This window comes from Sitophilus oryzae, unplaced genomic scaffold, assembly GCF_002938485.1.
Source record: "Sitophilus oryzae breed Bouriz unplaced genomic scaffold, Soryzae_2.0 scaffold_1058_pilon_pilon, whole genome shotgun sequence".
Classification (NCBI taxonomy): Eukaryota; Metazoa; Arthropoda; class Insecta; order Coleoptera; family Curculionidae; genus Sitophilus; species Sitophilus oryzae.
This window is the reverse complement of record NW_022145680.1, coordinates 1,191,144-1,401,146: the sequence shown is the minus strand read 5'-3', so window position 1 is coordinate 1,401,146 and position 210,003 is coordinate 1,191,144. Positions and strand designations below refer to the sequence as shown.

Sequence of the window (210,003 nt, the reverse complement as noted above, 5' to 3'; positions counted from 1 at the left end):
AGCGCGTTTGCGGTATCTGTCTACGTACTGCACTAATTTAAATTACAAAAAGTGTCAAAAAAAGAGTTTACTGCGTACCAATTATTTTATTAATCAATAGCTAAATTGTCAAAAACCAAAATTAACCCCGACCTGGGCTTGTAGAATGTAGAATTCAATCATTGCGTGTGAAAAGCTTTAGAGGGGAGGGGCATAGGTCTCCGGTCCCCCTAAAACTGTAAATTGAGCTAAATATTAGGCTTTTGTGTTAAAGATGGCGCCCTAAAAAGCAAATTCTATATTACTTTTGATTTGCCCCCCTAAAATAAATTCCTATATACGCCCCTGAGAGAGGATATATCCCTCTTTCTTTATTGCTTTCCCTTTGATTTGAGGTCAATTCCTATTGTGAGGACCTTGACCATGACCCTCCTCCCTCGAGTTGATGACTTGTCAACTGGATGTCCTTACATTGGAGTTCTGAGCCTGGATAAGGCTCAGAAGGTAGGTGGTGTCTTTCCCCTTGCTCCTCGGCAGAAAGGCCGATTTTCTTATTTAACGAACACCTTCACAAAATGAGCTAAGTGACACCATTGAGCAGAGAGTGGAAAATAAAGATACTAAAGTAAATTCAAAATGTATAAGCCCTTAATCAGAAAGTCACCAAACAGATAAGATCATATCAGTTAGCGGTGGGGTTTTCGGAACCGGAGCTGATTTTTAAAACTGGGATTTTTCGTTTTTTTCGGTACTGTCGGTACTAACTAATTTTAGAAAGCAAGAGATAGTTTTCCAAAGTAAAATCAATAAAAAATTGAGATTTTTAATGAAAATATCAAATTATTAAGTAGGTAATCAGTAATAAGAAAATTAACATAAAATTAACATTTCACACCCTTCCACGGTTGGAGTTTGGCCCTCTGTGCCGCTCTTTACAGTCGAGGAGATTGCCTCCGGCTGAGGAACCCATGAGGTGGAGGCTGGAGGATCTGTCTCCATTTTCTCCACTTCTTTAACTTGGTCTCTCCTTAGACCTGATACCGGTGTTGTCCCGTATCTGTAATAGAGGATATGTCCCCTTTTCTCTATTGCTTCCTTGATTTGAGGTCAATTCCTATTGTGAGGACCTGATTATGACCCGCCTCCTTCAAGTTTATGACTCGCCAACTCGACGTTCTTACATTGGAGTTCTGAGCCTGGATAAGGCTCAGCAGGTAGGTGGTGAGCTCTTCTATTTATTTTTATTGCTCAATACTACATTGAGGTATTTCTCAAAGTTACATTCTTGGCATAGCATTCACTGAGAGTTGGAGGAGTGATATTTCCGCAGAGTGATATTCCGTGCCAATTTTAGACAACTCACTGATTTGATAGGGATCGGATTGTAGGTTTGCGGGAGGCAGGATTATCATTTCGAGAGATTGCTGATAGGGTCCATAGAAGTGTTTGCACTGTTGCCAATTGTTGTAGAGCTTACTTTCAACAACACCGTGAACATCGTGCCAGAGGTACAGGGCGTCTAAGATTAACCACTGAGGGTCAAGATCGTCGTTTTATGGTAATTAGCTGTCAGAGACCGTTCGGCCACTTCCCGAGCAATTGCTAACCAATGGTTTACGGAACACGGAAGACTCATCACGATGCGAACTGTTTACCGAGGAATACGGTCTTTTGGGCTGTTTTCTTTTCGGCTTCATTGGGTTTTACCATTGACCCCTGAACATTGACGACAACGTCTATAGAGTGATGCAGAGCCCGACAAGAATGGAGCGCAGAATGGAATGCTATCGTTTTTAGTGATGAGTCGCGATTCTGTTTGGGAATGCACGACGGTCGGGCGCGAGTGAGAAGATACCGTGGAGAAAGGCGGAATCCACAGTTTTTCGTGGAGAGGCACGTAAACCAAGTTGTAGGAGTTATGGTTTGGGGGGCAATCGCATATAGTAGCAGGTTACCTCTAGTATTTGTTCGAGGTAATATGACAGTCCAACGCTTGAGGAAATTGTGGAAGCTCATCTCTTACCATACTTACGAACGCTCCACGATCCTATATTTCAACAAGATAATGCCCATCCCCATGTTGCTACATTAACTGTGAACCACTTACATAGTCCAAGTTAATCTCCTACCCTGGCCACCAATATCTCCAGATCTCTCAGCAATTGAACATGTATTGTATGGGATATCATGGGCAGGAGACTGACAAACTTACCGCATCCTCCTCAGACACTAGAAGCTCTTCGGCATGAGATACAGTTAGCATGGGATAAATACTGCAAGAAGACATTAATCATCTGATTAGTTCCATGCCCAGACGGCTCAACGAATGTATAGAACATCGAGGTGGTCCAACACATTATTAACAAGGACAAGGTAACGAGTCAATATTTTCACTCCAAATTTTGATAATTTACGCGACACTTTCCGACAAGTCGGAATTAACTATCTCTGCACTGTGGTTGTCATTTTGTGGATCTGCCCAAGCTCACCTGATGATGAAGTAGGGCTCCGAAACCGGTAGTGAGAGCAGGTTGATCCACGTTATGACAAACTCAGCGTAGAATTAAATTTCTATATAAGCAGTTAAGTGGCAAGAATCCTTATATCATTTTATTATATACATATACTGTAAGAAATTTGTTTTAGATTTTATAATTTGGCTTGCCTGAAAAAAAGCCTTTTACCATCCTTTTACTATCGATAGTTGCGCCCCGGTGGTACGAAAGTCTTTATTTTCTAGTAACGAAAGTACCACCATTGCACGCAAGCCGCTATCTCCCGTTCGGGACTTAATATCTAACCTACACTTTCCGACAAGTCGGAATTAACTATCTCTACGCTGTGGTTGTCATTTTGTGGATCTGCTCAAGCTCACCTGATGATGGAGTAGGGCTCCGAAACCGCTGGTGAGAGCAGGTTGATCCACATTATGACAAACACAGCGTAGAATTAAATTTCTATATAAGCAGTTAAGTGGCAAGAATCCTTATATAATTTTATTATATACCTATACTGCAAGAAATTTGTGTTCTATTTTTTTATAATGTTACGCTAGGTTGTGTTAAAGAACACAGTGTAATGTTTATAGAACTGACATATTAGCTGAGAAGGCAGCCAGTTTAAAAATTATCATACTTATCAGGACAATGACAGGTAAACTTAAAAGCATTCACCAACAAAACTGGATAAACCAAGGAAACTGACTGTGTCAGAAGTTTGAACGTTTCATCGATCGTCAAATTTCATCTAAAGTTATTGTACTAATCAATTGCTTGTAAATATTGTACGCGTAACACGCTAATAACCAAAGGTCGATCGATGTTATCAGGTATGTTTATAGTCGTAAATTAATGTCGAAGAGTAATATTGACTATCTTGATCTTAGTGTGTCGAACCATACTGAGTAGCATAAAAAACACGCAAAATATCTAAATTTGCGTGTGGTGTAATGAGGCATCATCAATAAAAATGTAATTTGATAAGCAATAAAAGACTTAATTTTATTTTAAAGTAATATAACTAAATTGATGGCATATTTGAACCGATATTATGGGATTAAGGTAATTGGTAGTAAGTTATTTTAAACATTACAAAAAGAGGGATAGTTCTAATAATCTTACGAAATATTTTGACGTAACTGATACGTACTACATGTACTTTGTACCTACAAAATTTAAAGTTGGTTCTAAATAGCAATTAATTAGTGTTTAATCTCTTTTACAATTGAGGGTTGGGGTTTGGGGCATTACTTTGGTGTTACAGTAGCAAAACAAAAACACTTTATTTTTAAACACAGGACGCGCGTTTCGCTAGCCATGTTAGCATCATCAGCAGATTATTAATACAGTTTTAAATATGTGCTGATGATGCTTATGTTGTAGTGGAATGAAAAATTATCATTATAGTCAGCGAATAAATTTAGCGCATCCGCTATGTCCCTATGGAGGTTAAGTTAGTTTGTTTTGCTTTTTGGCACTTAGTATGTTTCTTACTTGGTCTTCAATTATGCAAAACACTTATACATAGCTATTCAAACTTGGTACCCTGTGCTAATACTAGAACTTGAGAAAATAAAAGCGTACTAGCGGTAGATGGAATACAAAAAGGAAGTAGTTAAGGAAGAATTAAGGTATATATTATATATAAAAAATATATTTTGTCGAAATACCATTGTCTTTATTTTCTAGTTTATACAGGTACGAACTTTCGGATACTTATATCACTCTTTTCTCATTTAAGAAATAGATACTAAAACTAAATATCCTAAGCTACAGTTTTAGGGTGCTTAATCCGAATCTGAAGTTTGCTAATATTATTTGGCGATAAAACATTAAAAAAAAACTTACAAACGTGTTGTTTTCCGATCTTTGTTTATAACTCCGAAAATATAAACTTTTTGATACTATTATTCAAAATATTGCTGATAGAACGCAGTGAGTGAGGTTAAATGGAAGTTTTTCATTCGCCGAAAAAACAATATCTCAGAGTCAGAAATATCTCAGTCAGAATATATATCAGAGTCTTAAAGAAGTGCAACTAGTTTTAGAGGTGGTATATTTCGATCCCAGGAACACGTCTATGAGTTTTTTTGCAAAAAAAGATGTTGAAAACCGTGCATTTGCTTTTAAAATTTCCTGCTCTATTTCCTGTATATTTTAAAAAACTTTTTATAGTATTGCCTGTTTACCGCAAATTTTCCCGCGGTATAGTTTGTTATTCTATGATATTGCCATGGTTACGACACTAAAATAATGCAAATACAGAAAATATCCGGTGGCTCTCAATTTTTTTTAATAAATCAATTTTTTTAGTATTCGAAATTGAATAATCCGATTATTTCGGAATTATTTGAAAAACGGTAAACAGAAAATGTGTTTCTTTTATTGAGATCTACCAACACTGAAAATATTTGCGCTTATTTAAGACTCACCCTGTATATATGTAATGTTTTACATTTTTTTCCTTAATAAAGATGTGTAAAGACGATTAGTATATTATTAACATTAATTATTATTAAATTTTATATACTTAAGTGATAAAAAAAAAATAATTTACGCTTTGAATCGACCATTAAATGCGCACAGAAACGGAAGGAACTAAAACGCTCTCATTACTTATGCTAGATTCATCGATTCTCAGCTTTTCTTTCCCTACTTCACACTGAATAAACTATTGATCGTAAAGCTCAGCCAAGTCAGCCCATTTGACCGTTTTCATAGGCCGTTCCAGGCGCATTATTATGAAAAAACAAAAACGCACAGGAAATTTGAAATACTTTTTCAAACCTCTTCTGTTGCATTCACGATTGTTTAGGTATTTCGTCCGTGCTTAGCAGTAGTGTTTTACAGAGAGCGGTAATTTTTTATATACAGGGTGGCGCCTCATACGCCGCGGAAGCTTGGAGCTTCCAAGGAAAACGGTAGCTTATAACGAAATTAAATTTTGGCAGCGTAGGTAGGTTAACTGAAAGCATTTTATAAAAATATAAAATTATACAGTGTGACGACTTTTCTGTCGTTACCCAAATAGAATGAAAAAAGAATCCGTTGCTCAGGGTTAGAGGAAAGCTGGGTTCGTAGGTAAGGCTTCTGACTCACAGTGACTTTCTAATGTTGTTAAAAAATAAAAAAAAATGATGACATATATAGGCTGCAGAGATTTTAATATTGATGTTAAGAATTCAAATAGATATGGTCAAAGACAGTGAAAAGGGCGCCACTTACTTTGTTTATGAGAGTGGTAAAGTAAGAAACCAAAAAGAAAAATAAGATATCACAACATAGCTGAAATAAAGTAATCAACAGCATTAAGGGTCTATTATGTTTATCAGGAATAAAAGTCAGAAATAACTATCCTACATTAAACATTTATTGAAAACGAACACAAGTATCATCAATTAGTCACAGTGATCCCAATAAAACCGCAAGTTATTTTAAATAGATTTGAATTTAGTAACTGTATTCTTAGAACTAAGTAAGCTACTTAATAAAAACAGGTTTTTTATACAAAACAAAAAATTTATGTATGTCTCAATACGATGATGTTTCGAAACATGTCGTGTACAAAAACCTTTAAAATGAATACGTGTTAATAATTTTCATATAAAATATCATAGCTAAGTAAGAGTGTACTGTACGAATCAAATTATAACTTATAACGTTAAATAAAAATAATTTTGACTACAATATGTGGGATAAAAATCTCAAAAATTATAAAGTAAAAGCGTACCTTGTGTATCAAACTTAAGACTTATCTGTATATAGTTTCTTATGATGTAAATAGGTAGGTAGGTATTCTCCAGACTAACAGAAGTGGATGCAGATGAGTATGGCAGGAGAAGTCTTCGATATCAGCCAAAAGAACGATTGTAATGTCAGGAACACTATCTTAAAGTCTGCATAGGTCCACACAAAATGAAAGTGGGTGAAACATACAATAATTACTGCATTATAACTGCATACCATGTGGTAATTACTGAGTACCAGGTGGTAGTTACTGAGTACCATGTGGTAGTTACTGAGTACCATGTGGTAGTTACTGGTCTGAAAATCAGCTTTACATAAATATATTCAAACCATATGCCGATCCAAACCAGTAATTAAATACTTAAATAAACGAAATAAAAAACGGAAATAAGGTGGTCATTCCAAGAAGAAACCAAACAAATACGATCTATACTCTGGATTGCATACTTTACAAGGTTTTCAAATCTCCAAATCGGATACCCATGCAATGGAAATCGAAAAGTGGATTCAGAGTACTTTTCACTGAAAATTTGTCGGACGCCGAAACACGCGTCTTCTTCAGATCCAAATTCTCAGAAAAAAAAAGAGAGAGAAAAAAGTGATATCATATGATCGAAATCATTAGAACAGAAAATCGCAATCCACAGCGAAGTGAGATTCAGACAAGTGAAATGCAATTAAGGAAGTTTGGCATATAGCGAATAGATGGCGCTAATAAACAAGACAAGTAAACTGTAAGAAATGAAGTTTGACATCTAGCGAATAGATGCGCTAATAAAAATTAAATATCGAAACAAGTGAGCTGTAACAAATGGAGTTTGGTATCTTTGGCATCTAGCAAATAGATGGCGCCAATACTAAGAAATTTAAATAAAAATAGATTTTTAAATTCAATTTTATTAAAGGAAATAAAAAATGCTACAACAGGGCGTCCCCAAAAAAAGTTACACATCAAAGTTCTGTTTTTTTTCTAATGGAACACCCTATATATTAATTGATTTTCGGATTCTAGGAAAAAAATAAAGGTGAGTTTTATTAAAGAAGCATATACCTAAAATGAAAGAATTTTGACATATTTCACATTTTATGAAAATGAAGAATAAATTTTAAATTTCAATAACAGCTACCTAAATTTTAGTTGACCTTGTATAGCCTGATATTTAATTGCAGTAACCATTGTATGTTAAACCAAATTAAAATTTCATCCGAAAAGTTATACAGGGTGAAACAAAATTAATATGGAGCATTAGTCACTTTTAAAAGCAAGTTGTAATAAAAAAAAGTTGTAGTAAAGTAAAAACAACCTCCTTTATTTTAAATGGAACATCCAGTATATTTTTCCGGTATTCAATGGGGAATTTATATATCTTCAAAATATAAGGTTGCCTACCGATCAGTTAAAGATTTTCCTAGATATTTTAATTTTTATGATTTTGCGTCAGTAGATCTTTATTATTTGAAAAAGTCTAGGTGGCTGTGTGATATACCTTTTGTTAATTTAACAAAAATTAAAGATTGTAGAGTAAAATATTCAATGGTAATAAAAAGATACAAGTTTAAAACATATTTTAATTATTACAGAATTAAAACTAGATATAAACCTATAATTATGTGACAAAAATTATCCAGATGAAATCAAATGCTCAAAATGCTTCCTTTCCAACTGCATAAAATTATTTTCTTTACAAAAGGATCTTTTCATTTTTAAAGGCATATGTGGAGTTCTACCTCGAAAAACAGCTACAATAATTTCTCTTATGTTGTCGACAATAGTTGGCCGAGTTTTGTAAACACTGTCTTTAACATATCCCCATAAAAAAACCTAGACTAGATATAATCAGGAACATTTAAGTATTTTATTATTTGGCGAATGCACACTGCATTCACCAACTAATAGAATCATATCAATTCTCTTTCATGTAGGATAAGTTTGCATTTTCGGCAAATTTCTGAGAAATTTTGTTTTAACTGACATAAAATGATAAACTAGTTGTTAAAATTGGACTAATTAGCCAGCTATGTTGAAGAAACGTCAGACATATCACAGCTACCTAGATTTTATCAAATAATAAAGATCTATACTCAGATCAAATCATGTAAATGAAAATATCTAGGAAAATCATTGTTTGAGTGGTAGACAACCTTAATAGTATTTTAAAGAGACATGAATTCTCCATTGAATATCGGAATAATATACTAGGTGTTCCGTTTAAAATAAAAGAGTAACATGCTTTTAAAGTTGACAAATGTTCCTTATTAATTTTGTCCCACCCTGTATAACTTTTTGGATCAAGTTTTAATTTGATTTAAAGTACAATAGTTAATTTCACTACATATTAGGCTATACCGGGTAAATTCCAATTGAGGTAGCTTTTATTGTAATTTAAAATTGTTCTTTATATCTAGAAAATGTTAAATATATCAAAAACTAATATATATAATGTATATAACTAAAATATCATTTTAGTCATATACTTCTCTTATAAAACTCACCTTTATTTTTCTCCCAGAATCCGAAATCAATTAATATACTCCGCTGGCAAGCGAACCATTAGGTCGGCGCCGGCGTTTACATATATAGGAGTGAGTCATTATGACAATCTAGTAAGTTGGAGTGATCAAAAATACGAAGTATTTATTACATAACTACTTAATCTGACGCTAGATTCCATGGGCTTGGGGAAATACTCGCCTTCTGTCTTTATTCAGTACATCTTATTTTACTAAGCGTGTTGACCGTACTCTTCGTACACATGAAAACCGGCACCCAAGACCAGAAATGCCGACCCTTGGGTTTTCCTACAAAAAACACAACTTTGATATGTAACTTTTTTGAGGGACACCCTGTAGAACTCTCTATATTTTTAAAAAGTGCTCTGAATTAACCTATGCTATATACTATATATATGCTCATAAAATTTCATTTCAATACAAACTGCCGTTCTCCTTGGAGCCTCCGCGGCGTATGAGAGGCGCCACCCCGTACTTTTGGGTGATCTGTGATTAATTTAAAAATTAATAAAACTTTAGAAGAATAGACGGTTGTGGTAGTTCGCCCATATTAATTCAATAAGTGCGTCTATCAAGTTGATTATAGAGAAAGACCCGACCTGTATTCGACAATATTAATATCAACCCAGTCACTCTAACTAAATAAAATAAGGAATAAACCGCCGTTTAAATCAAATGAGTTACTGGCGTAGGGATCGGAGTGTTTCGGCCGAGAACTAAATTCTCTGAACCAATGGGTGCCTACCCTAGCATCCTGCAGACAGAAATCTACGCTATCGAGAGATGCTCATGAAGCCAGTATCAATCAATTCGATGTTGGCCAAAGAATGCTTAGAGAAGCTGAACAAATTAGGCAAAGAAAACAAAGTCCTCCTACTCTGGGTGTTAGATTACCAAGGGATAGAAGGATAATGAGAAATAAAATGATCTAGCTAGAAAAAGAGCGAACACTCCACCAAGTGGAAACAACCTAATAGAAACTCAAGAACTTGAAAGACTCCATCAGTAACCTGGAATTTTGCAACGATCTGAGACAATCGAAGAAGTTTCTGAGGACTTACGACCACGAAAAATCAAAGATTTTCCTTGATTTAAGTAAGAACAATCTTCGGATTTTCACGGAGTTTTTAACAGGGTCTCCTCAATCAAAACACCTCAGTAGATGTAGATTGAAGCTAAGGAAAAACGGCGAATACAAATTCTGTGGGGAAAATGGGGAAACACCAGAACACTTCATCACTGAGTGCTGATATCGGAGATAGAGAACTATACTCTATACACTACACTCCCAGATACTTACTTTTGTCAAAGCACTGGGACTGTATGATGAGTTATAACTCAAGAAAGGGGGACAGAATAGATATGTAAGGTCGCGGTGATTAAATGCCCCTCCCACTAACTCTACATTCTACAAGTAAACTCATAAACGAGAAACCCTGTAAAACACATTAAAATGGGCCACTCTGTACTAAACAAATATATTCAAGGTGGTGAGTCATTACATTCCTCGAGCTGACGGCTCAGCAATCGCCATATTTAGGTCAGAGGTTCCCAATTCTTTTTTCTCGTAGACCACTTCCAAAATTTTGATGATTTCGGTGGACCCCCTTCTGCTACATTTCTACTATATTTCCAAAATTCGTCAAAAAATGTGAAGATTAAATTTAAGGATGGGAATTTGCGTAGTGCCGAGGGCCTCTGGGGTTCTACCGGGGCCACTTCGGGAATCACTGATTTAGATAGAAAATATTTTTATTTAAATATAACGTCCTTACCGGCTGGAATAAGATGAACTAGGAAATGAGTTAGATTAGATTAAAAAAACGTACCATTTGTAGAAGAGTATGTAAAATTCATTATTTCAGTATTTTTAACGAATTTAGTAAATTGAATTTACATAAAAGTAGACCATCCGTGTTTCAGTTTTGTTCTTAGAAGGATCAATGTTCTCATCATCATCATCATCATTTTCAGCTTAATCAACAATTTTCAATTATGGTGGGGCCGTGTGGTCTCCCCCACATATTTATATACTCTCCCAAGCAGCATTCGGACGTCGCGCGTCGGGACAACGTTGTGTCACGCGACCAAACGTCGGGGCACAACCTCGTGCCAACCCTAGTCTGCACTAGTTTGGAGAATAATTTTTGGGTCGAAACGACGTTGGATACCTACGTTGGCTAGCAGCCTAATTTAGTACAAACCGCAACGTTGTTTAAAATTCTAATTCACAGAAATACAAAACTATAATAATATGGCGTCTAAGTCGCGTTTTATCCTAAATTGGGATAATTATAGTTAAAATATTATTTTTATGATTTAGTTAGAGACATATGCCAGATGGCAGTAAAGAAAAACAAAACAAAAGTATTTAAGTGTGGAGGATGTTTGAAGATCATAATTATTGAAATACTTTAACCAACTCTGTAACTCGTTACCTAGGCAAAAAAGTTAAACGCAAGCAACTTTATTGATAAATGTATTGTTTCTACTTTGAAAAATACTAACGGGCCTTAAAATTAAAGAAGTTTTAAAAAATTTCTTGAAATTTTTTTTTATTAAAATGAGAATAATTTATTCACAGTCGAAAAAAAATTCCGCGTGTTGTTAAGGGTTAAATATTTCCAGTTAATGTATTAAAAAAGCAGGAATTGCTATTTTAGGAACGAAGCATTTTCTTATTCAACAACATGGCGTCTTTCACTTTGTTGTTTTGGAGATTAAGATGGAGTAGTTCGAGTAGTCGCATACTGGACTAATAAAGTCGCAGTTCAGCCTTAGCAGGTAGAATACTAGTCGCAAGATTGCCTAATTTAGTCATCCTAAAGTCTAGCTTGTGCCGCCATCTATATTCTAAATAAATGAGGGAGTGGATAAAGTATCGGTAATATGTCGATGTATATTTAAATTTATTTATATGTGCCTTTCTTACGTCCCGTTTTAATTAAGTTTTTTTATAAAAACAAAAACAGCACTGAACTGTCTGACTAAACAGAACAATGAAGTGAAAATTTAAGATTTAAGGTTATGGTTCAATACAGTTGCAAAAAGGCAGTGGCTCGACGTCCCATCAACGTAAGAATAAGGAAATCTAAACAACGTTGGAATTAGTAAAACAGACGACGTTTGCATAACGTTGGAATAGGTCCTGAAAGTGACGTCGGAAAACTCTTTATTGCCCAACGATGTAACTACGTTGTCCGAATCACCTAAAGATCACTTAAGCAAAAAAGGTTACAAGTCAACGTTTATTCGAAGTCGCAGAAGCTTTTACTTTGTTGTAGTACTAGTTCAACGTCGGCACAACGTTACCACAACGTTTACATTTATTTTAATACCCAAGGTACAGAGCTAACTATTTTTTGTAACTAATCCAACGTTGTGTTTAGTAAACATGTGCTCGCAAGTCGTGAAAATGCTACTTGGGCTATTATTTGTAGTTGGGTTCATTGTTGTCTATTGTTGGCTATGTGGGCCCAAGTTATCCCTACTAATTTTTCGTACTAATTTCCTAATACTAATCAGTCGAATCATTCGAAGATTTTCGAATTCCTCGTGGTACAATGCTGTAATTCTTGTGGTTCATCTGTTGTTCGTCCTTCTTGCCAGTTTCCATTTGATTCCCGTTTCCACTTGAGGAGTTTCCACTCTGTTGATGACATCTTTTACCTAGGTCTTTTGTCGTAACCACTCTATTCTTTTACGGCCTCTCTTGGGATACTCCCAGCATATTTCGTTCCATTGAGTGTTATGAGACTTGCAGTTTCCTTATAATGTCCGTTTTAAGTGTCCAGGTTTCGCATGCATAGGTCATGACTGATAGTACACATTAGTCGAATGTTTTCTTCCTTAGATGAAGTGACATTCTAGATTTGAATATGATTGAGTTTCTTTCATAAGTACTCCATGCTAACTTAATTATTCTGTTGATTTCTGGTAGTAGAGATCCCGAGCTGTGTAATATTTATTCCAAATATACAGGGTGGTCCGAATTGTATTCCGAAAACTTCAGCAGCATATTCTGCAGATAAAAACAAGTAAAAAAGTTCGTATACATGTATGTCCAAAAATGCTTAGTTTCGGACATACAGGGTGTAGAAGTTTCATTTTTAATTCGATTTTTTCCAATAAATTTTTGAGGTAACGTAAATATTTGGATGAAAATTGGTGACTAGGAGTTTTCTGACATGAGAAATTTGATTTTGATATCAATATGACTCCTATTTGTAGGGGGCGCTACCTACATGTGTTCTAACTGTTTTGAAGCGTAATAACTTTTTGTTTGTACCTGTATAAATCTACTAAGTGAAAAAATACACATTTCCGTGATTTTCTACGTAAAAAATATCTCTTGCTAAAAATCGCTGCGAGGAACCGTTCTCAAGATATTTAGAATGGAAATAGTCAATACATGTCATTACTGACAAAAAATAAAAGTGTTGGGTAGATAAATTATTTGACTGAAATGATAAATTTGGGAACTTTTTGTTTTTTTTAATTAATCATAAATTTTTCTTCGAAAAAATGATGATAAGACAGTTTGTGTTGAATTTTTGGCACAAAAACATTTCAAATTTATGATTTCAGTCTAATAACTTATGTTTAAAAACATATTAACAACATGTTTAATTTATGTCAATGACCGGTATTGATAATTTCGATTCAAAATATCTCGAGAACCATTACTCGCAGCGATTTTTACAAAGAGACTTTTTTTACGTAAAAAACGTCGTAAATGTATATTTTTTTAGTCAGTACTTTTATACAGGTACGGACGAAAAGTTATTACTCTTCAAACCAGTTAAAAATACGTAGGTGGCGCCCTCTATAAGTAGGAGTCATATTGACATCAAAATCAAATTTCTCATGTCAAAAAACTCCTAGACACTAATTTTTATCCAAATATTGACATTACTTCAAAAAATATTTGGAAAAAATTGAAATAAAAATGGAACTTCTACACCCTATATCTTGGAAACTAAGCATTTTAAGAGATACATTTATATGAAATTTTTTACTTATTTTTATGTGCAGAAAATGGTGCTGAAGTTTCCGGAATACAGTTCGGACCACCCTGTATATATCCTTCTACTAATTCCAGTGTTGTGTTATTTATTAGAATGTCTTTTCTGTCTACTAGTTCGTTGTACATTACTTTAGTTATTGCTAAATTCATTTTGAAACCCAGTTTATTGCTGGATGTATTTAGTTCGTTAATTTGTGCTTGTAGTTCTTAAGGACTATTGGCAATTAGGACTATGTCATTAGCAAATCTTCGATGGTTAAGATATTCTCCATCTATTTTTAATCCTTTTCCAGTTGTCCAGTCCAGTTGACGGAAGATTTTTCCTAGCGTTGCTCTAAACAGCTTTGTGGATATCGCGTCTCCCTGTCGTACTGCTTTGCCAGTTGGGAACTCTGGGGTTGTTTTATATATCATTACTCTTGCTTTGGCTTCTTTGTATATATTGGCAAGTCGCGAGAATTTCTATACAGGGTTGTTCACCGCATACGACACGGAGTATTGTAGCTAAACGATTAAATTTTTACAAATTTTAAGTTTTGGGTTCGTTGAAGGACTATTAGAGCTACTATTTAGAAATAATTTTACAAGATACAGAGTGTCCCAAATAAATAAAAAATGCTATAGTTGTATTTTTTTAAATGGAACACCCTGTATATTATTCGATTTTTAGATTCTACGATTGAAATAAAGGTAAGTTTTATTAAGTTTTATCACACTTAAACCTTACCGTTTTTGAAATATTGTCAATTTTGTGAAATTGCAGTAAAAATTTTAAGGCTTCATTTCTCTAAGGGTATCAAAGTTTTTAATACTAAATATTTACTGAAGTATTGATCAGTTATTGTATTGCAATAATAAAAATTATACTACCTTATACAGAGTGTCTAAAATTATATTTTAAATAATTACTAGCTTTAAACGGCAATAACGTGTTTAATTTAAATGGAACGCCCTGTATATTTTAGGAGAATCAGATGCATAATTTAATTGTCTATCAAATTGTATTATACCACTTTTTACCTATCCCTTCATGTTTTCTTAGAAAATGCATTATCTTATAATTTAGACCTCATTTATCAATATACCCATGGAATATTGACATTTTAGATTGTTTTTAAAGCAACAAATGTACAAAATGTACAGGCTAGTAATATTATCGTTTTTAGCAAAATGATAATATTACTAGCCCATTTGTATGCAAAAAGAAAACTATTTAAATCTTCATAAAAGAGTATACCATTAATTAAATATACCACCATTATTTCCGCCCAAATACTAATTAATTACATACTTAATTATATTCGTGAATAAATTATTCTAAATAAATGTGGATTTGAATCAGAAATCAATATAATAATAAGTTATAAAAATGAATGTCTCTGTTGTTACAAATACGCATTTGTCAAAAAATGAAATATAATTTTTAAGGTGTTACTATTTACCACACTGTCTAATACATATTAAAGTGGAATATTCTTATTATTAATCAAGAAAACAGTCAATTAATGTAGTTTGAATACTGGAATCATATTAATTGGTCCTCTTTAACAAATATTTAAACAGTTTTTTTTTATTTTTTAATGAAATAAACAAACTATATCGACAATATTAGTATCTGTACTCTTTAAAAATTTGGTACATCTTTAAAAATAATCTAAAATGTCTGTATTCCATGGGTATATGATAAATGAATTTAAAATTACATGAAAATTCATTTTCTACGGAAACTTGAAGATATAGGTAAAAAATGGTATAATACAGTTTGATAGACAATTAAATTGCGCATCTTATTCTCATAAAATATACAGGGTGTTCCATTTAAATTTAACAAGTTATTTCCGTAAATCTAGTAATTATGTAAAATAAAATTTTAGACACTCTGTATAAGGTAGTATAATTTTTATTATTGCAACACAATAACTGATCAATAAATAAACTTCAGTAAATATTTAGTATTAAAAACTTTGATATCCTTGGAGAAATGAAGCATTAACATTTTGACTGCGGTAAAAAAGTCACATACATAAAGTAACAATGCATTGTACTGTAAAATCACGCAATGGGATAGGTTCGTGGAATTTTAAAATAACGGATAGAAATAATACAAGGCTTTGTTTAACAATGTGACTAATATAATATAATTACAATTTAATCGATTTACCTTTAAAGGTAAAATTAAATACACTTCAACAAGTTATTCATTATGGAAATGAATCTGAAATATGGCGTGTAGCAAGAAATACCGGGAGTGCCATTTAAAAATAGGAAAATTGGTAAAATATGGATCGGTTAGAAAATATTCGTTTTGAAATATGGCGACACCTTCAGTTTATTCTATTATTTATACAGGGTAAGTCTTAAGTAAGTGCAAATATTTTTAGGGCTGGTAGATCTCGATAAAAGAAACATATTTTCTCTTTACCGTCGTTTGGGGTAAAATTGATCATAAGAAAAAGTTTTTAGCCGGGATTTGGTATTTGTGTAAAATCTTATTTTTGTAAATAAGTTTTTTCGGTAGATGTTAGTGATGGGAACAACACCAGATAATCAGAAAATTTAAAAAAATATATTAAAGACCTGGAACGAAAAAAATGTCCTGAACAATCTCATATGACGTGTGGGGTGTGATTGATCACGTTTTATTTAATGCATTGAATAAGCCGTATACCTACATAGAAACTGATTAATCTAACCCCGGTCTATTTTAAAGTTATGGTGTAAATTTTATAGGGTTCTTTAGCATTTGGGGTCAGATTGATCATGAAAAATAATTATTGCTACGATGTAAAAAAATACAAGATTAGACTTTCAAACTAAATATTTATTTTCTAAATCGAAAACAAGAAAGAACTGTTGAACATAAAACTAAATATTATGAAAATATATAAAAAAGTGGGATATTCTTACACTTCGTAAACATCGGTTTCTTTTTCAAACGAATAATGCCCACTTGCACCGTTTGTATAAACTTTGTTTAAAGGCTAAACAGTGATTAACTATAATATTTTATTTGCACCATTACATAAACGTTGTTTATACTTATCAAATCGATGTTTAAACTAAACTGTCATATTTCGACGTAAGTTACTTTATCGTTAAGATTAGTAACAATTAAGAGTTGATAGAATGGCTAACAGGTCGAAAAAATCACCATGGTCAAACCACGTCAAATTCATCATTAGGTTGGGGCGAAAATAGTTTTCGTGACTTGTCACACGATTTTAGCCCTAAGAGTTCAATCTCTTGTATTCCTTCGACAGAATTCATACCCTGTACCACGGCTATGTAGCGATACGCCGTCTTCTTCCTAGATCCTCCCAGGACTTTTACTAATACGATATCTTCAATTCGGGACACAAAGTATTCAGATTAATGTCGGATAGCCTCTTTAGCGTCTTTTTCTAAAGGTTCGTCATATGAATTGTCGTTAGTTACTGGTCCATTGACATCTGATTGGCTAGAGCTATCATTGTTCGCTGTTATACTTCTGCCAGGTTCCACAGTTAGCTTCTGCCGTTTTATGTTTCTTCTTGTCGGTGCTGCTGAGAATCGTTGTTGTTGTAAATAGTTTAAAATGGTATCACTGATATCGGTCCCAGGGTCATTATCATTCGCTCAAATTTTGTGTAAAACACGCTTTGTGTCAATTGGTATAATTGCAGTTGCTTGAAATGAACTGATGAGATCATTCTTAATGGCATTATTGGATATGTTTTCCATTTCGGCCAAAGTAGAGGCAGGCAGGTGCGGAAAGTCCTTCTTATCTATTGACGTGTGCTGTTTATGTGCCGCCTTCCAATTCGTCAACACTCTTCTCCACGCATTTTTGAATGGGCGGAAAAATCCCACGTCTAAGGGTTGGGTAAGGTGAATTGAGTAAGGTAAATGTTTAGTGTCTGTCCTCTTTATAATACATGAATAGTGAATATAAAAAATAGGTACTGGCATTCTGCATTTTAACTATTTACCTGTTGATAGTTAATTCGTTGCAAAGTGCATGTAGTGTGTTACCGGAACCATGTCGCGTATGACCGGACACAAAATAATTTCAATATTTTGTTTTGTACGTGAGAAATGTGACGAAGATTGATATGAAGACAGCAGTTAGAAAGTCCTATAATTTCCACACATATCTACTTTTCCAAAAACTCCACTAAATCTTAACCAACCTTCAACTTTCAAAACTAATTACCCTTATTTTGAAGAAATAAATCCCAATTCTAATAGCAATACAATTAAAAAAAAAGTATTAGTGGTGTTCTTAAGGAAATTTCTCTCGCCCCTAATGCAGCTGAATGTAAAATTGTTTCAAGATTAAGATGTGCTGAAAAAAGTGAAGTGCTTACTTCTACTCCATTTAAAAATGAGCTGGAATAAAAAAATAAAAACAAAGCTAATAGAGTTAGGAAAAATTTAAATCAAAATCAATTCTCGCTGAAAAAACAGTTGCACAAGAACAGAAGAAGCAAAGAACACATAAAGAGAAGACTAAGGATACCCAGGAAACTTATTGTATCGTTTGTCATGAATGTTTCGACGAAGACTAGATTCAGTGTTGTAAATGTAAAAACTGGACCCATGAATCTTGTTCTGGTGTTGAAAAAAATCAAATGTATGATCTGTAATGAAATTGTTGTGTTCTGCGGTAATATCCACATTTTTTTCAGTGTCCCCGCCAGATTACCCGCCAATTTTTCTTTTGTTTTGAAATGAGTTTTGAAATGTTGTGTTTTTTCTTCAGATAATTTTGTACTTAGGTATTTTTTAATATTTATGTCTGTTAGTTTTTAGATATTTCAGGTAAATCTAAAATAATCGCTATATATTATTAAATAATTAGGGTATGTTCGGTACAGATGCCCCACCGGGTGAGATGGCCACAGCGTGTATTTTTCTAATCATGTCGCTTATCAGTTGCTTCCCGCTAGATACGGCAGTAGTTCACCTGCTGCTATTATGGTCTGACATAATTTGAATGTCAATAAAAAAAATAAAAAAATAGTGCAGTGGCGAAATACTCATAAAGGATTTTTTTGGATAGATGAATCCGCCACATAGGTATAGACATTTTTTAATAAAAATAGGCTAGTTTTTACAAAGAACTGTTTTTATATAAGTACATATTTTTTACTGTCAGAAGTCGCGTGGGAATAACATAATATTATGTAAGTTTTTGGTATTTCATGCCATTTTATATTACAATACATGCTTTGTGAAGTATCATAACTTCAAAAAATTAATCATATGTCGCTGCATTTTAAAACCTTGCGGTGGGGCATCTCCCCCATCGTATTGGGAGAGATGCCACATAGAAAGCTGGTAAAGATGCCCTACTAATTTATTTAATAAATAGTAACTTTTCAGTTAACTGAATATAAAATAAAATGTTCCGAAAGCGCTCAGTGGTTTGAAAAATCATTGGCTGCTGCTTTGCAAGCCATTAATACCGACCAAATGGGCATAAAAGCATAATGCATGCTTTTGGAATCCCTGCAAGGACTTTGAGACGTAGGAAGGCAAACAACAAAACAGAAAAAGCAAGCATAGGGCCATCCTCAACTTTTGGATATGAGTTAAAAAAATAAAAAATAACCTTAGATATTTAACCAATATGTATATGTATTTTTTTGCGGGGCATTTCTCCCATGTTGGAGGGCCATCTCTCCCGCAACGTAGGGAGAGATGGCCAATTTTCTATTTTTTCTTTTTCTCTTACTATTATATATACTTACTTATTATATTACTATCTTAGTCCTATTATGAATTATTATTAAAGATAGTTTAGGATTGCATCATTAGTTTCATTTAAAATTAACTACCAATATGTATTATTAGCCCCAAAAGAAAAGTGGGGCATCTCTACCGGACTTACCCTATTTGTTTATAATTCTCTTTGAACTAATTATAAAAGTTTAATATGTCTTCATATGTTTTATATTTATTTAACAGCAACAGGTGAGCTACGCAATATTGACAGTTTCTTTTCAATTTATCTTTAAATATTTTCCCACAAAATATCTGTTTATTTGGTTAGTACGGCAACGCCGCTAACTTCCGTTTTCTGATGTCAATCAAATCTTTGGAGGTTCATTTGGGTCGGTCATTGTTCTTTTCCCTCTGATCGCCATATTGGCGTGGCGATCGAGAGGAGATTACCTTTCTGGTCTTTCCTTGTAAGAGTTTCTGTATTTGTATAATTCATCTTAAAGAAGTAGAATATTTGGATATTGTTGGAAAAGTATTATAGATTATGTTATGTATGACAAAGTTACTTGAATCAAAAGTATATTTGATATTATTTTTTTGGTGTGCTATGTGGCCAGATGTTGGGTAAGTTATCTTATTCCCGTTTTTCTACCATTTTCTTATTCTTTTAACAATTTTCCTTAGATCTGGACATTGCTGAATGGATCCGCTAGTTTTTGCTCATAATCAGTGGTAGTCGGATAAGGGGGTGTTAGTTACGTTTCGGGGTAAGGTATCATAACCTAAAAGCCATAAATATTTATTTGAATATTGACCACAGTTTTTCTTTTTGGTGGTTTTTTATTTACTCATTTCTGAATATCTTATATACACTTGCACGTAATCACATGGTGTCGAGACATCCACCCTGTTTTTCAACTCAACAAAGAATTGGCCTTGCTGATGCAGCTGTAGTTCCTGGAGTTCACCCTGTTCAACAATACCGTGCTCAGCTGCTATTGGAAAAGTTACAAGGGCTTGTATTGTTTTACTTTGGGGTATTATTTTAAGCACCTTCTTAATTAAATGCTATACACTATTAAATTTATAAATAGTAAAGTCTGATTTAATTTGATTATAGTAATTTTTTATAAGTAGTTTTGAATATCTATAGTATTTCACTGAATTTAATTATTTAGCTTTGTTACGATTACGATGATACATGAAATCCAATATGGACTCAGAAAAGGCAAATCCACAATATATACCCTAAATAAAAGCTTAAACCTCCTGAAATTAGACATAAAATGCATTTAACTCGACTGAATGGCAAGAAATAATAACCTGCACGCAGTTTGACTTCTTGGGGATTAGTTAATCAAATTATAATATGGAATTATCAGCACCAATTTCAAAAATTTTTTGTAGACCTGTGTAATCAAATTAAGTCCGATGTCAGCCCTGGGCTAAATGAGGTTAAGTCACGTAAACGCAGTTTCTCTCAAACATCTTTGGTTAGTTTAATATGTCCACGGGTCCACAGTGAGGAAAATTGATTTTGACCGTTTTGTTATCATAGGGTATAGGGTCGTCAATTTAAACTTAATAAAGATAGTAAATTCATCCCAAATTGCAACATACATAACCTGTTTTACAATTTTCTGTCAAATGTTTTCTCATTATATCAGTAATATACTTTTAGAGTAACGGCCCAGCTACGTCGAAACACCGGTTCCCATTAGAACACCGAAGTTAAGCGACTTAAGGCGATACTAGTGGATGGACGGGTGACCGGTTCGAAACCCTGTATCGTGCTGTTGTCCAAAAAAGGCAAAAGTGTAAAATGTATTGACACACACTGCTCATTCACGCCGGTTCGAGGCCGGATGAGATCGGATATCTCGTGAGTAAGAGTCGATTTAGACACTTGCCAAGTCGGTAGGCCATTGACCATGATATGGCCGAGGACCGCGGTTCGGATTCTGCGTAAACAAAGTAGGCCCCGTTCAGATTAGCCCTGGCAGTCAAAAAGGAGACGTTAACTTCAAATGTTTACTTTTTTTTAATATACTTTTATTTGGAATTAAAATGGTTTAGCTTTATTTATTTTGGCATAAATAGGGCCTTAATATAAGTTAAGCTTAATATAAGTTATGTCCTGAGTTATACAATGAAAAACTGCTGACATAGTGCTGGATAGTGCTTAGTGTGCATATTGCGAATCTCCTTGTTTTCTAACAGACAATTTTATATTCACAGATATTTGATTTTAAGTAAATTAGATATATTAATTTTAACTTTTGTATTTTATTTTTATAAGTAACTTTAATGTAAAAGTAAAATAAAATTAAAAAAAAGAAGATTGTCTCGTATTATAAGTGGCGCAGTCGGTAGGATACTCAGATCGTATCACATCGAGTTGAGCAAGTTTGTTTCCACAATTTACTAAGTATTCCGTGGTGATCTCAAACTTTTCGGTAAAAACTGTCCCGGAGTGGTTCTTCAGACATCAAAGAAATCCCTTCTATCATAGAACCGGCGACAAGCTGCGAAGAACGTGAACATCGGAGTATTGGGACCACATCGCCAATCTCGCAAGGGTAGGTGACCATTGGATAAGACCAAATCGCTGATCCAACCACCATCCTTATAGAAGAGATGAACAGAACCTTCGTTTTATTAATGTAAGTGCAATTTAATGACAAATATTGAAGATTTATCTGATTTTTTAAAAATCTAAGTTTAAGTAATACCTCTTTAAGAGACTCTAGTGTAAGTTCAAACTCAATTAATCTGTCTCACATTAATAATAGTAATTTAGTAATTATGAATAACTTTAAGCCAGAATTGTGCCTTTTTGAACTAAAGTAATGTACAGCGAACTAGTAGACAGAAAAGAGAGTCTAATAAATAACACAACACTGGAAATAGTAGAAGAATATGTATATTTGAGAAAACTAATACACAGTTCGGGATCTCTACTAGCAGAAATTAACCGAAGAATCAAGTTAGCATGTAGTACTTATGGAAGCAACTCAATCATATTCAAAGCTAGAATGCCACTTTATTTAAAGAAGAAAATATTCAACCAATGTGTATTACCAGTCATGACTTATTGGACAACGGATATTATAAGGAAACTACTGATCACAGATGCTCAATGTAACGAAATATATGCTGGGAACAATCAAGAAAGACGAGAGAGTGGATACGACAAAAGACCCAGGCAATACATGTCATCAACAGAATCAAATCCATCAAGTGGCAATGGTCCACACCATACCTGGCAAGAAGGACGAACAACAGATGGACCACAAAAGTTACTGCATGGTACCCATGGTAAGAGACCTAGAGGAAGACCAAACCTGAGATGGAGAATCTTGAGTGCATACGGTATACAACTAGTAAACACTGTATCACACAATTCTAACAATATAAACCTGCGTGTATCTCATATGTATATGTTACTAGATGAACACTTAGGTTCACTTTAACATATTTTGTTCCTCATGTGTCTCCCTTGTAGAAACGTAATTTCATTTGGACGTGCTGTATGGGAAATTAGCAGGGATAACTTGGGCCCGCAGAGCCAATAGAGAACAATTGACCCAATTACAAAATCAGTAGGTATAGCATAATTGGAAATGGTTGAATAAGCTGAAAATGATGATAGTGATGACGATGACAACAAATATTACAATAATACTCGGTCAAGCATAAATAATTTTATAGTGGTTTGACATTGATTTTTATTAATCCCACTTGACTATATTTTTAAACAAAAAAACTTTTTTTATTTAAAAATATAGTCTAGTTTCATATTATATCTTAACGTTTACTAATTGTTGAATGAATAAAATACGAAATAACTTAATCGGAGAAACACTTCAAAGGCGTTGACCGAACCGGAAACCTCTTGGGCCTGTTCCTCCAGTTTCCTCCACATCCCCTCCCGCAAGTGTCGACAGCGAAGCGGGTTCTTAGACCGCGACCTCCCCGACCCGCAAATTGGGGTCATGCAAAATTAAGACCCTCGCACCCTTTGCCTCCGGTGACGTAGGGGCGCATGCGTTTCCTCCCCATATCCAGGCGAACCGCGTTCGGTGCAGTACAGTGCAGAATGGCGCAGCCAAACGCGACAAAGCCAGAACGATGTGAAAAGACCGAGTGACGATGGATCGTGAACGGCGAATCGTTTCGCCTCGTTGGAAGTGGCTCCTGCTTCTGCTGATCCTCTGTGACTTCGCTCGGTGCGATGAGTCTAATGGTAAGTTAAAAAATAATATTTCGTGTATAATCAATTTTGAAAATTTGCAAATGTGTGTCAGTATACCTAGTAAGTAATACAAAATATTTTCTTAATGAATTAAATTGTTCTTTTGGGGATATTTTAATATTATGAGTCATCTGGAAATTTAGTTTTTAACACGCAACTTTAAATGCTTGCAAATAATCGATTTTCGCGTTGTTGTATTGTTCTTTTCAATCATGTTTAGCGCAGCGTTTAGACAGCTTAAAACTTAAATTATATTTTTAATAATTTCATATATGAAATAAGTGAATATTTTAAATTCTTTATTGTCCTGTACAGGGTGTTCCATTTTCGTGCGTTTTACATGGTTTCACATTTATGCGTAAGAGTATATTTTTGCGGTTTGATACGCTGGTCTTCGATTGGAAAGAACGTATCCTTAGCGAAAAGCATTTGATTACGGCAAAACATAAGATTATAAAGCTACGCTACGACACGCGGTGCGGCGGATGGTAATTCTAGCGGGACAAAACCGTTTTGTTAGAAAAAAGCCAAAAAATGTGTACTTGATAAAAATAAATAGTAGATAGTAATGTGATAGTAATAAATAGTAATTTTCAATTGATATAAAAATGCAACAGTTAATTTTTGGTCGTACATACAGGGTGAGTTTCCTACGATCTCTATGGGTATCTCGGAAACTACTGGAGATAGTGAGTCGGTTTAATGGGGAAAAAATTGCAGTTTTGTGGGGTCATAAATATGCGTCTTTCAGATTTTTGAAAAAGTTCATGGCCTACTAGATATTTCGAAAAAAACAAATTTCGCCTATTTTAAAAATTGTCCCTAATTCCATTATAATCTATTTTAGACAAAGCGTTTACAGATAAAAGTTGTAGGTAATCACATCCCTAATGATTTTGTGTTCTCCGAAGTCTGTCATTTTGACATATGACACCAACATATGTTTTTTTAAATGGAAACCATAGTTGACCATGACTTCATAAAAGCGCCATTTTTTAAGCTTTTCAGCGATGTAAGCTATATTATGTTTTTTTTCGAAAAATTATTGAGTTATAGCCAATTCTTATCATTTTTAAAAAATTTCACTTAGTTAGCCATGAAAACAAGATCAATCGTCGTGAAATGCGAAACTGTCACTTCCAAACTTTGTAAATTACAATAAACAAAAATTGTAAATATGAATTTTTCAAATGAAGAAAAGCGTGGAGGATTATTGGTCCAACTTTTCTTGGCCATACATTTTCGACGTTGACCGGTGAACGTTACTTACGTTTTTTAGAGAACGGTTTTCAAGACTTGTTAGAAAAGTTAAATTTGGATACTCGCGCATCAATAGAGTGGTTCCAACGTGACTTTCATTATGACCCCCTCCCCCATAATAACCAAACCAAACTAATCCCCCCTAACGTAACCAAACCAAACTACAACCTAACCCCCCATAATAAAAAAAATGTTAAAAATTATTTATATCATAACTCAGGGATAGGAAGAGGAATTGCATGGGCCTCCTCGATCGCCTAACCTATTCATTTTAATCTTTTTTTATGCGGTGTGATTAACAACAAGGTTTACAAGAAGTTTTAACAAAAGGCGGTACGGGAGAAATTTAATTAAGTCGACCGGTCGTTCTGTAGTAATTCAGTTTTAAAAAGATGCATTTATGTACTCAAAACAATGACGGAACATTTTCCCAAATAACTTGTATAATGTATGTACTAGTGATATTATATTTTAAATCTTAGTTTGTGTAATGTAAATTGTAAAGAACCGTTTAATACTATTTCTCTCTTTTTATAAGTTAAAAATCATAAAAAATAATAATACCATACCCACTAAGTGAAATTAGTCAAGAAAGATATAAGAACTGGCTATAACTCTATACTATAAATTTTTCGAAAAAAAAACATATTACTTAGAGCTTATATCGCTGAAAAGCCTAAAAAATTGCGCTTTTATGAAGTCATGTATGTATTTATGTATGTAGTATTATGAAGTCATGGCCAACCAGGGTTTCCAATTAAAAAAAATATCATATGTGTCCTATGTCAAAAATGACAGACTTTAGAAAAAATCGGAGAACACAAAATCATTAGGGATACAACTTTTATCTGAAAACTTTTTATCTAAAATAGATTATAATGAAATTAGGGACAATTATTAAAATAGCCAAAATTTGTTTTTTTTCTCAAAATATCTAGTAGTAAGCCATGAACTTTTTGAAAAATCTGGAAGGCGCATATTTATTACGACCCCACAAAACTCCAATTCTTTCCCCATTTAACCGACTCTCTATCTTCGGTGGTTTCCGAGATACACATAGAGAACGTAGGAAACTCCCTGTATTCTTTGTATTTTGATACATTGTTATCAAAGAAATTTAGTTGTTTTCTGCTCAGCAAGGTAGAGGTCATACGAAAACAAAATATTTACTAGTGCTTACAAATTCTATTCCAAAACCAAATTATTTTAAATTTGTCAATGCTATGTACTATTATATTGTATGTATATTATTTGTTACCTTTTTTCTGTAGATATCAAACTTTTTTTTCAAATGTCGATATATTGAATGATTCAGATTTTTTGAGTTACCGATAGTTACCAAAAAGTAGTAATAGATGCTAGAAGGTTTGTAGTTTCCATGCCCATATTTATTTTTACCGGCCGTTGCCAGACTGCTGAGAAAAAAACATAATTTTTAGGAGTTTCGCACCGGTTCAGCCGCCAAGAATTTTTGAAGCCTTCAAGAAAAAAAGGTCTTTTAAAACCAACAACTAAGGCCAGTTTGACTGTTTTGTGGGATGGTGTAATACAATTCTTGGATCTCAACTCTCTTAGTGACGATGAAAAGAAAGGCGTTGAAAAACGTCCAAAAAAGTGGAATGCACAATAGATCTGTAAGGTCGCGGTGAGATTAACCCTCCTCCTAAATATTCTACATTCTACCTATGTGTAAAAATTAGAAAAAATAAAATTAGTATAATTTATCAAGATTCAAAGTTTAACGTTAAATTTCAGTTAACCAATTGAAATTTATATTATTATTAAACTAAAATAAAGACGGTGTATTGCATGGCAAAAACCTGGGTAGGATGTTCGAAAGATCGGGATCACGATAAGGGTTTAACTAGCAGTGGCGATCCGATTTTAGTAGCGGAAATAAATAGAACTGCACATGAATTCCACTGCAGATATATCTGCAAACACAAATCACGATCAAGCTTGGTAATAATAGATATTGAAAGCTGCTGACGATATTATGGTGTTCTATGTTTAAATAATCGTTATGCAAAATACCAATAAAAATATACAGTGTTCACAGATAGAGATGGGCAAAACCAAACCGGTTTTTAGAAGAACCGGCATTTTCATTTAAAATAACCGGTTATTTAAAGATAGTTTTTTTACTAAATAACCTTGAAGTACGTTCAATAACCTATATACAGTTATTTTTTTCAAAAATCGTACTTGTTTAATAATCAATAGGAATTAAATATTAGCTGTTTGAAAAGCCCATTTTCGAGCAACACGGTACGGATCTTCCCGAAACTACGTGGATTACAGGAGATCCCGAGCCAAATGTTAGTATATGCAACACAAGTGCGACCACAGAAAGTGATCTTGTGCGGCCACAGGACCCATATAGCCACGGTACGTACTACGTAATGTTGGGACGAACGTTAGGTCCCTGGTACGTACAAGTACGTACAGGTACGTACTATGTACGTACTAGGGACGTTTTCCAACGCTATGTACGTCCCCGGTACGTCCCTGGGATGTTGTAAAGTACGTACTATGTATGTCGCATATACGTACATTCCAGGTACGTACATATTATGTTTTGTTCCGGACCAAAACTGGATGTAAAATGATCGAAAGTACGTACAATGTACGTACTATGGATATACAATGTACGTACTATGGACGTACATTTTTCAACGACGTATACGACCTAGGAATTTAATTAGAAATAATTCAATGGAAGTCAGCTTAAAATATTTATTAATATAAAAACTCAGGTACAGGGTCATCCCTTATGTCTTGATACACCCGTGAGTCTGGCTTCGGTCCGGCAGCTACACCCTTAGCGCACTCTGTCTTTTATTGGATGTTGATAGATATTTTATTTTTTTTATTCTCGAACTGCTTATAACTAAAAAATACAAAAAGAAAACTAAGTATTCAAATATCTAATTCTTGCCTCTGTGTAGCGGTTTTCTGCGAAACTTGCACTACAATTACAGCGATTGCACTTGTTGCGAACGCTTATAAAATAGGGTGGATTCAGTTTGAAATGAAATAAACATTTACGGGTTAAATACTAAACATTAATATTTAATAAAAATAAGTACTAAAAATGGACAAGGTTTCTCTGCAGCAAATGCGAAGAACACTTAGCAGAAGAAGTTTATAGTCTTAGTTTTCAAGGCAATTATATAGTCTATGAAGCCTTTACTGCCAAGTCAAAATAATCAAAGTCAATAATTGTTTGTTACCAGTTCCTAGTTCCTATTGTTTTTCTGGCACTTTTCACAACACGTCACTCACACTACCGAAGAACACTCAGAAGACTTACTAACTAAACTTAGAAGAGTTACTAACGAAACAGATAGGTACTTATACTTAATGTTGTTACTAAATTAAGGGAGAGAGCAAATATTTCTCTGTTTAACTACTAGAGAGAAAAACTATGCGGAGACAATGCGATAGAGTGAAAGAGAAGAGAGAGAGAGAGAGAGAGAGAGAGCCGCGTCTCTAGCGCGATCTTAATTATACAAAAACTAATGCGTGGCAACTTAGGCCGATGTTCAGAGAGGACTGTGTCTTTGTCGCCCTTAAGCCTCTAGAAAGTTGACCCAAAAAGGGCATTTTTTACCACCCGACAATTTTTGTAGTTCTGTGAAACAGATGGCCCCAAATAGACAGTACTAAAACATTTGCGGTTCAAATCGATTTTGAACACTCTATTTTGAAAAAATTGAATGAGCCGATTCTCAATCATTCGAGGTTGTGACTGTGCTAGGTGAAATAGTCACATTATATTATTACACTTTAACTTACCTTGAAACAACGAGCAACGAAGGCAACGACAAAAGAAAACAAGGCGGAAGTCAAACAACCTACGGCCACCATGACACATGACACCCACTCTCACAACACAATCGAAAACTGAATCGGAGTAGGTGCGCACTCAGTGTATTGTTGTTTTTATTTTTTACGTTGATTAATAAAAGATGGAATTACACTGAGTGCGCACGTGCGCTCTAGCTCTGCCAATCGAAAACGCCATTAGAAACCGCCCGACTTCCGATTCCGACAAGACTCGAATGTGAACGAATAACTTAGCAGGAAATTTAAACATAGGACTGCATAATTTTCCTGTTAGGCTTGATTGCATAATATATTGCATTTTTAACCCATCAGATTTCTTCAAAGCCATGCATGCATTATGGTCATTGGATAATTTGGAAATCATTTTTTTATAGCGGTCAGGTTAGATTTATTAATAAAAGAAGTAGAGGTAGGTTAAAGGAGATGGCTTGAATTAACGTTAGCCTAGAAAATATCCACTGATCCAGTCCATTCATTATTATTGGGTATATCTGACCAAAATAATCCAGTCATGATATTAAAATTAAATAACATTTTGTAAAGCGTTGTCAAAAATTTTCAAGATACGTATTACGTACTCGCATGTACGTCCGTAGTACGTACTCGTATGTACGTCGGTAGTGAAGTCCTACAATGTACGTAAATAGTACGTCCCTAATTGGTCCCGGGACGTACCGACGTAAAATGGACATAAAATGTACGTCCCTGGGACGAAGTGTGCTGTATGGGAAAGGACCACAGTCCAGTGATCTATGGACTAAAGATACCTAGTAGCCTTCTAGTAGCCTATACATATATGTATACATTATACTGTTTTGGTTGGTACTAAAGAAATATCTTAATGTGTCAGTCTATACGTTTGTTTGATTTAATAAATATTATTTTATAAGTATTTACTAAACACATCTAAATAAAGGGAGGCAAAACAATTTACATTATATCGCGATCACGAACCGTGTTCCGCAAAAATCGATGATGACAGATTTACGCGGTATGTGATAGAATACGGTTCGAATTCCAAATGTTATTATTGTTATTAATGTTTTTTGGGTACCTATAGAAACGTTGAACTAAATATTTTTATAGGTATATAACTTTAATTAATATACATAGATTGTGTGCCAGGATTATACCTTTGAAATTATTTTTAGTTTTCTAATTAAATTATATTAGGGAAATTACAATGACAACTAGCGAAATCGCTGCGGATTCATCTTTACTACGAAATTGTCGAAATATGTAGGAATTACGCTGACATTTGACGTTTTCATTTGTTTTCATCAATGACTAAAGAATCCAAGGACAAATAACACCCGAGAGCAAATTGTGACGATGACACCAAACAGTGCCGTGGCACATATTTTTCTTAACCAAGCTGTTTGAAGCAATATTTATATTTTTTGATAATTGTTTTGACTACGCCTATGGTGTATCATCCTAATTAATTACGAAAAAAACGTATTAAAATGTTAACAAAAGGTACAAAACTAGTATCGACGTATAGCACATATCAAGTACATATAGATGTTAATTGAAATTGAAGAATAATTATCGAATTCAATAAGAAAACGCTAAAAAGTTGGAGTGGACTGTTTATTTACCTATGAAACGTAACTCCTGGCTCTTTCTTATCGCTGCTGCTTTTACACTTGAAAGCTGAACAACTAATCACCATTGTAATAAAGTTTATACAAAGTTTACTACACACAAACTATTAAAAATCGCTAAAATTATCGCTGGTGACCAAATGATGACTCATTGTTTGCCACCAAAACAAAAAAAAGGTCACAAATTCTGCTGCAGCCCGTATAGGGGCGTTACATGTTTTTATATTCTTTAGTCATTGGTTTTCATTCAACTTATGTTCGACAGCGCGCGGTTGTGAGTTTTCTGCGGTAGTTGAAAGTTTTTGTAGCTTTTGAACAACTTTCTAATAATTATTAGTGTTTATTGCAAAGAAAACTATTTAAAGTAGTTTTTAACTATCTACGATAGTTCGTCAGTGCATAGTTTGTAAAAAGGTGGACTATTCTAACCCGGGAATTGATATTTCGACGGTAAGTGTCATTACGTTTTTTTACCTTTAGCCATGCTTATAGTAGGGTATCTAAATACTTTTAGTTATAAAAAAACTCAAAATTTAACCGGCCGCTACTTTTAGTTATAAGTAGATTATTACAAAAATACGTATATTTTCTTATCTGTTGGCGCTTTCGATTGTGAAATTAGAGTTACCATCAGTTAGACCTAAAATTGGTCTGAGGCAATCCCAATCAATTGGCGCCATGGCATTCTAAGAAAATAATAATTTATTTGCTTAATACTTTTTACTCCCTATACAAGAAGTAAAATAATATCCTTAAATTCAGTAAATTAATCTTACTTGTATATATTATTATAATGATTTAAACGGCCATAACAAAAAATATGAGCCCTGAAAATTCGTTGTGTATCGATCATTAACTTGACAGAAACGAAAGGTAAATGATTATTCAAGTATATAGGTACGTATTTTTTCAATGTGAAAACATATAATTAATTCAGTATACTCTAACTACCTCCATTTCACCTATTGTATTTTTTCTTATTTTTTTTGTCGCTAGTAGAAATAAACTTTCAAGAAACCCAAATTAAAGCTTCCTTAAGGTAACAAAATATCACGCGAACGAAAATTATAATTTACTAATCATAGAATTTAACGCTAAAATTTTGCGTTGTATATACCGGGTCCGGCAATACTGCGTCGGGCATCTGTAGCTCCTAGAATAAAAAACTTGGGAATTTTGTATAAGTGCAAATCTAAAGTATGTACCTGGACGTATTTCAGGAAAATATTATAACTTCTACAGAGCGGCTCAAAAAAAGTAAGTACAGACCATCTAAGGCCTAATATAGTTTTGATTTCACGACAGTTCTTGTATTTTTAATATTTTTTTTAAAAGAGCCTGAATTTTTTTATTTATTTGTTAATACCTGTGAATCTAACAAAACATATCTAAAAATATCTTAGGACATGTGATCAGAACATAGTAAAGTGATCAGACAGAAAACCAAAAATGCAATAATATACAGGGTGTTCCATTTAAAAAAATCATCCCTATTCACTCACACTTTTTTAAGCCACCCTCTGTAGGGGTTAAATTATTTTTCTGAAATACATCCTAATACATACTTTAAGTTTGCACTGAAACAAAATTCCTAAGTTTTTTATTCTAGAAGCTACAGATGCCCGACGCACTATTGCCAAGCCCTGTATGTAGGTATATATATTTTATTAAGATATCACGTTATTGTTGTCCCTATTGGTAATGAAGCCCAACATCATCATTTATAAGCCTATTATCTCAACTTAATCTACTTTACCCGACGTCAGGCATACGGAATCCAGTGAAGTATAATATTCGGCAATTCGCAAATCGAATCGATAAAGTTCAAATATGATGAACGATATACCAGATTTTGATGCGGTTTAATGAACATATCAACCTGTTGCATCTGGCTTGTATTTTGGTTTACAGATACTATTTATTTATCTTTATACTTTGTTTTCCGAATATTATCACTAAAAACATTAAATTTAAAAAACATCCTTTTAATTTGTTGGTTATATGATTTAGCGATACTGTAAACATAAAGTACATTTTTTGGGATTTTTACTCATTAAAATCACCTTGCGAAGGCCAGAATAACCCTTCTCTCTCCTGATTGTTGCAGGCATTTTCTCTACTCTTCTTTGGCCCTTAAAATCTTCGCAGCCGTGTCACATATGGTGCTCCAGATCACTTCAGATTCCAGCATAGTTTACAACAGTGTTGGTTAATTTGAACCGATAGAAATAGCACAAAATGACACAGTCTCGACCGAAGCCTTTGAAGTAAGCAAAGGAGTACGACAAGCATGTGTTCTGTCACCGATGTTTTTTTAACATCTATGTCGAAAATATATTCCAGCTTGCTCTCGAAAACGAGTCCAGCAGTATTAAGGTTAATAGAAAGCCCATTAATAATATCCGATATGCGGACGATACTGGCTTCCACTATGGAAGATCTTCAAGAACTGCTAAATAAGATAAAGAGTGTGGGACAACAGCACTAGATAGAGTGTATCCCGCACTAGAAAGAGTGTGGGACAACACATATCTCAAAAACAAAGACCACGATGATTAGTAGACAAATCCAAAATGTTAACCTCACTCTAAGCGGCGAGATCATTGATCAGGTGGTTTAAGTATGGTTTTAGTGGTTTAAGTATCTCGGCTATGGATTGTCAATAGAATGTAGAATGTTTAGGAGGGGTGCTAATCATTGCGACCTTACAGATCTATTGTGCGTTCCCCATTCTTGAGTTATAACAAGTTGCATCATACAGTCTCAGGGCCTTAATAAAAGCCAGTATCTGAGAGGGCTCCACAGAGGCCAGCTCTCCATCCTCGACATCCTCGCCGTACCAAACTTCATGACACGAATGGTCGTCGTCTCGGCGCACTCAGTGATAAGGTGTTTTGGTGTTTCCCCATTTTCCCCACAGAATCTGCATTTGCCGTTGTTTCTCAGCTTCAGCTTGTGACATAAACTTTCCTTTTATTGAAAATTTAAGTCAAAATATTGCGAACGGCTACTCTTATATCGGAGGCGGTGGGAACAAGCTTTTGCTTCTGCACTTGACTAAAAATATGATGCCCACCTATATCTTACACTGCATACCAAAGGGCGCCACTTATTTCAAAAAGATGCTAATACTTACAAAGGATAGTACAAACTGAAATAAGAAAATTTGTACAAGTGTATTAATTGAATAGAAACTAAAATTAGTATAGCTATTAAATATTTTGAGAGACCGGATCAACCAATGAAACAATCCAAATACCCAAAAAAATAAAATTTATTACTTGTTAGAAATATTCGGTACCTATTCGGCACAGCAGTTATGTACATTAATATACAAGAAATATGTTTAAGAAATTCTATCTTAAAACTTGTTTAAAATCAAATTATAATTGTTTGAATAATATTTGAAAAGATATAATATAAAATGAATACATTTAGAGACGGTCTTGGTTATATTTGAATAATAAATATTTAAGTTTTATTTGACTTATTTCGAAGATTCATGAACCTTTTTGTTTATAATATATAGTCAAGGGAAAAAGTTTAAAATCTGTACCCAAGATTGCCCTTACAGGTCAAAGATCGTAATGAGATAAAAGGCTAACATAAATAGATGTTAAATCCGAATAATCAATCAATATAACATGGTTATTTTAATAATCAAATACAAGTAAAATTTAAGCAATGCTGAAGGCAAATATTTAAAGTGTTAAAAAAAATATACAATATAACAGTACGTTAAATTTTATAAATTAAAGGTTAAAGTAATGCTGAAGGCAAGTACTTAACCGGTTAAATGTAAAATGTTAAGAATAGTTAATTTCTTAACACACTAATGATTATTTAAAATCAAATTAATAAAAGTTTAGTTTACTATAAAAAAAATATACTGGCCACAAGGCTTTTTGGTATACAAATACCAAATTATACTAAAAAAAGGATCTTCTTAATGATAAAAAAAACATCACAGCATCCAACTTCTCCTCAGAGGGGTGCAGGGCTGAAATCTAACCGAACAGGCTGCTACTGATTACTTCGGTGACTGAACACGTAAGAAAAACTTGTGGAAAAACTGGCATAAAACTTCTAAAAATATGCAGAACAACTTGCAGAAAAACGTCTAGAAAAATATCCAGAAATACTTGAAGAAAAATACGTGGAAAAATGCTGAGAAAAATACGTAGAAAAATCTGTAGAAAAACCTAAAAAGAAATGCACGATATTAGTTAACCTTACATTTTAAAAAACTCGAAAAATTTACGAAGGTATTAATTTACCTCATTGTGAAGGCACACAATCAATAATTATTTAACATTTCTTCTCAAATAAGGGCTGGACATTTCTCATCAAAAAAACTGGAATCTAAAAGAAAGGCATGTGAAGGTTTTTTTTCTACCGAATGGAATGTCAAAGAAAATCTTACCAAAACTATAGATCCATTAAAATCTCAACAATCAAAATCTATATGGGACCTCCATCCATCTATGGGACAACAAAATCACAATATTTTTCCCATATTGTGAAAAATACCAGCCAAATAAATTTAATTCTCAAAATGGCACAGTGACCTCGGTAACGGCCAAATCCGAGGTGACGATTTTGACGTTTCCCGTCTTGTCGATACACCAGGGTACGATCCAATATTTTCGATAGAGAGCGTTCCGAAATTTATGTGTTGTAGAAATGTAAAAAGAATATCGATACAATAATAAAATACCGTCTATAATAAAACAAAGTAGCATTTGGAAAATGAAAATGCTACAAGCTTACTGAGGTGTTCGTTGAGGAGACAGTGTCCTGTTAGAAACCCCGTGACAATACGAAGATTGTTTTTACTTAAATCAAGGAAAACCTTTGATTTTTCTGGGTCGTAAGTTCTGAGGAACTTTTTCGAGTGTCTTAGACCGTTGGAGGACACCTATTCCAGATTACGGATGGAGTCTTCCGGATTCTTTAGTTCCGCTTTCAGTTGGTTCCTGCTTGGAAAAAAACGACTCTGTTCCAGTTAGTGGAGTGTTCGCTCCTTTTCTAGCTAGATCATTTGATTTTTCAATGCCTTCTATTCCTTGGTGAGCAGGCACCCAGAGTAGGAGGACTTTATTTTCTCTGCCTTTTCTTTGAGGAAGTAATTTACCTCGCCATTTGTTCTTTTGATCCAGGGTCTTCATCAGGTATCAAACTCTTGGTCCATTGACCCATATGCGTAGGTCTAGCTCCCAACTCTCCTGCCATAGTTCTAAAGTTAATTCCCTTTCTTCCTTCTTTCTTACTCCTCTTGTCCCTTCACCATGCTCTGCCTCGTTCACCTGCCTGTAATGCAATTTTATTGGTATGGTTCCTGAAATGACCATCAGGGCACTTGTAGAATTTGTGCGGAAGAAACTCGCATAGCAACCCTCCTCTGCACTAGAATTAGTATATTCAAGAACTACATTAACAATATATTAAAATCTATCATTTATAATGAGTAGTTAAATAGTTTGGTTTCTATTAAACATTATAAGACTAATAAATAAACAAAAACACTGCACAATATCGGGTCAACTAAATGTTCGGACACTAAGGAATTACTATTTTAATATGATGTTACATCGCAGTGCGCTACTACAACCGCTGCAATCCTGATATTCAGTCAAAATATAGTCACCTAATATCATCGTCAAATCGGTTGGGGATCATTATCCTGTTCAGCAACACATTGTCAGCAATTCTTGTTCAATTTTATGCCACAATGTCTTGATAACATTCAGATCTGGACTGTTCGAAGACTATGAAAGAACCTTGATATTATTGTCCTCAAACCATTTTTTGGAGTTTTAGCAGTATGGTTTACCGTACTGTTGAAATATAAAATTCATGTCCGGATAAAGGCTTTTCGCGCTTGGCACGAGACTATTTTTCAAAAAATTTCTTGCAGTGTTTTCTACCACTTCATACCTTCCTGGACCCATGACGGACATATACCGCCAAATCATAATGCTTAGGGAATTTTACTGTTTTTTTGAGTTAATTTTATGAAATACACACTCTAGCGGTGTTCGATGTAATAGGCTTGTCTCTGTGCACATATAATCCAAACAACGTCGGATTGGGAAATATTTAAATATAGGTCATTTTTACAGTTCTTAAAATCAGAAGAATTACCTTTGGTTTCCAACTTTCACACATTTTTTTTAGAAATCTCTTTTCCAGAGATAACGTAATTCAGCATAATTCTAACTCCCTCTATTCCCAAAGATTCGCAGCTTTCAATTCTTTCATTTATAGATTAGGTTACTTGCCGCTGTCAAAAGATGCGTTTAATAAAAAGCTCGATATTATAAGACAAATTGCTTTAACAACGGGTTTCCTCTAGGCACTATTATCAAAATGTACTATAAGTTTGTAAATAGGTATAAGATGTCTTATAATGTCATACATTCTAAAAATTTGCAGAGAATTATAACATTTTTAAACAATAATCCTTTAACGAACCAACAGAATTTGCAGGCAGGTATATTTTAATTATTAAGCCCCTATAGAATAGCAAAATATTCTTTGTTTTATTTAATACACTAGACTAGAACATTTTCCTATTTATGGAATTTATATCCATGGCAATTTAATTTCCACAAGGGACTACAATGTATTTAATTGCATAGAGCGAGGTAATTTGAGAAAATGCTTTGCGGTACTAAAGTATTTTGATACTATATAATATATTCGAATTATTAATAAATGTAGATACATGTTTTATTCGGCTGGTTTGGTTCAAATGTTTATATTTTGTTCAAATTTAAAGTTCACTGTACAACAATACAGGGTTGTTCACCACATACGACACGGAGTATTTTAGCTAAACGATTAGATTTTTACAAATTGTTTTGGGTTCGTTGAAGGACTATTAGAGCTACAATTTAAAAAGATTTTTACAAGATACAGAGTGTCCCAAATAAATAAAAAATATCAAAGTTGTATTTTTTTAAATGGAACATCCTGTATATTATTACATTTTTAGTTTCTACAATTAAAATAAAGGTAAATTTGATAAAGGTTTATTACATTTAAACCTTACCGTTTTTGAAATATTTTCAATTTTGTGAAATTGCTGTCAAAAGGCTTCATTTATCCAAGGGTATCAAAGTTTTTAATACTAAATATTTACTGAAGTTTATTTATTGATCAGTTATTGTGTTGCAATAATAAAAATTATACTACCTTATACAGAGTGTCTAAAATTTTATTTTAAATAATTACTAGCTTTAAACGGCAATAACATGTTTAATTTAAATTGAACACCCTGTATATTTTATGAGAATCAGATGCACTATTTAATTGTCTATCAAATTGTATTATACCATTTTTTACCTATAGCTTCAATAGCTTTTCCGTAGAAAATGCATTTTCTTGTAATTTTAAATTCATTTATCAATATACCCATGGAATACTGACATTTTAGATTATTTTTTAAGAGTACAGATACTAATATTGTCGATATAGTTTGTTTATTTCATTAAAGAATAAAAAAACTGTTTAAATATTTGTTAAAGAGGACCAATTAATATGATTCCAGTATTCAAACTACATTAATTGACTGTTTGCGTTGATTAATAATAATTGCTCCAAAAACTAAAAAACTGAATTTTTTATGTCTATTAGACAGTGTGCTAAAAAGTAACACCTTAAAAATTATATTTAATTTTTTGACAAATGCTTATTTGTAACAACAGAGACATTCATTTTTATAACTTATTATTATATTGATTTCTGATTCAAATCCACGTTTATTTAGAATAAGTTATTCACGAACATAATTAAGTATGTAATTAATTAGTATTTGGGCGGAAATAATGGTGGTATATTTAATTAATGGTATACTCTTTTATGAAGATTTAAATAGTTTTCTTTTTGCATACAAATGGGCTCGTAATATTATCATTTTGTTAAAAACGATAATATACCTGTACATTTTGTACATTTGTTGCTTTAAAAACAATCTAAAATGTCAATATTCCATAGGTTATAAATGACGTCTAAATTATAAGAAAATGCATTTTCTACGAAAACTTGAATGGATAGGTAAAAAGTGGTATAATATAATTTGAGAGACAATTAAATTATGCATCTGATTCTCCTAAAATATACAGGGCGTTCCATTTAAATTAAACAAGTTATTGCCGTTTAAAGCTAGTAATTATTTAAAATAAAATTTTAGACACTCTGTATAAGGTAGTATAATTTTTATTATTGCAACACAATAACTGAACAATAAATAAACTTCAGTAAATATTTAGTATTAAAAACTTTGATACCCTTGGAGAAATGAAGCCTTAAAAATTTTACTGCAATTTCACAAAATGGAAAATATTTCAAAAACGGTAAGGTTTAAGTGTGATAAACCTTAATAAAGTTTACCTTTATTTCAATCGTACAATCTAAAAATAGAATAATATGCAGGGTATTCCATTTAAAAAAATACAACTATACCATTTTTTACTTATTTGGGACACTCTGTATCTTGTAAAATTATTTCTAAATTGTAGCTCTAATAGTCCTTCAACGAACCCAAAACTTAATATTTGTAAAAATCTAATCGTTTAGCTACAATACTCCGTGTCGTATGTGGTAAATAAGCCTATATAATACAGGTTGTTACTTGGTTCAAAATGGGGATATAAAGCGGTTATACACCCACCGACCGGCACGAAAAACGGGCACCTTAAAATTTTGATGTATTTCAAAGTTTAATAAATTTTGTTCTAGTAGGCCGATTTTGATGATTTTTAAGCAATTTGTAGGTAAATTACTTTGCTTTTTAGTATCACCCTATAAATTAAAAATGAAAGTTCCCCTTTGTGAATTATACGAGGTAAAACAAAATGTTGATATTTTGATGAAAGTTTGAAAAACCCTGTGGAATATGTTAACAAAGAAAAGAATTTAAAAATCACTTTAAAATCTAGGTCTTTTCTCGATAGTTAGCTTTTTGATTCATCTCATCAGCTTTATTTCTAATGGAGGTACTGGCTTTTGAATAAGACAGTAACGATTTACAGCAATCTTAGCATTGATTTTGGGTTCTCATCAACACACTTATAAAATAGTAGCAAAATAAAACACTACATCACCATAATATACCAAAACATTATGTAATATACCAAATCTGTTTTTTTACCTGAAAAAATAAAAAAGTTATAGGGGGTGAGTCACTTTTGGGACGCACCCGGTGTATTTATATTATCCATAAAAAATCTGGATACATATTTAATATTATAATTAAAAAACGGTTTGATTCATGTTTGATTAATTAGATAATATAATCATTTAGGCGCTGAACCAAAATATCAATAAGGTATAAAATTTTGCCTATTTCATAGGAATAGAATTATTTTATTATCGATTTTATCTATTGCTGGGATAAATTTCATTTTACAAATAGTTGTATCAAATATGTATTGTTCCTTGTAATTTCAAATATAATGCTGCAAGTTAATCTGCTTTGTATGGAACTTAGTAGGCAAATATGTTTGGGAAATTACGAAAATAACAAACGCAAATGTAACTTTATTGAAATGAAATGTTAAGCTTTGTTGAGTATGAATATACATTAAAGGTATATTTCTATCGGCAAAATGTATATCTTTATAGGATACGAAAAGATATATTACCTTTTAAGCTTTTAGGTATATTACCTTCCTAATAAACACTCATTATTTTATAAGTCAGTATTTTTAAATTAAGTTAACGTGCAATTAGTACAAAGGGCGCAAAGAAATTTAATTTTAAAAATACAAAAACGTCCACATCAGTAATATATTTTTCTATGGAGATTGTGACTTTGTTTTGGAAATTTTATAAAAATGGGAAATTGTTTCATCAAATAAATAAATATTTAAATATAATTTATTGGTGTAAATAAATAATATTCTTATAAGGTATAGAATTATTCAATAAATATACAGGGTGGTCCGAACTGTATTCCGGAAACTTCGGCAGCGTATTATGCAGATGAAAATAAGTAAAAAAGTTCGTATAAATAAAAATAATACTTAGTTTCGGAGATACTTACCTAAAATACTTAGTTTCGGAGATACAGGGTGTAGAAATTTCATTTTTATTTCGAATTTTTCCAAATAATTTCTGGAGTAACGTCAATATTTGGATGAAAATTGGTGTCCGGGACTTTTTGACATCAGAAATTTGATTTTGATGTCAATATGACCCCTACTAATAGAGGGCGCCACCTACATATTTTTTAACCGGTTTGAAGAGTAATAACTTTTCATCTGTACTTGTATGAAACTACTGACTAAAAAAATATACATTTACGATGTTTTTTACGTGAAAAAGGTCTCTTGGTAAAAATCGCTACGAGTAATGGTTTTCGCGATATTTGGAATCGAAATTATCAGTACCTGTCATCATTGACATAAATTAAACATGTTGACTAAAGGTTTGTTCTCACAGCTGTAAGAAACATATTTCCAACAGATAATCATGCGCAATAGGGTAAAACGCGTTCGCACAGAAATTTTTGATTGGTTTCCAATCAACAGTACGGTGTTCGCACAGAAAATTCTGATTGTTAGCTGACAGTCAGACCTGTTCGCGGATCTTTTGCAAGTAAAGTATCCGGCGCATGCGTATTGCGACCAGACGTCATTAATTGGTAAACTTAACCTACAAAACGTGTGTTGTTTTTGTTTAGCCAAAAAGCTGAAATTTGTATACATAGCGTGGGAGTAACAGAAGATTTTGAAATAAACAAGGGGGTAAGGCAAGGGTGTATTCTATCTCCAATGTTGTTTAATTTATATGTGGAAAGAGCATTCACTGAGTCAATCACCGATAGTCCCATTGGTTTGAAAATAAATGGTATTCCAATTAATAACATCCGATATGCGGATGACACAGTGATATTGGCAGACAAGCAAATGATCTCCAAATCCTTCTAAATAAGGTTAACAGTGAAAGTCAAAGACTGGGTTTAAACATAAATACTACAAAAACTAAATTTATGGCTGTTAGCAGAAACAATATTCCGAACATCAGAATTTACTTAAATGGAGAGGTCATCAAGCAGGTCACACAATTTAAATATTTGGGATGCATGGTTAACGAAATGTGGGATCCGGATCAGGAGATCAAATGCAGGATCGAACAAGCAAGATCTACTTTTCTGAGACTGCGAAGATTTCTCACAGATAGGAATTTGAACTTCGGCCTTAGATACAGAATGGTGAAGTGCTATGTCTGGTCCGTTTTGTTATATGGTGTGGAAGCATGGACACTGAAGGTAGCAACAATAAACCGAATTGAAGCCTTCGAAATGTGGACCCTACGACGAATGCTAAGAGTGCCCTGGGTCGACCGTGTTAGGAATGAAGACATTCTCAGAAGAGCTGGTCTGGAACAACGTGAACTCTTCGAAATCATCAAGAAGAGGAAAATAGCCTATTTGGGACACATACTACGTGGAGAACGCTATCACTTTCAGCGTCTGATTCTCCAGGGTAAAATAGAGGGGGGCAAAAGGGGGATAGGACGAAGGAAGCTATCCTGGCTGAGAAATATTCGTCATTGGACAGGCATACAGGACCTCCAAGCACTCCAAATCGCGGCAGTTAACAGAACCATCTGATGAGGAAGAAAAAGATAAACGCCTACGCAGGAATCTGCACGGCACCTTAAGAAGAAGAAGTTTTTGTTTAGTGTTTTATTCTTCAAAAAATAAAGAAAAGCAATGAGCGATTTTAAATCTTCCGAAGAATCTAAGGAGTCCGAATTTTCGGATACCGACACAGACCTAGAAGAGCTGATGGAAGAACGGGTCAAGCCCAAGAATCAAAATTACAAAACATTAAAAAGAACAAAACCAAAAACATTAAAAGATGTCTTTGGTTAATTCCCTGTTCGTTTTCTTCTTTATTCGGTATTACGTAGGAGTTAAAATTAGTGGTATTATTAGATTATCAGACAGTTTGAAACATGTTTAAAATCGACAAGAAACTGCATTATTTGAGACCTGCGCATTAACACCGGTTTGGAAGAAGTCACAAACATGTTGGGAACACGCTGTGAGAACAAACCTTAAATAGTTATTAGACTGAAATCATAAATTTGAAATGTTTTTGTGCTAAAAGTTCAACAGAATCTGTTTTATCATCATTTTTTGCAGAAAAACTTATGAATTTCCCAAATATATTATTTCAGTGAAATAACTATCTACTCAACATGTTTATTTTTCGTCAATAATGACATATATTGACTATTTCCATTCTAAATATCTTAAGAACGGTTGCTTGTAGCTTTTTTTACAAAGAGATATTTTTTACGTAAAATGCCACAGAGATGTATATTTTTTCCCTTGGTAGTTTTATACAGGTACGGACAAGAAGTTATTACGCTTCAAAACACTTAAAACACATGTAGGTGGCGCCCTCTACTAGTAGGAGTCATATTGACATCAAAATCAAATTTCTCATGTCAAAAAACTCCCAGATACCAATTTTCATCCAAATATTGACGTTACTTCAGAAATTATTTGGAAAAAATCGAAATAAAAATGAAACTTCTACACCCTGTATCTCCGAAACTAAGCATTTTAGGACATATATTTATACGAACTTTTTTACTTATTTTTTATCTACAGAATATACTGCCGAAGTTTCCGGAATACAGTTCGGACCACCCTGTATAGATTTTTGCCACTAAAATTACTCAAAATATAAAGTTTGAGATAAAAATTGTTTTTGTTGATGGTCAAAAAATGGGCATCTACCCCAGTATCCTTCAGTCAGATATCTACAACCCCCCCCCCCCTCCACTCTCCCCCTGTGGAATACTATTTACACATATTTTAATGCGCGCCAACGGTAACTCCATATTTATTTAATTTAATTAATGTAGTCTCTAAGGCTGGTTTATGCTCCGACACACATGAGTTCTAAGCTTATACGTAACATTGTAGAGTAATGCAACACTACATATGTATGTAAACGCCGGGATTAGTTGAAAATTATTCATGTTCTTGGGATTAGCACTAAGATTAATGTTATAGAGGAAAATATTAATGAGTGCTAGGTAATGTTCTTAATCTCATGCTCGATCGCAATGCCAAATATTTGCAAGGCAGTTTTAAACATTAATTATGTTTGTTCTTCGACTTTTTCATATAGTATATCAAAACTTAATCTATAAAAATATTTCATGTTCTTTATTCATGCCGGGTGTTTTTAAAAGTGGCTTACCCCTATAACTTTTTTATTTTTTTTTAGATTGAAAATTACGTTCTATTTAGAATTTGTTGACATTCTATTCAGAATATCATTCTATCTATCAAATAAAGTAAGAAATTCTGAGGGTACCATTTAAAAATCTAAAGTTGTAGCCATTTCCGGTGAAACCAGAAGATAATTCAATCAATCCAGACTTAATGTAATATACTACTACACCGAATTTGGTTTTTTTGTCTGGAAAAATAAACAAGTTATAGGGGTGAGCAACTTTAAAAAAACACCCTGTATATAAAAAATGATAACAGTAATAATTATTTTAAAACTGAAACATGTTACATTTTTACAAGTAATTTATGGCCATCTCGTATGCATTCTTTATAGTTCATGATTTGAATCATAAATTTGTTATATTTTTATTATACGTATAAAAAGTAGAAAATTGTAACCAAAAATTACGTTCGTTGAAATTTTGGTATTTTATTTTTTCTCACTCCATATCTTCACGCCATTTATCTATAAGAAAAAAATATACAGAGTGTAAATATACCACCTGAGATTATATTTGATGAGAGTGTACTAAAATCGTCAGGAAATTGCTTATAAAGAAATAAGTAATCCGGTTTTATATTCGTGATAATTCTCTGTACCTAATATCGATGTTATGTTTTTTTTAAATATAAGTGACAGAGTTTACCAAAAATGCTTTTTATAACTACTAGCGGGTAATAATTTTTAGATATATTACGAATTTTCTTGGAACTTTAGTTTCGGAGATATACATTTAATCGGACATTTTTAAGAAAATTAATTTTATTTTTCAGAAACTATTAGAGACAGAGTTTACCAAAAATGCTTTTTATAACTACTAGTGGGTAAATGAATTTCTAGATATATTACGAATTTTTTTGGAACTTTAGTTTCGGAGATATACATTTAATCGGACCTTTTTAAAAAAATTAATTTTATTTTTCAGAAACTATTAGAGACAGAGTTTACCAAAAATGCTTTTTATAACTACTAGCGGGTAAATGAATTTGTAGATATATAACGAATTTTCTTGGAACTTTAGTTTCGGAGATATACATTTAATCGGACATTTTTAAGAAAATTAATTATATTTTTCAGAAACTATTAGAGACAGAGTTTACCCAAAAATGCTTTTATAACTAATAGCGGGTAAATGAATTTGTAGATATACCTATTACGAATTTTCTTGGAACTTTAGTTTCGGAGATATACATTTAATCGGACATTTTTAAAAAAATTAATTTTATTTTTCAGAAACTATTAGAAATGCTATTTATAACTACTAGCGGGTAAATGAATTTCTAGATATATTACGAATTTTTTTGGAACTTTAGTTTCGGAGATATAAATTTAATCGGACCTTTTTTGTTTTAAAAGAAAAAAAGGGATATATACCACTCTCCTCTATACTATCCGTGTATTAATGGATATGACTAAGAAAGTCCAGATTTAAATGTGAGTAACATATACATATATTTTATATAATTGTTAACATTAGGGTAGTTTTACCAATTGTATATGTGTGGAATTCCACTGATATGTGTTTTAAGTTGTTTGTTAAATTTAAAAAAAAATTTTTGATTGTATTCTTGCTCTCTTAACTTTGTAGTGTCCTGAAGATGCAAATAAATTTTGCGAAACGTCGACAAATTTAAAACAAAGGACTTCTGTTGATTTTTTTCGATCCTAATCCAATTAAAAAAAATACAGTATACAATATTATTGGATAGACAACAATAAAAATTAGATTTATATTTAAAATTTTTCGGTTTTGTGTTTTCTAACAAATTTATTTACTTAAACACTGTGAACAAACATTCTATATATCTCAATTTGCAAAAAATATGGTCACAAGCATAAATTGTAGTGTCAAAAGTCATGTATTAAGTCAGTTGTAGCTGAACATTTTTTAGGGGTAATTATCGCGTTTTTAAGTGTTTATTTAAATATAATCTGTATAAAAATCTATACTAATTTAAATTATTTACTCGAATTGAAGGCAGGAAGAAATGCACGTGTGTTTATACACAAGCTTGATATTTTTCATAACATACTATAACATGATTCTCAGTTCTTTTTTAAGCCTTCAAATTAAGCATATGAATATGTTCATCCCTTCATATACAACAATTAATGATAAAGAAATTTATAAACCACTCGTATTATAATGTGATATTTACATTCTCAAAAATTAGATATTTTACTAACATGTATGCAGGTTTCTGTATTTTTTATTTAAAAAAATACATAATAAAAAAACATTTTGCATTTTGATTATACATTGATATATAAATACCTACTGTTGTTTCCAAGTCGTTTTTTGCGTATTTCCGGTATTTTATGCCTTCCTTTGCTCATCATTTTTTAATTCTTGTATAGAAAAAATATATATTTTTTTAAATATTGTAACGTTTTTAGTTCGTTACATGTTTTTTTTATATATGATATATATGATGTCTGGCGTATCGTTATCGGATTCCGTATCGTTCAGGCCTCATAATTTATTTGGCACGCTTGGCGTAATTTTTACGTTCCCTAGTCGCCAACTCTGTTATCGTTTGACACAACCCTGTTATCGCTCTGAGGAGACGCTGTCAACATCGCTTCTGTCTCTCCGTGCTTAACCTCACTTTGTTTTGCCGCTCTGTTGTATCCCGGCTTTTAGAAATGGTGATTATTTAAATCTTGCTGTATAATTTGAATCAGCTGCTATTTCAAAGCAACAGGTAAAGATGAGATATTATCCTTTTAGATTCGATATTATTACTGCATATTTTTAGGGTAGAGTTTTGGATGTCCCAACTTAACTTGTATTTGTATTTTGCTGGCACGTTGGCGTCCATTTTCTTTTGTCCTCCGGAATGTTACATGGAAGAAAGGACAGTTTCTTTGTTTATTATTGAGCCCTCGGAAGTAATTCGAGGTAGGTTTATTTTGTTTATTAGACCTTGTTTGGTTTTAAACAAGAGTTTCATATTTTTAGGGTCCAAGGTACGGACTATTTACAAGGTACGGGTAGTGTTCCCCTGTACCGTTATCTTATGGACGGACTGTGTCCAAGGTATGGGTAGTGTTCCCCTGTACCGTTGTCTTATGGACGGACTGTGTCCAAGGTATGGGCAGGTGTCCCATATCTATGTATTGATTCCAAGGTTCGGGCATTATCCAAGGTCCTAGTAGTGTTCCAAGGTACGGGTAGTGTCCCCATATTGCCACAGTATGGATACAGCGTAAGCCCCATGCTGCTTCGCTCCCATATCTAAGCCTAGTCAGTAGCTACGGCTGTATTGATTCATGGTGTCCTCATTCTGGCCCCTTTTGTTGTTTTGGCCAACAGGATCGCCGACAGACAGTACAGAGATATGAGCCCACCTCACGCTGCTACTCTCTGAAACAGGATAGCTTCAAGAACAGCTAAGTTTAGATTTAAGTTTTAGCTTACATTTAACATTTAACACATTTTCAGTCTTAAACAATAACGTACATCTTAAGTAATATCGTACAGACTATGTTTAGTGGTTAGATTGTTAAGAACATTCATGTCGATTTAATATTTAAAATATGATTTAGATCTTAGGTTTCATTACATTACGTCTTGTAATGGTATTACTTTCATAGATATTTAGTACAACTCTTAACACCATTTTTTTGACATATAACCACTATATATTTATTAGAACTCTACAATGTCATGTACCAGCAAAGAACATCATGAGTAAATATAGTCACTAGTTTTAAGTAATATACAACTGTGTTTTCTTTCTCTGTACATGCCTGGTGCCCAATATCTGTATTTTTATATTTATTGTTATTGATTAGTTTTCTCTCTAGTGAAATGCCTTACCCACGACTGCTCTCCGATGAAAAGCTGCCGTTCGCAGTGGTAATGTTTAAAAAAAACGCTACAATATGGAGGTTTTCGTTTTGTTTCTCAATTTGGCGTTTCCCCATTCTATAAGGTAAACAAAAACATAATATTATAGACTTTTTAAAAATGACTCATATTAAAAGATTATCAATAGAGTTTATTACAGCTACTCCACTTGAAATATATTACTATTTTTTCATTCTTAGCACAATTTAGAAATAAACAGACTTAGTGTAAAATAGTCAATTTAGAATGTTATTTTGAGACTACATATTACATTTTAAAGTAGAGTTATTTAAAAATTAATAGTTCTATTATTCTAGTTTCATTTCAAGAATTCAGTTACCATGAAAATTTTAGAAATTTGGCAAGTAGTCTAATTGATAGATTTAAAGTTTGAATATTTGTAATTGTAACGATTTTCTTTAAAAGAAACAATTATAACACAATGATTATCGTTTAACTGACTTTACTGAACAAACCATAAGGTTGTTGATATAGTCTCGATATAATCTCGATAAGGTTGAGGTATAGGAACATGATATATCGTTGAAAAGTAATTTTATTTTTGTTTCGATTGTTTAATTAATATACACAGGCTTAAGTTTAAAATAACAGTGATTTCAAGGATTTTATAACAAATGAAAATATTTTTTTATCACCCTGTTTGATATCCAATGGAATGATTTAGATACGTCGTATACATGGTACAAAGAAAACAAGGTATGATATTACGCAGGTTGGTCGCTACGTCACAGGTGATAACAGGCGCAACTGGTCAGTAAAGCGCGCCAATTTGAATCGTCGAGATATTGTAATGAACCTGTTTTTTTGTTTATATACCGTCATTGAACTATCGCTAAGGAAGTTACTGTGGAGCAGTGCGTGAAGAGTCAGACTAGGAAGCGAGAGACCGGAGTTCGAATCTCGGTCGGGGCATAACTTTTTTATTTATTTTTTTAAATACTGTTGTATTCGATAGTTTATTTGTAGTATAAAAAAAGAACTATTTATTCTGTTATTTTTTAATCTCCGTTATTAATATAAATTGATTGTTGGTACAATACCTCATTTAATATAAAATAATATTCTACTTTTTGAAATGTATCAGGCCCTAATTGTACCTAAAAGTAATATATTTTTACAGTGATATACCATATTGTAAACTCTATTTAATATTTTAGTCACTTAAAAACATTATTTTGTATTAATTTGTATTGAATAATTGCCTACCATTAAAGGAAATGTTAGTTATAATCCTTGATGGGCATATTCTGGGTATGCAAATACTTCCTCTAAAGTTTGGGTTTCGTTCAACCGATTTATTCTCAAAACCTGAAACATCTACATATAAAAAGAAGCACAGGTCACTAATTATAATAAACTTCACCCTTGGAATTACTTCTATTACAATTAAAATATATTCATCTGCATTGGCATTTTATACTTTTAGATGGGAAACAATCAACTTCCCAACTTTTTTAAATGATGTAACAATTCCTCTTATGGTTACTTTTCTATAGATCTCCTCATCTCTGTCCTCATGTCAGTTCAGAGACGATGAACATGAAAATTATTTACCATAAACAGAGCCATAAACATCGTAAACTAAAAACCTAATAAACAATTTTATACCGAATATAGAAATAAATTTAGTATTCTTACCTATTATCGTCCAATAGGAACAGTATGAGCTATGAAAGTAGTTTCGAATGCAATAATATACAGGTGTTCCATTTAAAATGCTAAAGATTGTACCACTTTTAGTATGAAGCGGCAATACTGTAACGCTGAAAATAATTTAGTGTGGTGGAACAGGTTCCTTTATGCAAAAATCTTAATTTTCAAAAAAAAAAAAAATTCTATCACCGATTTTCTATAAATGTCTAACGTACCATGGCCATGAATCACCTTGTATGCCCTCATGCAAGTTATTATATCTAAGAAATTTTATTCCTACATCGGCTGATCCTATTACGTTTTCCCAGAAGATAAACCTATTAACTGAGTGAAATTTCAAACCTGCCACGAGCAACTTACGTACATGAAAAACCATTTAACTTTATATATCTCGTTTCAAAACAGGAATGAGCGATCTCCCGAGTTGAACAGTTCATTTGAAAAAGCTGAAAAAAGCTTTGTTTAATTTCACCCACATTATCCGGGTGAGCATTTGCGAGCATGAAAAACAAAATACTGCTTTGTTTGAATGACCTATATTCCCTCGTTTTTCCCTGTCACATAAAATTCGCCTCGCTAAATCGTTAATGGTTGCTACGAAAACAAAATAACGCAGAAACACGAGGGCATAATTATTAATTATGATGTACCTGACAAGAACAGAAATAGGTTTAAATTATACCATTCCAAGTTCAAAACTGTGTTATTAATTTTAATAATTGTAAACTTGAACATGTTTCATTTATATGATGGCATACTAGTGATGGGCATTGCGATTCTCTTTAGTGAATCGAATCACACGCAGTGGCATAGCTACCTAGGGGCCAGGCGGGGCAGTGCCCCGGGGCCCTCAAGCTCAGGGGGCCCTCGAATCCTTACCAGAAATCTCGATCGAACTGAACTTTTGGAAATTTCTCCCATTTTCAAAATAAATATGACAAAATGCAACCCCACTTTAATCATGACAACTCAGTTGGGAGAACTTCAAAAGTTATGTCTAGGGAATTCAACTAAATTCTTTCTGTAGGTTGGCAGTGTTGTCAATTTGACGGATAGTGAAATGTGCGTTTCATTATTCATCGATGTGCGTTTTATTGTGAATTCGAGTAAAGAATTTTTTTTCGAGAACGGTTAAAAAATTAATGCTGTAACAGGAGTATGTAAGCTAATGCCAATAAACTTTTTTGTACGGGTCAATATAGTGGTTCAATTTTATTTGATTTTACCACTCATATTGATGTCCGTTAAGTCAATGGGCAGTGTGAATAAACATTTAGTAAAAGCTAAAACTTACATTTTCCTAGCAAATGCTTAGTTCGCAGTGAATAAAAATAAGTATTAGCTTTTACTAAAAATGCAATTAGCAAAAGCTAAAGTTTTTAGCATTGTCTAAAAATGGTGAAGCAATTACTAAGAATATTAAGGAAAAACTTACATTTTTGCTTGTTAAACCCTGGCTTAGAAATTTAGTATTGTTAAACAGTTTGGCAGAAATAGCTGCTTTCATGAATATAAGATCTGTAAAATTTTATCCCGAATGAAAAGAAAGTCGTGCAGAAGAATACCAGGGTCTGTATAGATTTAGTGAAGAATATGTATAGATTTAGTGTGCATTGGAGTCCAAAAAAACAAATGCAAATATTTTTGCGATTTTTAAGTGATCCTGGATTTCAAATAGGGGTCAGAAAAGAAGGAGTTCATAGAACAACAATATGTAAAACGATATCTCACGTTTTACTAAAAATAGTTGAAAAGGCAGGAATTTGGATTAAATTTCCTACAGAAAACTCGACTGACCAGGCAATTAACGAATGGGCAGAGTTGTATATATTTCTCTGTGCTTTTGGTGCAATTGATTGCACTCATTTACCAATAATAAAGCCATCGCTACATGGTGGCGAGTATATCAATAGGAAATGCTGGTGTAGTATAAATGTGCAAAGTTGTAACGGAAAAGAAATTTTTACATCCGTAGATGCTCAATGGCCTGGCTCGGTGCACAACAGTCATATTTTAAAAAGATCAAATATTTTTGATATGATGAGAAGACGTCAATAGAACTATGGACTTATTTTAGGCGATGAAGGGTACGCATAACACCATGGCTATTAACACCGTATAGAAACCCCACCACACCTCAAGAAATAGCGTATAATAATTTACATAAAAGAGAGCGCGTTATTATAGAACGTTGTTTCAGACAACTAAAACGTCGATTCCCTGTTTTGCAACATCAGATACCATTGAACATTGACAAAATTCTGTCAGTAATCGTCAGCACTGTGGTTCTGCATAATGTTGTCATACTGTCATAATGCCTGTATTTAAATGACCAATTTTAAATGATTTACCAAATAAGATTTTTAAGTAAATACTTAAAATATCTAGCTTTTGCTAGTAAGTAAAAGCAAAAGGTTATTCACTTCAATTTCAGCAAATGCTATTAGCAAAAGTTAAATCTACCTAGTACAAGCTAAAGCTTTTACTTAATACTAAAAGCAAAAGCTTAGTTTTTATTCACTCGGCCCAATAAATCGTGTCAAATCAATAGATTTCGGCTACAGCTCATTGTATAACGCGAAATATCTTGAAAAAATGCAAGTCACCTGCAGTAGGTCATGAGAAGGTGTAGGTTATGTTGCAACATGTGTTTTTATTTTTTAATGATACTGAAAGTTAATCAAAGCCAAAATAAATGCCGTTGGTGAACATTTAGGTGTAATTTTTATCAAAAGTAGTAAAGTTAAGCTCCAAAATGAACTGCAGCATTTGCAAACAATTCAAAGTGAAAAACAGGGACATTTTTAGTTGTGATGGATGCTCTAGTGGAATTTGCAAGGACTGTGGAAATCTAACTGCATCTGAAGTAAAAGTACTACAACTTACCAGTCGGGTAATGAAGTTTTACTGCCCAAAATGTCTCAAGGGCCAATCACTCGAACTGTTTCAACAGCTATTAGCAAGTAAACAAACAACATAGATGACAAAACTACAATTATACGTCTGCTAACCGATGAATTACAAGAATTAAAAAAGAGATTAGTACAAGAAGAACCTAGTCATAGTTATAGTTATAGTAGTGCATTAAAAAAACAAAAGGAAGAAGTAATAATAGTAAAACCAAAGGATTGTACGCAAGCTAGTGAATTAACGAGGAAGAAAATTGAAGAAAAAGTAAATCCATGTGGACTTGGAATTGGAGTGTCAAGAATAAACTATATCAAAGATGGAGGAATAGCCATAAAGTGCAATGAAAATGGGACTGAAAAATACAAAGTATGTGTGATAATATCAAAGACTCATTAGGTACAAGTACGAAGTAAACATTACTGAAAAAAGAGCCCTAGAATAATAGTATTTAATATAAGTGAAACTGATTAAAAAAATTATTATACAGAATACTGTGAACACAGACCCAAATGAAAGAGAATTAACAATTGTCCATAAATTTAAAGATCGTAAAGGATTGATTAATGTTATTTTACAATTGGATATGCACAGTTACAAATGCATCCAAAGAAAAGAAAAAATACACATTGGATGGAAAAGCTGTTTTTTCAAAGACAGTGTAAATGTCAAACAATGTTATAAGTGTTGGAAGTTTGGTCACCTAGCAAATAATGTAGAAAGGAAATGCCTATTTGTCAGATATGTGCAGGAGAACACAAGTCAGATAGCTGCCAGTCCAACGAGGTATGTTGTACTAATTGTAAACATACATCTGAAGTTTTAAAAGTACCAAATATAGACTATCTATAAACAAAACGCCAATGATATAAGGTGTGAATCATATAAAAGAGTAGTTAAACAACTTCAAGAAAGAATCATATACCCCGAAAAAGAAGCAAGTCAGAAAATAAACTATAACTCTAATGATAAATTTTATTAAGAAAAATAAACGGTTTAGTTTGTATCACCTCAACGTACGATCATTGGCGGGTAAAATCAGGGACATTAGATTATTTGTTATGCAAAATAAATGCGATATTTTGGCCATAAGTGAGACTTGGCTTGATAAAAAAATTAAATCATCTGATGTAGCTATAGACGGGTATAGGTTTTTGAGGAGAGATAGGGATTCTCGCGGAGGAGGTGTTGGTTTATATGTTTCTAATGAGTTAAAAGTTCAAATTATTGATTCGTGTGTAAACATTGAGCAGTTATGGGTAAAAATTAAATTTAAATCGCAAGATATTGTTTGTGGTGTTATATATCGGCCGCCGCTTTCTGATGTTAAGCAATTTTTCGACGAGTTGGAATTGAGCTTTACAAACGGTCTGATGTATAGTGAACATGTTTTTTGCTTAGGTGATTATAACATTGATTGTTCTAGAACGGATAATGCGCTTAACAATAGTTTAAGTCAATTTATTACAGATCACAGCCTAACTCAACTTATTAAAGATTGTACTCGAGTTTCAGATACTACTGCAGCTTTAATTGATTTGGTGTTATAAATTGTGAGATTTCAGATCACGATGCGATTTATACTGTTCTCTCTTTACCTAAAACGCTACCTACTTACAAATATTTACGTAGCTTCAAAAATATTGATATCGTGAAACTTTCCTCAGATCTGGAGCGGCAACATCTTGAAGAGATATATTATATAAGAGATATCGATAAAAAAATTGAGTACCTAAATAATGCATTAATATCAATATTTGATATACATGCACTATATAAAATCGTCAGATTAACTAAGCCACTTGCTCCATGGATGTCCGAAAATTTAAGATATCTAATATCTGCTCGGGATAAACTTAAAAATAAATTTAAAAATCAGAAAACACCTGAATTATTGCAGCAATATAAACAGTTAAAGAACATGGTAACTCGCGTGGTCAAAATAGAAAAGAGGAGGTATTTTGATAATATATCTAAACAACAAAATCCTAAAATGCTTTCGAGGGAGTTAAATTATCTCAACAAAGTAAGTCAAAGACATCTGCAGACCTACCACCTCATTTGAGGGATGTAAATAAAATTAACGATTATTTTGTTAAGTGTGTGCCGCAAGCCGTTCAAACTAATCAATATGATGCACCATGTTTGGCTTTTTTGATAGCAACATTCGGGACGATTTACAAAAATTAAAATTTCAGTTTTCGTTAATTAATGTGGATGATGTATTTAATATATTGCAGTAAATTAAGTCTAATGCTGCTGGTGTGGATAACATAAGCCTGAATATGCTTGGGATGTGCTTTCCACTGATGGGGAATGTACTGGTAAATATAATTAATAGTTGTATACTTGCTGAATATTTCCCAAGATTGTGGACGATAGGCATTGTTAAGCCTATTCCCAAAAAGTCAGATGTACTAGAATTCAAAGATCTACGACCAATAAATATGCTGACCCTTATGTCAAAAATATTAGAGCATGTTCTTAATAACCAAATTAAAAGTTATGTTACTGAAAAAAATATCTTGCCTGTGATTTCCACCAGTCGGGACATAGTTGTGCCACGGCTTTACTTAAAGTAACTGATGACATATTGTATGCGCTTGACAACGGCGAAATATCAGTGTTAGTATTGTAGCAAAGCGTTTGACTGTCTAAATCCTCAGATTTTGCAGTCAATGCATATGGTACAATGGTACATTATTATGGGTTTACAGGTAGTGCATTAAATTTATTGAAAAGCTATTTTACTGACAGGCAACAAATAGTCAAACTGGAAAATAAAACATCTAGTCCAATAAAGTTAGTACGTGGAGTTCCTCAGGGTTCAATCCTTGGACCTCTGCTTTTTTCTTTATTTACCTCTCTAATTCACAACGATGTTAAGTTTTGTAAGATACATACGTACGCTGATGACACTCAGATGTATGCCTCTTTTAATAGGAATTCTTTAAATTTTGCCATTAATATGATCAATTAAGATTTACAACATATATATGCACAGTCTCTAAAATATGAATTACAGTTGAATCCAACTAAAACACAAGTTGTCATATTTTCAAGTAAAAATTGCTATCATGATGTTTGCCAATTAGCTAAATTTAAGATTAATAATGTCAATCTTGATATTGTTACCGAAGCCAAAAATCTAGGTATTATAATTGATCACAATTTGAAATACAAGCAACTATTCAAAGGGCATTCTCGGCATTAAGACAGCTTTATCCACTGCGGCATTTTTTAAATAGTAAGTTAAAAGCCAATCTATGCAATACCTTAGTTTTGTCCCATTTCTCTCATTGTTCCGTCGTTTTCTCACAGTCATTAAGTATGGATGATATATACAGATTACAGAAAGTACAAAATTATTGTTTAAGATATATATTTGGTTTGCGAAAATATGATCATTTAGCACATACTTTTAAAACACTACATTGGTTAAATATGAAAAATAGGTTTCTTTTGAATAATATTATATTATATCACAATATATTAATATCGCATAGACCAGTATATCTTTTCAATAAAATTCAGTTGAGACAAGATGCTTATAGTATTAATATCCGTCATAAAACTAATATATCAGTTCCTTACCACAAAACCTCCCTCTACGAAACATCTTTGAGTTATTCGGTCTCAAAGATCTATGCTCAGGTACCAACTCACTTAAGGAGTTTCACGAGTATTTCGTTCAAGACCAGGGCTCGTTTATGGCTTTTCGAAGAGCAGTGCAAAGATGTATAAATGAGTGTATTTGTATTGTTATATTATAATCGTTTAATTATAATTTCGCGATTGTTTGCATTTTCTTTTTATTTAACATTTATTTATTTTCTTGTAAATTTCTTGTATCATTTTTTTTTCTTTCTGGAGTTAAATGGAAGAGCAGAACATAATAATTTATGTTCTGAATTTCGCTCCATTTTCAACTCAATTTGTTTTATTCTGTTATGTTCATATCATTGTGTTTATTATATCATTACTTCTCTTGTATTTATTTTTGTGGGAAATAAAGACAATTACATACATACATACATACATAATTCAGGTCCGCGGGCAGGAGATTTTACAAAAATTAGACATCAATTTGGGCGAGGCGAGTAAAGTTTTAGCAGAGACCAAAGCAAAGTTGCAAATTTATAGAAATAATTTCGAATTATTCAAGTGCAAGGCCAGTCAAAAACTGCAAGAAAATATGGTATTGATACCCATTTTCAAGAAAAAAGGCAAAGAAAAGTTAAAAAACATTTTGATGAATTAGCTGCTGATCACCGATTTCCAAACCGAGAAAAAATATTTAAAATTGAGATTTTCAATAATGTACTAGACACAGTAATATCTCAATTGATACGCGTTTTATTGGTATGAGTGCAGTCTGTCATATATTCGATTTTCTAACACCAACATTTTTATTACATGTTGATAAAGCAACTTTATTACAAAAGTGTGACGAATTCCAAAGAAAATATTCAGATATAATAGGCCCTAGTTTTCCACTTCAATTTACTAATATTTACCACCTAGTTTTACCTCAACTAACTCAAGCATGGACTGTTCACCAATTATGTAAGGAAATAATGAGCAAATATGGAGTGCTAGAATGCGACCTAACGGAAGTATTTACAGCAATGTTATTATTCTTTACAATTCCTGTCACTTCTGCAACAGCTGAAAGGTCATTTGGCAAATTAAAAATAATAAAAAATTACTTAAGAAATAATATGGGCCAAACTCGACTCCGACATTTATCGCTAATAGCAATTGAAAACAAAACCGCATCAAGCCTGGATTTAAACAATGTCATTGATACTTTTGCGAAAACTAAAGCTAGGAAAAAATGTAAATATAATTGTTATTTAGTCAGTTGGTAGGCCCGACCTTTATATAATAAACCCTTGAATTGAATCTTCACTATTTCGTTTTATTAGCCAAACCTACACCAAGTATTAATTGTAATTTATGTTGTTACTGTTTAATATTTTTATTACCTGCACTGCACTGCACAAAAAAGAGCTTAAGTAGCTTACGAGTAGCATTTTTAAAGTATTTGTATATTTCATATTTTTATTTGATAAAACCTAATCAGTTTACATAGCAGTGGGGCCCCATTTTTTAATTTGCTCCAGGGTTATTGGTTACCTAGCTACGCCACTGATCACACGATTCAATTTCTCATATTGAATCGACTCCTACGATTCGTTCATTTGAACGAACCACATGCAGAATTTACGTTTCATAAAAACAAGATTGTAACTGGCACTACCAGCGATAATTTGGTAGGACAATTACTTAAAGGACCAGAAAAAAAAATACACATGTCTTTCATTTGTTTTTCAACACTTTATGACACTGGCGTAATTGGATTGATTGTTTTACCAATAATACTAAATTATCAATCCAATTTATATATACTATTTATTAAAGACTTGCTAATACCAATTTAATATTTTTAGGGCCATATTTTAATTCCGATTTAATAATTATAATAAATAGTATAAAATACCGCATAATCGAAAAAAATGGCGTCTAGTTGGCTTGGAAATGAACATCCATGATATTCTCCATATAATTTTACATATAAAATGATCGATCTTCATTTTATAACCATCGCTGACGCCTTTTTTATCACATTAAGCGGAGGCCAATAATATTTATTTGGAGTTGTATAAAAACACGATTTCGTCTGTTAGTCCGACATTTAACAGTCGGTAATATTATTTTAACAAAAATATTAACGTGAAAATTAAGGGTTAAATACTTTACGGGAGTATCGTACTAAGCAAAGTATAAATAAGATTTCTTGTTGTAAATAACTTTCTTATCATTTGCATTTTATGTGTATGTTAAGTTTAAATATCGGTGCCTGCATTTATGTCTCTATCACTGACGCGTCGTAGAAACGAATGATCGCATTGTGATCTGATTCAATTATCACGATTCTTTTTTACAGCTCAGCGTTCAAATCTTATGGATCGGTGCTGGCCACGATTCAGTTGAACGAACCGTATTGTAAGCAATGAACAAATCCCAACAACGCCTTGAACGCACGATCGCATGCGATCCGATTCAATTCTCACGGCTCCTTTTTACGGCTCATCGTTCAAATGTTATGGATCCGTGCTGGCCATGATTCAATTGAACGAACCGGATTGTAAGGAAGTAATGAATCGAATCTCACGATTCATTTTTAATATTCGTTCAAATGAACAACTCTTTAATCTTTGCCCGCCTCTATAAGTGGCCCGTTAGTGTGAGGAAGTCAAATATCGTCGTCTTTGAAGATATGAAAAAAATATACAAATGTTGCATTGTTTATAGAGGAGCATATCCTAAAATAGTTTGTTGTATACAGGGTGCCTCCAAAAAGAGTTATTTTAACATTTTTTAAACTGCACTCCTATTTTACTGTACCCATATTTAGATTTACCATAAAATTCTACATATAGTACGCTATTTTTATTTGCAGCAGTATGCGGTGTTGCCATTGCGGAAATTTAACACATATCTTATATAGAGTAATTTTTATGGAGTCGCCAACATCGCAATATTTAAAATACTATATTTCATTTTTTTAAATGAAACATCCTGTATATTATTTTTATTTTAGATGAAGAATTAAAAAATAAAATAAAAAATAGTTATTAATGCTACAGTTTCGATACGAACGTCATAATAAAACGCGTGTAACGTTAAGCCACGGGGCGTTAGCAGAGTGGCTTAGTTATACAAGTTTCATTAAAAAGTTCGTATCGAACGTGTATCATTCAAAATTTAATCTACGACGCGACACGAGGGACGATCCAAAGAGATTTGATTTAATTTAAAATATCAGAGATATCCTCATAAAAATTAAAATTCAAAATTATCAGGTGCCCATATTAGTCGACGCCGTGGTAATCGTGTTGGTTGATTGTTTCCATTTTGACTTTGACAACTCAATTATTGAGTAGCAAAAAGCAAAAAATAATATTAATATGGGTGATTCTGATTCTGAAAGTGTCCCTTCGGATATTGAAGGCATTGCGCAAAACGTTGTCGATTCCCTACTTCCCAAAAAATCAAGACAAGCGTACGAGCAAGCCTATGTAAAACATGAAGATTGGTGTAAAGGGAAAGGAATCAAGAATAGTAGTAACGAAAAGGTTCTCCTGGCATATTTTGAACATCTTTCAAAACATAGGAAGGCTTCATCACTTTGGGTATATTATTTCATGCTACGTTCAGTTATATCAGCGAAGAAAAATACAGATATTACTAAGTACGTCCATTTAATTGCATTTCTAAAAAGAAAATCGGAAGGATTTCGGTCAAAAAAATCGAGAATTTTAAGAAAAGAAGACATAACTCGTTTTTTGTTGGAAGCCGATGATAAAACTTATTTCTTGACAAAAGTTTCTGTGATAGTAGGACTTGCGGGAGCCTGTCGGCGCGCGGCGTATCGAGTTGACAAATCTACAGCTGCAAAATGTTAGAAATGAAGGACAATGCATTCATGTCATTATTCCATTTACGAAAACAAAGATATATATATAAACAACTAAACTCTATATAACAAAGATATATATAATATGGTGGAAATGGTTCGAAGATATATAGCTATGCGGCCAAGCAACACTTTTACTCGATACACATACTCGATTTTTTGTGGGGTACAGAAATGGAAAATGTATTAAGTAACCCGTTGGCATTAATACTTTAGGGAAAATGTATAAAATAGCATTGTTCCTAAGTCTTCCAAATCCACAACAATACACTGGACATTGTTTCCGTAGATCGTCTGCGTCGTTGCTTGCAGATTCAAGAGTGGATTTATTAACTGCTAAAAGACATGGTGGTTGGCGCTCTAACACAGTGGCAGAGAGCTATATAGAAAATTCCAAAGAAAATAAGAAAAAAGTGTCATGTTCTGGCAATGATGGGTCTTCAACAAGTTCAAGCACTCAGGAAATAAATTTACTTTCTAAAAATTCAACTCACCTGTCATTGGAATTTAGAATAAGTGGGAGGGGGGTTAATCTCTGCGACCTTAGAGATCTATTGTGTCCCCCTTTCTTGAGTTATAACTCATCATACAGTCCCAGGACTTCCTGCGGAGACCCGTGTCCCTCATAGTCGAGGAGCTACGACCCAGGCCGGGTAGACGAAACGGTAGCTTGTGTCGCCTGTTGGGTTTAGAGGTAGGAGGTAGGCTCCTGACCCTTGGAGGAGGTGGTAGCTTGTATGCCACTTGCGGAGGATGGTCTCACGCAAGTGTCAGCCACCTCTCCTGTAGTTCTCTTTGGGTTTGGCCCCTTGGAACTTTCATTGTTACTGTTCCCAGTGTCGCTAGGGGGTTTCCCCACAGCTTCACCGGTGATGTTTTTATTACTATTATTATCAGATCTCATAGTGTTCCTATGAGTCGCTAGGGACAGTCGGTCCACTTCTACAGAGCCCCGCATGTAGAAGTAAGGGGTAAAATACAATGGGGTGCCCCCCGGTGCCCCAAGGTTGAGGCTGTCCGTAGCCCCGCCCGGTATCGTTATATGTCTTGGTGCAATTCCCTGGCCACGACACTACAGTCAGGGACAAGACGATGAGTGAGATGCTTCTTAGACCAAGCCAAGTGCTAGAGGGGATTTGCACCATGACCAGGAGCTTCCCCGCCAACGACAAGGTCTTGCATCTCCTAGGGGAAGAACTCACCTGTCATCGCCTGGAATTAATTTAACCAATTGTACTGATATTATATAATTAATGTTTACAATAAATAAACGTATTTAGGTACCTTTTTTGCTTGTTTCTTATTTTAAAATTTGCGTGTTTTTATGAATTCATAGCACTAGTGCTATTATGAAAGCCATAATGGACATTCAAATGACAATGTTGAATGTGTCATAATGACATTGTCGTAGATTGATGTTGTTTAAAGCATTTTAACATTTCAATTCAAAACTTTGTGAAAGTGAATCAAATTATTTTATTAATTAGATACTATAGACTATACATAATTACTAAACAATGCAGACAGACAGATGGACAGATGGTCATCTATATATATAAATCTGTAAGTCCTGATTCATTCATCACTGACTCATCAACGCCCAGACCAAACCCTTAACCCTATAAAGCTGAAATTTTGCACAGGGGTTCCTTTTATGACGTATACGTGAGATAAGAAAGGATTTTTCACGTATACATCATAAAAAAAGGGGGGGCTGGAATATTACAATATTTTTTATTTAAAAAACGGTCAAGTTTCCGAAAAAACGCTTAAACGCGTATATTTTATTTTATTTTTTTACATATTTTAAGATTTTTTAAAAACGTATACAGGGTGTTTCGAAAAATCTGGTCATTGATTAATCGCGATCCTGCTTAAAGCGCTTAACGTAAAAAGCTGATTTTTGGAAAACGGATTGACTTTAGGGTGTAGAGGTTCGATAAGAAGAGATTTTTCGAAACTCGAATTCTAAGGGGGTGAAACCACCCCTCAAATATTAGAATATTTTTTATTTAAAAACCGGTGAGTTTTTCGGAAAAACTCTTAAGCACGTTTACATTATTTTGTTGTTTTACATATTTTAAGATTTTTTAAAAATTTATACAGGGTGTTTCATAAAATATGGCCACTGAGTAATCACGATTCTGCTTAAACTGCTTGACGTTTAAAGCTGATTTTTGGCAAACGGATTGACTGTGGGGTGTAGAGGTTCGATAAGGCGGGGTTTCTCAAATCTCAAATTCCAAGAGGGTGAAAACGCCCTTCAAATATTACAATATTTGTTATTTAAAAAACGGTTAGTCTTTCGGGAAAACGCTTGGACACGCATAGTTTATTTTGTTTTTTACATATTTTGAAATTTATAAGAAAATCCTACAGAGTGTTGCAAAAAGTGGGGTAATTGATTAACCACAATTCTGCTTAAACTGCTTGATGTAAAAAGCTTATTTTTGGCAAACGGATTTTTCGAAAGTCAAATTCCAACGAGATGAAACTACCTCTCGAATATTATCAAGTTATACAGGGTGAGTCTTAAATAAGTGCAAATATTTTCAGGGGTTGTATATTTCGACCCCAGGAACACGTCTATGAGTTTTTTTTCGCAAAAAAAAAGATGTTGAAAATCGTGCATTTTCTTTTAAATTGCTCTGTATATTTTTCGAAAACTTTTTAGAACTGCCTGTTCACCGCAAATTTTCCCACGGTATAAATTCTTAATCTCTGATATTACCATAGTTACACCTTTACTCTATGGTTACGGCACTAAAATGGATGCAAATACAGAAAAATCCGAAAAAATTTTCCAAAAAAAATCAGTTTTTTAAATTTTCAAACTTAAATAACTCGGTTATTTTAGACTTATTTAAAAAATGGTAAAGAAAAAATATGTTTCTTTTGTCGAGATCTACCAGCCCTGAAAATATTTGCACTTATTTAAGCCTCACCCTGTATAATAATATCGCCATATTGTTTTTTCTCATGATGCCATAAATGTGAGAAAATTTTATCCAGTTTGTATGTTAATGGAAATTCTTGCTTTGCTTTATCATCACCATTACAATGATTAATTCGACGCGAACGAGAAGTCGCGGATACACCCTAGTTTTAATACAAATTTTGTGAAAATGAATCAAATTATTTTATTAATTAGATACTATAGATTATACATAATTACTAAACAATACAGACAGACGGTCATTTTAATACAAATTTTGTGAAAGCGAATCAAATTATTTATTGATCTTTAAGTTATTACTTTTTCAACATTTCAAACTACACTTTTTCAAACATGTCCTTCAAATTCTTAGCTGTTAGTAAGAAGTTTCACTTCAAATATGCGCTCATACTGCACACCACAATTTTTTTATTACACACATTACACACGCTTATACTAGGGAGAGATAATATAGCTTTAGACATAGAGGTTTTGTAGTATTTTATTACGGGGGTTTATTTTCCTGATATGGAATTATTTTAATTAAATGGAATTAAACGGCATGGCTTACAGAACTCTGCAATAATTGTTTATATTCTAGCACATTCGCCATTTTTGTTAAACAACAAAATAAATAACCCAATAAAATTTCGCTATGTTCAAATTTGATTTATTTGCTCTAAATTTATATTTACAATTTAACAAAGCAATTGACTATTTATAAACAAACATTACATTCTTTCACTGATTGTCTTTTCTAATGCTTAACACAATAACACTTGTTTTGAAGAGTTAATTTTGAGTTATCTCTTCTGAGTTTGCTATTGTCCCATTAAATGTGTCCAAATTGTGGGTTCTTCTGGGCTTCGTCACTGTTTAATTTTAATTGGAGCTCAACTTGACTTTGATCTCATCGATTGCCATTACATCTAAGACAGTAATGCTGAGAATCAGTAGCTAAAAGCAAATATATCGGTTAGGCATTATATAACACATACTTTTAAGCGGACTACTTACCAATGTATTCATCTCCTGGGACTACACCGAGTCTAAATAGTCGCAAATAATTTCTTATTTTTAATCCAGTAGCGAGATGTTTACATTTGGTATTTGCGTTTGAGGTTAGTTTGGTAGTTTCCTGCTGTGTAGGCATCAATCTAAGCGGTACTCTGGGCATGCGGTCAGAGTTGAGTAGTATTTATTTATATATGATTGATGTGTTCTGGTTGTTGAGAATCGAGTTTAACTAATTAATATTGCCATCAGGCCATAAAATAATATTTTTGCAGATGTTATCTTACCAATTTTTTCTTTAATTTGGTTCTTTTACGGCGACTTTCTATATGATGGGCATATCCATTGTCATTCTTCTTATTCTGGGGATGTTGAAATTCTTAAGTGGCTATAACTTTTTTTTCTTAGCGATAGTTTTTCTCGAGGGCTGGTACGAGTTTTACTTCTTTTCGATTTGATCCCTTTTGCAAGCAGGGTCTTTGCTATTGGATCTGGCTGTATGCCGATTTAAATTGAAAATTTTTAAGTAGTGTCGATAGTTTTACAATGGATTTGTTCTGGATAGAAGATTCTGATTTAGAGTTTCGAGATATAGTTTGATAGATTAATTATACATCACAAGTACATGCGAGAGGTAGCCGACGCTCTATATAGAGTATGGCACTGTAAGAAGAAGAAGAAGATTAATTATACATATTATAGATAATATAATTATGAATATAGTGGAATTTTTCCTTCGTGGCATTCCACCCATCATCCTAGGTAAGCAGTATGCCATTTTGTAGTATTATTTCGAGAGGGTAATTTTCTCCTTTTGATTTCCTTCCAGGCCAGTTTTGGTTGCACTTCTGGTTGCACTTTTGGTTGCACTTTGATTTGCACTGATTTGGACCTTTATTTATGTGCAACAAAATCTCAATGCACAGTCAATCATCCTGATTAAGTCATTCCGTTGGCTCATTTAGTTTTTGAGCTGGAGATGTTCCCCACTGACTGATCGATGCAGTAACCATCATCCTTTGGTCACCTTACTCTTGATCCACAACCAAAATACATCGACTTCCTGAGAGCAACGATCAGCCCATCCTCTGGAAGACGTCCCCTGGAATGGTCTAATAAGTACCTTTTCTTTTTTTCATATTTTCAAACTGTATATTTTTTTAGTCGTAGAGACATATATAGTAGTCATATATAGTTAAATTTGACTATAGTTTTTTTCTTAATATTTGATATTTGACAGATATGTAAAGACTATATATTTAGATATACTTTACTTGAATTGCGGCTCATACATGTAAACTTACTAGTAAGTACCATGAGAACGTTCATTAATTTAAGTCGCTTTTGATATGTCTATATAATCTATTTAATTTCATGGTTTTGACAGATATATTTATTGAGTATTTTAGCTTTATTATCTGTTCAAGTTAACACTGACATTCTGCTATTGAAGATCATTGTAACTTACTGCTGTAAATTGTAACTACTTGAAATTTCGTTTTGTATTGCAGAATATCTTTGTATAGATTGTCTTCGATTTTGGATATATTTAGAGTTGCTATAATTAAGCAGATAATCTGGTAGTAATCATAATTATAAATATTTTGATTTGTTTTACATTTGACTTCTGGATAGCCATTTAATCTTATTTGCCGAGCCACACTGTTTAACATTTACAAATTAATATTGAGGAACATTTCGTAAAATTAAATGAGTCAACTGATTCTATTGTTCTGTTTAATTTAGATTAGTATTTCCCTATTTTATTATCACACATTACATTATATTAGTGCTGTTCTTAAACTAAAGTTTAAGAACAGCACTTTTACTCCAAGGGTCTTAAAGTGGGTGGCGCTTATTTATATTTTTCTTTTAGTTCATATAACCCTCCCTACTCTCCGTAGAGCTACCGATGGGCATTGATCTGCTTGAGGTGTAAAAGTATTAGTAAATAAAATATAACTTTTAGATTGAAGCTATCTCATTCTTTTTAATAAATATTTAACTTTTGAATTTATCCATTAATATTTATTAATTAAATTTCTTTCTCTTTTTTGTATATATATTTTTTGTAACAATCTATCCCTACGGGTCTTAGTAGTTACCTAGATCGGTCAGGAACGGTAAATATTGATATGTATATTGATATGGGTGTGTTAATAATATATTTTCCTTTATGAAAACAACCCTCTGCTAGGCTTAACTTGGGTATTACTATGAATTTTTAAAATACATTAAAAATCTAGTGAATAATTTTATATACACGGTGGGCAGTATCGAACGAGGCACCAGTCGATGTTTCTACACCACATAACAAATCTTGATAAAAATAAATATATTCCATACATAGAAATTTTAAATTTTCTGGTTTACTTCACTATGTAATTGTGGCTTGTATTTTTTTTATTAATTTGCATTTTTTGTATTAATTTCAAGTTTCTTTACATGTAATGTGATTTTAACAGAACGCTTATTCTCTGAGTTGTTTGTTGTAGTGCTCTTTCACATAGAGCGGATCGTCCGCGTATTTTCAAACCTTTATTTGGCGTCTTTGCATTTGTCGGGTAAAGACGTGTGTGTTATTTTTCTGTCTGACTGAAACATAACCTCAATCTGTGTAGGGGGCAGAGCTCCGTTTTTGTTATCATAACCTCAATACGTTTCCGGGGCACAGGCCCAACAGTTTAGTGTACGGAGTGCGCAGGTGTCTGTAGTGTGGGGCCCCACAGACTAGAGCACGCAGGCTCGTCTGGTAGGTGCGCGCGCAGAAGACGAACATTAAGGACACGGACCAGAGTAGTACTTAAATTAGTTAAGCTATATACAACTAAGCTATATATATTGTAGTGTAGTGTAGACTTGCGCAGTAGTGCGTGATTTGGCGAATACCGGGCTGTCTGGTATTCGCCTTTTTTATTGGAGAAAGCTACGTTCTCGTACAACGGCGAGTACTAGGGTCACTTAGTGTTCGCCTTTTTTGTGAAGATAAGTCCAGCTCTTCGTACAATTTATTGTGCTAATGGAGCGTGATCCGAGGGTGCTGATAAGAGGAAGAGGGGTGATGTCACCTCGGAGCGTATCGAAGAAGAGGGGAGAGAGGCGTTGATTAAGGAAGCTATCCCACGCAGGGAAGTATACAGAGATCGCCGGTCAGATTGTTTAGAGGACAGAACGAGGAGTTCTTCACACTGGATAAACTGATCTCGCCGGAACAGGTGGAGAAGAGGAAAAGAGTAGCCGAAGACAGTAGGAGTCTAAGGATGCAGGCCCAGGTGGGAATGGTAATGGCTGAAGTACTGGAAAAAACGACAGATATCCTGGAGAAGTCCTTGGAGGAGGACCAAGTCGAGAAGACGGTTTTAGAGGCAAGGTCAACAGAAGCAAGGGGAGCCACAGCTTTGGTGTCAGGAGTATCGGCAAGTGAGAACCAGGAGGAAGAGGACGGGAACGAGGAAGAAGGATCAGAAGCAGGGGCCATAAGCAAAGGGGAAGAAGAGGATCAGTGTTCCGTAGCTGTTAAGAATGTTGATGTATTATTCTTGTATAATAAAGCCAAGGGCAATATTGACGGAATAAGGAAGGCCACGTTGAGTTATACAGGCAATAAGATCCAATTCAACAGAGCGGAACAGGTGGAGGTGAATGAGAATTTGTATGAATTGGGGGAAAGTCTGGGCTGCCCTTGCGGTTACATTGGGGGAGTATAGAGGGAGAATGTCAGGCTAAGGATGATGCTCAGGGGCAAGGATAGGGATAATAAAGAGGGGGGATGATGCGATGAAGCAGACAGGAAAATGGCAGCGAGGCTTGAGAGAATCGAGAAGTCTATCGAGCTTCTTGCCAGAGCCAAGGCTGACATAGGAACCGGGGGAACACAGGGTCCAGGGGGGTCCTTACACGTATCAGAGGGGGCGGTAGGCAGGTGACGGGGCAGATGACTATGTCGACTGCCTCATTGGCTACTACAAGTGTGACGCCTGTACAGGCGAGTGTTTCAGCTGCGAGTGGGGCAATGACAGCAGCAGTTGGCAAACTAAAACCAATTAAAACGTACGCTAGTGTAGCTAGACCAGGGAAGGGGAAAGTAACATGTCTAGGGGATGCGAGGCAAACCAGGGTGGTTGAATCACTCCTGTGAGTAGGAAGAAAAACGAACTGATTATAAAGGACAAGAGGGAGTTAATATCATAGGTGCGATAAAGGGGAAGTTAACTGTAGAAGTAGTGGGAAAGGACGGAGTTAAGGGGGTTAGAAAATTTAGAAATGGGTCAATGATAGTGGAGTGTTACGATGAGGAGCAGATGGAGAGGCTAAGGGAGAAGATAGGGAGCGACGGGGGCACAGAGGTGGGCAAGACGACATATGGGAGACCCAGAATAACGATCCTGGGGATTGAGAAGGGGTATAAGGATTCGGATATAATCCAAGGCTTGGTTGTTGAGAATATAGCTATAAGGGAGGCGTTAAAGGGAAGTAAGGCAGAAGATGTTGATGTTGATGAAGGTAATTACAAGGAGGAATGGGAGGAGTGGAAATATTCAAAATAACGAAGAGAAGGGGTAGAGTAGCCTTTGACCTGGTGCTTCACAGGGTGGAAGAGAATATACCGGTCCTGATGTGTTGGAGATGTTGTAGATTTGGACCAGGGCCTCAGAACGTAAAGAAGATAAGTGTTGCTACAGGTGCGCAAAGGAAGGGCATGAGGGAAAGGACTGCCCTGATACTAACGCTTCGGCAAAGACGCCAAAAAGTCCGACGGACTGCTTTCACATGAGCTGATAAAACCGTCGCGGGTAGATATGTATTTGCAGAACAAGCAGACCGTTGTTGCAATTGCTATAATAATTCTACGAAGAACTCAGCGGCCTTGCTTGTTTTGTTTTAAATTTTAAGGGAAATTAATAAAAATATTTGTAAGCAGAATATCTTGCTTTTTATTGTTTGTTACTACTTTATTTTAATAACTTTTCAATAAGGAATAGTAAGAAATATTTTTTGTTTACCAGCTTTACACTATTCTTCCGGATTCAAATTATCAAAATCGGGTACTACAGCAGCCGCAACGTATCCATATGATTTATTTTTAATATTTCGGTTTTTAAATTGATCGCAGGTGACATCCCATATACGAGTATTTTTTTTGATTTTCCACAGCGTAGATAGCTCTGTATCAATTTTACATTAGTATGTTTTTCTTTATTTTTAGTTTTTTGCTTCTGATAACGGGGGGAGATATACTTCCTGGAGAGCTAGGCAGTTTTTATCTGTTAGTCATTTTTTTACGAGTAAAAGACCACTAGCAAACAACTTATCATGCACCTAAGCAAACAAACTACCATGCAATAAAAATGGATTTTGAGTATGAACTTCAAGGTATAAAATTAGGTCATTATGCTATATTTTCATTTCCCTAACTAATGACTGTCATTACAGTAACACCAGTGACACCTTTTTACAGTAACATAAACAAATTAATATAACCTTGTACATTAAACAAAATCCAAACCTGCTTGAAACAAAAATCTTTCAAACATTCACACCCTAAATCATAACGCAAGTTATGTAATAGTCTATAATCGACTTTTGAACAACTATAAAAAAAGCACAACTGAAAAGAAAAATGCAAGATTATAGAATATTCTTTTTTATCTCTCACAGATATTTCGAACCACAAATATAGCAAAATAAAAACACTAAATCACCACAATACACCTAAACACTTTTACTTTTACACTGGACGCGCGTTTCGCTAACCATGTTAGCATCATCAGCAGATGATTATAAACTAAAGTACAATCTACAAGTTGAGCGTTTATATACTCGCTCAGTGGGCACCGAGTGGGCGTGGCAAAATCTAGCCAACCGAGTCAGAGCCCACTGAGCATAACAGTTAGATTTCCGCCACTAGAGTAGTAGGAACAAAGAACTTGAAGGAATTGGACCGTTGTCTCTGTTCATACTATCTTTACATCTATTAATTCTGATGCTTTCATATGCATCTGATTGCCTGTAATTTGAGACTTGATTAATTAATTTTAAATTATTAAGATCTTTTATTTTTTTTAGCGAGGTGGAAAGATCTTTTATAGACGAAGTGTGGGACTCTTCCGATTGGACCTACCCACTAAAAAACCACCCCGTGTCTAACACCACTCATGCTGGAAACCGCTCTCGCATTACTTCAGCATGAGGGCTGCTCTCGCATTACTTCAGCATGAGGGCCGCCCTCGCTTATTTGCGTTGCTCTTCCTTTTTCTTCAGTATTTTCTTAACCGTGGCATGTGTCGCGGTCCATAGTTTTTTACCGCCAACCAGTCCAGCATACTTGCTCTCCACAGTGAATACTTGTGCAGTCTGCACCTCAAAATATTTCCTCTCGTTGACCCAGCGTGGGCAGTTACAGAGTAACAGAGTATGCTAAACATCCTCCTCCATTGTGCAATATGAGCATCTCTCAGTTTGTGATCGAGCACGTTTATAGAGGTATTTGTTAAAGCATCCATGACCGGAGAGGGCCTGGGTCATAAAATAGTCAACTTCCCCATACGACCTATTAATCCATTGTTTTAAGTCCCGGATTATCCTGTAGGTCCATCTACCAGTACTGGAGCTCTCCCATTCCAGCTGCCATGCATTTAGTAAGTTTTCTCGTGCCTCCTGTTTATGAAGGCCCATATATGTTTCATGTCTTTCTCGCAGCAGTAGGTGTATCGGGGGAATACCTGCTATAACCAAGGCTGCATCTCCCGAGATAGTCCTATACGCGCAACATGTCCTGATTGCTGCAACCCGTTGCAATCGGGCAAGCTTTATTTTATTTTGGGCTTTTGATATTGCTTGTATCCATACAGGAGCGGCATAAAGTAGTTGTGAATGGACTACCCCAAGCATGACTCTTCTTTTTGAAGCTCTTGGGCCCCCAACATTTGGTAGTAAACGTGATAGTGCTCTTAAAGATTTCTCAGCTTTCAGAATGGTCATGCCTATGTGCTCTTTAAAGGCGAGTTTTTTGTCCAGCTACACTTCCAGGTATTTGATTGTATCTTTCGGCTTTACTCTAGTACCCTCTACTTCGAAAACTATGGGAGAAATATTTCTCTTTGTGGAAATTACCACAGCTTCTGTTAAATTTGATTAAGATCTATACAACGTTCTTTATCAACAATATGTTCGGCAACGCAAGATTTATCCGGTTTACCATATCTTATCTGAGCTAAATGTTCTTTAAATCTAGTTAATATTGATCTTCTAGTTTGCCCAACATATTTCTGATGACAATCTTTACAAGAAATTTCATAAATACCCGACCTTTCCAGTAGAGATGTTTTATCCTTTGGATTACCTAATAATTGTTGTAATTTATTATTAGCACTATACACAAGTTTATAATTGACATTCTTAAAAATTCCATTTAGCCCACGGGAGAACTCTCTATCAAACGGTATCGAAAAATATTTAGACGTATCTTTCTCCAATTGAAAAGTCGAATTTTCAGAAATTATTATACAAATATAATTAGGAACCCCTATTTTTGTTTCCTTGCTTACACACGTATTAGGAGCAAAAGGCATTCTTTCTAGCTTAAATAACACTTATTATACCGGGTGCGTCTCAAAAGTGGCTCACCCTTATAACTTTATGTTTAGATAAATATTTATCTTTATTATTATTTAAATTATTATTATTATATGATTTTTAATTATTATTTATATTAGATAAAAAACGAGATTTGGTATGTTAGTATATGACATAAATTAGGATTGATTGACGTATTCAATTGTTTTTAGTCACTTCCTGTTTCACCGGACTTTTGATTTTTAAATGGCACCCTCTGTATTTTTTTACTTTATTCGATAGAAAATAACATTCTGAATAGAATTACATATCATATGTCAACTTTTGACACTCTCGCTTAATAAAAAAATGTATTTTAAAATTCAATCTAGAGTGCCATGGCTATGTTAAAAACACTAATTCTTAACTAAGGGGCCTTAGAAAAATAGATTTGATCGTCTAATGTTTTTAGTGTCTTGTCCTGGCCAGTTAGAAAATGCTCAAATCGTATTTTTATCATATCTTATTTTTTTTAAATGGAAAAAGCATTTTTTACAAATAATTTGATACACATTTGGTATTTTGAGTCAAATTTTCGTTACGAACCGCAAGTTATAATTTCAAATAAACCATATGCGAAAATGTCAAAAGTTGACTTATGATATGTCATTCTATTCAGATTGTTATTTTCTATCGAATAAAGTAAAAAAAGAGGGTGCCATTTGAAAATCAAAAGTTTTAGTCATTTCCGGTGAAACAGGAAGTGGCCGAAAACAATTAATTGAATACGTCACTCAATCCTAATTTTTGTCATATACTAATATTCCAAATCTCGTATTTTAACTGAAAAAATTAAAAAGTTATAGGGGTGAGCCACTTTTGAGACGCACCCGGTAGGCTCATAAAGATTAATTAACTCTCAGCCACCATGGCAGCTACCAAAGATATATCACAAAAAATATTATCAATTTATAATTTCAAATCACTATTTCTACTTGACTTGACACATATTGTTACCAATAATATAAATCTTTTATATTATTCTTAATATTATTGGTAACAATGTGTTAAGTCAAGTCAAAAAAGTCATTATTTTGAAATTATAACTAATTATTTTTTTGTGATATATTTTTGGTGGTTGCCACTTAGATTAACAATAAAAAGGTTGCCATACTGCTGAGAGTTAAAATGACAGTGCTGCTATCTAGTAAGCACAAGGTTACTGGTCTGAATCCAGCTCTGGGCAGTTGTGTTTCTCTGATTTAGAGTTTAAGTTTAGGTTTAGTAATATTGAAACGCTCATAAGAATAATAAAAGCTGGCTGAATGCCGAAAAGCCAGGTGGCCATTATCCAGGAAAAAAAAATCTTTAATGAAATTAATGTAGCAGATTTTGAAAAATATATATGTTAAAATAAATTCAGCTTCCTTAAACAAATTTTAAATCTTTAGAAAGTTAGGAAAGGTTACACAGAAAAAAATGAGTACTAAATTATGCTAATTTCTTTTTCCAAGACGGTTTTATTCGAAACTACAATCTAATTCTGATTGCTCCATTAGACATATCGTATCAAACACGCTAATTTAGCGAATTGTTGTATACGGTGATTTATGTCGATTCAAGTTGTATGGATGGACTGCAAACAACGTTGTAAACATAACGCAAACATTAATCGCTACATTTCGAAATGTATTTTCTAGGAAAATAGAGATTTAAATTATACAGAGATAAATTACTCAATTCGGGGTAATGGACCAACATTTACGATTTCAGTTGCGATTATAACAGGCGCCCTAGTAATAACTTATTTTACAATCTATAATAAAATTAATAATAAAAAAATAGAATCTAAAAACAACTGAAATATTAAGTAAAACAAAACTATTTAATAAATAAGGTTTACACATTTGTGGCGAGTTCATTTCCAGAATAAAACCCTCCAAAAAATCCTTTATGGGTATTTCGCCACTGCACTGCAAGAAAATCTACAAAATAAAATAGTTATTTTTTGTAAACACTTGCGTTAAACCTAAACACACAGCAAGGGCACTGCTTGTCAGAAGTTATGTTTACAGTTATACAAATTTGCCTAACAAAGAAAAAACGCTTAACGTTTCGGAAAGTTTATCTCTTTCCGTCGTCGGAAGCAAAAAAATACAAAGAATAAAGAAAAAAACTATTTAAAATATTTAAATTCAACTATTCGAGAACACTTTACTTTTTGCAGATACGTCTACAAGAAACCGTTGACGTTCTGTTAAAATGACATTATATCAAGTTAAACTTCAAAATTACCAATTCTACCTGATAACAATTACTTAATAAGGTAAAACCAAAAAGCCCCAAAACTTTCTGTATGATCATTTTTAAATTTTACGTATGTTATGTTTATTTTTGTTATATTCTTTAAAATCAAAGAAGCGATTGCCATACATTACTAACATCTACAGATGCATGAGCAATACATTTATTTTTATTAGATTGAATTAAAAAAGCCTCTTTTATTTTTCTTTTAGAGGCTATCTCTTCTTTCATTATAATTTTGGCGTTATTAAATTTATTCTGTGCCTTGTGTCCCATGAATGCTGATAAATGGTAGATTTGTGAAAATCTCCCTTTCTTAAAAAATAATCTTAAAGATTTTACTCACTAAGGTAAAACCAAAAAGCCGAGTAACTGTGTACATCGCTAAGAGACGTGGAAGGGGATATAGCAGATTTGTCGCAGTTGACCGGTCGACTCAATCAATACCTCTGTCAGTACTTAAAGTTCTAGGGAAAGGTGTACATCATGCGTTCGGCTTCACGATTTAATTACGTCTCGTGATACTTGATTTGTTTATCTATTAACGAGTCGTTGTAATTTTAGAATAGAATAGAATAGAATAGATTTTCCCTATAGCTTGAATTTTTTTAAGTGCAAGCTAAAAACACTTGCATTTTTGGTAAAAATAAGTGGAATTGAGTGGGTATTCGATAGTGGTCGCGTTATTAGAACTCTGAATTCAAAAATGGATATCTCGAAATCTATTAGAAATAATAGATTGTAGTTTTTTCAAGAACTTTGTTAATATTTCTGCTGTATTTTCTTTGTAGACAGTATGTGAAAATCTTGATCAATAAAAAAAATTACACGATTGCTGAAAATTTCTATGCTCTAAAAGTAAATGGATGGATTGTTTACAATTTTTGAATGGAAAAACCTTATCGAATTTTTTCTTATGTAAACATATTGTAAAACATCCGATCTTGAAAATAAAAAAAGTTTCAATATCTAAAGTGGTTCTTGAGCTATGGCCTGTTAAGTGTTAAAAAGTTGGGCTTTTAAATTATCGCGATTACTGAAGTTTTCTCGTTATAAAAAAATGACATCCTAACGATATCCTTATAATTCCATTTCAGATGCTCAGAAACATTACAAACCTAATGATTTTATCTAGTTATCTCTTGAAAAAAAAGTCTTTTAAAAATAAGCGGTTTGCGATCGTGATTTTACTTTACTTGATAGGGAAAGGCGTATCGGCAACGCCGCAACAGCACACCGTCGCGCGTCGCGTCGGTCGGTCGCATTTCTCTCACTCCGACTTAATAAGATCCCTATGCGATTTACTTCCACACATGTAAATTCCGACCCAAAAGTAACAGTTGCTAGCACGGTATAAGCCTCCTTAAGTAAAACTTACAAGCCTACTTAAGTAACAACTGCTATCCGATAGTCAAGCCGATAGTCAAGCAGCACTAAACGCGAACAAGTCAGTAACCATCAATTCGAAGTTGGTCAAAGAATGCCTATAAAAGCTCAACAAATTAGGAAAGAAGCGAACACTCCACTAACTGGACCAGAACCGTTCTGTTTTCCAAACGGGAACCAACTGAAAGCGGAACTGAAAAATCTGGAAGACTCCATCCGTAACTTGGAATGGGTGTCCTTCAACGGTCTAAGACATTCGAAAAAGTTCCTCAGAACTTACGACCGAGAAAAATCAAAGGTTTTCTTTGATTTAAGTAAAAACAATCTTCGGATTGTCACGAGGTTCCTAACAGGACACTGTCTCCTCAACGAACACCTCAGTAGGCTGAAGCTGACAAACAACGGCGAATGCAGATTCCGTGGGGAAAATGGGGAAAAACCAGAACACCTTATCACTGAGTGCGCCGAGACGACGACCATTCGTGCCATGAACTTTGGTACCAAGCTGATGTCGAGGATGGAGAGCTGGCCTCTGTGGAGCCGTCTCAGATACTGGCTTTTGCCCTGAGACTGTATGATGAGTTATAGCTCGTTATAACTCAAGAAAGGGAATACACAATAGATCTGTAAGGTCGCGGTGATTAACTCCCCTCCTAAAAATTCTACATTCATTCTTCTAAAAACTACATTAGAAAAATTGATACAATTAATGACCCACGAGTTTGCAATTAATGTCATAGAACGTGGACACATTAAGACGACATATACTAGTACCATATACATATATTTTTGGTACCGATCTTGTATGGTTATAAATTCGACAGGTGGTATACCAATTTAGTATTTTATTGTAGAAAAATCTCACGTATTTAAATCATTATTAAAATCGCAAGTATACAGGGTGTCCCAGGCTGAGCGTGCATTCGAAGTTTCTAGTGAACTACAATATCTAGATCAGGGATTTTTTGCACATTACTGTTTCACAACGAGGTCTATCGATTAAAAATATTTTCAATATAGCGGCACTTCCGGAAATACCGGAAATTGGCAGCAACTCTCTTATTTTAAACGGGTACCCCTATTTTTTATTACATACTTAAATTTTCTGTAAAATTTTATGAATTTTGATATCAAACACTCTATACCTAACATTAACCGTTTTTGAGAAAAAAATATTTAAGATTTTTGGAGGAAATAAACTGCCTGTCAAAAAAATGTGTATAGCTAAAACGACAAATTTAGTGATTACCACAGCCACTGTGAGCCATAAAGAGAAGACATGTGGTATCTATTTCAAAAATTAAATTGTTCGAATATCATATAATATTTTATAATAAAATTATATAAGAGTTTCTTGCCTTGAACTGCTAATATAGAAATTAATTCCAGGCTGTGTTCGACATAATGTGGATCAACCTGCTCTCACTACCGGTTTTGGGGCCCTACCCCATCATCAGGTGAGCTTGTGTATTTCCACAATATGTCGAGCACAGCGCAGAGTATATAAACACGACTTGTCGTAAAGTAGCGGTAAGATATTAAGTCCCGCATCGCGAGATAGCGGCCTGCGTGCAATGGTAGTACTTTCGTACCACCGAGGCACAACTATCGATAGTAAATAAAGGCTTTTTTCGGCCAGCCCAAATTATATAATGGAAAATAAATTTCTTGCAGTTTTTAGGTATATAATAAAATTATATAAGAGTTTCTTGCCTTGAACTGCTAATATAGAAATTAATTCCACGCTGTGTTCGACATAATGTGGATCAACCTGCTTTCACTACCGGTTTCGGGGCCCTACCCCATCATCAGGTGAGCTTGGGTATTTCCACAATATGTCGAGCACAGCGCAGAGTATATAAACACGACTTGTCGTAAGGTAGCGGTAAGATATTAAGTCCCGCATCGCGAGATAGCGGCCTGCGTGCAATGGTAGTACTTTCGTACCACCGAGCACAACTATCGATAGTAAATAAAGGCTTTTTTCGGCCAGCCCAAATTATATAATGGAAAATAAATTTCTTGCAGTTTTTAGGTATATAATAAAATTATATAAGAGTTTCTTGCCTTGAACTGCTAATATAGAAATTAATTCCACGCTGTGTTCGACATAATGTGGATCAACCTGCTTTCACTACCGGTTTCGGGGCCCTACCCCATCATCAGGTGAGCTTGGGTATTTCCACAATATGTCGAGCACAGCGCAGAGTATATAAACAAGACTTGTCGTAAAGTAGCGGTAAGATATTAAGTCCCGCCTTTTCCATTATATAATATTTTATATGACATTAGATTTTCAATTTTTACTCCCATTGCGTGTAAAAAAGTTTCACTTCAAAAAGAAACTTTAGAGATTAAAAACAGATTATCTTTTGTTTATATCAAAACCTTCAGAAATATAATAGAAAATAATGATACTACAGGGACGTATTCAAGTTATTTCAGTGGAACTGCGGACCTTGAAACAGAGGTTAAAATTTGGTCTACGTAACTTAGAAAAAGGTAAGTACGTTGTAAAAGGATCATTACAACTGTATATTTTGTTACAACTGTACAACTGTTAAATTATTTTTTGTAAAAGACGGCTGCGTTGAATCCGAAAGGAAACTAGCTTGTCAGTGGTTTTTACTCGTAAAACAAATTTGCGTAAAGTTTCAGGAGGTATAATTACTCCCGGAGGAAACAAAGAAAAAATATATTTAACATGTCTAAATATAACCCAAACGGAAAACCTAATGGATGGTTATAACAAAACCAAATTTGAATAAAAATTCCTAATAGAAAGCAATCCTCAATTTATACAAGTTTGTCAATGAACTAAACTTAGCTTATAATATTCGCACCCGTCTACCATAAAATCCCCAGCAAAATGAGTCTGCTTAGCATAATCCAATTTTGACATGCATTCTGGAGCCGGAGCTTAACGTGTCGTATTTGGACCTCAATTTTACAATTTAGAGGCGTCTTCTCGAGAAATTGCCTATATTTTATGTCCCTTTTCATCCTTACTTTTTATGTAATAAATTAAAGGAAAAAATTAAAAAATCTTACTTGTGCAACTTTAGCGCCTTATACTCTAAAGTTGTTTAAAATATAAGAACAGAAATACCGTACCTATTTGTTTTATTCTAATAAAAAAACTTTTTATATATATTTTCAACATGGCCGTTAAGAAATATAACATATATATATAAGATATCTTCAGAAAAACTAATAGTTTCAAATAAACCTATGGATCTAAGATAAAAATTGTTGGACAAGTACAGCAACAACTTAAATTTCAGTATCTGAATATGAAGATAATAGGTTAGGCAAAGTATAAGAACAAGTTCGACAAGTAAGAAAGATAAACAAGATACCTCACCCAACTCAGATGGAAAAACAAACGTATTGATCATAATCTCAAAAACAAGAATATACATAACGACAAAGCCGATAATGACATACATCATAAACAAGAAGACTTTTAAAATAACTGCAATGAAAACTTATAGGGACAAGCCTTATAGGGTAAAGACGCAGATATAATATGAGGAGGCCTTGGACCCATTGCGATACCCCTGTATTATTGTACAAAAAATATCAGGTATTGTAAAAAAACCTTGCTCTCTTTCTTTCTTTGCGTTAAAGCACTTCCAGCTCTCCCAGTTCCCGATGTCGCAGATGTTGCTTCCTCTAGTCCCTCAAAAAAACCTTGCCCTAAAGTTTTAAACCTCGTTATTCCAGTGCCGGACAGTGGCACAGCAGATGCTCGATGGTTTTATTCTTCCTCTCTGTATTCTCTGCAGTAGTCGTCGTTGGAAGATCCATCTCACAAGGTTTACCCCCGTGGGACACTTTCCAGTGATGACACATACAATTATGCGTACTAGTTTTTTTGTGCTCCAGTAGTTGTTTTGTCTTTTTGCTATCGTACTGGCCACAGTCTTGGAGCTGTAGCGCAGTCCTCACGGTGTTGCCATGTCTCTTGCCGCTTAGCCTTGATGATAGTTCCTATAGTTCTTTCAAAATTAATTGTAAGTTCATCTCATCTCTCTTAAAAATTGCTACTTCTCAAAATTTCCCATTAAAAAAATGCAATCTAACCTAACCATAATATACCATATACAATTAAATAATTGAAAGATCGGGCTACGGAAAATCACACAAATTTTCGGAAAAATTTTGACCATTTCGCACACAATCGTCAATTAAAAAAAACTACTATTTTAAATATTTTAATAAACGCAAAAATAGCATAGTATTTACAAGGCGAAGTTATAAAAATTTGGAAAAACTAATAATGCACTGACGCACACAAAAATCAAACGAATACTAAATTTCATTTATCAAAACATTCGATAGTCGTGGCTCGTGGCGCAACGATAACCATTTAGTCGCACGGCGAGGTTGTCACATATGCTTTAGTATACAAATGAATGAATGATTTTATTCGAATAAAACTATTCAATAGTTGAAATCATTCATTCAGTAACCATTCGATAGTCTAATTCATTCGATAATCGTCAGGAGTGGTGGGTTGCAAACCAAACCAAATCTGACACGGCCTCTCTCCTGGCCCCTCTTTAGCGAGTTTGTCTGCGTCTTGATAGCCCACCACATTGCTGTGGCCTGGCAACCAGCACGAAGACGCAGATATAAGAAAAGAATGCAAAATAGAAAATATTACGAATGAATACTGCATAGAAAAAGAAGACAACAGAGGAGGCCCTTAAAGAATGGTGTAATATCATATAGGTATGAGCAAAACTGACGAAGGAAGAGGCTTTAGCCTAATTTAGAAGAAAACAAAAGGGGATTCGATACCACTAACTTACATAAAACAGATACTTTGATTTTTAAATTTGGGTGATACAGTGACTATATTCCAAGAAGATTACAATAACAATTAGTATGTGTGGTTTAATTTACTTTGAAATTTCTTATGTATTTCGATTGTTATTATACAGGGTGAGTCTTAAATAGGTGCAAATATTTTTAGGGGTAGTATATTTCAACCCCAGAAACACGATTATGAGGTTTTTTTCAGGGAAAAATTTAAGTTAATTTCGGCATCACCAACTAGACTATACATAACTTATCAGATTATGATACACTTCTTTTTTGAAAACTTTTTCATAAGCAAGTGTATCATAATAAAAAAGAGGGCTCTATACCGATAACTTAAATAAAACAGATATTTTGATTTTTAAACATTGGTGGTATACTGGCTATTCCAATATTTTTTTCCTTCTATATGTATATTTTAATCTTAAGATTTAGTATAATTTCTTATTACCAAGTTGCAACGAAGCTACTTTCTGAGCTGCGTTAAGTTTCTTGTAGTGTTGCTTATAAGATCTCGGGCGCCACCTCTAGTTAATAAGTGGTTAGAGGCCCACTAGTGCCGGTTCGGGTAGCTTTTAAACAGTGGAGAAGTATGGCAGTGTTACAGTTCTTTTAGCGCTCAGAGGTGAGGATAACGATAATCAACAGTTATAAAATAAAGAGTGGGTTGTGTTTTTCAAAACTATTTACAAGTCAAAGCTTTATTTTAAATGCAAAAAAATGTCTTTCTTCTTCGGAAAGGCGGAAGGCACGGCGATGTGTAGGTGGCTAGTTGCGACACCCAGCGCTTAAATTGGCCCCGATGCGTAGAGTCTCGTCACCGGGTTGGAGCAAATCTACACAGAAAAGAATATTAATAAAAACTACGGACTGTTAGGGGAAGGACGGCATTCCCAAGTTAAAAAGAAATAATTTATTCTCAAATAAAAAAAAATTAATGTTAGAATTTGTCATAAATTCAGAAAGGGAAAAGAAAACAAAATTTACTTGAGAGTGTTAGTGAAAAGAATTTAAAATATTCTATTAAATGTTTCAATCAAAATATTAAAATAAATACGGGTGTGCCAATAAGAAAATGTTTTAATAGTGGTCTAATTAAATTAAAAGTACAGTGGAGCTAATGAGAAAATATTCTAATAATTATTTATTTAAATTCAAAGTACTAATAAGAAAAGACTATAAAAATTATTTATTTAAGTTAAAAGTATGTCGGGGATAAAAAGAAAATACTCTAAAAGTTATTTATTTAAATTAAAAAGTACGGCGGGGTTAAGGTCTAAATATGACAACGGAAAGAAGTATACTAACACGGAATTAGGTCTAAAATGAACTGCGGAAAATTATAAGAGTTCAGCAAGTGTATCTATAGTGAAGGGATCGGTGTGTAAGAAACCTGCCGGGATATATCACACTCACAACTTCACCACGTTTCCTAATCTTCACTAGAGGTATACCGATTAATTATTAAGAGAACTGATAGAACGGTTTACTGCGGATTGTTTTCGGAAAAAGAACTGAACTAATGATAGTTTATCTAAGCAATCAATGAAGAACCTGGAGTTCGAAGCAACCTGCCGGGATATATCACACTCACAACTTACTTATTGTACCAAGTCTTCATTAACAACCCAGATATGTTTTAAGTGATTAAGAAAGAAAAGTCTAAGACCCGACCTAATGATTTATTGATTAAATTACCAATAAGGAATTTACAGTTTGAAACAAACTGCCGGGATATCTCACACTCACAATTTACTTGCTTTTCCAAGTCCATATTGATAACTCAAGCGTATTTGGTTTTACGGATTTGCTATTAATATTTAAAATATTTCTTTTTTTATTATTGGAATTTATTCTAAAATATTTAGACCTTGCCACGGTACAGGATTTCTTTCTGAAAAGAGAAGAAAACAAATAAATAAAAACCAAATAAACAATAAATTCTCGATACTCAATACTATACCATACTAATCCTGAAGGTTACCTTACGGGCGGTTTCGGAGCGACGCGACAGCGGAGGACGGCGGGTATTTTGACTGCCAGGCGGCGGCGGTGTCTCGGGACCTAGTTTCTGCTGTCGGTTCTGGGACTGCTTCGGCTGCTGCTGGTGCTGGTAGTGGTGGTGGTGTAGGAACTGCCTTCCTATGGCTGGCGCGTCGCTTCTTATTTTTCCAAGTCCTTCCCTCCAGTTGAAAACCGTCGTGGTGGCGGCGTGCGCCGAGCGGTGTGCGCGTCTCGATATACCGGTCGAGTACCAGCGGTACCAAGCGGGCTGCATCGAGCGCGTGGAATGCGTTCAATTATTAATTAGCGCTTTTTAAGCTAATTAATGAGTTCGGTTCGTACGTTAATCCAACAAATAAAATTTTATTTGAAAAGTACTATTTTCTCGAAAAAGAATCAAATTTTTCTAATCTACGGAAGAGTAGAGAGATAAATGTAATCGGCGGAAAAATAGAAAAAAGAAAATTAAATATATATATATATATATATATATATATATATATATATATATATATATATATATATATATATATATATATATATATATATATATATATATATATATATATATATATATATATATAAATAGTAACTTCGTTACATACCCCCCATAATATATATATAAATAAGAAAAATTTATTTGTCTTTTTTTTCCTAATTTAACCGGTAAACTTTAATAAAAAAAATGTATATCTTACTCTCAAAAATCAAAATTATTTCTAAAAGAAAATCTAAAAAAAAATAAATGTTTTACCGACCAATTTTTTTTGTTATTTTGTATGGGCGTTTGCATGTCGGACAGGTCAGTGAACATTGGGTCCTGACCGTTATTCGGAATGTCGAGCGAGATGTTGTTTGCGGCCTTCGGCCCTATGTACATGTAATTCCTCCTCTAGTCGGGCGGAAAGATCGACGGATGGGCGCTGTGATTGTAGGCTGTCCACATTGACAGTCCTTAGACATCGTACCTACTAACCCGCAGGCGCAACAAAAAATTACCGACTTTCTTATGCAAGTTGATCGTGTGTGCCCTGGATAGCCGCAACGCCAACACAGGCCTAGCTTTACTGGTAGATATAGCGGGTCAGTCGGTCCAGCAGCATACGGGGAGTCATACCTCTCCTTTTAAGCGGGGACGTGTTCCGCAGAACCTCTTGTAATTCCCTTGCCAGGGTTGTCATTGAGGGTTCCAGAACGACTGTGTCTTGGTAACCGGTGCTGGATGACTCGGACATTTTTATCTGTCAAAAAAAATTAAGGAATGATTATTTAATAACAAGACTTCGTTGTGGTGAGGTATTTATTGAAACAAAAAAAAATAAAAAAAAACTCTATATTCTTAAGAAAATTAAATAACAAAAAAATATAAATATATGTAACATATCATTTGTTTATTTACAACCCGATTTAAAACGGTTCGCCGTGTGTCGGTACGGTGCCGTCAACCCTCGGTAGATTTATGTGAATATTTTGCCCTGCTGTCGTACGCAATTTCCACCGTATTCTCTTATTAGGTGGAGCGTTGGCGGGTCTCAGAGCGACTAGAGCTCTGATTAGTGCAGGGCTCCAGTTGCCCTGGCTACGCTCCACCCAGTCTGCGAGTCGGGTCTGCTCTCTGCCCTTCCGCACTGCTGGTGCCGGTGGTACCGAGCAAGTATCCGCAAGGCGGCTAGGCGTCGTCTCCGCCTTGTCTGTGGCCCGCCGAGTTCCAAAGGTCTTGGCTAATTTTTTTACCATGGACTCCCTCTGTCTTTTCTGCTGCTCCACCTTGGCGGCCTCCTGTCGCATCGACATTAAATGTACCACTGGCGGAGCGGGCGTTCCCCTGGGAGGTTCCCCGGGCAATCTTTTTGAGGCGGCTGGTCGGGCGGTTTGTTTTCGGCATGCTGAAAATAAAGATTAGAAAGCGGTTTTTAAATCCTTAACGTGTACCCGGTTTATCTTTGTCAATTTGTGTTGTTTTTTCGGTAAGTGTCAATTTGGAAGAAGATTGTTACGATATCTGGGACATTTAGTAACCGCCAATGGGATACAGACCGAACCGGACAAGATATCAGCTATACAAGATCTACCCGCTTCGACTAACGTCCGGAGTTTACGACGATTTTTGGGAATATGTTCTTGGTATAGGCGTTTTGTGCCGGGATTTTCTCAGATAGCGTTGCCACTGAACCGACTTCTAAAGAAAGGCATCCGCTGGCAATGGAATGAAGAACAATAGAAAGCTTTCAGTTCTGAAAGTCTGAAAAACATCTCATCAAAGCTCCTATTCTGACTTGCCCAAACTTTGAGAAACCGTTTACCTTACAAATCGACGCAAGTGACGCCGGACTAGGTACCGCCCTCATTCAACACCACATAGACGGAGATCATATTATTGCGTACGCTGGCTGAAAGCTTGACACTCTCGCCTCCAGAGAAGAATTATTCAGTCACAGAAAAGGAATGCCTTGCAATTGTCTGGGGAATCGAGAAATTGCGACCTTATCTAGAAGGTACTCGATTCACCGTAGTCACCGATCATCAATCTCTACGATGGTTACATTCTTTGAAGAATCCAAGTGGAATACTAGCACGGTGGAATGTGTTTCTTCAACAATACGACTTCGAGATAAGATACCGTAAAGGATTTTTGAATAAAGTAGCAGACGCTTTATCCAGAGATCCGATTCCGACCGAATCTACAGAAATTTCAGCTGAAACATTGTTCGCCGTAGACGAAGACAAACAATGTCCTTGGTATTCACGTAAAATGGCAGAAGTCCCATCAAGACCTGATATGTATCCCGATTATCGTATTCAAAACAACCGGTTATATTGACATTTCTTTGACTACAGCAATATGAAGGAGAACCCGTCAACCGATCCGTGGAAACTCTGTTGTCCAAAATCAGCTCGTTTGACCGTACTTAGAGAAAACCACGATGAACCGACTGCTGGACACTTAGGAATTGCAAAGACCATAACTCGGATTGCTACTCAATATTACTGGCCAGGCATGTTCAGATGGAGCAGCAGAAAAGACAGAGGGAGTCCATGGTAAAAAAATTAGCCAAGACCTTTGGAACTCGGCGGGCCACAGACAAGGCGGAGACGACGCCTAGCCGCCTTGCGGATACTTGCTCGGTACCACCGGCACCAGCAGTGCGGAAGGGCAGAGAGCAGACCCGACTCGCAGACTGGGTGGAGCGTAGCCAGGGCAACTGTTTTAAATCGGATTGTAAATAAACAAATGATATGTTACATATATTTCTATTTTTTTGTTATTTAATTTTCTTAAGAGTGTAGAGTTTTTTTTTCTTTTAATTTTTTTTGTTTCAATAAATACTTCACTACGACGAAGTCTTGTTATTAAATAATCATTCCTTAATTTTCTTTTGACAGATAAAAATGTCCGAGTCATCCAGCACCGGTTACCAAGACACAATCGTTCCGGAACCCTCAACGACAACCCTGGCAAGGGAATTACAAGAGGTTCTGCGGAACACGTCCCTGCTTAAAAGGAGAGTAACTTTTGAGGAGTGCCCGAACCCGCTAGAGTAGAGGTATGACTCCCCGTATGCTGCTGGACCGACTGACCCTAGTAAAGTTGGCGTTGCGGCTATCCAAGGCACACACGATAAACTTGCATATAAGAAAGTCGGTAATTTTTTGTTCCGCCTCCGGGTTAGCAGGTACAATGTCTAAGGACTGTCAGTGTGGACAGCCTACAATCACACCGCCCATCCGTCGATCTTTCCGCCCGGCCAGAGGAGAAATTACATGTACACAGGGCCGAAGGCCGCAAACAACATCTCGATGGACATCCCGAATACCGGTCAGGACCCAATGTTCACTGACCTGTCCGACATATATATATATATATATATATATATATATATATATATATATATATATATATATATATATATATATATATATATATATATATATATATATATATATATATATATATATATATATATATATATATTTAATTTAATTTTTTTTCTATTTTTCCGCCGATTACGAATTTTCTTTATTTAATTTATCTTTCTACTCTTCCGTACATTAGAAAAATTTGATTCTTTTTCGAGAAAATAGTACTTTTTAAATAAAATTTTATTTGAGAACCGAATAATTAGCCCGCTTGGTACCGCTGGTACTAGATCGGTGTATCGAGACGCGCACACCGCTTGGCGCACGCTCCACCACGACGGTTTTCAACTGGAGGGAAGTACTGGGGAAAATAAGAAGCGACGCGCAAGCCAGAGGAAGGCCGTTCCTAACCCAGCCAGCAACCGAGAAGAAGCCACCGCAGTTCCTACACCACCACCACCACCACCACCACCAGCAGCCGAAGCAGTCCCAGCACCAACAGCAGAAGCCAGGTCCCGAGACACCGCCGCCGCCTAGCAGTCAAAATACCCGCCGTCGCTCAGAAAACGCCCGCAAGGTAACCTTCAGTATTAGTATGGTATAGTATTGAGTATCGAAAATTTATTGCTTATTTGGTTTCATTTAAATAAATAACTTTTAGAGTATTTTCTTTTTATCCCCGACATACTTTTAATTTAAATAAACAATTTTTATGGTCTTTTCTTATTAGTACTTTGAATTTAAATAAATAATTATTAGAATATTTTCTTATTAGCTCCACCGTACTTTTAATTTAATTAGACCACTATTAAATCATTTTCTTATTGGCACATCCGTATTTATTTTAATATTTTGATTAAAACATTTAATAGAATATTTTAAATTCTTTTCACTAACACTCTCAAGTAAATTTTGTTTTCTTTTCCTTTTCTGAATTTATGAGAAATTCTAACATTAATTATTCTTTTTTATTTAAGAATAAATTATCTTTTTTAACTTGGGAGTGCCGTCCTTCCCCTAACAGTCCGTAGTTTTTATTAATATTCTTTTCTGTGTAGATTTACTCCAACCCGATGACGAGACTCTACGCATCGGAGCCAATTTAAGCGCTGGGTGTCGCAACTAGCCACCTACATATCGCCGTGCCTTCCGCCTTTCCGAAGAAGAAAGCCATTTTTTTTGCATTTAAAATAAAGCTTTGACTTGTAAATAGTTTTGGAAAACACGACCCACTCTTTATTTTATAACTGTTGATTATCGTTTAATTTATTTTCCCCACCTCTGAACTAAAAGAACTGTAACACTGCCATACTTCTCCACTGTTTAAAAACTACCCGAACCGGCACTAGTGGGCCTCTAACCACTTATTAATTAGAGGTGGCGCCCGAGATCTTATAAGCAACACTACAAGAAACTTAAGCGTCAGTAACGCAGCTCAGAAAGTAGCTTGGTTGCAAATTTGGCTTGGTAGTAACTTCGTTACAAAGTAAAGTTGGATTAAGCTTCTGATATGCATATACAATATTAAATTTATTGGTTGAAGATTTGCCTAGAATACTCTAAGTAGCGTTTTTGATTTCTGCAATAATTGAAAAAAGCACGAATATTGGATTACAATTTTTCTACAAAGAAATTCCATGATCTCTCTCTCTGTCTTTATTCCTACAAAAGGAATGTAGTAGTCAGGTGGTGTCTGAGGTTTGTCTCCATAATTCCCTGTCTTGTGCTTCATGTACAAGCGTGTGCAGTGGCTTGTGGGTGATTTTTGATAGCTGGTCTATCCATCGGGAGGGCGAGCGGCCTCTTGGTCTTCTTCCCGGAACCTTGCCCTGTATAATGAGTTTTTCCATACAGTCAGTATCCCTTCTCATAACGTGACCGAAATATTTAAGTATACGTGACTGTATAGAAGTTGAGAGGCGTTCTGTGATGTTCAGTTCTTGGATTATGGATTCATTGGTTTGCCGGGCAGTCCAGGGAATTCTGAGCATTCGTCGCCAACAGTACATCTCAGTTGCGTCAATTTTTTTCATTTCTGACTGTCTCATCGTCCAGGACTCGGAGCCATACATTAATATAGGAAATATTAAGCAGTGAACAAGCCTTTTTTTTAAGTGTTTAGATATGTTTTTGTCTCGCCATATCTTTGAGAGTTTTCGCACTGCCACTCTTGTCATTTCACATCTTCTTCTTATTTCCCCTTCTAACGATCCCATGTTGTTTATAAGTGACCCAAGATATATATATATATATATATTGCTCACTACATCAGGTTTGTTGTTGTTTTGCCTGTCGATAATCATATTTTTTGTTTTAGAGGTATTAATTTCAAGTCCAGGTTTCTCGTTTTCGTCTTCAACCAATTTTAGAAGCTGCAGTAACTCTTCCTCGTTTCCCGCTAGAAGGACCGTATCGTCTGCAAATCTGAGGTTGGTAATTTTGTGCCCATTAATTGTTATCCCCCCTTGCCAATGTTCCAATGCCCTTCTCATGATATATTCAGTATATATATTGAATAACTGAGGAGATAGTATGCACCCTGCCTAACACCACAGGTAGGCTGGAAGTCTTCCGAAGTAACGCCATTGATGGTAATTCTACTTTTGGTATTTACATAGAGATTCTGGATCAATGAAATCAAATGAAGAGGCACGCCCATTTCTTTAAGAACCATCCATAGTTTTGACCATTTGACTTTGTCAAAAGCTTTTCGATAGTCTATGAAAGAAACATAGAGCGGATTGTTAAATTCTCGGGCCTTTTCGATAATCTGACGGACATTCAAAATTTGTTCACGTGTTCCTCGACCTCTTGTGAATCCTGCTTGCTCTGGAGGGATTTGTGGTTGAATATACGGTTTTAACCTTTCGTTAATGATATGAAGAAGAATCTTACTGGCATGTGAAATTAGCGCAATGGTACGAAAGTTGTCGCATTTGGCTGGAGATCCCTTTTTGTGGATGGTTATTATGGAACAATCGGTCCAATCTGATGGCCATTGGTGAGTATGCCATATCATATTACATAACTTGTGCAAGATGTCCACACCAAAATCTCCCGACGCTTGGAGCATTTCGGCCGTGATGTAATCTGGTCCCGGGGCTTTATGATGTTTTAGGTTTTTTATTGCTGCTTCAATTTCCGATCTCAGTATGTCTGGTTCTTCATTAATTATATCACTGTGGAAAGAGGAACTAGGCTGAGGATCTTTTTCTTTATACAGTGTTCCGCAGTATGTTCGCCATCGTTCCACTATTTCGTTAATTTCGGTTTTAAGTTGTCCTCGATCGTCTTCTATTGCCCATGTTTTTGGCTTGAATTCTCTTGTAAGGTACTTTATCTTTTTAAATAGATCCCCTGGTTGATTTGTGAAAGCGTGAGATTCTATTTCCTGGCATATTTTTTATAGTAGTTGTTCTTGTCGATGGTGCAACTGTGTTTGATCTCTGTATTTATTTTTCTATATTTATCTTTTTCATCTTGTATTTTTATACCACTTTGCACTAATGTTCGTCTTTGTTCAATTTTTAGCAATGTGCTGTCAGAAATCCAATGTTTGTTTTTTTGTCTTTTGTTTAGTTGTCGAGAAGTGGCATTACTCAGATAATTTTGAAAGTCTATCCAAATCTGTAGGGGTTGGGTGTTCTTGTTAATGTTCCACGATGTTTTCAGTAGTTCTTGTTGGAAATGTGGTACGTCGGGGATCTCCATCTGATTTGGTCTTGGTTTTCTTACAACATTTTTTACTGGAATCTTTGCTGCCAGTAACTTATGATCCGAGCCACATATTGCTCCGGGGTAAGTCCGTACTGTCCTGAACGAGGTTCTCCATCTCGAGTTAGAGAGAATATAATCTATCTGGTTGGGTTTGGTAACATTTTTTGTAACTAACGTGAATCCATTTTTAATTAATATCTAAGACATGTTAATCTAAATAAACAATTCTATTCTATAAATAAAAAGCGACAACAAACGGCAAAGGGACAGACCGCCTCCGGGTCGGCATGAGCCAATCCATAATAATTGTAATAAAAATATCACACATTTACCATCCAAAAAAAACTGGCCGGCGTCAAGTCAACACTTTAAACATAAACATATTGATAACAACTAGACCTACGTCGAAGTAAGGAATATTTCAGTATTGAGTTTTGAGTCCTCGGTTCGTGCATTTCCAGGGATTACGATTACTGCCGGCGCAAAAGTAACGAATTAGCTTAGTAACGAGTTCTAAATTCAAAGAGTAAGCGTTACTTTGAGTCCTCGTAAAGTAACTGTTACTTTATAACGATTACTTTTCGTATAATATTTACATCACTAATCATCACTTTTAATTTTTACATCACTAGTATGGTATAGTATTGAGTATCGAGAATTTATTGTTTATTTGGTTTTTATTTTTTTTTTCTTCTCTTTTCAGAAAGAAATCCTGTACCGTGGCAAGGTCTAAACATTTTAGAATAAATTCCAATAGTAAAAAAAGAAATATTTTAAATATCAATAGAAAATCCGTAAAACCAAATACGCTTGAGTTATCAATAGGGACTTGGAAAGGCAAGTAAACTGTGAGTGTGAGATATCCCGGCAGTTTGTTTCAAACTCTAAATTTCTTATTGGTAATTTAATCAATAAATCATTAAGTCGGGTCTTAGACTTTTCTTTCTTAATCACTTAAAACATATCTGGGTTGTTAATGAAGACTTGGTAAAATAAGTAAGTTGTGAGTGTGATATATCCCGGCAGGTTGCTTCGAACTCCAGGTTCTTCATTGATTGCTCAGATAAACTATCATTAGTTCAGTTCTTTTTCCGAAAACAATCCGCAGTAAACCGTTCTGTCAGTTCTCTTAATAATTAAGCGGTATACCTCTAGTGAAGATTAGGAAACGTGGGGAAGTTGTGAATGTGATATATCCCGGCAGGTTTCTTACACACCGATCCCTTCACTATAGATACACTTGCTGAACTCTTATAATTTTCCGCAGTTCATTTTAGACCTAATTTCGTGTTAGTATACTTCTTTTCGTTGTCATATTTAGACCTTAGCCCCGCCGTACTTTTTAATTTAAATAAATAACTTTTAGAGTATTTTCTTTTTATCCCCGACATACTTTTAACTTAAATAAATAATTTTTATAGTCTTTTCTTATTAGTACTTTGAATTTAAATAAATAATTATTAGAATATTTTCTTATTAGCTCCACCGTACTTTTAATTTAATTAGACCACTATTAAAACATTTTCTTATTTGCACACCCGTATTTATTTTAATATTTTGATTAAAACATTTAATAGAATATTTTAAATTCTTTTCACTAACACTCTCAAGTAAATTTTGTTTTCTTTTCCCTTTCTGAATTTATGACAAATTCTAACATTAATTATTTTTTTTTTATTTAAGAATATATTATTTTTTTAACTTGGGAGTGCCGTCCTTCCCCTAACAGTCCGTAGTTTTTATTAATATTCTTTTCTGTGTAGATTTGCTCCAACCCGGTGACGAGACTCTACGCATCGGAGCCAATTTAAGCGCTGGGTGTCGCAACTAGCCACCTACACATCGCCGTGCCTTCCGCCTTTCCGAAGAAGGAAGACATTTTTATTGCATTTAAAATAAAGCTTTGACTTGTAAATAGTTTTGGAAAACACGACCCACTCTTTATTTTATAACTGTTGATAATCGTTTAATTTATTTTCCCCACCTCTGAGCTAAAAGAACTGTAACACTGCCATACTTCTCCACTATTTAAAAGCTACCCGAACCGGCACTAGTGGGCCTCTAACCACTTATTAACTAGAGGTGGCGCCCGAGATCTTATAAGTAACACTACAAGAAACTTAAGCGTCAGTAACGCAGCTCAGAAAGTAGCTTCGTTGCAAATTTGGCTTGGTAGTAACTTCGTTACAAAGTTGGATTAAGCTACTGATATGCATACACAATATTAAATTTATTGATTGAAGATTTGCCTAGAATATTCTAAGTAGCGTTTTTGATTTCTGCAATAATTGAAAAAAGCACGAATATTGGATTACAATTTTTCTACAAAGAAATTCCATGATAAATGACATAAAATCAGCTAAATTTAATGAAATATGTTAATCATTGATTAGAGCATCGCCAACTAGACTATACATAACTTATCGGATTATGACACAGTTCATTTTTGGACTTCCTGGCAATTCGTATTATCGAGAAAATATTTTAATACAGAGTGGACAGGCTTGTGCCATCGAAGTGCAGCTTGAGCTAAACCAAATAAAACAGTTTATTTATTCTCTGCATCGCCTGGTAAGGTCTTCACATTTTTTTTTGTAAAAATATACTTCTCAAATACATATCTGTGAATATTATGTACGAACGTCTTAACCAATCATTTTTTACTACTTTCAAATCACAGCACCGTTTTTTTTTAATTTTCCTAATTTCTTGAGTGACTTGATCAGATCAATTATATTACCCATCTTTGGTGTTTATCCGTATTGAAATGTCATATTCTTATAAAAAAAAAACTGTTCTCCTAACTAAGTTCTTGTTCCTTAGAACTTATAACTGAGAAAAATCAAAGGTTTTCCTTGATTTAAGTAAAAACAATCTTCGGATTGTCACGAGGTTTCTAACAGGACACTGTCTCCTCAACGAACACCTCAGTAGGCTGAAACTGAGAAACAACGGCGAATGCAGATTTTGTGGGGAAAATGGGGAAACACCAGAACACCTTATCACTGAGTGCGCCGAGACGACGACCATTCGTGCCATGAACCTTGGTACGTCTGATGTCGAGGATGGAGTCGTCTCAGATACTGGCTTTTCTTAAAGCCCTGAGACTGTATGATGAGTTATAACTCGTTATAACTCAAGAAAGGGGAACACACAATAGATCTATAAGGTCGCGGTGATTAACTCCCCTCCTAAACATTCTACATTCTACAACTAAGTTCTTCTTCTTCTTCCGGACCCATATGCAATCTTGCACGTTGGGGATCAGTTGTACACTCTCTTCAATTGATTGTAAGGGTATTGCCTTCTGCTTGACGGAATTTGGTTACCGCTCCAATCCCTGATGTTCCGGAGCCATGAGTGCTGTTTTTTTCCTGGCCTTCTTCGACTCTCAATTTTGCTCTGCAGGCCCAGTTTCGGAATGGCGATGGCGTAACGAGTTCCTCTCAAAATGTGCCCCAAATATGACATTTTCCGCGTCTTTATCGTATTAACAATCGTTCCCTAGCACTGATATTTGTCGATTTTAAAAAAGCGTTCGATACGGTAGAATTACCGGCCATCCTAACAGCGCTACAAGAATGTAGAATCGACCATCGATATTGTAACATAATAAAAAACATATATGACAATGCTACAACAACTGTAAATCTACATTCCACAACTAACCAGATAAAAATAAAAAGGGGAGTTAGGCAGGGCGATACCATGTCGCCAAAATTGTTTATTACTGTTCTTGAGCATGCATTCAAAATGCTGGCTTGGCAACAAAAAGGAATAGTTATCGATGGAGGGATACTCAACCATCTACGCTTTGCGGATGATATCGTTATAGTGTCAGATAGTCTGGGAGAGATCAAAGACATGCTTCAAGAACTTAACGATGCATTACACGAGATTGGACTAACAATAAATTTTAACAAGACTAAGATAATGTCTAATATGGTGCCCAGCGAACACATACAAATTCACAAAAACAGAATAGAATTAGTCCACAAATATGTATACTTGGGCCATGAGATCAAAATAAGCAGAGATAATCAAACCTGTGAACTGGCTAGACGAATTACCTTGGGATGGGCGGCTTACGGAAAAATGAGGGACATCTTTAGAGCAAATATCCCAATACACCTGAAAAGAAAGGCATATAACCAATGTATCCTCCCGGTTTTGACCTATGGCGCCGAGACACTCACTCTAACAAAATCAACCGCAGAAAAATTGAGAGTGACATAAAGGCGGATGGGGAGATCTATGATTGGCCTGACTTTGAGAGATCGAGTAAGAAATGCAGAGATACGCCGACGTACGCGAGTGGATGACATTATCCAGCGAATCACAAAACAAAAGTGGAGATGGGCTGGGCACATTGCTAGAATGGCAGACGGGAGATGAACCAAAAGACTTATAGAGTGGAGACCAAGAGCCGACAAGCGTAGCCAAGGCAGACCTCCCACCCGATGGACCGACGACCTGAAACGAATAACAACTAACTGGATTGTAACAGCTAAAAACCGCGAGAACTGGAGACGTTTGGAGGAGGCCTATGTTCAACTATGGACGTGAAAGGGGGCTGCGTGATGATGATGATGATGATAGCGTATTAAGCAGTTGCCTTTCGACACCAGCTTTCCGCAGGACTTTCGACATTTTCGTTTGAAATGTGATCGATATACGAAATCTTTAGTAAATATTTAGTTTTAAAAACTTTGATACCCTTGAAGAAATGAAGCCTTAAAATGTTTACTGCAATTTCATAAAATTGAAAATATTTCAAAAACGGTAAGGTTTAAGTATGATAAACCTTAATCAAATTCATCTTTATTTTAATCGTAGAATCTAAAAAAAGAATAATATACAGGGTGTTCTATTTAAAAAAATACAACTATAATATTTTTTACTTATTTGGGACACTCTGTATCTTGTAAAAATATTTTTAAATTGTAACTCTAATAGTCCTTCAATGAACCCAAAACTTACAATTTGTAAAAATCTAATCGTTTAGCTACAATACTCCGTGTCGTATGTGGTGAACAACCATGTATATTTGAAATACTTTTTTATTTTCATCTTGTATTTAGTTACTTTTTGTGTATCCTCGCATTTTATAAATACATAGTGTGTTAAATTACATTTTCTAATTATATGATATTAACTTGCATAAATGATTTACGATCACCCCCTAAACGAGGTCAATAGCTAGTGATTTGGTAGCAAAAAAGTGAAGAAAAAAAAGCATAAAGTCAAAAATTATATTCTCACCTTGTAGAGACGAAAAATAAATAACTTTTATGATTAATGGAAATTTTGATAAATGAACAAAACTACTTAGCTCATTCGAAAAACGTTTTCTATAAATCCCTAATGACACATAATTGGTCAGTGTAAAAGTAAACATTTTTTACACTGTAAACTCTAATAAAACTACTAGTAAATAGATATTTAATAGATTAGAGAGATTATTTTTAAAACAAATATAAAACAAGTCAATTTTAGTACGTGGTGTTTCTATAGAGTTCTTATCCCTAAAAAATCTACGTTTCGTGACGACAGCTCCACTAGAGGAAGCTTTAAAACGTGATCAGAATACCAATGACGCTTGTTGAAAATTGAGACTGTACTCGTGTGGTAGATTTCTTTTAAATTTTATTATTCTTTTTAAATTCTACCTATGAATTAATTTCTTTACTTATTTAATTCATTCTATTAAAAGATAAATAAATGGTGATGTTCATATTTTATATACTAGTCAAGATAATTAATTATAGTTTACTAAAATTTGAATATGCGTATTTCTAAATACGACTTCTACCGTTGATCTTAATGTGCAAAAAGTTTGGACAGACAGACGCTTAGAATTAACTACCTTAAGGATACAAATATTAATTACAAATATTAACTACCTTAAGGATACAAATAATTAAAAATATATAATTAACTACCTTTAGGAATAAAATATTTAGCTCTATCACTCACAGGCAACAAGCGCTGACCTGTTTTGTCTGTGTGCGGGTGTGTTTTAAAGCGCATTTAATTATTGGCTCAATCAGGCAATCTGCTTTCTTTGTGAGCGTACCCTAATGCAATACCACTGCATTAGGTTCTTTGTTTATTGTATTCTATATTTATTAATATTTGTACTATAATTATATACATTTTTATGATATATAGATCTGCTATAGGTGACTTGATAGTATATTATTATATTGGTGTATTTATACACTTACGTTTTGATTTTTAAGTATATTTATTGTACAATTATTTTTGTATGATGTTGCTTACGAGAAACTTCTATATATGATATTGTTCTTATGGTGCGTTTAGACTTGAGCATGCAAGCACTGATCCTTTGCGAATGCTCAAGTGTGTTTACACTTGACTTGGTGGTGCGCGCACGCTCACTCGGAATCTACCTGTGCGCGAGCAGCCGCGAACGTGAGCCGTCTGGTGTCGGTTTTTGGTCCGTGCTCAAAGGGATTTTATATGTGCGCGAACGTTCAGTTTGCACCGGCAATTTGTTTTTTCTGCTTTCGTGCATGCGTGTGTGATTTTTTTTACTTCTTTATTAAAATTATGGAGTGGATCAATGAATCTTCGTTATTATTAATTGAAGAATATGGAAAGTTGCCTATATATGGAATGTTAAACATTGTTCGTATTATTAAAAAACCAAAAAAAAAATAACGCATGGCAAGACCTTGTAAATAAAATTAATATTGAATATATCGATGTTAATGAAATTGCTATTCTAAAATTTGTATCTTTTGTTCGTAATTTTTGGTGTTATTAAATTTTGTAACTATTCAAAGTCGGGCCTGGTCATTCTTGTAAAGTTTTTTAGCTAATCATAGCCCTCCTCAGACACTAAATTGTTGCAGTAAATTACCACCAGCGACGATGTTTTCGATTTTTCTTCTTTTTAATAATTAAGATGCGCTTAACAATGACTGCAGCCCCGACTATTTCTTGGTCGTCCATTATTTTCGCTTTTCGCCAACACAACTCTGCTGTGCGCGCATAAGTGGATCACTTCATTCGTCGAAAAATAAGTTTTTAATTTGAACGGAGCCGAGAGCGCTCAGCTCATGCGTGGTCAAGTCTAAACGCACTGACGACCAGGCTCTGCGACCACGGATGTATTGCGTACATACAGTAGTGGAAAAATGTAGAGCAACTTTTTCTTATGCTGTTGTTTATACTGATAATAGATTTGCATGGTGGAAAAAAGTAGAGCAACTATTCAGATAGTTAGATATATTTCATTTGCATTTTATTTTTGCTTCATTTTACTAGTGAATGCTTGCTTGTAAAAATGTCTAGAGGAAAGCATTTATCCGCTGAAATCAAAGAAAAAATCATAAATTGTTATAGAAATGGTCGGAAACAACATGATTTGGCAAAAACATTTAATTTAAACAAATCCATTATTTCTCGAATTATTAAACAATATCGTGCATCGGGAGATTTTTCAGTTAAAAAGAAGTGTGGAAGACTAGAAATAACTAGACAGAAAAACTAGTCACTATCAAGACAAACAAATTGTGAAAATTGCCAAGAACGAACCTTTTATTGGATCCAGTCAAATATCTCATCGTATTTCTGAGCAGCTTGGAGTTGCGGTTAACTTCTAGGACTGTGAGAGGTAGGTTACTAGAAGCTAATCTATTTGGCAGAAGACCAGCCAAAAAACCTCTCCTATCGAAAAAAAATAGACGTGCCCGCCTCAATTTTGCACGAACACATCTACACTAGGGAGTGCAAGACCACTTAATATCATGTATCATGATAAATGTCATCTGGAGTGATGAATCGAAGTTTTGTTTATTCAAAAGTGATGGTATCCTATGGCCTATGTGAGTGAGAGATGGCCTATGTGAGACATCCTAAAAATGAACGACTCAACCCCAACCTCCATGTTTTACCGTAGGGCATGTATACCCTACGGTAAAACATGGAGGTGGGTCAGTGATGGTCTGGGGCTGTTTTTCGGGGTATGGAATGGGGCCAATATACAAAATAGAAGGCCACATGGATAGATTCCAATATAAGAGATAAATTTTGGAAACCCAAATGGTCCCTATGCTGACGAAGTTATGCCTCTAAGGCATATTTACCAACAGGATAATCATCCGAAGCACACCTCCAGGTACGTCAAGCAATGGTTCAGAAGAGAAAACATTAGTGTTTTGGCATGGCCATCCCAATCCCCTGATCTCAACCCAATTGAGAATCTCTGTGAAATCTTGGATCGGAAAATCAGAGGAAAACCCTATTCCAATAATGAGCGATTGTTTAATGCCTAATTACTATATAATCCAAAAAACATATTATCAATATGGTAGCAAGCAAAGAAATTAACTATCTTTTATCTTGAATATATTTGTCTATAATTTGCCAGAATATTAATACTATTTAAAAATTTATACTGCACCCCAAACTTAAATTTTATTATTTTTTCAAAAGTTGCTCTACATTTTTCCACTACTGTATGTGCGTCCAGCTGAACGACTAGTTTCAGTGCAGTTGCAAAATAAATGTCGAACAAGTTGCAAGTATTGTGTATCTGCTGCGACGAAGAAAAATTAAAAAGAAAAGATTTTGGGTGCACCCTTTGATACAAACACGTAGTAAAAATGGAATGTTGAAAATATTTTTATCAAGATTTGCGGAAATACAACGAAAAATGTACAAACTATACACAGATCTTTATTGAATCCTTTGATGAGATCTTACAGTCATTATGCAAGTCCCTTAAAGGCCCAGATACTCAATCGAGGAAACCAATTTCTCTAGAAGAAGTCTCCGCTGCGACCAAGTTGCGACAGCTTACGACCAAGCTGTAGTGCGACCAGACGGTAGTGCGCGTTGTATCATTTGATTTAATGGTAAATGGTATTACTGGTCGCAGCGACCTGGCTGGTGGCTGGTCTGAAGATGCATTAAGCAACTACACTTTAAGCAGAGGCAGAAAAGAATGTTTTTGAATATTTTTTATTAGTATTGTAGGTGCAAATTTAAGATTGGTGATTCAAAGCATGTAGTTGTGTATGTTTATAAGCCTCCAATTGGTGAGTTCGAAACATTTAGAAAGAAATTTGAACTCTGTATAATGTTTTCCAAAAAAACTGTAATTTATTTTTTATGGGTAATTTTAATATAGATTCACTAAAAAATAGTAAACAATGGTTCATTTTAAAATCTACGAGTGAATCATAATATAATTAATCTAAGTATACTATTACTGAACCAACTAGACTAACATCTCACAGTTCCACTTGTGTAGATAATATATTTACTTACGATTTAAATAATTCTAACTCATCTGTAATACATTCTCTAATTTCTTACCATACAACTCAAAAAATTGAACTACAGTGGGCTGAAAAGTTCGTAGGCTGGCATATAAATGACGCTACTAGAATTAAATCCATATGATTTTTAGTAAGCCCTAACCTTCAAAATATATGTGTATAAACTTCACAGCTGACGGTCAATACTGTTGAAGCTAAGGCTTGGCTTGATAAATATTATTCGGACTCTGCACCAGGAAAATCAAGTGGTTTTCTAAGTATAAAAGAGGCGAAATGAGCACCGAGGACGATACATGGGGTGGGCGCCCAATAGAAGCTATTACCGACGAAAACATCAAAAGTCCACAAAATAATTTTGGATGACAGTAAACTTGATAAAGATAGCTGAGACTCTAAAGATATCAAAGGAACGTGTTGAACATATCGTGAATGAATATTTGGACATGCGAAAGCTATGTGTAAAGTGGGTGCCGCGCGTGCTCACAATCAAAAATTAGAAGCAATGTTTATCGTTATTCAATCGTAATAAGGATGAGGTTTTCCGTTATATTACAATGGATAAAACATGGCTCCATCATTATACTCCAGAGTCCAATCGACAGTCATCCGAGTGGACTGCGCGTAATGATCCAACTCCACAGCGTGAAAAGACGTAACACTCGGCAAGGGTATGGCTGGGATACACATGGTATAATATTCATTGACTACCTCAAAAAGGTAGGACCATCAACAGCGAGTATTACATAGCATTGTTAGAGCGTTTAAAGGATGAAATCGCGAAAAAACGTCCCCTTTTGAAAAAGAAGAAAGTGCTCATTCATCAAGACAATGCACCTTGTCACAAATCGATGATAACAATGGCAAAATTGCATGAATTACGCTTCGAATTGCTTCCCCATCCATCGAGTTCTCCGGATTTGGCCACCAGTGACTTTTTCCTGATCGCGGACTTCAAGAGAATGCTCGCTGGAAAGAAGTTTAGCCCTGATGAAGGAGTAATCGCCGAAACTGAGGCCTATTGTGAGGCTAAAGACAAATCGTACTATAAAAATGGTATTGAAAAATTGTATGACCGATATAATCGTTGCATTTCCATCAAAGACAACTATATTGAATAATAAAATCGAAAAAAAATAATCTAAATATCTTTAACAAATATTGAAATGGGGGATGGAATGGGAAATGTCATCGATCGTCATTTCCTAGCCAACTGCCGTTTTTTTTTTCGATCATACGGTATGATATGATCATTCGGTATTTGCATCATATTTTATTAAAATTAAGTAAGGATTTGAAAAGACGTCAGTAGTAATATTGTACTTGTGTAAAAAGCTTATGAAAAAATGTGGGATTTGTAACAATAATGACAAATGAAAAGCAAATATAAGTGGATAAGACGGATATTGCTGCAGTAGTATTTTTAGTGTATTTGTAGTGAAATTTATATAGGAAAAGGCGACTTTTACTGCAGTTTGAGATTATGTTTATGTAGATTTGTCCATCCACTCTTAATATATGTCATTAGGCCATTTTTTTAAAAATCGATAAGGCGGGTTTTGCAACTTGACGCCTCAACTGTTGACTTTAATATACTCTGAATTCGAGAAAAAATTCCATTGGTAAATAAAACAAAAGTAAACAAAAAATATAGAAAGTAACGTAATATAATTTATAATATAATATAATTATATATTGACAATATTATAATATAATTAATAATTGTATCCATTTCAGATGAGGCAAAAAAGAAGTTTGGAGACAAATGTGGGTCAACAGACGAATGCGGGTTCGAGGGGTCGGTGTGCGATGACTTGCAAGGGAAATGCCTGTGCCGACCGGAAGTTCCGGTCACAAATCATCTTGACAAATGTGGAATAGGTAAGTTTTAATTCTAAACATAGTTTGTATTATGACAATGGAAACTTTTACCTTCGTTGTATTGTTTAATATAAAGTAAATTAGTATTACAAGAATTGACGAAAAAAGAACCGTCGTTATATTGTTTTACATATTTATTAACATGAATGCCGCCAAATAACGAGGTAAATTTTTCATGTACGACGGTTCTTCGGCCTAACTTTTAAGAAGCAGAAATACCACCCTTATTTTATACCAATTTTAATGTGTGCTATTGTTTTTCCCAATCTAAGTTCCGCTATTAGATACTGATACATTTTATTGCATACGAAAATAAACATTTTTGACACGTTAGATTACATTGTAAAAGTAAAAGTGTGGTATTGACACGTTAGATTACATTGTAAAAGTAAAAGTGTGGTGTATTGTGGTGATTTAGTGTTTTATTTTGCTGTGTAACACCAAAGGTTTCAACCCCCAACTGTAATCACGTTAGATGCAAAATAAGCAAGCAACGAACACTATAATTCAACGAATCACCTAAAAATTGATTTGGCGGTCGGAGGACTTTAAATTAGGGTAATGTCTAGCAATCAAAGGACTCTATAAGCGTGTTTTTATTGCTTTGATTTCACTCTCTTGTTATTTTTTCATTTTTCTCTGTTTCATTAATGCGCATTTTATTTTCTCTGTTTCATTAATGCGCTTTGAATATTTTGAGATTAAAATTGAATGTTTTACAATTTCTTACAATTATCAATCATAAATGACAGCTTAATTCAAGTCAAAAATTGAAAATGTAAAAATATTAGGTTATGTTACTAGCTCGGCGGTTAATAATAATATAAATAATTGGCTAATGGTAGCTGCAACGACGTCCTGTAATCCTGCTGAAAAACTCTCCGCTTGTTTTGCTTAGGTTAGGTTAGGTAGAGGGGCAAACCGCTGGTGGTATTTATTGTACAAACACTTAGTAATACTGGTATTTTTTGGCACTAATTTGGTATTTTTGGTACTAATTTGGTATTTTTGGTTCTAATTTGGTATTATTCGGTAATAAACTCTGGTATTATTTGGTGATAAACTGGTTTTATTTGGTATTAAACTGGTGTTAAACAGGTATTTTGTTGGACATCTGGCAACGCTGGATTAGACGCATGTGGCCACGATGGCCGGGAAACTGATTGCATCATTTCTAGCCCATTTGCTTCTAAAGCTAATACTGAAAAATATCTATATTTCTAGCCCCAAGTACGTCTAAAGCTGATACTGAAAAATATATCTGGAATCTAAAGGTGGGCTTTGACAAAATCGTTTAGTTCTGGAAGTCTTTCAGAAGATATCACTCTACATGTTTTGGAAACTGATTATACCCAAGAAAATAATATAGTTTCTAAAATACGAAAGCAATGGTTAAAGTAAAAAATTGGTGATGAACTCTGGAGCACTCTAAACTGCAATAGTCTGTTTAATAACATTATTTTTAGCACATCAATTTTACTTCCAAATTCTACTGCAAACTTCGAGGCAAACTCGATTTCGGGATCGACTTTAATATGCAAAATAACCTGCTTTTGTAAAAAGCAAGTAATTTTACAAATAAAATATCATCCTTTTACAAAAACCACAAAAACAAGAGTTACAAAGGTACGCTGGGTAAGCTCAAATTTTCAAACACACTTGATAAAGCATTTTGATATAACAAATAAATTATTTATACCAAAAATTAGTAATAATCACAGTGTTAAATCCGAGGTTAAATCAGAGGTAAGCAATAATTCTTCAAATACCTCTGAGGCACAACCAAAAATAACTTCTTAAAAGAGCCTGCTACGGAAAATACCGAGGAAATTACAGAGGCATGCAAACCCTCATGTAGCAAAATTGTACCCCCTAATCTAATATCTGAAGCTCCCTGTAATCAAAGAAATCCTAATGTAAAAATACTAGACTGCGTAATTATCCCCCCAACTAAACGAGCCTCGGAATTACCCTTATCAGCCGCCACTTAAGCCATACCATCCACAAGCAATAATAATTATCTCCCCGATGTTACCCCTTTACTACCATTATCAGCTGCCGCTTCAACCTTACCGTCAACAAGCAACAATTCAATTTGGAAGTCTACAAAATACAGCCGCTCGCAAAGGAATAAAAGAAAAATTGAAAAGTTTCAGTTTAATCAACCTCTTATAACCAACTTTATTTCGATATTAGAGAAAATAAATTCTACTCTCAAGGAAAATGGAGAAATATCGAAAGCTCTTAAAAAAACGATGATGGTTTGTCTAAATGAACCCGAGAATGAACCTGATGAGAATAAGCCAGAATCGAGACCAATATCAATGCCAGCAAACAAATTTTTAAACAGTTGCTTAAGACAGACTTTGGTACTAATTTGGTATTTTTGGTTCTAATTTGGTATTTTTTGGAAATAATTTGGTATTTTTAGTACGTTTTTCCCAAAATTGGTATTTATTGTCCACCATTTTTGGCAGCGGTTTGCCCCTCGTGTTAGGTTGTTGGGGTTTGGGATCCTGTTTGATCCCTCACTCGGAGGCCTTGGGTCCATTGCGATACCCCTGTATTATTGTACCAAACTTTTCCCTCATTCTTTCTTTGCGTTAATGCACTTCCAGCTCTTCTCATCGCTTCTGCTGCTCTCTCTAGTCCTTCCAAAAAACATTGTCCTAAAATTTTAAGGCGTCGTTATTGTAGTGCCCGAGGTAGTGCCGGAAAGTGGTTTCTTTTTCCTACGGTTTTCCTACGGTTTTCTATGGTTTCTTCTTCCTCTCTGCATTTCTGCAGTAGGTAGTCGTCGTTGGAAAACTTCCATCTCACGAAGTTTACGTACTAGGTTCTTTTTGTACTCTAATAGTTGTTTAGTCTTTTTGCTATCTACCACTGGCCACAGTCTTCGAGCTGTAGCGCAGTCCTCACGGTGTCGCCACGTCTCGTGCTGCTTGGCCTCGATGGTAGTTCCTATAGCTTCCTTCAGTGTGTTGATCGTCACAAGTGGTGGGTCATCTGCCCTCTATATCTTGACGCAGCAAGGCCCGAATTCTCGAACTTCGACATTAAAACGTTATGCTTTCAAAGAGGTAAGCGAAAGTATTCGATTAGCGGAACGCCAAGCAGTCGATTTTTGTATTCTCGTTGTTGATGCCGTGTGAATCGTTTTCTATATACGCGTTGAGCACATATTGGCAGCATCGCAATTTCTCAGGTATCAAATAGTCAAATGTGGATAAAACGATGAAAAATGTCAATGTTACGTGAATTTCATAACCTTTTGTTGAGTTATATCAACCTATTCTTCTATGGATGTGTCATTATTCTTATTATACGAGGGAATTATTGAAGACAGTTCTCAGTATAACTGATGTTTTGCACAATATTTATAGCAGCCAAGTCGTAAATTATCAATTACTTATTGAGGGAATTATAGAAGAAGAAATAGTTATCACTAATAAAAATAGATTTCTGCCTGGAGGATGCTGGGGTAGGTGCCTATTGGTTCGGAATATTTAGTTTTCGGCCCAAATACTCTACGCCCTCTCCTACAGCGACCCTAACTAGACTGACGAATATTTCAATGCCGGAACAGTTAGCTAATTATTCAGTTAAATTATACCAAAAATAGAACAAGGTTCTAAAAGATAAAATTAATTTTCTTCATTAATTGTATTCATTAGCAAATCCACCCACCAGTATTCCAACGTCCATCCCGCTGTAGGTATCAATTTCCGATAATAATGTTCTACAGTTTTACTCCTACATAACCTATGATTTAATTGAACATGTTATCGATATCCAGATGGCAAATGGCTGCATTAGTTTTCCAACGGTCTGAGTTGCGGAAACCGTTTTTTTTTTAATTTATTGACCAGAAAGCTCCATTATCATATTGATTACAAAATAAATACGGATATGTACATAATGTCCGTACTTTTGAAAGAGATTGTTTTTGCAAACCTTTATAAAAATACCTTAATTTTTTTGTAATATATCATTTATATTGTCATAAGAATTTTTGAATTGTTAATATTGACCAAACTTTTCAGTCACAAATCTATGTTCAAATAATTTTACTGAATATATTTGTTTGTACTACTTTGTACCAAATTTATTTGTACCAGATTTGTGTGTTTGGAAACTTTTTACTTTTGTCCATTTTATTATTAATTTTTAAAAATGGTTTTGTAGTTATAATTTTTCAATTTACTATTTCGATTTAAAAATAATATTCGTAAATTTCAAAGAATTTCAAAGTGTTTAAAATTATCTATCTATCACGCCTCGTAATTTCGTTTACTAAAAATAGTTGCATCAAAGAATTATCGTTCAGTATAAATACAAAACAAATATTTACGCCAAATTTCTTATTTTAGTCAAGATATTCTTCTGGTTCTGTTAAAAATAACCAAAATCATCTTCAAAGAAATTTATTATTTGATTAAGGATGTGTAATGCAGGGACTAACTGGAATGATGATTGGGCATACCGGATTAGGGTCATTAGGATTTCTTGCAGGTTAAAATAGTTTTGTTTTGTTGTTTTGACTAAATTAGTCATTATGTCATACATGCCATATTTTGTTATTGGGTCATTCTCAGCAAGCGTTATATTTTTATTTTATCAAAGTATTAGGAAAATTAAACATTCTAACTGAACTTATTAATTATTACTTGTAAATAGTAATATTATTCGTTACATATAAGAATAAATGAATGATCCTGAAGAAAACAGTTGCATTTGTTATGTTTGTTTCTATTTTTCTCAATTTTTTTCAAACGCAAATTATTAATAGATGAGATGCATTACTGAGATGGCACTTATTTTTTTGTATGTGTGTTGAACTAGTTTTGTTTATTAGTCATTGTCTACTTAAGTTTTGCAGAAATATAAAAAAAATGATGGTAAACATATTAATTATAATTAGTTAATGTAGATTTTTATTAGTTAGAAATGAATGTGTTGAAAGCATGGACGCTTTGCACTGTGAGTAATGTGTGAGTGTGTGAGTGCTGTTAGTAATGTAATAATTTAGTAGTGTTTTAGTAATATTTAGGTGTTGAAAGCATGGACGCTTTGCACCGTTGTAGAGTGTTGAAAGCATCGACGCTTTGCACTGTTGTAGTATTTGAAGAAGTGTCTAGTCCTAGCTGTCAACTATTAAGCTTGACCAATCAGGTTGGTTAGCGTGGTTATTTGGAGTGTGTTAATTCATTTGTGTTTGTCAAAAACTCTAACGTGATTGGTCGGCCTTAACAGTTGCCTGCTAGGGCTAGACACAAGTGTATTTGAATGTTGAAAGCGTGGACGCTTTGCACTGTTGTAGTATTTGAGTGTTGAAAGCATGGACGCTTTGCACTGTTGTAGAGTGTTGAAAGCATGGACGCTTTGCACTGTTGTAGAGTGTTGAAAGCATCGACGCTTTGCACTGTTGTAGAGTGTTGAAAGCATAGACGCTTTGCACTGTTGTAGTATTTGAGTGTTGAAAGCATGGACGCTTTGCACTGTTTGTAATATCTGAGTGTTGAAAGAATCGACGCTTTGCACTGTTGTAATGTTTAAATGTTGAAGTCATGGATGCTTTGCACTGTTAGTAATATGTAAATATTGAAAGTATGGTAACATATAACATATAGGTTGAAAGCATGGACCAACCAATTCGCCGATTCTTGAGAGACACAATCTATGAGGATCATGCCCACCCGAAAGTATATCATTTTCTCAATTTTTTTCAAACGCAAATTATTAATAGACGAGATGCATTACTGAGATGGCACTTATTTTTTTGTATGTGTGTTGAACTAGTTTTGTTTATTAGTCATTGTCTACTTAAGTTTTGCAGAAATATAAAAAAAATGATGGTAAACATATTAATTATAATTAGTTAATGTAGATTTTTATTAGTTAGAAATGAATGTGTTGAAAGCATGGACGCTTTGCACTGTGAGTAATGTGTGAGTGTGCGAGTGCTGTTAGTAATGTAATAATTTAGTAGTGTTTTAGTAATATTTAGGTGTTGAAAGCATGGACGCTTTGCACTGTTGTAGAGTGTTGAAAGCATCGACGCTTTGCACTGTTGTAGTATTTGAAGAAGTGTCTAGTCCTAGCAGTCAACTATTAAGCTTGACCAATCAGGTTGGTTAGCGTGGTTATTTGGAGTGTGTTAATTCATTTGTGTTTGTCAAAAACTCTAACGTGAGTGGTCGGCCTTAACAGTTGCCTGCTAGGGCTAGACACAAGTGTATTTGAATGTTGAAAGCGTGGACGCTTTGCACTGTTGTAGTATTTGAGTGTTGAAAGCATGGACGCTTTGCACTGTTGTAGAGTGTTGAAAGCATCGACGCTTTGCACTGTTGTAGTATTTGAGTGTTGAAAGCATGGACGCTTTGCACTGTTGTAGAGTGTTGAAAGCATGGACGCTTTGCACTGTTGTAGAGTGTTGAAAGCATCGACGCTTTGCACTGTTGTAGTAATGGAGTGTTGAAAGCATGGACGCTTTGCACTGTTGTAGAGTGTTGAAAGCATAGACGCTTTGCACTGTTGTAGTATTTGAGTGTTGAAAGCATGGACGCTTTGCACTGTTGTTGAGTGTTAAAAGCATGGACGCTTTGCACTGTTGTAGAATGTTGACAGCATGGACGCTTTGCACTGTTGTAGTATTTGACTGTTGAAAGCAGGGACGCTTTGCACTGTTGCAGTATTTGAGTGTTGAAAGCATGGACGTTTTGCACTGTTGTAGAGTGTTGAAAGTATGGACGCTTTGCACTGTTGTCGTATTTGAGTGTAGAAAGCATGGACGCTTTGCACTGTTGTAGTATTTGAGTGTTGAAAGCATGGACGCATTGCACTGTTGTAGTGTTGAAAGCATGGACACTTTGCACTGTTGTCGTATTTCAGTGTTGAAAGCATGGACGCTTTGCACTGTTGTAGAGTGTTGAAAGCATGGACGCTTTGCACTGTTGTAGTATTTGAGTGTTGAAAGCATGGACGCTTTGCACTGTTTGTAATATCTGAGTGTTGAAAGAATCGACGCTTTGCACTGTTGTAATGTTTAAATGTTGAAGGCATGGATGCTTTGCACTGTTAGTAATATGTAAATATTGAAAGTATGGTAACATATAACATATAAGCATGTAACATATAAGATTGAAAAAAATATATTTCTGTGTTTGTAATGAATGAGTATTGAAAGTCTGGAAGGTTATGAGTTATGAGTAAATTGATAAGCTAATAGAGATTCCTATAAGAACAACTGACTACTCAGAATATCACCTTTGGTGGATAGCAATGAAGAATTCCTTCCTGATATTCAATAGCCGATTCCGAATAGAATGACTTCGAGAACGAAGTCCGTGTCAGAATTGGCCGTGTTAGAAATATGATTATATAAACAAAGAATTGATTTATTTTTGGGAAGATAAGCACGGACCGCTGTCGGTCGCGCCAGTGTGATGAGACACTTCAGCACGCTCGTTTCAATGCTGTCTGTGTTTATTAAAGTTTCCTGACGTATTATTTGTGATTTATAGTTGATTAAATATGCTGAATTGTAGTTTATCGGAAAGGTTCTGTGTTTTTATTATTTAATTGCTAAAAATATAATATAATTTCTGAAGAAGACCTAACAATGGTCGAAACGTACGTAAATAAAAATAACTTTTAATTATTGTGTTTTAAAGTGCTAGCCTAAAACAAAGAATGGATCCCAACTAAATATACAAAAGGTCAAAGAAAAAATTACATTTATAAATTTATAATATTTTATTATAATATTTATAATTTATTATATATAATTGTCTCGCTTAACAGAAATTGTTGCAAATTAAAAAAAGCTATTATATCTAACATTTTTTTCGAAATTTTTTAAACAAAGAAAATACTAAACTTTATAGTCGACTGACCCTGTAACTAAAATACCAGCAACTTCATTGCTCTATGCATAAATGCTATTTATAACATAATATTATGGTTAATAGACCTTTTGTTAATCTATGACATTTAAAAAAAATCATATTTCCAAACAAACAATTTCCTGTTATGATATATCGATCGATATCCGAACTCATTTTAACAGGCTATGAAATCTCAGAAGTTTTGCCATTTAAGCTCCAGAAAGTTCCTTAAGTTTTCTGTCAATAACGATATTATAGATCTTACTTAAAACTGTAATCTTACCAAAAAAGAAAACGTGATAAAACTTGTTGATGACGTTGATATACCGTAATTTTGGTTTATTTATTACAGATTTATACAATTAATTATTTTCTATATTTTTGAGGTATTTAAAAACGTAAATTACGGGGTTTTTCGTAAAATTGTATGAAAATATTAAGACCAAATTTATTTATTCGAAGCTACGATATAGGAATCCTTAGTTATACAGGGTGTCTCTTAAATAAGTGCAATGCAAGTATTTTAAGTGGTAACACCAGAAATACGCTCATGGTGTTTTTTGGCAAAAAAAAATTAAAAGAAAATTTTCTATTTTTCGTAACATTTTCCGGAAAATATTGAAAAACTTTTGAATGCCGCTTGTTGAGTTTCCGGAAATTTGTTTATAAGGCTTGGAGAGAATGCAATGTCGTTCCAACGTTATCCACTGTATGTTTATAAGTTCACATTTTTAAATTTCTCGGGTCATTTAATCGTACGAGTCAGATGCTGGCAATTGAATGAAAAAAAAAACAGGAAAAGAGTGGATGTGGTAGAAATGGATTTGTTGAGAAGAGCGTGTCAGATATCAAGAACAGAACATATTCAAAATGAAGATATAAGAGGAAAGACAGGGAACATAGTACTATAGAACATATAGACAACGTAGAAACAAGACAACTTGTCTCGTATGGACATGTGATGAGAGCTGGGGAAGACCGATGGCCAAAAAGAGCTATAGAATATGTCCCTAGAAATCGAAGAAGAACAGGACCAGTGATATCATGGGAAGAAGGAATTAGGAAAATATTGAGGGATAGGGCCATTAGAGATGACGAATGGCAAAACAGAGAAAAATGGCAATCGAAATGCGGGATGCGGCAGAGGCTGTAGGACGTTGTATGTATACCGGGTGCGCCTCAAAAGTAGTTCACCCTTATAACTTTTTTATTTTTTCAGATAGAAAAATCGAGATTTGGTATATTAATATAGGTATGACATAAATTAGGATTGATTTGACGTTTTCAGTTGTTTTCTGTCACTTCCTGTTTCACCGGAAATGACTACAACTTTTGATTTTTAAACGGTACCCTCAGTGTTTTGTTGCTTTATTCGATAGAAAATTACACTGTGAATAGAATGACTAATCTACTAATGACTGAATCGAATATGGTTTATTTGAAATTGAAACATGCGATTCATAACGACAATTTGACTCAAAATATCAAGTGGGTGGTACCAAATTATTCGTAAAAAATGCTTTTTCCAAGTATGCTAATGAGCCACACCCGTTCCATTTGAAAACATTGAGATATGATTAAAAATACGATTTGGGTATCTTTTAACCGGCCAGGATAAGACACGAATAGCATTAGACGATCAAATCTATTTTTCAAGACTCTTTATTAAAAATTAGTGTTTTTAACACAGCCATTGCCATTGATTGCCACACTCTAGATTGAAATTTAAAATTCAATTTTGTTGTAAGCAAAAATGTGAAAAGTTGACATATGATATGTCATTCTTTTCAGAATGTCTTCTCCTATCGAATAAAGTAAAAAAATACCGAAGCTGCCATTTAAAAATCAAAAGTTGTAGTCATTTTCGGTGAAATAGGAAGTGGTCAAAAAGAATTGAATACGTCAATCAATCCTAATTTATGTCATATACTAACATACCAAATCTCGCTTTTTTATCTGATAATGTAAGAGCGAATAAGAAAAATAAAATATTTTTTTTATTTATATAGCATAATATATGAATGGTGTTAACATCAATTTAATATTCAATCAACATAAATAAAAGAAGCCAAACTTACCTTGGATGCCTGATCTGCACAATACTTTTCACTCCTTGAAATATATATTACGTGTTTTGCAATCTATAAAAATAAAATATACTTGAGCATCACTGGAAAACGCACACAATCACATTACCATAATCGAGTATATAAAATAGTTAAATATGTTTGTTATTGTACCGTAGCTAAGGCCACAAGGCGTCTCACCTACATATAGGCATGGCCCAAAAGCGACATAGTCGTAGCTTAGGCCAGAAGGCGTCTGACCTACATATAGGCATGGCCCAAAAGCGACATAGTCGTAGCTTAGGCCAGAAGGCGTCTCACCTACATATAGGCATGGCCCAAAAGCGACATAGTCGTAGCTTAGGCCAGAAGGCGTCTCACCTACATATAGGCATGGCCCAAAAGCGACATAGTCGTAGCTTAGGCCAGAAGGCGTCTCACCTACATATAGGCATGGCCCAAAAGCGACATAGCTTAATGTTGTTCCGTATCGACAATAAATAGCACTAAAACACTCATTGATAAACATCTATCCTTTAACTAAATAATATTAAAATGCTCTTTGATAAATACTTGTCTACTATAAAACACACACACACAAAAGTAATACTAAAACACCCTTTACTATCTTCTACTAAAGTTCAGTGATAACTGTTAACTAAATAATATTAAAATACTCTCACACAAATTCCAGTAATACCCGTGAGTGAACAAAATACACTCACCTCTATAGTGCCGTGTTCCTTCTCTTCCGTTTGCACACAATTATAATCTGACGCATAGACTAATGTCACATACTAGATCTGACGTCCCTCAAAGTCAACATACACAACAATGCAAACGTAAATGCAAACCACATCGCTTAGGAAACCGCTATTTTATAGCTTTCATAGCGATGAGGTTAGTAAAATCAATTAAAGATTCAAACAAAATACTATTTATTAAAGTAACAATAAACAATTAACAAATTCAATATAAACTTTTTTTTTTTTTTTTCTTTAATAAAACACAAAATTCTTACAGTCGGCCATCCTGCTAGAAGCTCGCCCCGAGTTTGTTTAATCGGACAGAGAGCCTGATGGAATATCGGATAACACTACATCTCCATCTCCATCACTTCCACTAGCAGTTGAATCAGAAACCCCTCCAGGAGTTGTCCAAGGTCTCATTCTATCCACTGCAATCGTTCGTTCATAGTTAGCTTTACGTTTCGTTCGATAAGTGAACTCCATATCTTCTACCACGTATCTATCATGTGGCAATACGGATTTCACAACCATAGGTCCGCTGTAAGTAGGAAGAAGTTTACGGCTGGTATTGGCCGCTGTTTCGGCTTTTTCAATAAGTACCAAGTCGCCTACTTTGTATTGCTTCGCTTCCTTGCGAGCTTCATCAAAATAAACCTTCTGTTTGTTTTGAGCATCTTCAAGTCGTCTGCTTGCTCTTTCTCTTTCAAGCAATAAATCATCTACTACTCGAGGTATGGGTGTAACCGCATCAACCAAACACTGATCAGTTGTTCCTCTTTGATGATAACCATACATTAGTTCACTTGGAGTTTTTCCAGTACTCTTATTTGGCATATTATTTATAGCAAATTGCACTTTTTTGATGTTGGTGTCCCATAAATCTTCCTCTAAAGTTGATGTCATTAATGAATTGTGGATTGTTCGATTATAACGTTCAATTTGGCCATTAGCTCTAGGCGTTGCGACTGCTACTTTCACATGTATTATTGCTCGTTCTTCACAATAAGCACTGAACTTCTTAGATGTGAAGGCAGATCCTTGATCAGTGATAATCCGAGTAGGTCGTCCAAATAAGGCAAATATGTCATCCAGAAATGTCAACACTTCACTCGTCTTTGTTGTTCTAACGGCTTTAATAAAAATAAACTTAGTAAAGGCATCTATGGCGTTGATTAGGTATGATTTCTTGTTTCTGCTCTTCGGATAAGGTCCCAAGTGATCAAGGTGGACAGTGTGCATAGGCAATGCAACTTTTTCTATTGGATTTAAGAACCCTTCTTTTCTTCCTGTTGGTCGTTTTTTATATAGGCAAGGTATACAACACTTAATATATTTTTCCACATAAGCTTTCATCCGAGGAAACCAGTAATATCTGGTTAGTCTTTGCAAAGTCTTTTCGACTGCAAAGTGGCCCAAATCATCATGGGAAGCTTGAACTACCTGAAAACGCATCCCTCGCGGAACTACCCACTGTAGTCCTTTAGATGTAATTCTGTAAATTCGTCCTTCGTGTAAAGCATAGTCCTTATAAATTTTTTTAGCATGCTCACTATCTGGTGGTTTTGATAATATTTGGTGGATTTCCTTCAGATTTTCATCCGTCAGCTGTCCAGAAAGTACCCAATCCGCTTGTGTGATGTGAAAAACGGACTCTTCATTAGGTTGTTCCGATGTTGAGGGATTACGGCTGAGAGCATCCACGTGCTTCATTCGTTCTCCTGGCCTGTATTGAATTTCAAAATTAAATTCTTGAAGCTGCAGCCACCAACGCGCTATTCTAGGTAATATTTCTTTTTTTGAACTAGTTGCTTTTAATGCGTTACAGTCCGTAACAACTATAAATTTTATTCCCAGTAAGTAGACACGAAACTTCTTAAGGCTCTCTACAACGGCGAGAGTCTCCAGTTCGTACGAATGATAGTGCTGTTCTCCACCTATAGTCTGACGACTGTAATAGTTTGTAGGGTGCAACTTACCATCTTCTTGCTTCTGTAGAAGTATTCCGGCAATACCTAACTTGCTTGCGTCGGTATGCACCTCCGTATGCGCTGTAGGATTATACAAAGCGAGAGTAGGTCTATGAATTAGTTCTGATTTCATATTATGAAATGCATCTTCTTCTTCTGGTCCCCAAGTCCATGTTACACTTTTCTTAAGAAGAGCAGTTAAAGGTCGAGCTAGTCGAGCATAATTCTTGACGAAATGTCGAAAATACCCCGTTAATCCGATAAACTGACGAATGTGATGCACTGACCTTGGTGTTGGAAATTCTTCTATTGCTTTTGTTTTATCCCTTCCAGGTTGTACTCTACCTTGACTTATTTCAAATCCCAAATAATTAACTGATAATTTTAGGAAACTGCATTTTTTTAGATTAAGTGTCAGTCCTTCGTTTCTCAAAAGATCCAAGATTATCTTCAAATTTTTCAGTCCCTCCTCAATCGTTGAAGTATGGATCAACACATCGTCAAGGTAAATGGCTGCAATTTCTCTTGCAGGGCCCAATACTCGATTCATGAGTCGTTGAAAAACGCTCGGCGCGTTTGTCAACCCGAACGGCATCCTATTAAATTCGTATTGTCCTGCATTAGTTACAAAGGCTGTGAGATGTTTGGAATGTTCTGCAACTGGAATTTGATAGTAACCCGAGCGTAAATCTAAACTTGTAAAATATGAACTTCCATGTAATCGGTCTAGTTGATCGTCTATCCTGGGTAAAGGGTATCTATCTTTTACAGTTTGCGAGTTCAACTTCCTATAGTCGATACATAACCTTCTCTCTCCATTCTTTTTCCTAACCAGAACCACCGGTGAGGAAAAAGGAGAACTAGATTCTCTGACAATGCCGTCTTTTAGAAGTTCATCCACTATGGTCTTGACAATACCTTGCTCACTTGGTGCCATTCGATATGGGCGAAAAGTAAATGGTCGATCATTCTCCAGTCGAATTTCCATTTCTACGGATTTCGCGCTCCCTAGCTCCTGATTGTTCTGAGAAAAACAATCTCTATATTGGTCAAGTAAATTCAAAAGGTCATATCTCTGATTATCGGTCACAGGTCCCATATTGACTTCGTCAGGATTGATTTTCGGTAAAGCTTCAATGTCTACTCTCATCACTTTTTCTTCATTTTGCTCCTCTGGTACACAAGACCACGCACGAACAAAGACCTTAGTTCCTGTAATAACTATATCATTGGACGAGAGATTTATTACTGGTATGACAGCAGTAAATTTATCACTTAAAGTTAGTATTGTTCGTGGTATGCTATACTCCTCTCCTTCCTTTAATCTTAAACTAGCCTCTACCAAAATATCCCCGTTGTATGACTCGATGCTAATAACTGGAACATGCCCCAAGTAGTTTTCAGGAATGATTGTGGGTTGAACTGCTCGCAAAGATATTTTCTTTACAGGATTTATTTCAGGTGAAGGAATTGCTTCAAACAATAAAGTTGTGTCATCTTTTATTATACGAACGCCCTGTAGTTCAGTAAATGGATGTCCTACTAGAATTGGCACATCCTGAATTCTATCAGGCACTACATTAGCTTCCACCGTTCTTTGAATACTATCGATTTGTAACTTGAAATTAGTGGTACCCAAAGATGCAACTCTGCCATCACCATATCCTTTCATAACACAACGTCGAGATATATTAATAGGCAAAGACAACCGCTTAATTTCACTCTCCTGAATGGTGTTACATGTACTTCCTAAGTCTATATACGCTTTCGTTGTTTGGCCATTAACTTTTACTAATTTGTGATATTTTTGACTGGTGACAGGTAACAATGAAGTTTCTAGTCATGCCACGGTTTGAGTTGTTGATGGTCCTCCTTTATCTGGATGCTCTTGCTTCTTTTTAAAACAATAGAACTCTTTATGTCCAAACTTTTGACAGTAAGTACATTTTTTTATAGCTTCATTAGCGGCTCGACACTGTGTTGTTTTATGTCCTCGTTTGCCACACTTGTAACAACGAATCTCGTTCAGAATTTCACGGTTTTTGCGCACTAGTGCACCACCATGACAATGTGTTTTGGGCGTGATAAAGTCACGTTCATTAAGTGAACGAAGATAACAAAACAAACTTTCAGGATTGTCATAATCGCCAGCTCTAGCTGCAGCTTTGATGTGACTTTCACTTATTCCACCAATAATGCACGAAACAGCATCACGTCCCTGTATTTTGCAACCATTGAGCAAAGCCTGCTTTTCATAAAAGTACTGTCCGTAGGACTCATCTGTTTTTTTCTTCCGGGTCATCATGGCCCACAGCATCTCATTGTAGTCTCTTTGAGAAGGAAAAGCTCGTTGCAGCTTTATTTTCCATTCCTCCCAAGAATATTTTACAGAGCTGAGTCCTTGATACCATATTGTAGCTAAACCCTTCAGTTTAGAAATCGCAAAGTAAATAGTTAAATCTTCTGACCAATGAAACATTTCGCGAAGCTCATCAATTTTAACGCACCATTGCTCAATAGTCTGATTTTTTTCATCTGGGTCAAAAATTGGTACCGTTTCTCCTTTTGCAACTATTGTTGGGCGAGTAATCGCTTCTTGCTGTCCCCGTACTTGTGCTTCCAAGAATAGTGCCATCATATCAGTCAAACGATCGATAGATTGGCTACCAGATGGTGTTAAATCTCTTCGGTCTCGTGACAAACCTGGAGATTTTTCTAAATCATTTTGTTCTCTGACATTCTCGTCAATATCCTCTTGTTCGAACTCTTTTCTAACCGAATGTATACGCCTTTTCTTTGATTTTTCTGCCATCATGTTGCAGTTGTAGCTTGTTGAGCTATATCTCCGTCGCCTAAATAAAAGAAATACATCACTAATAACTGTAGTGTTATTAATAATAATACTTGTTTATTCAAATAATATTTATCTACAAATAACACTGAATTGTCAAATATGTTAAAAGAGGTTAACAAAATAAACACAAAATTCTAAAAAAAAAACGAACATGTAAATATACAAAAATACATTATATACGGACCTGAGAAGCTCAGATCCCACTTCTGAATTGTAAGAGCGAATAAGAAAAATAAAATATTTTTTTATTTATATAGCATAATATATGAATGGTGTTAACATCAATTTAATATTCAATCAACATAAATAAAAGAAGCCAAACTTACCTTGGATGCCTGATCTGCACAATACTTCTCACTCCTTGAAATATATATTACGTGTTTTGCAATCTATAAAAATAAAATATACTTGAGCATCACTGGAAAACGCACACAATCACATTACCATAATCAAGTATATAAAATAGTTAAATATGTTTGTTATTGTACCGTAGCTAAGGCCACAAGGCGTCTCACCTACATATAGGCATGGCCCAAAAGCGACATAGTCGTAGCTTAGGCCAGAAGGCGTCTGACCTACATATAGACATGGCCCAAAAGCGACATAGTCGTAGCTTAGGCCAGAAGGCGTCTCACCTACATATAGGTATGGCCCAAAAGCGACATAGTCGTAGCTTAGGCCAGAAGGCGTCTCACCTACATATAGGCATGGCCCAAAAGCGACATAGTCGTAGCTTAGGCCAGAAGGCGTCTCACCTACATATAGGCATGGCCCAAAAGCGACATAGCTTAATGTTGTTCCGTAACGACAATAAATAACACTAAAACACTCATTGATAAACATCTATCCTTTAACTAAATAATATTAAAATGCTCTTTGATAAATACTTGTCTACTATAAAACACACACACACAAAAGTAATACTAAAACACCCTTTACTATCTACTACTAAAGTTCAGTGATAACTGTTAACTAAATAATATTAAAATACTCTCACACAAATTCCAGTAATACCCGTGAGTGAACAAAATACACTCACCTCTATAGTGCCGTGTTCCTTCTCTTCCGTTTGCACACACAATTATAATCCTGACGCATAGACTAATGTCACATACTAGATCTGACGTCCCTCAAAGTCAACATACACAACAATGCAAACGTAAATGCAAACCACATCGCTTAGGAAACCGCTATTTTATAGCTTTCATAGCGATGAGGTTAGTAAAATCAATTAAAGATTCAAACAAAATACTATTTATTAAAGTAACAATAAACAATTAACAAATTCAATATAAACTTTTTTTTTTTTTTCTTTAATAAAACACAAAATTCTTACAATAAAATAAAAAAGTTATAAGGCTGAGCCACTTTTGAGACGCACCTGGTATATATACATATAAATATTTATAAATTTCTACCAAAAAAATTACTTAAATTAATTTTATTCATTGTAGATTTTTTTATCATTGTTGATCATTAAGTATAATGCAACATCTGCTATTTTAAATACCTTTCTTACAGTTTGGTAGACTGAAATATTGAAACTCTAAATAATGAAGATTTTTTGTCGCCATATTATGAAATATTTTCAATCGTTTCCCTCAAGAATTATAACGTATAAATATTTTGATAGTGCTTACTCTTTCGATGAGGATTTAACCAGTATTTTATCCAGCATATTCTTCCGCAAATACCCACATTTCTATTAAAACTAAAGATTACATATTATAACCTTTAGCAGATTATTATTTTAATTTTACACATCAAACAATTCTACATAAATATTCAGATTCAATATTCATTCTACATATATATTAAAAACTTTCTTTAAACAACTTTGAACCAGCAGCGTATTAGCTCATGATATAAATATTCCGAGATCGACATATACGAGTCCGATAAAATAACAGATAACTTTTAGAGATATGCTCTGAATAAATCAAATACTATTTCAACTTCTTTTGGATTTTTTTTATTTAGCGCCCTCTATTATATATGCAAATAGTCAACGTTTGACCGACGTAAAACGCAGCTGATCCACATTTTGTAGATCGTTGAGTTACGATCCGATCGCCACTACTTCGTCCAGTATAGCCTCTTCTAGAGACGTTTGTTCGTTGTTAATAAAACGACGCTCTAAGCTAATCACATCGATCTGCTATCTAATGTCGAATCCCGTTTTCTACTTAGGTAATTTTTTAACTTTTAATCTGAATTTTCCAAGGCGTTTTTAAGTCTTTCTAGTCGATGTGTCAACACTGGGCGTCGAAAAAGCTGAAATTCCGGCTAATTGCTTGGTATTTGTTTATATAAAAACTTGTTTGTATTTGTATTTTCAATTTTGTCTTCTGGATATTATACCCCAGTCAAAATAAACAAAAAAAAGAGGGTTAAATAACAATACTTCGCGTAGAGCTGCAAATTCGTACAGGTCTTAAATACTCTATTATAGCTGATATCTAAAAAGTCCCCACCCCTTCCACTTCTGCTAAAAAATTATTCAAGGTCAAAAGTCAAAAATATGTTTTTTTCTCCTAAACGGTAAGCGCTATCGCAAAAGTACTGTAGACCATTAAATTTTCCACAATAATGGTTCTTATACTTTTTTCTTACGAACCACCATTCCTGAGATATGGCGATTTCAAAAGTTGATAAACTCGTATTTTTATAATATGCACACATTTCCGCACCACCTGTGAGGTAGTGTACTTGGCGCGTTTTTTTAGCGTGGTTTTCCCTGTATGCCTAGTCCACGATCTATTGCGGTTAAGTTTTATTACACATTATACTATTGATTTTAAAAAACGGTGCTCTTGGTAATGATTATAGTCGAACGGATTATTGTTGATTTTGGGAGAATTTTAATCTGATTGGTAAGGTAATAATCTCCAAATGATACTTCAACAGTAATGTCTTCTTCGCTTTCTTCTTTCACATCTTCTTGCGGAATATCTGGAAATCCATCTATGACAGATACATCCTTTGTCTCCTCATCAAAATCCTGATCTGTATTTAAGGCAATATTGGAGCAAGACTGACCTTGACAATTAGTACATATTGATGTACAAAACAATTCGACTCTTTTACAACCTCAGTTTGCGCTATAACCCTTTTTGCAATTGCAAAAAAAGTGTGTTAAGTAGTTTTTCTGGAGCAGGTGAAAGTAAAGTTTTAATCAGCTCCAAGGTTTAATCTTAAAATTTCCAACCCCAGTCTTCTGGGTTCAGTTGATTGCCTAGCCACAATTGAACTTGATAGTATACACGATATAACAGTTGACAGGCAGAAGCAGATGTTGGAGGAAGACAAGAAAGTTGTACCATTTTATTGTTCCGAGTATTTTTAACAAAACTTAAATATCTATACTTGTCTATAAAATCATTTTTATTGCGCCGGCGCCGACGGATCGGCACCGGCGGATCATTAATTGTAAGAGTTATCTTAGTTACATAGAGTTTTTAAAAAGTAATATTATATACGACTGATTTTATTTTTCTTTTTTAATTTTTATAAAATGAATCGAAAATCCTTGAGTATATATTTCCAAAATGTGCGCGGATTAAGGTCAAAGACGGCTACGTTTAAATTTAATTTACTTATTACAATTGGGGGTTGGAACCTTTGGTGTTACACAGCAAAATAAAACACTAAATGTATTGTAGTGATTTAGTGTTTCATTTTGCTGAATTTACGTTCTTCTAACTACGACATATTATTTATAACCTAATCTTGGTTAAATGGAAGCGTGTTGGACAATGAATTATGTGATGATTACCAAGTCTTTCGTAAAGATCGCAATAGTTTCAATAGTGTCAAGGGTAATCAGGAGACGGTTGTTTCATTGGATTAAGGCATAATATGCAGGCGATCAGACGTGCTGAGTGGGAGAGTGAATGCGAGGATCTATGGATAACTCTGAATGAAGAAGGAGGTGGTAAAGTGCCTATGTGTTGCGTTTATATTCCACCCGGTAATGAATATTCCACCCGGTAATGAATATTCCACCCGGTAATGAATAAATAGTGATTACTATATTTCTCAACATGCCGACCATAAATTCAATGCACATTTTTTGGTTTGTTTCAATTTAACGGATTAAAAACATAAATGACAGAGTACTAGATCTGATATTGTGCAACAACTGAATTATTCAAAACTTGATGAATTCTAGCCAGCCTCTGGTTTCGGAAGATGTCCATCACAAATCTGTAGAATTTGATCTCATTTGTAATTCTATTCATTTATTGGAATACCAAAACGAAAGTTATGTTATTTATTTTAAAAAAGGAGACTATGAATCTCTCAATAATTTCTGTGAGATTGGTCTACATATTTTTTAAGTTATAATGTTTCTGTCTGTGTTATTTTTTTATGAAACTGTTTACAAGGGAATTGAAAAATATTATTTATTCCAAAGAAGTTCATAAACAAAAAAATTCCTCTCTATTTTAAGAAAAATACTTCTTCTTCTTCTTCCTGTGCCTTGTGCTTAGCCGCACGTTGTCTGTACTCTTCATACAATGTGTAGAGTGCCGTTTTCGGCTCTTCGAAATATGGTGGCTGCGTCGCTGATGTTCGTTTTTGGCTCTCTGAAAGTGAATTTCACAGGGGCCACTAAATACAATTGTTTATGGATATTAGTGATTTTCTCTCTGCTCAAGTATGTCAAAATAAAATGTATTTTTTCTATTTTAATTTCAGTGGAAAATTTCTGGTGATACTTGTTAATTTATAAATAATTATTATCAGACCCTTACAGTTTTTTTATTAACTCGTTGATGGACAATAAGAAAAAGTGGTTTTTGGTAAAATCTGGCACTGTGTTTTTTTTTTTAATTCTGGTTCTAACTGGTTCTAAATATCTATTACAGTACAGCAAACAGCTTATATTTGCAAAAAAAACACTTTTTTTTTGGTTTTATTAGCATTTGAAGGTTGACGCCGATAGACGTTTGCCACGTTTGAATATGGTTAAGAATCATTTGCCATATATCACTAAGACTCCGATAGACGTTTATAATAAAAGTGATATAAAGCAACAAAAATATGTTTGTTTTATTAACATTATTCTTAACTGAACAATATATTTTAGACAATAGATAAAAGTAAAAACAACCCACATATAGAAAAAAATCCTCCCAGAATCGCAAACGGGTTTTCGCACCAACCACGGCACCATCGATTCCATATTCTCCATCCGCCAACTACAAGAAAAAGTAAAAGAGCGGCAGTGTAAACTTTATGTTGCATTCATCGACCTAACAAAAGCCTTCGACTCTGTAAACAGAGATCCACTTTGGGAAATTATGAAAAAGTTCGGAGTACCTACCCAACAAATTTCTTACAGTGTGTAAAAGCCGCTATAGTGCATTATGTTTGGAATTCTGACATTTTTATTTTTATAGAAACTAGTTGCCAACAAAATCTTTTGGTATTATTAGGGAGATCGCTCTCAATCTACTTGATATAGGACATAAAATCAGTCTTAATCAATCCCTTACTCTGTTTCCTTAATTGACTGTAAAATCTGTAATCATATTTGATGTAATAGTATTTTTCTACAAGGAAAAATAGAGGGACGGCGAGGCCCAGGAAGAAAACAACATTCCTGGCTAAGAAACATACGGGATTGGGGTATGTACGTAAAAACCACTTTTTCTTATTGTCCATCAACGAGTTAATAAAAAAAACTGTAAGGCTCTGATAATAATTATTTATAAATTAACAAGTATCACCAGAAATTTTCCACTGAAATTAAAATAGAAAAAATACATTTTATTTTGACATACTTGAACAGAGAGAAAATCACTAATATCCATAAACAATTGTATTTAGTGGCCCCTGTGAAATTCACTTTCAGAGAGCCAACAACGAACATTGTCCAATATTTCAACTTTTATAGGCATATCGATATGAATACACTGGTGGCTATGTACGGTGATATTAAAGCTTTTCCCTAAGGGGACGAACTGGTCAATAAATGCCAATTTGCTGGACATTGATACATCGACCGAGTTGTTAATTAAAATGTAAAATTCTACGAGTATTTCTCGGCCTGGTTGCGATATTTAGTTTACGTGTAAATGTCATGTATCTAATTGATTTAGCGTTAATAATATTATATTACGCAAGAAGTCTGGTGGCGCATCAAATTCCGACCTGTCGATGGGTTCAGCATTGCCGAGCAGCGCTCTATAATTGTATATGTTCACTATTTAGCTTGAGTTTAGACTACACAACAAATAAGAGACGTTTTCTAAAAAGCAGTGCCGTTCCAGCAAAATTTGAAACTCCCCATTGTTATTAAGTGACAAAAAGTGTATTATTAAAAGACCTATATGGGGCGAAGACATTTTATAAAGGTAATGAAATATCCCGAAAGCAGCTCGCAAAAAAATGTCGATGCAAAATCGACAAGAAAGATGACTAATAACTAATAAAACTATACTGCACACGTCAAAAATTAATAAATATAAAAAAACAAATTCGTTGATTAAAACAAAATTTGAAAGTGTGAAGTATGAAGAAATTAATGTTAAATGTTATGCTTTTGTTAACTTGTCTTTCAGTTATGGCTCATACTTTGGTGTTGATGCAACTGAATGGAAAAAGACCTAAAACTTGGAATGCTAAATAAAAGGAATTTTCTGTATCTATATTTTATTACTGAAGAGTGATCCTAGAGGGATAAACGTAAACAGCATTCCCATCAACAACCTGCGATATGCTGACGATACGGCAATATTAGCAGAAAACATTAGGGATCTACAAGCAACGATAAATGCTATAAATGAAGTTGGAAAAAAATATGACCTCAAAGTTAACGTAGGTAAAATAAAAATGATGATCGAACTATTTTGTCTATTTCTAATGAGTATTTTAGTCGACTACCTCACGAAAACGTACAACTGTATATAGACAACCAACAGATAGAGAAAGTGAACAGGTTCATGTATCTGGGAATCACGCTGAATGATAAGTGGATTAAAACGAAGAAGAGGTTAAAATACGCGTGGCAATAGCTCCAAACATTTTTGTCAAGTTCAAAAATTACCTACTAGGACAGGGAATATCTTTAAGTCTGCGGCTACGAGTAGTGAAATGCTCCCAATGTAGAGTAAGTATATGGCCAATACTGCTGTATGGAGCTGAAATATGGTCACTGAAGGCCAAATTCCTCAAATAGGATTGAGGCCTTCGATATGTGGATATTAAGAAGAATACTTAGAATTACGAGCCCTAACAACTAAATGTTCGGACAAACAAAAATTTATTAAAAATTTTTATTTTCATTAATTGAATTATTTACATTTAAGAAATACTTTTAAAATATATTAAAATCTAACATTTCTAATGAGTATTTAAATAGTTTAGTTTTTATAAACATTAAAATAAACTGTAGGCCAATAAATAAACAAAAAGATTGCACAAAATCGTGACAACTAAATGTTCGCGGACACTTTATTATCATTATAGTACAGACTACGGTCCGGTACACGTGTGAGAGTAAACGCTCGTATTAAATTCGAAATTTTCTGCTGTTTTTAATGCAAATTATTAATTTAAAGAAACATGTGCGATCAAAGTGATGGTCTCGGTGATAGATCTCGCAAAAAAATAATAAATGAACGGTCAAGTGGTGTGAAAACAAGAAGTTTTTCAGCAACGGAATATTCCCGGCAATATGCAAATTCAGAAGAAACGGCGAAACAGAACGAAAAAATATCTGAGATAAATAGAGGTAAGCCACAAAAACATTTCACTGATAAAGGCGTAGGCTCGGACGTAGGCCTGATAAGAACATCATCGCAAATATTTAATAGTCCAGGCCCATCAGAAATAAATAGCAATATTTCATACGAAAATGTTTTTACTCCAAAAAATGTAGTAAATCGATCACCAAATATTTTAAAAGATAGTACTACATTGATTATGACACAACAAAATAAAAGAAACAGATCAAATCCAAGCTCCGAAGAAGGTAATGATATGAAAAGGAAATGTAACGAACCTATTGTAAATATAGAAAAGGAGTCAGATTTGCCCATACTTAGTGAACAGTTTATCATAAATATATATAATGAATTAGATAAAATAAGAGCCGCAACCAAGAATGAAGAGCACGAACAAGTTATCTTAACACAAGGGAAGCAGAACTGTATCATCGATTCCAGCAACAACATTCAAAAATTACTTACTTTGCTTGTTTATAAACTAGGACAAGTAGAAAAGGATAATGCAGTTTTAAAATTAAAGATCGAAAAGACATCTGTGCCAGATAAACAAATGAAGACATTTGCACAAGTATTGCAACCAAGTCAATCGACTACATCGATCGAGCAAATAAGCAAGCCCAGGAAATGGACCACCCCAGAAGCTAATAAGAAACATGAAACAATAATCTCAATTCAAGATAAAACTAACTCAAAAGATGTAATTGGACTATTAAAAGAAACTGTTCAACCTAGTGATGTAGACGGCGGTTTTAAAAATATTAAAGCACTGAGAAACGGATCAGTATTGATAGAAAGTTACAGCAAAAATCAGCAAAATAAATTAGAACAAATATTGAAATCTAAAACCGACATAAACGTGAAAGGAAATCAGAATACAAATCCAATGTTTTTGATAGGTGGGATTGAGAAGGGCTACAACAAGGAAGATTTCTTAAATGAACTTATAAGATTAAACTCCGATATCGAAATAGAATTGGGACAAAATGTACGCGATAAAATAACTGTAATAACTAAGCGAACATGTAGAAATCAAAACAAAGAAAACTGGATACTTCAGGCAACCCATGAAATTGCAAAGTGGTTTTTAAAAAGAGAAAGGGTGATATTTGATTTAGTAAATGTGTATGTAGAGGAACATTACAATTTGGCTGTATGCTTTAAATGTAGTAGATTTGGACATATCTCGAAATTCTGTCATGACAAAGAGTGTTGCCACAAGTGTGGCAAGGAGCATAAAGCTAAAGATTGCCAAGAAACTGATTTATCATGCCCAAATTGCGAAAGAATGAAATATGAAAACAAGAACCATTCTTCTCGGAGTTTTGAGTGCCCCGTCTACCAGAGGAAGTTGGAAAACTACAAAAGCACTATTAATTATAGAGATGATTTTTATAAAAAATACTTCAACATATGGACGATTTTAAAACAGCTTTTACCTACTAAAATCAAATATTTTAACTTGAGTGGTAAATTTTGCCGGAAACAATATATACAAGCTGGTGTCAGCATATTTGCAAAAGAACATTTAAAAACTGAAGAAATACAAGTGGAGTGTCAAGAAAAAGTATGTGAGTGTGCCGGGGTGAAATGTTCCGATCTTAACTTAGCGATACATTACCAGAAGGTCAGGCATTTATACATATTAATTCTTATATAGGTAGTTATTTTTAAATATTAAAATGAACAGTTACGTGAGACATTTTGAGACAGATAGTGTTGCAACTAGTATAGTAAAAGCACTGATGAATGGAATAAAACTGTACGCAAAATGTAAATTCCGATTTCAAGTTAATTCACCAAAACATACGTAGTGTCGAAAAGAATTTAGATGAGTTTAATGTATTTTACATAGTTTAAGTTGTGAATTTGATTGTATTGTATTAACTGAAACTCGCCAATTGAGAAATACTAATTTGTATAATATGGGTGAATACGTTATAGTTTATAATGAAGGTAATATTAACCAGAATGATGGAACTGTTTTATATTTGAAAAAAATCCTTGAATTTTGAACACAAAATAGTACATTTTGGACCTATCAGGGTAATAGAAGCATTAATATTACGTGATTCTAAAAGAATATTGTTAACGTGCATCTACAGATTACCATCTACATGCACAAGAACCTTATTGATGATTTGGATAGTTATTTGAAAGCTTGTTCGAGAGACTATAGTTTACATATAATTGTGGGGGATGTAAACATTAATATATTAAAAAACGACATTGATACAGACTCGTATTTAAATGTATTGCACGAACACAGTTTTACTTCAGCAATTAATGTACAAACTAGGAAAAGTTACACCGGCAGTTTCAGCTGTCTAGACCATATATTTTTTAGAATAGCGAGTAAAGATAGAGATCATGTTGACTGTATACCAGTAGTTTTTGAAACATCTCTCACAGATCATTACACAACTATGGCGCAATATATTTTTCGAGGAATAGAAAGAGAACAACCTAGAAATAATAGAAAGATATATGTTAATAAACAAAATATTATTCATGATATTACAACTCAAAATTGGGAAAGTATATATAATGAACCGAATCCAGATATGGCGGCTAGTATATTGGTAAGTAATATTAAAAACATAATAGAAAATAATACTAATACTGTTTTTACAAAACAAAAATCGATTAAGAAAACCCCGTGGATCACTTTGGGTTTAATAAAGTCTATAAAGACGAAAAATTTTTTGTTTCAAAAAATGAAGACAAATCCCTCTATCGAAAACATAGAAAACTTTAAGGCACATAGAAATTTATTAAATGCATTAGTCAAAACTGCCAAAAAAGTATACTATAACAACTACATTAGTAATAATTCCAAAAATAGAGAGAGTCTTTGGAGTTACGTCAAAAACATAATTGGGAAAACGAAAAAATCCAAAATAGAAAAGGTAGAAAATAGTATTAAAGAGGTAGTAAGCAATAAAAAACAAATAGCTGATGCTTTTGCTGATCATTTTGAATCTGTGGGCGAAAATCTTGCCAAAAAAATAAAAAGTGTAATAATGACACCTATACAACAAATCAAAAATCATTAAGCAGCTCCATATTTTTTACCCCTACTGATGAATCGGAAATAGATAGGATAATATCGAATATGAAAAGTAAAAAATCTCCGGGATATGATAAAGTTACCATTGATATACTACAATTAATTTCGCCATATATAATAGTCCCTCTAAAACACATTTTGAATAGTTGTATAGAAAAAGGAGTATTTCCCAAAATTTTTAAGGTGGCTGTTATAAACCCAATATACAAAAAGCAATAGTCATACAGATGTATCCAATTACAGACCCATATCTTTACTGTCGATATTTTCAAAAATTTTTGAGAAGGTTCTAAAAGTGAGAATCAACAGTTTCTTTGAAAATAACAATATCATATCTCCAAATCAATATGGATTTCAGGAGGGGAAATCAACCCAAGATGCAATTTTACACTTAACTGAAGAAATATATAAATCATTCGATTCTAGCACACCAGCCCTTGTAGTATTTTTGGACCTCAAGAAGGCTTTTGATACGGTGGACCATAAAGAGCTACTGAAAACTTTGGGATGTGTTGGTTTTCGAGGGAAACCTTTAAGTCTTATGGAGAGTTTTTTAGCCGACAGAACACAAATAGTGAAAATAGAAAATGAATTTAGTAAACCTAGCATAGTTAAATATGGAGTCCCACAGGGTACTGTTTTAGGGCCTATTTTATTCAATATTTATATAAACAACTTATTTCATTTATCTTCTCATGGGAACATAATTGGGTTTGCCGACGATACTGCCATATTTTATAGCGACAAAAAATTGGGATAATCTCAGAACAAAAGTAGAAAATGACCTACCACGCATTATTCATTTTCTAAGCAAAAAACGAATGACAGTAAATTTTGACAAAACCTGCTTTTATACCATTCGGCATTTATAAAGACAGTCTTCCACTTTTGAAAATTTAGAGGTAAAAACACATGTCAATGTGTGAATTACACGATAAGAAGAGCAGTGAAAGTTAAGTATCTGGGTATTTTTATCGACAGTCACTTACGTTGGGATCATCAAATTACTTATATATATATGCCAAAAAATAAGAAATTTATTAGCCATTTTTAAACACCTAAGAAATATTCTAAACATGAAAGATCTCCAGATATTGTACCATGCCTTGGTTGAATCGCATTTGACATATGGAATAGTGGCTTGGGGTGGAGCCAGTAACACACACATACATAGACTACAGGTTCTACAAAAATGGATCTTAAAAAATAATTCATGCTAGAGTGAGAACGTACCCAACAGAGACACTATTCAGGGAATCCAGTGTTCTGGACATTAAACAGCTCTTCTGTCGTGATTTACTTATCACACAGTACACTCATATAGCAAGATTATCTCAAAGGAATCATCCCTATGAGACGCAATAAAAAAATGTCCAGTTGCCTAAACCAGTAAGAACACATACACATCATAGCTTCTATTACCTTGGACCAAAATTATATAATATGATACCATTGGAGCTTAGAACTACATCGTCTATATATGTTTTAAAAAACAAATCCGTTTGTGGGTAATTATGAACGGCAGATCGTTTGCTGATACTGTTCTCAATTCAAGGATTTATACAGTGAGATGAAATACTAAGTAATTCTTTTCTTTTTGCTTTAGTTGGGTTAGGTTGTATCTAAGGGTCTGATTATTCCTTGTTAATATTGTTTATACTCTGTTTATGTTTTTAATTTTAGATAATATTTATACGAACAAGTCTTTGACTTTATAACGTATACTATTTATTTATTTATATGTATTTATATGTATTTATGAATAAATTATTATAATTATAAAACTTTAAAAAATAACTGTTCTAATATGGCGTTACATCGGCATGAACTTTTGCAACCACTGCAAACCTGTTTGGCATTGTTTTTATTAATGGTTGACATACGCCAGAATAAAAAGTTTGCCATAATTCACTTAATATCATCGTCAAATGGGCAACGGTTTCTTCGGGATCGTGGCACAATTTTTGTTTTGTTTTATGCCACATGTCTCGATAACATTAAGGTCTGGACTGTGCGAAGGCCATGAGGGAAGGCCTTGATGTTCATATTGTTCATGACCCTAAACCATTTTTAGTAGTTTTAACTGTATAGCATGCCCCGCCATCCTGTTGAAATATAAAATTATTGTCCTGGTCTTTACCAGAACAATTGGTTACAAGGACCTTTGTCCTTCCCACTTGACACAAGATTATTTTTCAAAATTTTTTGATTTTTTGACGCATCAATTATGCCTTCTTCTGATTTTCGACGCAAAAGAACGTGGCTCCTTTAGATCAGCGGCTTGGATACAGGACTACGATCCTGACTTATGTTTTGTTACCGCAGATGATAAACATAATCCGATCGAAACAATTCGAACTATTTTGTCTGATTTTCCCCATAGCCAACATCGCCCAGCGTTGATAAAGATTGGTTGAAGTATCTCTTTAATATGTTCAATCCCACGACCACGTTGGAATTTTCAGAAGGCAAATTGGATGACCTATTCCAGAGACCTGGGTAAAACTTTAGGATGGATTCCTCCAACCCCGGAATGCTACGAGAGATTTGTCGGTGCAATTATTAGTACAGCAAAGAAGCATATACCTAGAGGTTTTCGCAGAGAATACGTACCAGGATGGGACCAGACCACCGAAGAATTGTACGAACAATTTCAAATTAGTGGCGACAGGGAGATAGCAGACGAACTTATACACAGTCTGGACAGTGCTAGACGAGAGAAGTGGATGAAAACAGGCGAGAATACAGATTTTAAAAGATCTAGCAGAAAAGCGTGGGCCCTCCTACGTAAGTTGGGAGGCGGAAAAGGGCCACTTTGTGAAAATATAGCAATCGATCCCAATAAAGTAGCATCCCACATTGTCATGTAAAGGAAAAACTCACCGAGAAACCACCACTCGTATTAAAAAAGATCTTAGATCCCTCAAAGCTGCCTGCACTGCCAATCCAGTCTACTCGAGGGACTTCACGGTTGATGAGATTACCTAGGCGATATCCGCTGTGAAACCCGAAAAATCTCCGGGTTTTGATGGGATTCATCCTGAATTTCTCATTCACGCTGGTGGGTTTACAAAACTATGGCTGGCAAAAATTTTCACTGCTATAATGGAGTCCGGTAACTTTCCGGCCAAGCTCAAACATGGAAAAATAAAATTATAGCAATTCTAAAACCAGGCAAACCGACAGATCTCCCACAAAGATATCGACCAATCGCTCTGTTAAGTTCTTTGTATAAACTTTTCGAACGAGTACTGTATAACCGACTACTAACCGACTCCCATTGTATTTGCCAACATTCCTATAGAACAAGCAGGATTCCGGCCCAATCGAAGTTGCTCGGACCAAGTTATGTCTTTGACCTCATACATCGAAGCAGGTTTTCAGAGAAAGGACAAAATCTCCACAGTGTTCATAGACCTCTCTGCAGCTTACGACACTGTTTGGCGCCACGTACTACTTTACAAACTATTTAGAATAGTACCATGTTTGAGGATCATTAAACTAATTGATAGTATGATTGGTGGCAGAGGTTTCCGGGTTGTTATGGGGGAGAAAATAAGTAAGCAGAAAATACTAAACAATGGATTACCGCAGGGATCGGTGTTAGCACCCTTGCTTTTCAACCTGTATACATATAGCCGAAATACCAAAAACGATATGTAGAAAGTTCGGATACGCCGATGACTGGGTTATAGCTACCGGACATAGGTCAATGGAAGTTACTGAGCAAGTCTTAACATCTGATTTGACAGTACTAGCAGAGTATTTTCGCAAGTGGCGGCTTAAACCAAACGTTTGTAAAACAGAGGCTTCTTGTTTTCACCTCAATAACAGAGCGCAAATAAGGAACTTGAGGTATACTTTGAGGGATGACGGCTCTCACACAACAGACAACCCATATATCTTGGAGTTACGTTGGATAGAACTCTGTCATTTAAGGTCCATCTCACCAAGCTTGCTGCAAAAATACACACACGGAACAACATATTACAAAAGCTATGCGGCACTACCTGGGGATCATCTGCGGCCACTCTAAGAACATCAGCCTTGAGCCTCGTGTACTCAACGGCCGAATACTGTTCACCTGTCTGGTTGAATAGTGCCCATGTCAACAAAGTGGATGTCCAGCTGAACATCACAATGCGAATCATCTCAGGGGCTATACGAACTACGTCCAAATACTGGTTGCCTGTTTTATAAGTAACATACCTCCTCCTAACTTGAGGAGAAAACAGGCTTTACATAAAGAGCACAAGAAAATATTGCTAAACCGGGAACTACCAGTACATTGTGACATAGCAGATTTAAATATTAATAGACTCCGCTCAAGAAAGCCACCACTCTCATCAAAAACACTTGGGAATACTGACGAGAATGCAGAGTTCAACTTATATGAAGCATGGATGAACGAATGGATGGAAAACGCTCCACCACAAAGTCGGGATTTCACATGTATTTTAGCAGTTCCTCCTGGTTTTGAGCAGCTTCGCAAAATATGGGTAACTCTAAACAGGCTGAGAACCGAACATGGCAGGTGCATGGATTCTCTCTATAAATGGGGAAAGGCCACCACTCCGGTATGTAATTGTGGAGCTCTATGACAGACTGTTCGACATATTAGAGAAGAATGCGCTTTAACGGCCGGCATATGAGGGAGATTTTGGAGATTTCCTGAAGGCAACACCAAGAGCGATTGATTATATAAAAGGACTAGATGTTTGTTTGTGACAATTTGTTTTGTACTATATTTTAAATTTTCCATTTTACATTTTGTGTTTAACATGTCCAATTTTTGTTCGTATTCTTATTATTAGTATCTTTACAGCTGTGATAATAACATGTGATTTTATGTGTACTAGAGCCATACGCTAAATAAATAAATAAATATGCCTTCTATCACATCATACTTTTCTGGGCCTATTTTGGACATACACCTTCAAATCATAATGCCTTTAGGAAATTTCACTGTCCTCTTTTGAGGCAATCTTTATTAAATAGACACTCTAGCGGTGTTCGATATCGATATAAAGGTGGCTCATGTGCACATGTAATCCGTGCACTTACCATTTGCGATTGGAATTATTAGCGTCGGATTGGGAAATAATTAAATTGTTTACCTTAATGTCATTTTTGTAGTTTCTGACATCAGAAGTTCCCATCCGACGCTGTTGCATACATGATCTTTATGAAAGATGGACAATGGAATTTCCTAAAGACATTATGCTTTTAGAGTTTATGCCCGCAATGGGTCTAGGAAGGTATGAGGTGGTAGAAAGGTACAACTAATGTGCCAAAATATAAAAACAATTCGAAAAACAGTTTTGTGCCATGTACGAGAGACCTTCACCTGGATATGAATTTTATATTTCAACAGGATGACGGGACATGCCATATGGCTAAAACTACTAAAAAATGGTTTAGGGACATGAACATCAAGGTCCCCTCATGGCCTTCGCACAGTCCGGACCTTAATGTCAATAAACAATGTAATGTTAATAAACAAAACAAAAATTGTGCCACGATCCTCAAGAAACCGTTGCCCATTTGATGATGATATTAAGTGAATTGTGGCAAAATTTTTACTCTGGCATATGTCAATCACTAATAAAAACAATGCCAAACAGTGGTTGCCAAAGGTTCATGCCGATGTAACGCCATATTAGAACAGTTATTTTTTAAAGTGTCCGAACATTTAGTTGTCACGATATTGTGCAATATTTTTGTTTATTTATTGGCCTACAGTTTATTTTAGTGTTTATAGAAACTAAACTATTTAAATACTCGTTAGCAATGTTAGATTTTAATATATTTTTAATGTATTTCTTAAATGTAAAAAAATTACTTTATGAAAATAAAGGTTTTTAGTAAATTTTTGTTTGTCCGAACATTTAGTTGTTAGGGCTCGTATACATACATCAAATGAACAGGTTTTAGAAAGAGCAAATACGCACCGTCAGCTCTTAGATATGGTGAAACAAAGGAAGACATCATACTTTGGTCATATACTACGAGAACTTAGGTACAAACGCTTAAAACAGTACTTATGGGAAAGACCGAAGAAAAAAGAGGACCAAGCCGAAAACAATATTCATGGCTTTGCAATATTCGTGAATAACATCGCAGATGTTTCCACGATATTCAGAAGAGCGAAATAAGGCACACTTTATATCGCGATTAGTGCGATTAGTCAGCATATGAACGCCAACAAGCTACTGTAAGCGTAACCAGAAGAAGAAGAAAGAGATTTTCTATAAATCGCCATATGCGTATATATTATTATATGTAGGTGTGCTGGTTTAATATTACCAGCAGTTTCCATATTACGAAAACGAAGCAGATCTAATGATTTTAAAACTGGCTTCGATGAAGGTATTAAAAAAGATTATTTAAAACTAAAATTTTCTATTATATCACAAAATGAGTATTAAAGAATTAATAGAATACAATAAGAAATTAGATTTAATGGAGGGTTTCCAATATTTAGGCCCACTAGGAAGATCGAGTGGCTGGCCGTGGCTCCAGCAGTAGTGCGTCTAATGCTGTGAGAGAGTGCAATGTTATGCCTTTGTTAACTTGTCTTTCAGTTATGGCTCATACTTTAGTGTTGATGCAGCTGAATGGAAAAAGACCTAAAACTTGGAATGCAAAAGAAAAGGAATTTTCTGTATCTATATTTTATTACTGAAGAGTGATCCTAGAGGGATAAAAGTAAACAGCATTCCCATCAACAACCTGCGATATGCTGACGATACGGCAATATTAGCAGAAAACATTAGGGATCTACAAGCAACGATAAATGCTATAAATGAAGTTGGAAAGAAATATGGCCTCAAGTTAACGTAGGTAAAATAAAAATGATGATAGTGAGTCGACTACCTCACGAAAACGTACAACAGTATATAGACAACCAACAGATAGAGAAAGTGAACAGGTTCATGTATCTGGGAACCACGCTGAACGATAAGTGGATTAAAACGAATAAGAGGTTAAAATTCGCGTGCCAATAGCTCCAAACATTTTTGTATTAAGTTTAAAAATTACAGTCTACGACAGGGAATACCTTTAAGTCTGCGGCAACGAGAAGTGAAATGCTCCCAATGTAAAGTAAGTATATGACCAATACTGTTGTATGGAGCTGAAATATGGTCACTGAAGGCCAAATTCCTCAAATAAGATTGAGGCCTTCGATATGTGGATATTAAGAAGAATACTTAAAATTATACACACATCAAATGAACAGGTTTTAGAAAGAGCAAATACGCACCGTCAGCTCTTAGATATGATGAAACAAAGGAAGATACATACTTTGGTCATATTCTACGAGAACTTAGGTACAAACGCCTAAAACAATACTTATGGGAAAGACCGAAGAAAAAAGAGGACCAAGCCGAAAATAATATTCATGGCTTTGCAATATTCGTGAATGGTGTAACATCGCAGATGTTTCCACGATATTCAGAAGAGCTAAATAAGGCACACTTTTTTATTTAAAACTAAAATTTTCTAGTATATCACAGAATGGAGTATTAAAGAATTAATAGAATACAATAAGAAATTAGATTTAATGAAGGGTTTCCAAGATTTAGGCCCACTAGGAAGATCGAGTGGCTCACGGCCAGCCACTCGATCTTCCTAGTGGGCCTAAATCTTGGAGTAGTGCTCCAGCAGTAGTGCGTCTAATGCTGTGAGAGAGTGCAATGTTATGCCTTTGTTAACTTGTCTTTCAGTTATGGCTCATACTTTGGTGTTGATGCAGCTGAATGGAAAAATACCTAAAACTTGGAATGCAAAAGAAAAGGAATTTTCTGTATCTATATTTTATTATTGAAGGGTGATCCTAGAGGGATAAAAGTAAACAGCATTCCCATCAACAACCTGCGATACGCTGACGATACGGCAACGGCAATATTAGCAGAAAACATTAGGGATTTACAAGCAGCGATAAATACTATAAATGAAGTTGGAAAAAATATGGCCTCAAAGTTAACGTAGTTAAAACAAAAAAGATGATAGTGAGTCGACTACATCACGAAAACGTACAACTGTATTGTAGACAACCAACAGATAGAGAAAGTGAACAGGTTCATGTATCTGGGAACCACGCTGAACGATAAGTGGATTAAAATGAATAAGAGGTTAAAATTCGCGTGCCAATAGCTCCAAACATTTTTGTGTTAAGTTTAAAAATTACCGTCTACAACAGGGAATACCTTTAAGTCTGCGGCAACGAGAAGTGAAATGCTCCCAATGTAAAGTGTATGCTCCCAATGTAAGTGTATGACCAATACTGTTGTATGGAGCTGAAATATGGTAACTGAAGGCCAAATTCCTCAAATAGGATTGAGGCCTTCGATATGTGGATATTAAGAAGAATACTTAGAATTATACACACATCAAATGAACAGGTTTTAGAAAGAGCAAATACGCACCGTCAGCTCTTAGATATGATGAAACAAAGGAAGATACATACTTTGGTCATATTCTTCGAGAACTTAGGTACAAACGCCTAAAAAGAATACTTATGGGAAAGGCAGAAGAAAAAAGAGGACCAAGCCAAAAACAATATTCATGGCTTTACAATATTCGTGAATGGTGTAACATCGCAGATGTTTCCACGATATTCAGAAGAGCTAAATAAGGCACACTTTATATCGCGATTAGTGAGCATATGAACGCCAACAAGCTACTGTAAGCGTAACCAGAAGAAGAAGAAAAAGATTTTCTATAAATCATCATATGGGTATATATTTCGTAGGTGTGCTGGTTTAATATTACCAGCAGTTTCCATATTACGAAAACGAAGCAGATCTAATGATTTTAAAACTGGCTTCGATGAAGGTATTAAAAAATATTATTTAAAACTAAAATTTTCTAGTATATCACAGAATGGGGGAGTATTAAAGAATTAATAGAATACAATAAGAAATTAGATTTAATGAAGGGTTTCCAAGATTTAGGCCCACTAGGAAGATCGAGTGGCTGGCCGTGGCTCCAGCAGTAGTGTGTCTAATGCTGTGACAGAGGTGCAGGGTTCAATTCCACTTTAGTTATTAAAATAAGGATATTTATTCATCTAAATAGAGCGACCAGCGAACAGCCATCTCAAGGAAGGCAATCAAAAGCCACCTTATGTATATTTGTACAGCTTGTAAAATAGTGCCTTTTGGATTCGGCGATAAATTGTAGGTTACGTGTTCTTGTGAAACAATGATGAAACACATCACAAACAGTGATGCCAACTTAGGGTTTTTTATGGGGTAAAAAATTTTGGGGGTATTTTTACAGATAAAATCGCAAAAAACATCGCGAAATTATCTGTAGCTATTTCGAATGCTAGTGTTAGGCCCGCTTTTTCAACTTACAGTATTGTTAAAAGTAAACTACGAAACAAACTCTCATGATCGTACGCTTACAAAAAAATTATGGCTGATGCGTTAATTTTGGTCCATCTCCTGACTGAAGAAGCTGATGATTTGTTCTTAGCTTTAAATAGCGCAGCTGTGCAATTAATCTTCTAAAGTTTGACTTTTTTATACTTAGATATTACTTATTTACGCATTTATTTTAATTTAATTAATCAGATAATAAATATATATTCAATGCTTATTTATTCAAAATTTTCTGAATTAATATATTGTATTGTTTTTACTCATTCCAAAAAAATAAAAGAAAAAGCTTGGTAAGTAAATGAAATAAATTATAAAATAATTGAATTGATATTTCATACTTGTAGGATTCAAGTCAAATATTTATTTAATTATAATAGAATTATTATATTATTTAATATTCCTAAATAAATAATTTAATTTGTTTTGTTATATTAATTGAAAGTGATAAATACTTGGATTGCAGTTGGCGGCTTTTGGTTTGGATTTAAGGGGTTTTGAAATTTCTTTAGGGCCTAAGCTCTGTGTAGAGTATGGCACGGTAAGAAGGAAGATCGAAAAAAACTGCTACACATGCGCTTGTTTTCTCAATGCATGGACTGTATAGTAATTGGAAAATACTTTTAACTTATTTTTTTTCTCGTCGCACAACGTCAAAGTATCTTTTAAAGTATTTAATAATATTTAATTTAAAAACTGTAATTGAGTTAGGTTTAGTAACCCCTGTAATCATTTCGGACCAAGGTAGTAATAAAAGAAGGGCAATAAATCTTTTAAGTATAAGCAAGGAGCGTCCGTATTTTTTATTAATAATTATATAACAATTTTAGAATCTTTGATCTTCCACATTTATTTAAAAGTAATCGAAATCGTAATAATTTTATTGCTAATAATTTCAAAATACATAATCAAATAATAAATTTTCCTCCGATGTGGCTAAAAAATACATTTGAAATAGACAGGACCTCTAATACTGCCAGGCTTCTTTCAAAATCGGCAGATCCGAATTGTTTCGGTAAAATGTCCTGTATAAACTAGCTCTTCAACTACTGTACAAGCAAGGTATGTAGAGATAACAAACTAGCTCTGTAGAGCTCTGTACAAACTATGAAAAGTACATACCTGAAAAGGATAGGAAAGAGAGACAATGATAGCTGCGTGTGCTGCAGAGAAGACGATACCCCTGCGCATACATTGTTTATGTGCAGAACGAAATTCAGGTCGAGGTATAGGCTAAGTGCGGCACTAGGCCCTAGGGTGCATTGGAAAACGTTGGCGCAGTTCTAGAGATATATCATAAAGATTATAAAGAACCAAACCTAACAAATGATACACAAGATACTGTGATAAAGAACCTGTGATTAAAAATAAATAGACTGTGATAAAATAAGAATAATAATGAAGGGATGTGTGTGTGTGTGTGTGGAAATAGCTGTTTAGAGTACGTAGATAAATGAGGATTACCTACTATCTCGATGTCATGCCTCAAGGAGTTCCAGGATAGTGAGGTAGATAAAATGGGTTTTTAGTGGGTAGGCCCTCGGGGTAGAGTAGAGAGGAAGATCTCCACACTCCGGCCCTAAAGGCGTCTCTCATCTATAAAATAAAAAAGGCTTTGTAAAAACCAGCTTCTTTTGAACCATGGTCGCAACCATTAAAACTTGCATTGAAAATAATCAAATAAAAGGAAAATGGGCTTAGATACCGCAGACTTCATTTTAACACTAACGAATTTATTTCATACATTGATTAGTGATAGACTTTTTGATATAGATATTTCGTTGTGGTATAAGCAAAAAAACGTTCAAACAATGGATATCTTCAAAAAAGACAAATTTTTAACTCATTTCAGAAAAAAAATAAAACCTCAAAAGAAACTAGACCCCCTTGTTTTAACGGCCATTCAAACATTTTAACTACATTTTAGGATTATTTGAAGATGAGAAAGTTAATAATAACAGCTTTATATTAACAAAAAGATTAAACCGAGATTATTTAGAACATTTATTTTCAATTTATTTACTCGTGTCCAACTCAGTATATATAAAAAAAATGAAGAAACACAAAAATATATATAAAATATACAAAACGGCTAAATTAATAAAAAAAGGCACATCTTACATTTAAAAAAAAACATAGTCAAACAATCAACATAAATAGGAACAATACTTGTACAGAATTAGACAAACTACAAAAAATATATATGCATACAGCAGTTATATACAGGATATCCAGTACTTGGCACACTCCAGAGCGTTGGCATTTCTCTCCGCGAGGTCACTCTGATTGCATATGTTTGGGAGATTTGGGCATACGAGAAGATGCCTCATGTTTTGTTCCTCTCCGCATTCACAGGATACAGATCCGTCAAGGTAGCCCCACTGGTTCATGTTTGTCTTGCATCTGCCAACCTGAGTACGCAAACGGTTCAGACTTCTCCACACCGGCCATGCTTGTTCCGCACCAGGTGGTAGGCTCTCTTTTGGCCTTAGCGCAAATTTATTTGGAGTTGTTGAAGTTGCTGACCACCACTCCAGTCTCTTTGCGGATGTCGTGCTGCTATCAAGTGGCTGGACGGCAGAAAGAAAGCTTTTTCGGGATTTCAGCCTGGGTCCAGCGGCGTGTTGTCCGAAGAGCGGGTGCCGGGTATCAGAAAGAGCTTGCTGTTTCTCTTTCATGCTGGAAACTTGTCTCCTTATGTGGGGTGGAGCTATCCCGCTGAGGAGGTGTAGCTGTTGGGCCGATGTGGGTCTGAGGCATCCGGCGATTAGACGGCACGATTGGTTCAGCATCGGGTCTATCTTTTTGGCATGGCAGGAGCGTTCCCAAACTGGTGCGGCATATTCGGCAACAGAATAGCAGAGTGCAAGAGCAGTAGTTCTTAGTGTGACTTAACAGGTTGCCTTGTAGAGATCTTGGCCCTAGTCTTCTCGACATGATGTTTAAATTTTTACTATTTTTATTTATTTTCAATAATTAGGGTGTACGTGGTGGGTGTGATTTAAATCCGTCTCATAATCTTTCCCGTTTATTTTTTGCATTCAAACAATAACGAGACTTTTAAAACCTTCAGAATGCTCAAATTATCAGGATGATTATAACGAAAATATATTATTGGACCAAACATTTATACATAAGAGCATATATTCTTATACATAAATAAGAGTCATGATTCTTTCATGGAAAGTGAAGACTTTCATAATGAATATCAGTTAATACCCATATACTTGTAGTTAGTACTTTTGTAGAGTACTTGATGTTGAATAACATCAATAATTGATGTTATTCAACATTCAACAGATTGAAATTTATCCGGAACCAACAAGTAAAACTGCGAGTAATTACATGGTCTTGCAGATGCTTTACTTGTCATGGCCGACAATGGAAAATTAAAGGCTGGAGGAGTTGTCATTTTACCCTCTTCATTTACTGGTAGCCCTCGAAACCGATGCAAAATGATCAGGATACAATGGCCACTGTAAGAAAATTTGGTAGGCCGGACATTTTCTTAACTTTCACATGTAATCCTTTATGGCCTGAAATTACCAACAGCATAAATTCTTATGAAACAGCTAATAATAGACCAGATATTACTGTTCGCGTCTTCCATGAAAAAGTAAAGTAACTACTACGCTTGATAAATCAACAACATATTTTTGGCGTGGTACAAACTTTTTTGTACACTGTTGAGTTCCAAAAAAGAGGTTAACCGCATGTTCACCTATTATTATGTCTTCAAAATTCTTCCAAATTTAGGGAAATCTCAGATATTGACAAAGTTGTTGGCGTAGAAATACCAGACCCCAGTGATAATACGGCTTTATAAAATTTAGTAAAATCTCATATTATGTACGGGCCTTGCGGAATTCTTAATTCAAGGCCAATTTGTATGGCCGATGGTAAATGTAAAAAGGGTTTCTCAAAATAATTTATTAATGAGACCAAAGAAAATATAAATAGCTCTCCCAATCATCGAAGAAGAAATAATGGTAGAACTATAACATATTCAAGGTATATAAGCTTTCAAGCCTATATTAACGTAAAAGTCTGTGCAAGTGTCCACAGCTTAAAATATATTCACAAATATGTAGCCATGACTGCGCAAATTTGCATATAACTAACTTCACTACTGTAAGAGTACAACTTGTATTTTCAAATAAAACACTGGATTTCTCTCGTAACTTCTTTAATACATCGTAGTACTCAGGATTACGACACAAACATGTGCTTCGTGCGAGCGCCGGGTACCGACTGACCGCGGGAGCCTCGCTCACAATATCTTATCTCCCGTAACATTCTATCGCCTCAGTCATAAAAACCATGCATTATGAATAATACAATCTGACATATACATAAACCTTAATTCGTTAATCATAACAATACACTATATAAACATGGTACTTATAAAAATCGTAACACTACGATGAAGTATCAGCGTTCTTCAATACGCGATATATTAGTCCGAGTGGGGCTGTCTGTAGAACATTTTCTTATCCTATGCATGAATAATCACATTCTGTTGTACGTGTGTTCATTTGCGGTAGAAGCTTTAATTTGAGCAGAATTAAGAAATACAGAGCTGACTGTGTGATTTAACTTAAATAAGGATTTGTCAACAAGAAGCCCTTACATTTATCCAGAAGCGCCAAGTTATTATATTTGGAACAAAAGTACTCGAATTGGGAAAAAAACGCGTTAAATTTTGTAAAATTGTTGGCAGAATGTTCAATGTGTCACCTGTGGAACTGAACGATATCATCTTTGCTTGCTAGGGAAAAAAATTGCTTAAAGTGTTGCTTCATGTAGTGGGTGCTACCAGCTTTGAAAATTTGAGAACATTCCATAATGTTACATATTCTACTTTCAAAGAGGCATCAATACAACTTGGATTACTTCTGGATGATAACCAGTGGCATCGTTGCCTACTTGAGTCTCTTCAGTCATTCAAATGCCGTTTCAATTAAGGCAATTATTTTCGTTTAATTGCATATATCAACAACCACAAAATGCGCTTGAGTTATGGAAGGTTTTTAAAGATTTTTTTCAACGAAGATTATGTGGGTCTACATAGCCAGGAGATAGCTTATCAATTAAGTCTCAGGATGCTCTCTTGCAACGTATGCTTATGTTATTAGGATCATGGATGCTCTCTTGCAACGTATGATTAGTTATATATTATTATATGATAACTACCATTAGCAACTTCAAAAATAGAGTCTACTATAATTCATAATTTGAATTATAACTCGATGATACAACAAGCTAATGACGAACAACTTTTAGTTATTAATCAAATTATTCATGTAATTAATCAGAATAATACAAATGCAATGACTACTTTGTAGATGGACCGGACGGCTCTTAAAAGACTTTTGAATACCAATGTCTTATACAAAAGTGCTTCGATTGAGGTTTGGAAGTAATATAATATGTGGCTTTGGCTTTTTTATATTTGGAATAATATATGTGGCTTGGACTATGCTGTTACCAAATGGTCGTACGGTAAATTCAAAGGTAGATTTAAGTTACCTCTAAGACTGCACGAATCTTCTACATCATCTTTAAAAATTAACAGTAAAGCAGAATCTGATTATGGGATGAAGCACCTATGGTCAATACCTATGCATTAATGTGCGTAAATAGACTGCTAAAAGACATTATGGGTAATGACATACCTTTTGGAGGGAAAGTTATTGTTCTTGGGGGAGATTTTAGGCAGGTCTTACCAGTTGTGCAACATGCTTCGAGACAAACAATCATAAAAACTGTATAACATTTTCTCCATTATGGCCAAAATTTAAGATATTTAAGTTAACCAGAAATATGCGAGGGAGACCAGAGGAGTTGGAATTTGCTAATTTTATACTTAAAATTGGCAATGGAGAATATAATTCCGTAGTAGACAAATCGTCTCCATTTCCATATGTTATTCATCTGCCGTCAAGTGTAATTGCAAATGAAGACATTGTTGATGAAATTCTTGGAAAGGAATTTGTTTCGCTAGACGATATTATTAATTTTTCAAAATTTACTATTTTAGCTCCAAAAGAATATTGCGATGAATTCTAAAGTTATAGACGTCAAACCTGGAACTTCTAGAACATATCTAATTGTACATAACTTATAATTGAAATTATGAATTATTATGCATTTCATTCTCCTCTTCGGATATCAAGTTATGTTAAGTGGTTTGCCTCCCCATATTCTAAAATTAAAAAATGGAGCTATTGTAATGCTTCTAAGAAATCTGAATGCTTCCCAAAGACTTTTAAATGGTACCAGATTAATTGTTAAAAACACGTCCGATAATTGTTTGGATTTGGAAATTATTCCTGGAGACAGAGCGGGTTAAAGAATTTTAATTCCAAGAATTACACATTAACACCATCAGACCCAAAGCTCCCTTTTTCTTTTAAAAGACGCCAATTTCCTATTCGCTTGGCATTTTGTATGACTATAGATAAAGAGCAAGGGCAGACTCTTGATTGTGTTGGGATATATTTACCCCAATCTGTATTTATCCATGGTCAATTATACATAGCAATGTCTCGAGTGCGATCTTTTGACAATTTGAAAGAGTAAAAACAAGTAATTCCAAAAGGAAACAGCACTCTCAATGTAGTATCTAAGGAAGTTCTGTAACATTTTTTTTTCACAGCTATTATGTCTTTTTGACAAGTGATCTCGGGAAACTAGTTTCCAAGAAGTTCACTGTGCGGGCTAACATCGTAAAACTTTACGGACTATTCGGCAAGTTCCCAATATTGCAGACTTCTGACATTCAAGTAGATAGGATGGGTTGTTAAGATGGAGAATTTTGAGATTTTTAGAAAAGCTCTTATGGAATAAACCGTTCGCTGAAATAATGAATGGAATTATATGTGCTTTATTTAGGTTATAAACTAGTTTCAATTGGTAATTCAATTCACTGTACTTAGCAATCTTTTCTAAATAAGTTCTCTGCACATTTTCATCAAGTGGCACACCATTATCTATAATCCATCCATGCTTATTCTTTCTGTCAATAACCATATATCCGGTCTATTGTGGGGCACCACAGTGACAGTAATAATCAGGAGTATCCCAGTATATGACAGTATCACCATTCTCCGCCTTCCATACAGGCATGTATTTGTGAGTGGGTTTGAGATCTTTTACTAACTGAAAGTTTTTACATAATCCCTGCTGAATCACTTTACACACCATATTATGTCTAGCCAAGTACTCTCCGGGGGCCAGCGGGGAGCACCCCCCTATAATGTGCTGTATGGACTCAACTTCTTTCCCGCACATTCTACATTTGTCTGATTCAATATTAGTGCCTTGAATATTTTTAATGTATGCTCTTGGTAAGGACGACTTGGTCTTGTATAGCGTGAAGAAATCCTTCCGTCTCAGGAAAGAGATAACCTGATTTTAGGTAAGTGCAGGAAGCTGGAGCGTCAATATTTTCATTATGAAGGTTATGATAAATTCTACCGTGAAGAGGTTTTCCCTTCCATTCGTTGATTCTTAACGTGGTTGTAGGAGTATCTTCCCGTTGTTTAAAAATGGTGTGACTTTGTCCTATAGCAACAATTGCTTTATGTATGGGCTGTTGAGATTGATCAAAATATTCTCTCAGTTTTTGTTCTTCATTTGCTGCCATAGTTTCAACACTTAGCAGTCCTCTGCCTCCTGATTTCTTGGCAGGTATAATCGAAATTTTGATGATTTCGGGTGGTGCAAACGATATTTTGTTAACCATTTTCTTATGTCGGTATCCAGTTGTTGAAGAGATGTTTTTGGCCAGTTGATCACTCCTAGAGTGTACTTAACAAGAGGGAAAGCCCATTAATTTAAAGCTTGTATTTTATTTTTGGAATTAAGCTGAGTTCCAAGAATTTTTCGGATTCTATGTGTAGCAACTGCAAATGAATGAAATGCTATGAGTAGCAAGACTTGCAAACACTGCATATCGTATTTCTAATGCCAATTGAATGTGTTTCATGTGACTGAGATAGACCTAAATATCTGTAATGTTCGCCGTTTGCCAGTGAAGCAATACTTGAGCCATTTAGTAGATGCATTGCGTCGCTTTCTTTCATTTTCCGCCGTTGGATATGTATGCACGAGCATTTATCAACACCAAATTGCATTTTAATATCTTTTGAGAACTCAGCTACAGTCTCCACCAAAGACGTTAATTGTCTCTCACCTGCTGCATACAATTTCAGGTCATCAACATAAAAGATATGGGTCAACTTAAGATGTAGAGATTTTGTGAGCATGTATCCGTAACTAGTTTTATTTAAGATACTACTTAGGGGGTTAAGGGATAAACAAAACCATAACGGGGACAAACTGCCACCCTGAAAAATACCGCGATTAATACGGATGTTTCGGGTATTGTATTGTATGTTTGTGTCACTTTTTATTGATATCTGTGTTCTCCATTGAGACATTAGGTGGCCGAGGAGTTGGATAATTCTAGGGTCTACTTTGTAAATTTTCAATATACTTAGAAGCCATGAGTGTGGAACTGAATCGAATGCTTTTCTGTAATCGATCCATGCCATCGATAAATCTCTATTTTTCCTCTTTGTAGTGTCAGTAATTACGGAATCGATCACAAGGGCCTCTTTACAGCCACGTCCCCTGTCTTTGCATCAATTTTGCTCCACGGCTAATATATTTTGCGATTTTAAATACCTAGATATCTCCCGAGATATAATACTGGTCAATGCTTTATATATAACAGGTAAACATGTAATTGGTCGGAAGTCTCTTGGTGTTAAATTTCCTTCTTTTTTGGGAAGCATAAAAGTGATACCCTCAGTCAGGAATGGTGGAGCATTCTCAGGTGTATTAAAATATCTGCGCAACCTTCGAGTGGGTCGATGTAAATTGTTTCCACCAGAATGCGTGAATATGATCTTTTCCAGGTGCCTTCCAATCAGCCATTCCATCAAGGGCATTCATGACTACATACGGTGTTATGCCAATTTTCGGCATATCCTATTTCCCTTGCATTTCTTTTTCAATCTCTTGAATCCATTTGGCGTTGTAATTATGCTCAGTAGGTTTTTCCCATAGGTTGGCCCAGTATATTGTCATAGTAGTCAGTAGTAGTTGAACATTCAGATGTATCGGACGTGTTGATATAAATCCGTAAATTAATCTAGTTTATTGAATAGATCCGAATAACAGAAATATTGGTAAATAAATACACGCGTAGCACAAGTGATTTTTTGATAAAAACTAAGAAAACAAAACCAGATTTTGAGATTTGAAACTAATAAAATTCAAAAAAAACGTAATTGAATATTTCGGCGCCGTGGCAAAAAAAGCGTACGATATCTTTTCGGTAAAAAGTGTACAATCGACGAGTTTTTTTTTCTGTTTCGACTAACGTTGCGCGGTTGCCAGACAGTTGCGATTGTAGTTATGGTTGGAAAATATAAGAAGAAAAATGTTATTAAGTGCAATGCTTGTTCAGCAAACATTACAAAATCGCAAGCATCTATGAGATGCCATGGTGGGTGTAGTGGATGGTTTCATGAGGCGTGTACGAAGTTATCTAATGAGGAGTACTTAATATTCAGTTCAAAAACTTATAAGAATGTATGGAAATGCCCAAAATGTGTTGAAGCATCTGATGGAGACGGTGATGGAGACGAACAATCTGAATCGGATGAGGAAATCCAAACGACAAGTTCCACTTCACAACAGCGTTATTCTATTCATGAATCATTAAATCAAGCGAACCCCTCTAATAAAGATATATTAGATGTTATGACAGCAAAATTTTCTGTCTTGGAGAAATCTATTCAGTTTACCAGCGATATACTTGATGATTTACAAAAAACAATTAAGGCAGTTGGTCAGGAGAACGAGCGACTCAGGAAGGAGCAAAATGTATTAAAAGGCAAAGTTAAGGGTCTCGAGGATCAGGTTCATGTGCTACAACAAAAAATAGATAATGAAGAACTTCAGAAAAAAGTTGTAATGTGGTCGTTGTTGGGTTACCAGGCAGCCCTACTGATAACTTACGAAAAGTGTTCCATAAACTTCGATTTGCTGTTCAAGATGAAGAATATACTATTTTGCCGCTTCGCACTGAAACTCAGCTTGTGAGATTTACTAAGCCAGAACTCTCTAAGAAGCTACTGGAACTTCGAAAATCCATCAGAGTGCTTGATACTAAGGATTGTGGAATAGACGGAGAGACGAGGAGAATCTATATAAATGAAGACTTGCCAAAAACGACAAGAGACTTATTGAAAAAGGCCAGAGAGTTGAAGAATTTTGGTTACAGGTATGTTTGGTGTAGGAATGGAAGGATATTTGCTAGAAGGGATGAGGGCGAAACTTTAGTTAAGATTAAGGATTTGGAGTGCATTAATAAATTAATGAATAATTAATATAACAATTTATGTTTTTTGCTATGTACTTTTTATTTAATAATGGATTCACTTAAAAAAATTAAATTTGGACACGTAAATGTTCGTTCTCTGAACCCTTGTATAGATGACATTGAGGAACTGTTAATGGAACATGAAATAGATTTTTTGGGAATAACGGAAACTTGGCTTAATCATAAAGTAGATAGTAAACTGGTGGATATTTCCACTCACAAATTTCTTAGGCAGGATCGTGGCTCTGGGCGGCGAGGAGGTGGTATTGGAGTTTTTATTAGGGATTGCTTGGAACATCGTATCGTTCAAGAGTATTGTAATAGTGACGCTGACTTAGAACAGTACTGGGTTTTGCTACAACTACCAAAAATTAAAATGATAGTTGGTATAATTTATCGGCCGCCTAAGGGTAGTGTTTCTAATGCACTTAATAATTTGGAAACATCGCTCTTTAGCATTTTACCTCAATGCGATGAAGTGATGCTTATGGGCGACATAAATATAGATATGTTGTCTGAAGGTATATACCAGAATCAGGTTAACGATATACTCAATGCCTTTCAATTAAAACAACTAGTAGTATCACCAACTAGAATAGTCGAAAAAAGTAGTACGCTTATTGATATAATAGCTATGAGTAATATTAATTTGTCTGCTGGCGCACCTGTCCACGTAAATATGCATGATATTACAGATCACCAAATTATATTCCTTAATCTAGGAATAAACATAAGTAAAGAAAAAATTAAATTTCATTCTTATAGAGATTTTCGGAATTTTGATGAGACTGAGTTTAATAATGACTTGCGTAGATTGAGTTGGCCAAGAATATTTCATACTAATGATATTGATAGTAAAATTGATATTTTCACTAATTATATAATGGGTCTCTTTGAAAAACATGCTCCCTTTCGACGAGTAAGGTTGACAAAACCAAGAGCACCATGGTTTAGTACGGAACTTCGTCTTTTGAAAAAAGATCGTAACCGTGCCTTTAGTCGGTATAAAAAAAACATTAAGTCTGGAGGATTATGCAGTTTATAAGAGAGCTAAAAATAAGTTTACACAAGAAGTGCGAAGAAGTAAATATGAATATCTCGAAAATACTCGAAAAATCTCAGTAAGCGTGAAATATGGCAAGCACTTAATAACTTAAATGTACATAAGCGCAATAATACTAAAAAATTCCGATAATCTTAAAGATGTGAACACAATAAATCGCCATTTTGTAGACTCTATAGAGGCTCTGAAATGTGTGACTGATCCTGTTACTGTTAACTTTTACAATAATAACACATTAGCGCACGTGAAAACATTTCAGTTTAATAGCATTAATGAAGCAGATCTGCTTGATGCCCTTGCTAGCATTAAATCCAATGCAGCAGGCTGCGATGGTATATCTCTATTAATGGTTAAATTGTGCTGTCCTTATATTGCCCCCTACCTTGCTCATATTTACAATTGCTGTTTAAATAATAGCTATTTTCCGATTAGTTGGAGAAATGCAATGATCATGCCCTTGCCAAAAATCTCCAATCCTACAAGTTTAAAAGACATTCGACCTATAAGTAAATTGCCAGTTTTATCAAAGATATTGGAAAAGTTGGTATATAGTCAAGTTTTAAATCATTTAACTAAACATAATTTGATCCCTGATTGCCAGTCAGGATTCAGGAGTAAATATGGTACTTCTGCCGTTTTAGCTAAAGTTTTGGATGATATATTAACAGAATTAGATACAGGTAAGGGTGCAAGTCTGCTTCTATTAGATTATACTAAGGCATTTGACACCTTGGGGCATGACCTTTTACTGGCAAAGCTTCATTATTACGGGTTTTCGGAAAATGTTGTGGAATTGGTTGGCAGTTATTTGTCTAATAGATGCCAGTGTGTAGTTCTCGATGAGGCTCAGTCGGATGCTTTACCGCTTTCTAGGGGTGTACCTCAGGGTTCCATTTTGGGACCACTCTTGTTCCTTATTTACACCGCTGATTTGAAAAATAATGTTGTGGATTGCGAACTGCATCAATTTGCCGATGACACGCAAATATATGCAACTTACACTGCTGAAAATGCAGCAGCTGTTTACAATAATATAATTCTGCTCTTGAGAAAATAAGTAAATACTCATTGAATCATGGTCTTCAGTTGAATCTTGGCAAAACTCAAATGATTTGTTTTGGTAGGGTACCCTTAGCAAAGAACTGAATAACGAAATAATCCATCCATTAAAAACTGTCAAGAATTTGGGTTTAGCTCTAGATTGTGATTTTAGATTTCGAAATCATGTCAATTCGATTGTGCAAAAAAGTTATACAGCATTGAGGGGATTGTATAGGAATAAAAATATTATGAGTCAAGCATTGAAACGTAGCCTATGTGACAATCTGGTTCTTAGCCATGCCAACTATGCTGACATTGTCTATGGACCTTGTCTTGACGTGCACTCCTCTTCCAGAATACAGAAGATTCAAAATTCATGTGTACGTTTTCTTTGTTCTCTGGATAGAGGGGAGCATATCTCACCTTGGCTTAAAGAATTGAAGTGGCTTAATATGTATGAACGCCGTAGACTGCATTTGGCTACCTTTGTACACAAACTAATTAAATTACAGACACCATTATATTTAAAATCTAAATTAAAACTGCGCCAAACTGTTCATAGCAGAGACACTCGAAATATTAACCAGTTATATCGTTGGCTCTCTCTTCATCAACACCAATACATGCCTGTTGCCTTATGTTATTGCATAATGTACTTATAAGTATTAATTGTTCTCTATGTGTGCTCTATGTGTTACACTAATAGTTTTGTTAATGCTTTATATTTTTTATATTTTTTTGTATTTTTCATTGTTTTTTTTTTGTTATTATATTTATACATTTGATATATTAATTTAAGATAAGGTAGTAGATATTGATATTATTTGTTAGGTTATACTGTAATGGTACTCGGTTAACTAAGCAGTTATTTACTGAAATTCGCCGAGGATTATTAAAATAAAGACATATTATTATTATTATTATTACTATTATTATATCGTCCTTTGAGGGTACGGATTTTGATGTTAAGTTTGGATTTAACGTACGATAAAACTTGTGTTGGTTTTCATTAAAGAGTATATTTTGTTGATACCTTTGAGTCCTTATATTATATACAAAAAAATAATAGACTAAGTTTGAATTAAAAAATATTGTGCTAAGACGTTCCTGTTTTTACAGGTCTGATAAGCAATGATAGGAAAACTGTCAAAATCAGTTGATTTAGACAGATCGAATATATCGACTTTCTTTAACTTATAACCTAAATTCCAACTTTTAAAGTGTTCAGTTCATGATTTCACCAATGCTTGTTTCAGGGCATGTTTGTGTCAATTTTACACATCATTTTTTATCTCAAAAACTATTAGAGATAGGTTAGTATAATAGAAAAATTGTGGGATATGAAAGTAGTTTCGAAAAATATAATAATATACCAGGTGTATAATTTAAAATAAGAGATTTTCACTTTTCAAATGATGCGGCAACATTATAACGCTGAAAATATTTTAGATAGATGGAGCAGGTGCCTGTGTATAAAAATCCAAAATTTCAAAATCATTCTTCATAAAGTCTAACGTACCATCGCCGTGAATAACCCTATATATTATTATGAGTCACCTCTAAAAAGTAACAAAAAAATAATACAAAATGGAAATTATTTCAGCCTTTAAATATTTTATTGTTTCCTATATAAAGGACCGGAAAACTCTAAAGTGTCTTTCTAATGGCTCAATAAATTTAATGGCCAAGAGTAGCTTTAGTCTATATCCTCTTAGCAATTAGGGAAATTACTAATATCTTAACTAAACCACAAAAGATAAAAAGGAAAGCTTAGCAGAGATTTGAGGAGAGTAATATATATTTTTTCAAAGATGTCTATATCTATGTAGCGGATTCATCTCTCCAAAAAAATCCTTTATGGGTATTTCGCCACTGCACTGCAAGAAAAATCTACAAAATAAAATAGTTATTTTTTGTAAACACTTCTGGCGTTAAACCTAAACGGACAGAAGTTATGTTTACAGTAATAAAAATGTGCCTAACAAAGAAAAAAAAGCTTAACGTTTCGGAAAGTTTATCTTTTTCCGTCGTCGGAAGCAAAAAAATACAAAGAATAAAATAAAAACTATTTAAAATATTTAAATTCAACTATTCGAGAATACTTACTTTTTTAAACAAATGCGTCTGCAAGAAACCGTTGACGTTCTGTTAAAATGACATTATATCAAGTTAAACTTCAAAATTAACAATTACTACCTGATAACAATTATTTAATAAGGTAAAACCAAAAAACCCAAACTTTCTGTATGATTATTTTTAAATTTTACGTATGTTATGTTTATTTATAATCAAAGCAGCGATTGCCATACATTACTAACATCTACAGATGCATGAGCAATACATTTATTTTTATTAGATTGAATTAAAAAAACCTCTTTTATTTTTCTTTTAGAGGCTATCGCTTCTTTCATTATAATTTTGGCATTATTAAAATTTATTCTGTGCGTGTGTCCCATGAATGCTGACAAATCTTAGATTTGTGAAAATCTCCCTTTCTTAAATAAACTTTATGTTCTTTAATTCTAACATTTAAGGGTCTAATATATTTTTTAAGATTGTAAAGGAAATAGAAAAACACATCTTATAATATCTAAGCCACTGGAACTGTCAATTCAAATTTACTAATGACCTAAGATTGTGCCAATTGGTTAGAAAGGAGCCCAAAAATGCAATAATGTAGAGGGCGTTTTATTAAAAAAAAATTACTAATACTTTTTCAGACATTCTGTACAAGTGAACATATTTTCCTAAAATACATCTTAATTTTCGCCCCAAATTAAACGAAATTCCAAAAACGATAAACCATTCTTTCTTTATTTAAAACCTAAACATATATGTCTCACTTTTATCATCTAAATACTTCGAAAAGTAATCAACGTTAAATGCAACGCTAGAATATTGCGTGTAATTAATTGACTGATATAATGAGAGATGAATTTTCAATTACCTGAAAGAATATACATTTTGCGAGGCACGAAATTGTAATCATTCTGACCTTGTCATATAACACAGTTTTTTACAACTTGTCATATAACTGTACTTAGTTATAAGTCTCCAGTTTATAAAGTTATTTGTTTATTTGCTGTTTTGGGAAATCTAGCTCGGACAGCTCGTCTGATGATAGAGAAGGCCCCGAAACCAATAACGGGAGTGTGGTTGGTTTCCCCATCCCATGACGGCAAACAAACATAACATTTTTGTTATTTTCAGTATTTCATTATTTTTGAAAACTGAAGATTTTACAAAATACACTCAGAGAAAAAAAATTGTGAAAAAAATATGCTAATGAACCAAATAAAATCAAACATATTTTGGCCTCATTAATAATCATAATTGAATTAATAAGATATCTATTAAAACATACATGGTCATGGTTGGTTGGTTGAAGTGGCGAGTGCGACTGCTTGTCGAACTCCAATTAGCAGAATTGCCGTTTTGATACCATTCACGCTGAGACGCTGTCCCTAGGGATGGAAAAGTTGGACTGTTAAGTGTTTATAACCATTCTTCTTGACTTCCGTTATGCTCTTCCCGGCAAATCTTTAAGCAAATCTTTAACAAAGCTGTAATCACCGAGGAAACGGTTGCGGGTCCTATACAAAGCCGGACAGCGCCACAGGAAATGCAGAACCGTTTCCCCTTCCTTAGGGTCCTTGCAGCTTCGGCAAACTTTGTTAAAAGGGATGCCCTTTCTCGCCGGATGTTTGCCAATTGGCCAGTGTCCCGTATATACCGCCGTAAGCCTGGCGATATCCTTACGCCACTTAGTTATGAGCTCTCCCGATTTCTTAAGGTCATATTTGGGCCAAGTTTTCCTGGCTGTCCAGTGTTTGGTGCTTAAAGTTTTCCATCTACTGTTCATCATAGACAGAAAATGGTGGTAAATGTATTTTTTTATGGTATTGAGGGGAGTAAAAACTTCCTCAGTTGCATCTAGCGCAAGGCACGATCCTCGCCTTGCAAGTTCATCAGCGCGTTCCCTTCGAAGCTCCTGTGGCCTGGAACCCAAAGCAACCATACCTACTATATCATACCTACTTGCCATGTAGGATAACTTGTCGTACGTTTTTTTAAACTATTTTGGATGATATGGTAGATGAGTTCAGCGCCGACATGGCTGCTTGGCTGTCAGTGATTATTGCCGTTTTCCGCCCATAAGGTGTCGCTCGCTCAACCATTCGCAGGCCTTCCAAATGGCAAGTGTCTGCTTGAAAAACAATTGATCTATCCGGAAGCCGGTAAGATCTTGCGATGTCAAGACCCTTCGAGGACACCCCCGAAGCTACACCTGAATCCATCTTGGGTCCGTCAGTAAAGAGCGCAATATCAAATTCCTTCAGTAGTTTGTGAGTCTCCCACTCCTTTCTGATTAGAATTCTGACTAGAAAGTTGTTGCCAAGTTCCAACCTAGGTGTCAGATAGTCTAATGGTCCAGCAATAATATCTTTCGGTAATCTTTTTGTAATCCAAGAATACTTCTGTGACCGTAGAGTTTCTCCATCCAGCAACCAGTTTCTCTGAGCCTAATTGCACTACTAGAGGCCAGATTTTTAACATGAAGATCTAACGGGAGGAGGTGGAGGAGCACATCTGTGGGCTTAATAGCGCGAATACCGAATATCGTTAAGTATGTTGTCAAATGAAATAGTAGAGGATCAGAAATTAGATAGAAGATAGAAGAAAATTAGATATTATATCTAATAGCTTCAAATTTTAAATTTAATGAGCACTTAATATTGTATAAGTCCTTACATGTCACCAAATGTATAGTTTGAATTTCTTAATTGGAAGTAAATGACCGAATATCGTTAAGCATGTTGTCAAATGAAATTGTAGAAGATATTTTTATGGTCAATTCATGAATTTCTTCGTTAACACAATAGTGCCTCTTTTTGCCCATTTTTATTCTAAATCTGATATACCACTAACAATGACTATGATCATTTATGTTTTAGTTGATGTCTTATTAATGCAATTATGATCATTAATGAGGCAATAAGATGCAATAATAATTCAGAGGCAAACGATGCAATAACTATTCAGTTTTCAGTACTGGAAATGATAGAAACAACAAATTATGTTCTCTATTATAAATACGCCATTGATGTCATGTATTTCGTCTTTTCTGCAGGCATCAAAATGTTACAGTGATTTGCTGATTTATTAAATACATGCAGATATTAGAATAAGTCATATTAGTTTAAGTAATCTGCTGATGATTCCTAGTTACTTGGCTAGTAAAGCTTTGGCGCCTTAACTCTATTTAATTTCTGTTGTACCTCTTTTTGACTAATACATTTTTAAATATTTTACATCTTTATGTATAAAATGAAATAAGTTTCATGTTGCATGTTTGTCTGATATATAAATTTACGACAGGCATGCATTTTTAAAATACTCGAAAGTTTGAAAAGTTTATCGGTTATTCCGACGAGCAAACAATAAAAATCGATGACAGATCTGTAATTGAATATTGAAATACGTATATTGCGAGTAAAATGTTTCGAACATGTCTCGCTAGATAATCTACGAAATATAACTGATGAAGTACACGAGCTGTGCATTACTTGATTAAACCACAATTGTTAAAACAGATCGCTTCGGTTAATACACGTTTCATTATTGGATTGTATCTGAATTGTTAGTTGCCATTTAATTGGCTTGAACATTTATTCCTATTAAATAATAGATGAGTTGTTTTAAAATCGATTAAATTACTAAAGAGTCGATAACAGCATTGCAATTTGATATACCAACAACTTAATTTGATCATCAATTTTTTATTAGCTTGCAGTTATAGATAACTTGTTTTGTTTAGTTTTCGTGGCCATAGAACTGAAGTTTAAATATCAATATATTTGAATTCAGTTTTTATGAGTAATAAAATTTAAATTATATAGACATTCTAGAAAAATCTTTGCCTCCTTCTTCTTATAATAGGATGAGGTCCTGTCAAATCTGTCAATTTTTGTCCTCTTGTGATGTTGATGTCCAGCTGTCATACCAACGCTTTGGGGGCCTACCAACTGGGCGTCTTGTCTCTGGCTATTGTGTTTTGGCCCACTTGACAATTCGATCTGGACCCCATCCTGTCTACGTGGTCTATCCAACAGTGGCGCCTTGCTCTTACCCATCTGACAACGTCCTGTACCGGTATCGACGAAATAACAAGGCCGAACAGCTTATTCGTGACGTCATCAAATGGAGGCCTAAACTTGCATTGATTGCATTTGATACTCTTTATACGTATATAATGGCTTTAAACTTTAATTGCACCGAATTATTAATAAATAATTAAACATAAAATTTAAAAACATCAGACTGATATCCCATCTCACACTATCCCATTTCACACTATCCATTTCCTTTTCCACGTCTATAATTTTTGTACCACAGTAGTTTTTCAGACGTGTATTTGTAATAGAATTATTTATGACAATTTTCACAATAACTTCAGCATTATGAAGTACATTGCGGAAAGTGCAATAACGTGTTTAATTAATTAAATAATAAATTAATTTAACAAAATATTTTTATTGTGAATTCTGAAAAACTCCTCACAACTTTGCAAAACTTTATTAAAAATTATATATTAAAATAAAGCTATATTAGTTATTTCATCTTTTGGAAACCTAAAACTGCCTCTAGTAAGGTTTTTTATAAGCGAATTTTGTTCAATATCCATGTTGTCTGAAAATGTTAAATTATTTTTACATGTATCGCATTTAATTTTCTTTAAGACAATATAACAACATCCTCCTAAATAAGCAATAACAGGCATTTTTTCCTTCACACTCGATATTTTGTACAGAAATAGTAATGTCGATGTTAAACCAATCTGATTCGATGGTACTTGCATCGCGTGGTATTTCTTTAGACAAGGTATTGTCCTCATAAAATCATAAAAAGAATCGCTTTTTATAGAACCAAATCAAGTAGATTTTAATGATATTAATCTTAAGTTTCTTTTCGCCTTCATATAATTATTGAATAGAAATATTGTACTGACTCCCACTAACTGTCTATATTTAACAAACTCACTTTCAAGAAGATCAGTTGGAAATTTCTCTAGTAAAACATACCTCAATATTTCATTACTTCAAGCTCAACTTTTTACTCAGTTCAAGTTAATAACTTTAATTGATCACAAAAAAAGTTAGAAATTTATTATTTTCGTTACATTTTAAAGAATTTAGTAAATAACAAGCAAGACTAATAATTTGTTCAGTATTTTCAAGTATATCCAACCAAATGTTCATCTTCAGTATCTCCTAAAACTAGTAAATCGTTCAAATGAAAAAATGTAAAGAAAGTTTTTATATCATTTACCCGGACTGTAATATTTTGGCGATATAAACAGGTTTATAATTTCAGATCTAATTGTCCTCTATATTTAATAAATAAAAAAACGGATTTTTTATCTGTATAGGTACATAAATCTTACCAAAGTACACTTTCCTTATGAAAATGCTGATCGGAGACCCTGCTCTATTTTGTCACCACAAATTCATCACGATGAATAGCTTGGAAATTCTAAAGATCCTGATCATTAGAAAAGCGAAAAACGTGGTTTTTAAGGTTAGGCCGTAATTTACAGCGTTTCACGGAACATCTATAAGGCATTATACCTTTTAAATTGTATAATTGCACACACTTATAATCACTTTATAGTTTAAACACCTCTTTTTACAGATTCATAACTTTTTTCATCTATCGATAAATCCATTATAATTAGCACATCCGCACGCCTAGCGATAAATAAATAATAAATAAATAAATAAATGCCTTTATTTTCAAAAAAAATTACAATTTGTAGACAAAGGTAAACTAAACAAACAAAGTAAACAAACAAACAAACATTGTCAGTCTTATTGTTTAAAATAAACATTTATAAATGTTTACAATGTCAAAGAATAAAAAAATAAAAATAATATTCAAAAATATTTAGTTAGTTTATAGTAAATATCAATGACCTCTAAATAAATTTATTTCGATAAATCGTTCACTGTCAACTGCGACAACTCAACTCCACTATGAAAGGCGCAGACGCGCGGCGTCGTCGTGCCGTGGAGGGGAACGTAAAATACCGGTAAAATACATCATATATGCTATAAAAAATATCTATTTTTTATCGTTATTTCTTATATTATACGCTATTGTCATCTTAAAGTATCCCTTTACTAAATTTGATTGATAAAAAGTGAGAGATTTCATTTATTGACCGGTATGATTTTTTTTCCGTAGGCTATTAAATTTATTTTATTTTTATATACTATAATATTTTTAAAAACTCGGATAAAACATTTCAAAACTTCGAAATATAATAGATGAGTGAAAAAAGATCTACAATTTGAACTTTTATCGGGTAATTATCAACGCTGCTAAATAGAGTTAGGTACGCCTCCAGTTCATAACATCACGAGATTTTTACGTCACAGCAGGATGGCCTTGTTATTTCGCCGGTACCGCCGGTACTCCCAACTCTTGTAGTCCCTTTTAGACTTCGTAATATTTTCATCTCTGTTGTTCTCATTTTCCTTTTGGTGTCTGATGTTTCTGCTCTAAGTCAGTATGTGTCTTATACCAGTCTTATAAATACTTCTATTTTAATAGATTGTTTAAAACCTTTAATTAAATATCTGCTTAGGTGAAAAATCAGAAAAATGTTTAAACAATCTGTCGCATCTCATGGAATCGAAAGAACTTTGACTTTGTCATATAATTAGTTATAATGTCGTGACTACACTAGCAGTTAGTACTTACGTTTTTTTTATAATATGGCATCAAAATAAAGGCTTAAACCGTGTAACTCACAATTTCCATTGAAACCTAAAGATATAAATCGTGTATAAATCTGCACGCGATTTTTAAATAACTTGAAATACATAAAAGTCAAGTCAAAGTTTTATAGTTCGCTCACGAAAATAAAATGTAGTGAAATAAATTGTGTCAAAGAAAAGAGTTTATTTTTTATGGGTCTGGAAAATATGAGAAAAGGGAAAGAATATTTGCTGATATAATATTAGGGAATAATTGTTTGCTTTAAGCTAAAGTAACCTTGGCATATAAAAATTAAATGTATATAGACCTATGAGATTTCATAAGAATAGTTAGTTTACTTTAGAAAAGTTGGAAATAGTTTTTCGACAATACAAACCTGATATTAATATTTTGCCAGAGATAATAGGTTTATTTTTACCTCTTCTATTTGCGAGTCATAAACTAAATTCATTATTAAATAAATATATTATCATCAAAACAATATATTAAAAGCGAATTATAACGAGAAAACTTTCCTGGACTGAGTCCTTTCGAACTCGATGGAGAACAATGAAGCTTTATAGAATAATCACTAACCTCTTTAATAAGTATCTAAATGCGGTTACATCCAGTCTCCCCAAAGAGTGGAAAATGGCCTACATCTCTTCAATCCACAAAAAGGACAGTAAGAAAGATTGTTCTAATTATAGTGATACTTCTGACCGACATGTTATTTATCAAATTCGCATTAAAAAATTACAACAAAAAAAAAGGTAGAACCAAAGCAATGAAATTCATATTAAAATTAAGAAGAAAATGAATGGCATGTGTCCATCAGCAGTATACCATTAGATGAAGAAGTGTGATTCTTCGGTTGGGGGGTAAAACCTAATTATTAAAACTTTATTATCATCAAAAAAATATATTAAAACCGAATTATAATGAGAAAACTTTCCTGGAATGGGTCCTTTTGAACTGAATGGCATGTGTCCATCAGCAGTTTACCATTAGATGAAGAAGTATGATTTTTCAATTGGGGAGTATAAATGCATTATTAAATAAACATATTATCATCAAAAGAATATATTAAAAGCGAATTATAACGGGAAAACTCTCCTGGACTGGGTCCTTTCGAACTCGATGGCATGTGTCCATCAGCAGTTTACCATTAGCTGAAGAAGTACGATTCTTGGATTGGGGGGTAAAAATTACAACCTAATTACACCAGAAAAAGGTAGAACCAAAGCAAATTTATCAAATTCGTATTAAAATTAAGAAGAAAAAGAACAGAATTAAAAAAAAATGTTGAATTCGTATTAAAATTAAGAAAAAATCAAAATTACAATAAAAAAGGTTGAAACAAAAGCGTATAAAACAAAATTCGTATTAAAATTAAAAAATCTATCCGATAGTCAAGTAGCACTAAACGCGATCAACTCTGTAACCATCAATTCGAAGTTGGTCAAACAATGCCTAGAGAAGCTCAACAAATTAGGCAAAGAAAATAAAGTCCTCTTACTCTGGGTGCCTGCTCATCAAGGAATAGAAGGCAATGAAAAAGCAAATGATCTAGCTAGAAAAGGAGCGAACACTCCACTAACTGGACTAGAACCGTTCCAAACGGGAACCAACTGAAAGCGGAACTGAAGAATCTGGAAGACTCCATCCGTAACTTGGAATGGGTGTCCTGCAACGGTCTAAGACACTCGAAAAAGTTCCTCAGAACTTACGACCGAGAAAAATCAAAGGTTTTCTTTGATTTAAGTAAAAACAATCTTGGGATTGTCACGTGGTTTGTAACAGCACAATGTCTCCTCAACGAACACCTCAGTAGGCTGAAGTTGAGAAACAACGGCGAATGCAGATTCTGTGGGGAAAATGGGGAAACACCAGAACACCTTACCACTGAGTGCGCCGAGACGACGACCATTCGTACCATGAACTTTGGTACGGCTGATGTCGAAGATGGAGAGCTGGCCTCTGTGGAGCCGTCTCAGATATTGGCTTTTGTAAAAGCCCTGAGACTGTATGATGAGCTATAACTCGTTATAACTCAAGAAAGTGGATCACGATAGATCTGTAAGGTCGCGGTGATTAACTCCCCTCCTAAACATTCTACCTTATTTATTACAAAGCAATCAAATTCCTATTAAAATTAAGAAGTAAAAGAACAGAAATAAAAAAATGTTGAAACCAAAGCAATCAAATTCGTATCAAATTAAAAAAAAACGAATCATAATAAAAAATGGTTGAAACAAAAGCAACAAATTCGTATAACAATTAAAAAACAAAATCGCAACAAAAAAAAGGTTAAACCAAAACAAAAAATAATATGTTTGTACAAATAGGTATCTGCAGTTATATTTTTTACAAATATGAAGACTCAGGTTATGTAATCTTTGTTTAGCCGTGACACCAAAAATTTGACGCCACATCTTGGTCCGGAGCCAGTACTGGGAATACCCAAATGTATGGCCCGTAGTGCACTAAAACTTTGGATCAGGGAAAAGCAGAATGTCCACTGGAGAAACAGACAGGGTTAAAGGCACAGCAAGGTCTTTATCCAAGGATCTAGCTCTAAAACCGCAAAAGAATTGCTAATGCTTAGCAGGAATAAAGTGCGGATTACAACAGGCCTCTTGACACATGGCTGTCAAGTGTTACCTGAACAAGCTCAACCTGTATGAAGAAAGTATTTGCTGCAGAATCTGCGATAAAGATCCTGAAATAGCGGAGCACATAATATGTCACTGCGAGGCTCTGGATCGCAAGCGACGCTTTTTATTTGGGAAAGCTAAGCTAGAACAGGAGGAGCTATGCTCCCATCCTATCACGGGCCTGCATAAGTTAGTGCAGATCACAGGGATAGGAGAATGGGTTTCCAGAACTATCTTTGGACTATAGACAGGGGATAAACGCAATAGGCCTCACAGGTCGCAGTGTTTCCGGCAGAGGGCGGCCCCTTGCCTTTGGAAAAAAAAGAAGAAAAAGAACAGAATTACAACAAAAAAATAGTTGAAACCAAAGCAACAAATTCGTATTAAAGAAAAAAAAAACAGAATCGCAACAAAAAAAGGTTGAACCAAAAAAAAATAATATTTTTGTATAGATTTCTGCAATTATATTTTTTACAAATATGAAGACTGAGATTATGTAATCTTTGTTGAGCCGTGGCACCAAAAATTTGACGCCACATAAAAAGATAAAAATAGATAGCCCATTACAGCATGTCTTAAAAATATCTTCAGGCAGTTCCATAACCCCTCTCTCATCTGATTTATACAGGCCTATAGTTGGGTCTCTAAAATAACTTCAATGGTTAAAGCTCAAAGTATGAAATACCGCAGTGTGAAGCGTGAAGCGAAATCTCGTGATTATAATATATATAATATTTATTATAATGATAATGACTGATCACAGTTAAAAACTCATCCCCCAGGTTTCTCAGTACTAATCAATGTTGGAAAATAAGTGGATCACTTTGAAATCCGATGGAATCAGTTTTTATTTTAAAATTAATGGTGAAATATGGCACATGAAGATATTATTTTTATAATTGATTAATTTAAATAACTTTCTTATATAATACAATGTAGTACTTGTGATTTTATAAAACGACAACTTTTCAACAACAAAGTTTCAAAAAATAGAAAAAAAACGAAAATCACGATTATCTCGTTAACGGCAACACTTTTCATAAAACTATTTATTATCTCCAGAGTTCCGTACTACATCCCAAATACCCTACATATAGGCTTAAATCATACTGTCCTTTTGGCTTCATCATAGTCGGGTAGAAAATAAAAATATAATAAAGGTGAACATATTTATATTTTTATGGATGTTCCTATATTGAAAATTTTCTCCCTACGCTGCTTTCTCTCTTTCTTATATTAGGGGAACGGTTTTTCCAGAACTATCTTTGAAAATAGAACGTTTTATCAATAGTCCTGGCCATGAAAAAGCTTAAATATGAAAATTTATGAAGATATGTAGTTTCTTCATATAGGAATCGATACCCCAAAAAGTAACAAACGACAATGTTACTTTCGCACGAAATGTGTCTATTTTTCTTATATGTTTAAGATTGATACGTTTAAGATTGATGAAGAAAAATAATTGTCGTTTTTCAGAATGTCTAATTTAAAAATTGTAAATTTGAAATCTATACCTTAAAATTAAAATATTTTACGAAGAGCAATTAATTTGGATATTTAAATGGTTTGAGCGCAAAATTAATAAAAAGAATGCCTGGTTAACTTAGGACACGCCACAGTACAGGGTGTCCCACTAAGAATGCATCTCAGCTCTCTCTCGCAAAGTATTAGCCGTATGTCCTGCAAAAAAAATACCAAAGAGGCCATGAGAAATTGCTGGAAATTTGTTTCAAGTTCCTAGAACAGCCGTTAAGGTACAACTGCTATGGTTAATAAAAAAATAAAAATTTTACAATAAAATATGATAAAGAATGCCATGATAACAGTTAGCAAATTTCGTTTTTTTTTTGTTTGAACCATTTTCCCTATCTGCTAAAATAAAGTGGTGAGGGGCGGTTAAATATGTTTTTATATAAATGTAACTCCGGACAGGATAATCGGAATCCAATGATCTAGGTCTCGCACAAAAGAACATAAAATCGCTTTTTCCAAAGCCCCTCATGACTCATGAGAATTTACTAAATGAAATTTAATTGGACGTGGCATACCACATACTAAATATACAGGGTGTCACAAAATTCCGTGGACATAGAACTACTACGTATTTTTGGAGTGAAAATAAGTTCGTTGAAGACAATTTAGCTCTATACAAAAGTGCTTCGTTTATTCGCTAGAGGGTATGAAACTTTAGAAAAATAAACACATTTTTTTCATATATTTTAAGAACCGTTGTTCCGATTTCAATGAGATTTTGGGTGTCTATGTTATGGTGCTGTAACATTTGACTTTCACAAAAATCAAGAAAAAGTACAGGAAGAGTGAAAACTACCCCCACCCCTACATAAATTTTAGTATAAATATTTTACTACACCGACGGCCGAGTTTCTTTTCGTAAAATGGTCCCTCTAGAATTTACTACATTTTCTGTCTCTTCTAAAAATCACCACCACCGTGCATACTTTTTGAGAAAAAAAAATCCATCGCTGACTTCCAAAAAATGTTTTTTGTCACATCAAATATGAAATTTTATGTTAGTATCACAAATTATAATTGACAATAAGCTTCATAAAAAGCTTAAAAATAATAATAATTAACCGATAAAGGAAGCACTTTTGTATGAAGGTAAATTATGTGCAATTAACTTATTTTGAACCAAAAAATACGTAGTTGTTCTATGTCCACGGAATATTGAAACTCCCTGTATATTTTGTAGGTCTACTTTTGATCAATAAATTCTCCAAAAAAAATTTCACAAAAACTATGCGATATGACGTTTTTTACAAGACAAAAAGGTAGTAAATACTAAAGAGACCTTTTTACGAATAGAAAATATGTCGTTAGTAGCGTTGGAAAATATTTATACTTTTTGTGAGTATTTTTATTAAAATTAAATGCATCTTCCATGTTTCTTACTGATAAATGTAACACAAATTGAGATACCGGGATTTTCTTAACAGATTTGAATTGCCAACCATCTAACAACGCAACTTTCGTTCATTAAACCGATATCGCATATCCCCAATGTCTGTGTAATATATCTGGAATTTTAAAATGTTATTTTTAATTATGTTTTAAACAATTACACGCATTTTCAGCTTGTTGTAAATTTATATACCTTCGAATGTCTAGACTGACCGGGCTAATAATAGAGTACTTAATAATTTACAGTTCTAAGGTAGCAAAATAAAATACTAAATCACTACAATACACAAAAATACTTTTACTTTTGCACTGGACGCGCGTTTCGCTAACCATATTAGCATCATCAGCAGATGATTAAAACTACACTAATATCTACAAATTGAGCTTTTACATACTCGCTCCGTTAGGAGGCTCCGAGTAGGCGTGAAAAAAACTAGCCAAGGGAGTCAAAACCAACCAATCGTAACAATTTATTACCGAAACCAGAGCAGTAGGTCCAGAGAACTGGAAGGAATTGGGCCATTGTCTCTCTTCATACTATCTTCACTTTTATTAATTTTGACCTTTTCATATACATCTAACTGTCTGTAATCTGAGACTTGTTTAATTAATTTTAAATTATTAATATCTATACAATGTTCTCTATCAATAATATGTTCAACGCAAGATTTATCCGGTCTACCATATCTTATCTGAGCTAGTCTTATTAATATCTTATCTTCTAGTTTTCCCAACATATTTCTGCATATATGTATTCAGAAATATGGTTGAGCAAACTAGAAGATCAATATTAACTAGATTTAAAGAACATATGGCTCAGATAAGATATGGTAGGTCGGATAAATCTTGCGTTGATGAACATATTGTTGATAAAGAAAATTGTATTCATATTAATAATTAAAAAAGTCAACAAAATTCAGTTAAAAATAGCTTGAAAACCTTTAAAGTATGTTGGCGTAGGAATATCTAATGCAATTTGCCGATTGTTTGAAATTAAACCACTCAAATCCTAGCCTCCGTTCGAAACTTAGTCTCGAAGGAGCACAAAACACATGTAAAATTCAACGGTTTTTCATGTTTCAGCTGCCAAAATAAACGAGAGCTGCACATTCAACGAGCAATGCGAGACAGTTTATTTCATGACCGAATGCAACAAGGAGGGCGTTTGCTCGTGCCGACATGAGAAAGTGCCGATATTGAAGCCCGACGGAACAGTGGAATGCATAAGTAAGTCTGATTATTTTTTCCCTTTAATGATGTATTACAGTATTGATATTTTATTTAGTAATGGGCTAAACATTATTAATTATTAACAGAGCTGCAACAAGTCAGTTTTAAAAAGACTTAAGCTTTATGTCTTAAGTCATTTCTAAAGTCAAAATGATTTAAATCTTAAATCAAATTCAACCATAAAGCTCAAATGATTTAAGTTTTAAGTCTGTGTAACCACTTTAAGCTGGATTTTTCAATTCGATCTAGCACTGTCTCCTCCGATGCATTCATGATACGCCTGACCTCGATGTTTGTCTTTTTTTCCATCCTAGATATACCTGCGCTCCTTCTAAAATAGTCCATTTCAACAACTTGGATTTTGCGCTTCGTATCTGCACTCAAAGTCCATAGCTCTGAACCATAGCAAAGAACTGACTCCACCAATGTTCGTCCAAGTCTCTTTTTAGTTGTTGCAGACAAGTTTCGGTCCCACCAGAGGCTATTAAGACAACCAATAACTTGTTTGCTCTTCTGAATTCGGGTTTGTATTTCTTCTTTGCCCAAACCCTCGTTGTTGATAGTAGCATCCAGGTATTTAAATTTGTCTACTTGTTGAATCTGGACGTTATCATCTATGAAGACTTCAAAACAAGCGTCGGAATTGACAGCTAAATATTCTGTCTTTTTTAGACTAACCTGAAGTCCCCATTTGTTATATTCTTGGTAAAGCCTGTTAGTCATGAACTCCAGATCGAAAGAGTCCTGCGCAATCACGACCTGATCGTCTGCAAAGCTCAGAGTAAACAGTGTATCTTCCCCAATGGGTGTTCCCATGCCTTGGCATCTCCTCTTCCATTCCCTAAGGGCTACTTCAACGTAAGCATTGAAGATTAGAGGTGATAAGCTGCATCCTTGTCGCAACCCTTTTGTGGTATTTATTGGATTGGATAGCCTGTGTCCTATCTTAACGTACGCTTTATTTTCTTTATAGAGCTCTTTTATTATCTTAAGTAGGGGTCTGTCTACTTCTAAAATATTCAAGGCTTCCCATATCTTGTTGCGAGGAATAGAGTCGTACGCTTTCTCCAAATCAATAAACGCTAGATGGACTTCTTGATCTCCTGCTATCTTTTTTTCCATCATCTGCTGTAGGACAAAGAGGTTATCTGTGCAAGATTTCCCCGGTGTGAATCCTTTTTGATCTTCCGAGATTTTGTCACCAATATTATCCCTGAGCTTACCCTGCAGAACTTTTCCAAAAAGTCTGCTCACTGAACTGTTAATGCTCAGGCCTCTATAACAACCGGGGTCGTTGCGATTTCCCTTTTTAAAGATAGACACTATATGAGCCACTCTCCATTCTTGTGTTCTCCAAGGTTGTCTTCCTCTTCTGCAGATTGGAATTCTGGTCGGTTTTCTGTTAGTAATTCTGCATAGTAGTTGCGCCATTTTCCTATATCAATTTTATTCAAGAGCTTGTCCATTTGATTGGTTTTCATTTATCGGATTGTTCGCCAGACCTCAGTACTCCGTGCGCCCCCTAGTAGACTTTCCACTTGCTGGCATCTTCTTTCCCACATATCTGTTTTTCCTACCTTAATAGCGGCTCGTACCTCTCTGTTTTTTTTTGCTTGTAATGACCCCAGTTAGTCTCTATTCTGTCTGAGAGCCATTTTTGATAGAATTTTTGTTTTTCATTTATTAAGGTCTTTATGTTGTCAGTTATCCAGGCTGGTTCATTCATTATTTCAAGTCAAGTCATTTTTGTAAAGAGAGAAGTCGTTTTTATGACTTAAGTCTATATTTTTGACTTAAATCATGATGGTCTGCAAGGCAGTAAAATGACTTAAATCAATATAATTGCCCTCAAGTCAAGACAACCAGAATACAATTTAAGTACCTTTTTTAAAAGTTAGTATTAATTTTCTTGTATTACCAATTTATTTAGGCGAGTTTCTTACTAAGTATAATATTATTAATTTATTGTAGGTACAAGTGTACAAGTGTAAGAGAATAAAACCACTTAAAACAAAACAATTTTATTTTCAGAATAACTACTATAACAATAAAAAATATACTTAAAAGCATAAAGAACATAAAAACACAACTTATATTAAATTAAATTTTGTGGTACTTTATGTACAAGATGACCCATTTTCGCGTGTTTTACAGGGTTTCTCGTTTATGAGCAGAAGTACAAAGATGCAGTTGTCACATTACTATGCTACTTTTTTATGAAATTAAAAATGGTACACACATATTTGTCCTAGCTATCTTAGCTCCGGAAATACAGGGCGAAATTGAAATTGTGGCATTGTTCGACTCCCCTCATATCTCGGTCGTTATAACTTATCGAAAAGGTAGCTTGTATGGCTTAAGTCATATCTTGGCAACAGAAGGTAGCTTGTGAGGATTGATACGTCTATGTCTTCTTGTAAGCCTATAGAATGTGGTGTCCCTCAGGGTTCAGTACTTGCCCTATTTTGTTTCTGGTGTTTATCAACGACATTGCAAATCTAGAAAAAGTTCAGCACGAAATTAACAACCTAAACCTTCGTAAAGCCCTATTAGTCGATAAAATAACATCAAAAATGATAAAAGAACTACCAAGGAAAGGCTTAGTACTTATCATATATCTTAGTGCCATATATCATTCAATGCCATTATAACTACTGGCCGAAATTATTATGATCCCAAGATACGGTAAAAACTTAAACACAGTCTTCTCATATCGCCTTATTAGCTTATTGCCATTAGTTTCCAAAATGCTTGGAAATCGAAAACTGGATACACCACATCACCAGTTTGATTTTCGAGAAAGACATTCCACTACTCAATATAACTCAAACTCTAGAAGACAAAAAGTATTACACATCAGTGTTTCTTGGGGTTAGTCATGCTTTCGACAAAGTATACCATACGGGACTACTTCACAAAATTAAAAATTATCTATCCTACTTTCCGCTACTGAAATCCTATCTAAATGATGTAGAGATTAGAGTTAGAGTAAGTGAGGAAGTATCTGCAAAATATAGTATAATACAAAAGTTCCACAAATTGTGTGTCCTAGGATCACTACTCTATGTCCTTTATATAGCATACTTTTCCACAAACAATGAAACAACAACGGCTACTTTTGCAGATGACACAGTAATTATGGCTGTCGACAAAAAGCCTGAAACAGCTTCCGTGATAAATATTACAAAGACATCTACATGTAACAGAGGCATAGTTACGTGATTGAAAAACAAACATTAATCTATCAAAATCGGCCCAAGTAACCTTTACTTCAAATAATGAACAGTGTACCACCCTCCCAGTATACTTAAACAACATACTAGTTCCTCAATCTTCCTCCACCAAGTACTTAGTTATGCACTGGGATTCTAAGCTTACCTGAAAAGAACACATAGAAAAGAAACGTAAGCAAATAGATTTGAAAATAAAAGACTTATATTAGTTAATTGGAAGAAGATCTAAACTATCGCTATAGAATAAACTTGTTTTATGTAAAACCATAATAATACCTATTTGGACATATGGAACAGAACTCTGAGGAAGCGCGGAGATCGCTGCAAACAGACGAAATTATATCTATGATCCCAAAATACGGTAAAAATTTAAACACGGCCTCCTCATATCGCCTTATTAGCTTACTACCATTCATTGTTCATTCCAAAATGCTTGAAAGTCTGATATTTTGAAGAATTAATTCAGATCCAAAAATCGAAAACTGGACACCACATCGCCAGTTTGGTTTTCGAAAAAGACATTCCACTACTCAATCTAACTCAAACTCGCAACCAACAAGAACTCAAGAAAGCTGACTTATTAAACTCTATAGTTTTCCGTTATTTGGCAGATGATAATTAAGTTTCTCCGTATTATTTTATAAAAAGCAATCACCTCCCGATTTCTCTGAACTTATTCAGTCACAGGCTGTATATTAGAAAAAATAAAATATTCTTTGTCATAAAAACGCAAGCATTATTTTTAATTGTAGCGTGCAAAAAACTGTGGTGAAAATAGTCGGTCGTCATTAAAAAAAATGTAAAACAACAGCTAGGAAAAACTTGAGATTTAGGTCAACAATTGAAAGAGACGTAACAGAGCGTTCTAGATTAAACAAAGACTGAGAAGTTATCTTGGTAAGAAAAGGCTTTTTCTCAAAAATAAAGAGTAAATAATAACAATTAGCGTCCAGAACGATAATAGCTCTAAGGGAAACATGTACTTTAAAAAAGTATCGTGCGCATGGGGACTACTTTGAATTTACATAGGGAATTTCAATATTTCATTTATTTAATCATCAATATTTCGCTAATTACGCAGGTGTGCTTCTTTAAACTGAAAAGTCAGGAGAAAAAAAATGAAGTTTCGCTATACTCTATATTGGCAACGCTCGGCTTAGGGTCCCGATTTCCGTATATAAGAAGAGTATGTATTTATAACGTACTGAACAAAGAGAGAAGTGTAAAAACGTTGCCAAACGTATAAAAAAAACGAGAAACTGGGCACAATGGAAAGAGACGTGGAAAGGGATATACGGCAGCTACGTCGCGGTCGCGCCGCATAAAAATCATAAAATTTAAAACCAGTATCTTCTTCGCAGATGCAAAGCGAAGTTGTACCTGGCATATTTTGTAGATGTAACATGTAAAAGTGTTTAAAAGTGTTTTAGTCAAGTGAATGAAGATGCTCGAATGAAAAAAATGTTGCAAAAATTCAATGAACTACCAACATACGACGATCAAAAGTCGTATCTTGCATGATTAATATTATTATTGTTAATTCCCATTCAGAAAATTTCCCTTTTTATTTTTCATATCACATATTATTCTCTATCGCAATTACATGTCGCTACTTTAATTCGCTGAATATTATCCTGTTTTCAGCTATAATTCGTACCATCACTCACGAGCGATATGTCGACCCAGCTATGATCGGAATTCTGGTAGCCATGTTTCTCATGTTCATCACCATATGCATTGTTTTGAGACTTTTTAGCAAGTAAGTATAGTTACTAATTATTTTATTTAAGTTTTAGTTTTTATTTTTTTCCTAGGTAGGGATTACAAATTTACCGACTCAATTTACTGGTAAAGGGTAATATAAAACATGGAATTACCAGTTTAGTAGAAACCAGAAACTCTGTTGTCGATTAAGGAAAATATCTTTCTTTTAATAAGAAAAAGAGCCAAAGTCAACCAAGGTTAACCAGATGTAAAATAAATAACAACTATGGTTATTCACCCAAAACTTGAAAACAGAAATACAATACAGGGTGGGCCAATGGAAACTTTCCACCCCAATTTTTCTCGTTTAAAATTAAAATTTGGAAAGACGCGAATTATAAAATAATTTTAGAATATTAGTGATTTAAAGGTTAAAGTAGACTTAATAGATCAGATAAGTGGTGGTCAATTAATACATTACTTTACTAATTTCGTCTTATATGACAGTTTGTCAAAATCTTAGAAATAATCTAGGTTTTAGTACGAATGAAAGTAATACTTCTTTCCCTGCGATTTCTCATCTACTAATATAAAAACCAGCAGCAATACCATAATTTTTTCGGCATTCCAAGGAAAAGGTATTTGCAAACTTTATTTATTAATTTATTGTCGCACGACCATTACTTATTTACAGTTTGAAGAGTTCCAACGAAATTTAATAATTATGATTTACACTACAGCTGAGCGGGTTGAATTGGTCTCTATTTATTTCAAAAATAATGACTGTGCAAGACAAACGTCACGACAATTTAATGAAAGACATCCTAATAAAAATGTTACGCATACTTACGTTAGACAACTCATGGAGAAGCTTTTGGAAAAAGGAACAGTGCAGAACCAAAAAGATAATCCAGTTTGTGTCGTTAGAACTGAAGGTATGCAAATCACAGTGTTAGGACACATTACAATGGATAACACATTGAATACCAGGCAATTGGCTGAAGTTTCCGGCATATCACGAACAAGCGTTAGGAGAATTTTGAAAGCGCATAAATTTTACCCCTACGAGATCCAATTGCTTTACGAACTTAATGAGGGTGATTATGATCGTCGATTGCAGTTTGTAGAAGATATGAGTGAGCGCTGTATTGGGAATCCAGATTTCCTCTATAATATCTGCATTTTTCAGACGAATGCTCTTTTTTTCTACATAGATTGGTCAATCGACACAATTGTCGATACTGGAGCGACTCAAACCCACATTTATTTAGAGAGTGCCATACTCAATATCCTGAAAAGTTGAATGTCTGGGCAGGTATCTGAGGCAATAAAATAATTGGACCATTCTTTTTACAAGGCAATTTGACTGGACAGAATGATCTTACTTTGCTTCCTTTGCTTCAAGAAAATATTGTTCCTAGAATAAGAGAGGTAATTGCCGAAGATAACAACTTGTCACAAGTTGCACTGTATTTTCAACAAGATGGAGCCCCACCACATTATGCAGCACCCGTTCGGCAATTTCTAAACGACAATTTTAGAGGACGTTGGATTGGCCGTAGAGGATCTATTGAGTGGCCTGCAAGAGCCCCTGATGTTTCTCCGCTAGACTTCTTTCTCTGGGGCCATTTGAAGTCTACTGTTTATAAAACCCAGCCTGAATCTCTTCAAGTTCTGCAAGATCGCATCATTGTAGAGTGTCAAAAAATAACTGCCGATATGTTGCAGAATGTTAGAGAAGAGATAGAAAATCGATTTTATTATTGCATGGATGTTAATGGCGGACATTTTGAACAATTTGTAAGATAACGTATTATACCTAATTATTAAAATTTTTATTTGGTATTGATTAACTATTAACCACTACTACTAAAACCATAGTCTAATTTCCAGGATTTTGACAAGTTGTCATTTCGTCGTCAATGAAAATAAGACATTAACGCAATGATTGACCACCACTTAGCTGATAAATTAAAATATACTTTAAATCAATAAATGACTAAAACTACTGAACGAAAGTACATGATATCTTACATCATTAAAAAGGAAATTGAAAGACCTTTCACATGAGGTATCACTCGGCCTCCCTTTCCATTTAAGAATTTAGAGGTGGCGCCGCCACCGCCTTGGGGGTTGTAGGTGTGAAAGTGATTTTATGATATTTTTCCCCCTCGAAAACTAAATCGACGTGTCCATGTCCGAGCGTTTTTCCAAATTTTAATTTTAAACGAGAAAAATTGGGGTAGAAAGTTTCTATTGACCCACCCTGTATATTCAGCAAAAATGAATTAGGGGGAATATTTGAAAATACTGCTTTAATTTTATAAGGGTTCCTTATATATTTTTTTTCGCTGGTTCTGATAAGGAAGAAACGGTAAATATTGGTACGGTTTCTTAAAAAAAAATAAAGGAACAAACTTCTACGTTAATTGATACCACTAATTACGATATTCTGAATGAAGCTTTAAAATGACTACCACTAATTTTGACGTTCTGAATGCTTACATTGAAATTAAAGCTTCATCCAGAATCTCGCAATTAGTGGTTTCAATTAGCGTAGAAGATTGTTCCTCTAATTTGAATGTAAGCATTCAGAACTTCAAAATTGGTGGAAAAAGTTACCAAACATTTAACTTTTCCACTAATTATACTTTAAAATTTGCGGGGAATGTCATTTTGGCCTTTGATTATCATCCGTCAATAGAAAATGTGGTTAGAAATTAAAAGTTTATTGTTTTATAAGCTAGATATTAGACTTTCTCTATGGATACAACTGATTACCGCAAGTTGTTGCTGGGATAGTCTATTAATTTTAATTGCGTTTTTTAGATATTGTGAATGATCGTAAAACTAAAAAGTATAAAGTGTAATTGAAACTACTAATTTATTCCATTAATTGAGAGGTTCTGAATGAAGCTTAAAGGAATAAACTTCTAAGCTAATTGAAACCACTAATTTATTCCACACACATTTATTGATTCCTTAATGACTACCAATAAATACTGGTAATAAGCGGTATTTGAAAACGATTTACTAGTAATATTTTACCGCATTTAGGGCTTTTAACTGATAAACCGGTAAATTGATAAACCAGTATTGGAATCTCTAATTCCTACGTCAATAAAATTCATATTTCGGTTAAATTTTCTAATCGTTTTTTGTAATATCTTCTAGAGCACGATGGAGGGAAAACAGAACGATATTCAATACACCTAATCCACGTTTGATGAACGTGTCGTTGCTGCGGGAAAGTAAACTGCTTCACCATGACAGACGTGGATCCAAAGGCAGTCACGGCCCAAGTCGACCAGCCAGTATGACATCACTTCCGCCACAATCGCCCAATTCACAAGGTATATTCACAATAACAGGGTAGCGTTTCTCATAAGACTCGGGCTCTTCAAATAGACCTGTTCGGTGTTGAGATTTGAAAACCGGTTTTAGCTGTTGGGATGACACCGGTGTTTATCTCATTACCGGTTGGACTTTTTATCTCACTACCGGTTTGGACCGACACCAATTTTAGTTAGGTAGATGTCAGATAAAAACCTTTATATATATATTTATATATAAAGGCATTATATATTATATATATAAACCATATATTATTTAAACCACATTTTAAAATCGCTTAAGATTCTAAAAACGTACCTAAAACAGTTATACTCTCTAATCTCTTAAGTATATTAAGGGGTGGTAGATATAGGGTATTCAAATAAGAGGTTTCGGATGTTGATAACGAATAAATTAAAAAATTCATTTTTATATAACATACACATAGGTATAAGAACTCAAGTTCGTTCAACAAAGTTGAAGAGGTTGTAACGTGCCAAAATTTCACTAAACTATTTTATTTCTTTTCTTTAATAATTTAACGCTAATTGATATTATTATTAGTCTGAAATATCGATCAGTTCAATTCAGTAAACCAAGAATAAATAAATCATACTTACATGTTAACAAAAGTAATTATTCCATCCTTATTTTTAACTAAACATATTTCACACTTAATAACATTTTTTTTGCAGCACAAAACTAGTTTGATTTAATACAATTTAATATTTATTTTAGCCGAAATAGATAAAATAATTCTTTCCGCCGTTAATTCTGTTTATATACTAAATACGTAGGTTAGAAATTTTTGAATTGAACTGTCAAATATTTATTTATATTTTTATTAACATTAACTATTAGGCAACCCAAAATATACTTTAATAAATTGATTATATATTTTTGTATTTTATTTAATCAACAGTAATTATTGAGCCTATTGTCACTTAGTTAAACTCATTAAATTTATGTTGCTCTATTTTAATTTTTAGGTAGAATTTTCTAAGCATAATTGTCTTAAAAATATCGTATCGATCCGGCAAGTGAGTCATGCGCAATATCTCTAGATTGTTGTTATTTATTAATTTTTGAATGTTTTGATAAGCAAATTTCTATATAACTTTCATTAATCTCGTTAACTTTATTTATTCTATTAATTATATAAATTATTGATATTAACTTTATTTTCCTTTAATATATAACTTTTTCTTCATGTCTTTATTCAGCTCATGGTTGGCAATCCATATTTTATCAAGGGCTCGTGTTTTTATCTGGCTATTTCTTTGTTGCAAAAAAGGTTTTCGTTTTTCTTGGAACTACCTTGGTTTGGTCACTTTATGTTCAGCTAGTGTGAGGTACAGAGGCCTCTCGGTCATTTTTGTCAAGTTTTTGATTTTTACCCTTGTGGGGATTTTCGAGTGTGCCTCAAAAATTACTGCAGCATCCTATCTTACCTTTTGTTTTTTTGGACGGTGCTACGGTTTACCGGTGACGGGATTTTCACCTCAAAAAGCTGACGTGGGTCAACCAAGCAGCCCGCCTTTTTTTTTGAGCACCCCATTCCATCCAGGGAAGAAATAATATTAATCACCTGAGGATTCGTAGAAAACCCTGAGTTAGCAGGGTTTTTTTCGTCGGAGCCGAAGAGTTTTTTGTCTGGACCGAAGAAGTTTTTGTCTGGGCCGAAGAAGTTTTTCTTCTGTGTTGAAGACTTCTCTCTGAGCCAGTTTTTTGTTGGAGCAGTTTTTTCGCTGTATCCATTTTACTTTTCTGGGGGAGTTGACAGTCGACGGTTGACAGTTGACAGCCGACGGTGTCTGCCCAAGATTGATTTGATTTAGAAGATTTTCAACTATTTGGTATCGTACAATTCAATTTTTTATTTTTTCCCTATCTTACGATTTGAATTTCATTGGTGCGTACGAATACTGAACGTAGATAATTTTTTTAAAATAATATTTCATTTTTTTTTTTCCTTTAATTTTTTTTTGTAAATTTAATACAGCTGACACAGTTTTCTTTTTGTCTCCATTTAAAATTTAAATCTATTCATTTTTTTTATCGATATCTAAATTTCTTGAACTGATGAATTCATAATTATTAGTTGATTATTTTGATTTATTTATTTAATAATTATATTATTAATTATTATTATTAGTGAATTGGTTTAGTATTATTTATTTGATTTATTAATTTGTTGATTAATTTGATATATTAGCTGAATTTAGTTGCGCTGATATATACATATATATTTTATTTTGTAAATCTTACGTGATCACGAAGGGTACCTAGGTATTTACGTAATTTTGCTACTTGCGTATTGTGAGATATATTTTTCTTGGTGCACAATTTTTTTTATTGATTTATTTAATTTACTATTTGCTATTTGGTATTTTCTATTTACTGTTGCCTATATTTTCCTTTTATATTTCAATAGAGGGTACTGAAACTAATCAGTTTGCATTATTTTTTTATATTTTTCCTTTGACCCTATGTCTACATAATTCTCTAAGATCTTGACTTTTTTTTGTTTATTTATTTACTTTTTTTTTATTTATGTATTTGTGGAACTTGTAAGGCCCTAAATACACCTGGAGGATTTCTGACTTTTTTCCGTCTAAAGTCAGTGGCGCTCTTAACCCGCCCCTACTCTCGAATTTTCTGAGCTAGGGCATAAATTTGTCGCGACTAGACCCCTGCAAATTCCATAAATATTTATTTTTCTTAATCGCTAACTTAATAATATTTTTTTCTTCTTCGTATTTTTTTTTACTTCTTTTCTAAATTTTTTTTTTTAATTTAAAAGAGCCGAGCTAAGGCCAAAACGCGTGACAAGGTAATATTTTGGCCAACTTTATAACAAATAATTTAAATGAAATAAAGGAACCTACGTTGTATTAAAAATATTTTTTATTGTGATTACCTCGGATGCGCTCGACAGAAGCAATATTTTGGGAAATTTGAGGAGAATAGGTTATGTAAACCAAACGCTAAATTTGTAAATAGCCCTACTTATTTTATTAAATAAAATGAAATGATTGCCGTACTCTGCTTGAAATTCACAAGTAAAAGAGCCAACTCAACTAAGCTGTTCAAGCACGGTTGGAGAATATTAGTACACTCAACAAGGCTCTTATTGTCACACTAAGTCATACTGAACCAAAAACATCGGTACAAATGGACAGTAACCGACTGAATTTAGATTTGATTTTTTTTAACCCAGAGATTATTCACAGCATAAATCGAATCCATTAAATACATACACATGCTACATGCTATATAAATACCTTTGTAAAATCAAATATAAGGAAGAACTTTAGAACAGAATATTACAACAAGAAAACAAAACATATTATGCTTTAGTTAACAATAGTTAAATAATGAGGAAACATTTACTTTACCTTTAATAACATTCTTTGTCACAAAACTTACAAACCAATAAAGATACCATAAATGCGTGTCAAACGGTATTCTAAAAGCCATTGCCTAACACCTATCGTCTCTATCCGTCGTTTGATTTCCCTCTCCCTAGTTTGCGAATAATATTTTAAAAATCAATAATTTTATTTATACAGGGTGAGTCTTAAATAAGTGCAAATATTTTTAGGAGTAGTATATTTCGACTCCAGAAACACGATTATGATGTTTTTTCACCGAAAAAAAAATTTTGAAAAATTTTTTGGAACTTTTTGTAGTTTTTAGTTAAAAAAAATAATTTTTTGATAATATGGCAACATAGGTAGTAGATTAGATAGATAAGAAAACCCAGAAAAGATCCAGCTCAAAATTTAAGCAAAAAACATACTTTTTTGAAAATTTCTAAAATAAAATAACTCGGTTATTTTGGACTTATTTGAAAAACAGCAAAGAGAAAATATGTTCCTTTTATCGAGATCTACCAACCCTGAAAATATTTGCACTTATTTAAGACTCACCCTGTATATAGAGAGTGTCTTAAAACTGAATATTATAAATTTAAATAAATATGTTTATATTAAAATAGGCGGTTCATCTCAATATCTAAAAGTTATTTATGACAATGCGTAGCTGGACAGTGTACAATTATACGTGGAACACACTAGCAGCCAAATGACCATCACGACTTCTCTGGCAGCACACAATACTTTTATTGAAATTTTCCATTACCGCTGATCACATTTTTGGAGTTATGTCACGAATTATTCGCCTAATTTCTTTTTTCAATTATTGAATGGTTTGCGGATTGTTTTCGTAAGCTTTCTTTTCCACATAACCCCACAAAAAATAATCTAGCGGCGTCAAGTCGCATGACCTTGGTGGTCAATTTACGTCCCCATTCTTAGAGATAAGCCTCCCTCCAAACTGTGTACGTAATAAATTCAATGGACTACCTGCTGTATGACATGTCGTACCATCTTGTTGGAACCACATATTCTCTATATCCATGTCATATTTGATCCCATAAAAATACATCAATCATCGTTCTCCGTTTACTGTAATAGCTTGTACGTTTTCATCTCCAGAAAATACGGCATAATGATACCCTCAGCCCAAAAACCCCACCAAACTGTGAACCGTTGAGCAGATTTCGTGGCAAACCATTCAACAATTGAAAGAAGAAATTAGGCGAATAATTCGTAACATAACACCAGAAATGTGTTCAGCAGTAATGGAAATTTTAATAAAAGAATTGTGTGCTGCCAGACAAGTCGTGGTGGCCATTTAGCAGATATTGTGTTCCACTGTCCAGCTACGCAGTGCCCTAAATAACTTTTAAGTATGTTATAAAACTTTTATTTTACTCGTTATCAACATCCGAAACCTCTTATTGGAATACCTTTATTTGTTATTTTAAAAATAAATGATGAATAGCCGTTATTTAACTTTGCAAATGACCCACGCAAAATTTTTAACTGACCCACGATTACTAGACAACCATTTGTTTGTTTACGCGGGTTTATTTGGATTTTCTAATTTGTGTGAATAATGTATATTCTATTCCTATTTTTAATAGTACTGCATTGACAGAAAAGCAATTTAAATGCTTTCTATAAACTTCAGTTTGATTATTACAGTTCTAAAGTCACGTAAATGATGACAAATTAATGCGTTTATCGTCATTTGCGTTTCAATCGCCTTAAAAAAGATTTTGGTAAAAAAAGTACACTATTGCAAATGTCTATCATAAAACATTCACTGCTGTAGTAACTTCTAATACAAAAAATGTCTTATTATAGGGTCTCGAAGGGGATCAAAAGGCAGCAGCGTTTCAGGTGGTTCTGTGAAAACAAACAAAAGTCCACCAAGAATAGAAAAATCGCCGCTGGCCACCACTCCAATGCTGGAAACTATTGAAGCAGTCGAAAGCCAAGTCCCCAGGACCTAAAATGGACACATCTATCCTCTTTCTTCAGCGCATTAGTTCAATATAAAATAATAAGAGCAATAAAACTGTTGCCGAATCATCTTGATAAGCTAACTTAATACTTCAATAGTTAAGATGATGCTAGGGACCATACAAATATTTGTCCAATCATCACAAATTTAAACTAGTTAAATAGACACTATTTGTTTCTAATCTATATAGAGAAAACAGTTTAATTGTTTTTATGAAATCATTTATTTAGGACAGTATCTCTCTAAATAAAGTAAACTAATAATGATTATAAGCTTTAGAAATTCGTTTCAACTAATAATGCTAGATCTAGAAATAACTATATATTCTAAAATTATGGGGATTTATACAATAAAGGAATAATACATTCTAAGAGTTAATCGCTTATAGGGAATTTCATAGAAACAATTAAACAACGTATGACTTATTTCATCTTATTAAGATTAAGTACTTAATATAAAACTTTACTAGCACGAATTAATATAATTACATTAGTAGGATTAATATTATCTAACCGATTCTTGTCGACTTCAGTCTCAAAACGTAGCGACTTTGACCATTGTTTACGCTCGGTGGTAGCCAAGATGCTGGGAAAATTTTGTGATACTACCAACTTAAACTGTGATTTGGTGTTTTTAGCTTAGCAGCTTCCGGAACTGGGGGTGACAAAAAGTACTGGGAAAACTTTTTGCCAGTTTCAGTTTGGCCACGTACCTCTCTACCTATACAATACTACTCTTTTTTACTCTTGATTACACTGAGATTGCTCATGAAACTGTCCTTCAGTAGAGTAGATAAAGTTATAAGAATATAGGCATCGCTTAAAAAAGAAGCTTTTTGGCATTAATTAAAATATAATGATAGTACGAAAGATCTGGAATCAAACGTTTAAATTATACAACGTATATTAATATATTACATAGTTTGATCTTTGTATTCTTATACTTATTGTAAGAAATATACTTATACTATACTGTTTACTAATATTTTCGCTATACTGCTTTGTTAATTATAATAAATTGCTATAAAAAAATAAGACTATTTTATTATCTCCACTCATTAGAAGATCCCATATTTTAGATATGTTATTGAACTCAAAGTTAGGACAGACAATGATGAGCAAATACAAGACCAAGACTCCTCTGGTCTTGATCTTGCAGTTAATAATAAGTTTTGGTCTAAAAAGCTAATAAGTAGTTTTGGTCTTGGTCTTACTGCAAGACTCTTGGAAGACTTACATTTTTTAATAGTTTTTACTAAATGCACTTTATATATAGAAAATCTTTAAATAAATAGTATTTTTAGTAATTTATTGCAAATAAAACTTTAAAGAAATAAATTGTGATAATATTTGTCTGAGACAATTTTTTATTTTTCAATATAATATCTATACAATATACTAAGGGCTGGAAGGTTAGCCTTGGGTCGAGATTTCCGTAAGTAAGAAGAGTACAATGCGTTTATAATGTACTGAACAAAGAGAGAACAGTAAACACGTTGCCAAACGTATGAAATAAACCGAGAAACTGTGCACATCGCTAAGAGACGTGGAAGGGGATATAGCAGATTTGTCGCAGTTTGCCACGCGTTTCCTTTGCAGGAAATTGGTAAAAAAAATGTTAAATTGTTAAATTTTAAAATTATTAAATTGACGAGAAAAATTATGAAATTAAAAATTTATAGAGAACCGAAAAAAAAATAAAAAAAAACAAGGTCTTATTAAACTGTGGAGTGTGCGTGCAAATAGGCCCTAGCTCTGCCGAAGAGATGGGGTGGGTTTTAAGCGCCACTGGCTTTGCACAGGATAAGCCAGAAAACCCCCAAGATATTTTTGGAATCTAACAAGACTTGTTATAAAAAAAATATTAGAAATATAAAAAAATTAAGGGATGAATAAAACACTAAGATAAATTAATTGAGTATTGTATAATGATATTAAATAAAAAAAATGAACCAAATTTGATGACGTTATATATACTAAATTTAATATTAAAAATTGAAAACCGAACCGTATGTACCTTGAACTAAAGTCTTGAACCTTGAATCAATATAAGATAAAAAAAGGTAAGTAAGAAAAGGAAAAAAAAACAAATAGGGGAAGATAAAATTTTCAGTAACGTTTACTTGTCTCTGCTTCCGATCTGATCCAGCGACGTATTTGCCAAGCTGAGTGCTGTAGAGGGAAATCACTTCCAGAGAGACGTACTGCAAAAAGTCTGCCAGAAAAAGCAAGCCAGAAAAATCCTGGTGGAAAAATCCTGGTCTTAAAAGTCTGGTGGGAACAATCCTGGCTTAAAAAATCCTGGTCTTAAAAAAATCCTGGTGTAAAAAATCCTGGTGTAAAAAATCCTAGTCCAAAAAGCCCTAAAACCGAGAGCGGTATTAGGTTTACGAAATAAAAGAAAGTTACCTAGAAGGAATAGTTTGAAACAAGGAACATACAGCTATAATTAATTAAATAATCAAAACACGTTTCAACTGTAGAAATATAGATAATGTCATAAAAAGTTACCTTGCTGGGCTTCACAAAAAATGTAGTTTTTTCCTAATAGATGGATGTCCAAATTGTTGGATTCAGAAAGCAGAAATTACTGGAACAGGTGGTGGTTTTATGTTTCTCTTCCCAAGAAAATCGACGATGACAAGAAATAAAACAAAAGGCTTTCCCTGTTAAGAAATAATTTGAATAGTAAAAATCGCACTAGACAAAATGGCGATCCAAAAAAACTTACCAGCCACGAGCAGATTAAAATCCCGTATAAAACGGCTCAGAGATACTTTTAAAAGGTAAGGTACAACTCAAACAGCAAAAGTATCCCTTATAATAGTTCTGGTCAGTGATTATCCCCAACAAACGGGTAAAACAGGAAAATTCCAACAAATTACACTGACCAGAACACCTGCTTTGAAGCTGAAGGGAAAAATGGGAAACCTACATCGATCAGATAGAGTTCCGGTCCGAAGAAATTTGATTTATACTGCAAAGTCGCAATTTAATATTCTGGGAATATTGCCAAAATAACGGAATTAATAAAGGATTAATAAAGGAAACATTTCCAAAATAAACATTACTTAGAATTAAAAGTAAATTCCAATAACCATTCAAACACAAACATACCAAACCTTATGCCGGTGACGATGCATACACAATATTACGGAAAGGATGTCGATTATGCAATCAATAATTATCAGAAAATACAAACATCAGAACCTAAGGGAAGTACTGCTCAACCTGACAACAGCGTGTGTGCGCCGAATACACTAATCTCAACTGATCTGAGCAATTCAAATTTAAATGACATTATTAATAATAATTGTTAACCTTACAATTTGCAGAAAATAAACAAATGATAAATTTCAAAAAATATGCAGGTAAATAACTTCATTTTGGGCTCCATAATGAAATATAGGGTCAAATAATATTTTAGAGATAATCCACACTTGTTAATAAATCTTCTAAGATAATACAAGGGCAAGCAGTACCGTAGAACTACTAGAAATTACGGCAAATAGGCTAACATTCAGAAACATAAACAAGTCCAGGAAATAAAGGTAATGTTTTGGTGAATTTACGATTATTATTTGAAGATAATACATTTTAATTATATTTTAGATCATTACTGATTGATTACTGACTGATATATGGTATGGACAGCAAAATAAATTAAGCAAAGTAGAGTAAGAAAGATAATGAAATATAGCTGTAATGAATATCTGTTTATAAAAATTAAATGCAATAAATTTATTTATCAGCATAAATAAGAGTTTGATCTAACTTGTAAGCAAAATTGGTATATATTTTAAACCTAGTTGAAGCTAAATTTGGACTGTTACAAGTTGACCGGTCGATCCCATAGACAAACAGAAAAATTAAAAGACTGCCAGAAGACATATGAAGCGCAGGAAAATGTACCTGTACCGCATCGACGCAAGTGCCGAAATACGTCCATCTAGCTATCTGTGTTTCGACACTAGTCCGTTAGTCTTAGCATATTCAGAAAGAACACGCTAACCTCCAGCGTTGCCAATTTGTGGGGAATTCCCCAAATTTTGGGGAATCCGGAGCCGATTGGGAGTTTTGTGGGGATTTTAGCAATCGGGGGCGAAAATAAGGGGAGTTTCAACATTTTATTGCTGATTGAAAATGGCGTAAAATTTTTAGCTTTAAAAACGGAGCGGGACGATATATCTTTCCCAACTTAAAAATTATAATCTGCTTTTTACTTGTGCTTCCCTTTGCAAATGCTTCAGTTGAAAGAAAATTTAGTGACCTCAAATTATTTAATGACTACTAGGGAAGGGATTAAAAAACAAGGAGGTAATTTACAGTTTAATCTCTCTAACATATATAATAAATATTGTATTTTTATTAAAATTATTTTTTTTTTGTTAAAATAATCATATGGGGAATTTTTGGTGAATCGGGACATTTTTCTCCCCAAATTGGCGAATTTAATTTAGATTTTTGGGTAGTTTAGAAAATTGACATTGGCAACGCCGCTAACCTCATTCTTTTGTTTGTTGTTTGTTCAAAAAGCGGCACGCGGCGTAGTACAAGGCTTGATCATTTTAAGAAATTTTTGATTGTTAATTTTATTTTTGTGCAAACTAAACAGTTGTTTTTTATTAAAAAATAGCAGACAAAGGTAAGAAAGGTAATGTCCATGCAGAAGTTTTTATTTCACAGACTATTCTTTCTAGAAATTATACCATCCAGCCCTCCTATTTAATTATTAAATGAAAGTGTGAAAGAGATATCAAGGTCTATTCTGTTAAAATATCATCCGACCAGTCTAGGCCCTGTTGTGAACCAGAAGGTGTGCTAAGTTGGATGTTGGATATAGAATGGAAGGAATATCATGGCCGAGAACAAGGCATAATTGTATGCCCCTTGATGTAGGGGGGTAGGTTTGTTTCTAATAGGCAGTAAAACCAAAAATTCTACTGTGAATCTTCATATTCTAGGCCTGTAAAGATAAATAATTCCTGGAGCCATCTCGAGGTATAGTACTCAAGTCGGATCGAATCAATAGATAGCACAATGAAAAGAAATAATAGCAATCATAAAACTGTAAATATGTATATAACTAGTACAATGTAGCTATTTAACTGTAAGTACAATGTAGCTAGATATTTAGTAGAATAGGGGTATTATAAATTAATACAAAATACAATAATTGGTCATTCTTTCCATTCCCATTCAATTCTTCCCATTTAATCGTTTTCCCATAAAAAAACGAAAAATAAAATTAAGAGTGCCCTTAACCAAAAATAGTGAAATAAATGGAGATAGTCAAATTTTATATTAGCGTGTAAGACTTTGAATAAAAAGGTGTAAAAGGATTATAAATGCTGTATTTATATCCTTTAGTATCATGATAATATAAAATTTGAGTAGGTATCTCCATTTATATCACTGTTTTTGGTTAAGGGCACTCTTAGTTTTAATTGCCTTAAAAATAATAAGTATAATATATAATAATTTAAATCTCCCGCTCTTTCATAGTTCGTACCTGTAGCCAAGTAGAGGGCGCTAAAAGCGCAATCTCCCAACATTTTACCACGCGATTCACCACTCTCTAAACTATTAACTTTCTCTATGGTCGATCCAATCAATACCTCTGTCAGTACTTAAAATTCTAGGGAAAGGTATACATCATGCGTTCAGCTTCACGATTTAATTACGTCTCGTGATATTTAATTTGTTTATTTATTAACGAGTCGTTGTAATTTTCCTTTTCGCTTGAATTTTTTTAAGTGCAAGCTAGAAACACTTGCATTTTTAGTAAAAATAAATGAAATTGAGTGGGTAATCGATAGTGGTCGCGCTATTAGAACAGAATTCAAAAATCGATATCCCGAAATCTATTAGAAATAATAGAATGTAGTTTTTTCAAGAACTTTGTTAATATTTCTGCTGTATTTTCTTTGTAGACAGTATGTGAAAATCTTTATCAATAAAAAAATTTACACGATTGCTGAAAATTGCTATGCTCTAAAAGTAAATGGATGGATTGTTTACAATTTTTGAATGGAAAAAACAACCTTATCGAAGTTTTCTTATGTAAACTTATTGTAAAATATCCGATCTTAAAAATAAAAAAAAGTTTCAATATCTAAAGTGGTTCTTGAGTTATGGCCTGTTATGTGTTAAAAAATATGTTGTCTCGTTATAAAAAAAATGCCACCCTAACGATATCCTTATAATTCCATTTCAGTTGCTCAGAATGTCTAATGATTTTATCTAGTTATCTCTTGACAAAAAAGTCTTTTAAAAATACGCGGTTTGCGATCGCGATTTTACTTTACTTGATAGGGAAAGGCGTATCGGCAACGCCGTAACAGCACACCGGCGCGCGTCGCGTCGGTCGGTCGCATTTCTCTCACTCCGACTTAATAAGATCCATATACGATTTACTTCCACACATGTAAATGCCGACCCAAAAGTAACAATTGCCAGCACAGTATGTATATACTCGTAAATCCTGATCTAAGTCCTGATTCATTCATCACTGACTCATCAACGCCCAGACGAAACCCTTAACCCTAGAAAGCTGAAATTTTGCACAGGGGTTCCTTTTATGATGTTTACGTGAGATAAGAAAGGATTTTTTAAAATTCATCCCCTAAGGGGGTAAAAAGGGGGGTGGAATAATACAATATTTTTTATTTAAAAAACGGTCAAGTTTCCGAAAATACGCTTAAATACGTATATTTTATTTTCTTTTTTTTACATATTTTAAGATTTTTTAAAAATGTATATAGGGTGTTTCGAAAAATCTGGTCATTGATTAATCACGATCCTGCTTAAAGCGCTTGACGTAAAAAGCTGATTCTTGGAAAACGGATTGACTTTAGGATGTAGAGGTTCGATAAGATGGGATTTTTCGAAACTCGAATTCTAAGAGGGTGAAACCACCCCTCAAATATTACAATATTTTCTATTTAAAAACCGGTAAGTTTTTCGGAAAAACTCTTAAACACGTATATTTTATTTTATTGTTTTACATATTTTAAGATTTTTTAAAAGATTATACGGGTTGTTTCATAAAATATGGCCATTAAGTAATCACGATTCTGCTTAAACTGCTTGACGTTTGAAGCTGATTTTTAGCAAACGGATTGACTGTGGGGTGTAGAGGTTCGATAAGGAGGGGTTTCTCGAATCTCAAATTCCAAGAGGGTGAAAACGCCCGTCAAATATTACAATATTTGTTATTTAAAAAACGGTTTGTCTTTCGGGAAAACGCTTGGACACGCATAATTTATTTTGTTTTTTTTTTACATATTTTGAAATTTTTTAAAAATTATACAGGGTGTTAAGTGGGGTAATTTCCAAAAAAGTGGGGTAATTTCTTAACCACGATACTGCTTAAACTGCTTGACGTAAAAAGCTTATTTTTGGTAAACGGATTTTTCAAGTCAAATTCCAACGAGATGAACTACCCCTCTATTACCAAATTTTCTAAACAATTTTTTTAAACATTTCAAAATTTTTCGCAAATTTAGAGCGAACGTTTTAACAAAAATATGTCTATTAGATGAACGCTGCAAAAACTCTCCGTCATAGCTGGCAAACGCGCTGTTGGGTCCCAGTGTTTATATCGTGAAATTCGACGCGAACGAAGTCGCTGGTACATGCTAGTTAGTAATAAATTACAGCAATAATTTTGAATAAATAATTAATTAAAATAAAAAAAGACCAAGTTCAGTCTCGCTCATCACTAGGGACAGAATAATGGCTTCCATTAGTATTAATTTGGCTTTAGATTTAAAACCACCGGAAAAAAACGCACCTATTAATACGTAGTGCCACACCATAATGTCAGATTTAAATCTTAATAAAATACAATTATACGTAGTAGGTCCTTTTTGTGCTCTAGCAGTTGTTTTGTCTTTTGGCTATCTACCACTGGCCAGTCTTCGAGCTGTAGCGCAGTCCGCACGGTGTTGCCACGTCTCTTCTCATTGCCTGGCACCGAGAACAGATTAGCCCCGCCCTGACGCAGCCAGGACAGTGCTTCTCCGCATTCCATCACAGTTTTCGATCTCACTGATTGCATGGTGATACTTCTTAATGCGCCCAAGCTGTCAGAGTATATCATGATATCCCCTATTGGTCTATCAGCAATTTTCTCTCGTATACAACTAGCCGCTTCCTTTATGGCGTAAACCTCTGCTTGTAGAACATTACAGTCATCCGATAGCCTTAAATATCGTCGGATGTCTAGTTCCTCTGAAATGATGCCTATACCTGTGCCTCCTGAAGTTGAGGAAGTATATGTGCAGACTGCTATCTCTTGAATGTTCATTACTCGGTTGCTTTCCCATTCTTCTCTTGTCGGGATTCGAATCCTAATCTTTTCTCCAAAATCATGTTTGGTGACCATATAGTCCATTTTCTGGTCTAGCAGATGTGGACTCGTGTTCACCATGATTTTCACTATCACTGGTAATATCCTCGAGTGACCGTAGTTGGTGTGGTTCTACAGATTGGATTCCCTTAATCTTAGGGCACCCTTAGCGGCCAGATCCTTCACGAGCCAGTCGATTGATTGCAAGTCCAGAATAGCTTCTAGCGCAGCTTGCGCTGTGTTGTTCCGTGCTCCAGTTGTACCTAGAGGTTGGTTGCTTTTGGTTGAGGCTTTTTCTATTAGTCTCTTTAAGTACCGCTTCCCATCGTACTAGTGCTCCATAAGTGATGATTGGTCTAACTATAGCAGTGCACATCCAGTGTATAATGTACGGTTGCAGACCCCATCTCTTTCCAAATAGTTTTTTACATGTACAGGGTGTTCCATTAAGGGAGGTCACCGGCCATATCTCGGAAACTACTGGGTATAGGAAGTCAGAAAAAAAATTCTTAAGACTAAAATGACCATGAGAAAATCCTGGAAATTATTTTTAAGTTCCGCATTTTACCGCAAGAGGCGCAATTGGTAGGGCGAATAATACAATTCAAGTTTTCTCGAAAATTCTCATATTGAGCTATAACTTTAATAACATCGTTAGAAAGCCTGAAAAATTGAAAAATTTTATTTTTGCTTTTTACATGATTTGGACTAGTCCTAAGCCTAGGTAAAGTGCGAAGGGAGGCACGGAATATGACAAATGAAAACTAATTGTTATCAATTCAAAGTTTAACCTTACGAAACTATGAAAACAACCATTTCTTCAAATTAAAGCGTTATAAAGTATTCTTGCGGCAATAATTCTGAAACGAATGAAGATATCGAATTGCGGTCTAAACGTTTTTTGTTGCAAATTTAATCTACTTTCCGAATATGACATCAAAATTATACCGTATGATTTAAATTTTCGTGACAAAATCAAAAAAACTGTTATTATTGGAAATTGCGCCCTCTAGCAATTTAATTTGTAACTATTGGGTAGCAGTGGATTGAGTATTTGAAAACGCTTACATTTCTCTTTCAAACAAACCTAAGTTTGCTGAAATCGGATAAGTCGTTTAGAAGATACAGAGTTTTAAATACTGAGACGTTCAAGAGCTTCCCCCACCCTTATTAAGATCGGTACGCCAATGAGCCTCAGACAGAATTTATGCGGAATTTTTCAGGTTTTCTAATGCTGTTATTAAAGTTATAGCTCAATATGAGAATTTTCAAGAAAACTTGAATTTTGTTATTCACCCTACCAATTGCGCCTCTTGCGGTAAAATGCGGAACTTAAAAATAATTTCCAGGATTTTCTCATGGTCATTTTAGTCTTAAGAATTTTTTTCCTGACTTCCTATACCCAGTAGTTTCCGAGATATGGCCGGTGACCTCCCTTAATGGAACACCCTGTATAGAATGCATTTATTCCCTTTATCATCCTTTCCTCAGTGTTCCTTTTCCAGGAAAGCTTCGAGTCCAGAATGATTCCTAAATATTTTCTTGTAAACAGAATGAATTCGGTTTTGTCTGGGTTGATGCCCAAACCATTCCTTTTTGCCCATTCCGTTAGTTTCTTCAGAGCAGATTCCATGATGTCACTGATCATCCGCAAGTCTTTACTAACGATCAATATTACCACGTCGTCTGCATATGCCTTTATCCTAATTCCCTTCATTGTCAGAGAGGTCAGGTCAGAGGTCAAAACATAACATTAAAACAAAACATAATTTGCATAACATATAATATATTTAAACTTCAATAATTGCTCATAAACATTATAGGGACTTCAAAAGAAAAAAGTAGCAAGGACAATAAGAAATAGCATTACACTTTCTCATGTAAAATATTTTTTTTACGTATTGTTACTAGTAATGGGATCGATTACTAGTAAGATAGTAGTCAATCTTACTAGTAAGATAATAGCGACCTTTCCTGATAAATACCGAGACAAAATACTTCGATTTTGTAACCGATGCTTCGGATTCCAAAGTGTCGCTGTTCCCGCCAATTCGGTTATTTCTGGTTACTGTACCTACCTACTCATCTCCCTGCCGTTATCTCTGTGTCCCCCGAGGTGTCCCCCAAATTTTCAAACAATAAACAACGTGCAGATGGCTAGAAGAATTTAGTTATGTTAGCTATTAATTTTGAAAATAAAACTATTATATAAAAAATATAAAATAATATAATTTATTGGTATGGAAGAGCTTTTTATAAGTGTTATATTTTTGCCAATAATATTTAGATTTATATTCTTCTGATATGCATTATAACCGTTAGAATTTAAATTAAAATACATACATTCGTAAGATAATTACATATTTCTATTTTTAGCCGACCATACCAATAGGTATGGTAGGCTATTAAGATCGGCAGAGAAAAAGTTTTTTTAATTTCACTCAAAATGAGTTATTTGGGTCATAAATGACCTAAATACAAAATATTTTCATGGTGTCTGTCTGTCTGTCCGTCTGTAACACGATAACTCAAAAACGATTTGGCACACGATAACTCAAAAACCGATTTTAACCAAATTTGGCACAAAAATACTGTGGCACCCGAGAATCTGGCCATTAGTTTTTGGTGGGGGTGGGGGGTCGGTAAGGGGGTATGGGAGGGGGTTAAAAATTTTAAAAAATCGTAACACCAAAATTACAGTAGCTAGCGAAACGCGATTTTCAATTTAAGATTAGGAATAATATTTGCAACAAAAATTGTAATAACATCAAAATCAATCAAAGTCGCAGTTTTTGAGATAAAGAAAATTGGAAAAAATCCTTTACTCTGAAACTAAAAGAACTGCCTACCAACTTTTTATTAACATATTTTAGTATGGGCGGCTAAACGTGCCTCCCGGCGCCAATTTTTTTTTCTTAAAATCTGTTTACTTTAGTAATAGTTTAACTTAAACAATAAAAAATAACATAATTTGAATCATTATTCGAGATACCTATACCATATGCTAAATCTCTTTATCTACGTGTATGTTTTGATCATTCCTTATTGGTAGAAAAGTTATTTCAATTAGTGACGAGGCCCGGTTCTTTGCTGTCTCAAAAGAACCGGGAATTTCTGAACTTTAATGGTTAACTTTAAATATTTTTTTTTAATTTAGTATTTCCAGCTAATCTTCAAATAGCATCATTAGCAGTTATACAAAAATTTGAAATAATAATGATGTAGAGAATGTAGAATGTAGAATGTTTAGGAGGGGAGTTAATCACCGCGACCTTATACAGATCTATTGGGTGTTCCCCTTTCTTGAGTTATAACGAGTTGTAACTCATCATACAGTCTCAGGACTTTAAGAAAAGCCAGTATCTGAGACGGCTCCACAGAGGCCAGCTCTCCATCCTCGACATCAGCCGTACCAAAGTTTATGACACGAATGGTCGTCGTCTCGGCGCACTCAGTGATAAGGGGTTCTGGTGTTTCTCCATTTTCCCCACAGAATCTGCATTCGACGTTGTTTCTCAGCTTCAGCCTACTGAGGTGTTCGTAGAGGAGACAGTGTCCTGTTAGAAACCCCGTGACAATCCGAAGCTTGTTTTTACTTAAATCAATGAAAACATTTGATCTTTCTTGGTCGTAAGTTCTGAGAAACTTTTTCGGGTGCCTTAGACCGTTGGAGAACACCCATTCCAAGTTACGGATGGAGTCTTCCAGATTCTTCAGTTCCGCTTTAAGTTGGTTCCCGTTTGGAAAACAGAACGGTTTTGGTCCAGTTAGTGGAGTGTTCGCTCATTTTCTAGCTAGATCATTTGCTTTTTAATGGTCTTCTATCCCTTGGTGAGCAGGCACCGAGAGTAGGATTTTATTTTCTTTGCCTAATTTGTTGAGCTTCTCTAGGCATTGTTTGACCAACTTCGAATTGATTGTTACTGAGTTGATCGCGTTTAGTGCTGCTTGACTATCGGATAGGATGGCAATTTCCTGTTTTCGATAGTTCCAATGGGTCCCATTGGTTCGGAGTATTTAGTTTTCGGCCCAAATACTCCTATCCCTGTCCCTGCTTTGGTTTTGGAAGTATCAGTAAACCACGTTATGGTATGGTCTTTTATATGCTGAGTAAGGTGTTTCTTCCTTCCCAATCCTTTTTATTACTCAATACTACAGTGAGGTGTTTCCCAAAGTTGTAAATTCTTGGTATATCCACTGGGAGTTGAAGAAGTGGAATTTTCTTTTTGAGGGTGTTCCAAGCCCCTGACCTGAAAATTCTCCCAGTAGTTTCCGTCAATGACCATTCTAATCATTGGCATTGGCATAACTACCGACGACAATGTGCAGTGGTGTTAGGCCTAGAATGACCTCTATTGCTGCTGTTGGACATGTTCTTATGGCACCTGTGATGCAGATACATGCCAGTCTCTGTACTTTGCACAGGTTTTGTATACCAAGCAACTGCTCCATAGGTAATAGGGTCTTACTATCATGGTATACATCCAGCGCAAAATGTTAGGGGCACAGCCCCACGTATTTCCCGCCAGTCTTCTGCATATTTTTTTTTTTTTTTTTAGAATTTAGAATGAGTGGGAGGGGGGTTAATCACTTCGACCTTACAGATCCATTGTGTCCCCCTTTCTTGAATCATAACTCATCATACAGTCCCAGGGCTTTGACAAAAGCCAGTATCTGGGACAGTTTTATAGAGGGTAGTTCTCCATCTCCAATATCAGTCGTACCAAAATTCATGGCACGAATGGTTGTCGTCTCGGCGCACTCAGTGATGAGGTGTACTGGTGTTTCCCCATCTTCCCCACAGAATCTGCATTCGCCGTTTCCTCTTAGTTTCAATCTACTGAGGTGTCCATTGAGGAGACAGTGTCCTGTTAAAAACCCCGTGACAATCCGAAGATTGTTCTTACTCAGACCCAGGAAGGTCTGTGATTTTTCTTGATCATAAGCCCTCAGAAACTTCTTCGAGTGTCTTAGACCATTACAAGATTTCCATTCCAGGTTGCGGATGGAATCTTCCAAGTTCTTGAGTTCCGCCTTGAGTTGGTTCCCACTTGGAAAGCAGAACGGTTCTGGTCCAGTTAGTGGAGTGTTCGCTCCTTTCCTAGCTAGATTATTTGCTTTTTCATTGCCTTCTATCCCTTGGTGAGCAGGCACCCAGTGTAGGAGGACTTTGTTTTCTTTGCCTAATTTATTCAGCTTCTCTATGCATTCTTTGACCAATTTCGAATTGATTGATACTGAGTTGATCGCTTTTAACGCTACTTGGCTATCAGACAAGATGGCTATTTCTTGTTTCGGATAGTTCCTATCTAATATAAGTTGTACGCATCTTTCGATAGCGTAGATTTCTGCCTGTAGGATACTAGGGTAAGTGCCCATTGGTTCGGAGTATTTAGCTCTCGGCCCAAACACTCCGATCCCTGTTCCCGTATTGGTTTAGGAAGCATCAGTATACCAAGTTATGGTATGGTCTTTTAACTGCTGGGCAAGCGTTTTGCTCTTCCAATCCTTTTTATTGCCCAATACTACATTGAGATGTTTCTCAAAGTTGTAGGTTCTTGGCATATCGTCCACTGGGAGTTGCAGGAGTGGTATTTCCTTTATGAGGGTGTTCCAAGCCCCTGATCTGACAATTCTCCCAGTACTAATTCCGTTAGTGACCATTCTAATCATTGTCGCATTGGCATATATGCAATGACAATGTGCAGTGGTGTTAGATCTAGAATGACCTCCATTGCTGCTGTTGGACAGGTTCTCATGGCTCCTGTGATGCAAACGCATGCTAGTCTCTGGACTTTGCATATGTTTAGCCTTGCCGTCCGTTGCTCTAGTTTTGTGTACCAGGCAACTGCTCCATAAGTAATCATGGGTCTTACTATCATGGTATACATCCAGCGCAAAATGTTAGGGGAGCAGCCTACGCATCTATTTCTGGCCAGTCTTCTGCATATCATGAGAGCCTTTGTGGCTTTGCTGGTAGTGTTCTTAATATGCCTGTTCCAAATGAGTTTACTATCCAGGGTTATACCCAGATATTTAACTTCCTGTGATGGCAGTATTTCCTTTCCATCTAGTTGGATTCTTTTCAAGTTTTTCAGACTTCACTTTCTGGTAAATGGCACTATCGCGGTTTTGTCTGAGTTGATACACAGCCCGACAGTCCTGCACCATCTCTCAGTGATACGGAGTCGTCTTTGGATAATATCACACAGGGTGCCTTCATGTTTCCCCCGAGCGATCATGACTATGTCATCTGCATACCCAATGCAGTGTATTCCCGCTAGAGTTAATTCGTCTAGTAGTTCATCCACTACCAAGCTCCACAGCAAAGGGGAGGTTACTCCACCTTGTGGAGTTCCTTGCGTTGTTTTAACAGCTACAGTTTTGGTACCCATCTGAGCCTCTCGTGTTGACAGCATCTCCCAAAACCAGCGAATAATAGTTCTGTTCACCCCTCTTGTTTCTAGAGATCGCCTGACCACCTTATGTGGTATATTGTCAAACGCCCCCTCAATATCCAAGAAGGCACAAATTGCTGTTTCTTTGCTATCCAGACTTGTCTATATTAGCTCCGTTAATTGGTACAGAGCAGTTTCTGTGGATCTGCCCGTTCTATATGCATGCTGACTATCATGCAGTGGTTTAACCTTTATATGATTTTCTCCAATATGGTTGTCAACTACTTTCTTCAGCGTTTTTAGTATGAACGATGTTAGACTAATAGGCCTAGGACTAGGGATTTGTCCAGTCAGTTTTGCCTATTTTGGGTATGAAGATTGCTTTTGCTCTTCTCCATGTGGTTGGTATACATGCCATCGCTAGACTGCTTCTTGTAATGCTTAGTATATGGTGAGTAGCTATTTGCTGACCTTCCTTTAGAAGGGCAGAAAAGATCCCATCCACTCCTGCTGCTTTATAGGGCTGAAAGGTGTCGATCGCCAATTTCAGTTTTTGTTCTGTTATTACTAGCTTGGCCACTTCCCAATCTTCCCTACAAGGATTGTGAGGTTCAGTGGGAGCTACATAAGTATCAATAGGTATGCTACCTGGAAAGTGTGTATAAAGTAGGAGATTTGCTCTCTCTTCCTCTCCCTCCGTGTAGCTTCCGTCAGATTTCTTAAGTGCCATGCTGGGGATAGATCCACTCTTGGCCATAGCTTTGTGTAATCTAGCTGCATCAGGAGTAGAAGTGATGTTTTCGCAAAAGGATCTAAAGTCAGACCGCTTTGCCCTTCTTATCTTGTAACGTTTTTAGTTCGTTACATGTCTTTTTTACATATGATATATGATGTCTGGCCTATCATCACCGGATTCCCTCTCGTTCAAGCCGGATAGCTTATTTGACGCGCAATTTTTACGTTCCCAGCTATAAGCCTACTCAGTAGCTACGGCTGTAAGGATTTATGGTATCGCTTCAGGGAGCGCGCTGTCTGTCAACATCGCTTCTGTCAATTCTCTGTGATCTAACTTCACTTTTGGTTAGACTGTTTGACCGCCGTCAGACGCCATTAGTCCCAGTTTTTGAGAAATGGTGATTATTTAAATCTTGCTGTGTAATCTGAATCAGCTGCCATTTCGAAGCTACAGGGTAGAGTTACAGATGTCCCAACTTGTATTTGTATTTGGCTGGCACGTTGGCGTCCCTTTGCTTTTTGTCCTCCAGAATGTCATTTGGAAGAAAGGACAGCTTGTTTATTATTTATTGAGCCCTCGGGAGTATTTCGAGGGTCTTACGGACGGACTATTTACAAGGTACGGGTATTATCCAAGGTCCTAGTATTCCCTTTGTGCCACTGTCTTATGGACGGATGTCCCATGGACAAGTGTCCCCTGTAGGATTGATTTGTCTTCACATAGAGTGCCCCAGCGTGGGTGTGGCTTGAGCCCCGTGCTGCTTCACCCCCATTTCTAAGCCTGGATCGCCGACAGACAGTGCAGAGATGCAAGACCTCCTCGCGCTGCTGCTGGTTGAAGCAGGGTTGCATTAAAGAACAGCTAAGTGTAATTTTGAGTTCTAGTATTGCATTTAACACCTAAAATGTTTTCAGTCTTAAACAGTAACGTACATTTAAACTATAGCGTACAGACTATATTTAGTGGTTAGATTATTAAGAATATTTATGTCAATGCAGTAGTAAAAGTGTGATTTAGATTTTAGATTTCATAATATCACGCATTGTAATGGTATTACTTTCTATAGACATCATTATTACGCTATACTAATAGATGAATGACGAGATAGATTCTAGAATCTACAGGTTGCAACACATCTGATTGAACACCGTATAAATTTAACAATTTAAATAAAGTAATGCTACTTTTCTTATATTTTCTCTAATATTACACGCATTGTATTTTCCTTATAGTCTTTACATAGAACGTATTTAATATTATTTACATATATAGTTTTATTCAACAGGTAACCACTATAATAATTATTAAAATTGTACAATGATATTCACCATCAGAATTCGTAACGAATAAATATAGTCATTAGTTTTAAGTATTATACAATTGTGTTTTCTTTCTCTGTACATGCCTGGCGCCCAATATCTAGATATCTTTTGTTTATTATTATTGATTAATTTTCTCTCTAGTGAAATACCTTATCCACGACTGCTCTCCGATGAAAAGCTGCCGTTCGCAGTGGTAGTTGTTTAAAAAACGCTACACTTAATTTGGCACCCATAAGCGTGGGGCCCCGAGAAAATAAAACAACCTTTAATTTGACACTTTATTGTTTTTAGTTTGACAGTCAGTCTGTTTTATTTTTTACTCGTAATGTATTTCACTGGAGTCTGACAATTTTCCTGATTAATTTTCTTAAATTAATTTTTGTAGTTTAATTTATTTTGGCATGATACAGAGGAGGAAACAGTTGTTGTTTTCTTGGTACGATTTAAGACTGAAATTTTTATTCTCTTTCTTATTTTTGATATTTCTATTTATTATTATTTGGGTCTATGGAATTTGTACAATTTCATATTACGGAGATATATCAGCTGGGTATTTTGGTATTTTTGATATTTTGATATATTTTTGAACCTGGTATACAGGGCGGTCAAGATTTAATGCTTGGACCTGAATTTTTGTTGAGTTAAAAATTTTTAATAGTTTAAAAATTTTTTTTTCCTGGTAGATACACTTGAAAGTTTATCTATTGTGGAACTTCCTTATACAGGGTGGTCAATACTTTTTTGTGACTTTGAAATTTTTTAAATTTCAAGGTGTTTGACATTTGATAAAGTTTGAAACTTTATATTTACAGACATTTTGGTTTATATTTTCCCTGTAGAGGGTGGACAAGCATTAAATTTTCGACTTTGGTTTTTTTATATCTCTAGGTGTTTGAAATTTCATATAAATTTTGAACGTTATACTTGGTTGAGATTACATACTTTGATAATTTTACTATACTGTGTGGTCACAACTTGATCATTTTGATTTTGTTTGTGTTGATTAATTGATTGCAATTAATTTTACAAGTTTCTGTGATTATCGATAACTGTTAGGGCGAGCTGCTAAACTTACATTTAGGGTTTATTTTTTTGCTTATAGAAGTATGTTAGAGTTAATCTCATCTCGTTTATTGTTTAGTTTACCTTCAGGTTTCTACGCCAATGTTTTTTATGCCAATATTTTTATTTAGTATCGCATTCACTATGTTTCACCATCTGAACCTTCAGTGATGTCAGTTACTATCGACAGTTGTTAGACTGTCCTGTTTGGTACTTTAGGTACATTTTGAGTTTTTTTGTTGTGACAGTTATACTAGGACTGTTATGTTGATACAGGAAGTGTATCGTTTGAGTTTTTTTGAGTGTATGACGAGGGTGACTTGTCATATTTGATACGTGAGGTATCGTTTTGTTTTCTTTTGGCAGCTGTCTATGTACGTGTCAAAGGAATGTTTGGTACTTGTTCTGTTATGATAGTTGCCGAATAACTTTTCATACAGACATTTACCGTTTAGTGATTTAATGTCAGGAGGACATTAAATTTTTTGCAGTGTTGCAGACGACATATGCGGGAGCATTTGTCGTATTTATGGTTTACAGTTAGCAGGAGGCTACTGTGAACATTTTGGTTGTTAATGATTTTTTTTGGAGACGTCCAAGATCATTAACGTGTTGTCATCATTTGAAATGATGAGTTTTTGAGTTATTTGAGCGATTTAGCGCTTGTGACTCAAGTTTATAGAGGATTGACGTTTGACATTTCTGTTCTCGGATTCTGTTGCCCGGTTTTAATAGTTTTTACTAGATCTGATAGCCAGTGCAATGTTTCCGAAGAACTATATCTGTGTCAAAACGCGTCAATAGGTTGAGTTTAGTTGGAGTTCTAGTTTTCTCGTTATTTGGAGAGATATTTTTTGATGACACTTGTGTCAGGTTTAGATCTTTTTGTATTGTGAGATATTTTTGTCTTGGTGACATCTATATCATTTTTAGTTTTTTTTTGTGAATTTTGGCAGTGTCTGTATGGAATGTGCAGATGCATTGAGTTTTTTAGCGGCGTGCATAGCGAGATGATGTTTGCTCTGTTTTATTAGTTTTTCCGGTTTTTTAGTCCAGGTGTATTGTTTCGCGAGCAATTACACCACTTTTTTGGTTTAGAATCAGTGAGATAGTTATTAGTTTAGTTTTGCCCGATGAGTTGTCATGGAGACAATTTCATCATTTTAGTCCCTTATGTATAGTTTGGTTTAGCTCGTTAGTTTTATTTAGCCCTACAGGTTACTTGCGTTTGGCAATTGTGATTTTTTTTGAGTCTGGCTTTGAGCAGTGTCGTGTTTGACATTTTTGTGATTTTTGACTTTACAGTTTTCTGTAAGTCTTTGAGTTTGTTTGATTGTCATTTTTAGATGTATTTTTTTTTGTTTCGATCTATGGCTATTACCTAGCCTATGGTCGTGGTTTGTGGCCTTGTGGCCTGTATCCGCTCTACATGGTGGGCGAGTTGAGTGTGCTACTGGTTAGTTGCATGCTCAACAGTAAAGAATAACCATGTACGGGTTCCTCGTGACGGTAAGAGTCCGTCAAATGCCACCGTAGTATGTGAGTCTCAGAACATCGAGAGTGTTGGAAATTCGTTCCATACCCTTATCCACATACTACGTATATGGTATTGCGTGTGTGGTGTTGTGTGGGTGATGTTGCGTATGTGGTACTACGTGAATAGTACTACATATGTGGTATTACCTGTACAGCATTACTTCATCGTAATACCTATTTAATAGGTTTTACTTTAGTAAGTAAAACCTATATTTATTCATTTTTTAAATTGATTCGATTGACATACCTGGTTAGGGTTCCGTCGCCATTTGCTTGACAGGGCGTTGACCTTCCGTCGACCACCCTAGGCGATGCGTATTTTGTTTTTTCTTTCTTTCTGAGCTAAGGCTCAGAAGGTTTTTAGTTGCATATTTTTGTTGTTGAATGTACACGAGTCGGCTTATGCGATTGGTACGGCGTAAAACGTGGCCAATGGCATAAATTGAACTCGGCCATTCACATGTAGAATCATTTTGGGATATCGTGTAGATATGCTCTATTTATCCCATTTTAGTTGATGTACACTACAGTGCATCCCCTCGTGCTGACAGATGTAGGGTATTATATTTCCATATCCATTTCATTTTGATCTTTCTTTGCAGTTCTGTCTCTTGGTGATTATCTCTGGTTTTTGTTGTTGTTGGTTCCAGTCACTGCGTTGGAGAGAAGGGTTGAGCTAGTGCAAATTTTGTTGAGGTGTTAAGGCTCGGTTAGCCTTCTTCAGCCTCTGTTGCTCTAGTCTGTAATTCCTTGTCTGACGTTGTTAGTATGATACATTCCGTTTGAGAGAAGGTTTGAGCTGGAACAGTATATTTGTCTGGTTGTCTTGGTCTTGTAGTACCGACCGTCAACCTTTAACTGCTCTAGTTCCATGTAATTCCTTGTCTGGCGTTGTTAGTATTGTTCACTCCGTCCGAGAGAAGGTTTGTACTTGCACAGTAAATTTGTTTGGTTGTTTTAGTCTTAGGGTTACCGGCCGTTATATACCTCTATCTGCTCTAGTATTGTAGTGTTCCTTCTCTGGCGTAGTTGATCTGATATGAACTAGAATTTTGGTTTCAGAAACTATCACCAAGATTATAAACCGAGACGTATCGATACCATGAATGGATCGACGTTCTCTTTAATGATTGTTGAGTCGCGTTGTTTTAGAACAAAGCGTTATTAATGTTGAGTCTGCACCTGTCTAGTCTGCATTATCGATAATTTACACCTATATCGTTTTATAACACCTAACTATAACAGTATTTTTTAATCTTGCATACCATAATAGCTGATGTACCTCCGTATTATTTTATTTTAGCAGAACAATGGCTCGAGTATCTCTGTACTTCACGGCGTATCCAGTAACCAGCAGCTTTAGTAATTTTACACCTTTATTTTTTTTTTGATCTCCAGCGTCATGTATTCTGAAATTTACGAAGTAGTTTTCTTCTTTTGATTTTTTTACTATCCCCAGATTTGTGAAAAAGAAAGTGTACCTTACAGGTCCATTTCTTTTCTTTTCGGAGGAGGGCAGTGTAACGTTTTTAGTTCGTTACATGTCTTTTTTACATATGATATATGATGTCTGGCCTATCATCACCGGATTCCCTCTCGTTCAAGCCGGATAGCTTATTTGACGCGCAATTTTTACGTTCCCAGCTATAAGCCTACTCAGTAGCTACGGCTGTAAGGATTTATGGTATCGCTCTGTGGGAGCGCGCGCTGTCAACATCGCTTCTGTCAATTCTCTGTGATCTAACTTCACTTTTGGTTAGACTGTTTGACCTGTCAGACGCCATTAGTCCCAGTTTTTGAGAAATGGTGATTATTTAAATCTTGCTGTGTAATCTGAATCAGCTGCCATTTCGAAGCTACAGGGTAGAGTTACAGATGTCCCAACTTGTATTTGTATTTGGCTGGCACGTTGGCGTCCCTTTGCTTTTGTCCTCCAGAATGTCATTTGGAAGAAAGGACAGCTTGTTTATTATTTATTGAGCCCTCGGGAGTATTTCGAGGGTCTTACGGACGGACTATTTACAAGGTACGGGTATTATCCAAGGTCCTAGTATTCCCTTGTGCCACTGTCTTATGGACGGATGTCCCATGGACAAGTGTCCCCTGTAGGATTGATTTGTCTTCACATAGAGTGCCCCAGCGTGGGTGTGGCTTGAGCCCGTGCTGCTTCACCCCATTTCTAAGCCTGGATCATGCCGACAGACAGTGCAGATGCAAAGACCTCCCTCGCGCTGCTGCTGGTTGAAGCAGGGTTGCATTAAAGAACAGCTAAGTGTAATTTTGAGTTCTAGTATTGCATTTAACACCTAAAATGTTTTCAGTCTTAAACAGTAACGTACATTTAAACTATAGCGTACAGACTATATTTAGTGGTTAGATTATTAAGAATATTTATGTCAATGCAGTAGTAAAAGTGTGATTTAGACTTTAGATTTCATAATATCACGCATTGTAATGGTATTACTTTCTATAGACATCATTATTACGCTATACTAATAGATGAATGACGAGATAGATTCTAGAATCTACAGGTTGCCACACATCTGATTGAACACCGTGTAAATTTAACAATTTAAATAAAGTAATGCTACTTTTCTTATATTTTCTCTAATGTTACACGCATTGTATTTTCCTTATAGTCTTTACATAGAACGTATTTAATATTATTTACATATATAGTTTTATTCAACAGGTAACCACTATAATAATTATTAAAATTGTACAATGCTATTCACCATCAGAATTCGTCACGAATAAATATAGTCATTAGTTTTAAGTATTATACAATTGTGTTTTCTTTCTCTGTACATGCCTGGCGCCCAATATCTAGATATCTTTTGTTTGTTTATTATTGATTAATTTTCTCTAGTGAAATACCTTATCCACGACTGCTCTCCGATGAAAAGCTGCCGTTCGCAGTGGTAGTTGTTTAAAAAACGCTACAATCTCCTTCTTATACTCAGTAATTTCTCGCTGTAGAGCTGCCATTCGCCACTGGATTTAGCTCTATTAAAGAGTCGTCGGACCTCCGATCTAAGTTTGGCCAACTTCTTGTTCCACCAGGGCTTGTTGTTACTTTTTTGTATGCCTTTACTTGCGGGGCAACTAGATTCATATGCATCCAATATTGCACCGCTGACTTCCCTTGCGTACCATTCTAGATGCAGATGGTTTCTGGCCCTACTTGCATCTATACGGTTTAGGTTGTCTACGAGATTGGTGTTATACATGTCCCAGTCTGTTTTTCTTGGATTCCTTCGAGTTTCTGTTTGGGGTGTGATTCCTCCTAATTTGAACTCGATGATTCTGTGATCTGATAGGGAGGGTTCCGTTGAGACCCTCCATTGTTTCACGTAACTGATTACACCAGCACTCCCGATTGTTAAATCTAACACTTCTGCCCGCGTTTTTGTCACAAACGTGGGGGTTTTTGTCACAAACGTATAATTGAGAACTTCAAGATTGCATGCTAAGAGGAATTCAAGTAAACACTCACCTCTAGTGTTAGTGTTAGTGCTTCCCCATACCTCATTGTGTGTATTGGAGTCGCATCCCAATAGCAGAGGTAGTCGCCGTTGGCTGCAGAATTGCACGAGCTCCCGTACCTCCGGAGGCGGTGCCTCCCCGTCACCCGGAAAGTAAGCAGAGGCAATCACGATGTCTTTACTGCAATCCTCGATATTATGCTGAACCATGATAGGAACAAGATCTCGGGTTGTAAATTCTGAAACACATGTGTAGTTAATGTCCTTTCTTAAGTAAGACTACAGGCTCTAAATTCCTGCCTGTTATCATATATTACCTTTGAATTTTTTCCAGACAAACCTCTAATTTGTCCCTGATACACCCAGGGTTCCTGGGCTAGTACCATTGCGTAATGATTTTTCTCAAAGAGTCTTGCTATTGTAGCGGAAGACCCTTTTGCATGGTGCAGGTTTATTTGGGATATCCCATGCATGGGGGGAAGAAGAAAGGATAAGTTTGGGGTGGGAAGAGGGGCTGGAGTAGGACTTTGGACCTGGTTTAGGTTACTGGGGTGTGTGAGAATTCTCCCGTTGTAGAGGGGATAGGGTGTTCCTCATCTTCCTCTGACAACGGAAGTTCCTCCTCCGAGAAGTGGCCATCAACCTTCTCCGAGGATATACACGCTTCCACGGTTGGGGTTTGGCCCTCCCTGCCCTTCACAGTCGAGGAGCTAGTCTTCGGCTGAGGTACCTGTGAGGTAGAGGCTGGAGGATCTGTCTCCATTTTCTCTACCTGTTTAGCTTGGTCTCTTCTTAGACCTGATACCGGTGTTGTCCCGAATCTATAGTAAAGAGTGTATCCTCTTTCTCTATTGCCTCCTTGGATTTGAGGTCAATTCCTATTGTGAGGACTTGGCCGTGGCCCTCCTCCCTCGAGTTGATGATTCGCCAATACGACGTCCTTACATCGGAGTTCTGACCCTGGATAAAGGTTCAGCAGGTAGGTGGTGTCTTTCCCTTTGCTCCTTGGCAAAAAGACCGTGATGGTCGCCTCATTAGGGATGTTTTCTCCCTTCAGAGCAACCAGTCCCGGCCCCTGCCAATTCTTAAGTTTAGGTGCCGTTTCTATCAACCAATCATGCCCACCCGAAAGTGAATCCCCGCAAATCGCATTTGACCCATATTTTGTCCGTCGTTGTGTTGCTCTCCAATCGCCACTACTTCGTCCAGTATCGCCTCTTCTAGAGCCGTTTGCTGGTCGGTGGTCACAACCTCTGGGTAATCCTTTGGTAGCACTGCCATTTTCACTTGTCCAGCAACAGAGGCAAAGCTGGTGATATGACCCTGCTTGCCTCTCGGTGTTGGACGTCTTTCCATCCTGGCTTTTTTCTCTTCTTGCCGGAGCAGAGGTGAAAGGTTTTCGTTCCCTCTTTTGCCCTTTGGTGGAGATGCGCCGGCCTGTTTCTTGGTTCCTTTACCCTCCCCTCTATGGAGGAGTACTTTCTCTTTTGCTTCCTCTGGAGCAAGTCCTGCGTGGAGCAGTCGGAGGTATCTCCGTGCTTCTGCTCCGCTAAGACCCACTCTCAGCGGATCGTCCAACCCGCCTGGTTGACCCAGGCCAGGTAGACTAAACGGTAGTCTGTGTCGCCTGTTGGGTTTAGAGGTAAGCTCCCGACCCTTGCTAAAGGAGGTGGTAGCTTGAGTATCACTAGCGCAGGACGGTCCCGCGCAAGTGTCAGCCACCTCTCCTGTAGTTTTCTTTGGGGGGTTTGACCCCCTGGAACTTTCATTGTTCCTGTTCCCAGTGTCGCTAGGGGGTTTCCCCACAGCTTCTCCGGTGGTGTTGGTGTTTTTATTTTTATTACTGCTCATAGTGTTCCCACGAGTCGCTAGGGAAAGTCAGTCCACTTCTACAGAGCCCCGCATGTAGAAGTAAGGGGTAAATACAATGGGGTGCCCCCTGATGCCCCAAGGTTGAGACCAGTAATGGCTAGTCCCCTATCTAGCCACGCATCCCTTTGACCTGGTCCCGCCATCGTAGGATTTAGGTTTTTGGTGAGGTTGTCTCCTCTTGGTCCAGGCGGTTAAGCCAAGACCCCCCCACACCCTCTACCCGCGAGACATGACCACAGACAGTAGAAGGTGCCTGGTTTAAATGTCTTGGTGCAATTCCCTGGCCACTACAGCCAGAGACAAGACAATGAGTGAGATGCTTCTTGGACCGAGCCAAAGTGCTAGAGGAGATTCTGCCAGCACCTGACAAGGAGCTTCCCCACCAACGACAAGGTCTTGCATCTCCTAGGGGAAGCTTCTGCATATCATGAGAGCCTTTGTGGCTTTGCTGGTAATGTTCTTAATATGCCTGTTCCAGAGAATCGTCAATGCTGAAGAAGAGCGTCACATCTCAAAAATTTGCATTTTTGAGATTTATTGCTGTACCAACTGAAAATTATTCAAATTTTATTGTGGAAAAGTGTTATAAATATAGTTCCCATTAACTAATTTTAAACAAACTACAAGTTGCACAAAAATATATTATAAAACTAATGTTATTTAAAAATAAAAAGTTCTCTACTGAATTGCTTTTCAAATAGAGCCAATTATTAGATATTAGACGGTTACACCTTAAAGCAGTAGTTAGATTCATGAAAAAAATTTCCTATTATAAAGAATTCATAAGCTATGGCCGTAACACAAGAAATGCAGCGCAAAACAACGTCACACGTCAAAACCCCAAACTTCCAAATAATATTAAAATAAAACCATACTCTAAGTGCAAAAAAGAGATAAGGTAATGGATACTTCAGAGCCATATGTAGTCTAATTTGAAATAACATATCACACAATTACTATCTCTTATCGAATTAATGTTACCGCATTTCTACTATTATAGTATTAAAATTGTTATATTTAGATGGAATTATTAGAATATATTTTTTTGTTACTTTAAAAAAAACAAAATGGTAAAACCTCTGTGATGCATGGATAAGAAAAAGAGTGCACACACAGTACGTTAAGTACCATCGTGCACTAAAGTAGAAGTTTTCATTTAATTTACCTATAATTTAGTGAGTGATTTTAGGAATTAGTTAAGTAATAGGGGGACTTATTTTCCTATAGAATTAATTATATTCTGTTCAATATAAATGTAAACTGCTACTACATAAATAAATAAATAAAAATAATCGTAAAACATCCTTATAATATAGCACCTCTTGATTCAATAAATTTAGGAAATCCATGAATGACTTCATCAAAAATATTCCGGGAGACGTGAAAAACTAAATATTAAAAAATGTTCCCCTAGATTTTCTAATAACGGCTCTAATAATTCAAATCCCTTTTCCTCTTGAAGATTCTTACTTTGAAGGATAAAAATGTTTGGATCCGAAAGTAGCTTTAGCAGATAATAGGCCTGAGAGTATAAAATCCCTAAAAAATGTGTATAATAAATTTATTTCTCTTGAAAACATAAATGTTGATGAAATAGGAAGAGAGTGGAATAAATTAATAATATATTCTGACGAAAAATCTGAAAAAGAAACATTTTTAGAAAAAGCTGTTGAAGACTTTTGGTTCACATTAGGTTAAATTAAAAATTTCGAAAATAAATACGAATTCAAAAATTTAACTTTTTTAGCCAATCTGAGTTTAAGGTTACCTCACAGCAATGCTGAAACGGAACGCATTTTTTTCAGTGGCATCAGACGTGAAGACAAAAAAGAGAAATAAATTTGGGAGTGAGGCAATTAACGCTGTTTCAGTAATAAGATTTTCTAATAACAATAATAATTGTTGTCAGAGTTTTTCGATTACTGATTTTTCGATTACTGAACAGTAAAAACGAAACGTAAAAACGAAACCGTTACGAAACGAGGCTACTACGGATATTCAGACGGTTCCTAAACATATTTCTCTCCATGTTTCTAGGCTCAAACCTAACACTAAGCCTGAAGATCTGAAGAAATATTTGATGCGAGAATTCCCAGAGGTTATTTGTGAAGCACATCAATCAAAGTATCCAGAACTATATAACTCAATGAAGGTTACCATAAATCAGGACAATTTTAGAAAAGCCTGGAACAAAGAAATATGGCCAAACGGGTCAGAAAGTATCTTCCTTGGTTCACCTCGGACCTGGTTCGTATGACTAAAAGGGAAAACCACCTGCTCTAAAAGCTAGAGGTAGAGTAAGTTTGTCAGATATTAATGAATTTAGATTATTGAGGTGTGATATTAAAAAACTGACAAGATTAAATTATGCCAATTATAAAAGAACAATTAACAATAATATCAATAACGATCCCAGTACCTTCTGGTCATTCGTGCGCAACAGATCACATTGTGGGGGTGTGCCAAGGAGGATGAACTCAAATAATGTGGACTTGAGAGATGAACAGAGTATTGCTGATGCGTTTGCGCAATATTTTCAGTCTGTATTTGAACCAAATAAGATTTTCTAATTTTGTCGTTGTGAGAGCGGCTTTCGTTTCCCTCAGGTCTCCGATGATGACATTCTGTCCAGCATAAAGACCTTAAAGCCTAAAAAAACAACTGGTCCTGATAATATACCTCCTTATATATATAATATATATATATATATATATATATATATATATATATATATATATATATATATATATATATATATATATATATATATATATATATATATATATATATATATATATATATATATATATATATATATATATATATATATATATATATATATATATATATATATATATATATATATATATATATATATATATATATATATATATGATGTGCTAGTTTTCTGGTCGCCCCTCTTAAACATATTTTTAATTTAGCTCTGAAACAGGGATATTTTCCTGACAAGCTTAAAGAAGCCACTGTAACACCTATATTTAAAAAGGGAAAGAGGGAGAATGTTCACGATCATCGACCTATCAGCTTACTAAATAGCCTGGCTAAATATTTGAAAGAATTATATATAACTACATATACTCATTCATATCTGATAGAATTTCAAAATATCAACATGGTTTCCTGCCGGGAAGGTCAACAGTTACAAACCTATGTGTGTTCTCTGAACATGTATCGAAGGCAATGTCAAACAAACAGCAACTTGATGTCATATATACTTCCTGTGCAAATGCTTATGATAAGGTGAGTTTTTGTGTTATGATTGAAAAACTGGCAGATCTCGGGTTATCAGGTGAGTCGCTGTGGTTTTTAACTTCATACTTAATTTCGAGAGTTCAAAGAGTTAAGATACGTAATATTTCAATCCAATCAATATGTTGCCACCTCCGGGGTACCCCAGGGCAGTATATTGGACCCTCTTTTGTTTTTAATCTTTATTAATAATTTGCCTGAGAGTCTGAGGGTGTCTTTGGGGCTGTTGTTTGCGGATGATTTTAAATTATTTAAACCAATTAATAATATTGATGATACTAGGGCTCTCCAAACTGATTTGAACTTGGCTCTGGACTGGTTTAAGGAGAACAAGATGCTTGTTAATACTAAAAAGTGTTGTGTTGTTTCTTTTTCCCGGAGGATCAATACAGTCATTGAAGGCTACTACATTGGAAATTGTAAGGTTGTGAGGTGTAGGGAAGTTAAAGACCTAGGAGTGATTTTTCAGGACAATTTTAAATTTAACAATCATTACAACAACCTGATTAACAAGGCATATAGGATTCTTGGTTTTGTTATGTGTAATAGTAACGATTTCGATATACAATCAACTACAAGACTTTATACCTCTCTTGTAAGACCGCATCTTGAATATGCGTCAAATATCTGGTCTCCCAATTGTTACACTTACAGTAACGAGATTGAGATGGTTCAAAAACGTTTCCTTCGTTATATTTACATTAAAAGAAACAACATGTATCCAACAATGTTGGAACAGATCAATGTTGGATCCATCAATGTTGGAAACATTTCATTTAACTTCGATGGCCTCTAGGAGAAGGACACATGCTGTCATCTTTATATATAACATTCTTAATAATTTAAAATATGCTGACTTTGGTCTCATTAATAGCATCAAATTTAGGGTACCAAAGATTAGGTTGAGAGTGAGTGAGTTTAATCTTTTTTATATTGAGGGTGGAAGCCCCTCGCCATTCACGTTTATGCTCACCATTTGTAATGATATGTTGTCTGGGAACACAATTCCCGATATGTTTAGCATTAAGTTTGGCGAACTTAGGCGCATCTTGTTGGTGCATCAGGAGACAAATCTGGTGTGATAGGTTTCATTGTTTTTTTTATTGCACATTTTATAAATTAAATGTTATGTACTTTGTTACTTATTTACTTTATTTATTATTATATATGTTTTATTTATATTATTTTTATGTACTTTTGTAGTACATGTCTAGTTTTAAGTAATTGTAATTGTATTTGTTTTCTTTAGGCCTTTGCATGTAGCTACCTCAATAGATGTTTGTAATGAGTAAATAAAATAAAGAAATAAAATAATGAAGTTAAAATAAAAAATTTCTTAAAATTTATGTATTTTTAATTATCAAACACATACTATTAAATACTTAAAAATCTCGAAAATTTCTAGTTGAACACCATTTTACGAAATCATAATAGTGTCCTTCTAAAATGGGGTAATCTGGGGAATTCAGAAATTCGACTGGAGAATTTCTGCGAGCTATCTGGCAACACTGGGTCGACGTAGACTACCAAAACCGTCCTGGGGTGCAACTTTGTACATGTTTCAAATAGTGATGGGAAAAACCGATTAATTTCAATAATCGAGTACTCGAGTTTCAAGCGATTGCAATAACCGGCGTTACTAACTACTCGTTAACGCCAAGAGCCAAGCAGTAAGTTGCGTGCGCAGGGCACATATTCTTTCCGCAAGTAGCAAGCGGCGATCGATTCGCTTGATCGCTTGATTTAGTTTATTTCAAAACATTGTTGATGTAGGTCGTAAAATTTTGTCCCTCAGATACGCAACAGATAAATATAGGTATATACGGCAATGTATAAATTTGCTACCTGCAATGTATGTAAAAAATTCGCTCGGCTTTTTATCGAGTATGTCACATTAAAATCGGATTACAATTTATTTCATTCTAGAATCGCTTGCGTTCGTCGCTTGTAACTCGTCACTTGCATCTCTCGTTCATAATCGAGCAATGTCGGTTATTTTAATAATCGAGTACTCGAGCGAATTTTTAAGCGTTACGTATCATGTTACATATCTATAAATCTATAAATATCAATAATTTCAGATGCTACCTATACACATCTTCAACTAACATGTGCTTGAGCAGAAAGAAAGAAAAGAAATAATTCGTCAAATAAATTTTGAAGAAAGATGGCAGAGAAGCAAAAGTGATGCATTTTCAATGCCTGAAGAGCAATTCGTTGCATTATTCATGCTTACTAAAGATATGGTCAACACTATATTACTGCCAAGATTGTTTCCTCATTTGGAAACAGTCAGTTATTTAGCAATAAATCCGATGCAATACATATTGTTGGCATTGAACCTTTTTGCAACGGGTTCATACCAAAAGGCTGCAGGAAATAATTTCTATTTTCCTACATGTCAGCAAATTGTCAGCAAGGTTATAAAACGTGGTACAACACTTATTATTAGTGAGCTAGCTGAGGAATGGATTGTTTTTAAAAGGGATAGGGTTCATTTAATAGAATAAAAACGATATACGATATATGACCGTTTCCCAGGTGTAATTGGTGCTATTGATTACACTAATGTGGCCATTATTGCTCCAAAAGAGGAGGAACATGCATATTTAAATCGGAAGGAATACAATTCAAAAAATGTACTGATTGTAAGTATTAACAGTCATGCAGCGAACTTGTCAAAGTTTTTTAAAGCTCTTTTATATTGATATTTTATTACCTAATGATCTTTATCTACTACTTTGGTACTACTAAGTATAGGAAATTCTTACAATCTTAGAGTCTTACTATTCTCAAAATATATTATTTTTTAGGTTTGTGACTTTGATATGCAAATTCTAAACATAAATGCAAGGTTTGGAGGCGCCAATCATGACGCTTTCATTTTTCGTGAATCAGCAGTAAGTGCTGATCTTCAGAGAAGGTTTAATGAAGGTAAGCTGTTTTTAAAATACAAAACATATTTGCGTACAGGACGATATTTTATATTCTTTAACTGTGGTATTAGGGTACTTTTTGCAATTTTTTTTTCTGTTTGTACACTTAGGTATTACAGATGCTTTCTTTAATATCGTTAGTTCTGTTATCGTTATTAATGTTTATTAAAACCAGGACTGTATCGTTAGTCTTTAAATTTTGTTTTTGATTTAGTGCAAAGTATCCAATGCACCGTAATATGACATTACGATAATAGTCACCAAAACCATCTCTTCATATAAAAAAATTACATCAAAAAGTAATGATAATTGAAAAAATTGCAAATTGATCGTGATCAGTTCATTTCGCTCTTAAAAATTAACTAAAGGATGTATTGACAGGAATCAAAAAACAAAATGCTCAGGAGTCATGGTTCTCACAGAAAAATTATATTTTCGGAAAATTTACTCACGAAATTATTGCACAGGGAGTTTTAAAGTTAGGGTATAAAAACAACCCCTCGATTAACCTTGTATAATATGCCAAATACAAAAGTTTATAAAAAAACTTAGTTTACGAATTAAAGTTGATATAATTATACACAGTTTGCTAAAGAATTCATGAAAATAGTGCTAAAAATAACAAAAATATAACACTTTAAATTTGACCAAAAATTTCTCCGTTGCGTTTTTCTTGCATCTGAGTGTAGTATTATTCGTAACAGTAAAAGATTTCATTGGCTCTGTATAAACAAGGCCCAAAAAGTTACCGATTTGTAAAAAAATATTTTACCTCTGCCATCAAAGTTCACTCTAACACGATTATTAAGTCAAATTCCTTTTGAGCCTGGCATTAACAAAGAAACCTTAGTAAAACTGTCCAAAAGAGTTTCAGAATTAAAAGACTTAGATAAAACTGCTGTACTTCTTTTTGATGAAATTTCTGTCAGAGCAACTAATATATGATAAAAATCCAATGATAAAGTTGTAGGTAGTAGGATATGTTGATGTTGATTAGACGCAACTTTAGGAAGGAGAAGTGAATTTGCAAATCACGCACTAGTGTATATGGTGCGTGGATTATGTAAAAATTGGAAACAACCTATTTGCTATTATTTTACCAGAGATACTATTAAAAGTCAGCATTTAGTTGTTCTTATAAGAGAAGTTATTGAATCTTTACAGGGGGTAGGTCTTAATATTATGGCGACAATTTGTGATCAG

At 34.5% G+C, this 210,003-nt stretch overlaps 2 protein-coding genes across 4 annotated transcripts; one reads left to right on the top strand and one right to left on the bottom strand.

The window, feature by feature from the left end:
- Positions 1-23,547: 23,547 nt before the first annotated feature.
- Positions 23,548-178,856, top strand: LOC115876007. The gene is made up of 6 exons (XM_030891670.1): positions 23,548-23,713; positions 100,265-100,408; positions 164,042-164,185; positions 169,066-169,180; positions 172,300-172,478; positions 177,672-178,856. Exons 1-6 carry the CDS (start codon positions 23,620-23,622, stop codon positions 177,818-177,820), a joined length of 825 nt encoding a protein of 274 aa, XP_030747530.1. The 5' UTR covers positions 23,548-23,619; the 3' UTR covers positions 177,821-178,856.
- LOC115875991 lies at positions 114,804-117,005 on the bottom strand. 3 transcript variants are annotated; one of them, XM_030891656.1, is made up of 3 exons: positions 116,970-116,989; positions 116,257-116,319; positions 114,804-115,928 (listed from the first exon to the last, which is right to left on the bottom strand). In XM_030891656.1, exon 3 carries the CDS (start codon positions 115,889-115,891, stop codon positions 114,917-114,919), a length of 975 nt encoding a protein of 324 aa, XP_030747516.1. In that variant the 5' UTR covers positions 115,892-115,928; positions 116,257-116,319; positions 116,970-116,989; the 3' UTR covers positions 114,804-114,916. The 3 variants fall into 3 exon arrangements, with proteins under 3 accessions (XP_030747516.1, XP_030747499.1, XP_030747508.1); XM_030891639.1 differs by having other exon boundaries at positions 114,804-116,319; positions 116,970-117,005; XM_030891648.1 differs by lacking the exon at positions 116,970-116,989 and having other exon boundaries at positions 116,257-116,523.
- Positions 178,857-210,003: the final 31,147 nt, after the last annotated feature.

Excerpts from the sequence above, each read along its gene's own strand:
- LOC115876007 (XM_030891670.1), top strand. The coding sequence starts at position 23,620 with ATGGATCGTGAACGGCGAATCGTTTCGCCTCGTTGGAAGTGGCTCCTG. Across the intron at positions 23,714-100,264 it reads TCGGTGCGATGAGTCTAATG|ATGAGGCAAAAAAGAAGTTT; the intron begins GTAAGTTAAAAA and ends TATCCATTTCAG. Across the intron at positions 164,186-169,065 it reads CGGAACAGTGGAATGCATAA|CTATAATTCGTACCATCACT; the intron begins GTAAGTCTGATT and ends TCCTGTTTTCAG.
- LOC115875991 (XM_030891639.1), bottom strand. The coding sequence starts at position 115,891 with ATGATGGCAGAAAAATCAAAGAAAAGGCGTATACATTCGGTTAGAAAA.